This window comes from Amia ocellicauda, chromosome 7, assembly GCF_036373705.1.
Source record: "Amia ocellicauda isolate fAmiCal2 chromosome 7, fAmiCal2.hap1, whole genome shotgun sequence".
Classification (NCBI taxonomy): Eukaryota; Metazoa; Chordata; class Actinopteri; order Amiiformes; family Amiidae; genus Amia; species Amia ocellicauda.
The window spans coordinates 24,699,235-24,987,592 of record NC_089856.1 but is presented as its reverse complement, the minus strand read 5'-3'; the positions used below and the strand labels follow the sequence as shown (position 1 = coordinate 24,987,592).

The 288,358-nt window shown below is 39.1% G+C and overlaps 3 protein-coding genes and 1 long non-coding RNA gene across 5 annotated transcripts; 1 reads left to right on the top strand and 3 right to left on the bottom strand.

The window, feature by feature from the left end:
* Window positions 1–118,430: 118,430 nt before the first annotated feature.
* dipk2ab (divergent protein kinase domain 2Ab) lies at window positions 118,431–149,185 on the bottom strand. 2 transcript variants are annotated; one of them, XM_066708874.1, is made up of 5 exons: window positions 148,679–149,184; window positions 138,394–138,500; window positions 137,283–138,156; window positions 123,649–123,952; window positions 118,431–120,765 (listed from the first exon to the last, which is right to left on the bottom strand). In XM_066708874.1, the coding sequence occupies exons 3-5, from the start codon at window positions 137,934–137,936 to the stop codon at window positions 120,434–120,436; spliced, it is 1,290 nt and encodes a 429-aa protein (XP_066564971.1). In that variant the 5' UTR covers window positions 137,937–138,156; window positions 138,394–138,500; window positions 148,679–149,184; the 3' UTR covers window positions 118,431–120,433. The 2 variants fall into 2 exon arrangements, with proteins under 2 accessions (XP_066564971.1, XP_066564972.1); XM_066708875.1 differs by lacking the exon at window positions 138,394–138,500 and having other exon boundaries at window positions 148,679–149,185.
* Window positions 149,186–155,084: 5,899 nt separating this feature from the next.
* Window positions 155,085–277,287, top strand: LOC136753061 (sodium/hydrogen exchanger 9). The gene is made up of 16 exons (XM_066708872.1): window positions 155,085–155,825; window positions 156,780–156,982; window positions 161,967–162,044; window positions 162,470–162,546; window positions 173,659–173,774; window positions 187,457–187,562; window positions 190,148–190,286; window positions 191,711–191,816; window positions 200,333–200,421; window positions 203,701–203,814; window positions 218,104–218,215; window positions 220,654–220,807; window positions 264,163–264,214; window positions 265,201–265,283; window positions 274,410–274,515; window positions 275,288–277,287. Exons 1-16 carry the CDS (start codon window positions 155,675–155,677, stop codon window positions 275,477–275,479), a joined length of 1,878 nt encoding a protein of 625 aa, XP_066564969.1. The 5' UTR covers window positions 155,085–155,674; the 3' UTR covers window positions 275,480–277,287.
* LOC136753065 (uncharacterized) lies at window positions 163,056–165,282 on the bottom strand. The gene is made up of 2 exons (XR_010817393.1): window positions 165,206–165,282; window positions 163,056–163,372 (listed from the first exon to the last, which is right to left on the bottom strand). It is a non-coding gene; the product is annotated as an uncharacterized LOC136753065 (long non-coding RNA).
* Window positions 277,288–280,218: 2,931 nt separating the features above from the next.
* Window positions 280,219–282,719, bottom strand: chst2b (carbohydrate (N-acetylglucosamine-6-O) sulfotransferase 2b). The gene has a single exon (XM_066708873.1). The coding sequence runs from the start codon at window positions 282,135–282,137 to the stop codon at window positions 280,740–280,742; it is 1,398 nt and encodes a 465-aa protein (XP_066564970.1). The 5' UTR covers window positions 282,138–282,719; the 3' UTR covers window positions 280,219–280,739.
* Between the last annotated feature and the right edge of the window lie 5,639 nt (window positions 282,720–288,358).

The following is a 288,358-nucleotide window of genomic DNA, read 5'->3' as shown; positions in this document are numbered from 1 at the left end:
TCGAAACGCGTAAGCATTATGATGTTCACTTTTTCTCTAATAAATAATTTTTGAGACATCGGTGAATATGGACTGTTTTAGACGGGAGCTGCTAAATTAGTGCTGGGGGATTAGTTTCCCCCAGCATGGAGGGGAAGAAATTGAATATTTTCTTATTCTGCTTGAGCTGTGATTGAGTGTCATTTCAGAATACCCCCTAGATTTCCAGACATCCTATTTCAGTATGTTTGTCATTACATAATACTATGATACTGCAGACTGTGAAGAAATTGTTAGGGTGGAAGAGAGAGGAACAAACTACTGTCTAGTTAAGATAGAATGGACAAACTGCCGGGCAGGCATCACTTAAAGGTCTCCTTAGAATGTTTAATACACATTTAATATATATTAATAACAACACTAACCACTTTTTCCCCCTGAATCAAGAACATTGAATGAGACCTCTTTGAACACTGGGCATTGTTAGATTTCTTAATCACAAAAATGTGCACTCCAGAACACAATAAAGCAAACTAAAGACACATAATTCTAATAAGGACATGAATGATTTGTGCAAATATGTAATATTCCGCAGTTGATCTTTAATTGGTTAATTTAAATAAGCACAGATTTTTTTACAGATGATTAGGCTTGATTTTTTTAGAAACCTGTGAATAAGTGAAAATGTATACATTTGAAACCCTTAAAAGTATGTATTTTTTTAAATCAAATCTTTACCCTTACAATGTAATTTATTGAAACAATTGTTTTTAATGAAATGGTCCATTTCTGAGCAAATGCAAGAGTCCATACTTTTTTTCCTTATGATTGCTCACACATTGTTCATGCTCACAGTGTCAAGGATTTGAACACATTAACCCTTTATGAAGTTGAAGGAATTGAGGGTTTGAAGAGATTTAGACTTTTGCCATTGATCAAGTTCTCTCTGGCAAGGTCAATAAAATGAAATTGCAAACGCAGATGCCAATGCTTATTTTCTTTATCCACCCGGGATTTTCACAATCGTATTTTCCCTTCAAGGCTGTTGTATAATAGTACATGACAGTAAGGCCAAGCAGAGCAAAAGCTGAAAGAATCAATGTGAACTACTATCATTTTGTTATTTCAGTATTGTTACAAAGATTTGTCAGTTCATGTTTATTTTGTAATGAAAGAATAAAGGGAAATACAAAAGCTTTAATATTACTTACTAATGCATTTTTTTTTCAATTGTGCATGATTTACCTTTTTCTATGAAATTGTGTAATAAGTTATTAAATAAGTTGCTGGAGTTCATGCCTCCTGCCTCCTGCCAATGACACATTTCTGTTGTGACTAATTTGCAACTATATATACACTATATATATATATATATATATATATATATATATATACACTCACCTAAAGGATTATTAGGAACACATGTTCAATTTCCCTTTAATGCAATTATCTAACCAACCTATCACATGGCAGTTGCTTCAATGCATTTAGGGGTGTGGTCCTGGTCAAGACAATCTCCTGAACTCCAAACTGAATGTCTGAATGGGAAAGAAAGGTGATTTAAGCAATTTTGAGCGTGGCATGGTTGTTGGTGCCAGACGGGCCAGTCTGAGTATTTCACAATCTGCTCAGTTACTGGGATTTTCACGCACAACCATTTCTAGGGTTTACAAAGAATGGTGTGAAAAGGGAAAAACATCCAGTATGCGGCAGTCCTGTGGGTGAAAATGCCTTGTTGATGCTAGAGGTCAGAGGAGAATGGGCCGACTGATTCAAGCTGATAGAAGAGCAACTTTGACTGAAATAACCACTCGTTACAACCGAGGTATGCAGCAAAGCATTTGTGAAGCCACAACACGTACAACCTTGAGGCGGATGGGCTACAACAGCAGAAGACCCCACCGGGTACCACTCATCTCCACTACAAATAGGAAAAAGAGGCTACAATTTGCACAAGCTCACCAAAATTGGACAGTTGAAGACTGGAAAAATGTTGCCTGGTCTGATGAGTCTCGATTTCTGTTGAGACATTCAGATGGTAGAGTCAGAATTTGGCATAAACAGAATGAGAACATGGATCCATCATGCCTTGTTAGCACTGTGCAGGCTGGTGGTGGTGGTGTAATGGTGTGGGGGATGTTTTCTTGGCACACTTTAGGCCCCTTAGTGCCAATTGGGCATCGTTTAAATGCCACGGCCTACCTGAGCATTGTTTCTGACCATGTCCATCCCTTTATGACCACCATGTACCCATCCTCTGATGGCTACTTCCAGCAGGATAATGCACCATGTCACAAAGGTCGAATCATTTCAAATTGGTTTCTTGAACATGACAATGAGTTCACTGTACTAAACTGGCCCCCACAGTCACCAGATCTCAACCCAATAGAGCATCTTTGGGATGTGGTGGAACGGGAGCTTCGTGGCCTGGATGTGCATCCCACAAATCTCCATCAACTGCAAGATGCTAGCCTATCAATATGGGCCAACATTTCTAAAGAATGCTTTCAGCACCTTGTTGAATCAATGCCACGTAGAATTAAGGCAGTTCTGAAGGCGAAAGGGGGTCAAACACAGTATTAGTATGGTGTTCCTAATAATCCTTTAGGTGAGTGTATAAATGGTCTTCATAAGTTAAATAATAAATTAGTATTATTACTATAAATATGAAAATGTTAAATGTTAAATGTTAGAAAGAAAGCTAAATCTTTTAAGGCTTTCAGTTAATCAGGTTTAATATCTAATAGAACTATACAGAGATTTGTTACTGTGTCTTAAAGTTATAAATAATGTTATGAAGGTCTATGTTAAATAAGCTGTATAGATAAGACAGGAAGTTTTACAGAGGAAGTGAAGAGTTGTAATGATGTAAACAGTGCAATGTTTGTGATTTTGTGTAATTAAACTATTAGCAGTAATCTGTCTGCATCCAGGTGAATTATTAATAAAAGAGAGATTCCAAATCCCAACTTTATATTCATATTCCTTTATATTAGTCTGAGTTTTCAAACGTATGACCATTCCATACTGTAACATACTGCGGGTTCCCTGGCCACTTAGTGAGACTTCAGAATCCCTATAATACTTACCCACACATTAATGTTGCTTCCTTTGTGTTCCATGGTAAACTACATGACATGACTGTTGAATATATCCTGGGCTAGTTTTTCTCCATACTATCAATGTCCCATATGAACTTAACAAGCCATATGATCAAATGACAGACAAAATGGTTGGCTTTTTCCAAACATTTAATTTAATATAACAGATAATGAAAAAGAGAGGCAATATACAGCTGTGTGTGTAAAATCTAGTCACAAATTAGGCCTCTCTATGCATAGGAAATGTTGAACATGTAAGCTGAAACAGACACAACACAATTTGAAAAAGCCCATCATTAGGTAATCTGTCACAGTGGATTGGTGTACACTTATGGGGGTGTTAAAACATACATTTGAACTGAGGCAAGTCTAGAATCATAATTTTCCAAACATTAAGTAAGAACAACTGCTTTTGTGAGGGCCAAGAATCGAGAGACAGCTTTAAACCTTTCATATTTGGCTCAAGGTTGTTTGCGACCATGTTGTAGTTGTAATATATATCTTAGTGTTTCATGTTGTTATTCCTGTGTGCAGTAAACAAAATTGACTTTCTTTAAATCCAGGGGCGATTTAGGATTTTGGAAATGGGGGGGCCATAAGGGGGCCATGATTATTAGAGAGGGGCTGACATCTGCAAAGGGGTCTGGGGGCATCTTCCCCTGGGCAGATTGTTTTTGTAAAATGGCTTTTAAAAAGTACATTTGTAAGCTAAGATTTAAGCAAATTACAAGGATAAACTGAGCAATTAAATTCAAATCCAACAAAAATGTACCACAATATTTGCTACCATTTGCTACAACATTATTTTAAAATTGACATTAACACAATAGACAATATAAACAACTTCTCCAATTACCTCCCCCCCCAAAAGTGCTTCAATATGGACACATCCCTGAGCATTTGTTCAGTGCAAGAGGGGATGGTATTAGTGAACAAAATAGGGTCCCCTTTATATGCAAAAATAAATAAAGAAAATGCCTGATTGGACAGAATGAACCCCCTGGAGTGCATATTTAACACTGTACATTAAGAAGCCTCTTTTAAGCCATAAGCCAAACTTACTGCTCCACTGATAATGAACTGAAATAGCCAGAGCCAGCTAGGTTACCATATCTGAACTTTCAATAAAGAGGACATTGCACAAAGTGGAGGGCTGGAGGTTTAAACAACAAAGTGTTATGACCTCAAACAAATTTTTACATGCAAATAAATGCAATGTATTGATGTCTGAACAAGAAGTTAAGAGTGTAGCATTCAATCCCTGGACCCTTATGTAACATTATATACAGTGCAAAAATATACAAATAGGTCAAATAAAAAACAGCACTTATTTGTTCAATACATGGTTGTATGGCAAAAAAGTGCTAAAATGCTTTACCAAGAAAAAAAAACACACACAAATGTGTGAGCTAAAACATAATTTATAGCAATCAATAACAAACAATAAATAACATGAACTATTATTATTTTCTAAAACATATTTGCATGTTTGTTTTAGTTAATAAATTAATGTACATAAAAAGTATTATCTTTGCAAAAACAATGCAATTAAATTAAACTAGTGTAGTTTAGCTATCACCATTCATCAAATTGTCAGTGTGGTAGTTTAATTACGCACAGCAAGAGTATTTAAACGATTAACTTACCGTGAACGGTCTTGCCTCTAGTCAATAGGCGGACCTCGGACCGCCAGACGCTTTTGAATGGACTGCGAGAATAATTTTAATTAACTTATAATAATGTTGTTTTTTTGTTGTTTGTTTGTTGTTTTTTTAATGTATAGTTACGGAGGTTTGTTGCATTCAGTGTTTGTTATTGTGTGGAACCTAGTTGCAGCAATTCCTGGTTATTAGCCAATATTATGTTACGTATTAATATGGGATATCCTATATAGAGCTCATGTTCCCGTTAGTTAGTTAGTTGATCGCTCGCTGGCTCGCAGGTTCCAGCTGTTACGACGAATTCAGTGACCAGTAGGATTCTTGTGACCAGGTGGATGTGCGCATGCGCCGGCAGCAATCCCCGCTCTCTGCTTACGAGAGCGCTTGATCACTCGCTCGCGGCGCAAAGTGCGTCATTGTCAATAGCATTGAGACACTCTCGTTTATATTAATTTCTCATTACTACACAAGTAATACCACTTGTAAACGTATGCAGACACCATACACTTAAGCGACATAAATAGAGTACGGTCTTCTAAATGTTTGTTTACTTATTTATTTATAAGTAATTTAATTCTTGACAGCTTTTCACAACAATCACACACACAGGTGAAGCAATAACAGAAACTTTTAACTTTAAAGGAGATTATAATGGTCAATTATTTGACATCTGAATGCACACTCACACTTTTGTGACTCTGGTGTGTATTTGCTGTCACTAAGGAAGAGGTCACCATTTTTTCCAAGGGCACAGTTTCTTACATCCACTGGAAAATTTGGTGACCCTCCTGTAAATCAAACAGGAGTTCTCCAAAAATGCCCAAACTTGTACTGCTAGTGTGTCCCCCTCCAACCTGCATACACACCCACTTTTGTGACTCTAGTGTGTATTTGCTCTCAATAAGGAAGGGGTCACCATTTTTTCCAAGGGGCACGGTTTCTTACAGCCACCCGAACATTTGGACCTTAATCCCAAAGAAAATCTGTGGAGGGAGCTGAAGGTTTTTAAACAATTCATTCAGCATGTACAATTGCACAAAGACAGCCATGGGCCATGCAGAAGCGCTAATCTCATTCTGTTTGCAGCAGTGCGCATGCGCTATTGACAATGACGCGCTTTGCGCCGCGAGCGAGTGATCACGCGCTCCCGTAAGCAGAGAGCGGGGATTGCTGCCGGCGCATGCGCACATCATTGAATTCGCCATTACACCTGTTGGGGTGACTCTATGCACATTCTGGTTTGGGGCAAGAGCGTCAATTTGTACTCCTCAAAGCACAGGTATTCAGTTTGTTTTCATGATTTCTATAAATAAACAGCTAAACTGCGGATCGTTTGACATGTGGACATATTTCAACCTCGCCTCCAAAATACAAAAGTGCATACACACGACCAGGGAGGGGGGGTCATGGTGCCATTGCTTGTATTCACCTAGAAACTCCTACATTAGTGGTGGAAACAGCTTATTTCCAATGAAGATGCATATTTCTAGCAGGTGCACAAATAGAAAATTGTGCATTCTCACCCGTTTCAATTACAGAGCTCCACCGAAATAGATCCATGATTGACAAGCACCAGAAACCGAGTCTAGTTTGTGTGTATAATCTCGATTGATGTGTGATTTTCCCCTGGTCATGTGTGATTGTGAAGCAAAGGTATGTTTGAGTCCAAATCTACCTGATTTCATGGAGAAGTTTCGACTTCGAAATTACTGAGAATCACACATTTCATGTCTCCGATTTTCAAAATCTGGGGGAGGACTATGGAGTGAATTCACTGTCAAAATTAGTGAGCACAGAAATACAACTTGTATGTTTAAAACTACACTTGCGGTTTTTATTTTATGCTTGCAGTTAAATTCTGCGCTCGTTCAACAGCGTTTACACATTTGCAGTTCTCGCTGCGCACTTGCGATTCTTGCTGCGCATGTGCAATTCTCTCTACACGCTCGAGATTCTTTTTGACTGTGTTTTCACACTGACTTTCAAAAAACAACCCGTAGATCAGGCATCCTAGATGATCATCGCACTATCGATCTCGATTCTCATCAAACATGGCTGACCACGCGGCTGCAGAGGGAGAGTCTAAAAAAGCTTAAGGTGGCTTAATGTGCTTTAATCATAATCATTACTTTACAAAGTTTGTACGTTTACAGTTAGTACGTCCGAATACTATGAATAGAGGATGGATATGTTTTTACTAACATAAACAATATGATTACGACCTTAAGCCCTGCATATATATGCTCTGTCCTGGGCCCACTCCTGTTCTCTCTCTACACTCGCTCCCTGGGCCCCCTCATCGCACCCCATGGTTTCTCCTACCACTTCTATGCTGATGATGCCCAGATCTTCATGTCTTTTCCCTCTTCTGAACCTCTCATTCTCTCTCGCATCTCTTCCTGCTTGTCTGCTATCTCCACCTGGATGCACTCACACCACTTCAAGCTCAACCTCTCCAAATCGTATCTCCTGTTTTTACCCCACTCTTCCTCACCAGTAGATAGTAGGGTTTTTTGGGCGCGGCCTATTTTGTTATGACGTATGCCCTAAGCTTATTAATATTCCTACGTCATAATTGGGGGGCGTGATTTTAGGTAGATTTATTTCCTTAATTATTCCTACGTCATATCCGTCAGAAAGTGTACACCCATAAAACCCTGAACAACAAGGCCGCCCATAAAGACCCCCACCCCTCTGAAGGCAACGCCCCGAAACTCTCCTCTCTATTTAAGAACCCGCGCTGCTTTTAGGCAATACCTCTTTAATTCTCAGCATCTGAAACATCCCGCTTCTTCAACATGTCCAGCGACATCAACATGAAACCCCGCAAGAAACAATCCCGGGCAAGGGTTCCTGTACTCACCAATTTGAAGATTGAACGCTCCTGGGTGTTGTTCTGGGGGGGTCGACGGGGTTACCGCTTTAAAAGGGATCCCAGCTATGTTGGAGTGGAGCTTTATGCTTTGGGAGAGAAGGAGGGTACGTTGGAACCTTTTGAGACGGTGATTGAATACTCTTATGAGGACTGGTTGAAGGTGATGGCATGGAGAGACCAGGGGCTTGTGGATAAGACTCTAGAAGGCTTGCATGAGGTTCCAAGAGAAGGCGAAACGGAGTCTCCGACTCAGAGTTTTGAAAGGTGTGAATGGGAAAGCTTGCAGAACTACGGTACAGTGGTGAAGAGTCTATCTCTAACTACTGATCGTAAGGTTCTGTTTAGCAGTACCCTGATTACAAACCCTATTGAAGGGGTTGTGGAGGATCCAGAAAAACAGGTTACTGAAATTATGTTTGACGCCGTGGACTGGCCGTTCTTGAAAGAGGTCATAAACTGTATAAATGATGGTTTTGACATCTTGACCAAATGTTCACAACTGGATTCTGTTAGAAGGAGAATATGCTGGATTATGGATTATATATCCCCCTTGAATGACGACGACGATGATAAAACAGACGACCTGTGGGGGGTTGGAGGGGGGTCTGACGGCTCAGGGTCTACTCTCTTCTAAGAGGGCGGTGTGTCGTGACGTAGTGAAGAGATAGGATAAAAGGCGCAACAATTCATTCATGGTTTAAAATTAAAGAGAATGTCTTACCCGAAAGCTGCGGACGTCGACAGGCTCTACAGGCCTCTTCAAACCCGGGATCAACCCTGGTTCTATTCCCCAGATTTTGTATACACTCCGGAACCCTCTGACTGCGGTTACCCTCCAAGACCTCAGACCCCGGTCCCTCAGGACGAAACAACATGCGGGGCGATGGATGTCCAAATGAGTCTCGTGGATCCCCAGCCTCTGGAGCTCCTGGAGGGCCTCGATTTTGCCGAACTGTCTACCGTCTGTGCGTCTCAGGAGGGGGTCAGTCCAATGGATGTAGAAACACCCCACAAACCACCAGGCGACCCAATGAGCATCGGACTGTCTCGGGGGCGTGATGAAGACGCAGGATTTATGCCCGGGGTATGTGACCAAGTAAGCAGAGTGGTTAAAAGCACCCTGGTGTATATTCTGAGTGCTCTCATCGACCGAGCTCTGAAAGAAGTCTGTCGGGGGTGTGAAGTGAATCACCCCAGTCAGTTGAGACACAGTTGTTTGTTTGAACCAGACCGTTACTATTTCCTGTTCTATTTCAACGTGTTTTACAGAAGACTGAACAAACCGTGGCTGAAACCGGCACTAATCAAGGCTCTGTCTTACTCCCACATACATGTCACTGCGGGACAAGTCCAGAAAATCATAGATGAGATTTTGCTGGAGCTGAAAAAGGAGCCGTTTATAATAGAGAAACTTGGGCAGCTGCTCAATGACCTGGATGAGCCAAGTAGAAAAACCGCTGGCAAGCTAAAAGCTTATTTCTTCCGTAAAGAAGTTAAAGCTGGGGGCAGCGACGAAGAATTCGACATCTACGCCACTGATTCAGACTCTGACCTGAACTAAGGGACTTTGAACATGGGGAATGTTCTGGACTGCTGCTGCAACTGGTTCTGTCATCAACACTCTGCAGCTAACCTGAGAGCGCTATTACACCATGTGCTTGACAGAAAAGTAGCCAACGCGAGCCTTTTCTCTACAGATTTAACCATCGATGAGGATCAACTTTCAAACCTGGAAAAGTTAATGGTTGCTGTAACAAAGACGAACACTGGGATGAAGCGCTCAAGGGGGCCAAGAATGATATTAGGCCATTTCATCAACATCTGTATGACCTTTTACTGAGCATGTTTAATACCCCTCTGTTTACTTTTAAAATAGGTCATATTGTTGTTTTATTTACATATGTAACTGAGGTGTGTGCCTACAAGATAAAGAAACAGGTATTTGTTGATATAGATCAAGTAACCAATCATCTGATTTCTTTTTGTCTGGACCGTAGAAAAAATTGTTGTGTATGTTATACTTTTCTCAAATGTCTAAAAAGGGGTATCTGCTCTCCTGAAGTTGAATAAAAAACCTTGTATAAAAACTTTGGCGCATAGTGTGGGTCTGTGTGTTTATTTGGCAGAATGACTCGGCAAGCTCCCCAAATGCGTGAACTATACTACAACCCAGCCAAGATTGGGGGTTTGGCGGGTAAGAAGGGTTTTCAAAGAGGACTCGCTGAGGCCGGTGTGAAGGTTAATGATGTGGTTGTTTCAGAATGGTTACGGGAACAAGACGCCTATACCTTACATAAACCTCTCAGGATTAACTTTAAAAGAAACCGCGTATATGCAACTGACATAGACTCACAATGGCAAATGGATCTAGTCGATATGTCAAATTTATCAAAACATAACAATGGTCACAAATTTATGTTGATGTGTATCGATGTGTTATCAAAATATGCCTGGGCTCGCATTCTACATAATAAAACAGGTCGGGCGGTGACAAGGGCCTTTGAGGATATATTGTCCCAGGGCCGATGTCCTAAAAAACTGCAGACTGATAAAGGAAAAGAGTTTCTCAACAGAGAATTTCAGAATCTACTGAAGAGACACAAAATACATCATTTCACCACCGGTAATGAGCTTAAGGCATCGGTGGTGGAGAGGTTTAACCGCACCATAAAGACCAAAATGTGGAGATATTTTACAGCGGTCAACACGTTCAAGTATTTTGATAAAGTTCAGGATTTTATCGATGCTTACAACCAAGGGTATCACGCCAGTATTAAAATGAAGCCTATAGATGTTGATCAAAGTAATTCTTTTAAGGTCTATAAAAAATTATACGGCCCATTTATTAAGAAGGGGAAAACTACTTATAAGTTCAACATCGGCGATGTGGTTCGCGTTTCAAAGCTAAGGAGTACTTTTGCCAAAGGTTATGAACAAACATTTTCTGACGAATATTTTACAGTTACCGAACAGGTGGCTAGAGACCCCCCCGTGTACCGGTTAAAAGACTATGACGGGGAGGCTATAGAAGGAACGTTTTACGAAGCCGAGTTACAAAAAATTATTGTGGGTAAAGACATTGTATACAGAGTTGAAAAGATATTAGCTGAGAAAACCCAGAACCGGAAAAAATATGTGTTGGTGAAATGGCTTGGATGGCCTGAAAAGTTCAATAGTTGGGTCCCGGAACAACAGGTTTGTGATATTCAAGCCTTATAACAACATGCCCGCGGGTGTGGTGGGGTCATTACTTTCGATACTCAAGATGGAATCAGGAGGCTTCTACGTGACTCTACCCAGTAACGCCTCTCTCGATATATACCCTAAAAATGAAATATCCAGTTACACGGTACAATTTGGAAAATCTATAGATCTAAGGGGTTCGTGGGAAGTGGGGTTGGCGGAAATACAGTATCCTTACACTTGGGCTGTTTTACAAGATAAGGATGCCACCTTCGCCATTTTTGATGATGTTAAAAAGAGTCAATGGACATTCACGATACAAGGAGGTTATTATGACAATGTGGATACAATATTAGATGAGATGCATAAACAGTTCTCAGAAGGCACCCCCAACATCAAGCTATATTACAACCCTATTAAAAACAGAGTGTACAAGGTGTCAAAACCTTGTATTAGCATTCAAACCAACGGACAACTGGGGCGTATATTAGGGTTCTATTCTGACACAGAGAGCAGGTTCTCAGAAGTGGTGGCACCCTTCCCGGCTGACATCAGGGGCGGCTTTTACACTCTTTATGTGTATACGGATATCATAACACACCAGAGGGTCGGGGATAGCTATGTCCCCCTTTTGAGAAATGTACTTATTAAAGGTAAAAGCAATGACATGGTCACAATTACTTATGACAAGCCACACTACGTACCAGTCTCAAAGACCCACTTTGACAACATCACGATCGAAGTAAAATCGGATCAGAATATCAACGTACCCTTCCGCTTCGGTAAAGTTATTGTCAAACTACATTTTCGACCCCTGAAACAGTGTGTACATTATTAAAATGGCTACCTCGAGGGGTTATGTAGATCCTAGCGCCTATGTGGATTATTACAAGATGCAAGCCGGGAACGGCTTGCCCGGTTTTGTAGGAGCCCCTACAATGTATGGAGCCGGTCTAGGAGGACTCTTTCGTGGTCTCTTTAGAATGGCCGTACCCCTGCTTAAGAGAGGCTTTGCTATAGCCAGACCCCACTTGAAATCAGCGGCTAAAAATATTGTTAGTGACGTGTTCACCAATGTTATGAACCGGGCAGCTAGCCATGAGCAGCAGGAGGGTTCGGGTCTCATGGTAATGGCGAGGAGGGGGGGTAAAAGAAGAAACAGTATGTGTCCACCAGGGCGACGAAGATCCGTGGCTAACAAAAAACGAAGAATCTCTCATTCTCCAACATATCGTGGAAACACTCGGAGAAGGAAGCAGCACAAGAAAAAACCTGCAAAAAGAAAGTCTCAAAGAAAGACAAATAGAGCCTCAGGATACATCTTTTAAAAATGTCTTTTGTCCACAGTCTATCGGAAGAATGCGTCAAATCAGAACTGGATCTGTTTACAGTTCCATACACTCAAACGAGTATAGATAAGAGCATATATGTAGAGATACCCCCTCTTTCCGCAATTTCAGATACGGCCCCTCTGGAGTTTTTTATAGCTGGCAATGGCGAGGATTATATTGATTTGAATAACACATTTATTTTAATGAACTGTAAAGTTACTCATGAAGATGGCGATGCAATCGAGAAGACGGCCAACGCTGGGGTCATCAATTACCCGGTGGCCACCATGTTTTCACAGGTGGATGTGACCCTGGGAGATCGGCTCATTAGTCAAAGCAGCAATACTTACCCCTATAGGGCCATGATGGAGTGTATCCTTAATTATAGTGAGGAGACCCTAAGCAAACAGTTCAGCCCCGGCCTTTTCTTCAAAGACACCCCGGAAGCTATGGACGACCAGGATCCAGAGGGACTCAATAAGGGTTTGCAAAAAAGAACGGCCTTTTCAACAGAAGGGAGGACCTTTGAGCTAATGGGACATATCCATGCAGACATATTTTTCCAAGAAAAACTCATGCTCAACGGGGTAGACATTAAAATTAAAATGATCCGTAGTAAAAGTGCTTTTTGTCTGATGACCCCTGATACTGAAAAATATAAACTGACCATATTATCGGCCTCGCTGTTTGTGAAAAAAGTATCCGTCTCCCCGGCGGTTAAACTAGGACATGCGCAGGCTTTAATGACGGCAAACGCCAAGTACCCGATCGAAAGAGTCTATATGAAAGTCCACAGTATCCCCGCAGGGACACGGGTGATGAACCAGGAAAATCTGTTTCTAGGACAGCTCCCAAAACAGGTTATTATAGGTCTCGTGGATAATGATGCATTTACCGGGGTTTACAACAAGAACCCCTTTAACTTTAAACATTATAACGCGGAATTTATAGCACTGTACGTCGATGGTGTGCAGGTTCCATCCAGACCTTTTCAACCTGACTTTGAAAACGGCAACGCGGTTCGTGAATATTACAGTCTAGTACTGGCTACGGGTCGCCATCTCAAGGATCAACCTCTGCTGATCGATCGCCGGGAATACTGCAGCGGTTACACCCTGTACGGTTTCAACCTGACCCCTGACGAAGAGTGTGGACAACATTTTTCACTGATGAAGACGGGCAATATGCGTTTGGAGATGCGTTTCAAGCAGCCTCTACCACGCACTGTAAATATGGTCGTGTATGCTGTGTTTGACAACATTATTGAGGTGAATCAGAGGAGAAACGTTCTGTATGATTATTATTAAAATGAACACCAGAGAGCTCAACCACATCATGAATGCCCTGGCCGGCTCACGGAAAGTGTTTCAAGGAGTCTACGCCTGCGACCAGCTGCCTAAATTTAAGATCAAGAATTTACCTGCAATGTACATAATCAACACACACCCTAAAAATATGCCCGGAGAACATTGGCTGGCTATTTATCTAAGGGAGGACCGCTGTGGGGAATTTTTTGATTCCTATGGAAACCCCCCGGATTTCAGACCTTTCCCTCGGAAGATCAATAACTTTCTGCTCAACAACTGTCAAGAAACCATTTACAGCGGTCGTCAAGTACAAAGTCTTCAGACCTTCACTTGTGGTCAACACTGTGTGTTTTTCTTATATCATAGATCTAAAGGAAGGTCATACCCCGATATTATGTCCTTGTACAGTGAGGATTTAGGCCAAAATGATAAAAAAGTGGCAGAGTTTGTCAGGACACTGTGGACCCCTCCTTATAACACAATTACTTATGACCCTAGCCAGCCATGTATACAGATGGGGTGTTCTTGTGAGGATTTTAAAAGATGTCATGCGTGTTAAAGTGAAAAAATAATGAAAACAGCCTTTGAATCATTAGTTTTGTTTTTATTCAACACAAATCTTATACAAAGCAGGGTTATGTTATAAATAAATGTACAACATTTGAAAATAAAAATAAAAAATAAAAAAAATTGTTTGTCGGTTCCTTATTTACAGGGGAGACAAATAAAAACATGAGATTAATAAGCTTCCCAATGATGGATAGATCCTGAGGATGGTTGCTCAGCACGGTCAGAGTAATGAGATATCGGCGGCAGATCAGTCGCCACCTCTTTACACAGACGGATTTTTTGTCGCGTTTCCTGGTTAGGGACTGTTGATTGGGGCATGTTCAGACAGGCCATCGCCTGTAGGAAAGCATTCCAGCCTACAGGTCGGCGACTATCGGGTACCTTATTAGTGCTAGTGACACTCTTCAACAAATCAAACATGTGTGAACCTTTGATCAGTTGTCCTTTAAAAACAAATTCACCCTGTTCATTCCAAGTCGTTACCCGCGGTTTCTGAACCATTTTGTGCAGAATATATTCTGCATGTCTTTTGCTTCTGGCCGGCATGTTTCTCAAAACATCCGTTACAACATCTCCCTCTGAACTCTCAACAGGTTCGGGCACCGCAACATCTTTATCAACCGTACCCCCTGCATCAGCCCCAGAACCATTTTCTTGAGAGGCCATGGTTAAAGTTAAAATGTTTTGATCTTTTTCACCCTGTCTAACCAGACGGAGGTAGCGCTGTAACGTGTTGCTATACATCTGGGCTTTGGAATACTGATTTAAATCGGCCCTGGCCAGTATAGCTTTCATTTCAGAGTCCAGGTTGTTTTCGGCCATTTGTCTAATGGGCTCTGGCCTGACAACATTTTTTCTCAGTTTCTCAAGCTGCTCCTGAGGGATCAAAAACATTTTCTGAGCATATTCCATTATTAACTCACTCTGGAAGCTAGAAGACTGGTTAGGAAAGGCACGGCTATGCTCAACAGCGGTCCTATAAAACCTCCGGTTTGATTAATCTTCTTTCTTTTTCTTTTAATAGAATACTTCTTATTAGCGATGATCTTGATAACCGCTTTTTGTTTTTTGAGTTTAGAATGTTGAGAAGGGGTTAGGGGTATATTACCGCGTAAGATGTTAAAAGCTATTTCACACAGGGTCTCGATCAAATCCGAGGGGGCCCCTGCCAGCACAGCTTTCCTATGGCGCGGGCTCCCCTCAAATAACATTTGCAAAAGCGGCAGATTTCTTTTAATCCGAACAGACATTCTTATTTATTTCCTTTTCTTTAGCACATACACTGCCGGCCAATCGGGCGGGCACAAACCTGTTCTGAGGAGAAAGTCTACTGGGGTTTGTGCTTTTAAGTCCACAATCAAGTACCCGTAGGGTTTTTTGGTGGCATCCTCAAATGCCTCCAAAAAGAACTTGGTCTGGTTAGGGTACATTTGACGAGCCAAGACGGTGACCTGTAGTTTATCTCTGGGGTTTTTAAAAATAATTATATAATTGGCATTTAAATTAATAGTGCGGCTTTTTTTACCTTGAAAAAATAGATTTTGAACTAAATAAATAATACTTAAATTCCTATGATGAGTGTACTTTGTGAAAGCTTTTTCCACTTCACTGTTGTCACCGGCCTGCTCCATCATGTCATCAAGGATCACTAGATTAGTTTGTCCGGGCGGGAACAGGTCATCGTCACACAACGAGGCGGGGAGACCTTGCACAAATTTCAGATTATTTTTTTTTGATGCCAAATCATCGTAGAGAGGTTGCCAGCAAGAGTAACACCACACTATGTTGTCAAGAGCTTGGGACACGGTTGCGTCCACATCTTCTATGATGTTCTTTATAAGATAGCTCTTACCCGAATTGGAGGGACCGGCTATAATACAGGAGAAAGGGTGTTGAAGGCGGTTATCAAAACCACTGCTAATATCCATAAGGCAGAGTGGTATAATCAGTCTTCAACACTCTTTTATTGTACACCACCCTGAACCGTTTGTTTAGTGATCTATTTTCCAATGTGTACCCCTTTTTATTGCGATAGATCTGATTTCCGGCTGTAATAATCTCGCGAGGAGGCGCGTCTTTCTCGGTTACAAAACTTTGTACCAGGGTCGTCAGAGACTTGATGTTAATGAGCTTGTTGTTACAATGGTTCAGAGTGAAACCCTTAACTTTCATACAGGTCTTACCCGCAGCCGTTCTGTATGCGTAAGTCTTAGGACCCCCTGAAACAAACTCCACTATGTGGTCCTGAGGATCTAGCTCGCTCGTTAACTCCCCAAGGTAGTCCCCGAGGGGAGGGACCCAATCCCCTGGCCTGGTGACAAAGATTACAGAGTCAGTATCATGATAGAGCGTGCGTTCCTGCAGCTGATCCATTAAGTTGTACAGTTCAAGCCGGGCGTAAGCCGTGGTAAAAACCGCTATGAAAACATTAACGTTTCCCTGTTTGGTGGGGAAATCTTTAGGGGCCCTCCACTGGACCTGTGCCACGTGGTCATTTAAGAATTGAAAGTGTGATACTGCATGTTGTTTGGAAAACATAAATTCTATAAACTGTTCAGGGGTTTTAATCAAGGTTGTGTTTAGACGGTTATTTCTTTCCCCAAACTTACCCCACAAACTGTTTAAAATCAGTTTGGACATTTGTCTCTTGGCGGGGTTTACAGTTATGTTCCCCGGCTCTAGACGGATCCCTTCCTTTTCAAAATATTGCTGAACGTACCGCTCTTTGGCCGCGGAGTCAACACACCATGAGGGATAGCCCGATGCCTCCTGTTTCCCTTTCAGATGGGTCATAATGTACTCAGCAAAAAGAGTATCAGATTTTTCAGAAAAATGCCAAACCTCATACACCTTACCGACTCTGTAACCTTTCTCCACCGCCTTGTCAAGCTCAATGCTACACCAGACACCCGTCAGCGCTCTCTCGTCATCACTGTGCAGACAAGAGGTATTTTGATTTTCAGTTTCCACACACGTTCTACACAGAGGGAACATCAATTTTCCCGAACACCTGTAAGGCAACACGGGTAAGAACAGCTCGCGAGGAGGGTACATGGTGACTTTGATCAAACCAAAGTACTGTCCGATTTCGAGAAAGTCACGATAAACAATGGTTGGATGCCCCACCGGGTAGATTTTGGTCTTGTTGACATAAGGGTACAGACTGGTGAAATCATAGTAGTCTACTCTCTCACCCTCCTTTACCTCATAATGTAAACAGAGGGCGTTGGTACGACCCCCAAATAACGCATCCCTGGGCTCTAGACGTTCAGGAAAGTCCAAGGTTTCCATAAACCGTTGTACCCCCACATCCTGTTGCTTCAGGGTCGTCCACGCGTGTTCCCAAATCACCAGCACATTCAAACCATAGGTGTTTTTTAAAGTTTCAATTCGTTCCTGGAAATCATAGTATATATCACCGCAGAGTTTTTGTGTTACGGGGTTAAAGGTGTTTGGGTCGAAGCACTGAGGACAGCCATGGTAAATACAACCAGCAAACTCATAAGCGGTACGCCGCCCGGACACGTCGCTAAAACCGTCTAAGTAGTAAGGCCCCATTTTGACTTCCCCTTGATTTAAAGCATGTCTGATGAAGATGTTATCCCGGGCACTCAGATATTCCAGCCACTGTATGGAGACAGTCGAAAAGTTCTTTTGTCTAGCACGATAGTTGTCAGAAGTGGTGACCGCTATAGTGTTTTTCTGCAAGAAATTGGATCGATACATTTTCATGCAGAGAGACGCTATGGTCACACTTTGCAAAGGGTCGAGACCCGATGTGTTGATAACCTCGGCGCGGAAACGCAAACAGGCTTCTTTAAGGATCACCACATCATTTTTACAATAAGCGGCCATCTCTTCGCGGAAATCAAAAACACCTCCCTTAACCGTATTGTACCATTTAAAGAATTCCTCCCTCTCATGAGACATCATAGTATCAACCCCATAATAAGAGGCGGGCGGGTAGGACCCTCGATAATTTTGAGTGTCCTTAGTATTAAAAAAATGGCAGAACCAACCTTTCTTCTGAGCCTCAAAACCCAGAACTTTAGGCAAAGCGCTCAATTTCATGGGGAGGAAATTTAACGAGTCTATGTAACGTTGGTTGAAAGATTCGTCGGTGAAACACATGATCTTGCTACCCTGAGCTATTATTTTTGGGGTCACCCCATTTTCCACCAGATACTTCATCAAAATGTAAGAATCATAACCCTTAGCATTGTGGGCAATAAATGTGTAATTGAGGTATTTTGGACCGCGATACCGCGTAAAGAAATCCCTGACACAACTCTCACCGCTAGCTGACCACTCACAATCCAACATGTCAATACAGTGTATATAATTAGCAACATGGACCCCGTTTTCTTGCCGGCATTCAAAATCAAAAAAGACATACCGGTTGTGCGGCGGCTCCTTTTTAACCGGCTGAATAAAGCACTGGTGTTCAGACCCCGGGGTTAAATCAGCATTACAGATCCTACATCTCGGCTCCAGACATTTGTGTGGTTTAACCTCATGAAAACGGTACTGGAGGCAACACTGCGGGCAATATTTAGTTTGATCACAATAACTCCGTTTTTTAACCCCCTCAGCAGCGGCCCTCTGTACCTTATGTTCGGAAAAACAGAACGCGGAGAGACAAATCCTTAAGCAATCTTTACATCGGATGGTAGGGGCCAAACCCTTACGACATTGCGGATTGAAACAGACGTTACAGTAACCGTCACAGCGGTGCTTAAGCTTATCATTGAAGGCCTTATAACACCAATGACAAACATACGAACAACCCAAAAAAGCCGTCAAACTCTTTATTCCAAAGTAATGACTATCACTTAGGAAGAGAAACAGTGTCTGTGTATGGGTTTCAGGATGTGTCTGAAATTTCACAAATACTTCCTTTACCTCACAACGGTACCACACAACAATTTTTAAAGACAACAACTCCTCAAACCTGGTAATGTCTGAAAAGGCAACCATCTGTTGAGAGTTTAAGCCGGCCCTCTGATGAAGCATTAAAGCCTCTTGCATAGCTTGGGGTTCAGGCATGTCGGGGGTGAGTAGTTTTATTAAACTGTAAGCAAAACAGAGCTTATTGTCCCCATTGGAACTCACCACTAATTGCCTGAGCTTGTTCCTAATTATGTCGTTCTTCAAGCATTTCGACAGTCTTCTAAGTGCCCCACCCTCAGGGTTACGAACCACATTCATTACCAGAGACAGACTTTCATCCGCTAAGATGGATGCGTTACTTTGCAATAACGCTTCGATTTTAGCCAGAAATTCATCAACATCTAAATTATCTCCACTCATCATTACAGATAGGTTGCTAAACAAATCATCCCCTCTGAGTTCTAACTGTACAACATCTCGAGGTCTGACCCTTTCAGCAACCTGTTCAAGCATGTTTTGCAAGGCCTCGTGTATGTTGACAAATATTTCTGCATAATTGTCACAATTTAAAAGTTCTGCAAAATTAAAACGCTGAATCATTTCAAAATTGTTATAGGCCGGTCTATCTATAATCACGGGATCACTGGTACTCTTGGCCACATCATCATTTTGAACAAAGCCTTCAACCCCTACATTCTCACAGAGCATGTCCTCCACAACCTTATCAGTCTCAGAACCCTCCACATTCCGAACACCCCCACTGCTGACATCTACAAAACCCCCTTTTTGAGGAGGCTCATTTAAAGCCTGTAAAAGTCCTTCAAAGATATCCAACCGGTTAATGTCAAGACCCTCCTCTATAGTGACGGCTGCTTCTGCCGCCGTACTGTGTTCTAATTGTCTCAAATCATTTATAATAGGGGCAGAATTTGGTCGGGGTAGCGTCTCCAAAGCCTCCACCATTTCAAACAAATCGGGGTGAACTAGGGGTTGAACCTCTATAAGCTCTACCGTTGGGAGGTGGTTATTTAGATCATTGACCATCTGTAACAGGTCGGGGTTCACCGGTAAGTCTGTTAATTCACATTCTATCGGGGGTGATTGGGGGTTATTTAAATCATTTATCATTTGTAATAGTTCCTGGTTCATTGGGACCTCAGAGGAGTTCACAACAGGGCCGGGGGTGTTCTCTCGGGAAGGTCTTTTTGGGGCCCTAACTTGATCATAATCCTTTAGTTTGTGAGTTCTTTTACCAAGTCCGGCCATTTTTTTATTTATTTCTTATTTTTCCAACAACCCACAATAGTAAGGCGTTTTGTATCTATTAAAACATTAAATACGGTACAATTTGTTAGTAAGGGTATTACTAACAAACTAACGTAACGTAACAAAGTACGTAGCAACTCATGCCGACCTTCAGGAAGTAGCTCCGGGGGATGGTGTCCTGGCACAGCTTCAAAGGATGGTCGCTCCGGTAAATCTCGGTCGAAGGAGGCAGGGAGCGAGCGTATACTCACGGACGGAGACCAAGAAGGCCTTTGCGGTGACACCCTGGCCAATCGCGGTGTACTGTTCAGCGTTTCTGTAGCCAAGAAACGGGGATGGGGGGACGATGTTGAAACCAGTCCGTCGTTGGGTGGTGTGTCAACCCTGACTGACGGCGACCCCTGAGGTTGTTGGTTGCCTGTATTTGTTCTGACCGACAATGCGTCGGGCTGAATCTGGGTTGTTGAATTACCCCCAGAAGGCTGTGGCCTGAGTAGATGTTGGGGGGTCTCCAAGACCACCGTGGGGGATCCTCTCGGTGATCTCTCCGGGGAAGATGTTTGATCCCACTTAGACGGGGTAATTGTCCTCAATAGCTCATCCACAGAATGACTATCCCAAGAGTCTTGGGAAGAATAAAAATATACATTACATTTACATCTTTAAACGGCGACAGAAATCAAACTTAAAACAACATATCCAGGACCTTCAAAACCTTTAGCTTTTTTAGACCTTTGAAAATAGGCTTAGACATTCACTACAACGCCTTATTATTTACAGACAATATATTTATTAGGACTTGATAATAAATGTAAAACAGAGAAGCCTCTGTAAATAAACGGTTTCTTAAATGTTTCTTTAAAAACTGTAATATTGTTAATAAAACTTTTTATACACACACACACACCACATTTCATTTTTAAACGAACCTTCCAAGTGTAAACGCTTCCTGATCCCGGGACTTCCTGTTTCACAACCGTTTTCACGATCTGTTTAAATATTAAATACAATGAACACCTTCAAGCCTTTTCCTACAGCCACTTTAAAACAGAAGTATAATTGCGGAAGATAAGCCAAACAACTTACTAAAACCTTTCGGACAGCTTTACTTCCTAACCAGACGGTAGGACAATCGGTCATTTCTAAACACATGCCCCAGAAACAAGCCTAGACCTGTCCGGACTTCTAAAGATCTTTCCCAGAACCCCCCGCCCTACAGGAAATGGGCACCCATCGCTTAAATATTAGCCCTCAACGGGCAAACAAAGCCCTTTTAAAAACATTAAAGTTTGAAAGATCTTACTTACCTCCAAAGAATAATCGTTTCTTATGTTTTTCAGCTGGTTTAGCTTTTTGCACTTCTGTGGAGGTAAGAGACATGTTTAACCTTTAACCACCCCGCTTTATAAAAAGCTTTAACCTCTTACAAGCGGCAGATATATACTCACCGCTATCAGATACAGGGGCTGACGGCCTTTCAGATTCTTGAAAGGTTACGGTTCTCGAAGGTAAAACGAAACAAGACCTCGATGTGGAAGGCCTTTCGTTGTCTCGAACCACGTTTCTTAATACTGTTAGAAAGGATAATTTTTTTAAATTAACAAAACGGGCCTCAAACATCTTACAGAAACGTTATACAAACAAACAGGGGTTTAGTTCTTACCCGGTCGGCAGACAGCCTGTCTAGGGACAACCACTTCTCTTGGTTGATCCTCGGAGACATTAATCACAGGCCTTTCGATAGTTTCTGTGTAATTAAAGAGACCGGCATTAATATATATTAAAACGTTTTCATAACTCTAATGAGCCGCTTCAAAACCACACACACACCCATACATAAGAACCCATGAGCGCAAACACAAAAATCTTACCGTCGTTGTTCCAGATGATATCCTCAGCGTTGGGAATTAACTCCTGTTGACTGGCTGAAAAATAATTTTACAGAACTTAAAACAGATGGTATAACCTTATTTACAATACATGCCCACAACACGCTCTGAGTCAATGAAAATAATCTGAAGACTTACCTAAAAACTCGTTTAAATCGAAGTCGTTGATGTTGTTTCCGGACATTGTTGATCTTTAGGCTTAAATCGAAAGGTCAGTACGAGTCTGTCGAGCTGAAGACCAGACCTTCATACTTATACTGATGGCCAGATGCCAGATCTGCTTGTAAGGCATTGTTCTGGGCTGGCCTTTGTGCCATCCTGTTACCAATTAACATATCAAAAACAACCAATAAAATGACCCTGCATCAAATTTCAAATAGAAACCAAGATGGCGACGATCTCTCTCCTCTCTACTCTAAACTTTTATTAGAACCTTTTGGTCTCTCAAAAAACATTTTTAAGCATCAAGACCTATAGTCAATAAACACTAAGAATATTTCAGGCCTTTATACGCGCTAAAAAACAACCTGAGCCAAGAAAATAACTATAAAGATCTAAAATAAGTAGCGCTTTTACAGCGTTTTTTTTTTTTTTTTTAATAGCGATGCTTTGTTTGGTATTAAACAAGTCACAAACTACTCAGAACAGCGTTTATCCCCGCAAAAGAGATATTTGGGTTTATTTTACAAAGCTTATAAATTATATAGTTTAAAAGTATTCTGAATGTTTTGATACCACACGCCATACCGACGTTTGTCTGAGCCAACCCCCCCCCCCATGGTGTGAGTGATTTAGCCTTGAGTGTTGTGATCTATTTAGCATTGAGTGATCAGTTGTTTTTATTTTTTAAATGATTCCTTATCATCAGGGATTGAGACTGCTAAAATACCTTAAAAACATATCCTTATCTTAAGTCTAACTCTTATGAGCTTTAAGACCCTAGAATGTATTTAAGTAAAACGAATGAACACATTATGTGTGAGATAAAATATAACCACAGCTTTTTTTTTTTTTTTTTTTACAAAAACAATTAACCTATACACACAAACACCCCCACACACCCACACACCCTCTTTTTTTAATTTTATTTTTAATTAAATTTGAGGGGAGAGACAGAGCCATATACCTTGGGGTTAACATAAGTACCCTATGCAAAACAGGCATTGTTAGGACCTGTGACCATTACAGACAACAGAACTTGTTGATCTTATAAAATGCTTGGGCGAGAGAGACAGAGAGAGAGAGAGACAGACAGAGACAGAGACAGTGTGAATATGATAAACGCACTATTCAAAATGGCATTGTTAAGACCTGGGACCATTACAGACAACAGAACTTGTTGATCTTATAAAATGCTTGGGCGAGAGAGACAGAGAGAGAGAGAGACAGACAGAGACAGAGACAGTGTGAATATGATAAACGCACTATTCAAAATGGCATTGTTAAGACCTGGGACCATTACAGACAACAGAACTTGTTGATCTTATAAAATGCTTGGACTAGAGAGAGAGAGAGAGAGAGAGAGACAGACAGAGACATAGACAGTGTGAATATGATAAACGCACTATTCAAAACAGGCCTTGTTAAGACCTGGGACCATTACATGTATATTTAAAAAAGACCCCCAACCACTACAGGAAGAGCCGACCCATTCACACTCTACAGTTGACCAACAAGAACAACAAGAACAACCGGTTATGGGCGGCCTTGTTGTTCAGGGTTTTATGGGTGTACACTTTCTGACGGATATGACGTAGGAATAATTAAGGAAATAAATCTACCTAAAATCACGCCCCCCAATTATGACGTAGGAATATTAATAAGCTTAGGGCATACGTCATAACAAAATAGGCCGCGCCCAAAAAACCCTACTATCTACTCTCACCTTCTGCTGACCTCACCATCTCGATCCCCTTGGAATCCACCACATTCTCTCCTTCTTCCGCTAAAAATCTAGGAGTCACCCTCGATCCTGTGCTCTCCTACACTCAGCACATCACCACGCTGACATGTACCTGCAGATTTTTCCTGAGCAACATACGCTGAATCCGTCCCTTCCTCACCGACTACTCGACTCAGGTGCTCGTCCAGTCACTGGTCCTCTCCCGCCTGGACTACTGCAACTCCCTCCTGGCCGGCCTGCCTGCAACTACTACCCGCCCGCTCCAGCTCATCCAGAACTCTGCAGCTCGTCTGGTATTCTCTCTGCCCCGATTCACACACGCTACTAAACTGCTCCGCTCACTCCACTGGCTCCCAATACCGGCATGCATTCAGTTCAAGACATTGACCCTCACCTACCGCTGTCTCAACCACACTGCACCAAGTTACCTTCAGACACTTGTCTCTCCATACATCCCCTCCAGACCACTGTGCTCTTCCAGTGCCAGAAGACTCACTCTACCTCCTCTCCGCTCCCCTTCCTCCAGAGCCCGCTACTTCTCATCCCTGGCCCCTAAATGGTGGAACGACCTTCCCACCGAAGTCAAAACAGAAGAGTCCTTGACCTCATTCCAGCGCTTACTCAAGACACATCTTTTCAGACAGTACTTATAATATTAGTAATTTTAACCCCCGTCAGATAACAGTTCACAGATTGTTATTATGCTTCTTGCGTTTTTGATTTGTTTCCTCCTTGCTCCCTTTCCCGTAGCCCTTGACTGTGACCCTACATCTTGACAGCACTTAGCTTTTACCGTCCAAGATGTAGAACCTCACTTACTGTACTTGCCTGTGTAAATTGTATATTGGAAGTTGTAAAATGTATTATATTTTGAATTGCTATGTTTTATGTAATTTGAATGTGTAATGATTGATGCCTTTATTGAACTGTATTTTTGCACTTTGTTTTGCACTGATGTTGTAAGTCGCCCTGGATAATGGCCTCTGCCAAGAAATAATAATAAAAAAATAATAATATAATAATTCAGTTAAGGTGAATATTACTAAATGTAGAAAACGCTCAATGTGACTTACTGTACTTAAAACAGCCATTTACATGCAATCTATAAATGACAAGACTGACACTTTCCAAACTGTTACACAAAAGATTTTTCAGTAATTTTGACAGTGAATTCACTCCATAGAGGACCCCCGAACCCCTGCCCTGAATTCTTCATTCCTGTTTGCCCTCATTTTGAAACATTAATTTTGAACAGTGAACAGTGATAAAGGGAAGTGGTAAAGACTTGAATCCAGACATGAAAAGCTTGAAAGTTTCGATTATGTTTATCTGTATGCCTACAATAATCTTTAACAAATTCAAACAATTAAAATTGGTCTGGAAGCGCTTTAATACTTATATTTACATTTATTTAAACGTTTAATTTTTGTACTTTGTCAAATGAATCTACTAAATATAAGCAACGGGGTATATTACTAATTCACAGAATTGTGTGTATTGGAAAGGGGCATTTGGAGGTGTGATTCGTTGTTGTGCGAATGTGAAATACAATATTTGAACTCTATAAGCAAATACTACATTGACATGATTATGATAATAACGATATTTACACTAATCGTTACTACAGTAGAAAATGTGGGAAATGTAGTTTGGTTATGGATTGTCGCAATGAACCGAGAAGGCAACGAAAAGTCCCATGATTGACGTTTATGCCCCAGTGTTGCAGCAGTTTATTTGGCACGATATCCAGTCACCTACTAGCTGGCGTCTCGTCATTAAACACACTTACAGATACTCAGCGGGGCTGCAACAACTTCGCGGTAACGTCGATTATTAAAATCTACTAAAATCTTAAAATGTAATGAATCGTCGATTAGTTGGGTCTACCTGGGGCACAGCTACTAAAACAAAACCTTGAGAGATTGCGGAGATACAGCTACACCCATGTAAAGTATAGGAGCACTTTACACTTAATTTACACTGAAGACAGTTTGCTGCAACATGTGCAAAGCTGAACTCACAACGCACGACAATGACGCAAAGCACCGGAGAGAGACGCACTGGAGCCATGATGGCAGGATGGAGACGCTCAGCGGGTGCAGGCCGCAGGCTCTGGATCCGAAAAGCTGTCCGGTGAGGATATTGCACATTGGATCTTTTCAAACCGCACAAAGTACTCAGGCTTTCGTGTTACTTGAACTCGTGTGTGTCTCGCAAACTACGCCTGTTTCTTTACCTCCTCAACTACATTATTATTATCATCATTATTAATAATATTTTATTTATAACGCACTATTTTTATACCCAGGCGCTACACTCAAGCAACAGTCAAAACAGACACAGCACACAGATGCAATACAGCAGTACAGTACACACAGACACAACAAAATACGCAAGAAAACAAGCAGCTAGGTTAGCCAATAAAGGCAATACAAAATCTAAAAATATTATTTTAAAACTTGTAACTAACCGAGATCCTTATTTTTATTTATTTATTTATTTTTCAAAAAAGTGATTTTTAAGACATTTCCTTAAATGTGTAGGGCGCTCCTCAGAGCCTATGGAAGTGCATGCACAGCCGTGGCGCATTATACTATGTATATGATCAAACTAGTGCCATACATATTTAATTCAAAATATGAACCATTTATGATGATGTGCAACCAATTGTTTTTTTGTTTTTTTGGAGTGTGACCCTAAATTTTGGACTGTGCCCCTACATTTTTCAATTTAGGGGCACGATGCTCCTAAGGAAAAAAGTAAGCGTAGAGCCCTGTGGCAGCTGGTGAGTCACTCTCGCGGACTACAGACAAATTTGAGGGGAGACGGCAGGATCGTGACTGGAGAAGCAACAATTATCTCAGCGGCCGAAAACAAAGGGACACTTGGCGTTTTGTCAGCTGGATCGAGAAGGACGGATTTCCCTGGGCCAAGCTAAGTACTCACTGATTCCTAACCACTACGGAAGTTAGAATGATTGGGAAAGAAGACCAATGTACAGTGGTTAGCTTCAGATTGTTTTTCTCTTCTTCCCACTCGCTATGTTCATTGAACAGGATCCTTGAATGTACTTGACCTGAGTTAAAGAAGTTCTGTTTGGCTCAAACCTGTGTTATCTACGGTGGCCCTGAAGTGCAACTGCTGAAAAAATGAAACAGCTGCTGAAAAAATAAAGCAGGGGCTGTGAGATTTGCAGCCGCTGCGAGATTTAGAAGTGATGAAAAAATAAAGCAGGCGCTGCGAGATTTGCAGCGGCTGTGAGATTTAGAAGTGCTGAAAAAATAAAGAAGCTGCTGCAGCATTTTCAGAAGCAATTACGGAAAGGGAGGTGCATTGTGAAATATATTTGACTGATGCCATTGGACAGCAAGCATGTCGCGTCGGCCGAGCTGCTTCTCAGAAGAGCCAACAGAATCTGAGAAACGGCGCCAACTGCGCAGAGCACGAAGTATCATATTAATATTGTTGTGATTTTCTGCTCTCTGTCCACTTTGTGCTGACATATTAACAGTTATAGGGCAGTCCTAAAATGTATTAGAATTAATGAAAGCTTAGGTAGGAGACAGAATGGGGTTAAAAGTAGCTATATTTACTAAATTAACAACTGTACTTAATTATTACAAGGCAGTGTGATAGTGCTTTATTTTTATTATTATTCTTAAGCGTTAACAGGAAACATCCGTTAACAATTCCATCAGATGGAGTAGTTTACGGATTTAATAGACAAGAGCATGAGCTAATTTGGGAAATTGAAAATTAGAGACGGCTTTAACAAATATGAATATCTCCAAAAAACTAAGAAACAATAATAAACAACACATGAATATAAAATTGTATTTTTATTTTAGGGGCAGCACGGTGGCGCTGGGTTCGGGTCTCGTCTCGGTGTCTGTCTGCGCGGTTTCCCCGGGTCTCGCGCTTCTTCCCACCGTCCGCCAGGTTGATCGGCAAAGCTAAACTGCCCGGCAATGGGCTGCGTCCCGTCCTGGGGTGTTCCTGCCGATCCGCCATGCCTGAAGCTTCGGCTTCCCCGCGACCCTGACCAGGATAAGCGGCTTCGAAAATTGATGGATTTTTATTTTATTTAGGACTTTTGCATTGTCTCTCTAACTTATCTTAATTCTACATGCGTTTTATACTGAATGTACTTTTCTGCTTTAAAACCATGTCCTGTCTGTAGTGTTCTGTACAAAACCTGTTGGGAACCTTAACCTTTGTTGTATTGTCTACTTCAAATAAACAATTTACAAATGTGCCTGCACAATATACATTATAATGCAAACTATATATATATATATATATATATATATATATATATATATATATATATACACACACACATTAACCCATTTACACAGAAAAGTATATTTAATTGATATAAACATCAACATCTTTTATTATTATTATTATTATTATTATTATTATTATTATTATTATTGAGTGTTATTCTATCTTGTGGAATTGCTATCAAATTAGTCTGCCCCACTTATGCGTGACCAGACATTGTAATTTACATTGAATCAGGACTACTTTACTTTTTAAACGTAAAATCTTTCAAATACAGTTAACAGAAAATAAAGCTTCTACAGTAAATTAATAACTGTAACAGAAAAAACACCAACCGAGTACATACCACGCCAAAAAATGTATGATTCTTCAGCGGTTCTATCGAACCTTTGGGTTGTTCGTGAGTTAAAGGGTTCGTTTAAGAAGCGTGAGCTCCGTGGTAAACACAAGGGAGCATTTAAGAGCTTGTTTGCAGGGAACCTTGGTAAAGGGTTCTAATAAGAACCTTAAGGATCCTCCACAGTATCAACCCTGGGAATCCAAAAAGGTTCTTATTAGAACCTTCACTTCTTAGAGTTTACATATAGGTTGAGTACTGTAATTGTATATGGAAATATACATGTTTAGTTAAATTAGTGATTCCATAAGCTTTCATTAATTTCTAATACATTTTAGGACTGCCCTATAACTGTTAATATGTCAGCACAAAGTGGATAGAGAGCAGAAGATCACAACAATATTAATATGATACTTCGTGCTCTGCGCAGTTGGCGCCGTTTCTCAGATTCTGTTGGCTCTTCTGAGAAGCAGCTCGGCCGACGCGACATGCTTGCTGTCCAATGGCATCAGTCAAATATATTTCACAATGCACCTCCCTTTCCGTAATTGCTTCTAAAAATGCTGCAGCAGCTTCTTTATTTTTTCAGCACTTCCAAATCTCGCAGCCCCTGCTTTATTTTTTCAGCACTTCTAAATCTCACAGCCACTGCAAATCTCGCAGCCCCTGCTTTATTTTTTCAGCACTTCTAAATCTCGCAGCCCCTGCTTTATTTTTTCAGCAGCTGTTTTATTTTTTCAGCAGTTGCACTTCAGGGCCACCGTAGTTATCGCTTATCGCTGGGCGCTTCTTCCCGGTGGGTTGGTAGTGTGGCCAGGAGACCTGTAAAAAAGAAGAAATAAGTATTGAATTCTACTATTGCATCCTAGAGATACAGCTAATTACCTGACTGTGCTTTCTGTGTTGGCAGCTGGACAAGAGAAGAAACAGTGAATTGTACCTCCTCTCTCCGTTGCTGTAATTAATAATAACTCGAGATAAAACCAAACCGTATTGTAATAAGAGGCAATTACTTACCGGATTGTGCATTTTGTCCCGTTCACCTGCGGTAATAAGGACATTGTTTTTGGCATATACACTGTGGAACTACAAAGGCATATATTTTATTGTTTTACTAAGCTTTTTTTATTTTTTTAATTGTATGTTTTTTTCTTTTGCAATTACGTTAGGGTTTTAGTCTCTTATCACCCTCATTTTGGCTTTTTTTAAGCTAGATTTTATACATTTACAAAATTTTGTACACTTTTCTATTTGCAGACTTTGCCCTGCTATTATTGATTGTCTGTAATAAACTGTTCAAAATCTTACCTCTGCCTGTTGTGTTCTGGGGTCCTGGTCCGAGCCTGCAGGTGGGGTGTAGTTGTTGTTCCCTCCCTCGCTAAATTGAGGGTGGCGTGGTTGGTCAAGTGCACCAGCTAAATTGGCCACCCCTAGCTGGTGACATTTCCCTTAATTAACAACGAACATGGACAATGGTGATAAGTAAACAAAGCAAACAAACAAAACCAGTTATATTGAGTTCATATGATATTTGCATGACCAATATTTATTTATTTATTTATTTATTTATTTATTTTCCTCCCGCTCTAACAGAATAACACTCTCAGAAAAACTGAGGGGTGTGGGTTTAGGATTCATCTCTTGTTGAGCATCAGATCAAGTCTGGAAAATTTAAATCTGTATCGGGAAACCTTGTAATGTATTGTCTATCTTATCCATTCCAGCTTTTTGATATGGCACATGATAGCAAGTTTGACATGTATTGTGGTCTTTATGTATCAGATTTTAATTTCAGAAAATAAAACATTTTTTCTCTCCAAGATAGGGAAAAGTGATAATTAAATGTATCTCCAATACCCATTTACTGTTTCCAGCAGATAAGCATACGACAGACTAAACAACATCCCTTTGAGGGTGAGCACAGTTTATTTAGACTCTGGCTACAAAGGCACAGAAGAGAAGACTGAATCTAAATTAATGATCAGAATTGCCTCTGGGCATTGCTTTACTTTGGGAATGCTATTATTGGGGTGTGTGTGTGCACACACTCTAAAATAATGGGTACCAATTCTTAAATGTGTGAATACCACAGGAATAACACATTACATACTTAATCTCTGTGCTGTTAGAGTACTGTTAATCGCATTATAAGTGTTTGGGTCAGGGTTAGGCCTAGGTTTACTGTCATGGTCCCCTAGCGCTCCCCCTCTATCCCCACTAGGGGCCGCCATTTCCCTGCCTTCTCCCTGCTCTCGTCACTCTGTCCATTAACATTCCATACACCCTTGTGCACTCTTGCTTCCACGCTCGGTTCCCATTCGCCCTGCACCTCCCTACCTGGTTTCTGTTCCCTTTATAATCCCCCTCACTTCCCTCAGTCGTGGCTAAGTTTTGCCAATCCTTACTGCAATTCCGAGCCCTGTTCCTCCGAGCACTGTTCCTCCGACAATCGCCCGTGACCACGACCACGACCACGATCCATTGCCCTGATCTGCCGGTACCCTACCCACGCCTCTCCGACCATCCTGCGATCCAGCACTGCGTTTGGGTCCCCTGTTCCCGAGCCCCCGAGGTTAAACATGACACAGACTAGGTTTGGAGTTAGGACTTATACATGTGATCAACATCTGAAATCAGTGGAAGTGCATGAGGCATTCATATGCTATTTCTGAGGGATGCATACATTAATTCATTATGAATTGGAGCCTATTATGTTAGTGTTACCTATTGGGTTATCTTTCACGTCGAGAACCCTACCCAAAGGGGTTAAGCCCATTTCCATGGTACTTCATACTAGGGCTAGCACCAAAAAGTCGATTAGTTTAATAGTCGACTATTTACAAGTGTTGGCGACCTCAGCAACTAAGCAGAAATGTTCATTCACACTATTTGGTAAAGTAGTGGATGTTACGTCAACATCAAAAGCAGGGCAAATTTTGTAGTTCTGCACAGATCTGCAGAATTCCACCGATCCAAAGCAACCCTTATTTAGTGTGGATTTAAAAGAAAAAGCCGAAGTACAATTCACACTTTGTCAAAGTGGTAAAATATAATCAAATCACATTGTGTATGCGTGCACACCACAGAGGAAAACATTGCTTCAACTAGGGATGTCTCGATACTAGAATTTTGAACTTCGATACGATACCAGTTACATTTCACGATTCTCTATACCAATTCGATACCACGCCAAAAAAAATAAATCTGCACACACAACATACATTATCATTCCTTTCATAAAGATGCACAATCTTCACTACAGATCAAATGGGCCGGAGCAGTAAACACAGGTATCATAGTATTAAGAAAACTTTTTCCAGGATTCAGTAGCCATTCAAACATTTTCTTCAGAACAACAGAGTGTAGGTAGCTAATAACACTCATGTATATTTTGGTAATTTCTTTGGCCAACATAACACAGAGCATTCCATGACTGGTTTAATCTGGCTTCTTGTAGTAACAGTATAGGCACATTCATGTTTTATGTTTTACTGCATTATTATTGCATAGATTTATAATATATTGAAAAGGTGTCCCATATGGAAATTTAATGTCCTTTTAGTTCATATACAGAACATGCATGTAACACACACCAGTCATTATACAGACTAAAAAATAATACAGTAAATAACAGACAAATATATCTACACAGTCTTGAGCCATAGTTGATCCGTTAAACATTATTAACATTGGGTATAGTAAAGGTAACACGTGTAGACCGTGTAACATACGTTTTAGTAGATAATGCCATTTCGTTTAAGAATCTTAAGGCAGAAAACCAGAAAATAAACAACGAAATCGAGCATCATTACCTAGGCCTATATTGTGAATATGCCTTTAGATATAGCTGAATCTATATTTGTTTTGTAAATACACGTGTTATTTTTAAATTGTTATGAATCAGTGAACACTACAACCGCATAGCCGCATATTTTAGGCGGCTTTTGCAATACAAAGGTAAATATCTCTGCGTATGTGAATTTCTCCCGCTTATCTGTTATTAAAAAATGAATTAAATACCTATATGGGATTTGCTGTAAACTCATAGAATGTAATAAGTTATAAATACTTTCTTCAGCCGCCAAACCGCAGTTTATGCTGTAGGTTTGAATTCAGTAAAGCCTACAATCTTGGCTTTGTAATGAACTGTCATTGTGAAATAATTTGAATCGTGTTGAGAGCTGAAACGGTACATGTTTACACATATATTCATATATTATCATTATTTATTTTATTAGCAAATTATACAAAATATACACAATTGACGAATCACACCTGATATAGCTCTAATTTGCTTGTCCTCTCATCGGCTCAGCAAGTTTCTAACTTTCCTTCGGAATTCACTCTTGATCTCGTCGCAAACCCAGGTCTCTATCAATGACTTGACCAGTCACTGTCTGATCATGTGCTAATTATTTTGTATCAGGTGCGGCTGGCTACTGGTAGCGTTTATCATGCTGTTGGCACTACAATTCAGGACTGAAGATGCCCCTCACCCAGCGCTGCACACAGAATAAAGACACTGCCAGGTGGCTAAATGCAACACAGACAGATGTTTCACGTTGTTGAAATGCAGTCTGTGGTAAATGCATTGTAATGTTGAAAAGCGCGTTGCTGGATTGATGCATGCAGTTGTATACAGACAGTCAAACCCATTTCAAAGGGCTTTCACATTGCATAAGATGTTATATTTTAATTTTATGCTATTTTTATAACTGGTTGTTTATGGGTTTTTTTATTGTATGTTTGTTAGCATAAGTGCATACCGATTTCTACAGCGGTTTATTGTGTAAAAATTAAATGCATTATTAATTTGTTCATGTTTATGTAGACTATGCGCTCGTTTTGAAAAATAAAAATAAAACTTACATTTTCAATGTGAATGCAGTGTTTCTGCCGTGAAAATGTTGTGTGATGTTCATATGTAAAAATATTAAGTTTAATCCAATTGTTTATTTTTCGTTTTGGTTACACAGCTGTTTTATAAGCAGACATATTTTGCGGGGGCGGTGGTTGTATTTAATCCGAAATCTGGTGAAATCTACAGAAAAGTGGTGCAATGTTTCGGCGAATTGTGATAATCCAGGCTTTCTCTGTTGTTTATCTACTTGAAATCTGTGAAATGACAGGGCTTTATTTCTGTCATAAATGGAATCACTCACACGGTTAGGAACACAACATTGATACACGTTTGTTTATCGCACTTCCGCAACTGATGCTTTCACAGACTCGTTTTTGCTGGGACCGTGAATAAAGTCCGTTGGTTACAATGTCGGCTGACTCTCCTTTCGGTCCACCTGAGGTGTGTCATTTCGCGGATAAAAAGATTTTTTTTTTTTAAGTGAAAGACGCAATCGCACAATGTTCGTTATACAAGTAGAGTGCTCTGACACTTCGATATTACCGAATGCATAGCTCAGAACCGTTTCTGAAATTTTGTATCATGTTATTGAAGTATCGGTATTTTTGACAACCCTAGCTTCAACCATAAGGCTGAAAAACACAGTCAAAAAGTTTTGGATTTTCAAAGCGTCCAATAAATGACATATGCTATGTAAACAGGAAATGAAAGATCCAATAGCATTCATTGTGAAAGATGTGCGTCCAGTTTCAGTAATGAATGCACAGCGATTTTAGGATCTTAGCCATTGTTTTGAACCCTCGTTTCCAACCACACTCCAGCGCTTCTCCTGCCGGTCTCTGGTGGCTCCAGAGTTCAACCTCTGAGCCCCTTGATCTGCTCCTCCAGGCCCACTGCTCTTCATCTTCCCACAGCTGGCCCCTTCTCCTCCGACTCGCCGTCCCAGGGGTTCCAGCTCACACAACAAAGCGTGAAAAGTGCGATGACTGCTTTCAAAACAGCGCCTCTTGCATTGGATTGAGGACAGTATTGCCATGGCTATGAGTCAGTTGTCGCCCCAGTGCCTGAACACCTCGTGTCCCACTCGAGGTGTAGCTTCATCGTGGCACTTTTTCATGGTGTCCCCAAGTCTGACATGTGTGCAGCTGCGAGCTGGGCCTTGTTGTACACATTTATTGAGTTATATAGGCTGGATGTGACAAGTAAATCTATCTGGATGGTCACATAGGTTGCTGCCCTTCATACTGTGATGTTCACATCTGCACAGTCAAGCTTGCTATGATGCTGCTGGTCAGGAGCCAGAAGAGTATGTTATGTGCCACTGCTAATGGAAGTCAGGAGAGCAGGCTTCTGCTGCTCCTGTTGCTAGAGAGATGTTGCTTGGGTGCTGTTGCCCGCCATCTGATTGTTGTGTTACTGCAATTGTATCCCAGTAGAGAGTGTTTCATCCTTGCTCCTGTGCAGCCCGGATGTGTCCCAGAGGGGCCCCTGTGGCTTCTATTCAAGTGTGGTTCAAGGTGAGAACCCCTTAGCAGGTGTTGGCTCAGGACAGGCTTCATTACCAGTCCATTGACCTCGTCCATTGCGATGGTTTGATTATACAGTAACCCCTCCCCCTTTGCGTAGTGTTCTCAAATGTAAAGATAACAATAGGTTGCGTAAACACTACCCAAAGGTTGCAAAGTCGCTTGGAAGTTCAGACTCCCGGCAAAGAGGAAATTCGGAAATCCAGTTAGTGCGTCACCATTTATACAAACAGAAAACAGGAAGGGGCTGTTTGTGTGATATATGCACAGGCCTATAGGCAGCTTTGATATATTATTTTTAGTATGAGGTATCATGGAAACTGACTTAATCTTCCCCCTTTGGGTAGTGTTCTCTTTTTTTTCAGTTATACAAAAAACAATGTGTGTACATTTTGAATCTCCCATTATTTTAACCCCTTCTTCACCTCAACTTGCAATCTCCAATTACTGAACTAGGCTCATCTGAGCAACCTCTTTCTTTCTTCTGGAGTCCTCCAACCAGAATGCTGTCAGATCCATCTACTACTTTTTTCACGGCATGCTCAGAATGCCCATTGCACATCTATCACAGCAATCACAGGATTTGATGCAGCTATAACAGCCAACACCTCAAGCCTGCAGGTGCCTAAAGCCACAGGGGTTGCCGATCTATGGAGAACCAAATTATACCCAACCCACCCTCCCTCAGTGGGTCTCAGCCAGCTGAGCACCACCCTCTGAGAACTCATTACCAAAGCTGGCAATGACATGTTTAAAGACCCATTTACTCTCACTTGTAATGACATAAGTCACAGTCCTGCCAAAGTGTTTTTAACTACGACACCACCAGGAGCCCCCAGTGTTTCTTTCTCTTTCAATTTAGACTTCTAAAGATATTGTTGATTTGAACAGAAAAGGTGAATGTATAACATTTTCAGTAGTTCTGCATTTAAATATGTGCAACTCTAATATGGATTAATTAATTAATTAATTAATTAAGAATCCCAAAAGACAAATGACTGTCTGTAAAGAGGTGGTGTTGTTAGCGGTCACATTTAATCTAACCCATTAGATTAGACTATTAGAAATGTTATTAACTAAATTTTGTCTGCACCAGATGGCCTTAAATTATGCATTTTAATAATATAAATATTGAAGAATTTGTACTTGGTTTCTCAAAGGAATATGGACAAATGTTTGGTAATTCAGCATGTGTTTTTTCTTCTTTAAACAAAATATATTAGCTCAACAAACAAATCTGCCAGTATCTATTTTATGTTCAAGACCTTCTTCTAAATGTTCAAGTCTTTCTGAATTTAGATCACTCTCTGGAAGGTCAAGGTTGGGACTAAGGTAGTACATTTCCAGAGGCCATTCACCTTAATTTAAATCACCTGTCAGATTGCATGACCAGTGATGAGTGCTTAACACATTTTTGTAAAATTATTACAATTGTAAAAGTAAGCAGATCAGGAGTTCACAAAATTATTCTGTGAACTGCCCTGTGCCCGTCTTCTGGTCTTTGTTTAAACTGGTCTCTATACCAGACTGACACCTTAATAGACATAATAATGAGAAAAAATCTGCTTAACTAGGCATTTTTAATTATTATCAGATGAATTGGTCTGTTTAAGCATGTGTAAGGTATTTATTCAGTAACAGTTTTGAATGAAAGCCAGAAGAGACAAACAAGAGGTTCTCCAGGAACTCGCAGAAAACCCCCTAGTATCAACATATGTTGTAAACATGTGCTTCTATTTGAGCACTGTGGCTTCAAAACAGGGTTGTTGTTGTTACACTGTGTAAATCAACACCTGCCATTCCTTTGTGGATAATCGCAGTTATGAACTTCTAACACCACTAACCTCCTAACCCTCTGAAGTGCCTGTATGTTTGCTGTTTGGAGCGATGTGAGACTGACAGCTACCTCTCAGAACATGTCAGCATGTGGGCTTAACTGGGCTGAACTTGCAGGTTTGAACTTCCTTCATATATGGTTAGTCTTATTTAATATATATTTATTTACATTGAAATTATTTTCTTTACATATAAAATGTTGTCAACTCACACTCACAATCACAATTACATTCCAAAGACATGAAACTGTAAAAATCTTCACCAATATGAAACCTAGAAATTGCAGTCAGGGAGGCAGGAAGAGGTCCAGGCAAGAACATGACCTGAGTTTCCATTAATCCTAACCACTCACAAGTGGTTGCCAGTGTCTGTTACGTTTAAGCTCTGGGGACATAAACTGCTCCAGAGATTGGGACAATTGTTGGGCTTCTTCACAATTCTGGCCTGAAAAATGAGTCCAGAATTATGCTAATTAGTGTAGGATAAGAGGTATGGTTCCTACTTCTACAAATGTTATTTTAACTTTCAAGGAGATGATAACTCCAAAACAACCACTTCCTGGTAGGAACACAACCTGGGAGGAAATAAACTGACTGTGCCACAAAAGCTATAGTTATAACACTGAACACTGTAATTATATTGTTAACAATTGTCAACAATCCACCTATGAGTTATAGTCTGTGGAAGTTGTGGCTTGATTAATAAACCTCTCATCTCCTAGCCCCAATGAAGACGCTAGAATTAGTTCTATTTTTCATGACAGTCTGTTGTGTCACCATCTGTGCACTGGAAGCAGGGTACAGGACATTTCCTTTGCTATGCTGTGAAAACAGTGGACAGATTTTGAGTAGTACATACAGTGAGGGAAAAAAGTATTTGATCTCCTGCTGATTTTGTACGTTTGCCTACTGACAAAGAAATGATCAGTCTATAATTTTAATGGTAGGTGTATTTTAACAGTGAGAGACAGAATAACAACAAAAATATTCAGAAAAACGCATTTCAAAAAAGTCCACAGAAGCAATCAATCAATCAGATTCCAAACTCTCCACCATGGCCAAGACCAAAGAGCTGTCCAAGCATGTCAGGGACAAGATTGTAGACCTACACAAGGCTTGAATTGGCTACAAGACCATCGCCAAGCAGCTTGGTGAGAAGGTGACAACAGTTGGTGCGATTATTCACAAATGGAAGAAACACAAAATAACTGTCAGTCTCCCTCGGTCTGGGGCTCCATGCAAGATCTCACCTCGTGGAGTTTCAGTGATCATGAGAACGGCGAGGAATCAGCCCAGAACTACACGGGAGGATCTTGTTAATGATCTCAAGGCAGCTGGGACCATAGTCACCAAGAAAACAATTGGTAACACACTACGCCGTGAAGGACTGAAATCCTGCAGCGCCCGCAAGGTCCCCCTGCTCAAGAAAGCACATGTACAGGCCCATCTGAAGTTTGCCAATGAACATCTGAATGATTCAGAGGAGAAGTGGGTGAAAGTGTTGTGGTCAGATGAGACCAAAATCGAGCTCTTTGGCATCAACTCAACTCGCCGTGTTTGGAGGAGGAAGAATGCTGCCTATGACCCCACCGTCAAACATGGAGGTGGAAACATTATGCTTTGGGCGTGTATTTCTGCTAAGGGAACAGGACAACTGCACCGTATCAAAGGGACGATGGACAGGGCCATGTACCATCAAATCTTGGGTGAGAACCTCCTTCCCTCAGCCAGGGCATTGAAAATGGATTGTGGATGGGTATTCCAGCATGACAATGACCCAAAACACACAGCCAAGGCAACAAAGGAGTGGCTCAAGAACAAGCACATTAAGGTCCTGGAGTGGCCTAGCCCGTCTCCAGACCTTAATCCCATAGAAAATCTGTGGATGGAGCTGAAGGTTCGAGTTGCCAAACGTCAGCCTCGAAACCTTAATGACTTGGGAGAGGATCTACAAAGAGGTGTGAGACAAAATCCCTCCTGAGATGTGTGCAAACCTGGTGGCCAACTACAAGAAACGTCTGACCTCTGTGATTGCCAACAAGGGTTTTGCCACGAAGTACTAAGTCGAAGCGGTCAAATACTTATTTCCCTCATTAACATGCAAATCAATTTATACGTTTTTTTAAATGCATTTTTCTGGATTTTTGTTGTTGTTATTCTATCTCTCACTGTTAAAATACACCTACCATTAAAATTATAGACTGATCATTTCTTTGTCAGTGGGCAAACGTACAAAATCAGCAGGGGATCAAATACTTTTTTCCCCCACTGTAGGTATGTGTGTTATCATTTAAAATTTGTGGTTGAATGTCTATGTCTAGTGACCTTTTAATACTGTATGTTGAACATAGACTAAAATCCAAGCAAACTGCATGTCACATAAGAGACCAACACATTGAATTAGAAGCTTGTGGAATCAACGTAATCACATCAAGCAGATTTATATGTGTGGCTGAATAATTAGCTCTGTGTTGTCATGGAGCTTAAGTCTGTCAAGTAATCTGAAGTTCATCTTCAAGTAATAACATACTTTTTGGACAAATCTTAAGGTTTTGCGAGCCAACTATGAACAAATAGTGTTGTTTAACAAGTCAAGACATTAGTTATTCTTGCTTTATTTATAACTGTTAATGTATTTACCTAATTATATCCTTGTTGATGTATGTATGTGTAGCAGGGCTCTTTACTGTATGTACAGTATTAGTTCTAGGCAAACTTTTAACAGTGATGTTATTTCTTTGTGTTCTCCTGAGAGCACAAATGCTCAAGGACTATGCTTTTGGTGTAATGGGTTTGTGGCTTATTTGGACTGTGCCTGTTATAGTATGACTGCACACATCACATATGTATGTATTTATTATCCTTTCAAATGGTCACTCACATCTCTTCTTTTTGCGGTATGGGAATGCTAAGGCAATGTTAAAACTCTATGCAAGCGTTCTATACATGGAGCTGCTTCATTCAAACTTTAAGTGTAAGTGTAATGCTATTTTAAAGAAGGTACAAGCAAGGACACATAACCAAATAATCATATTCCTGCGGCAAAAGCCATATAATCTAACAAATTAGAGTAAATTTTGTGAACACTTTTAATTACCTACATGAAATTAATTCATACTGAGAAGTGTATGTGTCTAGAATCAAAGCACATCACACAGGATGTAACACCTTTTGAATTTCTCAGTCTTTATGAAGCATGTGAATTATCCCCCTCCATCACAAGCTGTCATATTGTGAAGATCAAAAAGGGTATGTTAATTCCCTAGAGTTCTGCACTAGCTCTTGAATCTTACCATGGACTATATCTTATGTGATTTCCTGCTGTGTTCCCGATCAGAAGCTCTACTGATTCACTTCAGTAACCCTGCCTGAAGGTTCAAACTGATCATAGCTTTCATTGGTTTTAGTGATGCACTATATGCATGTGTGTGTGTCTGTGCGTCCACATGTGCATAGAGAGAGAAATAAATAAATAAATAAATAAATAAATAAATAAATGAAGCAATATGAAGCAGAATAAGCATTCCAAAGCAAAATATTTGCATTTGGATTCATATGCTAATGATGCTCTGCCTCAACCTTAACAGTTGTCCATTTGTTACTAAAACATAGGTACAGGTACAGGTACATTATGTGGAAGTGCCGAAGGTGACTTAGTGAGGGAGGTGTTAATTATCAATCTAGTTGATCTAGCTTTAGCTGCTGGCAAGGTAGCTCACAGCAGTGGGTACGAGTCTGTAGGTATGCAGTAGCCTGGTATTTGTTTTTTCATTCATTTTTTTTTTTATGTATGTATGTATAGTGTCTACAAGTAGAAGGTCAAATGGTTTCCTGGTAGGACAATTTAAATATTAATAATTTACATTTCAGTTTCCATGTGTGTTTCTATACACTTGTTGCCATATATTTAGATCTGTGTTGCTTCATTTTAAATGTGCACTTCCACCATCCTGAGATCTGAAACAGAGCTGACAATTGTCATTCTACTGGCATCTTTCACTTGCAAAAAATACTCGAATGCAGTTATCGTCAATGAAGCACTTGATTATTTAATATTTTTTATAAAGCATCATGGGAAATTAAAACCTACAGTGAGGGAAAAAAGTATGTGATCCCCTGCTGATTCTGTACGTTTGCCCAATGACAAAGAAATGATCAGTCTATAATTTTAATGGTAGGTGTATTTTAACAGTGAGAGACAGAATAACATCCAAAAAATCCAGAAAAACGCATTTCAAAAAAGTTATACATTGATTTGCATGTTAATGAGGGAAATAAGTATTTGACCCCTTCGACTTAGTACTTGGTGGCAAAACCCTTGTTGGGAATCACAGAGGTCAGACGTTTCTTGTAGTTGGCCACCAGGTTTGCACACATCTCAGGAGGGATTTTGTCCCGCTCCTCTTTGCAGATCCTCTCCAAGTCATTAAGGTTTCGAGGCTGACGTTTGGCAACTCGAACCTTCAGCTTCCTCCACAGATTTTCTTTGGGATTAAGGTCTGGAGACTGGCTAGGCCACTCCAGGACCTTAATGTGCTTCTTCTTGAGCCACTCCTTTGTTGCCTTGGCTGTGTGTTTTGAGTCATTGTCATGCTGGAATACCCATCCACAACCCGTCCCCGTCCATCGTCCCTTCGATGCGGTGCAGTTGTCCTGTTCCCTTAGCAGAAAAACACGCCCAAAGCATAATGTTTCCACCTCCATGTTTGACGGTGGGGATGGTGTTCTTGGGGTCATAGGCAGCATTCCTCCTCCTCCAAAGTTGAGTTGATGCCAAAGAGCTCGATTTTGGTCTCATCTGACCACAACACTTTCACCCAGTTCTCCTCTGAATCATTCAGATGTTCATTGGCAAATTTCAGATGGGCCTGTACATGTGCTTTCTTGAGCAGGGGGACCTTGCGGGCGCTGCAGGATTTCAGTCCTTCACGGCGTAGTGTGTTACCAATTGTTTTCTTGGTGACTATGGTCCCAGCTGCCTTGAGATCATTAACAAGATCCTCCCGTGTAGTTCTGGGCTGATTCCTCACCGTTCTCATGATCATTGAAACTCCACGAGGTGAGATCTTGCATGGAGCCCCAGACCGAGGGAGACTGACAGTTATTTTGTGTTTCTTCCATTTGTGAATAATCACACCAACTGTTGTCACCTTCTCACCAAGCTGCTTGGCGATGGTCTTGTAGCCCATTCCAGCCTTGTGTAGATGTACAATCTTGTCCCTGACATCCTTGGACAGCTCTTTGGTCTTGGCCATGGTGGAGAGTTTGGAATCTGATTGATTGATTGCTTCTGTGGACAGGTGTCTTTTATACAGGTAACGAGCTGAGATTAGGAGCACTCCCTTTAAGAGAGTGCTGCTAATCTCAGCTCATTACCTGTATAAAAGACACCTGGGAGCCAGAAATCTTGCTGATTGATAGGGGATCAAATACTTATTTCCCTCATTAACATGCAAATCAATTTATAACTTTTTTGAAATGTGTTTTTCTGGATTTTTTTGTTGTTATTCTGTCTCTCACTGTTAAAATACATCTACCATTAAAATTATAGACTGATCATTTATTTGTCAGTGGGCAAACATACAAAATCAGCAGGGGATCAAATACTTTTTTCCCTCACTGTATGGAAACTGATCTTTAAATATTACTGAAACTACATTAATAATTTATATTTGATTATATTCCAGCCATTTAAACTTTTAGGTTTCTTTGTTGTTCAAAAGATAAAATTGAGGCAGGTAGATCACTTTTCATATTTAATAACATAATAAAAAGAAACAAGTAAATAACTGCAGGTAATATAGAATGATTTCCAAAACATATAAAAGCATTGCTTAGAATCCTCGCCAAAACCAATAATGTAGCCTTGAAAAGCAGGTCTCCATAATAAGACATTTAAGGAAAATCATATATCATATAAATATAATATTATTTTCTAAACAATAAATTAAACTAAACATTTAAAAAATAATCTGTAGCAATCTTACACTTTTCTACCATCAAAAAGCTGCACAAGGAAAACTATCTTTCAGGAAGTGAAAATAAAAATAAAAACATACACAGTATATGGTATATTTAGAGAAGTTCATTTTTTCCCCCCAAATATTTCCATAGATAAATATTATGCTTCACTAATTTATAAGTAAATCTAATATCACTATTCTTTCAAGTGTATCAGGACCATTGTAGTGATACATGAATGGAAATAGATTGTCATCTCTTCTCAGTACATCAGTTTGAAAAGCTTTTTAAAAACCTTTTAGTCTAATTCATTTCCCCACTCACACAACTGCTTTCCTTGAAATTAATATTGAGTTTATAAAGGATGTACATTTTGTTGCAATGGTGCCTTTAAGCAGGTTTCTTACATATTTGTTTGGTTTCCTGAATAGATTCTTATACAGGTGTAGTAGTCTGTAAAGCCTTTTTTATTCCTCCAATGCAAACTGTGAAGTTATTTACAGTAGGTCTAACCTAAAACCTATCAATTCCTCTTTTGACCTGTCTTTTCTGATTTAATGTAAATTCTAAGCATTTTGTAATGCAACATACTAGCTTCTAGAAAATGTCTCTCTTCTTTATCCCTTGATATGTGGAGGTTTGATATGAAACTGAAATAAACCAGCAGGTTGAACACTGAATATGAAAAGATAAGCCTTGGTGTTTCAAACCATGGCTGTATTTTCATATAGTTGTTTCCCTCTTTTAACTTTTGCCACTTTAGTTTGTATAGCTAGCCATTTTTCTGTATCTGTTGATACTCTTATGAAAGTTTACCTTATTATTATTGCTTTTAACATGATTTTACTGTAGAGCTGTAGTGTGAGTTAAATATCCCCAGCAGGCAGACATGGACCCGCAGACATATTGACCTAGCTCTGATAAGTACTGGTTGTTTTAGCTTGTTTAATTTTATTTTTAATGCACCTGTATTCGTAGCCTTATCAGGGCAGCTACTGTTTGTTAGTTTCTGTCTTACTTAGCGCATTTTAACCATTCTGTAACCAGAAATGGCTGCATTGCATATTATTGTTGTGAGATACTGTACAGCGTTATTGTGTGCTTAGCCTAGCCTTTTCTGCAATCAGACTTGGCTGTTAATAGCTTTAACATTCCAGACATTCCAATCACATAGTTTGGCCAATCACTGTACTAGGGCAGGACTTGCGGGCTCTGGACAAAGCAGTGTAATTTAATGCAGTTCAGGTGCGTGCTCTCCTAATTAGTTACAGGTGGATTATGTAACAGTCCCCAGGACCTCCGTGCCATCAGTCAGTGCCAGCAGCCCTCAGTGCCCCTTCTCTAAAGGGTTCCATTCCAAAGGGCAAGGACTCTAGTTGTGGGATTCCAGCGAGGAGATGCCGCACATCAACATTAGGCAGCTCTCCAATTGCTGTCCTGCTCTCTCCTGTCTCTCTGTGTGCACCTGCTCGCCATTGGCTCCCTAATCCCTCTAACCTCATCTCCCTGCCTCTCCTTTCCTCATCCCTCCCCTCCATTCCCTTATCTGGTGGTCTGTAGAACTGCCATTCAGCTTCCAACAAGGCCGACTTCATCTCCGCTTTTGCCTCCCACCTCTCTCTGGATTTCCTGGCTCTCACCGAGACATGGATCTCCCCTGAGAACTCAACCACCCCTGCTGCCCTATCCTCTGTGTGTCCTGTCCCACTCCCCTCATCCTTCTGGGTGGGGAGGAGGGACTGGGTTGCTGCTCTTCCCTTCTCTACTCTTCTCTGTCCCTCCCTTTCTCTCCTCTATCTTGACTAACAGCTTTGAATTCCATGCAATAGAACTCACCTCTTCCTTCTAGTTCTCTACTGCCCTCCTGGTCCACTCGCCTCCTTCCTGGATGAACTCGACTTCCTCCTCTCCTCCCTCCTCTCACTCTCCTCACCTACCATGCTCCTGGGAGACTTCAACATCCACCTCTCCCAGCTGCCCTCTACCTCTACCACATTCCACATTCTCCTTCTCACTCACCTTTTTCCAATCACTCTTGAATCCTTGGTCAACAACCCCTGCAAACTGTACTCCACCTTCTCCTTTGCCCCCCCTCCACTTCCTCCCCCTTGTCTCTCTCTGCTGATAATTTTGTCTCCTTCTTCTCCTCTAAGATCACAGATATCCACAAACTCATCAACAGCCTCCCCTCCTCTCCCATCCTGCCTAAATATCCTACTAATCGATCTTCCTTTTCTTCATTCTCATCTCTCTTCTCCTAGGTCACAAACCCACGACATGTGCCCTAGACCCTCTCCCAACTTGCCTCCTCCAAGCAACTGCTCCTGATCTACTCCCCTTCATCTCCTCCCTCCTCTCTGCTTTCAAACAAGCTGCTGTGATCCCACTCCTCAATAAACCAACCCTTGACCCTACCTCAGCTGTCTGCATTTCTTTCCCATCACTCACTCTTTGATCCTCTGCAGTCCGGCTTCCGCACAGACACTGACTCCCTCAATTGTGCCCAGGCGGCTTCCCTCTCCTCAGTACTAATCCTCCTGGATCTCTCTGCAGTGTTTGACACCATCAATCACTCCCTCCTCCTCTCCTGCCTCGCTGACCTTGGAATCTCTGGAACTGCTCTCTCTTGGATCTCCTCCTACTTCAACGACCGGACCTACCAAGTGACATGGCAGGGTTCTCAACCTCAACCTCTCCTCACAGGCATACCCCAAGGCTCCATCCTGGGCCCCTTCTTGTTCTCTCTCTACACACTTTCTATGGGCCCCCTCATTATGTCCCATGGCTTCTCCTACCATTTCTGACGCCCAGATTTTCCTGTCTTATCCCTCTTCACACCCCCTCATCCCCTCTCACATCTCTTCCTATGTGTCTGCTATCACCGCCTGGATATGACGCTCTCTCCCTCTTCTTCCACTAAGAACCTAGGAGTTACTCTCAATCCTATGCTCTCCTACACTCAGCATATCACCACACCTGCAGTTTCTTCCTGAGCAACAAACGTCGAATCCGACCATCCCTCACCAACTACTCGACTCAGCTGTTCGTTCAGTCACTGCTCCTCTCCCAGCTGGACTACTGCAACTCCCTCCTGGACGGCCTGCCTGTAACTACTACCCACCCGCGCCAGAGCATCCAGAACTCTGCGGCTCGTCTGGTATTCTGTCTGCCCTGACTCCACTACTCCACTCCCTCCACTGGCTCCCAATCTCGGCTCACATTCAGTTCAAGACGTTGACCTTCACCTACCATTGTCTCAACCAGACTGAAATGAGCTACCTTCAGAATCAATGTGGGAATCATTATATGTATTTTTCTGTCAGATAACTTTGGACTGCATTGTCCTGTTAGTAGCAATTGTTTAGTCTGACTAAAACATAATCCATTGATTGATTTCCTTTTTAAATGGATAATAACATTTTTATGTAAGATAGTGGTTTATGTATTGTTGTCCTTTCAAATAAATATTTCAATTAGATTTCCAGGTGGCCACATAATGTTGAGTACCAGTTTACATACTATTCAGCAGATATTTGTTATAACATAATTCGTCCCGACATCATCAGGAACAGTGATTTGAATGACCACAAGCGTACACCGATGGCAATACATTACATTAAACCCACACCGTCTGCTAAAGACATTGCCGCAGAATTGTGATTAACGATAACATAAACCACTCGAGATCCTTACCTTTGCACAAATAGCACCCGTGGAGCTTCCAGTTAACACACCAGACATTCAATCTTGGTGAAAAACTGGAAAAGACACTTTCTTTGTGCTTATGTGCTTTGGCGCCCTGTCTTTTTGTAATGCCTTTTTGTTTTCTTGTCTGTTTAGGAAAGGTAAACGATATAGGGTTACAGCGTGGCTCATTGCTTCCAGGTTTGAGTTTCGCTGTGTTCGCTCCTAGGGCCCGGGAGCGACACCTAGTGGTTGCTTTCAGACAGTGTTCTGGACCATACATGCAGAAGCAGGGGGTACTGAATGCAATGGCAATTTCTCCTTAATGCAGCCATTCATATGGAAATTTATGACAATAGTTTGTTTGTTTCTTTTCTTGTCATGTCATGCAGAAATGTTTTTTTTATTGTAATTTCCATAGTACTAACTAAAAGCTTATGCATAAGAATGAAGGTTATAGAACATTTAGCCTTACCTGTATGTTTAGGGAAGTGGACTGGTCCAATCAGGGGAGGAGCTTCAGGAAGGGGATAGGCCTTACCTCAACCTGTAGTTCAAATCTGTTTTGTTGAAGCCTGTGTAAGGTAATAGCTGCTCACAGCCAGTGCATTGAATGCTAGCTGTTTGGCTGTCTTAATGGCATAAGCCTGGAGTTAGCTGTATTCTTTGTCTGTTTTTTTTTGTTTTGTTTGTTTTTTGTTTACTTAAAGCCTAGTTTTACTGGCTTTACGTTTTTTTGTTTTTTTGTTTTTTATGTGTTACTGTTTTTTGTACTTCACATCCTGCAGTTATTACACAGACCTGATTGCTCAGGTGGACTCTTTGAATTAATAAACGTGACATTTTTTTTTGGTGACAAACTCTGCTCTCCTTGCCACTTATTCCACCAGCCTTGGTCGCTGGATCCGTCTACTTTTTCACAGTTCACAAAAGCTAATTATTTGTTTTTCGTGTTACACTCTAATCTCTACATTTTATTTATTTTATTTTATTTTTGGAAGTAGGAGAGGCTGCTTGAGAAAGATGTATTTTAGAGGATTGTTAATCCGTTTAAGTCAATGCAGTGGCTACAGGAACATATAAGAACAAGGCTATATTATATTTGTTCTTATTCCAAATTAAGTTAAATAAGACCAATGTAATAGCTTTACAATAGCTTTAGTTAAAACTAAGGAGTACAAAGTTATATCTACCTTGGACAGCAAATCAATTCAGATGGAGATCTTATGGAAGAAATCAAAAATATTTGATCAATGTCTACTACCAGTACTTATTTATTGCTCTGAAACCTGGGGCAGGATTAAATCAATGAATCGCAAACTACAAAACTGTATATTATAATGGCTACATTTATGATAAGTAGCAATTTACTAAAAATTAACCCAGCTTTGTATTTTTTGAATTAGTGGATGGGTCAAAGTTTTCATTTAATCCCAGCCCTGGTCCATGATAATAAACTAAAAAAAATGATACAGACACTGCAAACACCGCAAAGAAGCATGAAATGATGTATAATTGGAATAACAAGAGACAGAAAAACAAATCAATTGATCTGAGAACAAACACAAGTACATGACATAATTGAAAGAGTTAAAATCTTAAAATGGCAATGGGTCGGACACACTGCAAGAAGAACAAACCAAAATTCTAAAGAAGATGCTATAGAATGTATCCCAAGAGATATAAAAAAATAAGATGCTTTGCTGGGGTGACCAGGAAAAGAAATAAAAAAGTAGAAACACTTTGGGGAAGCCTGCATATGATTCACATCATTTTCATACTCATCAAACCATTCAGTGACCCCTTGTGCCCTGTGGATGGGGGCATTGTCATCCTGGAAGAGACCACTCCCATCAGGATAGAAATGTTCCACCATAGGATACAGGTGATCACTCAGAATAACTTTGTAATGATTTGCAGTGACCCTTCCCTCTAAGAGGACAAGTGGACCCAAACCAAGTCAGGAAAATGCCCCCCACAGCATAACAGAGCCTCTGGACCTCCTCACTACACAGTCAAGCAGTCAGCCCTGTACCGTTCTCTTGGTGTCGCCACACATGCACTCGCCCATGTGTTGAGAACACTATCCAGTTGAGTAGTCTTTGTGACTGAAGCTCCATGCCCCAATAATGACCCCACTTTCAAAGTCAGTTAGATCCTTTCCTCTTGCCATCTTGATCCAAAATCGAGGTCAACTGGGCCTGCTCATCATTTGTATACATGCCACAGAGCATGATAGGATGTTAATTGCTTAATTGTATCATGCAGTACACCTCTTTGGAGGCATCTGCATTTGTCATGTTCCTCCACTCATTTATTCAGGTTTTTCCTTTAATTTGTCACCCGTCTGTATATAATATACACAGTGTCTTGCAAAATTATTCAGACCCCTGACCAATTATCTCATATTACTGAATTGGAAATGGTACATTGACATTTAGTCCTGTTTGATATTTTATTTTGAAACACTGAAACTCCAAATTAATTATTGTAAGGTGACATTCGTTTTATGTAGGGAAACATTGCTAAGAAAAATAATAAAAATAAATATGTTGCTTCCATAAGTATTCAACCCCTGTGCTGTGGAAGCTCCTAGTTTACACAGATTAAAGAAATCGTGGTCACACTTTACAATAAGGTACCGTGATTACTCATGGATTAATATATGAATACCACAGGATAAACACATGAATATGTCATGCACTTCATGTGATTTCTTATGTTAATCACATGTATAACAGGGTTAGGGTTAGGGTTAGGGTAAGTGCGGGTTCATATGCTCAAGATCAGAACTCAGATGATGTTCCTGATGTATTAATGTTTAAATCCTATCGTATTCATATATTAATTCATGAGGAATTATGGTACCTTATTGTAAAGTGTTACCGAAATTGCCCTAACAAGAACACAGTTACCTCAAGAACAAAAAGGTGATTGTCCTAAAGTGGCTCAGTCTAAGTCCTGATCTCAATCCCATTAAGAATCTGTGGCCCTATTTGAAAATTGTGGTCCATAAGCGTTGTCCAATCAACCTGAACCTGGAGCAAATCTGCAAAGAAGAATAGGCCAAAATCACTTCGACACTGTATGCAAAGCTGGTAAATACCTACCCCAAAAGACTTAAAGCTGTATTACAGTGAAAGGTGGCTCTACCAAATGTTAATGTGTGGGTGTTGAATACTTATGCAAGCAACATATTTCAGTTTTTTTATTTTCCCAACATAAACCAATGTCACCTTACAATAAAATAAAATATCAAATGGAACAAAATTTCAATTCACCAAATAGTAATTCAGTAACATGGTCAGGGGTCTGAATATTTTTGCAAGGCACTGTACATATACATTTTTTTTGGGGGGGAGGAGGGGGACTGACATCACAAACAACATCCAATGACCTTGATCATCCATTCATCCAACATCTATTTTTTTTGCAGCATTAGTGACTTTATGTATAATTAGCCATCACAAAAACTGAAAGGGTGATGTAATTCAAAACATTCCATTCTGGAAGGTCTTTTTTGTCTGGAACATAGTGAAGTCTGACAATGATGTTAATTAAAACTCTGGTCCTGTAGCTCATTCATTATCACTTTTATGGTAGTTTCTGTGCTTTTAAAAGGAGAGAGAGAAAAACACTGTCTTTACAGATTAATTAATCTCATATGTGAAATATGTGAAAATGTGTATTTCAGCAGTAAAAAAAATATTTTATTTACCCTCACTCTCAAATTAACATGTTTGTGTTTACTCTGGAACCTCCCCCTCCCCATCGAAATGTATTTAGATTAGAAGCTGTATTTGACCTATTATGCCTATAGTTGTATTTTAAAAGTTTGCATGTCGAGTTTTTAATATCTTAGCTCTGCAATATGTTTTCAAATTAATATATCTCTACTTCCAATATGACAGAACATAAATTGCTTGCCTAAGTTATTCAAGGAATGCCATGGCATCAAAAGATCCATCTCCCCATTCCTGTAGTGCTAGGGATTTGTGCTTCATGGTGACTAAAGAATGCCCCTAACATTGGTCCTAAACTGATTTCTTTTGAAGAAAATGCTTTTTAAACTAATTGTTGGCCAGCGAGGCACTACAGCACTGAAAGTGGGAACTTTCTGTGTGAAGGACAAAAGGGCAGGGGCCGCCGAGTTTGGAGAACACATTGGAAGGGATCTTCCTTTATACAGAATCTTTCCAGATCCTTGGTGAAGAACTGCATTTATTTCGCTGTGTCTGTTTGTGTCATGGTCTTACTGTGCTATGGTACTGTGCCATAGTTCAACCCTGACACCAGAGTCTGATAAGAACCAGTTTTCACCAGCAATTTGGGATTGATACATCATAAAAAACACCTTTTATTAAACATTACTTATGCCTTAATTCTCCCCAGTTTAACCATATATGGGACCCCCTGAGCAGTTGTCAGGCAGAAACCGAACTTACACTCATCACAGCAGGGGTGGATTTAGGTATAGGCGATATGGGCAGCCGCCCAGGGTGGCATCTTGCCGGGGGCGGCACGGGGCGCCTGGACAAAACAATTCGGAATGGTGACATTTGCGTGATCAGTTTTCTATCGCTCATTTACACGTCACGTCAATTATATCATGTCACCTTGTCACTGTGGGACTGTGGTTCAATTAATACTGTTTTATTGTTTAGAGTATTTTACATTTTACGAATAAAAACATTTCAATTTTTTAATACTTGTGATTAAAAACTTTTTTTTTTAAATCAATTCTTAAAATCACTTAAAATTTTTAAAATCTTTGTGATTTAACGAAAACAAAAAAACTAAACTTCAAATAAACAAGTGCACAAAACAACAAAACAAACGTGATTAAAGCAAAACTGCTAACCAACATAAAAGTCAAATACATTGAAAATAACTGAAAATGCACTGGACAAAATAAAAAAACAATTAAAAAGGTAAAAATAAAAAACAAACAAAAAAGGTCAAATGCATTTAAAATTAAATCCAAAACGGACAATGTATTTGACAAAAAAATAGAACAAAACTAAACCAAAAAAACCCTAAACAATTAGTGTTTTAAAAACAACTAAATCTTTAAAAACAGTTAAAATTCATTTTTAAAAGTCATTTTAAAATCAATCATTCATAAAATAGTTAAAAGATCTTGGACTCGGACTCCAGCAGGGGGAATTGACCGTCCCCGGAGGTGGGTCCCATCATGGGTTCCTGAGCTCCCCCAGATCTTGTATATGCCAGTTCTTATAGGCTTCCTCCTTGTGGTTCCTCTGTGGTTCAATTAACCTTGTCGATGTGGTCACCCTGATTCTAGTTTTGAGCTAGACAGGCTACTGCCTGGAAGGTCTCCCACTCATAAGTACGAGATGGGGAGGGGGGCGGGGGTAGGTTGACCTCAGATCTACCCACTGGAAGCCCGAGGTAGGGGGAGCGGGGGAATCTATCAAATAGCGCAACTCTAACTTTGTACAGTACTAACGCTATTAATAAAATCAGTAATACGAATTGCTACAAAATAAACCACAATTCATTCATAATACTGTGAATATATAATGTAGAGTGCCACCGCACTGTAAGGGGATAATGGGACGAGGCGGTGCGGTGGGAGGAGCATAGAGAGAGAGCATAATTGAGAAAAGAAGCGGAAGGAAGGGGTCGGAGTGTATTAATTGGTACTGATGTGTGCATTACATGTGAGCAGGGTTGTATTGAATGAATAATAAAAGGGACTTGTTGTTGCACCCTGAAATATGAGTCAGGCTCATCTCTAGGAAGACCCCCCGAGCGCTACAATGGTGTCAGAAGTGGCGACACACAGGAACTACCCTCCATATCCTGACGAGCTGTGTGAGATGAAAGTCGAACCAGGAACCCAGGCTGCAATGCCGGAGCGCTTCACAATGACCTGGGGGCCATGGGATGAACTTGTGGCCACCCCACATAAAGTGGAGAAATAAACTCTCCATCTGCAGACCCATCAAGGCTGTAGTAGCTTGGCCAGGTTAAAATGTTCATACCTTACAGGGAGATTTTGTTTAATGCACTAATAGTATTTCATATTAAAATTGAAGGGAACGTTTACACACACTTTTCCTGCTCTTAGCTGTCTCGCCTCATGACTGCAGCACTGGGACGTGAGCACTTTAAGAGTAAGGTAACACCAGGAAGCCCGGCTGGGTTGCCATGGTGATGTTTTATTTGGGTGTATTTAACTTACTTCTTCCGGGTGCTCAGGACGGCGTTAATTGGAATGGTGTTGTATGGTCACAGACCTAACGTCGTCGCACTGTCATGTCTACTTTTTCTCGTGTTTGATATATACACGTTATTGGATTACTCGGGACATTGCGTGGACTATTTTTGTTTACATGTCATTGGATTATGCGGGGATAGGAGTGCATTCGCAACTTCACGCTTATAGCAAAAATACCTCTGGGCTTTGGCTAAAAACACATGAATATATAATATATATAAACACATGAATATATTTAATCTAAATTGGGCTTGTTTCCCATTGTTTTACCTTTTGAAAATATGCGGTAAAGGGAACACACGTGAGTTTCTTGTATTTCTATTGGTCTGTTTCTCTGGAAACAGTTACAGCCATTTTGGTACAACCCTCTACTTTAAATTGAGTGACAGTTTAGCAGTCAAATCACAGTGGTTCACGGAGGCCAGGACCTTAAAGACGGGGAGTGTCCGAAATTTTCGGTGCCGCCTGCCGGAACAAAACGCTGCTGCCGGCTCATTCATTCTGTACTGTGTGTGACTCCCGTTGGGAACAACATTCCACGATCAGACGTGCTGACTCCCTGCCTCTCCTATTTTTTGAAGACCTTTTTTGTATTGTTCAGGATAATTGATTCCTTTAAATATAGTCTTTTTTTTCATACTCTATTTTTGTGTCTGTCTTTATTATCTGTATCCTCACTTATCACATTGCTTACGTTTTGCCTTATCTGCTATATTTATACACAATATTCATTGTTCCTCTGTTATATACATTATATTGCAGACTTAAATTCCCTGGTGAAAGTTAAATCATAATAAGTGATTTTGGTAACCCTACATCTGGCAGTTATCTTGATTAAGCCTGTTTTTCTAGACTTAATAATCCTTATGACTATTTTATACACTCACCTAAAGGATTATTAGGAACACCTGTTCAATTTCTCATTAATGCAATTATCTAACCAACCAATCACATGGCAGTTGCTTCAATGCATTTAGGGGTGTGGTCCTGGTCAAGACAATCTCCTGAACTCCAAACTGAATGTCTGAATGGGAAAGAAAGGTGATTTAAGCAATTTTGAGTGTGGCATGGTTGTTGGTGCCAGACGGGCTGGTCTGAGTATTTCACAATCTGCTCAGTTACTGGGATTTTCACGCACAACCATTTCTAGGGTTTACAAAGAATGGTGTGAATAGGGAAAAACATCCAGTATGCGGCAGTCCTGTGGGCGAAAATGCCTTGTTGATGCTAGAGGTCAGAGGAGAATGGGCCGCCTGATTCAAGCTGATAGAAGAGCAACTTTGACTGAAATAACCACTCGTTACAACCGAGGTATGCAGCAAAGCATTTGTGAAGCCACAACACGTACAACCTTGAGGCGGATGGGCTACAACAGCAGAAGACCCCACCGGGTACCACTCATCTCCACTACAAATAGGAAAAAGAGGCTACAATTTGCACAAGCTCACCAAAATTGGACAGTTGAAGACTGGAAAAATGTTGCCTGGTCTGATGAGTCTCGATTTCTGTTGAGACATTCAGATGGTAGAGTCAGAATTTGGCGTAAACAGAATGAGAACATGGATCCATCATGCCTTGTTACCACTGTGCAGGCTGGTGGTGGTGGTGTAATGGTGTGGGGGATGTTTTCTTGGCACACTTTAGGCCCCTTAGTGCCAATTGGGCATAGTTTAAATGCCACGGCCTACCTGAGCATTGTTTCTGACCATGTCCATCCCTTTATGACCACCATGTACCCATCCTCTGATGGCTACTTCCAGCAGGATAATGCACCATGTCACAAAGGTCGAATCATTTCAAATTGGTTTCTTGAACATGACAATGAGTTCACTACTAAACTGGCCCCCACAGTCACCAGATCTCAACCCAATAGAGCATCTTTGGGATGTGGTGGAATGGGAGCTTCGTGCCCTGGATGTGCATCCCACAAATCTCCATCAACTGCAAGATGCAATCCTATCAATATGGGCCAACATTTCTAAAGAATGCTTTCAGCACCTTGCTGAATCAATGCCACGTAGAATTAAGGCAGTTCTGAAGGCGAAAGGGGGTCAAACACAGTATTAGTATGGTGTTCCTAATAATCCTTTAGGTGAGTGTATATACACATAAAAAGGATTGCCTTTGTGTTCTAGAAAACTGTTACAAACTGGCCTTTGGGGAACCCCATAGATCCACAGGGACCCCAGTGGTCCATGCACTCAGTAGTGCCCCCTTTTCTCAGAATGCTGCTTCTCCATCACATCAATTGCCTGTAGCTCAGCCAATGCATGCATTTGGAATAAATGCAGCCCCTGTAAATAGTGTGAATGCCCTCTTCAATGGAAATGTGACCCGGGGAGCCCGCATTCTGACTTCCTGCACAGCTGGCTGGGGATGTCACAGCTCACTATGCCAAGCTACCAGCCTTCCTTGATGTAACCCCAGATGCCAGCTACTCACCTGGGACCCTCTATGATGCAGAATTGGCCTCCTCAACAATCCAGCCAGACCCAGAGTGACCTAAGAGAGGTGATCAGAACAGTCCTTGAGGGTGTGATGAGGTTTCCCTGCCTATACAGTGCCAACGCCGAGTCTGCTGGGTGTGTGGCCGCCTGGACTACGTGGCCCCCAGCTGCCAAAGAAACGCATCTGGCCAGAGAGGCCAGCAGAACTCAAGGCACCCGTCTGGAAACTAAAGGGAGCCAGGCTCATGAGGCGGAACCTAGCTCACACATCAAAGAAAAATGCCTCTAAAGCGGCAAGTCCCACTACAGCAACTGCAGCAGTCAGCTCTAAAAGGCAACACAATCCAACATGGATGAGGACCCCACCCATGGTCTGCCAGCTGTGGAGACTTGTGCGCTGATGTGCTGAACAGAGGCGGGCAGGGATGGAGACAAAGGCTGTGCCCCGTGAATGGTGAACTGCTTACTGCTACAGGCGAACCAGCTACGGTGATGGGGGCCATGGCACTAAAGTTTAGTCTTGGGGAGCTGTTAGTCACGCATGAGGCCTGGATTGCTGATGTGGAAGATGAACTGGGTCTTGATTTTCTGCGGGCTACTCAATGCTACCTGGACTTGGTCCAAGACAAACTGATAATAGGGCTCTAAGGGCAGCAGTTTCACGTCGGGTTAGTGACGTGCCGGCATAGAAAGCCTCACCGGCCGATGCACCAAGCTCCTCTCATGCTAATCGTATGACGCAGGCGATGACGGAGAGCCATGTGCCACCTGGTGGAGGAATTTTGCAATGTCTTTCGCCAATGTGAAGCTGAAAGTGGGCGCACAGGGTTAGTACAACACCATATTGACACTGGTAGTGCTGCACCCATTCAGCTGCCGCCTCGCCACATGCCTTAGGCCTGCCTGCCGAAACTAAGTTGACCGTCAGATGCAGGAACTGCTGGAGAAGGGAATAATTGAACCATCGAACAACCCATGGTTGTTCAGGGTGGTGCTGGCGGACAAGAACGATGGTTCGAAACTCTTCTGCGTGGACTACCGCAAGCTTAATGGAGTCACTCAAAAGGACTCTTACACAATTCCATGCATTGACGACATCCTGGATGCACTGGCCGGGTCCCAGTGGTTCACTACGCTGGACCTGAAGAGCGGCTACTGGCAGGTGGATTTGGAACCAGCGTCGCGACCAAAGACTTCGTTCAGCACGGGTAAAGGACTGTGGCAGTTTACTGTTATGCCACTTGGCCTATGCAATGCTCCGGCTACCTTTGAACACTTAATGGAGCACGTTCTAGACTGCCTCCTGAAGAAGGTGTGCCTTGTCTACTTATACGACATCCTAGTCCATGGAAGGATGGTTGAGGAGGCGATGAGAAACCTTCGGATGGTTCTGGAATGCTTGCGTCAGGCCGGACTGAAGCTCCATCCTGTGAAATGTAACCTTTTTCGGAGGGAGACCCTTTTCCTAGGTCACATTGTGAGCGGGGAGGGGATATCAACTGACCCCTGGAAAGTGGACAGTATTGAGAAGTGGCCCTGACCAACAAATGTCCACAACATATGGCCACTCCAGGACCTTAATGTGCATCTTCTTGAGCCACTCCTTTGTTGCCTTGGCTGTGTGTTTTGGGTCATTGTCATGCTGGAATACTCATCCACAACCCATTTTCAATGCCCTGGCTGAGGGAAGGAGGTTCTCACCCAAGATTTGATGGTACATTGCCCTGTCCATCGTCCCTTTGCAGTGCAGTTGTCCTATCCCCTTAGCAGAAAAACACCCCCAAAGCATAATGTTTCCACCTCCATGTTTGACGGTGGGGATGGTGTTCTTGGGGTCATTCCTCCTCCTCCAAAGACGGCGAGTTGAGTTGATGCCAAAGAGCTCGATTTTGGTCTCATCTGACCACAACACTTTCAACCAGTTCTCCTCTGAATCATTCAGATGTTCATTGGCAAACTTCAGACGGGCCTGTACATGTGCTTTCTTGAGCAGGGGGACCTTGCGGGCGCTGCAGGATTTCAGTCCTTCACGGCGTAGTGTGTTACCAATTGTTTTCTTGGTGACTATGGTCCCAGCTACCTTGAGATCATTAACAAGATCCTCCCGTGTAGTTCTGGGCTGATTCCTCACCGTTCTTATGATCATTGAAACTCCACGAGGTGAGATCTTGCATGGAGCCCCAGACCGAGGGAGACTGACAGTTATTTTGTGTTTCTTCCATTTGTGAATAATCGCATCAACTGGTGTCACCTTCTCACCAAGCTGCTTGGCGATGGTCTTGTAGCCCATTCCAGCCTTGTGTAGGTGTACAATCTTGTCCCTGACATCCTTGGACAGCTCTTTGGTCTTGGCCATGGTGGAGAGTTTGGAATCTGATTGATTGATTGCTTCTGTGGACAGGTGTCTTTTATACAGGTAACGAGCTGAGATTAGGAGCACTCCCTTTAAGAGAGTGCTCCTAATCTCCGCTTGTTACCTGTATAAAAGACACCTGGGAGCCAGAAATCTTGCTGATTGATAGGGGATCAAATACTTATTTCCCTCATTAACATGCAAATCAATGTATAACTTTTTTGAAATGCGTTTTTCTGGATTTTGTTGTTGTTATTCTGTCTCTCACTGTTAAAATACACCTACCATTAAAATTATAGACTGATCATTTCTTTGTCAGTGGGCAAACGTACAAAAAAAGCAGGAGATCAAATACTTTTTTCCCTCACTGTAAATAGATGAATAAAAGTGAATTGAGTTAAAGTCATGAAACTCCAGGAAATTCTCACAGCTTCTCTCCCAGCCTGACAGTGCCACACAGATCCCCCTGAGGAGAAAGGGGGCCAGTGTCAGTAGCTGCAGCCTTGGCCTCCCAGCTGTTTGCCTGCCAGACAGCACGGTATCACACAAGAAGTTGAGATAGATACAGATATAGATGAACGGGTTATCATATTATAATAGAGGAATTGATTTATAACTACCTTTGTATCTGTCTTCACAGGCAGGGGCCAGCACTAATGATTAACCCTCACATTCATCCCGTAGGTCCCCTACCAAAATTCCAAGACTGGTCATTGAATGGTCTTTTCGATCGTTTCACTGGTTGAGACATTTCCTGGCTGTTGGACTCTGACCAAAATGAGTGAAATGTTGATTTTCCACCATCCCGGTCCTCCCCTTGGTTCTCTTTGGTTGCCCCCACTTTCTTTGGAGCCCGCCCTTCCCTCCTACACAGACCTCAGCACATGCAGGTAATGGCCCACTATCCTCTTCTCCACTCTAGACAGTTTCTATGGATGGACAGGAGGGAGGGATGTGCTGGAAAACTTGGCCTCAGGTCAAATCATATTATGAAAAACCAACAAGAATGTGTGATTAATGACATTAACTCTGTCTCTTCCAACAGGAGGGTGGCCAAATATAAATTGAATGGAGTCTATTCCAAGAATATGTCAATGTACTAATTATAGTATGAGTCTTTATTCCTTTTATAGGTCCTGGGCCAACGACAAGGGGTCAGCAAAAGATTATACTCAATTATTATGTGTACAATGGAGACAAGCCATTGCAGGACCTCATTTGCCCGGCTATCTACTTCTGAACAGTAAAGGCTGTCTAGCATGCCTCGGCTCAGCTTACACCCACTCCCCGATTTAGTACACTACGGATATAGTCGAGAACTCCAGGTTGCACGCCTGGTTAGACGGGGGTCACACTTATGCCCACTGCCGATTTGCTGTCATGAGTCTCCCTCATGACGAGAGGGTAGGGCTGTTGTAGCTGTGAGGCACATAGTGGTGTGTTGTACTGTGTGACAGGGGACACATCTACAGAGGTCTACATTGACAGACTCCTGGATGAATTCATCATGGGAATCTACATACTTCCCCACACAGAGTGTGAAATGTAGAAACGTAGTACTCTGCTTTTAAGTTTCCTTATTTTGCGACTGTGCTGATCTTGAATACTGTAATCAATTAAGTGTTTGTTAGACTTGCCCTATGGCCTCTGTTGGGAGAGTCCCTTGGAGGGATTCCCCAAAAACACTCTCCTGGGTGTGTTTGCCTGAGGCCTCTTGATTATGGCTAATATGACATGTTCCCATACAAATATTCAACTCCTCCCTTCTTTCTCTCTGCTGATGCTTCTCTATGTTTCCACTCTACTGATGATCATTTAAGATTTCTCCCCCAAACTTTTCAGTCCTTTCAAGTTTAAACCCACAGGAGCAGTACACAATGGCTTGCTTGGGAACTACTAGCTACCTGTTGTCATTTCCAGATGGCCTTTATGACTACAACGACTGACTGTTGTGGTACAACTGTGTCTTTCATGGTTTGTTTGTGTTTGAAGAGTCGAAGAAATCCGGAGAGAGATGTATGTTTCCAATCAAAGGTTTTTAATACATGCAGCTGCAAGGAAGAGGTTCAAGAGGCGATCTCAAGAACAGTCTTAGAGAAGTTACAAACTACAGGCACTTTTATGCAGACCGGACAGGAGAGAAAGATAACGGGACCCACATGTCTGTCCCGTGATGAGTGCAAGTTTGGTTTCTGCCTGACAACTCGTTAGGAAAACCCATATATGGTTAAACTGGGGAAAATTAAAGCATATGTAATGTTTAATATAAGAGGGGGGTTTGTATGATGTATCAAGCCCAAATTGCTGGAGAAAACTGGTTCTTATCAGACTCTGTTCCTCTGGGTATCAGGATTGCATTATGGCACAGTACCGTAGTACAGCAAGGCCCGCGCGACACAGACACGCAGTGGAAGAAATGCAGTTCATCAGTGTTCCACTCTCTGACCCCTTGGCATCACATGCTTTGCTGTCATCACTGGGCTTTATCCACAGGATGCCAAGGAGGCTAAACAGGTGTCTACTACATGAATGGTACTTCTTGACTTAATTGCCTGCACACAGGGACTGCCTACTGATGTGCCCTACAAAACACAGACAATGTGTCTTTGAGTGATCCTGATCATTGGAGATTCGGGTGCATCTTGCACGGTCTGGTGACCGTACCTTGGTGGCATGGCCCATTAGCAACGAACATTATACCTGTTGCCCTGGCATATAGATTGTTGCTGACACATCATAGACTCTTCCTGATTCCTTTCATTGAAACGAGGACAGAAATAAAGCATGGAGAATACGAGATGCAGCTGCAGTCGAAGCCCTGCACTCAGTTGGAGGACTGTTTTCAGATTTCTGCTGCTCTTTGTCTCTTGTAGTCTTTCTGCTTTCTATTGATGTTGTTGTTTCCAATGTCTTATTTTATCTGCACCAAGGCTCCAGTATGTCTCCTCTTTCGTAGTGTCCCATTAATAGAATAATAATAATAATAATAATAATAATAATAATAATAATAATAATAATAATAATATTAATAATATTTTTATTTCTTGGCAGACGCCCTTATCCAGGGCAACTTACAACATAAGTGCAATACAAAGTGCAAGAATACAGTTAAGTACAAGGCATCAAACATTACAAATTCACATTTACATTAAACAAAGCAAAACAAATATATAATACATTTTACAACTTCAAATTTATACAGTAAAGACAGTAAGTGCAGTCATACATCCTGGAAAGTAAAGCTAGGTGCTGTCAAGATGTAAGGTCACAGTCAAGGGTTACGGGAAAGGGAGCAAGCAGGAAATCAATCAATAACGCAAGAAGCATGATAAAATTATATGAAGTGCTATCTAACAGGGATTAAAAGGACTAATATTACAAGTACTGTCTGAAAAGATGCGTCTTGAGTAAGCTCCGGAAGGAGGTCAAGGACTCTGCTGTTTTGACTTTGGTGGGAAGGTCGTTCCACCATTTAGGGGCCAGGGATGAGAAGGAACGGGCTCTGGAGGAAGGAGAGTGGAGAGGAGGCAGAGTTAGTCTTCTGGCACTGGAAGAGCGCAGTGGTCTGGTGGGGATGTATAGAGAGACGAGGGACTGAAGGTAGCTTGGTGCAGTGTGGTCGAGAGAGTGGTAGGTGAGGGTCAATGTCTTGAGCGGAGCAGTGTGTGCGAATCGGGGCAGAGAGAATACCAGACGAGCCGCAGAGTTCTGGATGAGCTGGAGCGGGCGGGTAGTAGATGCAGGCAGGCCGGCCGGCCAGGAGGGAGTTGCAGTAGCCTGGACGGGAGAGGACCAGTGACTGGACGAGCACCTGAGTCGAGTAGTCGGTGAGAAAGGGACGGGTTCGGCGTATGTTGCTCAGGAAGAATCTGCTTGAGATGGAGAGATCAGCAGAAGGTGAGGAAGAGTTGGGGAAAAATATGAGATCCGATTTGGAGAGGTTGAGCTTGAGGTGGTGCGAGTGCATCCAGGTGGAGATAGCAGACAAACAGGAAGAGATGCGAGAGGGGATGAGACGGTCAGAAGAGTGAAAAGACAGTATGATCTGGGCATCATCAGTATAGAAGTGGTAGGAGAAACCATGGGATGCGATGAGGGGGCCCAGGGAGCGAGTTTAGAGAGAGAACAGGAGGGGGCCCAGGACGGAGCCTTGTGGTATATCTGTGAGGAGAGGTTGGGGGGGTGGATGAGGAACCTCGCCATGTCACTTGATAGGTCCGGTCGCTGAGGTAGGAGGAGAGCCAGGTGAGAGCAGTTCCAGAGATACCAAGGTTAGCGAGGCAGGAGAGGAGGATGGAGTGATCGACGGTGTCAAATGCTGTAGAGAGATAAAGGAGGATGAGGACTGAGGAGAGGGAGGCTGCTCGAGCACAGCTGAGGGAGTCAGTGACTGCCAGGAGGAGGCAAAAAGGTAGAGGGTCCGGGGCACACATTGTAGGTTTGTGACATAGGAGGAGATACAGTTGTACCTGACTGCGAGAAATAACGATACAACCACCCCTGTTGTAACCCCTGTTTATACATTTTCCATTATTAAATTATGGCCTCACCACCAATCAAGCAACTGCTAACACTTTACCGAACAAATCAGGTAACTGCATACACATAACCTTACTGATATACACTGGGTCAGAGGGATAGAGATAGACAATACATAAAATAAAATATCAAAAAATAAAAACTTTCCCCTTATAATCGCAATAAATTGCAGGCACAAGAACAACAATAACAGTTTTGTAGGCCAGGGGAAGAAGAGGACCCAGTTGTGGGGCATGGTAGAGGTGGTCAGTTAAGCATGGGTCAGATACTGGCAGGACAGGGCAAACAAAGGCAAGGCAAGACGTGGTTGTGGTCACAGGCAAGGGTCAGGTGATCAGGCAAACAGGGAATCAGAGGAAGTCCAAGGTCGTGGTCAAGTGTTAAAGCTGGAGGTGAAGGATACAAGGGTTTAACAAGGCACAAGGAGACTGCTCGGAGATGTAGGTAAACTCCAAACTTTGCAGTGAGTGAGAGTCAGGGAGGGGTTTGTAAAGGCCGGTGGGAGAATCAAATGATGGATAGAAGGTGTGCGGTGAGTAATGATTGATTGAAGCTGGGAGAGGTGACTGGTATGGAGAGGGCAATGGTAACCTCTGGTGGGGACATGTGGAGATACATTATACTGTGGTTGTTACAGGAGACCCCCTCCCGGAGAATCTCCTAATCTTTATATCCTCTATTCTGTCCAGGCAACCAGTACCAGCGCCCCGTCAGCCAAACAGGAACACATCAAGGCTGCAGGTAAGAACGATACAATTTTTTGTTCCTTATTCAACTTCACTATAGTTTCCAAGTAATCCTTTCTATGTTTCACTCCTTTATCAACTTTCTCTCTTCAGCCCAGCCGGGCTCCAACAGAACTGCAGGTAAGGAGGATGCAATAATTGTTTCACAGTTCAAAGTCTCGAATAACTAGTGCTGCATGTCTACATTTATTCCTTGATTCCACGCAGGTGTGGCTCCAATGTAGAATACCGGAGGGGAGGCAGTAATGTGGCAAAAAGTTCAAGTGCAAATACAGTTCAAAACCTCTGGAGTCCAGGTAAACACAATGTCTTTAAAGTGCAAGTGCAAAACTCCTCAAATGCCTCAAAGTATTTTACGTCCACTGCGTATGTCTCTCTCCAGACTAATCACCATATAATAGAAACATATGGTACTTAGGTGCCAGGTTTCTTCTTCTTTATTAATTGTAATCCTCAATAGGGGAAGCTTTTGCTGTCTCCCTTGTACCGCCTTCTTGAACTGCTTACCCCTCCAGCATCCCTCCAGCCCCTCGTCTTCCGTTTACTTTCAAGAAAAGCACCATTGCGCTTCATCTAGTGCCTTGCTCTGTGTGTGTCCGCTCCTGAATGAAAGAAACCCCCAGCTTAAGTAGCCAGGCAGAGTCATAGTGCCACAGTGCCATAGGTGAAGATAATTGGAAGAGAGAATACAGGCGAGTCCAGGTAAGGTGCGGGTCAGTGACGTGCACTTGGCAAAAGAACAATAATAGAATGCAATCAATCAATAAACACAATTTAAAAGAAATAAAACCACACAAAAAGAAAGAAAAGAAGCACCACTTCAATGCAATAAGTGCACACATCTAAAGCAAAAAGTGAAAAGAACCCATAATTAGATCATAATTAATTAAGGTGAATTAGGCCCGTCTCGCCCCACTCGTAACACATACGTGTTATTCTTCCGACAACAATCCCACCGCAGGTGTGCTTGGCCAAAGTGATCTGACCACGGAATTCAGTTACAGTCCAAGTGTCAATGCCATTTAGCAAACTCCAGGTGCTTACATTTGTTGGTTGCTCTCTATAAAGGCATTCTTCTGGCAACCCTTCCAAATAGGCTATTGGCATGGAGATGGCACATAATTCGAGATTTGGTGACCTCAAGATGCAACCAAGTTCTATAATTCTCCATTTCTTCTTTGCCTCCTGAACCATCTTCCTCACTGTACAATGGAGTAAGATGCGCTTGCTTCCTCTACCAGACAGGTTTAACCATGTTTCACTGGTTATACTTAAAAATTGTCCTAATAGTGGTAAATGGTATATTTAGGTTTTAAGCTTTTTTTTTTCTTTTTTCTTTTTTTTACCCATTGCCTGATTTATGAACGTCAACAACAATTTATCTCTTTTCATTTGTTATTATTTGCTTTTCTCCATGGTGATGGATGACAAATGGATTTTAAATGCATGTTACCTAACTTGTAAACCCCAGTAAAGTGGAAAGCCATGGAAGGCCACAATACAGTTCCTTAAGACTGTTTGATTTTATGTATAAGGACCTTTAGGGGTGCCAATAAATTTGACACCAATCTTTACTATATGTATTTTTACTTGTTAAAAATAAAATAAAAATCTGAGCAATAGTATTAGTATAAAATAATAATTTATTTGATAGCATAGTTTGAGCATAAGATATAGGCAATTACCTGTGTTTATTTTATACAGACTTTTTACTGATCTTTATCAAGGGTGACAATAATTTAGCAGGTAATTTTATATGTATATGTTTAACGTTAAAAGTGAAAGTTTTCTCACCCTTCATTTGAAACAATTTTATTTGGTGATATATTTAGTTTTATAAATATAGTTTTTTAACCTATACTTGTTTGAACTTATTCATTTGTTGAACACTGGTGTGTATGTACATGTGTGTGTGCACATCACTTACGCGTCCGGCCCCGGACGCTTAAACTGGTGTTTCCACTGGCTAAGCGTCTGGACGCTTCCGTGTTTTGTGGACGGTTAACAATCTGGTGCTAGACGTGTCCGTAAGCATCTGTCCTGCCCACTGAGGACATGATTCGCTTTCAGCAGCGGAGGTGTGCGCTGGACTTGAGACAGACAGGGAAGAGATCAGATACATTGTGTCGGAAGATACAATCTCAAGTGCCGTGTGCGATCACGAAGAAATTAGTTTTATTAGCAGCATGGAGTGAAATCCACGTACAGAGACAATAACTGCTTACAGTTAATATCTGAGTGCATTAAAAAATAGGATTTCACAGGACCCAGTGCAGTGCTGTGACTAGTTAAAAATAAACTGAAGGATAATAATCGGGCGTAGCAGCCGATGTTATTAATATTTTATGAACAGCTGGACGGTGTTTCAGGCTGTGTTTTGTTAATGGTGTGCAGGACAATCCGCAGAGACAATCAGTATGAAGGCGAACACGATTAAATAACGTGTGCCCATTTACAAGTTAAATTAATGAATTGATAAATACAGCAGATCTGGGTTTCCCTCTAAAACATTAACGACTGATAAAATAAATGCGTCCATAAACGCCATAACCGAAACGTGCAGGTTAAATTATAACCTGATTGTATCTGGATGATTAATCGTGAAACGTGTGTATTTTGTTTCAACTGTAACTTGCCCTGGTTAAGGACGTCTAATAAGTAAATTATAAATAATTCGGCAAAAAGTATTGTGTGCAGTTACAAATCCACAGAAAGAGTAATAAATTAAGGGAGTCATGCTGTGCCGTTTAAAACACATATATACTATGTAGCAAAGTGCATGGCCATGTAGTGGATGGGTGCTATTATAGGAACTACAAACTACAAAATGGCTGCTGCTACAAAAACTACATTCCCCAAGAAGCATCCAGGTCCTTTGTTTCCAAAGGGCAGCAGACACACCTGTCAGGCATTATGGGCTAATGCAATGCCTATATAAAGTGATCTCCGCTCCTGGAAAGGTGTGGTAGTAGGAGGACACTGTGTGTGAGAGGTTGTGTGTTGTTTGAGATACATATTGTTTGATATACATATTGTTTGGAGAAGGAACTTTGGACTGGCTATTGGAATATGAGACTTGTGCTTTATAAGGCAGAAATTACAGACATTGACCCTGGTAACCCAGAAACCGCTTTGAACAGACTGTATCCTTCCTGCTCAAGAGTGTGCAAGAAGCACCTGAGGGAGCCTCTTTGTCACAACTAGCACAAGTGATGACAATAATAATAACAAAACATTTGCTATTTAGTATTATTGTTGCGTATTCTTATGTGACGTGCTTGTTTGAATATAATGTTGTCTATACATGTTTAGCTTTTCCTAATATCTCTTAACAGGAACGTGTATTTATTACACTGTCTTCAATCATGTAAAGCAGAAACCATAAAATAGACACAAAAGTCCTCTCCACGTCAGGCTCTATCGCTCGTAGTGTTGTTCTCTGTCATTGTTTTTATAATGAAACACAAACCAAACCCACAGTCACTGCTCCTACCATAAGAGGGATGGACTTCACAACGGCCTGGTTTTGCAAAAAAAGCCCTGGGACGCGCACGGCATGGCGCAGCACGGCACGGACGCTTAAGCCAGTGGAACCGAGGCAATTGTAACACACCGATCAGCCATAACATTATGACCACCTGCTTAATATTGTGTAGGTCCCCCTTTTGCCGCCAAAACAGCCCTGACCCATCGTGGCATGGACTCCACTAGACCTCTGAAGGTGTGCTGTGGTATCTGGCACCAAGACGTAGCAACAGATCCTTTCCAGTCTTCAAAAGTGGGTATTATAGATTAAGGAAAAAACTGCTCGTAAAAGTGTACATGGAACTGCACTAGCAGAACTTGTAGTTTGGCACTGCTGAGCTTTGAATATACTGCACACTGGCTGCAAGAGTGCAGCAGGTATGGTATGTGTTGACCTCAGTGGGGTATCCAGCTTAGTGGAACTGACTTCTTAATGGTTAACTCTCCTTTGGGAAGGCATGTTTATTTCCAATGATGTACTTTATGTAACAGGGCTCTTGGTGTATATGAGTCTGTTACAGTGACATCACTGCCTTGGGTTCATTAATCCACCATGCTATGTTTGCATAGCAGGATTGCAGCTACTTTGTGCTGTGCAGCTCATGTACTTGGAGGTATGATTGTGAAGGTGGTGATGACTGGTGATTGTAATAGTGTGGGTCATTTCCTGACATATAGGAGAATTCACTTTATTATTATTTTTTAATTATAGTTAGAATTTAATGTATTTTCATGTAGATGTTTTCTGCAGAAAAATCTTCCCATATTAAAATGTCTTTATAGTTTATATAGCTAATTAACTGTATTATTGTGAAAATATCCATTGAAGCAGCTTCACTATTTCATATGTGTTTGTAATTAGTTTTCTTTACATTCTGGTGTGCTGTAAGTTATATTTAGTACCACCTAGTGGCAATATTTTTCTGTTTGTTTCTTTTCTTAAATGTGTCACTTTCACTGGAGATCAAAACTGATTTTGTGTTGTTGTGAATCAACTTCACAGAGACTTTCAGTCAGTTGGAGTTTTTGTCCATTGCTGTTGAACAGGGCATCATTTGAACAACTGGTTTGTTGTTTAGCTACGAATTATGTATCTTGCACCTGTTTTGTAGTTAGAGCAGCGACTGTTTGTTAATGAATTTAGCAACTTACGGAGCACACTTGACTCGACACGCCCTGTCTGTAATCAGAAGTGTTACACTGTTGGTTGTGATTATTTAGCATTTATTTAGCATTACTACGAGCCATTGTTCAGTGTAACTGCATGTGTCTGTATTGTCTGTATTCAGATATTAAGTGGCCATTAATTGTGCTATTAGCAGCCCTGCGTGGGAGGGAGGGACATCCTGACCAGCCTTGTGTCATTCAACGCAACACAGGTGTGCACTGTTCTAATTAGTTACAGGTGACGTACTTAACCGCCCCCTACACCTCTGCGCCAGCAGTCACTGCCAGCAGCCGTCAGTGCCCCCTTTCCGAAGGGCCCCATCTCCAAAGAGCAGGGACTCTAGCTGTGGGGACTCACAAGGGCCCCATCTCCAAAGGGAAAGGACTCTAGCTGTGGGGACTCCAACAAGGAGAAGACTGCGAGGAGACGCTGCACAGCAACAACAGGCAACTATGACGATCTCACCGATTCCCGTCCTGCTCTCTCTGTCTTCTCAGCGTGCAGCTGCACACCATTGCTTCCCTAATCCCTGTAACCTCATCTCCCTGCCTCTCCCCTCCTCCTCCCTCCCCTCTACTCCACTCTCTGGAGGCCTGTGGAACTGCCACTCAGCTTCCAACAAAGCTGACTTCATCTCCGCCTTCGCCTCCCACCAGTCTCTGGATTTCCTCGCTCTCACCGAGACATGGATCTCCCCGGACAACTCTACCACACCTGCTGCCTTCTCCTCTCTGTTCGTCCTATCCCACTCCCTTTGTCTTACTGGGCGGGGAGGAGGAACTGGGCTCCTGCTCTCCCCTTCTCTCCTCTTCTCTGTCCCCACCTCTCTCTCCTCTATCATGACCCACAGCTTTGAATTCCATGCAGTGGAAATCACCTCTCCCTCTCACCTCTTCCTTCTAGTTCTCTACCGTCTACCTGGTCCACTCACCTCCTTCCTGGATGAACTTTACTTTCTTCTCTCCTCCCTCCCCTCGCTGTCCTCACCTACCAACCTCCTGGGAGACTTCAACATCCACCTCTCCAACCCTTCCCACTTGCCAGACTTCTTCCTCTCCTTCACTCCTTCAACTTCTCTCTCTCCCCGTCTCCCCCCACTCACAGGGCTGGCCGCCAGCTAGACCTCATCTTCTCCAGAGGCTGCTCCTCTTCAACGCTCTCCATGACACCCATGGACATCTCGGACCACCACTTCATCTCCTTCTCCCTTTCCCTCCCCTCCCTCCCCACTCAACCCGCTCCCTCTGTCACCTTCCGCAGTAATCTCCGCTCTGTCTCCCCCTCCACCCTTTCCTCCACTGCCCTCACTCTCTTACCTTCCAATCAGAAGTCTTACTTCCAATCACTCTTCGAATCCACTGTCAACAACCCCCGCACTTTCTCCTCCCTCATTGCCCCCCCTCCCCCTCCTCCTCCTCCTCCCTCATCTCTCACTGCTGATGATTTCGCCTCCTTCCTCTCCTCCAAGATTGCAGACATCTGCAGCCTCTTCAACAGTCCCCCCTCCTCTCTCATCACACCCAAACCTCTCACCGATCAAGCTTCCTTTTCTTCATTCTCTCCTCTCTCAGATGCTGAAGTTTCCAGCTCTCCTCCTATGTCACAAACCTACAACATGTGCCCTGGACCCTCTCCCTTCTCGCCTCCTCCAAGCGACTGCTCCTGATCTTCTCCCCTTCATCTCCTCCCTCCTCAACTCCTCACTACCCTCTGACTGTTTCCCCTCGGCATTTAAACAAGCTGCTATTATTCCACTCCTCAAGAAACCAACCCTTGATGCCACCTCTCCTCAGAACTACCGCCCTGTCTCCCTACTCCCCTTCCTCTCAAAGACTCTCGAGCGGGCGGTCCACCATCAGCTCTCTGACTTTCTGTCCCAACACTCACTCCTTGATCCTCTGCAATCCGGCTTCCGCACAGCTCACCCCAATGAGACAGCTTTCCTGGCAGTCACTGACTCCCTCAGCTGTGCTTGAGCGGCCTCCCTTTCCTCAGTCCTCATCCTCCTTGACCTTTCGGCAGCATTTGACACCGTCGATCACTCCATCCTCCTCTCCTGCCTCGCTGACCTTGGAATCTCTGGGACTGCTCTCACCTGGTTCTCCTCCTACCGGTCCTACCAAGTGACATGGCGAGGTTCCTCATCCACCCACCAACCTCTCCTCACAGGCATACCCCAAGGCTCTGTCCTGGGCCGCCTCCTGTTCTCTCTCTACACTCGCTCCCTGGGCCCCCTCATCGCATTCCATGGCTTCTCCTACCACTTCTATGCTGATGATGCCCAGATCTTCCTGTCTTTTCCCTCTTCTAACCCTCTCATCCCCTCTCGCATCTCTTCATGTTTGTCTGCTTTCTCCACCTGGATGCACTCACACCACCTCAAGCTCATCCTCTCCAAATCGGATCTCCTGTTTTTCCCCCACTCTTCCTCACCTTCTGCTGACCTCCCCATCTCGATCCCCTTGGAATCCACCACACTCTCTCCTTCTTCCGCTACAAATCTAGGAGTCACCCTTGATCCTGTGCTCTCTTACACCCAGCACATCACCACGCTGACACGCACCTGCAGATTCTTCCTGAGCAACATACGCCGAATCCGTCCCTTCCTCACCGACTACTCGACTCAGCTGCTCGTCCAGTCACTGGTCCTCTCCCGCCTGGACTACTGCAACTCCCTCCTGGCCGGCCTGCCTGCAACTACTACCCGCCCGCTCCAGCTCATCCAGAACTCTGCGGCTCATCTGGTATTCTCCGGCTCTTACTCAAGACACATCTTTTCAGACAGTACCTATAATATTAGTCCTTTTAACCCTCGTCAGATAGCACTTCACAGATTGTTATTATGCTTCTTGCGTTTTTAATTTGTTTCCTCCTTGCTCCCTTTCCTGTAGCCCTTGACTGTGACCCTACATCTTGACAGCACTTAGCTTTTACCATCCAGGATGTAGGATCTCACTTACTGTACTTGCCTGTGTAAATTGTAAATTGTAAGTTGTAAAATGTATTATATTTTGAATTGCTATGTTTTATGTAAATTGAATTTATAATGATTGATTCCTTTATTGAACTGTATTTTTGCACTTTGTTTTGCACTGATGTTGTAAGTCACCCTGGATAAGGGCATCTACCAAGAAATAAAATAATAATAATAACTGGTCCTGTCACCTATTAATTCTTGCAGTATTCAATTTTCATTGGGTTCCCTTCACAAAGACTTTTATTATATTCACATTTTCTATTAAATACAGTGAGGAGTGCTGCAATGAGTTTCTTCCACTCTGGGATGATTTGATTATAGTATCATTATCATCACACTTAATGAAGAAAGGAAGGCAGTCTTTTGCACCACCCAGACACAATATGACCACATTTCAGGGAGACCTTAATTTTCACATGTAATTTTATGCAGCACTGCTATATCAAAGGCTCATTAAATGTAATTGTTAAGTGATTATGGGTTTAATTCCCAAAAGTGCTTGACAGGATGCAACGGTTTAATATTTAAAGAGAAAATAAAACATCCCATGCTGTAGTCATGTGCTATTGTTGGGTTATCTTAAATACCTCCAAAATGAATAGCTTTTCCATAATGCCAAGAATGTAGTTTGTACATATTAAACTGCAAGCTGTGTTATGCTGATGTCTTTGTGTTCAGCAGAAAGAAAATAGAAGTCAATATCTCCCAACTGTATTTTCTCTCACAACTTCCACTTCACAAGCATCCTCTGGTTTATAACTGTATTTAGATATTCAGAAACCATTGATATTGTTATGATTATATCACACTTAAAAATATTGTATGAAGTGGAATTTAACATTTGCTTAATTTCCATATGTATATATTTCTATACATATATTTATGAGGTGGTGTCTTTAATAGGATTGAATGACCATTTCAGAAAAGAGTGCTGGTGTAGTAGGAGGGGCGCAGTACAAAGGGAATAGTAAAGGTATAAGGCATGGAGCTCTGTCATTTTAAATAACCTGTGTATCTGCGAATGGAAGCGGAAAGAGATCTCTCTGTTCCCTGCAGTCCAATAAACTGACACTGTATATGATTAATCCTAATTAAGATGGCTGCACTGATTTCTCAGGCTTTAGGAATCTTGTCTGCAAAAACAATGGGACTGGTCGAGGTGTAGAAGTACTCCTCGTTAGTCCTGATCCAGGCAACAAACGGAACAATCACAAAGTAACAGGGACAGCCACACAGTGACAGGGCACAGTTCAAGTGAGAGGTGACTGAATTACCACCTGCCTTACCATCCTACTGGGTGTGTGCATATTTGTGTGTGTGGGGGGTTCCCCTTAGACTACACATTCAATAATTAATATTTGCCAAACAATTCACATACTACTTGGAGGGATAAATAAATGACATAGGAAGGGTTCAGATCGTATCAGCTGAATGCCAAAGTCAATTTAAAAGTGTACAATATTTCACTGGTGGGTAATCGATTTGTTTAATGTTTTTTTCCCGACAGTGTTTTTTCAGGCTTCTCCAACTGACAGATGGTTAAATTAATATGCGTTAAAATCTCATATGAACATAATTATCAGAGTAATTAACAGAATCTATATAAATCATATTAGATTACACACAACAAAATCTTTTTAAATAGTCAATTTGTTTGTCAGATTAAGTTTTCTGTAATTGTTGAAACTTTGAATTATACAGTTTAATCTTCAGTGAACTTTTCGAAACTCTGGCAGGATTGTATAATGCTCATTGTAATCCAGGATTTTACTGTAGGAATCAAAGTATAGCAGGCAGATGTTACTGCCATAATGAATAATGATTAAAGAAATCAATCTCACTGCTTATTAAACATCTTGAACTAAAGTCAGTCAACAGCAAACATGAGGTAAATTTAAAAATATGTGTATATATATATATATATATATATATATATATATATATATATATATATATATATAATTTGTTTTCACAGGGCACAGTACAAATTCAAATTCAGATTGGGAAGGGTATCCTACACATACAGCTGTGGTTCAATAGACTTTTGAAAGTGCTACTCGAGGAAGTCATACTGCCAAGAATTCTCTTTTGGGGAGGAAGAGCTAGGCCAAGGTTAACAATCAACAGTTATCCTTAAAACAAAATGAACTAATCACTAAGAAAAAACAAGATGATGGTAAAGAAATGGGTGATAGCTTAAATCGGATATGTTCACTTGGCAAATATGTATTAAAATAAATTATAACAGCATTCATAAATCCAAAGAATACTCTTTGCTGATCTAACAGTCAAGGGCTACGGGAAGTGGAGCAAGGAGGAAACAATCAAAAACGCAGGAAGCATAATAAAACTCTGTGAAGTGCTATCTAATGGGGATTAAAAAGACTAATATTAAGTACTGTCTGTAAAGATGTGTCTTGAGTAAGCGCCGGAATGAGGTCAAGGACTCTGCTGTTTTGACTTTGGTGGGATTATCGTTCCACCATTTAGGGGCCAGGGATGAGAAGGAGCGGCTGTGGAAGAAGGGGAGCGGAGAGGAGGTAGAGTGAGTCTTCTGGCACTGGAAGAGCACAGTGGTGAAAACATGCAGAGTCTTGTTCTCTTACAAAAGCTTTATTATTATTAGTCTGCATGTGAAAACATGCAGTCTTTTTCTCTTACAAAAGCTTTATTAGTCTGCATGTGAAACATGCAGAGTCTTGTTCTCTTACAAAAGCTTTATTATTCTTCTTCTGTTTGTCCGGACTGCTACTCCTCCTACAATTCTTAACATACAGACACCAAACTTCACACAGAGGTTCATTATGATACCGTTCAAGTTGCTTGTGATTTATGTGCGGCTGGGATCGATATTTATTGAGATATGATCGATTAAATACCCCAAAAATCCCATTGACTTGAATGGTGGAACGGATTCTCGCGCACAAACGGACCAACTGAACGGCCGGCAACCAATCAGCGGTGTTTATGCAAATTAGGACCCAGTCAGTAGCCAATCAACGGTCACGATTCCCATCGTTCGATCTCTAGTATACCCTGCGCCTTGCGCGCTTCACTGTGATTTGCACTGCGGTCACAGCTGTGTTATTGATTTCTGTATTAAACACTGTATAATTTTAATACTTATGCCACTGCTACTACTACTAATAATTATACTACATTCAATGTGTGCATACGGGGCTTTAATACGGATTATTTGTAATCTTATTATTCCATATTATTCAATCTTGTTAACTGCTACGAGACTTGATAGAAAAAGCCGACATGTCTCAGTTCATTCCCTATAATACAGCATGTTCTCTATGATTTTACCTGCTTTAAAGGAGCTTTTACCATACGATATCCCCATACAATACTGTATCATATCATATAAACTACATTATATCAGTATAATACTGTTTTATATACGAATATGTATTCACTGCTACTACTTATATACTAAATTACATTCGTTAACTTTTATATATTAATACGTATTCCACTTAGGTTACTAATAATAATAATAGCACATTAAACTCGTATATACGGGACTTTAGTACCGATTATTAGTGCACATGTGAGCGCAGTGCTGTTTAAAAGTACAGCCGAGTCTACCTGTCTTTGTGAACCTAAGGTAACGTAACTGTTACACGATTAATCCCATTATATCCCATTGCGCTCTGTGTTAACAGAGCTCAAAATTGCATGTATGTGTTTAATATAACTTTAAATGCTTACTCTTTTGAATGTATACTGGTAGATACCGATCTTTTAAATTCATAATAAGTCAATATAAGCAGATCGTAATCATACAGTTGTCAGAGAATATCCATCCTTTATGTATAGTATTAGGAAGTGCCCATAACTGTGAATGTACGCATAGTAATATAACAATACATTAACATACTATGACTAAAAAGATGAACGTACCTGCCATATACAATTACTAAGCTGCATACTTGTACATACTATTCATGATGCTCCTATTCCAAATTATTATACTTCTGTTGTGTGGTTACAATCATATTAACCTGCATAGTATTACATACGTTTCAATATGTTTCTGTCATACTGACAAAGGCCAACTTAATAATAATAATAATAATAATAATAATAATAATAATAATAATAATCATAATAATAATAATAATAATATCATACAACTTCATATAGCGCCCCATAACATTTCACAATATCATTTTTTCATTGTCAATAATAATAAATGCAACCTAAACATGTGACTGATAGTATACTGTAGTACCTTGTCATGTACTATAGTATAGTTTTAACAAATACTACAGTACTACAGTTCTACAACAAATACTATGGTAGTGTCATATAGTATACTGTATTACCTTGTGATGTATTATAGTAATTACTAAAGCAGTACAACTTATACTGTATTATACTTTATTATACCATAAAACACTATTATACTACAGTATACTATAGTAGCTTGTGATATACTTATAGTACACTGTTATACTGTAGTAAACTGTGACATTCTATAGTACACTATTGAATACTGTAGTGCCTTGTAATAAACTACAGTTCTACAACACATACTATGGTACAGTGTTGTATACTATAGTATACTGAATTACTTTGTGAAGTATTATCAATATTACTACAGTACACAAAATACTACAATACACTGTTTTATACCATATTACACTTTTATACTATACTATAATGTAGTATCTTCTACTTACTACACTACTACATGTACAGAGAAACATACTGCTTATTATACTCAAACATACTTTCCTTTCACATGCAGACAAAGTTTCTTCAGGAACTTTAGCATTCCAGTTTATAAGCAAAAATAAGTGTATTTTAACAGTGAGAGACAGAATAACAACAAAAAAATCCAGAAAAATGCATTTCAAAAAAGTTATAAATTGATTTGAATGTTAATGAGGGAAATAAGTATTTGACCCCTTCGACTTAGTACTTGGTGGCAAAACCCTTGTTGGCAATCACAGAGGTCAGACGTTTCTTGTAGTTGGCCACCAGGTTTGCACACATCTCAGGAGGGATTTTGTCCCACTCCTCTTTGCAGATCCTCTCCAAGTCATTAAGGTTTCGAGCCTGACGTTTGGCAACTCGAACCTTCAGCTCCCTCCAGAGATTTTCTATGGGATTAAGGTCTGGAGACTGGCTAGGCCACTCCAGGACCTTAATGTGCTTCTTCTTGAGCCACTCCTTTGTTGCCTTGGCTGTGTGTTTTGGGTCATTGTCATGCTGGAATACCCATCCACGACCCATTTTCAATGCCCTGGCTGAGGGAAGGAGGTTCTCACCCAAGATTTGACGGTACATGGTCCCGTCCATCATCCCTTTGATGCGGTGCAGTTGTCCTGTACCTTTAGCAGAAAAACACCCCCAAAGCATAATGTTTCCACCTCCATGTTTGACGGTGGGGATGGTGTTCTTGGGGTCATTTCTCCTCCTCCAGTTGAGTTGAGTTGATTCCAAAGAGCTCGATTATGTTCTCATCTGACCACAACACTTTCACCCTGTTCTCCTCTGAATCATTCAGATGTTCATTGGCAAACTTCAGACGGGCCTGTACATGTGCTTTCTTGAGCAGGGGGACCTTGCAGGATTTCAGTCCTTCACGGCATAGTGTGTTACCAATTGTTTTCTTGGTGACTATGGTCCCAGCTGCCTTGAGATCATTAACAAGATCCTCCTGTGTAGTTCTGGGCTGATTCCTCACCGTTCTCATGATCATTGAAACTCCACGAGGTGAGATCTTGCATGGAGCCCCAGACCGAGGGAGACTGACAGTTATTTTGTGTTTCTTCCATTTGTGAATAATCGCACCAACTGTTGTCACCTTCTCACCAAGCTGCTTGGCGATGGTCTTGTAGCCCATTCCAGCCTTGTGTAGGTCTACAATCTTGTCCCTGACATCCTTGGACAGCTCTTTGGTCTTGGCCATGGTGGAGAGTTTGGAATCTGATTGATTGATTGATTGATTGCTTCTGTGGACAGGTGTCTTTTATACAGGTAACGAGCTGAGATTAGGAGCACTCCCTTTAAGAGAGTGCTCCTAACCTCAGCTCGTTACCTGTATAAAAGACACCTGGGAGCCAGAAATCTTGCTGATTGATAGGGGATCAAATACTTATTTCAATCATTAAAATGCAAATCAATTTATAACATTTTTGAAATGCGTTTTTCTGGATTTTTTTGTTGTTATTCTGTCTCTCACTGTTAAAATACACCTACCATTAAAATTATAGAGTGAACATTTCTTTGTCAGTGGGCAAACGTACAAAATCAGCAGGGGATCAAATACTTTTTTCCCTCACTGTATATACACACACATGTCCTTATTTCTTATTATTTCCTAATTTATACATTTATGTGTGAATAATTCCAGTAATTGAGTCATATACAACTACAACATACAGGATAGTTGGTTGTGGTGGCTGTAGGCTACTTATAACATGTTTTACATTTTACTTTGAATCTATTTTGGCACAGTGGTTAAGGGACAGCACTGTGAGCCTGGTGTTGTGTGTTCAATTCCAGAAGTGGGGGTGTCATTTCTTAAATTTTTTCTCCCCTTTCATTATTTATTTATTTATTTATTTCTGTTAAACAGTATCTGTTAAACAGTATCTGAGCAGAACGAACAATTATATGCCAATAAGGCTTTTACACAGCTTTTCTTAATTAGAATTGTATTTGAAAACACGGTTCATGGAACATGAACACCTAGCAAATGTAAGACAAAACAAGGAAAATGGACTGATTGATATCCATTTAGAGTGGATCATTAATCAAATTCAGCCAAACTAAATGTAAAAAATCAATAACAATAAATTATTATTATTAATAATAATAATAATAATAATAATAATAATATGTGATGAATTTAATAAGTAAAATAAATAAATCATCCATTAACATTGTCAGAAGCACACTGTAAGCATATTTTGGTAGTGTGTGTGCAGGCAGGTTTGGGTTGTGCAAACAGGTTTGCGAGGTACAGGAGAGAAATGCTATATTCCAATGTCACACTAAAAAAACTCTCTCTTTTTTTTGGCCAAGTTGCATTTTTCTTGCACAGCACACATTTTGAGTGGAAATTGCACGAAGTTTGAATATCAGTCACTTGAGTTGACTTCACACCCAAGGAAGTGTGTTAATTTAAGAAGGTATAATATAATTTGCTCTTTAATTTAGTCTTACCAACTCGTCCCCCAGAGTATCCCAACCTTTTCAAGTTTAAACCAAATCTACTTAATACAAAAGTTTGTGTGACACACCATCTCTTCTACGGGCCCCCAATATTGTTAAACTGCATTGTAATAATGTGATATTGTCAAAATTACTTTAAATGAGAACCATATGCTTGTTCTGATGTACAAAGTTTATTGATTTAATTTTTTATTTTTATATTGTCTTGTTTTCAAAATTCAGTGGCACACCCGAAAGAAGAAAATGTGTAGACTCTTCTTTCGACACTGTAATGTAGCAACACAGTTCAGGATAAAATTCTTGCATATTATTTAGGTGCTAGACTAATTAATTGCTGTATTTGTATGAAATGAAGATTGGGATGGTTATGAAAAAAATCTAAAATGAAGAAAAACAGAAAATCTGAAATTGAAAACATTTGCCAAGCACAGTTTTATTTATGGATACATAAGATATAAATGGTCTACTCTACTGGTTTAGGTTGTTTGAAGAGCATTATTTAAATAATAAATAATACAAGTAAATAAATAAAAAATATAGCTGGAATTTGCAATCAAATGTACTTAAGTATCAAAATAATTTTGGTCCAGGCTAGAGTAAGAGTGCCCAGTAAACGTAGGTTTCCGTTAAGATTAGGTTTGTGTTCCTACTGAGTTAATTGAGTCTCTATACAAAAATCTCACTGCAGTGCAGTATCACTGTTCAGAATTAAGAAATAAGTTATTATTATTTCGTTTTTAGGCTAATCATTATTATTATTTAGGTGTTAGGCTAATCATTCTTTATGAATCCCTTTATGAAGTGGGAATTGCATATCCATATTGAATATTTTGTTTGACATTTCATTAATTTCATGGCATACCTGTACATGCATGAAGGCACACCAATATGCAATATGGTTGGGAAACACTGCCCCAGAGAAACAAAAGGGAAATCCACTCCTAACTCATTCTTAAACCCAGACCCTGTCTGTAAATATTGTAAATATTGCTACTTGCCCAGCTGACTCATTATTCCATTATTACAGTGCTCTTAAAAGATTGTGCAACAATGTGCATTATGTAATGTATTTCTGCTGACCTTTCTTTGAACTGACAAATTTAAATACTAACTTTGATAAAGCACCCCTCCAGTAAAGGTTAATACATGTTCTCTGATTAGAGATAGAGTATCTATGAAACCCTCTTAGAAGATTCCAAACATAAATTTAAAATATGCAGATGTAAAATCAAGCCCCACTATCCTCACTCTTCCTCTGTACACAGCAATCCAGTTTTTGAAGTCCTTTTTCTGTTCTACTCTGCTCTGCTGCTGCTTCAGTGTTCAAGCATAACCTAAAAAAAATAGTACATCAAAAAATCTGATACTCTTATCTTCAACTACTGCTGATTGAGTCAACCCCAGCCTTGAATACAGTAAAACATGTTAATATTTTTTGGAAGGCAAACACACTACAGGCAACAAATAATTCTGGTCATTGTGGATAGGGTAATACTGATCATCTGCCAAATTTAATTTGTCTGCAATGGTGGAAAGTGTTGCCAACACAGCGTGGTGGAGCAGGCACCTGCCTTCCCATCCTTGTTTATCTAACCCAACAAGAGGCTTATGTGCTTACATGCTCTTTGAAGGGCGTAGCCAAGAAGCTTTTTGGGGTTGCTCCTTTGAGAATAAAAGACAGAAATCAGGACTTGTTGTTGCATGCCTGTACAGGTCAGGGCTGTGCGGTGCAGTGTGTAAGAAGAGGGGGAGGGAGGGGAGAAGTGTTATTTTTACTCTGCAAAAAGTAACACTTGTTTTTCCAGTCTGATTGTCTGTGATTATTAGTCTCCATGCCTGTGGGAAGACACATTTGTCACCGGAGCCCACGTTGAATACAGGCCTGCGTGGTGTAGCTTCACCTGATTGTTCTACTGTTACATGGTGATTACCAGTTTTAAGATTTTTTTTTTGTCACATGTCTAAAGCTCATCATCCTTTTAAAAGCTGGAAGCTCTCTCCTAATGCATCTTGTCAGATTTAGTGTCTCAGTGTAACAACTCCCTCGTGGATTAAGGAACCCTTGAGGGTTTTTTGTCCTCCCTTTCCCATGAGTAAGCCATGGCTCTTGCTATAAGCCTCTTATGCTGAATGCCCTATCTTCCCCTCTGCTCTTCTGATTAGGCAAGGAAGTTTATAATATCTTACAGTAGCGTCCATCTGTCATTTCCAGACCAATCACAATATTGTACTCCCTGGTTCAGACAAGCTGTCAGTGCACAGGGAGGAAGAGTAGACCTTAGTGCCTTCGGGGTCTTGCTGACTGGTAGTGCTAGGCACTGCAATCCAAATTCATTAAGAGCTACTTGCAATTTGCAGTAGATTAAGTGGAACACTAAATTTAAATTTCAAATGTTACCTGATAAGCCAGTGAAAATCAAAATGGAAAAAAACAACAACACACACACACACACACGCATGCAGACGCACACGCGCACACACACACATACACACACACACAGGAATGACCTACTTAATCCAACAATGCCTTAAACCCAGTAAGCTTTCTCACTATTGTTTTCTATGATACTGTAGAATGCCTGACACACATCCAGATGCATCAGCTATAGTCCAGCTGCTTGCAGATGTGAATTCTAGTGATGCAAACATCTGCAAGAGTGTATTGATTTTCAAAATGTCTGACAAAGCCACTGTATTGAAAAATATTTGTTTTTCTTATTATTCTGTTATCAAACCCCATGTTAACCAAGAGATTAATGGCTATACCAATACCAAGATGGCTTTTAAATAACTAGTTCAGTCAAGCAGAGAACAAAGACATTGCCCTCTCATGCTGCTGTTTTCTTGATAAATCCACTCTAAATGCCAATAAGTAGTTTAAAAAAATGTTTGGTATATAATTTCAGGATTGTTGTTGGTTTTCTTTTGAAGATCTCTCTGTGAATTCAAAATGTGCTGGTGAGATGAAAAGAGAATGCAGTCTTTAGTCTTGGCTCCCTATGGTGTCTCGAAGGCACATTAAAGATAACACAGACTAACTAGGATTATCAAATTAATTAGACTAGACAACTAAAATGCAAGGGGCCAGGTATCATCTATGCCTCTATGTTTAGTATGAATCCCACAATAACCTTAATGTGATTAGACTAACAAATTAAGGTTTTTATTAAGGACATTTACAGAGTATAATTCAACAATTCAATAACATCTTTGGTTCATTTTTATAACTATCAAATAATTGAAACAGAGGCACAGACAGTCTGTAAATAGTGCAGCTACTAGTTAATGGACAAAATTGTCTAGGCCTTTATGATTGATTTTGTTGGGTACCAGGATCTAAGCAAAGTAGGGCCTGGTCAGTAAATGGATTCCTATTAAGGAACAATACAGTACAATATTACGATATTAACTAGAAGACTTAACACATCAAAACTTTGACCTACCTTTGAATGCCAGATAGCATGGTAGCCCAAACATTTCAACGGCTTTACATTTTGACTCAAAACAGCACAAAACCAATGAATTAAAAAAATAAGGATTGAACAACTGACCTGACTTACATGACACTCCCCAGAAAAGTCCAACCAAACCATTTAAGGCTCTAAGTAATAAGTGAATACATATTACTATTACTAATAAAAATCACCCCTGTGGTACAGTGAGGGAAAAAAGTATTTGATCCCCTGCTGATTTTGTACATTTGCCCACTGACAAAGAAATGATCAGTCTATAATTTTAATGGTAGGTGTATTTTAACAGTGAGAGACAGAATAACAACAAAAAAATCCAGAAAAACGCATTTCAAAAAAGTTATAAATTGATTTGCATGTTAATGAGGGAAATAAGTATTTGATCCCCTATCAATCAGCAAGATTTCTTGCTCCCAGGTGTTTTTTATACAGGTAACGAGCTGAGATTAGGAGCACTCTCTTAAAGGGAGTGCTCCTAATCTCAGCTAATTACCTGTCCACAGAAGCAATCAATCAATCAGATTCCAAACTCTCCACCATGGCCAAGACCAAAGAGCTGTCCAAGGATGTCAGGGACAAGATTTTAGACCTACACAAGGCTGGAATGGGCTACAAGACCATCACCAAGCAGCTTGGTGAGAAGGTGACAACAGTTGCGATTATTCGCAAATGGAAGAAACACAAAATAACTCCCTCGGTCTGGGGCTCCATGCAAGATCTCACCTCGTGGAGTTTCAATGATCATGAGAACGGTGAGGAATCAGCCCAGAACTACACGGGAGGATCTTGTTAATGATCTCAAGGCAGCTGGGACCATAGTCACCAAGAAAACAATTGGTAACACACTATGCCGTGAAGGACTGAAATCCTGCAGCGCCCGCAAGGTCCCCCTGCTCAAGAAAGCACATGTACAGGCCCGTCTGAAGTTTGCCAATGAACATCTGAATGATTCAGAGGAGAACTGGGTGAAAGTGTTGTGGTCAGATGAGACCAACATCGAGCTCTTTGGCATCAACTCAACTCACCGTGTTTGGAGGAGGAGGAATGACCCCAAGAACACCATCCCCACCGTCAAACATGGAGGTGGAAACATTATGCTTTGGGGGTGTTTTTCTGCTAAGGGGACAGGACAACTGCACCGCATCAAAGGGACGATGGACGGGGCCATGTACTGTCAAATCTTGGGTGAGAACCTCCTTCCCTCAGCCAGGGCATTGAAAATGGGTCGTGGATGGGTATTCCAGCATGACAATGACCCAAAACACACAGCCAAGGCAACAAAGGAGTGGCTCAAGAAGAAGCACATTAAGGTCCTGGAGTGGCCTAGCCAGTCTCCAGACCTTAATCCCATAGAAAATCTGTGGAGGGAGCTGGAGGTTCGAGTTGCCAAACGTCAGGCTCGAAACCTTAATGACTTGGAGAGGATCTGCAAAGAGGAGTGGGACAAAATCCCTCCTGAGATGTGTGCAAACCTGGTGGCCAACTACAAGAAACGTCTGACCTCTGTGTTTGCCAACAAGGGTTTTGCCACCAAGTACTAAGTCGAAGGGGTCAAATACTTATTTCCCTCATTAACATGCAAATCAATTTATAACTTTTTTGAAATGCGTTTTTCTGGATTTTTTGTTGTTGTTATTCTGTCTCTCACTGTTAAAATACACCTACCATTAAAATTATAGACTAATCATTTCTTTGTCAGTGGGCAAATGGACAAAATCAGCAGGGGATCAAATACTTTTTTCCCTCACTGTAAGGACATATACAAAATACCTGAATCTGTATTCAAGACTGTGCCATGTGCCTTTGAATTAAGCCTTACCTAGCACTGAAACCATTTTGCACAAAGCAGCTCATATAAAAAATGAGGACAAGTATTTTAAATGAAAATGGCATGTGCTTAAATGACTTCAATTAGTCTCTGAGATTAAAATGAGACTGCAAGCCTGAGAGCAAATTAAAACATCACTTGCTCAACCTACACCTTAGGCTATTCCCTTCTGTATTGGTATTAAAATAAATAAATGGTCCCCTGCCTTCTCTACTCTGTTATAATGGGAAACAAGTTTTCACCAGAATACTATAGAATCCTTTATAACAAAGGGTAGGCCACAATTGTGCTTTGTCAGTTAGTGTATGCATTGAATTTGGTCCATACATTCCCCCAATTTGCACAATAACAAGCCTGGAAATCCCCTATGACAGTGAGGGCAGGTTTGTATAAATTGTAATGTATGGATGCTTTCTGTATCATGTGTTTCAGATTTTAGTAACAGGCTTTGCATATGCTGGTAAGCTAACCCTGATCCTGCTATTGTTAAAGTCTCTGTTGGACTCTCATCGAATGTAGTTTAAAATTGGCATAAATCCCTTGTAAAACTCCAGCAAATGACCTTAGATTAAAATTAAATAAATAATAGAATCTGAACATCCTTTAGGAATGCTTCTGTTCTGCATACATGCATGCTGGTTCCATATTTAGAATCAAAGTTAAGTAGATGTCTTCTGATCTAACAACAACGACATCATTAGCACAGCTTTGCACAGAATATGCCACCCTTGCAAGATCATTCATTGTGATTTGTCCTTCTGGTCCTTCTGAATAGCTGCTTGTTATGTTACTACAACAGAGCTCCTCAAATCAAATCCCAAGATAGCAGCATCCATGAATTTAGAATAGCTTACTGCTCCTTAGGTATTCTCCCCAAGCCTGAAAACCATGTTTACAGGTGTTAGAAGTGGTGGTGGGATTTTCCTCTATAGCAGAGTTGGATTTTTTTGTTTTTGTGTTGGATATAACAAATGTTTTAGTTACATCTTGTGTACTGGTGTACATGACATATGGCTTGTCAGAAGACCTTCAAGTTCTTGAGTTGCAAGCACATAAAACTCAAATTAAACAAAGTTGCATTTGATTGGATCTTCCAGAGTGAACAATTTGATGTAGCCTTGTGATGAGGGTCTGAAGGTAGCTTGGTGCAGTGTGGTCGAGACAGTGGTAGGTGAGGGTCAAGGTCTTGAACTGAATGCGTGCAGGTATTTGGGGCCAGTGGAGGGAGCGGAGCAGTGGAGTTGTGTGTGCGAATCGGGGCAGAGAGATTACCAGACGAGCTGCAGAGTTCTGGATGAGCTGGAGCGGGCGGGTAGTAGTTGCAAGCTGGCCGACCAGGAGGGAGTTGCAGTAGTCCAGGCGGGAGAGGACCAGTGACTGGATGAGCAGCTATAGAGTCGAGTAGTTGGTTAGGAAGGGTCGGATTCAGCGTATGTTGCTTAGCAAGAATCTGCAGGTGCGTGTCAGCGTGGTGATGTGCTGAGTGTAGGAGAGTGCAGGATCGAGGGTGACTCCTAGGTTCTTAGTGTAAGAAAAAGGAGAGTGTCATAGATTCCAAGGTGATTGAGATGGAGAGATCAGCAGAAGGTGAGGAAGAGGGGGGAAAAAAGAGGAGATCCAATTTGGTGAGGTTGAGCTTGAGGTGGTGTGAATGCATCCAGGTGAAGATAGCAGATAAACATGAAGAGATGCGAGAGGGGATGAGAGGGTTGGGGGGGAAGAGGGAAAAGACAGGAAGATCTGGGCATCATCTGCATAGAAGTGATAGGAGAAACCATGGGATGCGATGAAAGTGAAGCCCGGAGATATGGGCGCATTCCATGAGGCTCCTGTGCCAGTGTCTCAATGGGGAGGGGGCCAGTGGTGGTGAGGAAGAGGAGGAAGGAGCAAGCCAGCAGAGGAGCCCCTCATGCAGGCGAGGTCTCTTATGACAGACCGAAGCTTAGGCTGGGCAGCCGGGCCTCGGATTTACTGCCCCTGCTGGCCCCTTGGGCAGTGCTTCCGACTTGACAGATAACCCTTGATAATAATTATGTTTAATGTATTATGTAAAGTAGAACTATATATTTTTTAAGGTATGGCAGTAGCAGTAAAATATTCCTAGATGGATATTTAGGGGAAGTCACACTACTGTTGTATATTTTTATATAGGCAAAACAATCAGTTTTAATGTTTTATTAATACATAACAAACCAAGCTTCCTTGATTATTGCAATGTGAACACAAGTGAACTGAGTTCTAGAAAACATAGAAATTAACCACGAAAATGAACCTTTTTTGTTTTCCGAGTTTGTTTCCAAATGAACTCAGCACGTTTGTACACAAGGCAAGTGTGAACAGTTAGCACACTTGTTACACTGTTTCAAAGTAAATTAACTGAACTAAGTTAGTTTGAACAAACACAGTGTGACTAGGGAGTAAGATGTTTAATTCAATAAATTCAAATTCTGCATTTTTTAAAACAGAATAGAGTTGTTTGCTCCAGTTTTTCCAAATGTTTGCAAACTAAAACTAGAACTTGAAGCACAATGACCAAAACCTGTAACTCATTAACAGAACCACGCACCAAATCTACATTATTAATTGCACAATTTCTGATTTACAGATTGCAATTATAGAACACATTTGGCACAACCTTCACAACTAAAATATATTGTGTGCAAATGAAAAGCAACACTGTTCAACAAGCTAAGTATCAAATGTGACTGGAACTGTCTATCAGTCATAAAATAAATGTTTGTGAAGATTTAATTTCCAAGGATGGTCAGGCACACAGGATACAGATAAAAAGCCCAAGCACACATTTGTTCAAAGCAGGCCCAGTATGGATTCTCCGTGAAGTTCCATGATGTAACCTGAGTTTAATAGAGTTTAGATAATTTACATGTTTTTGCCCCTTTCTTGACTGCAGCTAGCTCCTTGCATGCATCCATGCAAAAACCACTGGTGGACTTTCCAGACTCGGTGTCAGGACAGAGATCATAACCCAGTCTCCTGCCATATAGGGGTCATATTGCAATTTTTGCAGTAGCTATTGAACTTATCCAGGGTGACTTACAATTGTTACAATATATCACATTATTTTAAAAATTGTCCCCTTTATACAGGGTATTAACTGGAGCAATCTAGATAAAGTACCTTACTCAAGGGTACAACAGCAGTGCCCCCACCTAGGATCAAACCCACAACCCTATGCTCCACAGTCCAGAGCTCTAAACACTACTCCACCTTGTTGTAGTACTGGACCAATTTTAACTACTGCAATCCGCTGACCTCAGGCTAATGTCACTGAAGACCAAAGATGGGTCCAGGGTTATGCTCATTCTCAGGCCTAACCCTGTGTTCCTCACAAAACTACTTTCTCCATTCCATGTTAACAAGCCTGTAGAGTTGATGGCTTTCCATCCTCCTTCTCCTCCTTCTCTTCAGAAGAGGAGAGTTGGCTGTACCTGTTATGTGCCTCAGGTGCTACATGGACCACACTAAGGACTGTCAGTGCTAGGACCAACTGTTTGTGTACCACGGAGCATGGACACATGGTCAGGCACTTTCAAAACACATGGTAGACATTTCTGTGGCTCAGAGCTGGGCCTTTACCTCTGGTTCGGTTCTACAGGTCGGATGTGACAGGACTGGCCACTTCTATTGGTAACCCAGTTTTGGCTTCAGTTGAGCCTCAGTAGTGTATGCAGCACAGGCTCCTGACCCTTTATGTCTCGCTGTCTGCCCTGGATAACTCATCCTAGTAGGTTGTGACCTCAGTTGGAGCTATGCTGAACCACTTCCCTTCCAAACAATTCCTTCCAATCGAGCACCCATGTGAGCTGCTCCTGGTCTTGTGACTGCCCTGTAGAAACTGCTTCCAGGGTTTGTTCACACAGCCACGCACGTTCTGTAGCCTTGTCAGTATATGGTTTGTTCATTTTTCCAAGCAGAGGCTTTTCAGGAGCACCCTGTTTACCGTGAGTTGCATTCTTATGCCCCACAATGTGTATGGTTATTTATTCAGGCACCACTTTAACTGTACTAGGGGTACCCCTATCCAGAGCTGGTTCAAGTCAAGACCACCTTAGCAGGTTAGCTTTGGGGGTAGGTTTCCTTACCAGTTTGCTGCACTCCTCCCTTGTGACAGATTGGTTACACAGTAACCCCTCCCCCTTTTGGCAGTACTTCTGACTTCTGAAAGATAAGGATAGATGGCAACCCCAGTTATCTGGTTTGGTTATCTAACCAAAGGTTGCAAGCTCGCGCAAGAGTTCAAGTCTTCTCGTAAAGAGGAAGTTCCTGTGTGTGCGTCACTATATATTAAAACAGGAAACAGGAAGGGACTGTTTGAGTGACTCACACAGGGGCCTACAGGCAGCTTTAATAAAAAAATGTTTTTCAATGAAATACCCATGGAAACTGATGTAACCCCTCCCCCTTTGGGCAGTGCATCTTTTCTAAGATTACCAGGGTTGCATTCGCAACCTATCGTTTTCCTTTAAGGTTTAGCACATATTAATGAGCATATAGTGCTCTTTAATTTTGTTTTAATGATTTTAAAAATTATGCAGAATTTAAAAGGAGCCTGGTATATGACAGATAAAAAACAATTACTTAATTGCAGATTATTGAAACGTCTTAAAATAGGACAAGTATATTTTTCAGAAATTATCCTATTTAAGCACTTACAAATCCATTTATGAGATGCCGTACTGACATGATAAGGATTTTACTTTACCATGCTTAAATTGTAATGGCATCAATTTATTCATGAATCTTTTTCTTTTCTTTATTTTATGGAAGAACACACTTATCTTTTCACAAGTTATATTACTTTCCTAGTTAAACTTCAGAATATCTGTGATACAGCAATGAGGTCACACTGAGTTCTGCTTGATTGATTATATCAGGCAAAGCAGTGATTCCAGAATGTTTGTGTGCATCATGTTTCTGAGTCAGCAAGTCAATCTGTTTAATCTGAAATGCATCTCAATTCTCAGCCTCTGGTAGTTTAATAAAAATACATTTTCTTTGCACTGAGAATTGATACTGCATCAGCAAAAACATAATGCTCCGATGCAATGTATTTCTTTCTATCAGAAAACCAGAGCTGATTTAGGTTCTACATTGAGTACAATAGAAAGCCTTTAACATGTCATTAATACTTTTACCAATTCTATTCCAAATAGCATGTTTCTAATTTTGTCCTAAATGGTCCATTCCTTTTTATATCAATAATATATTAACTCTGCACATAAGGTGGGCATTAGTCTTTCTATTTGTATATGTATTTATATAAAGAACTCTGTATATAAGGAACTTCCTGTACATATCTATACCAGCTTTCATAGCTTTTTATACCCAGAGCTGTTCCAGAGTCTCAGAGTACATCCTCACAGAGTACCACTGAGGCAGACAGTGATATCTCTGTCCGTATTTTTAATTTACACTGTGAAAACCTCACCATGAGCTTCTCTTATCACTTAGATTGTTGTGTTGAATGTTCTGCTACCTAGAGTTAGGTGGAAATAAACAGTGACAGCAGCACAATACATTGGTGTAATTCCACACAGAGCATTTTACAGGATTCATCCAGACGTCCAACACGATTTGAAGTCCTAACTCTTTTTGAATTCCTGCAATAATCCCGAAGGAATCCGTCTTAAAATGCTTTATTGTTCCTGTGAATAATGGCTCCTCTGGGATCTTTCCTACATGATTCTTGAATGAGCTCTTCAGTATACATGCAGATCTGAGTCACATAATCCCACTGTCTTTTTCAGGAGTTTTGCAGGATTTCTTGTTTGGCAAGGGCTATTTGGTATGTGTGGGTTTGTTTGTTTTTTGTTTGGAGGGGGGGCCATTATTTCTAAAGGGGACAAAAGTCCTCTGTAGTGCTGACAGAATTAAATCAGCTAAACAATTTGAATTGATGTCAAAGGCCAGTATCTTACAAGTGTGTCATGTGATGTTTGATTAAACATTAATGCACTTCCCTAGCTCTAGCCTCCATTATATATGACCCAAATCATGTCCCTCAATAATCCTTTTCTTCTTTCAGATTTCTTTGTAGTGTTCTGTAATCCCGTGTTTCAGTTTTGTTACATTTTTGTCACGTGGCATTGTCTTAATTTATTGTACCTCGTAAACTGCTGTAAAAGGGAATGGTTCCTACTAGTTCTAAAATCACAGTTGTTTACATCTGTATGTGTTGTTGTAGTGTAAGATACATAGCACTCTTTGAAAAACTTTGAAAAATTTTAAATTAAAAAAACAGTTTCCATGGTACCTCATATGAAACATTTTACTATCAAAGCTGCCTATAGGCCAGTCTGTGCATCATACAACAGCCCTTCCTGAATCCTGTTTGTATATTAAGCCCTGTGCGGATTACTACTTCCTCTTTGCCATTTCATCCTGGACCTCTTCAGACATAAGACAAAGCCTTCTGTTATTATTACTTTATTTTTATTTTGATAAAAAGTGTAATTTTAATTACGACTGCCATCATGAAGCGAAGTGCGCTCATTGTGCACATGCTTTCACCGCTGCACCACATGCGGCTACCTGCCCCTGGAAGAAGGTCAGGGCTCCTGCACCACCAGCCTGGGGCCAGTGAAACTGGTGCAGTCGGCGCTCCCCGCTTGGGATTCAAACCCGCATGACAGGCACTCCTCCGAGCGCTCCACACCACAGCAGCTCCACCCAGTAGAGTGATGAGCTCACTATGCCTAAAGACCAGGTCCCCCACCTTGGGAGGCTTAGCACTGTACTGAGGGGTTACATCACTCATCCACGCCCAACGACTCTTGGCCATTGGTGGCCCCAGGGCTTTGCCTTTCGCTGAGTCCCTCTGCCTCACCTTCTAGGCCCCCTGCTCCCGCACCAACTGTGAAGAGCAGGAGTAGGACTGCACATTGGTAGCCAAGGGCCCACTCCTCATTGCCCTCCCCACAAACAAGTGCGTGATGCCGCACTGGAGTCACTGAGTGCCTGAATGGAACAGGTGTGCCTTGTCGAGGACACAATGGGCCCGATACTCAGATGTCATGCAATTCCCTTGGAAAAAAATGTAATTTGCCAAAAAAGAGAGATATTCTAATGGCGACACTGGAATATAGCATATTTTTCACGCAATTCAAATTAAATTGTGCTATGTGCATGTTTAATGTCAGCCCCAGAATACATCTTATGTTTCCAATTACAGAGTCATTAGTATATGTTAATAGAGCCACAGCAGAACAGAATTCTGCAGGTGGATGAATGAAGGCAGTGTGCTGGACAGAGTGCTGTGTTGCTACACTTGTTTGTAATGTTTTAAACATTCTCTTATTTGTACATTCATATATACAGTGAGGGAAAAAAGTATTTGATCCCCTGCTGATTTTGTACGTTTGCCCACTGACAAAGAAATTATAAGTCTATAATTTTAATGGTAGGTGTATTTTAACAGTGAGAGACAGAATAACAACAAACAAAATCCAGAAAAACGCATTTCAAAAAAGTTAAAAATTGATTTGCATGTTAATGAGGGAAATAAGTATTTGATCCCCTATCAATCAGCAAGATTTCTGGCTCCCAGGTGTCTTTTATACAGGTAACGAGCTGAGATTAGGAGCACTCTCGTAAAGGCTCCTAATCTCAGCTCGTTACCTGTATAAAAGACACCTGTCCACAGAAGCAATCAATCAATCAGATTCCAAACTCTCCACCATGGCCAAGACCAAAGAGCTGTCCAAGGATGTCAGGGACAGGATTGTAGACCTACACAAGGCTGGAATGGGCTACAAGACCATTGCCAAGCAGCTTGGTGAGAAGGAGACAACAGTTGGAAGAAACACAAAATAACTGTCAGTCTCCCTTGGTCTGGGGCTCCATGCAAAATCTCACCTCGTGGAGTTTCAATGATCATGAGAACGGTGAGGAATCAGCCCAGAATTACACGGGAGGATCTTGTTAATGATCTCAAGGCAGCTGGGACCATAGTCACCAAGAAAACAATTGGTAACACACTACGCCGTGAAGGACTGAAATCCTGCAGCGCCTGCAAGGTCCCCCTGCTCAAGAAAGCACATGTACAGGCCCGTCTGAAGTTTGCCAATGAACATCTGAATGATTCAGAGGAGAACTGGGTGAAAGTGTTGTGGTCAGATGAGACCAAAATCGAGCTCTTTGGCATCAACTCAACTCGCCGTGTTTGGAGGAGGAGGAATGCTGCCTATGACCCCAAGAACACCATCCCCACCATCAAACATGGAGGTGGAAACATTATGCTTTGGGCGTGTTTTTCTGCTAAGGGCACAGGACAACTGCACCGCATCAAAGGGATGATGGACGGGGCCATGTACCGTCTAATCTTGGGTGAGAACCTCCTTCCCTCAGCCAGGGCATTGAAAATGGGTCGTGGATGGGTATTCCAGCATGACAATGACCCAAAACACCCAAATGACCCAAAAGGCAACGAAGGAGTGGCTCAAGAAGAAGTACATTAAGGTCCTGGAGTGGCCTAGCCAGTCTCCAGACCTTAATCCTATAGAAAATCTGTGGAGGGAGCTGAAGGTTCGAGTTACCAAACGTCAGCCTCGAAACCTTAATGACTTGGAGAGGATCTGCAAATAGAGTGGGACAAAATCCCTCCTGAGATGTGTGCAAACCTGGTGGCCAACTACAAGAAACGTCTGACCTCTGTGATTCCCAACAAGGGTTATGCCACCAAGTACTAAGTCGAAGGGGTCAAGTACTTATTTCACTCATTAACATGCAAATCAATGTATAACTTTTTTGAAATGCGTTTTTCTGGATTTTTTTGTTGTTATTCTGTCTCTCACTGTTAAAATACACCTACCATTAAAATTATAGACTGATCATTTCTTTGTCAGTGGGCAAACGTACAAAATCAGCAGGGGATCAAATACTTTTTTCCCCTCACTGTATATATATATATATATATATATATATATATATGAGACAGCGTCATTAGCAATTACATGTGCGCTGTTCATATATAAGTGGGTGGCTCGTATGTGTAATATTGCAGTACAAACACAATATTGTGGACATAGTAGCAGTGTTAATTTCATTGATGAAAGTGATGACGAAAATGTTCGTCAACTTACTGTTTTTCATTTTAGTTAATGCAGACAAAAATCTGAATAAAATCATAATGACAATGATAATGACTAAATGTTTTTGCATTTTCGTTTGCAAAAATATGACGGAGAAGAAATCATCAGTTTGACTAGAACTCAGAACTCACTGTTTGCACTGTCTGTCATATAGCAGCACCCAATCCCAGGCGGCATGACTGTTCAGCTTATATGCAGTTCAGCTTATAATTGACTGAACACAAGTGGGATCTACAGGACAGGCTGGTAAAGGAGGAGCGGGGAAAATTCAGGAGAATCAAATTGCAAGTAACCATTCATTCAATACTTGGAAAAACGAAATCTGCAGTCTGGCAGTACTTCAAATACAATGAAAAATCGAAGCAAATGTCTTGTAAAATATTAACTACAGGAAACGAAACTGAATGTGGCTACAAATGACTGGAAAAAATACAATGAATTTGAAGTGACATCTGAAGAGTGAAATCAGTCAAATTCCACTTGTAAGATGTGTGTGTTTATTTCTAAGACAAACGTGAAGGTTTTGGAGGTAAAATTATTAAATGTATGCAGGTTTTAGGTCAATATAACAAAATTAAATAGCATGACTAAAATGTGACTAAAACTAATATAATTTTAGTAGACTACAATTAGCAAAGATTTTAGTAAATTTTCAGTCGACTAAAACTAAAGTGGATGACTAAAATTTGACTATATCTCATAGGCATTTTGGTTGACCTGACTAAGACTACAACTAAATAAAAAACAAATGACTAAATTAACACTGCATAGTAGTAATAAATATTACCCAATACCAATAATTGTCTGTCTGTATGTAGGCTGACGTACTGCAGGATAATTTTCATACACAGAATCAAACATAATGCTATTATGTAGATTACTACTGCTGTGTGTCCAACATTAATGTGTATAGCACCTACTGCAGTGGTGTGTAGCCTTACCGCTATATCCTTGGTGATTTACATAAGTAAACTATTGTGGCAGTGTGAGAGGCAAGGCTGGGGTCAGGGCGGGTCTTTCAGTGGAGGAGACTACAAAACATCTCCTCCAAGACTCCAAACCCCAGAAGCCAGCAGGGCTCCTGATGGCCATAGTCCCGCCCACCACTTCCCCTATAAAAGGAAGCAGGAAGCGAACCAGGGTGTGCATGCTTGGCTGGGGGTAGCAAGGTGTACAGGAGGGTGAGAAGATGATGGGGAGAGCAGGAGAGCAGGAGAGCAGGAGAGCAGGAGAGCAGGAGAGCAGGAGAGCAGGAGAGGTTCACAGTTGACGTTCACAGTTGACGGATTCACTAGCTTACGACCCTTTTTCTGGACCTGGACCATTCTCCCTCTTGAACCCCCGGACTGTCTGACAACCTCCCACCAGTAACGAACTTTGATTACGGACTTTGATTAGGAACCTGCCTTGCCCCTGTCGTACTTCTGTCTGCCCGGTGTTCGGCTCTGCCGACCCGGGCATTTACTGTTATTGTTAGTAGTTTTTGGTTTGTAGTTAGGGACCAATTATGTTTAGTTAGTGCTCAAACAGAGCTAGGTTTTGTTTTGTTAGTTTTGCCATTGAGGGGAGCAACTAAAACAACAGCGAGCCTGTTTGGTACCCTCTGCCTGCCTCCCTACAGTGTGTTTCAAGACCAGACCCCGCCTACAATCATGCCCTTTCTTGTGACAGGCCCCCCAACCCGTTACACTATTCATTAGCTTACTTACTCAGAAAGTCAGTTTATTTTTATCTTTTGAAAATACAGTGCTTACAATCCTTCTAACAAAGCTAATTTATTTTGTATTTTATTTTTTATAAAAGCATTGTTATTAAATTCAGTGCATATTAGGATGTCATAATAATATTATTTATTATTATTATTATTATTATTATTATTATTAATTTCTTACATTTAGTTTGGCTAAATTCAATTAATGATCCCCTTTAACTAGATATTAATGAGTTAATTTACCAATGAGTCTTGCGTTTGCTACTAGTTCACGTTCCCTGAAGTATGTTATTGAAATTCTAATGTAGAGAAGCTGTGGACAAGTCTTATTAATCACCTTATAATTGCTCGTTCTACTCTGATATCGTTTAACTTCAGTAAATATATACTCACAATTTATTTCATGATTATGTCAGTTTGTCCAAATACTTTTGAGCCCCTAAAATTGGGGGGCCACATATAAAAATGGGTGTAATTCCTACACCGTTCACCCAATTTGGATGTAACTACCCTCAAATTAAAGATGAAAGACTACACTTAAAGCACATATTGATTGTTTCTTTGCCAAAATGATGACAATTGTGTCACTGTCCAAATATTTATGGACCTAACTGTATATATATGTTTTATGGCTCTACAATAAGTTAATGCATTCATGTCCCAACAACTCTCCAATTGATTACAGTTGGCTACTCCCTGCAGTTCCAAAGCCCTGCCCCCAGTGGCATGGATGCAAGTGAAGGATCCATTGCAGGCCTCCAGGTCAACCAAGAGAAGAGCTGTCTCACAGGTGCAGTTCCTAATTTTGATTGCCATGGTCACCACACTGCTGCCAGAGAGAGTTGCCTCCATACACACTTGCCTCTCCCTCTTCGGGTTGAGAGGCCACATCACGCTGTCCCTTTACCAGAGGCTGCTGGGCCTTCTCGTGGCCACATCCCAAATGCTTAGACCTAACCCTGCATTCCTCCTGAAGGTCATATCTCCCTTCCATGTCAACAGGCCAATAGAGTTGTTGGGTTTCCATCCTCTTCCCTACTCATCGGAGGATGAAAGTCAACTGCACCTGTTGTTACATCGAGAGTAGGGGCTAAGACCAATTGTTTGTGTCCTATGGAATGTAGACACAGGGCCAGGTGCTCTCAAAACAGTACCTCTTTGTATATGTTTGTTTGAAAGTCACTAATGTGCATTGGACGCAGTAGAGCATGCTGTTGTGCTGCTCCTGGTCCTGGAGACTAGTAGAGCAGGCTGATATCTGCTCCTCTTGTCAAGCAGCTGTGCTCAGGTGCCCTTGTCCTGTTGCCCTGCGTTGTATATAGTTCGTTTGTGAATTAGTAATCAACTACTGCCTTAATTGATGTTTTCCATCATAGAGGTTGATCAAGCTTGCACTGGATTCTCCCCTTTTGAGCTATAATACGCACTTGGGCCTGAGGGCTATTGGACTTGGCAAAAGAAACCTGGGAGGAACAGCCTGTTGCCATCGATCACTTGTAGAACATGTGGAACACATGAGGAAACAAATAGAACAAATTATGCCTCTGGCTCGGGAGCATATGTTAAATGCAGAACAGTTGCAACAATGCTCTTACAACTGTGTGAGTTCCAGCCTGGGGAACAAGTACTAGTGCTTATCCCTATAGTAGAAAATAAGTTCCTAGCCTGTTGGAGAAGGCTATATTGAAAAGTACAAATAGTGTTGTAGAACCGTCTCGGAAATAAGTGGAGAAGTTGAGGAGATAAAGCAAATAGAACTTTAATCAAGCCAGCTCGGAAGCTCCACGTCAGGAATAATTCCTTCAGTGAGGACTTAATGTTTACAAACATGAGTACAAGTTTATAGGAAAATGACATAACATCTTATGGCCGTTCATCCAATCAGAAGATACAGGTCCGGGTCCATTTTATGATCTGTCCTCCCGTGAAGAGGTGATGGATCCAAAGCAGATGTCCGTCCGTGTGCACTAGGAAGATGCGATCCCACGGTCGTCATTGTCAATCGCTCTTTAACAGAAACAGTTCCTGCCTATCTTTAGAAACAATTAAGTCATAAACAAATTCACAGCAGACATCTGTAGGCTATTTCAGCACTGTGTAATCTTTCATTACTGACAGGAGTTTCTAACAAATCGAACTTTGTTGACCCTTTACTTGTCCTGCTAAATCGAATCTGCTCAGTCTGTATACAAAACTACTTCTAATGCTAGTATTAATATAAAACATTATATAATAATCACAAAACACTTTCTTCAACTTCCTATACAGAGTCTTCAGTGTAAACTGGATCAACCAGACAGAAGAAAGGTGCCACAACTTTATCACATAAATCTCTTGAAAAACCACCCAAGACAGAACAACGGAGAAACCCAGATACAATGTACACATAAGCCTGGATCTCTCTCCTTCACAAAAACAATTGACCCTGGAACTAATCAACCAGAACACAGATGCTTTTTCAAGTCTCCCTGGCAAAACCTGACTTATCTCCTACCTTAAACATTAAGGTCATCAATCAAGATGTCCAGATAATGATGGGCCTGCAGTGCTTGGGCCAGTCTCATAGTACTGGTGCTGAAACCTGATAGGTCGGTACAGTTTTGAAATGACTTTCGAAAGCTGGGGAATAGATGGAGAATGCCCGAATTATCAATATACTAGACCTGACGAAAGGATAGGGGCAAGTACCCCTCACACCCACTGCTAAGCAAAAAAAACACTCCCAAGGGATTGTATCACTACACAAGGTTGCTTTTTGGTCTCCACTGAGCCCCAGCCACATTTCAGAAACTGATGGATATTGTGCTGTGCACCCACTGCTCCTACACAGCCACCTGCTTGGATGACATTGTCATACACAGCAGGGATTGGGCATTTTACCTCCCGAAGAACAGGCAGTGGTGGACTCCCATAGGGTAGGGGTAGTCAATAGGCAGACTGTGGGCCAAATCCAGACTGCCATTTAATTGTTTGTTTTTACATGTACTGTTAAGGGGTATGTTGCACTCAGTGCTTGTTATTGTGTGGAACCTAGTAAGAACATAAGAAAGTTTACAAATGAGAGGATTGGCCATTCGACCAATCTTGCTCGTTTGGTGTCCATTAATAACTAAGTGATCCAAGGATCCTATCCAGTCTATTTTTGAATGTTCCCAAATTGTCAGCTTCAACCACATCGTTGGGGAGTTTATTCCAGATTGTGACAACTCTCTGTGTGAAGAAGTGTCTACTGTTTTCTGTCTTGAAGTAGTAGAAGCCCTTCCTGGTTATTAGCCAGTAATATGTAATATGGCATGTCCTATATAGAGCTAATGTTCTGCTGTTAGTTGAGTTGTTGATTGCTTGCAGGTTCCTGGTTTGGACGTCTCATACACATTCTGGACGCAAGAGTTTCACTTTGTACTGAGCTATTCAGTTTGTTTTCATGATTTCTATAAATAAACAGCTAAACTGTGGATCATTGTATGGACATGTTTCAACCTCGCCTCCAAAATATAAAACATACACAACAGTATTTTTACTTTCCAATTTTCTCACAATGTGATCTCTGATACAGTTTACTGTTAATGTTAAGTATTGTCAGGTTCTTCTAATAATATAGCAATCAATAGTAAAATCAAGAGTAGGACTACTGTACGCTCATGATCAGACGCAATATTGAACATTGTAGCCTCGCCAATAATGAACATTAATAAGTGCACAGCAGTGTTTAAACATGACTGGAAAAAAAATGAAAGTTGACACCAAAAAACATTAATTTAAAGAAGATTGGACTGATGCTTATTATTTTTAACATTTTGGTGTTTTCTATATATATAATTTAGTTTTGTTTCTCTCTACCTGAATAGTTGGTTAAGTCTACTGCATTTTGTTTTGTAGTTCTACCAACAAAGACTCCTGATCATATTGTATGTATTACATGTTAGCCTGTACTGTACATTGGAACAATGAAAACACAATGGAAATGCAATGAGTATGGTGGTTAATGCCAGTACTAATTCTATGCAAAATTTAAATATATAAAACAATATATTTTACTTATATTACATGGTTTCATGAAAAAGATCTTACAGCCCGATTGCTGCTTCCACATGGTAAAATGAAATGCTTGAAAGTTTCTATTATGTTTATCTATATTCATATATGCCTACAATAATCTTTAACAAATTAAAACAATTGAAAGTGATCTGAAAGTGTTTTAATACTAATATTTACATTTCTTTAACATTTTATTTTTGTACTAAATATATAAGCAATGGGGTATATTACTAATTCAGAGTACCCCCCCGGAGTGTGGACCTTGACTATACCTTGAACAAGAAATTTGGAGCTTGACAAAAAATAATTGACTACCCCTGCCATAGGGGCTGGATTGACTGCTAATCCAAATAAATGCAGATTAGGGTTTAGCGAGGCACAATACCCAGGATATTCCATCAGCAGTGGAATCCTGAAACCACAAAAGAACAAAGTATTGGGTATTCAGGAATGGCCCCAACCCACAAATAAGAAAAAAATTACCAAGCTTTTATGGGTATTGCTGGCTATTATCATCTCACACCCCCTGACTGAGCTCACCCAAAATAAACCACCCCACCTGATACAGTGGATGAGAGAAGCAGATGAAGCTTCCTTTTTGAAGGAAGCCCTCTGCCCGAGGCCAATTTTACAAGCCCCTGATTTCTTAGCTCCCTTTATAGTGCAAAGGGATGCATCTGAGACAGGGTTAGGCGCTTTCCTATACCAAATGCACAAAAAGTACCAGAAATCACTACCATGAGAAATAGAGTAGTCTACCTTGGAGAAGGAATGCAGAGCACCGTGGTGCCCACTCCCCCCAGAAGAGGGAGGTTTCTTAATTCTTAGAGGCATTGATCACACAGTGTGTTCTAGTGATAAGGAGACCCGCATGGTATCTTGCCTGCCTGGTGCTCAGGTTGCAGATCTCCCTAAAATAGTAGACGGGCTACTGGCCAAAGCCAGGGGGAATCCACTGGTCATGGTCCACATTGGAACCAATGACATAGAAAAAGCTAGGGCAGAGGTTCTGCAAGATGAATTTAAAGAGTTAGGAAAGAAACTAAAGAGCAGAACCCCCACAGTAGTTTTCTCTGAAATACTTCCGGTACCATGTGCCAGGCCAGGGAGACAGGCAGGGATTAGAAAGTTCAACACATGGTTGAAATCCTGGTGTAGGGAAGAGGGCTTTAGATTTATGGGGCATTGGTCCTTCTTCTGGGATAGATGGGACTTGTACAAACCGGACGGTCTACATCTAAGCAGAAGGGGGGCTAATGCATTGGGAGAGCCTATGTGCAGAGTAATTGAGAATCTTTTAAACTAGGGACCAGGAGGGCAGGGAGCTCTGACAATGGGAGATGTTCTACGAATGAAAGAAAACCAAGGGAAAGTGCTAGTAAGAAAGTCCTGAAACGTTTGTAACTCAATGCCAGGAGTATAAGGAACAAGATGTTAGACCTAGAAGCCACAGTGCTGGCATGTGACTATGATGTTGTAGGAGTGACAGAAAAATGGCTTACAGAAAATGATGGGGATGAATACAAGTTGAAAGGATACACATAGTTTAGGAAGGACAGGCAAAATCAAAGAGGTGGTGGGGTAGCATTATATGTCAGAAATGACATTGATGCAGAAGAACTCAAATTAGATCCTAGTAATGAAACAGAATCTTTGTGGGTTAAACTTTTGAATAAAAGAGCTGGAGGATTAGTAGTGGGAGACCACCCAATTCAGATATTCAGAAAGATGTTGAATTGCACAATGTAGTCAGGAGTGCATGTAGCAAGGATGTGGCTGTTATAATGGGGGATTTCAATTTCCCAAACATAGACTGGGAAAGAAACTGAGATGAGATGGGACATGAGATGAGATGGGTTGAGATGGTAAATGACTGCTTTCTAACTCAATTGGTCAGGGAACCAACCAGATAGAGAGCATGCATTGATTTGATCTTTTCAAATGACCAAGACTGAGACACTAGTTAGAGAACCAATGGCAAACTGTGATCACAACATGGTTAGCTTTGAGGCATTCTTTCAAAAACTAAGGACCAAGTCTAAAACAATGATCTACAATTTTATAAAAGTGTAGTAGGGTCTTTATTAATGTAATTTTAATTTGTGTGGTGTTCTATACTGTAATTTGGTTATTAAGTACACGTGTGTATTATTATTATTATTATTATTATTATTATTATTATTATTATTATTATTATTATTATTGATCACTGATCACAAGAGTTGTATTCTATTTATTTTATCCCTAAACTACTTCTCTCTACTTGATGCGTGACTGTGTGACTGAACTGCATCTGCCCAAAGCACCCCTCATTGCCTTGCAACCGCATCTCCCAGTCCACGGCTCCGTTTCCTAGTTGTAGTGCTTCGCTTCGCTTCACCCTGTTAATTGATCTGTTCTCTTTAAAAAGATTAGATGGAAGGCTGTAAGAGATGATCTTGGAAAGGAGTTCCCTGCTGTAGAGCCGAGCCAAGCCGAGCCGAGCCGAGTCGAGTTGAGTTGAGTCGTGTGTGGAGAGTGTCTAAAACCATTACTGTATTACTCTCCCGCTCCTGCAACAGGGAACTTTCTATGGGTTTTATAGCGCATGCACGCAGCTGTTTTATTCCTTTTTTAAATTAATGTGTGGGGTTTCACTATGTCCTGATTTTATAGGCCTAATTGGTAACATAACTGAAATTGGTAACGGTCTAATATAATTTGGGGTTATTTAGGTGCTATGTACCGCTATAGTTAATCTTAATGAAATGGCTTTATTGATGTAATATCTTAAGGAGTGGTACTGTTTTATGGAACTGATTGGTGGTCTGTTTTAATTAGTATATTGTTCTTCATTCCAAACACTGTTAATCCTATCCTGTATAAAACCAATTGTTTATTAGTGTAAGTTAAACCTTGCTTTATTCATTTTTTTAGTGGCAATGTTTATGGGTTTTAATTAGATATAATACATTTGATAATTAACAATCTGGTGTATGGTGCTTTTGCTTCTTCTGGAAAAAGAACAGTGTGGGGAATCAGCTTTGGAGGTCCTTGTCCTCTGTAAACTCAAGGTGGCATAGTTCGGCTACAGATACTCCAAGTAACTGCTTATCGGTGTAACCTGGTGTAATAATTCAATATATATATATATATATATATATATATATATATATATATATATATATTTTTTTTTTTTTTTTATGTATTTGTTATAATGTATATTGTTATGAATAAGCACCATGTTCATTATTAAGTTGATGGTGTATTTATTTTTGTGTTTTAACATTTCTATGGTTTAGCCAATCGTGTTCACTTGCCGTGTTGGATGACTACTCAGTGCTCTGGGTCAAGGGGAAGGGGCGGAAAGGAGAGAGGAAGAGGGAAGAATAAGGAGAATGAGAGGGAGAAGAGTGTGCGATCATCTGGTGTCAAAATGTTTCACAAATATAGCATGAAAAATACTGTAGTGTATTACAATTGTGTCTGTAGTTAGTGGGTTGTCAAATCGAGAACTGTAACTGATTCTACAGCGATGAGTAAGAATTATTTCTCAATGAAATATTCCTGTGTTGTGTTTATCCAGCCGCCATTAGCTAATACAGCGAATAGACTGTTTAAAGAGACTGAACAAGGTCTAGCTTGCTCAGTTGGACTGTGTGTTCGTTTAACGAGTCATCAGTGCGAAGACTCATGGAAGTTACAAAAGAGGATGACACCAGACAGACCTCTGAACCACCGGGAACGCTCAGAGTACCTCTGGCTCCGAGGGAATCACTGTGATCACGGGAATGACTGACATCTAACATCATGAGGTGAAACACGCTCTTTTGAATAGAGCCTTAAAGGTATTTTTCTGTGTTTATTGCTCTGTGTAGAGTGAAGAGGTCTTATGTTTTTTGACAACCACATACCCCAGTTATGAACAGGCCTGCATCGTTTACACTGAAACATTTATACTGATTGATGTAAGGTGTGAGCTCATATTGCAAGCTTATTTTATGAAAGTAAGAGTTATTTGAGTTTTAAAAGAAACGAAAAAGAAGATAGAGTTTGGGAACTCATACATAAAGGTACATACACAAAAAGAGTGAGAGAGAACTATTTACAAAGGTAAATATTTGAATATTTGATCCTTTGGGAGTAATCGGTGGATTTGTGAAATTCATTGAATTCATATTATGTACGTATTTGTTTCTTTGTATTTTATATTTCTAAAGACAACAGACATTTTTTTCCTTTTACCTTCATTTCAGTAAATTGTAAAAAGTTTTATACTTGAGTGTTTTCAGTGTGTTAATTTGAGTGATAGAAGGGTGATAGAAAGTTTTGAATTCTGATTGGTTAAAAATGTACTTTCGTCACTTAGTGAAATTACTAAAAAGAGATATAAATCCCAATTCATTATTGTGTATTGTAATAAAGTTTAAGCTTAAGGGACCCAAGGAAAGTAGTAACTTATACAGTTACAAAACACAAAAGGTAAAGTGAATAAATAACCACACGAAGACTAAACAAATTTGAAAAACCAAAGTTGATTAATAAGAACTCAGGGCGCTCCCTTATATATCTGTAAAGGAAAGGGTTAAAAGTGCTACATATTTTGGAGGCAACACTGGGATCCTTGGGTGTCCTGTCACAGTTGTGTGCAGCAAAAGAAGAAACAAAACAAGTCTCAGTGGTCATATAACTGTCACTGTTTGACGATGACTGCTCATTCTCTGTATCCTAAGCTGGTGGGCGAGCATAGAGGATGGTGTCGAGGAGAAATGATCAATGAAGCACATGCGCTAATGGTAATTGTCCCTGAAGATATCGACATTTCTCGTATTGAAGACACCCTCCAAGCTGGGGATAGTATGCGTGAGAGGACGAATGTATAAAAAAAGACTGGATAGATTGACTGTTTTATGTGAATGTAAAGAAGTTGTAGACCCTTCCAAAGTCCCTCCTGAAATACTTCCCACAGGTGGAACTGTAGCCTGGCCGATTGTTATGGTGACACAAAGTCCAGTTTCACAAAATGTTCCCCCTAGTGCAATGCCTACTGATTTGCATAATGATAGTAATGATAGCAATATTCAGACATTGTTGGGCGCACATGATGGCTCCGCTGAGTCCATTATTCATGCCGTAGGGGACTTGCTATCTAAAATAGAGAAACCAGTGGGCGATAGCAGTAGTTATCATCGCCTCCGTGTTTTCTCTGGGACGGTGCCAACTCCCATTGGGGAAGAGCCTTTAGAACATTGGCTCGAGCAAGCTCATCTTATGGTAGAGGAAAGTGTTTGCTCTGCCAAAGAGAAAAGACACAGAATTATGGAGAGCTTATGAGGTCCAGCGTTAGCTATAGTAAAAGCCGTTCGAGCAACCAATGCTGATCTTAATCCAGTGCTTAATCCAATTAACAGTGCTTCGAGGCCATCGAAAGGGTTTTTAGTACTGCTGAAGTGGGGGAAGTGCTGTATATTGCTTTTCAGTTGATGCAACAACTACCCAGTGAGAAACTTTCTGACTTTCTTAGAAGACTGGAACAATCTTTGACCAAAGTCATACAGCGAGGTAGTCTGTCTTTTGACTCGGCAAACCGAGCCAGAGTGGAACAGTTACTCCGAGGAGCAGTTGCTTCTGATCTGATGCTAGTCAATCTCAAGTTGAGGGAAAGGAAGGAAAGCCCTCCATCCTTTTTAGAGCTGTTGAGTGAGATTCGCATTGAGGAAGAATATGAGGTCTCTAGGGCCAAGCTAAAATCCACTGTCCATAAGGTCCACGCTAAAGCATAAGTGGACAGTAAGCAGACCTTAAAAAATGAGTTGAAGGAAGTAAAAGCTATGTTTGTTTCTATGGCAGCCACTCCTCGCACAGCTGTGAAAGATGAAGGGGTGTCAGCATGTCCAGTCATTAGAAACATTAGAAAGTTGTCCCAACTTTGAAGTGACAGCACTGAAAAAACAGGTCACAGGACTGCAACAGAAAGTGCAAGGTAAAAGGCTCATTGCACCTGTAGCATCCTTACCTGTGGAGACATCCTGGAATTGTTATAGTACATCTAAGCTCCAGTGAGGCAGATTAATATTATTGCTACTGCTGTGGGGAAAGCGAACATTTTGCTGCAAAATGCAAACATCCTGAAAACCAAGCCAAAGTCATTCAAAGGTTAATCCAGTCACTGAAAAAAGTAAAAAGTTGAGACTTGCCCTCACCTGAGCCAGATGCCCGCACCACTGACTGTTAGTAAAGAGGAGTGCTGTAGACATACAAAAACAAAGGCACCTTCCAGAGGGGTTGGTTGGCCCAACGACTGTTGTCCAGTTGAAAGTGAATGGACAGGCATGAGAAGCCTTGCTAGACAGTGGCTCGCAAGTAACAATAATTTTCGAAGCCTGGTACAAACGGCATCTGTCTGGCATTCCTATCCACCCTGTCACCGGTTTGGCCATTTGGGGGTTAAGCGAGTTCAGTTATCCCTATTTGGGTTATGTGATGGTAGACATCAAGTTCCCAGCAAAAATCACAGGAGCTCAGGAAATCCATTCAGTCCTGGCCTTGATCTGTGCGGGACCGTGTAGTCCAGACCAAACCCCGGTTATTCTGGGCACTAATGCTAACCAGTTCAAGCACTTGGCCCAGCTGTGCAGAGAAAGTGCTGGGGTGGACATTGCACAGACCTTGAGCATAAATGTTGGTCCCGTTTCCAAAGACTCGTCGTGTGACACAGCTAAGGCCTCCAGTGAAGAAGTGGGCAGTGTAAGGTGGCTTGGTCCTGGCTCCTTGTCTTTGTCCCCTGGAGGGGATTGTTTGGCGATTTGTAAGGTAGAGCTAAAAGAGCCATTGGGAGAAGAGGTTCTGCTTGTAGAGGCTTCTCCACATGCCACACTTCCAGTTGGAGTGTTACTGCAGCCTATGGTAGTGTCAGATTCTGAAATTAATGTCAACCATTTTCCTGTACTGATGCATAATGAATCCATGAAGGACACAGTAATTCCTGTAGGAATGGTGGTGGGTCACTTACATCCACCAGATCCTGTAACCCCAGCCACAAAGACAGGAGAGTTTGATAAAATCCTCATTAGCTTTGGAGACTCTCCCATTCCTGAGACATGGAAACAGAGACTTTGTCAGAAAGAGCTTGTGCATTCTCGCTACATGAGAGATCCTATCTGATCCTAGGTCCTTTCATGAGCATTCCAGACATTTGGCTCCAGCAGATATTGATGATGTGTGAAGGCACCTTCAGGAGCTTATGAAAGCAGGCATCATCAAGGAATCGCGTAGCCCCTACACCTCCCCTATTGTGAAAGCCAGAAAGAAAAATGGAAGTGTGATAATGTGCATAGACTATCGCACAATTAACAACCGTACAGTGCCAGACTAGTATACTACTCCCCGCATTGACGATGCATTGGACTGTTTGTCAGGGAGTAGATGGTTTTCAGTCCTAGACCTCAGGAGGGGCTATTATCAAATAGCTATGTCCGAAGAGGATAAGGAGAAAACCACCTTTATTTGCCCCTTGGGATTTTACCAGTTCGAATGTATGCCACAGGGCATTACTGGGGCGCCAGCAACTTTCCAACACTTGATGGAAAAAGCTGTTGGAGATATGAACCTTCTTCAGGTCCTAGTCTACCTGGGTGAGCTGATTAACTTTGGAAAGTCGCTTGAGGAGCACAAAGAAAGACTTCTAAAAGTCTTACACAGACTAGAAGAAGTTGGTTTAAAAGTGTCATTGGACAAATGCCAATTCTGTCAGACCAGATTGAAGTATGTGGGACACATAGTATCAGCTGAAGGCATTGCAACTGACCCTGATAAGGTGAAGGCTGTCAGCACCTGGCCGCAGCCTACAGACCTTAAGTCCTTGAGATCTTTTCTGGGCTTCTGCGGGTATTACAGTAGGTTCATAGCCAAATACGCTGCAATTGTCAGAGCACTTACTGAGGTCACAAAAGATTACGCTCCCACCCAGCGAAGTAAAAAGTTTGACAAAGACAAATCCAAGACCTACTTGAAAGAGTCTGAGCCCTTCGGGGACAGGTGGAACCAGTCTTGCACAGATGCCTTTCACCAGGTCATTCAGTGTGTCACTAATGCCCCAGTCATAGCTTTTGCAGACCACAACAAACATCTTGCATGTAGATGCAAGTCTAAAAGGGCTAGGTGCTGTATTATATCAGGAGCATTCTTCCGGTCTGCAGCCCATAGCATTTGCCAGTAGAAAACTGAACAATTCAGAGCAGAGATATCCTATCCACCAATTGGAATTTCTTGCCTTGAAATGGGCGGTTGTGGAAAAAATTCCATGATTACCTATATGGAGCCAAATTCACTGTACTTACTGACAATAATCCACTCACGTATGTTCTTACCACTGCTAAGCTTAATTCCACCAGACATCGCTGCCTTGCAGCCTTAGCCACTTACGACTTGATGTGATGTGTTGTACAGGCCGGTCAAGAACAACATTGATGCAGATTTGTTGTCTCGAAAATCTGGCAGGGGAGGAGAAAACCGAGGGTTGTCAAATCATTTCTGAGGAATAAAATCCATATGCCAGTGTGTTCATGTTGACCTAAAGCCCAACAAATCACCTAGGTATGTGGAGCAATTAGGAGCCTCACCTGAATGCATCCCTGATATGTTCCCTTTTCCTGCTCAACTGAGCTGTGACTTCTTGGAGCAGAAATCTGTGGCTGAGTTGGTCAAAGCCCAAAAGAGTGATGTTGTTCTGAGACAAGTAATTGAAGCTTTAAAGCAAGGAAAATGACCTACAGGTATAAAAGTGAATTCGGAGTTGTGGCTCATGAAACGTGAGGAGAATAGACTCATAATGAAGGATGGTTTGCTTTACCGAAACAGTAAAATACCCTCTGGAGGAGAAGTTTCCCAGCTTGTCCTGCCTGTTGAATTCCGAGAGGCTATGTGCAAGTTGTTACACAATTATATGGGTCATCTGGGCATAGAAAGAATCACTGATCTCATCAGGAGTAGGTTCTACTTGCCCAAAATGGCTTGTGAGGTGGAACAATACATTAAGAATTGTGGGGAGTGCGTTACTCGAAAAACACCTTGCATTAAAGCTGCTCCTTTGCACCAGATTACCGGCAACAGGCCGATGGATCTGGTCTGCATAGATTTCCTCTCACTAGAGCCAGACTCCAAAGGAATAAGTAACATCTTGGTGGTCACTGACACGATATGCCCAGGCGTTTCCCTCAAAGAATCGGACTGCTTACTCAGTAGCCAAGATCTTAGTGGACAAGTATTTTGTGCACTATGGCTTGCCTGCAAGAATCCCTGATGATCTGTGCTTCCAAACAACTGATCAGGCTGAAGAAGAGTGCAATGACCATGACATTGTCGCTGAATCGGAGTCAGAATAAGAAATCGACCCAGACACTATGACTATCTCTGAAAAGCAGAGCCTAAGACCAAAAGCGGTTACGCCTCCTAGTCAGAGATCCCGTAGTAAGAGACCTGTAAAGCCAGTTATAAGACTTATGACAAGCCAGGAAGATGTAGTGACCACCCAATCAAAATAGTCCATAGAGGGATCATTATTAAACTAGGTCAGAGTTAAGCTAACAGAATGAATAATGAGGTATATACCCTAAGGTTTTGGTTATAATATTTTTGAGTTAAATGTCTCATGAGGACATTCAGACAATTAGAAAGGGAGGGTGTAACCCGGAGTAATAATTCAATAGATATTTTTATTTTATTTTATGTACTTATGAATAAGCACCATGTTTGTTATTAAGTTGATGGTGTATTTATTATTTTTGTGTTTTAACATTTCTATGGTTTAGCCAATTGTGTTCTCTTGCCATGTTGGATGTCCAATCAGTGCTCTGGGTCAAGGGGAAGGGGTGGAAAGGAGAGAGGAAGAGGGAAGAAGAAGGCGAATGAGAGGGAGAAGAGTGTGCAATGATCTGGTGTCGAAATCTTCCACAAATATAGCGTGAAAAATGCTATAGTGTGTTACAATTGTGTCTGTTGTTAGTGTGTTGTCAAATCGAGAACCAAAACTGATTCTACAGTGACGGGTAAGAATTATTTCTCAACTAAATATTCCTGTGTTGTGTTTATCCAGCCGCCATTAGCTAATACAGTGAATAGACTGTTTACAGAGACTGAACAAGGTCTAGCTTGCTCAGTTGGACTGTGTGTTCATTTAACGAGTCATCAGTGCGAAGATTCATGTAAGTTACAAAAGAGGATGACACCAGATAGACCTCTGAGCCACCGGGAGTGCTCAGAGTACCTCTGACTCCGAGGGAATCACCGTGATCACGGGAATGACTGACATCTAACATCATGAGGTGAAACACGCTCTTTTGAATAGAGCCTTAAAGGTATTATCCTGTTTTTATTGCTCTGTGTTTAGTGAAGAGGTCTTATATTTTTTGATTACACATATCCCAGCTACAAACAGGCCTGTAACATTTAAGCTGAAACATTTATGCTGATTGATGTAAGTTGTGAGCTCATATTGACGGCTTATTTTGTGAAAGTAAGAGTTATTTGAGTTTTAAAAGAAAAGAAAAAAGATACACACGGTACATACGGTAAATACACAAAAAGAGTGAGAAAGAGAACTATTTAGAAAGGTAAATATTTGAATTTGATCATTTGGGAGTAATCAGTGGATTTGTGAAATTCATTTAATTCATATTGTTTATGTACATATTTGTTTTTATATTTTATATTTCTAAAGACAACTGAAAATTGATTCCTTTTACCTTCATTTTAGTAAATTGTTAATTTTTTTATACTTGAGTGTTTTCAGTGTGTTAATTTGAGTTAACAAGGGTGAGTTTTGAATTCTGATTGGTTACAAATTTACTTTCGTCACTTAGTGAAATTACTAAAAAGAGATATAAATCCCAATTCATTAATGTGTATTGTAATAAAGTTGAAGCTTAAGGGACTCAAGGAAAGTAGTAATTAATACAGTTACAAAACACAAAAGGTAAAGTGAATAAATAACCACACGAAGACTAAACAAATTTGAAAAACCAAAGTTGATTAATAAGAACTCAGGGTACCCTTATAGATCTGTAAACTACAAGGTTAAAAGGTATGAGGTGGCACTTAGAAGAGTTAGACTGGGGCACACTGGATACAGATTCAGTTGAAAATGGATGGTTATATTTTAAGAATATACTACTGAAGGCTCAGGAGAAATTTGAACCAAAACTTAGCAAATTGAGGACCAAAAAACATTGGCCAAAATGGTTTAATATAAGTATGCAAAGAAAATGTTGTATAGCACATACAAAAGGGATGGAAACAAAACAAAATACAAAGAATATATAGAACTGCAAAGAGATTTTAAAGGGATCAGGAAAGTAAAGAGGGAAATAAAAAGAAACATAGCTCTTGGAGCTAAAACTAATGCAAAGAGCTTTTTTCAATACTAGAGGTCAATAAAGGAGGAAGTGAAATGAGTAAAGGCTAAAAATTGAAGTATCTGGAGCATCTTAATGAAAACCATATTATTGGAGATAGTCAACATGGTTTTAGACAAGGCAGATCATGTCTTAGTAATTTAGAGTTTTTCAAACATGCAACTGCAGCTGTAGATCCCATGAAAGCATATGATATGATATGCTTAGATTTTCAAAAAGCTTTTGATAAGGTTCCACACAAAAGACTGATCCTAAAATTGGAATCCGTAGTCGTTCAGGGTAATGTAAGTAGATGGATTATGAACTGGTTGATATATAGGAAACAGAGGGTGTTGATAAGAGGAGTTGCTTCTAACTGGAGTGCGGTTGTTAGTGGAGTTCCACAGGGATCAGTACTAGGGCCTTTGCTTTTTCTAATCTATATTAATGATCTGGACTCTGGGATAGTCAAATTTGCAAAATAGGTGGCCTAGCAGATACAATCTCATCAGCAGCGCAGGTTATTCAAAGGGGCTTAGATAATATTCAGATGAAATTCAATGTGGACAAGTGCAAGGTATTACATGCAGGCAATACAAATTTCCACTGTAATTACACTATGGGAGGAATAGAACTGGACGAAGTAACACATGAGAAAGATCTAGGAGTTTATGTGGACTCCTCACTTTCCCCATCCAAACAATGTAGGGAAGCAGTAAAAAAGCAAACAAAATGCTAGGGTATATTGTCAAAAGTGTAGAATTTAAAACAAGGGAAGTAATGTTATGACTGTACAGTGCACTAGTTAGACCTCATCTGGAATACTGTGTACAGTTCTGGGCACCACATTTCAAGAAATAAATTGCTGCTCTAGAGGCAGTTCACAGGAGAGCAACCAGACTTATCCCAGGTTTGAAGGGAATGTCCTACTCTGAGAGATTGAGGGAGCTGAATCTTTTCACCCTGGAAGAGAGAAGACTACGGGGGGGATTTGATTCAAGTCTTCAAAATCATGAAAGGCATCGACCACATCAAACCAGAGGAGCTTTTTCAGATCAGAAGGGACTCACGGACCTGGGGACACAAATGGAAATTGGGCTTCAAGGCATTCGAGACAGAAAGCAGGAGACACTTCTTCACACAAAGAGTTGTCACAATCTGGAACAAACTCCCCAGCAATGTGGTTGAAGCTGAAAACTTGGGAACATTCAAAAATAGACTGGATATGATCCTTGGACCACTTAGTTATTAATGGACACCAAATGAGCACGATGGGTCGAATGGCCTCCTCTCGTTTGTAAACTTTCTTATGTTCATAGCTATTAAATAGGTTCTGGAATCCCTGAAGTACTATCTCCTGGACAGGATGTTTACCCTGGTCACGGACCATGCTCCTTTAACGTGGATGTCACATCACGAAGGATGTCACCCAATGGTTCCTCAGTCTCCAGCGTGGATCACATCATGGTAATGCAGACTCCCTATCTCGCTGTCACTTGCTCTGGGTTTCTCTCACTACAAGCTCTGCTTTGGAGCTGAGGAAGGGGGCCATGTGACAATGTATGAGCAGGGCTGGTTTTACCCAATGCTGGACTGGAGCCCAGGACCCCGCCTCCAAAAGGGGCTCCACATTCTCGTTATTGTGGGAATTTAAAAAGTTTTGTTAATAATTAGATTGTTGAATAAACATGTTTTATATCAGAACAACAGATTTTAATGAAATATTTTGTGCCTTTCTAGTATGTCGAACATCAACTCAAATTTAAGAGAAAGCGGACTTGGAGGAACAAGACCATATTTTGTCAGGAAGGGAAAAAATGTAAATACAGATGACCAGTTTTGCTATTCGCCTTATTTTTGGATTTAATTACGTGATGCAAATTAACAAATATGCGCTGAAAGAACTCATAGTTTCCGATTGAGAAAGCGTTTACACCATAAAACCCTAATATTCTTCTATTGAACGGATCATCAAAGGTCTACACACCCCTTTCATTGAGATTGAAATATAATTCAGAATGAGTTCAATCTGATTCAGGTATTAATATGTAGGTATTGTATTCAGATTGAGCTATTAGTCAGATTTTTAATGGATTATTAGGCTCCATGTAAACATAGTCACAAGTTCCTGTAATGGTGAGTCAATAATATTTTGTCTACTTATTTTGTAGCATTGATTATTACACTAATTATCATTACTGTGTGGCTGGTTTAGGTGCAGGGTACCCTGCGCTGTGTGTGATTAACGTTCCCTAGTAGTTGACATTAGAGTTGCTATGCTAGAGTTGTATGTGTAGTCAAATGTTTGCTTTCAGCTGACTGTATTTTTTCGGAGGAGCCCCCAGAAATGTATGTAGCCCAGAGCCCACAAATCTGTAAATACGGCCCTGTGTACGAAGAGTGGCCTGGGACAGGAGGCATGTTGGCACATCCCAGCCACTACAGCAAGCAATCTCAAACTACCAGACTCGGCTAGACAGCCAGCTCAGCAGCTCCCAGATGCACCTGGGTGACAGGCTGAAGGGCAGAAGATCCAGCTGACAGCAATCAGCTCACCATAGCTACGCCCTATAAAGAGACTGCTTCCCCAATTACAGATTGCAAAGTGCCTTAGGGGAAAAGCAGGGAGGGTATTTAAGAGTGTGCTTAGAGGTGTCTGTTGTCCCTTTTTGTTTTGAAATCACAAAACCCCCTGAAGCACCTGTCACATACATTTCCTAAGCTCCGCCTTCAGAACCTAGACACTAGGTATTACCCCAATACTGTCACATTACTTGTTTATTTAAGAAAAACAATAATCCCATATCTGGAGAAATTGGCTTGCTCCAACTATCCTTCAAAAAATGTAATTTCCTCCCTAATTTAACTTCTTAAATACAAAGCATCTTTAGAAGCAACAAGAACAACCTTGGGGAAAAAAGTAAAAGGAAGCATTTCAAAGATTTATAAGGCAGTTTTGAATCTGTAACAATGTCTGAAAAACATTTTAGGCACTCATAATATGTACTTTATGTCATACGTGAAACTACAAGAATCTGAACTCCCACATTAGAAAGAAAATATGTAATACACAGTGGCAGCTGACTGATCTGTAGAAATAAAATATCTGTATTTAATTAATATTTGTTTCTGTAGCTGCCATAAGCAGAATCCGCTGTTAAGAAAGAAAAGACAAATTTCAACCAAAAGAAATGTTTTTTGAAGTCTGTTGTGCTGTTCCAAGGAATGATATGTATAGAAGTTAAATCTATATTGTGTCTCTTTAAAAATAATTGCTTTGTAACTGACATGTAAATGGATAGGTAGGAAGACAATATACTTTCATTATGTAATGAAATATGATAATAAGTTTTGTATATATTCTACTCATTTATACAGCCCGGTATTAACTGAAGCAATCTAGGTAAATTACCATGCTCAAGGGTACAAGAGCAGTGTCCCCCACTTGGGACTGAACCCATGACCCTCCATACCAGAGTCCAGAGGCCTAACAACTACTCCAAGCTGCTGCCCTACAATTAAGTTATACTTAGAATTAAGTAGGATATTGTCACTGTTATGATCCATTACCAAAAGTAAAAATTTTCCCTTTCATCATGCAATTTATCCAACTTCCTATTTTATTAACATTTTAGTAATTTAGCAAAGTCAGTGTACCTTTGTTTTATAATGGAGTTGTTTGTATGTTTTTAACTTGCTTTTGTGTACGATCTATTCTACCGAATTGACTTTTATTTGTCAAATGTATTACAAGAGTTATTTATTTGGGGAAAACCAACCTTTACTACAAGAACTACACTACCTTATAAAACATGTGAAAGTGTGGGGTCATGCAGTTGGATCAAGCAATTTGACCACAATATGTACTATAATACAGAATATATTATTATTATTATTATTATTATTATTATTCAAATTCGTAGTAGACACCCTTATCCAGGGTGATTTACAATTGTTAATATATATATAACAGGACAATAGTATTGAAACAAATAGATATCACTTAACACACATAGCTGTCTGTATAAATAACATTATATGGCCCTTATCTGTAGTGGATTGTCTTTTTGGTCTATTGATGTGTCACTGATTGATGGGTAAACGGAGGCCATTGCTGACAGCTGATTCGACACTGCATTAGCTGTGAAAGCATTCTGTACACTAGAGTAAAGATTACAGAACAGCTGCAACTTCAGGTCAGTCATCTGTAAATTTACATTAAAAGGCTTAGTCTAAACACATTTTCATATCAAGGAGCTGTATTTGTACCTTGTAATTTGTGGCATATTCAGTAAACCTATCCAAACATCTAGATAATATAAAAACATTAACCCTAAAACAGAAAGCCATAGGATACTGCAATTAGTATCTATGGCTGCTTTAGCTCTGTCTGGCATTGTTTTATGGCTTGGCTTCCTGCACAAATTACAGATTGAGTTTGTACATGAGTCAACATGGGTGCAAAGTTCAAGGATTGCCACTCCAGTGCAGTAATCATCAAACTGGAAAATCCAGTGTTTCTGTTTGTTAATAATAATTAAATTGCCCTCATATGTAAACCATGGAATGATTATGTAAATTTTGTGTACAATGATATTAACAGGAGCAGAGATGTGTGTCATCCACCATGAACTCAGGAACCTAAGACTGCGGGTCATCAAACTTGTTCCTGTAGTCACAGTACTGCAGGATTACAGGCATCTCTTTATCAATTAGTACATACTTGGAACATACTGTAATTTTGAGAAATCCTGCCCCAGTAATGGAGTCAATAAATTTTTCAAATAGCTTATGGGGAAAAAATAATATTGTGATGCTAAAGAAAGGCATTTAAGCATACTTACAACTATATAGTTCAAAAAAGCTTAATTAAAAATGAACTATCAACTATAAAGACTAATATTTTGGTTTTCATAAACCAGGAGTAGCCACCTCCAGTCCTCTGGGACAACGGTGTCTTCTAGTTTGAATTCTTCCTGAGGCCTTGATTATTCGATTGAAACAGTGCAAGTGATTTCCAAGTGATGGATTATTTAGAGATCCATAAAACCTACTGGGTTGTAGCCATCCAAGGACAGAGATAGGACCCACTTTCCAAAATAAATAGTATTGGTATGGCATTGAACACTCCATTAGGGCATTTCTCAAGATTGTTTATCAGTACTGTAAAGTTTCTTTGACCTTTGACTTGAATTAATTTTACACGGGTTGCATAGGAACTATGGTGCCTAGATTTTTGTCACTTTTCATTATGTGTACTTTTTTTTCAGTACCAATTCAAAACTGCTTTCAGATTTCTTCCAAAAACTGCACTCTGCTCCTGCACATTGCAAAAAGTAAACGAGAGAGCCTCCATCTCAGAAAACATATATTGCAAACACATATATAATTATTTATAAACCATGCATAACAGTGGCCGCACTCATTTCCCTATATAAAAAATATTATATACAGTACTGTGCAAAAGTTTAAGCCAGGTGTAAAGTGCATTCAAAAATAGACATTAATAATTATATTTATCAATTAACTAAATGCAGAACAGAAGAAAAATCACCCTTTGCCTTCAAAACAGCATCAATTAATTACATCAGATTGATTAAACAATCATAACGGCCAAAAACGGGCAATGTTGAGGACCATAGACGTGGTGGTTGGCAAAGGAAACTTACTGCAGCAGATGAAAGACACATCATGCTTACTTCCCTTCGCAATCGGAAGATGTCCAGCTGTGCCATCAGCTCAGAATTGGCAGGAAACAGTGGGACCCCGGTACACCCATCTACTGTCCGGAGAATTCTGGTCAGAAGTGGCCTTCATGGAAGACTTGCGGCCAAAAATACATACCTCCGACGTGGCAACAAGGCCAAGTAACTCAACTATGCATGAAAACACAGGAACTGGGGTGCAGAAAAATGGCAGCAGGTGCTCTGGACTGGTGAGTCAAAATTTGAAATATTTGGCTGTAGCAGAAGGCAGTTTGTTCGTTGAAGGGCTGGAGAGCGGTACACGAATGAGTGTCTGCAGAAAAGCATGGTGGAGGTTCCTTGCAAGTTTAGGGCTGCATTTGGGGAGAGTTGGGGATTTGGTCAGATTTGGTCTCCTCAATGCTGAGAAGTACAGGCAGATAGTTATCCATCATGCAATACCATCAGGGAGGCATCTGATTGACCCCAACTTTATTCTGCAGCATGACAACAACCCCAAACATACAGCAAAAGTCATTAAGAACTATCTTCAGCATAAAGAAGAAAAAGGAGTCCTGGAAGTCTCAACATCGAGTCTGTCTGGGATTACATGAAGAGAGAGAAGCAACTGAGGCTGCCTAAATCCACAGAAGAACTGTGGTTAGTTCTCCAAGATGCTTGGGCCAACCTACCTGCCGAGTTCCTTCAAAAACTGTGTGCAAGTGTACCTAGAAGAATTGATGCTATTTTGAAGGCAAAGGGTGGTCACACCAAATATTGATTTGATGTACATTTTTCTTCTGTTCACTCACTTTGCATTTAGTTAATTGATAAACAATCTATTAACATGTCTATTTTTGAAAGCATTCTTACTTTACAGCATTTTTTCACACCTGCGTAAAACTTATGCACAGTATACACTACCGTTCAAAAGTTTGGGGTCACTTAGAAATGTCCTTGTTTTCGAAAGAAAAACACATTTTGTCCATTAAAAAAACATTAAATTGATCAGAAATACAATGTAGACATTGTTAATGTTGTAAATGACTATGGTAGCTGGAAACGCCTGATTTGTAATGGAATATCTACTACTCGCATCACAGAACAGCGCAAACTGGCTCTAACCAGAATAGAAAGAGGAGTGGGAGGCCTGCAAAACACCAGTCTCAATGTCAATAGTGTAAAGGCAACTCCGGGATGCTGGCCTTCTAGGCAGAGTTTCAAAGAAAAAAAACATATCTTAGACTGGCCAATAAAAATAAAAGATTAAGATGGGCAAAAGAACTCAGACACTGAACAGAGGAAGATTGGAAAAAAAGTGTTATCGACAGACAAATCTAAGTTTGAGGTGTTCGGATCACAAAGAAGAACATTCGTGAGACGCAGACCAAATGAAAAGATGCTGGAGGAGTGCTCAACGCCATCTGTCAAGCATGGTAGAAGCAATGTGATGGTCTGGGGGTGCTTTGGTGGTGGTAAATTGGGAGATTTGTGCAGGGTAAAAGGAATGTTGAAGAAGGAAGGCTTTCACTCCATTTTGCAACCCCATGCCATACCCTGTGGACGGCACATGACTGGAGCCAATTTCCTCCTACAACAGGACAACGACCCAAACTATGCAAGAACTATTTAGGGAAGAAACAGTCAGTTGGTATTCTGTCTATAATGGAGTGGCCAGCACAGTCACCAGATCTCAACCCTATTGAGCTGTTGTGGGAGCAGCTTTACCATATGGTACATAAGAAGTTGCCATCAAGCCAATCCAACATGTAGGAGGTGCTTCCGGAAGCATGGGGTGAAATCTCTTCAGATTACCTAACAAAATTGACAGCTAGAATGCCAAAGGTCTGCAAGGCTTTAGGGCTACAATTGCTGCAAATGGAGGATTCTTTGATGAAAGCAAAGTTTGAAGGACACAATTATTTCAATTAAAAATCATTATTTCTAACCTTGTCAATGACTATATTTCCTATTCAAACTCATTTCATGTATGTTTTCAAGGAAACGTCTAAGTGACCCCAAACTTTTGAACAATAGTGTATATACACACGTTATTTCATTTCTAAAAATGTCTTTCTTTTGCAGGGCCTGACAGACCATGAAATAGACTTTACATCAAGTAAGCATGGCCCGAACACCCTGCAAAGCATACTTTGTCATTGCTCATTTTTCTTTGTTCTCTCTTCTGTAATGGAAGACTAGGAGGTATGGTGTTTATGTCATAAATAAGATGTTGGCCAAAGCCAACCTCAGGGGTAGGTTTGATGACAGTAGCTGCTCATTTCGGTTTGCGTTTTATTTGGGGGGGGGATTCTCTTCATGTCAGTATTTGTAAAACCAATATTGACCTACAGTCCATAATTACCACCCATTAATTAATCACTCTGCCAAGTGTTCCCATTTCTTCTTTAACGACATACACTGTAATCATAAAAAAGGTTTAACATTTTAACCAATTCGATTTTTTTTTTTTAAATGTGCCTTTTTTCTTTTAATGGAATGGTAAGCCTCAGGATTTTCTTCAGTTCCTGATGAGTCCATTAATCAATCCATCAAACTATTGCCAAAAATGTTACATAAAACTCACAATTTTCATTTCTATCTCCAACTTGCAGTGAGTGTACACACATCTTGGTGAAATGAAAGTACTTCAGTTAAAAAACAAAACAAAAATACTCTCTCCCTCTCAATCCAGATAACATTCTCGGTCAGCTTTAAATATAGGATCTACCACGGGACTAACTTGGATGTATTCTCATCCCATTACAGGCTTTAATTTAGGATGCTTGAGCAAACTTGGATAGCACATCATGCTTTGGCAGCTCATGGAGAGCCCAAACCTTATTTTAACTGGTCTGCATCAAAAAGGTATTAGCTACCAAAAGTATGAAAATGAATAACTGCATTTTATTTTTATTTTTTGTAGCACTCTTGTATTGAACACACAGCATAATTTCCTTTAAAGGCAGGAATATAAATAGTAAAAAAATCCTTGGTAACATATTTCAGATGACCCTGAAATCTTTTGAGATAAGCAATATTGATTGGCAAGAAATAAGGAAAAGAATGTTAGAAACCAAATGTTAAGAAATCTAATGTAAGTACTTTGCTACAGACTTTGACCTCTTGAATTTCTTTAATTTGGTTTCAATCAACATTCCTGTGTTGTCATTATTGTATTCTCTGAGGCAGTGTGTCATAGCTTTAAGACTGAAGATCAAAGGCAAACAATTAACTAAATTGGGTAAAATCAGAAGCTGAAACATTGGGACTCAATTTTTCATATAAACTGTCTGCAAGATTAAGCACAATTAACATTACCAAAGTGCATATGAAGAAAGCTGAGGTACAATGATACACTATCCAAATTTTCAGTTAGGGTTTTCTTGAATAATTGCAATATACTATTTAAACATCTTCAGAAACAAGTAACTTTAAATTAGACATTTCTTTAAATGTTAAACTTTTTTAAAACAATGTATTTTGTTTTTTTATAGAGACAGTTTGTATGACAATTCTTTTCTTAAGCACAAGTAATAAATATACCCACATATTACCACCCAAAAAGTTAACACATAAGGTATGTATATATAGATTTTAATATTTAAACCCACTAAAAGTTGTAAATACAACTTTGTAATGAAAGGCACAGTAAAATCAGACATTGCTGATATAATACTTAAATGACAAATTACAGTACAAAAGCAGACAGTTATTTATGCACATACAATTTCCCCCAAACTCACACGGGAAAATGATTTTGTTACCACATCCTTATGGGGCGAAAAAAATGGAGTGAACAGAATGTAACAGTAAGAATATTTATTCTGTAACGGTTACTTAAAATGTGCTTTATTGCTTTTCCATATAAGTTTCTTTCCCGTGTCAATAAAAGGAAAAAAAGCAACATCTTTATCAATGAAATAGTCTATTATAGTACGCATATATGGAGAAAAGGGGGAAAAGACGGGGACATGGGGCATTTAATTTCAATATAATCTTGCATTATATGAGGCGCTGCACTAAATAGAGACAAAAGGCAATACTTATTGGTTTCTTTACCCTCGTCTCTTTTACTTGTGCAATGCACCAGGGAATGCACTGTAAAAGAGATGGGCTTGCTAAATAAACCAAATATGAAATTCCTATGAAAACGTCAGTAGGTGAATCATTACTCCAACAAATACAAAATCAAGAAATAAAAAACTGTGCTAGAGGTATTGGAGAGAAAATTAAAATTAAAATAAAGCTCCCTGTAACTCCCCCCCCACCCAGCCCCCAAACTATCACATTAAGCACCATTTAGTGCTGAAAAAGAATGAACAGGTAAATAGGATTTAATTTAGTTGATCTAATAAATAAAAATAATTTAAAATCATCATTAAGGGGGATTGTGGAGGGTAAAATTTCCGTTTAAAGACAGTTGTATTGGTTTAATCCTTACTGGACTAAAGAAACTCTGCAAGACCAGTCATTTATTAGAGCTAATAAAAACCGAGTGTCAAATGCAATAGAAATATATCATTCATCATATCAGCTTCATCAGGTTTTCAGTCGGTATATACAAGTGAAACCATCCGATTCAAATTTTAATGGGTAAAGCACGAGAAGCTTCTTGTACTGATTAAATTATTCATTACATGCTAATACCCATTTTTTCTAGATAAGTTACACTTTACTCATCATGAAGAACAAGGAAACAAAAGGCATTTTGTTTAAGCAAGACTGGGGTTTATAATACATATAACCAGAATCTTTGGTATATGCACAAATATTTGCAATATATGGGCATTAAAACATTTTCTACGCATATGTAAAATTTTTCACATGATCTCTACTTCCCCTAAATGTTGATTTTGATTGCCAAATTCCAGGACACTTGAAGGAAGCCAAGAAAAGTATTTGTTGCACAGTACATTATTGGGGGGGAAACAAACAAACAAAAAAAACATGTCCCCATCCTCCACAGATCAAGATCTGAAGAAACATGACAAATTATTCATCACCCTCCCCCCAGTTACTGGTGCACCATTTCTGGAACTTATCCTTGTAAAATGCATCAGGATGTACCCAGTAGACCCCAACTAGGCTACACATACAGCAAATGTAAACTCATACTCTACACATAATAATAATAATAAAAAAAAAAAAGTTTAGTACTTTTCTGGAAATGAAACTAAATGTGAATGTGTTCTAATAAAATGCTTTTCAAGAGACCACCAGCTCATGTAGTTCAGCAATAGCCATCAAATTCCTTATCTGACACTATAATAACGCAGACCAGCATCTATCGAATGTATTATTCAGCACTGTATTCATCTGACTGATCTTCAGCTGAGGTGGGGGGAAGGATACACATAAAATTTAAATCACTTCATAACCCATTTCATTACCAAAATCCAACCATTCTCAAAAAATAAATAAGAAGTGTGTTGTCCTACAGTGTCCATATGATTTACAAATTAAAAAGACTATTCTGCTGTCTGATACGAGATCACAGAGGGAAGGGGGAAGGAGAACAAAAAAAAAAAAAAAAAAAAAAAGGTTCAGTATAGAGCAACTACAAAGAGATCAATTCCATTAACTACCTCGCTTTATTGCCAAGTAGCGCAAGATACTCGCGCAGTTCTTTAGCTGACTGAAACCGTCCGTAGCGTTTTTTGGGGTTGGCACACTCGTCTAACAGGGTGTCAAGTCGTCCATCTTTGGCTATGTCTGCGGGGGGGTCATGGAGAAGTCCCCCTGTGGTCCCCCGCCACGTGGCATGCTTTGAGAGGAGGTTTTGACAGATGGCATAGTAGTTGTGGTCCACTGTGACACGCGTGCAAAGGGCTTCCTTAGAGAAAGAAAGGCAGGCTTCTTTGTCGCACTCCTCGAACTTACTCTCGTACCAAACATCCCAGTTCTCAGGTTTGTCTGTGGAGAGAGAAATAAAAAATGTAAGCTTATAGAACACCAACATGGACTGTTGTTCTCAATTCGGCAATAAATACAAATTAAATGGCTCCTACTTAAACAATTTAAAATACATACGCAGACTTTAACCCAGCTACATCATATTACTCTGTCAACAGAATAATTTTAAAGCTACTGCTCAGGGACTGCATCCACACCGAGTAAGATTTTGCGGTTCTCAGATTCGAATCATTAAATGTCTATTATAAGATGTTTGTGCTGTGGGAGAACAGTTATTGATGACCAGACATGTACTAAGAATGTGAGAATCCATTGCGCCATTTCAAGTTTTGAGAGGTACAGACTCTAGAACCAATAAAATGTTCTAATCTGAAATGGTGAACCCTACTAAGTAACAGTTCTACATAACTGAATGTCAAACAATCTAAGCTGTATTGAAACAGAAAACATTTCATGTAGTTCCATTTTTCTAGGTCAGGAAAAAATAAGATTGCAGTATTTTAAATACAGGGACAGTGTCTTTACAGTATTTTGATGTGGCACAAGTTGTAATTAAGACAAACCTGTTTGTTAAAAGTCCCCAATGTGTATCCATAGCTTTAAATTACATGAAGCTTATTATGCTCCCAGATGATCAATACCAATGTCGCTGGGATATTTTAATGTGTGCCTACAATCTGTTATAGAATATAGATTAAGTTTTTGAATATTTTATAATTATTTGAAGTTACAATAGCAGGGAAATCTATACAAAGCACCAACAGCCCTCCTCTTCAATCTCTAATGCTAAATCAAAATATATATATGTTTTTATTTTTTTTCAGCTCTTGTGCAGACTGTCTACTTACTGGCCTGTTATCAGACAATCAATAGTAATGTGGAACAATTGGCAAATTCAATTGGCATTATACCATGACTCTGCGGTATAGTGCATTATATTCTATGAATGGCATACATTAACAAATAATTGCCATTTCCATTTCCCCAAACTAAACCTAAACACCGTCTAACTTCAGGGTAGTAACACTATACTATAACTCAAACGGCCATTAATAATTGCCACATACACAGTCTACACTACTGTTCCTGCAGGCTAATTTCTCCACACAATGAGCTGCAAAAACATGTTTGATCTTGATCTACAGTTGGAAGCAGTTTGTTAATCAAGTGTTAAAATCCCTGAATGCACAGTGTTGGTGCACCACAGTTTCCACAGGATTTAATATAAACTTATTCTCAATTACGTCTTTTTTTTTCTCCAAGGCTAAATGGCTGACTGAAATATAGGCCTAGGTCTTCAAGAGCAAAAAGCAGTATAATCTAATTAAACATTTGCTTTATCATTTAAACCGTTTCTTGGACTTTAAAATGCACTCAGTCTCTGCTTATTCCTATATATTGATGAAAGACCACCCATCGAGCCGCTGAATCACAACTGCAGTCATAGTTTAAATTTACTATTTCAGGTCATAGGCTTTTATGTATTAAACCCGTCGACCGAAACCTATCCAGCTAGGGCTTTAATTTATGGGACATACTTTAGTTGGATCCTGGAGATGTACAAACATCTCTTAAATATAAATGAAAGGAACTTCAAGGAATTTGTATGCTTTTCACATGGCCGCTTTCTCCTTCCTTTTTGCTAGATGAAAGACTTTTCTTTTGTCTGAATTCCTAAATCTCTCAAAACAGCTCCAGACATTGTAAAATGTACAATTTGCAACTTCACACCATGGTGTATGATTGTAGTGCATTTTGAACACCATGTACCATTTCAAATTAGCAGTTACCAGATTTCATTGCAGCGATTTCACTGATGATTTGTCATTTTAGGATTAAATTGTTTTGTGCTTAAAATAGTATAGACATGCATTCTCAAGTCATGTCTATTAATACGATTTTATTTCGTTATTCTATTCTTTCTGGTGAACATTTAAATGATAATGTGGTCTCTTTTTGGCAGCCATTGAGAGTTTCACATTCAGAAGGCACAGACTGAGGCTCACATGTGTTAATCACTGGAACAGCAGCTACTGCACATGCGAGATACAGAATGTCCATCTGCTGTCAGAAATACAAACCTTGTACTTTGGCCAATATGCAAGTATCTGTGCAATGCTCTTGGACTGCAGAACAGTTTACACTTACAGAATCTGATGCATGTATTTTCTTGTAAACATGCAGCTTATCTATGGTACATAAGGCTCATCAGACAACTTGTAGTACAACAGCATATGTGTAAGAGCCCAGATTATAAGATGGTTTATTTTTAAAATAAATAATAAAAGTAGCCAAGGTTCTGAAACCATAAATAAAGTTTCAAATCACCATGTGGTGCTACATTTCTCCTTACTGTTCACAAGACTATTGCTGTTAAGTTAGCAGCACTCAATTTCAAGACATCAGCTTGCATTCATGCAAGATTGTATGTTGAGATTGACCATGTTCATATGGACTGGAGATTCAACCTCTCTTGGACCTTAATGGATGTTGTTGGCATTTCTCGAGCACCTGCAGTGACCCTAAAGGACACACCCCTTGCCCAAATGTAAGATTGTGCCATAAACCAGAGTTTGCTTGATTCCTTGATTACATTCATGATAAGCTTTAAAGCTGGTCATGGCATTATATTAATTAAGTAATGTAAAACATGTAAAATCTATTTCCAGCAACCTGCAACGCTATCAATAATGGGTTTAAAATTGCAATGCCCTACATAAAACTATCATTTGGGCTTGTAAAAGATAAGCCCTGCCACTAAAACAAATTAATTACAGACAAACCTTAAGATGAGTGACATGACTGAATAACTGATTGGTGATCCTTCTGGTAGGAAATAGTAGCAAACATAAGAATATCCTTAGAAATAAATAAAATACTTACTTTGTTTTATTAATCTTTTATCTGCCACTAAAACATTCTCTGCATCCACGACGATTACTTTCCCATCTCTGGGTCCCACTGCAAAGTTGTCAAAGCTGACATCCAGGAGATAGAGTGCAAAGTCAAAATCGTTGTTGGTAAGCTGCTCTGCAATATCCATTAGCTGCATGGCCAGGTCTACCCGTGTTTCCCAAGGGGCATTATAGAAGCTCCACAGCTCTTCTCCCACATAGTTCACTGCCACAATTCTCCCACATGCTCCGAGATATTTTGCAAAAGGCCAGCCCTCATCTGAAGGAAAGCTCTGTTGAGGGATGGGATTGGGGGAGGGGGAGAAAAGATTAATTGGTATTGGTCATTACAAATGTTTATACACAAAGACAGACATCTAGGGCTACCTTTACATAAATCCTATAGGCATACATTAAATCAATTAACAGTATGAATGTCACAGGTGGCTGCCATGTTTAAAATCTGAGCTCAATGATTGTTTTACATAGTTGTTGTAGGACTCAACTTGCTGCTACTATTACCTGTAGCATTTGTAAGTTTTATGAAATGCAGCAATCTCCCTTTAAAAGGTGAAATTTATTTAACCGTAATTATTATTAGAGAGAAGATCTACAAAATAAAGGATTGTTGGGGTTTCTTCTTGATCTTTTTAAAGAAATCAGAGCTCTGAACTCCAAAGCTCTGTATTCCACTAAATGTTTACTTTCACTTCATGAATGCTACTTCACTCTTTAATACTAAGCCATTTTAAAGTCAAAACATTTTAAAAATGAAAGTAAGAAATTAATAAAATAAACTAAAAAAAAGAGAAAGGCTTACCTGAAAACTTAAAGGTGCATTACCCCCATTACAAAATTAACATTTTTAATCCCCAATATAATTTGAGAGAGAAGTAATTTGTGAGATAACATTTTCACTAAATTAGGTTTTTGGTTTGTTGAACAGCAATAAATACAGTAATGCACAGATATTGTACTGCACTACATTATTATTATTTTTATTTCTTGGCAGACGAGACTTACAACATAATTGCAAAACAAAGTGCAAAAATACAGTTCATATTGTACAACACTACACAAACAAAGATAATTGGTCAATGACAATCCTTATCTGTATACAAACAAGCACAAGGTCCAAGAGTCTATCTATAGTATTAGCTGGAAGCAGGTCTCTTGTCATGGAAATCAAATTCAGTATCTTGCACCCTCTGGTTAAATAGAATGTTTTAAATGATTTATGGATGTTCATTACATTTTAATACTGTCTCCAAAAAATAAACATGCATTTCAAAATGATATGCAATCACCCATCAACACCACTCCCCTCCCCCTCTCCCTACATCAACAGTAACAGCTGTTATCTAGCTATGTCAGTTTTCTCTGTTCCCTTCCTCTATACAGCACCAGGATCCAGACACGTTTGCACAGATTTTACTGCTGACATGTTCACTCTTACAGGAACGATATTAAATTAACTCTCCCAGGTTCTCTCTGAAATAACTTTACTCAGGAAATTAACTACGGACTCCTACCCCTTGCCTGATCAGTGATGAGGCATTACTAATCTGAAGAACTGTATGGTCAACCCCAGAGAAAACGATCTTAACAACAAACGCAACAAAATGCAACTCTTTAAAAGCATAACACAGACCCCTAAGAAAGCCCATAAAAAATACAATACTGGATACATTTTGTTTCCCCATCTCCTTCACAGAAAGCAAATGCCCTCTCTACAGTGCAGTCTACATTATTATTATCTAGATGTCATAGGCTAGCTGTGAGAATAGATACTACAGGGCTATCCAAAAAAAAAAAAAAAAAAAAAAAAAAAAAAAAAAAAAAGCCAATTGAACTCGCTTTGAAAATAGGATCTGGCATTTCCAAGCCTCAGTCTATGCCTGAAACATGGCCTAAATAAAGCAGATATCATAATTGTCCCTACAAAGGATTTCCTAAAATTCATCATGCTAATATCTTGTAGCACCATAGAGGCTAGGTCAATATTTGCTAGGTTATAAACAGAAATCCATAAATAAAGGAGGTCAGTGGCTTAGCTCTGTTCATTCCACAGCTTTTCTAGATGGTCTATTCCAAAGGACCTGGTTACTATACTATGCAGGACATTCCTGATGAGAATGGCACAGTGCATTGAATTACTTTTTCCTACTATATTGGTATTAATCCCAGAATAATGTAATATTTTTCCACATTACCTGAGGTAATGGAAATGGTATCCATTGTCTGTCTCGCATCAAACGTTTCATTTACTGTGCTTTTATAGAAAAGGGCTTTGGAGTAGCCTCTTTGTTTTGTATTTTCTATAGTAGCAGTGTTGGTCAAAGTGAAGGCTGACAATTAGGCTTACACTGAGGGTACCCTTTTGCTGCAGCAGTCAGCAACAGTAAGATTCCCATATTAAACCTTAAACTTTCAGTGTGATGACTGGACAATGTACTTTAATTACAAACACCCCTTGTGTATTCATTGTATGATGTCCTTGGGTATAAATGCCTTGCATATTATGATATGAAGGTTAAATATGCTGCTAAGAAGCATTTAACAAAAAGCACATTGCTGAAAAGGCAGCCAGACTACATACAGCTTTCAACAATTACTGGTCTGAAATTGAACTTTTCCAGCTTTTTGTTAGACGTGAAAAGTGCAGGCTCTTCCAGTTTGAGTTACTGCTCTGCAACAGAGTTAGGCGAGTGTTGCATGCAAAATGTAGGTGATGCATCGCTATTATCAGGGCTTTGGAAGATATTAAATCAGAGGAAGAAAATGCAGAGGGGTGTTTATCACCTCAGGAGTGTACATTTTTGTCAGGTTTGTAATATTAAGTGCTAGCGTACATGCCCAGCTTGAAAGGAGAGAATTTTTGGAATGTTCCATCTGTCTCTAGCCAGGGAACTACAAAAGCATGTTCTCACATGAAAAACCTGGATTAGAGTGTTTGATATTTTACAAATGAAAATTAATTAGTTAAGGGAAGAAATGACTCTTGATTGCAATTGGTGCAAACCACATACTAATCTTGACAACTAATTCAGTACTTTGTCCTACAAGGAACTGAGAACTTTATATAAATAAAACAACGGTGGAGCCCCCCATCCACCCACCCCCACACTATCTTTCTCTTTTGCTAAATTTGTCCTTCATTTCAAATTGTGTAGCTTGACCTTCAGTAACTATGTATCATTCACCTCTGCGGTTTTCTTACAGATCCAAATTTTGCTACAACCAGCCCAGAACGAATGCCATAGTACAGAGGGAGCTTCTCAAAATTCAGTTCCTGGCACATACTTTTATAGGCTGCTTTGTAACTGTAACCGTCCTTTACTTGAAGATTATAAAAACAGGCCATAGGCCTACATACATTGATGAAAAAAGATTACATTATTCAAAGACAAAATTTTGCAGGGAGAGAGTGGATTGGCAGATATTGAAAGTAAAAGGGCACAGAAGGTGTGGACTGTTTACCAGAAAAAAACATTCTGATAATTCCCAACACCTAGCTTCCAAATACAATTTTAAAAATAGTTAAAATTAATTAAAAAAAGTGTTAGCCTCTCAACCTCATATGGAAATAAAGTTCAGTCATTAGCTAATAGCTTTTGGTTTGTCAGATATCATTAGGCGCATTTACACTGCCATTTTTGATCCGGATCAAATGCATCAGTAGCATTTGATCCTGCTCAGAAATGGCAGTGAAAAGCTCAGCGATCGTATCTAATGCACCTCTCAGGGAGATGGTACAGATCCAGATCAAATGCATCGGAAGCATTTTGGATGGTTGACCGGCTCAAGTTGGCATGCACTGCGGCGGCGTGCGTTTAAAAGGCAGGCGGCAGACAAACACCCTTCGCATCTGTGGAATAACATTCCCTTATTATAAATAAAATAACAAGCCAGTTAGTGTTAATTTGAACTATTTTATGTCAGCAAAAAATATATAATTGTATTTTTATTTAACACTAGAAGGGCCAAGCCTGTCAGTTTGACTGATTTGGTTATTGAAATTGTAATTACTCCATGTTCCGGAATACACCGCACATACCCATTTGTGACTTTTCCTAAATATAAATATGCCTAAGGCATTTTAGCTGCACAAATGTAAAAATAAATAAGTTAACGTTTACCTAGAATAGCCAAAATTATTATTTTCACCGGTCATTTAAATACATAATAAATCAAATATAAAGCATAATCCTGCCTGCCTTTACAATAGTCAGTCTCACGCTCAAGTGGTGATCTTTGCCCGTCTACAGTCTTTCGTGTGCTTGAAAAACACATGCATTGTATAGCACTACAAGTGTCATCTTACAACTGTACTCAGACTGAGTGGACACAGAGTGATTACGATGCAAATAAACATGGATCGGAGAAGTAGATTGAAATACGTTTTGGAAATACTGTGAGTATGAACATGACTCTGGTACAGGGGGCATTAGTGATGCAGGGAATGACAGCTATCATTCGTGGGTTTTTGCCAGTGTTCTGAAAACATTGTGAGTGAAACACCAGATCCAAATGGCACTGTACTGAATGCTTACTCTACTAATTGCTGCTGCACATAGAACAATATACAATAGCGCAGACGCATCGAATGCAAAATAATGATTCATGAACATTAATCGGTGGAGGAACATTTATTGCAATGCTATATATTCGTGGCGCAAAAGTTTAAATGCAGTGAGAGGTACATGCTCATGCAGGAAAACATTTCCTATGTGGACTGTACCGAGAAGAAAGCTGCCAGGTATGCAGGCTAAATATACAGTAAATAGATTGCACTACAAAGCTACAGTGAATACAAGCATTGTATTTAGAAAAAGTTTACACAGTTTTGAAAATATTTAGTGTATAAATGCATTTGTTGATAAATGCAATTATTTTTGAATAAAATTGTGCATTTGAGCATTATTCTTCATGTTTACACTTGTTTCATTTGCTTATTGTATGTAGTTATTTAGCTTTTTGCTTATTGTATATTAGTCATTTGTTTTGACTGTGCAGTGTACACTTAGGAAAGAAAAAGCACATTGATGCTATTTATAACAATAATTCTAATGTTTTATGTTCATATTTCCATTTAAATACTCCATTTGTGGTATGTAAATGTTGGATTTGCCTTTCATTATCATACCGCAGCTGTTAAAGAGCTATCGGTTAAAATGACCAGTACTGGCTCTTGTACGTAGTTCAAAATGTCAGCGCTTCCAGTATTAAAATGCTTTATTTGCAAAATAAAATATGCAAGTGTGTTGGTTTTACTTGTTAGAATAATTCATAATGAGATAACATTAGTTGTTTTTGATATAGCTATATATAGTGTTCTAAAGGATTGATTTAATATATAGGCCTAAATATAATTAAGTTTGGACTTTTGTGCTAGTGCACATACAAAGACCCCTGGGGTTGCGGACAGTTGATCCTGATCAAATAGGTGTATACACAACACCACTGATCCTGATCAAATGTACCGATGCATTTGATTCGGATCAGAAACAGCAGTGTAAAAGCACCTATTATGGATATGAGAAACAGTTATAAAAGAACACTGTTTCATGTCCAGTCTTGGTATAAGAAAGGAAATAATAGGTGTCTGTCAGTCTGTTCACAGCTGTAGCATCACCACATTTCCATGAGCACACTTGTGGAGTTGCAGTAACTCTGGCACTTCAATCGCGGGGAAAAGAAGCAGCTCAATCTCACAGGTATTTAACTCTCTCTCACAGGAGCATAAGATGCCTGTCCAGTCATTCTTCAGGTTCAAGAAGTGTCGGTTGTCTGTACCAAGCCAGATTTTCTTCTAATAATTGAACAAATTCTCCCATGTATAGGCATAGGTTTACAACCCCCATGTCGGGCTACCTCTTATTATTCAATATAATTAAAAATATATTAAAAACTTCTATGGGTAAAGCTTTTTTCTGTCAGTGCCCTGCTAAGTTTGACTACTCATAGTTGTTTTTTCCTATTTTAGTCTTCTTAGTTTTATCATTGTAGGCTATTTTAGTTTTCTTTTTAGTATTCAGACAACGCTCCAATGCTTTAATAATGTGATCTATTAGACTACCATTTAAGAATTGTTTTTTAAAATGAATAGTGAAACATTGCTGGTCCGATCATTTGCTAAGCTGGACAAAGTCAATATGTTGGATTTCTAGCAAGAATATCCACACACAACATAACAGAAAGAACCCTTTTTTTGTTCTCTCTTCTTGTTACAAACATTTGCAACCAAGTCCTTTACATATTGTTCTTTTAAATACTTATTTTAAGTTGGGATTTTAAGTAGGTATAACTATAACTTTTAAATTGCAATACAGTCATTTGCACATCATTCCTTTAAAATGTAAATCTTTATTTTGTTTTGTTCTACTGTTTGACTGAACAATAAAACATAACTGGAAAGTGAATTTGAAGAGTCACCCTACTTATAAAAGAGTTACGGAACAATGCTCTGCCCAGCCACACCCACCACACCAGCCACCGGTAAATTCTTCAGCAGTATATCGATATTAAAAATCTGTCACCAGCACAGCCCTAATATTCACAACTATTTTTTTTATTTTTTTTTATCTTCTTTCACTGCAGCAAAGTAGCCTCCATCTGCTTTCTGACCCCAACCTTCAATTTGTTTACAGACCCTTTAATTGAAGAACAAGCAGTGACGCAGATCTCTTAACAGGGTAAAATTGGAAGCATAACCTCTCTTCCATGTTGATGTAACACTTAAAACAGTTTTGTACAGTTTAAGAGATACAGTAAGGACTGTTGCATGGAAGAATAAGGAATTTTAAAAAATATCAGCAGAAATTGAAAAGATCACCCCTCAAAAATAATAAAATTATGCAGTAGCAAGCTTGGGTATTTACCTAACCAAACACAGCTGGTGTTTGTGTGCAGAGTGGATTACAGTTCACAGGCGGTTGAATCTATTCAAAGAAAACACCCTGCAAGTAACAGGCAGCAGGCAGTGGTTTTTCACATACCCTTCATCAAGGGAAACTAACCAAAGTTTTCAAGCAGTTGAAAAACAGACACCAAAATTTCCCCCTTCCCTGTCTTACAACAGGCTTCAGTTTGAAAACAAATGGTACTACAGAATAATAGAGGTACTTTGGCATATCAAACCATGACAAACAAGCCATGTCACATGTACAAGGTCATGTTATCCTTGGATATTGTCTTGGAAGAAAAAAATTAGTAACCACTGCCAACCTAATAGGCTCACCTCCCAACGTTCCAAGTCTGGGCTTGTGTTTTTATTGCTCTTTTAAACCAGTCATGGAAAAGTATAAAGTTTTGGGAAGTGCATCTCAACAACAACAAAAAATAACATGCCAAAACCCAAGACCCCGGTTTCTATTGGACGTGCTGTGGGTGAACCAGCAGTAGCAGGCCTACTTTTTACCTTGAACTAATAACAATGTAAAGTGAAATGGTGGACTCTGTGTAGGCACCAGCTTTCCAATGAGATGTAAACCAAAGGTCATGACTGTCTGCAGTCATTAACGATCCCAATATTGTTTTTCACAAGGTAGCGAGGAATTAAAACCAAACATCCTGGCTGAATTCCAAATTATGCTCTTTTAATCTGCCCTACCTAAATTCTACCCTGTGGTTTAATTGGCTCAGTAATCCCTTCATCTTTATCTGCTGTGAGTAGTGAGCTGCTGTCACAGAATGGCTGCTTCATGTTACCTCATAGTGTGTTGTGTTTCAGAGGTGGATACTCCAATTCAATCTGGTTCAACCCCAAAGCTTTAGATTGTTTGTAACCTCAAGCTTACTTCAATATCATAAGAGCTTATTTGCTATTTTGTTTAGATTTTTAAAATGTATATTTTTTAATTGTCTGATTAATCAACTGCATAGCAAGTAAACTACATCAACTGTAATGATACTGAAGTAACATATTAAACTGATGGTTAATAGCATTCTTATAATTGTAATACAAATAAACTAAATAAAACATCCCCTTGTAGTTTAAAATAAGTTAACCTGAACAGCAATCATGTTTATTTATTTTTACACAATTTTATGTAGCCTATAGGTATTTATTTTACTTGCATGAAACATGTTAACCTTCCAGTAAATGCACCTTACTCATAATAAACTGTATGAATGTTAACTTTAATTTGTATTTTATTCAATACAGAAAAAGTGTTGGAAATAGTGAATCGGTGTAAAACCCTTAATGTATATACCCATTAGCAATTGACCAGTTAAGCCTAATAAATAATGCAGTTTAATTTAAATTTACATTGGTTAAATGATCGTGGAGATTACTTGTTTTTCGGTGATATATACATTTTCAGTTGCACAGCTCTCATTATGCTTTTTGGGGGGTCTTCTGTGCATTTAGAAAAAAAATCCAAACAGCAGATGTTTCTCGAAACATTTGTTTTGTTTTACATTTCCATTATATTGCACAGCGAATTGCTGTAAATATGTCGGATAAAGAAACAAGAGTAGTTAACAGGCATGCTGGCAAATGGGGAATAGTGCTATTTCAAAAGAAAAAAAGAAAAGAAAATTATCAGTGTAATCGTATATTTTCTAAAATACATTGTTTAAATGTATTCTGGTCCAATGTCCAATGCCAACGACAGTGGCATTGAACTTATTGTTATATTGAATAATTTTTATTTAAGTAGCCTAATGAGCAGTATACAAATTTTTATTTTTATTTGGGGACATCTGTGGTTTAGTATTGTAATGCTTGGGGGGTTTTCCAAGGAGTAAACCTAACTCATCATTGCAGGTGCAACAACAAATAGTTGTATTTATTATTAAGCAGTACACACAGGTCTGAGGGACCACGCACACACACGCACGCATGCACGCTTCCTTCCGCCTCCCTTCACTTTGTATGCCCTCTCCCTACGCTGCTCCCCAACACACCGCCTTTACCCCATTAACCCTTTACTGGGTGTGGTGGCATGCTACAGTATTCATACAGTCAATTTCAAGGGGGGAGAACAAAACAAAAAAAACATGATTGTCACATGGCGAACCTTCAAAGGTTTGTAAAACCCTCAGAGGGTCAGGAGACTGAAAAAACATTTGAATCTTCGAAGACATCCCACATTATACCTGTCGCACTTGTGGCTGACTAAGTATATCCAGGTGTTAAATGTGTACATATGTTAAATTTGCAGACATTTACACTTCAGGTTTCAGCATTCTCTTAGAATTGCTAAAAAGCAGCTTGCAATATTTTATTATTGACAATCACAAAATAATGCAACCTATAATCTTTTCCAATAATATGCTTTGTGAAATTTCAAACTGATTACTGTGAATATTAGCTTAGCTAGAAATTACAAACCTGCCTGCTTCAGATTTTAATATAGATCATAGAATGGTCTTAAAATAAGCTACTGTTTTTAATACTACAAAATGGCTTTTTTGATAACTAGTGACCTTGGTTGGGTTTAAGAAAGCTTATTTTTATTTTTTATTTTTTTTAAATACTTGTGATATTAATATCCATATTAAAGTAGATCTCCGCAGGACTAACACAGTCTGTTTTTCTCTTGAAAACGAATGTGTCCCAGACTGACGCAACCTCAAAAGCATGTCATGTACTATTCTCAGCATGACTGAACAGATGGGACAGAAGGACAGCAGAAGACTAAGTTAACAGTAAGAAAATTACAGCAGCTCTTTCAAATGCAGAAGAGGAATGTCTCCCAGTCAACAAGTTATCACGTGAAAACAAACATACTCTATGATGTTGTTGAAGATTCCATACTGGGCATCATTTTTGTTTGTCTTTGCCAAATGTGGGGAAAAAATATTGCTATAATATACAAAAACATTAGTACACCAAGTCAAAACAAAATGGAGGATTTAATTTCACAAGGATTTACTTGTTCTGCCATATCTTTTTTCTTTTTCTTTTGCAAAACAATTTTTCCCCAAAGCCAAGTTGTTGAGAGTCTTACTCATGACTTTGCAAGTAGGATAATTGTACTCCAATATTTCAGAACAAAGCTCTGTTCTCTATTACAACACAAGGAATTGTTTTCTGCTGACAAAGCCATTCTCACTTCTTAAACAAAAAAGCATGTTATTGCCACTGACTGACCTTATTGTAGATGCAAGAAAGTTTGAACTAAATTAATCTTGTTGTATTATTAACTATTATAAGACAAACCATTTACTGCCACTGACAGGAAGTGGTTATTTCAATCAAATAGGCCTACAGATTCTCCATTCGCTTCTCCATTTTAGAAATCTATGCAAGGAAAATTAAAAAGACAACACAGCATACATAAATTGTTAGTCCAAAGGAGAGGTATACATAAGTAAAGCAAAATGTTCAGGCTACCAAAAATCCAAATATGTAACAGAGAAACATTGTTTTGGTATTTCATGTTGCTCAAACCTTTCCAATAGGTCATTTTTCATATATGGTGTTGAATGAAGTCCAGTGTTTTCGGTTGTGTTTTTCTTTAGTGCAACTAGAAAAAACTACAAAAAAAAAAAAACATAATTTGGTATTCTATTATCCATTTATTTTATTCAGGTTCTAAAAGCAAAATGAATCCTTAATGCACTGGCAAATGTCCCCATGCTTTTTGTCAAAAATATGTTTTCATTGGACCCTAGAAACAGCTTAAGGCACTTAGAGAATCATCTTGTGTGTTCTTTGCTTTTCCTTGTACTGGACAATTCACTTCTACTGATCTCTCAAAAGGATGACTTCCTTTTTTTTCTTGCCTAGAATCTAGAATTGCTTTGTAAGCTGAAACAGCCTAATGCACACAGTTAATAACTTCAGCATTAAATTAACTATTAACAACTCTAAGCAACCAACAGTTCTATGCAAAAAGTTTTTAGAGGGCAGGGAGGGCTGACAGAACTAACAGACAGGCCACAAAGAGTAAGAAAACATTAAAATGTTTTTATAAAAGGGCTGATCCTTGTCTTTGCTTCTCAATATTCCTGAAACTTAGAATCAAGAGTGAAGTCAGTTTAAATACTGAGTACAATTATAACAGAGCGCTTCTGTTGACTTAACCCCAAAGGAGAGCAGGGGAGAATAAAAATCTACCCTACATCATACAAGGTTAATTTTTTACAGAAAGCTTCAGATGTAGTGGCACCGAGGCAGTGATAGAGATCCAGCAACACCCTAGATACCATTAACAGCTGTAAAGATTAAATAATTTAAAATACCATAAATGCATTGTTAAACATACAGCTATACAAGAAACTACTTCCTTAAAGGAGAGCACAACACCTGAATCTTTCCCTTTTTCCACTGCCACATCTGACTCAACCCTGAACCTAGCTGAGCTGGCCTGGTACAGGTCAGGTGTTTTTCCACTGCTCTACCCGAGCGGAGGTAATGTACCCACTGTGGACATCAAGAGTTGCATGCATGACGCTGAAAGATAGGCAGGTGTTTCAGATGACTAGAGGATCTTGCGAGTGCGGTTGTGCGACAAATAGAACATATGAAAGCCCATAACGACTGAATTTAAATTCTATTTGTTATAGTATCATATAGGTAGTCATTCATCGACTTATTCGACTAGTAAAATATGTTGACTTGTATTTCAGCCTTCATTTAGCCATGTTGCCTCTTTACCGTTGTTATTAATATCCTTGATCTGAGCCCTTTCGCCTAATATCCTTGGCCTGTGTTCCAGCTCTGTGGCACCTGTGCACCTCACTGGAAAAATGTCTGAACCTGCACTGTCTGAATCGCAGCCAGCCTTACTGCGCAACACAAAACTTGGGAGTAAGCATCGAATCTTTGGGAGTATTTATAAGAGAAAGAATAATCATATATCTTGAAAAACTACTCGCTTCTAAATCTTTTGTAGACATTTTTGTATTACTTTAGTATAAATACATGTTAATTTGTATTCATACTTTTTTTTTTTTTTTTTTACTATGTGAACGAAAAGATTTGCCCGTTTTATCATTGGAAATACGTAAATTTCAGAATATCATTGTCCTGGTCACAAAAACAAAGTTTGTGGGGAATAAAAGCCATTTTCATAAGCAATTAGGAAATAACACTTACTACTCAGGAACAAAAATTGTGTTACATAGTGTTAACAATAAAGTAAAGATTATTATGAGTCATGCTATCCTTTCGATACAATGACATTTCAGTAGAGCGAAATATTCTGAACTTTCCCTCAGTTATTTGTGACCTGTATTGTTTTAATTGTACAAATGATTTTGTTTGAAGAATTCATTAAAAACTTGTCTAACTAATGACACGCCGAAAATAGGAGAGAGAAGCTTCTCTGAGAGAGAGTAGCAATTTACATCGTGAGAAATCTACTCAGTCATAAAAGTTTTGATTTGTATTTAAAAAGGTATTTATTAATAACCATAAAAGCTGATAAACTTATCTAAAATCGAGAGAGGCAAGAGAACAAGTTTTTAAAAAAAGGTATCGGACATTAGAGTTGAACTTACAAAGAAGGGCTATCACTTTCGCAGATCTTGTGCAAGACTCTCGTATTTTGCAAGCATGTGTTATTGTTTCCTGATAGTCACAACCTTTTGTTAATTAGCATTTCAAATTAACCATAAAGGTTGCGATATCTGTAAGGAACGCTTGCATGTACCATATGTGCATCTCACAAAAAGTTACAGTGTTAGAGTTGTGCATAACTGAATATTTTTAATTTTCATTCAATAAATGTGAGACTTCACATTAGCATCCTTGTAGCAATGTTTTACAGTCATAGTGAAATACAAAATGTATTAAGACAATATAGCTACCTAAATGTATACAATCCACTTAACTAAACTATTTATTTTTCCAAACCACACTCAACTAGACTACATTCATGTGCATTCGAGTTCCAGTAAAAATAATCGCCTATAGGCAATAGCTGGCTATGCATGTAGCTATATAATATTAATTTGTTTGTTGCAGTCATTTCCTCTTTCCAGAAGGGTGTTTGGCTTTTAGATGGGTTAACATACCAGTTGTAGATTTGTGGCAGTTTAATTTCACTGCACATATTTTATACTTTAAGTGTTTTAATTTACTTAATTTCCATGCAGTACTTTTCTTTGAGGAAGACATTTTAACCAAGGTATGTTCTAGTTTAGCCAATCACAGACAAGAAATAACAAATCCCACCCTCCAGTCAAAATCTTAATTATTGCTACATACAGAGTCAATCATCAGTAAAGGCTTTAAAAAAAAAAAAAATTATATATATATATATCACACATACTTTTTTCTTTTCTTTTTTTAAACTATCGAATGTTAGATTCATTTGTAGATAGTGACAATCATTAACAAATACTCAAACTAGGTAAGGAGCAGGGCCGAAATTTCATGGCCTGGTTCAGGGTCAGCTCTAAAAAATGTAACGTGCCATACTGCGCCAGCCTGGTTCCGGGTCAGGTCAGATATGCCAGTGCAAAAGGGGTATCTGAGAAAGGGTACAGCATAGAAACTGCTTGGACAAAGATTATTCTACATGCTCTATTGTCTATACCTATTTGTAAATGGAAAATAAATAAACTAGTTTTAGGAAAGAGCAAGTATTTATTTATAGATAACACAAAATGGTCTTCTGTCAAACACACAAAAATAAAGCAAAGACAACATTATAGAAGACATACCTGAAGTACTAGGGGTTCTGGATTGAACGCCAAGGTCATCAATAGCTGCATGCGTTCAGTGTCCTTTAAGTTTTTTAGAAGAAAGCTCCCTGAATCCTTGGTCTCTGCGTATCTCCTTACCACTCTGTCCAACAGTCTTTGAGACGGACAGTGCACTAGATCCGACCAGCCTTCTACAACCTCTGGAGTTAGTAACCTCACATCTCCATTTAGCCGGGCAAACTCAGTCTTATACATTGCTTGTATAAGGTCACAACGTTGTCGGCCTGTGGCCCGCTTACAGATCTTCTGGTCAATATCCGCCAGCTCCTGGTTGGAACCCAAGCGCTTGAGAACAATCCTTCTGGTACCCTCTCTGGGTTCACCATATTGTGCAAAATAGACATTCTTGACATTGAAGATATCCAGGAAACGCAATCTGCCCCAGGTCTCAAATGAAATCTGCCCGTTCATGAATTTGCGACACCAGCTCGTGCCGAAGCAAGCTGGGCACTTGTTCAGGTTGATGAAGCGCCGGTCGGCAAGTTCATTCTTTTGAAAGGAGGCAAACAGGTTGTGTGTGTTCATCAGCAGGATTACAAACAACCCAACGACGAACAGGAACTTCAGGCACCGATAGAGACGGCCAAACTTGAGGGAAAGGAAGCGCAGCATGGTCTCGCCGGACACTAGATGTTACTACAGAAAGGTCTGCCGATGCCTCACAGCTTCACTGTCATGATCAAATCCAGACCACACTTTCTTCTTGTTCATAGTCTACAGCTCATCGGATAGAAAGCAACTCTGAATTCCCATTGTGGCATGAGCTCCGAAAACTATGTACCCATGTTCTCAGGCTTTTATCAAACCCACCACGTACAAATTCAACAGCAGCCTATAATGGGAAGAAGAGAAAAAGCATGAGACCCACAGTATGGGAACATACACTTCTACAACCTAGACTTAGTTTGCAAGGTTTGATACACAATGTTAAACTTGAATTCTGGACTGAAATCAATCCAGTAAGTGAGGTAAAAAGTTATTTTCCTATTTCCTAGTACTGATCTTAAAAATTCTGAAACACACTATTAGACACACAACAGCCACACACAGGAAAAAAGGCAACATTTACATGGTCTTTCCAGGACTTTCTTTTCAGGATCCTTTTACCAAGTCGAATTTCTTGGATCATTTGTGAGAACTCATTATGTTTTATGCCAAGATGGATCAGTCCCAAAGCTGGAAGAGAAAAAAAGAAAAATCCTTAATACTTATTTTCCAGATTGCTCTTGGAATCACAACTTCCAAACTATTTTGTATAAACAATGTCAATGTTGACCATCACATCTGACCTACGACTTGCATATCGGAGACCAAAAAGCATGAAACTAATCCTTCAGTAGTGTTGGATTTTAATTTTATGGTACGGATAGAAATTTCATTCATATAGATACTTAACACTAGAAGCACCGAGCCGGTCAATTTGACCGATTTGGTTATTAAAATTGAATTACTCTGTGTTCCTAAATACACATATACACACACATACCAGTATGTGACTTTTCCTAAATATATGTATTAAAATGCTTACAGCGTTTTAGCTACATAAATGCAAAAACAAGTAAGTTATAAACACATTTACCTAGAATAACCAAAATCGGGTTATTTTGACCGGTCATTTAAATACATAATAAATCAAATATAACACATAATCCTACCTGCCCTTTACAATACAGTCAGTCTGGCACTCAAGTGGCGATTTCTACCTGTCTACAGTCTTTCATGTGCTTGAAAAACACACGCATTGTACAGAATAACAGGTGTTTTCTTACATCTGTACTCAGATTAAGTGGATTCAGTGATTACCCCGCAAATAAATATGGATTCGAAACAGAGATTGAAGAGAGCTCGTTTTGGAAATACCATGTATATGAACATGACTCAGGGGCATCAGTGATACTGGGAATGACAGATAATTTGTGGGTTTGTGCCAGTGGATTGAAAACACTGCGAGTGAAACGCCAGGTCCAAATGGCATCGAGTGCTCTTACTCTACTGATCAGTAAGCGATTGCTACTGCACATAGTACAGAGTGCAATAACGCAGGCACATCACACGCAAAATAATGATTCATGGACATTATCAGCGGAGGAGCATTTGTTGCAGTGTTATATATTCGTGGAGTGAAAGTGTTCACCTGGAGAGGGCTGTGAAAATGCAATGTGAGGTACGAGCTCATGCAGGGAAAGTGCAGAAACATGTCCTGTGTGGACTGTCCCGAGCTGTCAGGTATGCAAGCTAAATATATAGTAAATAGTTTATTGAAATACAAAGCTACAGTGTATAAAAGCAGTGTATGTTGAAAACAAAGTTTACACGGTGTTGAAAATGTTTACTTTAGTGTAAAATTATGTATATATAAAAATATTGGTTTTGAGCATTATTCCAATATTTACGTTTACACTTGTTTAATTCTCTTATTGTATGCCGTTTTTGAGCTTTTTGTTAATTGTAGGCTATATAGTTATTAATGTTTTGACTGAAGTGTGTGCATTTAGAAAAAAAGTATTGTTATTTATAACAATAATATTAATGTTTTATGAACATTTCAATTTAAATACTACATTTGTGCTATGTAAATGTTGGATTTGATGTTCATGAATAAAACTTCTGAGTTTTATACAATGGTTTGCCTTTGATTGTCATATTACAGCTGTTAAAGAGCTATCGGTTACAATGACCGGCTTTGGTGCTTGTAAGAAGTTCGAAATGTTGGCGCTTCTAGTGTTAAAGGCATATACCTCAATAGGATTTGTTTATTCTTTCTCCTCCCTCTAATGGTACATAAGCTACAGTAGTTGATTGCAGTTTGCCTCAAGACAGCATTCTTTGAAAAGTGTAGATGAATATAAACATCTGTAAGAATTAAGTTACGAACAATAAAATGCCTAACAAAGACGCTGCTGATGATCATATCCAAGAAAGATTATTTTTAAATCTGTTGGAATATACCTTAGATTTATATTTGAAATATTGCAGAAGATCATTTTCAATTGGAAAAATGTATCATAAGTATAGAGCCTGGGGTTTCAATGTCAATGTTAGTTTTCATAATTAAATGTTACATTCAAATGTTGGTCCACTGTATTATCCGTGAGTGGACCAAAGACATGTTGTACAAAATGAGGAGCAATCCTATCCACAGTACTCAGAACAACCAAAGAAACTGTTTTGCTTTGTTGGTCCCAAAACAAGCCTTACATTATGCAAAACTGCATCAGCTGTAGAATGTCATTCAATTTTCAGGGCATAATCCATAATTATTGCTCAACATGCAGAGTTGTTGCCTTGAAGTTGAAGCTAGTGGCTAGAAAGATGTTTAGAAAGTTTTAATTCAACCATGGGATATAACCGGTTCTACAGATATTAATAGACCACACAAACTACAAACTTACACTTTGATCATAAATGTTGAAATGACTAATGCCCATACTAAACAGTTTCCTTGTGAAAGGTTTCATGAATCAGTGTCTACAGCACACCCAGTTATGGTATCTAACCATTTTACCAGGGAAGCAAATACAAGTGAGTCTGAACCAGTTAGGAATTAGCACTAAACAAAGAAGCATACAATCATGTAGCCTACTCTGTTTTAAAAAAAGAGGCAGTTTACTGAACTAAACACATTAAAGACTGCACAAGCCAGATTTAATTTGTATTTAATTTAAGCATGCATTTACTCGTCAAATACAATATTGTGAAGTGAATGACCATAAGTGTACATCACAAACCGAAGTCATGACAATTACAATACCAAATTTTGTGATGCCTACTCCTTTTCAGATGAGGCAGGTCTACATGCATTACTGTAGGAAATTTACACTTCTAGTCTAACAGTCTAATTTCAACCAGAACAGAACTGGAGTTAGTTGCAGGCAGCAAGAAGCATGACCTAATGCTGGGGTCACACTACAAGATTTGTCCGATTTGCGATTTGAGGCTATTGCCCTCACCTCCCCAGCCTTGTCTTCACACACATCCTCTTTTCTCTCCACTTTTTGCGTTTCTCCACACAGAAGAACACAAACAGCAACAGCGGCTTGTGGTAATGTTCTTTCCGCAGTTTTGCACAGATCTGCAGAAATCCACTGATCCCATTGGTGGAGCAGCGCGGATCTGCACTATACAAACGTGACCTGTAAATGTCCATGTCCGTGTTCATTTACCTTTTCTCTGGATGGATCACGTGTGTTTCTGCGAGATGCGGGGAGTTTAGAGGCTGTGTCAGAGATCCCTGCGACAAAGGATTTCAGATCAGTCATGAAGTGTGTGTTCCCCTGTAGTGTACAGTGATCGTGTAGTGTGTACTCCTTCACAAAAGACATACATTGGGTGCAAAATAGTCGTTAAGTGTGAGCTGCCCACCGTTCACAAAATCAGGTCAGATTGTAGAAATCGTGTAGTGTGACCCCAGCTTAACAAGAATTAATATCTTAATTAATATAGAATTAATACAAGACCTCCTATTGGCACCAACCACCATAGTTACCACAAGTCTCAACTTTAACTAACACTTCTGCACAGAGCCTTTAGCGTTTAGAAAAGTGTAGACTGAAGGAAGAAATGCATTGGACTTTCTAAAGGTTTTATAAGAGATCGACCCCTGCATCTCTATGACTCTGCCCCACTCCCTTCCCTCCCCTTTTTAAATGAAGTGCTCACAAAAATATTATCATGCTCATTTTACTACTAAATCAGAATCCACAGCACACACAAGTTAGATAATTGCAGATGCAGAAAATGTACTTAAAACTTTTATTTGTTATATTCTTGTTCAGTTTTTTCCCTAGTTCATTAATGGGAAGGGGTGGGGGGTAATAATTGCAGTTCATAGATTCAGTTCTATACAGACTTATTCTGCACACAACTGTTTAGAAAAGGCAGACTGTATATATTCAGACCTATGCAGCTGATATTCAGTCTTCTAGAATACATCTGATTAGTGAAGTAACTGCGAAGTGTGAACTTGAACTCTTCCTGCTTTATATTAAAAAAAAAAAAAAAAAAAACTATTGCCTGTGGAACAACTCAGCACTGCATAAACTGAGCACCATATAATCTTTTTACATATGGAATTTAAATATTGGACACAGCCACCAGTTACACAAAACCTTTCAGCAAAAATAATTTGTATGGTGATTTAACTGTAGGGCAATCAACAGCATAGAAAATAACTACAATCGCTCAATTGGCAAAATATTAAACTTCTAGCTATTTAAAGTCAATTCAGGTGATAGGCACAAGCCAAGACAAGTGAAACAGCCTAAACTAAATGGCTAAATAAATGTATTAACCAATTTGTTAATATTTTGTATAATCTGCCATATCATTAGCAATAATCTAGAATTCTGGATTTGACCTGGATAGCCAGAATACTCCCACAACATATTGAGGTGCCAAAAACATTTCAGATACTAGCCTATATACTACATATTGCATTTCATTTATTAAACATTGCGCATGTTGCAAAAAAAAAAATAGGCTAGCTATTTAGTTGTATATTCCAAGTACAACAAAACAAATCTATCCACTTTATTTCTATAACCTCGCTATATAACCTAATCTTACATTTTGAACACTTTCCATCATCTATCAAGCAGTAGCCTACAGCTTAGGTTATCATCAGACATGTGTCAGTATGGACCCAACCCAGGATTAAAAACAAAGTCCTTGCTGTAGTCAATGTTTATTATGAAGTTCAGTTATTGAACAGTGCCAAATTCATTTTCATCACCAATCTGCCAAGTGAACAGTTTCTAAACACTCTTAATAATCTAACCACATGCTTGCATGCTAGCCACAAATGAGAACAAAAACGCTTGAAGGGGGCTACATCAAAGTACACGTGACAGTGCTTTGCTTTTGTTCTCCAATTACACACAAGTTCTGACCATACAAACTATTGGAAGAGGTACCAGTCTGGCAGATGGAAAAATCCCAAAACAACTCAGTGATATATGAGGAAAAAAAGCTTCTAATTAAAAGTCCCTTTCCTGTCTAAAGCAAAGAATGAATACCCAAACAAATACTCAAGCAAAATGCTTAAAACTCACCCAAAGATAAACTGAAAACTGTCTATTGCAATTGTTTTGACTTCCCCAATATCACTTTTAATACTTTTCTGTGAAACTGATTCAAAGGAGTACATTTTACATTTCTTATTGTTCTTACTCATCAGGGAAGATTGCCTCTACTTTTCCCTGACTCTTAAATTTCATTTCAGTCTCCTTATTATGAAGGAAGTGGTACAGAACAGAAAAAATAACCACAAATGTAAATGTATTCCAATAAGACAGTGGAGGGGAACTGCTGCATATTATGCAAGTTATTTATTTTCTAGATTGCTGGATGTGGAAATGAAATCAAAGCCAGAGAAATCCATACGAGTACACAAAGGCTATACTTTCCCCAGAAATATCTAAGCACCCATATCAGCTTAAGAAGTAATTACAATCACTTGCCTTTTTGTTAGACTAACAAATAAAAGCACCCCCCCCACACAAAAAAACGAAAATACATTGAATGATAGAGAATTTTATGTCCCACCCCTCCATTTTTGTGCTTTAAAATATTTCCCATTTGATTCCCAAAAGGCCTCGTCATTTTATCTTAATGTGAATGGAATTAAGCTTGCTGCCCATATTAAAAAAAACATTTCGATGCTAGTAGGCCTATATCCTTAAATAATTCTAAAATAAAATATGCCAAAACCAATTAGAGATGAGGAAAACACTTAAGGTTTGCTAATTTATATATAGGTTCTGAACAGACATTTCAAGATTTACCAAGCAAAAAATACTATGAAGTATAATTGCTTTTTATTCTTATTTTTTAATGTAACAATGCAAGCAGCACTGTAAAAATAGGCCACCATGACCTATATACAATATTAACTACAGAACTGCATCTCCCATGAACATCTTATTTGGAATACTGATTACAGTAATAGGACTACACATCCTATAAAAACATGGGTATATCACAGAATTGTAAATAGTTTAATAGCTCCAGTATTTAAGACAATAAAAATACATGTCTACAACAAAAATTACTAGCTATGGATACATTTAATAGAAATCACTACAACAGCTTGAATTGCTGTATTGACAGATAGGCCTACCTCTCATTTCTGCCATGGAAATGCCTAGTTTCCCATCGCACAGAGATTCAATACTGCAAATTCATAAATTCATAAAGAAAACAATGAGGGGAACATCATAAAAAATATATTTTAAGAAACAAGTGTCCACTGAATGCTTTACACACACTAAAGTATCTCTTCGGAGTACACAAATACATGGCATCATTGAGATGAACGAATTTGATCAACCAAACATTAGTTAGCCTAAATGCTACACAAACAAAGCAGCACAAAGGTTACAGCCAAACTCATAAAGCTTTATTACGGAGTGTAACTTCAGTATGTTACGCAGTGCAAATGACCTGAATCCACTGTTGCTGCCATTGAAGGAGTTTTATACAAGTACAGATTTAATTTGACTTGATTGTTTCATTGTTTTCTTAATGGCTACAATAGGGAAATCTGCAATTAGACATTAATGAAATACAGCCTTTAAAATGTACTAAATGAATCTAATGAAAATCATTTTCACCCTTCACCTAGGCTTCCGATAAATAAATAGATAGCCTGGTAAGCCTAATCGTATTTAGTATTCCTAGCAGCAGCCTATGAGACCCTTTAAGATTATAGGAATTTAGATTTTGTGATACTAGATAAATTAATATAAATCACAAGCTGAAAGACTTCATAGTCATTGATACAAATACTCAAGTTTTTGATAAGCTAATTTAAATGATTTATTGTTGTTCTCTTTCAGTATTGTTCCACAGTACAGTTGTACTGCCCCATAGCATCATAAAGAACTTAATTACGAATAGAAGCTCTGTAAAAATAAAGGCAGACTGATTAAACGGATTGATTGGTCCCATTTTGTGAAAAGCTGCAGACACTAACATTCTCAATAGAAAGTGAAATCTTCCTCACTAGACACATTTCCATAAGCATAGCATTGCATTTTACAAAATATGGTTGAAAGTGTTCCATTTTACATGAGGTCATTTTACACAAGCTATTAATTGCCAGACTATTTTCTACTCTGCACAATTTAGGCAAGTGCTGGAAATATTACTAGCAATTTCATGTCAAATTACAATTGTGCACACACACATTCCTGAAAACCAGGAATGTGGAGTCTAAATAATGGTTAAACTACTATCAGCATTCTCTTCAAGTCTCTTGATAATATTGCTAAACTATCAAACTGTTAATGCCATTGCAGCATAACTCTGCTTCAATTTGCCTTTCATCTTTATTTTGGTTGGTGACAAGCTGACAGTGCCACACAATATTTTAGAAAACATGCTTCAAGGGAGGCGTCTACCCTAAAATTCCCCCAGCATTTCAATGTTGCGTTCCAACTTCTAAGGGAATGTGATTTTCCAAATTCAAATATAAATCAATTATTGATCATGATGAGGCATTAAATGCAACATTTTACCCCATATAGGATTAACTAAAGAGCAGAGGTTAATCTGTAGAACCCAATGTGCAGAGCCCATTAACTAAAATATAAAATACTACTAACTCTTCACATCTCCATCTGGCACAACATTGACTTAGTAATTACAAACAAATCCTTAAAATTGCACTCCTGGAAGTAGGACAGTATCACCCACCTTAAATAAATCTCTTTGAAGATGGAACCCCATTCACACTATTTTGTTTCCATCAGATAATTGCTTATTTCAGTATTTTCAGCTAAGGGACTCCCTAAGATCTAAACTCAATATCTCATTATCACATTTACACACTTTTCTACTCTGGTCACTGGAATCTCTAACAAAGCTGTTAAAAGTAACATCTAAGATTTGTGGTTTATTACATTCAGTGGGTAAGATCAGGTTCAAATAGGTAGAAAAAAAGTACAGATTTCCTACAGGTGATTATATTTACAATGATACCTTTTCATTGTCATCCAATACAAAACTAAAGCTCAATTTCAGGACTCACTATGGCTGAAAGAAACTATTTTGGGGGAGGGAATTATGGAGAATTAAGCACATTTCTTTGGGAGTTAAATTATTGCAAATATCCAATTTAGAAAGTAATTTTTAAGTAAGGTATCAATTAAGTAATTTGGAGCATAGTTGGAACAAAAACCTACAGGACATAAGGGCCCAGGACCAGGATGGGAACCTCTGTCCTATACCTAATGGTTAATTACATGCACCTTGGTTGTGGCTTTTAGTGCAGATAATTCTGAAAAAAGCATTAATGTCTTATCACAAATTATGGGTTACAGCTCCTCCATTATGATTGATTAATCTTTTTGCACTTGATCTTCCATCCCCACACTCAAAACATCTACTAAATGCTCTAAAAATGTCTCACAGCTAAATATAAATAGAAAATGCAAACCTTGAGACCAAGCAGTTTCAAGAGAAAAGCTCAGAATCTGACACCTTAACACCTCAATTTAAAAATAAACTTGAATTTAAAGCAGCGGTCATTTCAACATAACCACATCTTGTTTTTGTGCAGTTCTGAGTTCCAAGGAAAAACAACAATAAAAACATTCACAATAAAAGGAGACATTGTATTCCCTTAAAAAAAACATAGGCCTACCTTTTGTTCAAATACAAAGTTGTGACATGCTAAATTACAACTATTTATATAAACAAGACAATATTTTAATTGCAGTTACTGAGAACTTTTACACTGGGAATGAAAAATTAATCAAAAACGTGATGGAATTGTTTAGGACATCTGCCCCCATTTATGTGAGAAACACTATCCAGATCATTAAATGCAAACTCTTAGGGGATTTCCCTGTTGTGTCTATACATTCTTATTTAATTGTAATTAGTTATGTTCCCATTATGTACAGGAAATAACACCCAGGTCTCGATTACTCCTCATAATGCCTTATACAAGAACAAAGACCCAGGCAAGCACTGTACTAAGTTTAAACACCTGTTCTTGCCGATATTGATCCAAATGGCTTATTTATTATAAGCGACAATGCTATTCATATTGCAGGACTGTATAAATGGTATGAATTGCTGAACAATGGATTTCGGCACAGCTGCTTTGAACTAGTGTGCACCCCCAACCCACCTCTGTCTGGGTAAAGTTACACGAAACAAGCTTGACCCCAAACTCCCATAAAGTTTTCCAGACAAATTGGCATTATTCGAGAGCTGTCCCAAAAGCAACGGACATGTGCAGAGGACTAAATTGCCCTTTTATAAAGGGACTGGCAGGGATCTCATTCTGGATCCAGTTCATAGTTGACACAGAAGTATACTCATCCTATATTTCAAGCCAGACAGAAGTGTCGGGCGAAATGTGAGACCATTTCGTTGTGTGGATTTTCTGTTTGTTTTAACTATCACTACTTACACATGTCTTCTGTTAAAAAAGGAAAACTAGAGTTACTATAGAACGTTAGTTTCAGTTGATGGTCCAGATAAAATGCTAAATGAATTTCAGGGTCAGTCACAAATGCAATCTTTAAGTCTTTTTTGCATTAAATAAAGACTATAATGCTGCACAGGAGCAGCACGACGGTGTTCCATATCCATTCGAGCATTCCAAAGAGAACTTTGAGGATCTGATTGGGAAAACGAATGGACCCCTCGCAGTGCATGAAGTACAAGTACAAAAAGTAGGTAGTTTAATTGGGCTTCCTATCAGGGTCACTTTTCACATTTTAGGAACATAATTTCATGTAAATAACACTACCAAGTTCAAACGCAGTTCAAGCTCTTTCGTGCTGATCAATTGTTCTCCAATTTTCCAAGTGAATTCACAATGTACATTTTCACATCAAACACTCGTCTAAGCGCCCTCTTCTTTAAACAAAAACCTTCCCAGTTTTAACAAACGAATAAGGGTATTTCTCCGCTGACAATTATTGCAATTATTTTTGCTCTTAGGAGTCTTGATAAATAATGTCTTAAAATATCCAACTTGCAACTACATGTTTTCATCTATTACGTTTTAGGAAAACGTTGTATGTCATAATACACATAAGAAAACATCGTTATAGAATCTATAACGAAACTGATTTATTTGTATGTTCTTCCCCCCAACTTCATGCCACACAGCAATTAAATCTGATTTAGTTATTTAGCTGCCAAGCATATCTTGTTTCAACTCGGTTGAGTCTGCGTTACAAAAGAAGCAACACCAAGACAGCTGCAGACTTGTGTAAGCATATGAAAAACTGTTTTTGACAAAAATAATACATATTAATTCTGACTGGATTTTGCGAGGTGGTTTCATAAACAGTAGTTGCAGTATTGCATTGAAACAGCAAAGACAAGAAACAAACCTGCATTCGACTTTTCTTCACTCCCCACTCAATGCTCCACAGAAGTCCTGTATTTTTTTTAATTTTTTTTTTAACTGCACTCTGAATTGCGACTGTATTCTTAAAACTGCAGATCGTATTGTAACGTAGTAGTACCTGAAGCACTTAGGATATACATGAAATATCTAAAGTAGATACAGTATTAATGCCTATCGTCAGCTACTCCCCCCAAAAAATAATAATAGTAACTCAAAATCATACAATTAATAGCTCGTTTGTAAAGAATTATACGTTTGCGACGTCCGTTCTTAATTATTCCTCCGCCATATCTTTGTAAAGCATCTCTTTTGTTCTTTTCTGATATGGATATCTAATTTTACACATCGGAGTTCCCTCTCTTTATTCCGATTTCGGTTCGTTCCTCTCGGTACAGCTCATTTTCTGCTCTCCTCTCTCTCTCTCTCACTCACTCCACACACACACAAGCACCACAATGGATCCTGTCCCGATTCTTTCCAACAGTACACGATTGATGTTTACGACCCTTTCTTCTCATTTACGGTAATGTATTTCAGGCCATCGTTTTAACGTTGCTAGGGGCAGAACTCCGCCTTCTGTAGGGACATTGGCTGATCATTGGCTGCTAAACCCTGTTGGAAGTGGTTGTAAAGATTAAATCTTGTATGGAATAATTTGTAAATATATATATAATGTGTGTGTGTGTGTGTGTGTGTGTGTGTTTGTGTGAGTACTTAATTTACTCTAATTATCAATATATAATTGGCAGTTTATTTTTATTAAAGTATCAGACACGTCTTGTCTAGCACCAAAAATCCTTGGTGGAAAATTGCACCTTTGTATTTTAATTACGCAGTATGTAGTTCTTTCTAATGAAAAAATGGCGATTAATTGGGTAACTGGGGGGTCATGGTATTGTCTTTTTGCATGTTTTATTTTGAGATAGATTAAAGAAAATACTAAAGAAAAAAAATGGCAAACCCTTTTTTTAAGATAATTCCACATATTCAAAATCTCACTGTTCTGTTGAAATATAGGGACATGTTTTACATAGTTAGTTTTTTTTTCCTAAAAGTGGATTAAAAGCATATAATAATAATAATAATAATAATAATAATAATAATAATAATAATAATAAACTGTTTCATACTTATTACAGCTGTATTAACAACAGTACAAATATGTTTTGCAGTGACAATTGTAATTGTTTATAACAGTGCTGGCAAATTGTCTTGTGCATCTCTAAATGACTGCCTTTGCTAATATGTGTGCTATAGAGGCTAGGTAAAATGTCAGTGGGAGGTGGATGTAGATTTTTTTGCTATCATCAGTTTTCCCAAACCACATTCCTTAAGTCTGTACGATCACAAGGATATAACCCAAAAGGATTAAATTGGAAGATAATCAGGAAACAGCTACATCGAAACTGGAAAGATTCACAAATAAAGGAAGGCAGTCCTGCAAAAATAGAAACATCTATGAAATAGTGAAAATCAAGAGAGAAACACCTATGAATATTTTATCAGATTACCAGCCCAAGGCAAATCTGATTTAATTCTTTAAAAAGTTAAATTAGCAGCAACAAACCTTCAGACTCATCACTTTTATCTCAAGACAATTATAATTCTGAGGGTTGAAAACATGCTATTAATGTACTGATGGTGAAGAGGCTAGGATATGTGCAACACTAAGGTAAATTTAAAGCAAAATGCACCCAATATTACAAACCCAACTCTAAAATGAAGTGGTTCTGATCTCTTAAAAATATATATAATTATACCTGATTGTAGAGAATTTTCAGATTATAAAGGATGGTAGTTTAAAATATAATAGGATGACCTATTATGGTTGTATTTGACATTTCATTCTTTTAATTGCAGTCTTTTAGACTTAAGAGGAAAATAAAATCATCGCCTGATTACAAAATAATATTCTACTGTATAGAAATGACAGGTGAACTTGACAAAATCACATGCTATATATACAATTAACTAGGGATGATCAGATTTAACCATAGGTTTCAGAACCCATATCTAATAAAGTTTTAATAGTCTTTTGTGTAATGCTAATATTTATTTTTATATAAAAGTCATACATTGATCTGGCTTTATTGATCAGTTTTTAGTTTTGGGTGAATATATGCTTATTAAGTTTGGCATGTTTGTATGAATAAGCTTAAAATGTAAGAGAGGTGTTTATTTCTGTTATTTCAAGGCCATTGTTTTCCATCACAATAGTGCACTTGTACATCAGTCAGAGCATATTTATGTTGGTTACGGTTGTGGTTTTCACACTTTTTAAGCCCAGTCTTTAGCATTTCAAACAGAATAAGGTCAAGTGATTGGTCATACAAGCGTTTCATATTTCAGATTGAAATATTTTTCCATTATAATGCTGAAGAACAAACCCTTCATAGATTGAAGAGATGCCAAATACAATTAAGGCAACATGTATTAAACTGTTGCAGGCATGGAAAATGTAGGCAAAAATGTTGAACACAGCAAAGGAACAAGGGATAGTCCTTACTGAAGTTCCATCTGAAAAAGTCTGTTTATGTGTTTTGTGTTAAACTTTTCCTTTGTGTAGCCTTTCTTAAATAATTAGTAAAGCACCTGTCCTACTGCAAGATAAACATCAGCTTTCATGCTGATTTAAACAAGAACCACATGGCAATCAGAAAATAAACTAATCACATAGCTTATACTCTTCAGATTCCTGAAGGCAGGTTTAAAACTTGGTTGAAAGTTTTTGTATTAGTGAAGCATTCTGCAAGCAAAAATACACCATGAAAAGACAATTAGATTGCACTTAATAGAAATTCAGGTTATTGTTTAATGATGGCTAAAGACTAGACTAACAATTACAACTTTGCTTAATGTATTTTATTACCAGTTGCAAATATAATGCTTTAAGTTACAATCAAACTATAATCATAGTACTAATTTGTAGAACCTTGTGTTTTGCACAATTCTCCATAGCAAATATATGGATAGATTGTGCACAACACAGGACCCTACCATGAGGACAGGGAAAAAAATAAAATGTATGAATGTATGTATGAAAAAAAAATAAAAAAAAATCAATGCTTTCAATTTCGGAAAATAATATACAGATTTATATTATTTATAAAAGGATTTTAACAGATATGCATTTGGTGACCTCTGGTGGTAGTCTTTAGTTATTGAAAATAATTATTAGAGGAAAAAGAATGTGTATTTTGACATTCGGGTGCACAACCATAACAAATTGTACACAACATGTACAAATATTAGTACAGTTTGTATTGAAGTTTTAAAATGAAATAAAATGTCAATTAAATGTATAATGATTGGGGAACAGTTTACATATTCAGTCTAATGAGGGAATTATGTTAATTCTGAAGTTTAGATTAACTGCTTTATTTATCTAGCAATAGAATTGGGAAACCAGTACTGGTTTCTGCTGCACAATTAAATGTCAGACTGCGTCAAATGTCAAATTATGTGGTCATTGAAAGAAAGACGAATAAAAAATGAAAGAAAGAACAAGATCAGGGGAAGTAAAACTGCTAAACATTGCCTGAGTGTGAACCTCATTCAAATATTTATGGAGCAACATGCAAATCCCTTAGGCTTATACAAATGTGATATTTTTTCTTTCTCTCCAGCTTTGTCACTGGGAATGTTTTGCAGTTTGTACCAATGCTTTCACTCAGCAAAGGGAAGTTCCTGGAAGATTCTCAGTGACAGCTGTTCACTGTCATTCCAGTGTAAACCCTTTACTGGAATCACAGGAGCATTTGTAAGTGTTGAGAGCCTGTGTATCTCCTTTACCTTCAACACTAAAGAACAAGAGACTGCAAATGCAATGGCTTATGCAGTCACAATGAATGTCATACAGTCATATCTGGTGCCTCTATCTAAAGCCTCAAAACCTATTTGCATCTCTTGCTCTCCATTCTAGTCCATTGCAAGACTCTGGCAGTATGGGATTTCTTCAGATGTTACACACACTATGATTTTTCATCTACATTTATATTTGGTACATTTTTCTGAATGCCTTGACATATTTTCTACTGTGGGCCAAAGAAATGCATTGCTACTGGCATTAAGCCAACTCTGTAGAAACATATTCCACATATGGTCTAGCCTAGACAAAAATGTCTGCAGTTATAAATCAGGCAACTAGACTAAAACTGTGCTGTTGGCTCCTTAGACACAACATAATATAAGGTGTTCTGTACAGTTCATCCCTTTTCTCTCCCTAAATGGCTTCATGGCAGATGTCCCAGAATGAGTTCTAAACAGTAATTTAATTGTTTTGTTGGTGACATACAGTACTGTGCAAAGGTTTTAGGCAGGTGTGAAAAAATGCTGTAAAGTAAGAATGCTTTCAAAAATAGACATATTCATAGATTCTATTTATCAATTAACTAAATGCAAAGTGAGTGAACAGAAGAAAAATCTAAATGAAATCCATATTTGGTGTGACCACCCTTTGCCTTCAAAACAGCATCAATTCTTCTAGGTACACTTGCACAAAGTCAGGGATTTTGTAGGCATATAGTCAGGTGTATGATTAAACAATTATACCAAACAGGTGCTAATGGTCATCGATTCAATATGTAGGTTGAAACACAATCATTAACTGAAACAGAAACAGCTGTGTAGGAGGAATAAAACTGGGTGAGGAACAGCCAAACTCAGCTAACAAGGTGAGGTTGCTGAAGACAGTTTACTGTCAAAAGTCATACACCATGGCAAGACTGAGCACAGCAACAAGACACAAGGTAGTTATACTGCATCAGCAAGGTCTCTCCCAGGCAGAAATGTCAAGGCAGACAGGGGTTTCCAGATGTGCTGTCCAAGCTCTATAGAAGAAGCACAAAAAAAACGGGCAATGTTGAGGACTGTAGATGCAGTGGTTGGCCAAGGAAACTTACTGCAGCAGATGAAAGACAAATCATTCTTACTTCCCTTCGCAATCAGAAGATGTCCAGCTGTGCCATCAGCTCAGAATTGGCAGGAAACAGTGGGACCCTGGTACAACCTTCTACTCTCAGGAGTCTGGTCAGAAGTGGCCTTCATGGAAGACTTGCAGCCAAAAAGACATACCTCCGATGTGGCAACAAGGCCAAGTAACTGAACTATGCATGAAAACACAGGAACTGGGGTGCAGAAAAATGGCAGCAGGTGCTCTGGACTGATGAGTCAAAATTTGAAATATTTGTCTGAAGCAGAAAGTAGTTTGTTCGCCGAAGGGCTGAAGAGCAGTACACGATTGAGTGTCTGCAGGCAACAGTGAAGCATGATGGAGTTTCCTTGCAAGTTTGGGGCTGCATTTGGGGAGAGTTGGGAATTTGGTCAGAATTAATGGTCCATCATGCAGTAACATCAGGGTGGCATCTGATTGGCCCCAAATTTATTCTCCAGCATGACAACAACCCCAAAAATAAAGCAGAAGTCATTAAGAACTATCTTCAGCGTAAAGAAGAACAAGGAGTCCTGGAAGTGATGGTATGGCCCCCACAGAGCCCTGATCTCAACATCATCAAGTCTGTCTGGGATTACATGAAGAGAGAGAAGCAACTGAGGCTGCCTAAATCCACAGAAGAACTGTGGTTAGTTCTCCAAGATGTTTGGGCCAACCTACCTGCCAAGTTTAATCAAAAACTGTGTGCAAGTGTACCTAGAAGAATTGATGCTGTTTTGAAGGCAAAGGGTGGTCACACCAAATATTGATTTGATGTAGATTTTTCTTCTGTTCACTCACTTTGCATTTAGTTAATTGATAAATATAATCTATTAACATGTCTATTTTTGAAAGCATTCTTACTTTACAGAATTTTTTTCACACCTGCCTAAAACGTTTGCACAGTACTGTAGTATCTGAACGTCACTGGTGATTGCTGAACACATTTTTACAAGTTTTGGAGAAATCATATTTTCCTACACATTTTAAGCAATGTATTTAATATAATGGTAACATCTTTGAACACAGTTCAAACTGTAGTCCAGAAAACAGTAGTGGAAACCAATCCTTACTTTATGTATTTACTTGTTTATCTCAGGTGCAGAAGGAGACCGGTGTAGAACCAAATTCAGTTCCCAAAAAGAAGGCTGTTCCACTCATTACGCAGGTGACAAGATATCTTTTGCGTGACATTATTATTATTATTATTATTATTATTATACTCCACTATTGCTACTACTACTAATAATGTCGTTGTTCAATCTTCATATCTTAAATACAAGCCATTACATATTACATATTTCGAGTCAAATTATGAAATCTGAGGAAACAAAGTTTGACTAGTACATTGGAAGAAACACATTATGCTTCTGACGTTCCAAACCGCATTTCCACTGTTTCCTGTTCCTCTTCCGTTTAAACGTGAAGTTTATTTATTAGGGTCTGTGTCGGAGGACGAAGAGCACGACAGATGTAAAAATACAACATACCTAGATCTAACAACAACTCATCTTTGTCAGATATTTGTTTTCTGTTGGTGTTTACTCCACCACTGGTGTCAATGTTCTTTTAATTTTATGACACTCGGGGTGTTTTTACATATTACTAGAACTGTGATTGGCTTGAAAAAGCGGTTAAAGCATAAACTTATAGACAAAAATAAACAATCAAATACCATACATTAAGTTGTTGTGTTTAAACAGTGGATACAGTGTGTAAATCAGCAATTAAATGAAGGTTTGATTATGTCTTGATTTGATAGTTTTATACATTATGCAGTTTATGTAGGCCTACTTATTGTTAATTATTTAAAACGTGTTACAAATAATACGTGAAATAACAGTACATTTTTCTTTTAGGACAGCATGTGGCAAAAACTGAAGTTCCCATAGGTCTCTGCAGGCTTTCAGTGTCATGCTTACATAGGTAGTCATGCTTACATAGGTTCGTCGATATCTGCACTTCCCAATTATAATATTTAACGAAGAAGCGGGAGTTGTCACTAGCACCGTTCAACAGTTTAATCTTCTTGGTACACACAGAGTAAAAATGCTTGAAGGAGACCACAAAAAGCACCAGCAAGAGTGCACAGAATTGCTTGCACTTAATTTAATATCGATGCTAACAATTTTAACGATGTGGTTATTGAGGCAACATAAAATCAGATTTCTGCACGAAACTGGCGGAGCTATGTTTTATGGTAAGTGTAGCGGATTAAAGGTAAGTGAAAAAATAAATAAATAATAATTTCAAGTTCTTTATTTAAAACTCAACATATAGTCCGCTTTTATCTTCCTGGTTATGTATTGTATGCCACTTCAGGAAAGTGACAGTTCATTAGATTATTGTTTTCTAATTTTAAATGCAGAATGTATGAACCTATGGTGTAATTTGTATTTGTAGTCCACATCAGTGTTCAGTAGAATGAAAATGTGACAGTCGTGTTGATAACTATAGACCCTGAGCTTTTAGATAAATAAATAAAGGAAATGGATATTTAAAAAAAAAAGTGTAATGAAAATTAGTCTTGATATTGTATATCATTAGTCATACTGAACTTTATCTTGTTCTATTTGCATTGTGTATGCTTAAGGTATATTGCTAGAATTGTAACAGACATCACAGTGCCACAGAGACAGCTCTTGTGGAGGCAAATGTATTAAAAAAAATACTAGTATTTTCATCTGTGTAAATAGTTTGCTACAAAAACACCAACCCTTTGTCCATTAAGACAGGAAAGAGCTGCAATGACTGATTGCACTTCCTGATTTAGCAACTGGGTTGTGGGTCTTGACAGGGTGAGGGAATGACTTATTCAGTTCAGCAGTTCTGTTTCATTCATTTTCACAGCCTGCATCACATTTTGTCTTCTATTCTGTGTGCATCGGAATGGATGGAATAATGAATAAGACTGACACAGATTTTGACCAATGCCAAAGCAGTTTGTAAACTGCATGGTTTATTTGTTTAAAAACGCTTTTATCAAAACATACTCATTTATTGCCTGATTGGATTAACACCTTGCTCAGGCAACATAATTTAATTGTACAGTTGTGTGAAATCTAAATCACAATAAATTGTAAATTCACATTAAAACATACTATAAAATTGATGTTTGGGGAGAATAATCATTCTTCTATTTTTTTCCTTAAAGGGTTAATAATGGGACTAATTCTACGATATGCAACTGCTCCATCAAACCCAGAAAATGCCACACTGTTCCACTGCTGTAGCCTTAACAGCACTCCTGTCTCCCTGTTGGTTAATGTAACTACTCGGGTGCATCATTACAATTACATAGGAGAGGTCAGGAACCACGATATTCAAGGCTTCCATGTCAATCCAATACTCCAGAAGGTAAGACATTGATGTCCTGGTCTGTGTATACAATTATTATCTCTCACAGAAAAGTTATTCAGCTTTATTTGATATTGAAACTGTTTTTATTGTTATTGATATTATAGATACAGCCACCAAATCAAAATAGGAACAATACTTAAATGGCAGAATGATGAACTGTTCTTAGTAAAAGTTGGTGTTCAACAAAACAGGGTTGAAATAACGTCACTGACATTAAACGGGCTTAGCTTCCTGTTTATCACAGACAAGAACTTCAGAGGAAGCTGCCCTGCAACATAATTTCCTATGTCTTCAACCAAATTAACCACAGTGAAATTGTCTGAAGTTTACCAAAGACATGGCCAATGTGTCTTATCACAAATGCTGCACCAAATAGCTTTGTCATTCACCTGTTATTTAATCTAAACTTGTTACAGGGGGAATGTATACTAACTATATTACTAAAAAGCACCAGCCAGACACACAAATACAAAAACAGTGTTTTACAATGTATTCAGTAGGATGCAGGCTCACCACTGGCTTTAATAATTGCTGCAATCCTTTTGATAGATGGACTGAGAAATACTATGCCTTTTTCCCCCACAGCATAGTTTCTAGTATAGAAATTGGGCTCTTCTCTATTTGCCATTCCCATTTGTCATAAATCAATTAAAATGTAATGTAATTATTTATTTAGTCTTATGTCCTTGTCCAAGACAACGCCCATTCAAGATGGATATCTTCTTGATTTGCTGTGTTTTGGACACTACAGGCCCTTTCCAAAAAGTCCCATTAATGCTAACAGTGATGTCGACAATGTCACAACACATGTTGGTTCCCTTGAAAGAAACAAAACCTCTGTAGCACTTAACCCAAGGGCACACCTCATAACCTTATTACTATATAGCTCATACACACTTTTGTATATTTTGGCATATTTGTGTGCATAAAGTTATATTTTATAATATTATCATTCTGTATTCCTGCTCATATTAAGTTCAGTGAACTAGCATTGTTTCAAATTAATTGGTTGTGCATGCTGTCAGCTGTATGATCAGACAATACTGGAAGTGGAAATTGGAGATAGTGCTTTATTTTGCACAGGTATTATCACCCAAGTGATTAAACAAAACTTTTAACTGTTCTGATTTAGTTTTGCTTGAGTTTTCTCTCAAGAATGGCTCCACAACCGTGTAAAATTATGTAGTCACTGTGTAATGTCTAATATCCACTGGGTCCCCAGAACTCATTTTAGATGTGACTTGAGTGAGAATTCAAGACAGCCTTGACACTGTATTTTTTTACTGTTTAATTATCTGTGGAGGTTTCTTTTTTTTCTTTCTTTTTTTTCAGTGGGCGAAAACAAATTTCCATTGTACCATGCATCCCAGCATGCTTAGATTTATCCTATCTATTACTTTGCTCCAGTAAGCATTCTTCATTTATTAATTACTGTTATAGCAGGGGGGCTCAAGCAAATGAACCTCTTGGTTCCCCCAGGAAAACTTATGTTCTCCTTAATAGCCTGTCCTCGTCATCTTTATGGGATGGAGTGTTCTTATTAACAATACAGTCGAGACTTGTTCAAAGGCCATTCGGTGGGCTGTTTTGTCCAAGGCACCATAAAAGTCATTAAGGAAGTGATCCAGATGGGCATTGGTGAGAAAGATAAGGATTTCCTTGCATTACGGAGTCCATTAGATAGTGGCCTATTGGGAGCAAGATACTAAAATCTGTAGTCTGATTTACTTCACAACCGTTCTGTTGAAGAGGGTAATTAGAGAGTACAGCATACCCAAACCCTATATCGTTAAGCTGTTACAAAAATAAAACCACTTGATTATGCATAATTTGCTTTGCTTTTATTAGTTTCCATTATAAAGTGTTTAATTTATTTCACAAAAGACCATAAAAATGCATAATGTTTTTTGCCATGTGGATCATTTTTGTTGCTTACATTAATTTATATTTAATTGAGTGGGGCTGGCAAAATAGCATGAGCCATTTACACTACTGACAGCCATTGCTTTCTGCAATTAACAACCCAGCACAGTGGCAAAAAATTAAAAGAGGATTATAAAGGTTACTGTCTAAAATGTTTTTTTTTTTTTAATTATTATTTAATGCTAACACATTATCCATTGATTTTCCTGTAAGCGATTAATTAGGCAATTAAGGTTTTAATTAAAAGTGTAATGTGCTTTTAACATATGTAAAATGCTTCTGGATTTCGATGATCTTATTTTAAGTAGCTTCCTTTCCATTTCAATTGGTACACAGTTTGTTTTTTGAGTTGAATGACTATTCTGAATTTAAACCAAAGAGTGACTTATTGGATTTTCAGTAGCCATTAGTAATAATAAAAAATACAAGTCATACATACTAGTTCTAATAGCTAGCAAGTGCAGACAAGATGCACTGAAGTCATAGGTAAGAGCTAAGGGGAAGGGGGCATATGGGAAATCGAAAACAACAGGAGTACTAGCAATGTAAAAGCAAGCAGTATAATGAAACCGTTATATAAAGTGCAAAATTACAGGAGAGCTGAACTGCTCAGGGGAATAAACTGCTGAATCTGAACAGATATATCTTGAGTAATCACTGGAAGGTGGTCAAGGAATCAGTTGTTCCACCATTTAGGGGCCAGGGATGAAAAGGAGTGGGTTTAGAGCCCAAATAAGAACATATTCCTATTCAGTCCAGATGTGTAGATGTGTAGATGTGTTTCCTTTTTAATAAATGAAGTGTTGAATTGTAATTTTGCATTGAAGACACTATATTGCACCTGGATAATAAAGCAGAATTAAATAAAATGTCCAAATTATTTCTCTATTTTCTTGGGAAAGTCTTTCCATGTTCTGATTGCTTAATTATTACATTTCAAATGAATGTTGCCTTTTCAATGTAGAATAGCAACCTTTCTTCAAATCCTTCATTCTGTCTTTTTCAGCTTCTTCATTTGCATGAATGTAGTATACAGCATACAGTGCCATGGGGGATTTGATTTAGTGTTCAAACCTTAGTTATCATTTAATGCTCAGGGCACCTTATTAATGTGATGCCTATACTCATCAGTAGTGCTTTGATGTGCAAAACTATTAGCATTTGCCAATGTGAGCAGAAAGGCTGTTTATATGTGGACTGTACTGTATTTATAGCACATAGAAATAACAGTGCATCTATGCTATGTAGAGTAGATGTAGTAGTAAGTTTCTACATAGAAAATTTGACAATGTAATACAATGGTGTATAGAGTAATGCAGTATCACAGTCCAGAACAATATTCTACATTACTATTTATGTGTTAGTCTAATTGATTAAAATTAAAAATTAAAAACATTTCCCAAGCAAAGTTTTCTTTTGAGTCCAGAATACTATCAAAAGGGGGAGGGACAGTTACTGTTGTTACTATGGGATCTATGAATGGAAGTTGTCTAACAAAGCTGCCTATAGGCCACTGTACCCTGTCACTCAAGCAGCCCTGTTTGCTATATACAGTGTCGCCACCATCCAGTTGGCGAGAGCTTCCTCCACAAGATCTCAGTACTTTTACTGCTGGCAGACTATTTAGCAGTTTCTGCAGGAGCTGCTGGATGAGGGCAGGTCCCCATCCATGCCCATGGTCTATTTAGCAACCATTTCTGCTTGTCATGTTGGTGAGTCGACCTGGGGAACATTTCCTGGCCTCCCAGTTTATGAAGGGAACGCACAGGCCCCAATTAATTGCACACATTGTTGTGTATTTCAGGGTTCAAGTGACAATATTTTAATTATACATAGAAAAATGCTTCAATATTGGATACAGTTGTATAAAGCGTTACACAGATTTGAGCATACCCTTTTTTGTTGTTGCAGTAAATTAGTGTGGTTCGGTAGCTTTTATTACACATCTGCAAAATCAATAATCATGTGCAATAATAAAGTGCACTCAACTGGCTTTATCAGTTCCTAGAACATTAATGTGTTATTGTTAACACATTTTTGGTCTGTTTATTGTATCAGTTTATTTCTACTCTTTTTTTTATACTTAGAAACTAGCTTATGGGAGAACAAAAGAGCAGATAATACACAAGCAGTAGAAATTCAAAACAGCTTACTTTCTTATTCAAAAATTGGATATTACCCATTTAAAGTGTTTAGAAATAGTGTTTGGGCTACACACCCACACATGCACACACACACACACACACATATACATAGATATCCTTTTCAGTTCAAAGGAAATGGACAATGGGCAGCATTCACTAAATTATTTCTTTAGTATTTAATTTCCATAATTTTTAGCAGCAGCAGTAGTAGTACTAAATCCTCTTATACTACTGATATGTATTTTGCACCTTGGCACCTGAAGTTAGTATTTAGTAATTTATGTTTTTTTTTTTTAGTTTAGCCAACTGCATAATATTTCTGAGGGGGGTTTGCATCTGTGCTCTAGAAAACAAATCCTCAAACTTGTATCACTGTATTTTGCATAAGTATATAGAACTAAATCTGATCCCATACCAAATAGATTACATAGATTTTTCCTGCAGTAATGGGGAACAGTCTTAGGAAACATCATTAGATCTGCCAGAGCACATTACCATAATGGTATTTCTTAAGCTTCCTCACATTACTGATGTCTTCATTACCAAGAGACAAAAACTAAAGTGTAACTCATGCATATGGAGTTCTCTTTTGATTTGAGTTTTCATTTCAATAAATGATTTGACAGTTTCTTAAAGGGATTGTGGATTCTGAATGAGCAGGATATTCGGAAGTTCTTATACACATTATTTCTGAAACAGAAGCAAGGGGTTTCATCTTAAAGGAGTGCCAAGTTTCTAATGCAAACAGCTGTGCCTTTAAAGAGACATTACATTGGTACAGAGCTACTGTAGGCAATTTTTGTGTTAGTATTCCTAGTATTATTCATCATATATTTCATCCAATAATATTTAACACACTACCATACATAAAATATAAAATGTAATCAAACAATACTTATTTACTATCTTGGCAGATGGCATTTGATTTTGAGGTCTTCTTCAATCTCTTTCTCCCTCCACTCATATTTTATGGTGCTTACACTTTAAACCAGGTAAGGCTTTGTCACATATTTTTTCACAGTTAACGTTACTACCTTACTGGTGTGAAAATGTTGTTTCATATTGGTCCAGATTAAGTAACTTGTGAATTTAGCCTGGATATTAAAAAATATATGAGTAAAATAAAAAAATGTTTGGTGTTTGACATTTAAATTAAGCCCTTACTGAAACTTCTCTAAATGATTAGTTTTTCAAAACAAGTTTGTGCTTTTTCTTACTTTCGTCTTTTTAAATATTATTGTTCTACCTTTTGTTTAATCTCAGAGTGAGCTGTTGTGTAATAATAGGTACTGAAAGTCAATACACTGGGCCTGTAGGTGTCTCTGTTGTAATGGGATTGCATTATCTGGGAGCTCTGTCAGTGCTGGGACTGATGTACTTATCATAGCTCATGGGGGATCATACTGTTCTGTTCCAGAGGCATTTCTTCAGAAACTTTGGCTCAGTGTTGACATATGCCTTCCTGGGAACTCTGATCAGCTGTGCAGTTTTTGGGTGAGTGTCTTCTCTTGACCTTATTATACTGGAGAACTGTTTAGCCTAAATTAATGTGACTATAAGGATATGGTTGCCTGCAAAACAATATGTTTGTGCTATGTTTCAGTACGGGACAGCGCTTCTTTGTCTGATAACAAACATTAGACAGAAAATAAGAAAGATATGCATATATACTGAAAGAGCAACACAAAATAATACCTTAAGAGAATATTTTAACCATTTGGAACTGTTGTATGGTCTAAACAAAATGCATAATTAGTTGTGTTGATATTTCTGATGCACACAAGAGTGACAGGCTTTGTACAGTAATAACATCTGTGTTAAATTAGCATGCATCATATTTCACTGGATTGTTTTCCCTCAAGGCCTTAGCAGTACCTTAATAGTCAAAGGAATAATAATTAAAACTATATTGTGACTGTATTGCTAGATAACCAATGCACTCTTAGCTTAGAAGCAACATTTAATATGTTCTCCTTCAAATGTGGAAAAGATTTAGAACAAAAGAGAATCAAATTGATTTATTTGTACTAGACAAAATCAGTTTCATGTCCAAAATATCAGCTTCCCTTAGTGTAGTTGACTTCTCAAGTCTTCAAATGTCTGCTTATCTTCATCCCTGGGAATTTCCTGCAGGAAAGTTTTTCTCACCCCCATGTACACTAATATTATCTTTGTAAACAAGCAAGCCGTTTTACTCCCATAGATGAACTGTTGTGTGTTGGCACGTAGAGCTCCTCATCCCTGTTGTGCTGCTTTGTGTGTTTGAAGGAATCTGTTTCTTATTCAGCTACAAAGGTGGAATTGTCCCCTCACTCACCCCCTGGAAAGAACACAAGGAGAGCCACTCTTAAAACTTCACGATGTAATGAAAGACAGCCATCACTGTGGGCAGCAAGAATTTGGTTTTCATTTTCCTTTACTCCTACAAAAACATACAGCACATGCCAGAGTCTGTGCTTCAGTTAATGGCCACACATTCTCAACACCTTTCAGACAACTAAAAGTACCATCGCTCCTTGCATTAGCATTTTCTCATGATTCTGGAATGATGTTTTTCATAATTACCATAAAAAGATGTAAGGCAAGGATACATAATCAAGGATACAGACATCCTACAATCCCTTGGTTTCATTACATTAAATTTTTACAACACATTTCTTTGTAATTCAGCAACATGTTTAATGTATAATTTTATTTAGTGCAATATAAAACAGATTGTGTTGTTTGTGGAAATAGCCACAGAAAGTGAAAGTCTCTTTTGTGTAAATGTTGAGAAAGGGGAAATTATTTAAATGCAGAAGTCATTCACTTTTGAATTTCTTCACAATGTGCAGTTTTTCCCATGTTTAGGATTAATATTCGTTTTGATCTTCATGGGAAATTTCAAAGTAGATCTCTATCCTTTTAACTATGTTGGTGTGTTTTAATGAAACTGGCCATGATTTTAGATTTTTTTTCCTTTTCATTTGTTTTAAACTGCTGAGTCCACTGTGCAAAAATAAAATGAAACCTTTTATGTTTAAGAATTTAATAATTTATGTATAGTAGTTTCTAAAACCATAAATATGGTTTTATGGTTTTATACATTACTGTATTGAACCAATCAGTCTCAAAAATGTGAGGATGATATTTTTGAATGCAAATATGTAATTTCATGAGAGAACCATCAAAACTACTCCCAAGAGAAAGATTCTTTCCTTTGACCAATATGAACTGCTGATTTGCATCTAAACAGCATGCAGCTGAATTACTTGAAATACAGTAGTTTACTCATAAACTAATATAGGTGTAGTGTCAAAAATATAAATATATGAAGATATCAAGAATATTCATTTTTATACATTGGTTTAAAGGAATTACATTAACTTATAATACTGTACAGAGTCACATGTTTGTGAATTATCAAATTATTTTAGTGTTTGTTTCAGCTGACATGAAAGACACCTGATATATATCAGAGACAAGGAATATATGAGGAAAACAATCCTTAGGACATTGTCTACCAGAGCTCAGAACTTGCAGTTGTACTGGAAAGCATGCATGACCCAAATTGAAAGTCAGTCTGCAGATAAAGGAAAGGTGTTTTTTTGTTTATCTGTTTGCTGGAGGGTTGTGAAAGTCCATGATGGGTAGGAAATGGATAATTCTGTTATCTGATGAAGAGATAAACAGCATAACAGGGCTATGGAAACAGAAAGTCACATCCAAGGCAGGAAGAAAACACAAATCCCTAGTCGCAGCTAATAAGAACCACGTCTGAAGGGCAAGTGTTTGTGACAGACAGCGAGCTGGGAGACAAAGCATTGATGGAGCACACCCTGCTGAGTGATAATTGGGAGCAAAGACAGGGAAGGAAGGTGTTAAAATAGGGCCACAGGAGTAAGGCAGTGGGCACATTTCACTCAACACTGTCAACACAGCCACTGTTCCGGAACAATACAGAAAAGCATGATAAACTTTTTCTTTCTGGGCTTCACAGAATAATGACTAAATGGACTAAAGAGCTCAGTGAGCCACTGAAGGAGTCAGGATGAGAAAATATCTTGCCCCTTTATTACATAATTTAAGATACAATGCTTTTATTTAAGTGTTACCACATTTAAAATATGTCTGAAATCTTTTTAGAATCAAAATCTGAATTAAAATGACTTACCCAGATAGCACAGCAGCGTTGGGCCAACGTCTGCCCGACGGATCATAAGTGGTTGGACCAACGTTGGAAGACAACGTGTCCTTTTGCTCATTGGGCCAACGTTGGTGGGTCCATCCGTGTTTTGACCTACAAATGTTCATCCCCAAAAGTATCCTTTGCTCTTATCCTGTATTCAGTGTTGCTCGTAGCTTCGCTGTCCTCGTCCTGTCGTCCCGGTGTTTTCAGAGCCCGTTCTTGATTTTGTAGAAATATATTGCAGAAGAGCATAACCACAACACTTTGTCAATGCTTTGTTTTCTCTCTCCCTGAGGTACAGATGTGGGAAACTTGACAGAGTATTTCTAAAATTGTATTATCCAATACAAACAGTTAATTTAAAAGCTGACGTCTTATACATGCTCAACAGAAAGCCTAATTAAATAATAAATGTAATATTAAATAAGAATTACAGATCCCCAGATTAAAACACAACAGAAAGACATGTAAGATCGTATATTCAAATCACTCGGCAGAGGCATTATTAAGGAATAACAAGCACCGATTTTATTCACAAATAGATTAAACATTTCAAAGAATAAACGACAAACGTCTGATCTTGCTTCTCAGTGATCGTGTTCCTGAATCCTCTGGACACGTCTGGCTCAATTGCCTTGAAAAAGGGCCCACAATGTGGCTACACCTCGAGTTGAGTGGACCACCAGGTGTTCAGGCACTCGTGTCCAGCCGACTCGTAAGCCGTGATAATGGTGTACACAATCCAGTGCGAGAGGCGCTGCTTTGAAAGCGCCTGGCCCCGCGTCCATGCTCTGTAGGACACAAACAATTGGTCCGAGCGCCGAATGTCCACGGTGCACTCCAAATAGCACCTGAGAGCCCGCACCGGGCACAACAGATGTAGCCTACTCTCCTCCTCCAAAGAGAAGAGAGGAGGATGGAAAGCCATCAACTCAATAGGCCTGATATGGAAAGGAGACAGCCCTTTCGGGAGGAACGCAGGATTAGGTTGAAGCGTAACCCTGGAACCATCTCCCACAAAACAGACACATGCAGGGTGAACTGACAGGGTGTGTAACTCGCTCACACGTTTTGCCTACGTGATTGCCAACAGAAACGCCATCTTCACTGACACTAATCTGATGTCAACTGACTGCAAGGACTCAAACGGGCCTTGGAAAGCACGTCCAGCACCACATCAAGGCGCCACGTGGGCAGAGAAGGAGTGCGGGTAGGCCTCAGCCTGCACGCACCTTTCAGAAACTGCGCCTCCAAAAAATGAGAGCCTGGAGGCTCGCCATCAATCTTGACATGACATGAGGAGATGGCGGCCAAATAAACCTTGAGTGTGGATGGGGACTTGCCCTGGTCCAACAGCTCCTGCAGGAATTGCAGAATGACAACTATATGGCAATTACATGGGTCATGAGACTTCTCCTAGGAGAAGGAGTCCTGAGACCTTGTAGAGTGAGCTTTCGCTGACTGAATAATAGCCCAAGTCATCAAGCGATCCTACTCAGGGGCCAGGCCCAGAGCTGGAGCAGGACCGGGTTGGGATGCCACAGTGTACCCTGCACCTGAGACAGCAAGTCCGCCCGAAGGGTAGGCTGCCAAGGCTCTCTGACCAAGAGGGAAACCAGGTCCGCAAAACCACAGTCTGTGGCGCCAGCACATACAAGCCTAGTCGCACCATGTGTGCCGGGGGGGATACCGGGGACACTGGGCGCCATGCTGTTCGGAATCCGGAGGGCTCACGTTATAGAAAAACCACCAGCCGAAGTGGGGCTTAACACACCAGAACCACTACACGGATGAGTGAGTGCAACAGAGCTCAATCCAGTAAACTGGAAGAGCGAGACCTCCTACAGCCACAGTCACGGGCTGTAGTGCGGGCGCAAGCCGGCGGAGGAGCCCCTCTCGCAGGCAAGGTCTCTTACAGCTATTACTGCCGCTGTGTGAGTTCTCGCTCTGGCGGAAAAAGTCCTGTGGACAAAAAACCAACACAGCGACAGCATGGCTAATTTAAATAAATAAAATTAAAATAGTATAGCAACACACAACTGTAGCGAATCGGTGGGTGGATGGTACTATTTGTACTACCAACCAGCCGAAAAATGCAGTTTCTGTTTTTTATTTACAAACACAGAAGCTCTCACCTGTCTTGACGAACCAAGGCAAGGGCAAAAAGAGGAAGTCTTTGTGCAGACGTCACCTTTCATACAAACAGGAAGCGGAAGGGTCCTGTTTGAGTGACAGGCACAAGGGCCAATGGCAGCTTTGATTGACAAATGTCTTTGATATGTTCCAGTGATGCGTGCTGAAAACCCCTCCCCCTTGGGCAGTGCTTCTAACTTGAAAGATAACGTCCCTGTTGCAGTCTTATACTTAGGGGAAGTATTTTCTGATATGAGGAAAACTGAAGCAGTGGGCTTCAAGTTTTTGAGACAATGAACACATCACAAGCAATACCTTACAGTACCTGAGCCTCTCTATATGAAATATCTGTCATCTGTAGATATTACAAATAGAAAAGGGAAAATAAATATATTTTTGATTAGTATTTAAAAATAAATCTGATTGACATTTTCCACTGAAATTATATTCCTATACTGCTCATATGTTAAAATTATTATTCAATTGAATGTTTTTTGGCATAGCAGTGACACATGATGCTGTGCACATAGTACAATCACATACCAATACATTTCTATACTAGACACTACCTTGATGAGGCATAAAAAGTAAATTAAGTTCAACTGCATCTTTTTTGCCATAGAGCATAGCAGGCTGCTTGAAATACATTTTCCATAATATCAAAGTCAGGCAGAGTGCTTTAAACCTGTCAGGAATCTCATTGGAACGGCAGGAGGTAGAAATAATGACAGGCTGCAAAAATATTTAGTTTGTCTCCTGCAGGAAGTATGAAGTGAATAGGAGGAATCCTTTATAGGCAGTAGTTGAGGAGGTGTATGCTTTTTTAATTAGTAGGGGGCAAAAGGTATCCTTGACTTTGCTTTGACTTTGTTGATGCAGGGAATAATTTCAAAGAAGAATACTTAATTGCAAATTGTAGCTGTGGTCTTATTTCTTTTTAAAAACCTGTATACAAGTTAGGTTATCTATTCTTTCTAATGGGGCATGTGGTAAATTGCTTTTACCTTGCACTAGTTCAATAATTCAGATCTGCACTAATTTAGGGGAGCTTTTTCATTGAACAGGTTTCTGGAGTTTAACCAGCTAAGCTCATATAGGAATGAATAAAGCTCATTATGGGATAACTTGATACAGTATAATTACCACCTGTGTTTGTACATCAAGAACTGGAAACCTTGGGTTGAAAATAGACTGAAGAGAATTCTGTTTGCTCAGTGTCTAGGCAAAAACAAATGTAAAGTGGAGTGCTTTAAAAAACAAAGACTAAGAATAGCAAAACAAAATTAAAAATAATAAAATAGTTCAGAAATGGTCTCAGTAATTCTAAGTAATTAAAGAGTTTGGTTGGAATGAAAACTCTTACAGAATTTCCCTTGGTGAGCTGCTGGGTCTATTCTTAGCCTTTCCTGTGTCAGGAAGTCATCTGGAAGTTACAGTCTGTTATTCACATCAATGTCCTAATATATTTCTCACTAGGATTGGACAGGATATAAAAAATCTCTAAAGTTTAATTTATAACACTTAATAATCAATTATTAATAATATCAATTATTTTCCGATTTTATTTCTACTGATATATATTTGTATATATCAATGTTTGTTTTGAGTTCACATGTACAGTAAAATGGAGTATGGCTTTCATAACATGTTCCACTATTACTTTTTTTAAACCATTCTCAGTGATATTCAGGTACAGCTGTAATTATTCAACCATTTAGTCTTCAAGAAAACATGAATCACTTGTAGGGAGTTTCAATATATTTGGTAAATTTCTTCCATTGCATACACATTATAAAACATGTCATTTAAAGAAAATAAGTATTTTGCTTGAGTGATTTCAATACTTTTTATTCACAATCAATTTGATTATTCTGATTTTATGTGATACAGTACTAGAATGGCCAGAAATTGTCCCTGCACTAACCCTTGGTTATTTTGCTTAACACGGCCACAATTCAAAGGTTCTCTTCTCTATACCTTTAGAGATAGAACTTACCTGTACAATATAATCAAATTCAGTCTGCCCTATTAGAAGACATATTCTGAACAGAGTATGCATTGCAGTAATTGTTATGCATGTGCTTGTCATTGATACACATGAAAAGGGAAAGTCTGTCCTCCTCTTGTCCACGCTAGGTGGTGCTGTCAGTCTATAAAACACACCACAGGGATTGTTTGATATAGGTCAGGTGTTTCTGAGGAACACATCAACACAGATATTGGGCTCCTAGTAGTACTGTACTAATAAAATAATCTATTACTTTGGACACCTGATTTATGACAATTGAAGGAGAAATATTTAAATCCTGTGTGGGTTTCTGTTTTATTTTATTGTTGTTTTTGTATACAGTTTGTATGGCTGAAATAAAGGGATCAATAAGTAACCTCTATGTGCGCAAATATTATTTTAGTATGATGGCAATAGCAAAGCTAATTAAGTGCACAGTGAAAACAGGGCACATATTAGCAATATGCACAAAGATTGATGGTAGAATTCAAATTTGAATAGCAAGTTAAGTGTATTTTATCAGTCATAAACTTTAGTGCTTTCAAATTATTATTATTTTGGTTTGCTTCTAGTGAAGAGCAGAATCTCTGGTTCCAACACTGTTTTTTAATCCATCTGGAAAGTAGAGAAGGTGTTATTGAAGCATCAGCTAAAATATGCTTCTTGATATTGTACTGAATTCTTTATTGTAACAAAATCTGTGAAATATAAACATTCCCTGGGGCTTTATTATTATTTGTTATGATTATTCCCAGCCCTCAGCCCATATTTAATTCAACACAGATTTCTAGTATAACTTTGTGGGCCCAAAGGAGTTGGAGGGATTGCTTGTTCATGTGGCAGCATTGGTGAGGGTGTGCACTTGGCTTATGGTAGATTAACAGCTCAGAATCTCATTATCGGACATATCAGCCTTGAATTAATGGTTTTATCATTTATCACTTTGACTTGTATCAAAGACATATCAGTAATGACCTTGGTTAATGCACAACAGCTATGTACATTCTTTATAGTTTTATTAAAAATGTATTATTTTTAAACCTTTAAACACACAACAGCACCTTAAAAAAACATGTTATGATCAAATATATTAAAATGTTTTTAATACTTCTTTATCTCCAACTAAGCCATAATGTTTATCTGTATAAACATGTATATAAGATGTATATCTTGGGAAGTCTGTATATAATGCACTGCATTTGTTCTTTGCTTTATCTCAGTTGTCTCAAACCTTTGACTGTAGCTTTGTGGTTTGTAAAGATAAAGGCATCTGTGATCAAATTGACAGTGGGGAGTGACAACTGGAAAGCCATTTTATTACAGTCATCAACATTGAAAAAGTTGGCACACAATACAGCATCTCTACTGTTCATGACAGTATCCAAATGTCTGTGTAGACACAGAAACATTGCTGTGGAATATATGAAAATTCAGCCTTCGAGCATTACTAGAATCTTTCCATCTTACCATCTTCTGACTTCAAACATATGAAATATTCATCTAAGCCGTATATTTTGCATGGATTTCCAACATAATGCACATCAATACAGCTTGTCATTATGAATGTAGTCTTGCAATTAGTTTCAGCAGTTATGGGCAGTGGTGCATTGCATTTTCTGATGAATTTTTAAACAGTGTACGTCATTTGCTTTATATCTTAATTGTAGATGTTAAACAGGACTGCTATGTTTATGGTGACCACATACAAGTGCCCTTAAATAGATTGAACATGCTTGAAGACAGACTCAAAGATTAAATGCAATGTGTCATCGCTTTAATTATTCTTACTTCTGGAAGCTGGTCAAAATACCCTGTATGTTCTTATTGGAACATATTTCTGAACAAAAGGATTTTGCCACAATCACCGCAACCCCAAAATCTTATATTTATTTATATAGTCACTATGTCCTCTTTTTTCACAAGAAAATTATGTGTCAAGCTATCATGGTAAAAGATGTATTTACATTTGGTTCAAATGTATACAATTGAATTATCTAGCACAGTGGTTTTCAGTCCTGATCCTGGCGGAACACTGACCCTACTGGACCCTTGTTCCAGCTGAGCTCTCAATTACTTAATTGAACCTTTTAATTGAAGTAATTTCATTACATTTGAATCTTTAAATTGTGTAACTGATCAAAAGTTTTATATATATATATATATATATACACTCACCTAAAGGATTATTAGGAACACCATACTAATACTGTGTTTGACCTCCTTTCGCCTTCAGAACTACCTTAATTCTACGTGGCATTGATTCAACAAGGTGCTGAAAGCATTCTTTAGAAATGTTGGCCCATATTGATAGGATAGCATCTTGCAGTTGATGGAGACTTGTGGGATGCACATCCAGGGCACGAAGCTCCCGTTCCACCACATCCCAAAGATGCTCTATTGGGTTGAGATCTGGTGACTGTGGGTGCCAGTTTAGTACAGTGAACTCATTGTCATGTTCAAGAAACCAATTTGAAATGATTCGACCTTTGTGACATGGTGCATTATCCTGCTGGAAGTAGCCATCAGAGGATGGGTACATGGTGGTCATAAAGGGATGGACATGGTCAGAAACAATGCTCAGGTAGGCCGTGGCATTTAAACGATGCCCAATTGGCACTAAGGGGCCTAAAGTGTGCCAAGAAAACATCCCCCACACCATTACACCACCACCACCAGCCTGCACAGTGGTAACAAGGCATGATGGATCCATGTTCTCATTCTGTTTACGCCAAATTCTGACTCTACCATCTGAATGTCTCAACAGAAATCGAGACTCATCAGACCAGGCAACATTTTTCCAGTCTTCAACTGTCCAGTTTTGGTGAGCTTGTGCAAATTGTAGCCTCTTTTTCCTATTTGTAGTGGAGATGAGTGGTACCCGGTGGGGTCTTCTGCTGTTGTAGCCCATCCGCCTCAAGGTTGTACGTGTTGTGGCTTCACAAATGCTTTGCTGCATACCTCGGTTGTAACGAGTGGTTATTTCAGTCAAAGTTGCTCTTCTATCAGCTTGAATCAGTCGGCCCATTCTCCTCTGACCTCTAGCATCAACAAGGCATTTTCGCCCACAGGACTGCCGCATACTGGATGTTTTTCCCTTTTCACACCATTCTTTGTAAACCCTAGAAATGGTTGTGCGTGAAAATCCCTGTAACTGAGCAGATTGTGAAATACTCAGACCGGCCCGTCTGGCACCAACAACCATGCCACGCTCAAAATTGCTTAAATCACCTTTCTTTCCCATTCAGACATTCAGTTTGGAGTTCAGGAGATTGTCTTGACCAGGACCACACCCCTAAATGCATTGAAGCAACTGCCATGTGATTGGTTGGTTAGATAATTGCATTAATGAGAAATTGAACAGGTGTTCCTAATAATCCTTTAGGTGAGTGTATATATATCAGTGAGAAACCCATGTATATTTAAAATGACTGCCAAGGTTCGAGGAAATCTGGTAATTATATGAAAATCATTGTTCAATTTGCTTGACCACACTTAAAAAATAATGAATTGAATAAGAGCCCTTGTTGTATATCAGAACTATCTTTTCCATTCTAAAAAATGAATAAAATAAACAACAATAATGATTTTTGTTTTTCTAAATATGTATTATTATTTGAAATACAAAAATCAGCAAGAACAGCAGAAAATAGACAATATAGTTATTTTATACAGAAAAAGTAAACAAGAAACAAGAGTGAGATGATAATTTAGGTCTTTGCAACAATACCATCATCAATATTTATACCTTTGCTGGGATAAGTTTTCATGAATTCATAATATACTGGGAACAACATCTCTAGGAGAGGAAGCTTGATTCCTTATAGGGTTGACAGTTTTGAAGAAATATAATCATATTATTCTTGCACATGTACATTTTTCCAAGTGTAAACTTCTTACATGCCCTGTAAACCATTGTGAAGTTAGAGGCATTTAATCCTTTTTGAGATGTTAGAAGGCAAACAAAAAGTAAAACACCACTACATTGACCACTGAAAATATGAGAAAATGAAAAATCCCTTGCAAAATGAAACCAAGGGATAATGTAAATAGTAAACTATATTTTATGTTACACTGTACCCATCTAGATACATGGGCTGTGTTCACAAGCTATTTGCTTTTGGCAAAAGTTAATGTGTTTACGTTAGTCTTTACATTCTGACCAATCAAAGTGGTGAATTGGCTTTCTGTATGTATGTGTTAATTTACTGCATTAGTATAAAGTGCTTTCATATAGTTATTTCATAGGACATGCAAGACACGTCTATTCAAACTGAACTGACTGTGTTCTTCTTAACAGGAGTGCTATGTATGGAGTTGTTAAAGTCATGGTGAATGCCGGCCAATTTGACGAGGAGAATTTCCATTTTACCGACTGCTTCCTCTTTGGTGCCTTGATTTCAGCCACTGATCCAGGTATACTGCTTTGAACTCTTTACCTTTTCTCTACCTCCCTACCTCCCTAATTTTGAAATTATGGAAAACATATATATTATTCTCTCATTCTCTCTGTCTTTTTCTCTTTTATGGATTTTGTGACAGTTAATCTTGATCATTGGCTTTGAATTCCATGGGAAAGGAAGCTCTTTTCATATCTATGTCCCATTTTAATAATGTCTAGATTATCATTGGCTAGATTCATTATTTGGCAGCAGAATTAAGGGATCCATTAAAAAGTCCTTGAAGCCCCATTATTATATTTTTTTAATCAAATTTGTGCATACAAATTGCATTGCCTCCATCCATGCTAGAGCTCGGATGTCTTCAATACGTGCCTAACCATCCAACTATTGTTGCAATGACAGGCTTCCTAAAACATTGATATTCCATTTGAACAAATAGTGGTGCAGACTTCTGCAGTGCCTATAAAAAGTATTCTCCCCTTCCAATATATTAATCTTTGGTATATATCTGTACTTTTTGGTTTTATCGTCACATCCTACCCCACAGCTTCCAATTGAAAAACATATTCTAGAAATTAGTAGAAAATTAATTAAAAGAAATTGAAATAGCATGACTGGATAATTGTCCATGTCTTATGGCCAAGACTGGTCAAAATGTGCATGTGACCGCAATATCCAAAGTTCTCTATCTAGTATTGCTATCCAAAAATCTGTCCTGTATGGTACTCAAGAAAGCACACCTTGGATCCCATTTGAAGTGTGCAAAAAATACTCAACCTTTGAGTAGTAGTAGTTCTATTTTTCAGATAACCAGGGTTGCATTTGCAACATATTGTTATCTTTGAAGTCTAGAATACTATCCAAAGGGGGATGGGTTACTGTATAACCAAGCTGTTGCAAGGGAGAATAGCAGTAGACTGGTAAGGAAACCTGCCCTGAGGCCACAGCCTGCTAAGGAGGAGGCCTCACATAATATTAATAAATAATGTTTAAACAGAAAACATTGGAGAAGGTCCACTCAGGGCCACACTCGGAACAACCAGGAGCCAGCACAAGAGTCACGATCTACTGGGATAGAAAATGTAATTGTACTGACAGGGGCAGACACTCCCAGAAACAGAAGCAATGTCCATTCTAGTGGGAGAATTATGAATATGAAAACAACAGCCGGATGGCAGGGCAACAGCACCAGTGCAACCACCCACTTGAATACAGGAATGGTCACATGCCTGCTCTTCTGGCTTACAGAACCAGCAGTGGCACCAGAGCATGCTCTACTGCACCTAGTGGACATATTGTCCACCTTCTAAAAACTTTTATAACATACCTGAGGGGTAAGCATCGCATTCACCAACATCCAACAATTAAACAACAGGAGCAAGACTGGATATCTGCTCTGCTGAGGATACAAATTAATTAATTATATACAATGTGGAGTAGGTAGGGCAAAAGCACCTAACAACAACCACTGGACAATAGGAGCAGGCACATGCTCAGACATAAACTAACTATGTACAACACCGCATAAACCGGGCAACTGCACCTGTATGACCGTCCTCAACAAGGCCCAGGATCAGATAAGATCAACTGAATTGGATACCATTCACCAACCAGGAGCAGACCAAGGGTGCTCAACTGGAGACACAGTATACGTCCAACAAAGAGAAGGCAGGTAAGAGTCTGCTGGGCCTGATCTTCAATCAACTGGCAGCCCGACCCATGACAGGAGCTGAGACATGGGGTCATGCTCAAGTGACCAGGGAGCAAAGATGAGCAAGGTAGCAGTTCCTGAAGCAACATCCAAGACCAATGCCTGCCAAGGTGTGCAGACAGAGCTAGCAGACAGGTAGAAAAAAAAAAAGCCGGGAGCATGTGCCACACAGGAATGATGGAATGTGGCGAATCCCAGATTGCAGGTGAACAAATGTCAATTAAAGGGGTGCCGTGGAAAAAGGGCCAGGTTGAAGCCACTGATTGAGTTGGGTGTGCCACCAAGTGTTCAGGTACTGGGGTGCCAGCAGACTCTTAGGCCATAGCAATGTATTCACAATCCAGTGTGACAGATGCTGTTTGGGCTTCATCCACACTCCCCAGACTCCCTGGCCATTGCAGGCTTCTGCCCCAATCTAGCTACCATGGTGACCACACACACCCTGGTGTCAGACCAGCTATGATATATTTTATCCCAGCGTTGCATTTTGGCAGATTTCTAAAACAATGCACTTCATTAACTGTAGAGACATATAAGAACTAAAAATAAACTTGTACAAAATACCTTTTGAGTCCACACCATACTCCCACTATGGATTCCCAACTGACAATTTGAATTATTGTGAATGTTAATTTAATCCTGTTATGATTTCAAGGAGAATTTGTTTTGTTTCGTTTTTTTGGGCACCTTCATAGCAATGCCAGATATAGCTCTTATGAATCTTATGAAGTAGAAATTTCCACAAAACATGTAATGCATCAAACTAAGATGAAAAATAAACTGCTCTATTTCTTAACCTCTGAATAGTGCAAAAGGAATTTAATACGAGTGACAGCATGGAAGAGGTGTTCGAGAAGCAATCTCAGTCTTAGAGAAATTACAAACTACAGGCACTTTTATGCAGACCCCTTTATTCTTATCTACCCCTGTTCTTCTAGGTGTCAGGGTTGAACTATGCCACAGTACCGTAGCACAGTAAGACCGTGAGACAGTGACCTTGTTTACACAGAAACACTGGGAAAGAAATGCAGTTCTTCACCTCTTAAGCTGACAGATGGTGCTGGTACCCTTATAAGGGCACCAAAAAACGCATGTTTCCATTTAATATGAAGTGTACTCTTCACCGTTATGTTGTTCTCCGAGTGTTTGGTATCCCATGAAAGCTGAGACGCATTCTCTGATGTAAAAAATATATGAATAAAAAAATCTCCCCCACTCCCCCCATTTTCACCCCCCTCTCCATATTGTCAGGAAGTAAATACTCTGTTTACAGTGTACTAATACAAATTTGGATAACATATATCATGGGATCTGAACTTCTCTGTGTTTGATATAAATATAAAAATCATTTTTTTTATAATGGATTAACCATTAGGGTGTTGTGAATAAAACAAGCTTATTTGCCCATCTGATCTACGCCCATCTGAGTGGGTCCCCCTGCCCCTTATAAATCTGTCTGTGCCATTCCCCCCGGGCACTACATGGCAACATGCGACAACAAAGGTGTGACGTCCATGAGATTGACACAGACATGCAGCCAATAAACTCAGCTTTCAAACTATACAGCTTTTCCAATAATTTACAGTTGGCTTTTCACCACGTTATCTTGTGTTATGTGTATTGTGTTACGTTCTGAGCATATATGAATGCAAGCGATTTCCTTTCAGATTATATCATCCATATGCATATATTCACAGAGTTATGGGCTTTTGAAATTGTAGTAATTGTAGTAGGAAATTACCATTTTTGACTGTCAGCTTAAGAGGTTAACTGTTACTTTAGAGCAGGGGTAGTCAATATGTGGACCGTGGGCCAAATCCGCACCGCCAGACGCTTTTGAATGGACTGTGAGAATAAAATAATCATGATTGTTTTATGTCTTTTTTAAATGTATTGTTATATAGGTTTGTTGCACTCAGAGCTTGTTATTGTGTGGAACCTAGTAGCAGTCTTTCCTGGTTATTAGCCAATAGGATGTTACGTATTAATATGGGATGTCCTATATAGAGCTTGTGTTCCCGTTTGTTAGTTAGTTGATTGATTGCTCGCTCGCAGATTCCCTGTTAGGGCAACTGTATACACATTCTGGACTGGGAGTGTCACTTTGTACAAGTAAAAAACAACAACAACAAAAAAATCAGGTATTTGGTTTGTTTTCCTTATTTTATATAAATAAATTGCATATCGTATGTTGTGTGGACATATTTCAGCCTCGCCTCCAAAATATAAAAGTGAATACACATTACCACACATCCTCTTTGCCCTCATTTTGCAACATTAATTTAACATTAACACTGCGCAGTCGGACAAATGGGAATAGTAAAGACTTAAATCTAATAAGACACGAAATGCTTGAAAATGTATGTAATGTTAATCTATACTCACCTAAAGGATTATTAGGAACACCATACTAATACTGTGTTTGACCCCCTTTCGCCTTCAGAACTGCCTTAATTCTACGTGGCATTGATTCAACAAGGTGCTGAAAGCATTCTTTAGAAATGTTGGCCCATATTGATAGGATAGCATCTTGCAGTTGATGGAGACTTGTGGGATGCACATCCAGGGCACGAAGCTCCCGTTCCACCACATCCCAAAGATGCTCTATTGGGTTGAGATCTGGTGACTGTGGGGGCCAGTTTAGTACAGTGAACTCATTGTCATGTTCAAGAAACCAATTTGAAATGATTTGACCTTTGTGACATGGTGCATTATCCTGCTGGAAGTAGCCATCAGAGGATGGGTACATGGTGGTCATAAAGGGATGGACATGGTCAGAAACAATGCTCAGGTAGGCCGTGGCATTTAAATGATGCCCAATTGGCACTAAGGGGCCTAAAGTGTGCCAAGAAAACATCCCCCACACCATTACACCACCACCACCAGCCTGCACAGTGGTAACAAGGCATGATGGATCCATGTTCTCATTCTGTTTATGCCAAATTCTGACTCCACCATGAATGTCTCAACAGAAATCGAGACTCATCAGACCAGGCAACATTTTTCCAGTCTTCAACTGTCCAGTTTTGGTGAGCTTGTGCAAATTGTAGCCTCTTTTTCCTATTTGTAGTGGAGATGAGTGGTACCCGGTGGGGTCTTCTGCTGTTGTAGCCCATCCGCCTCAAGGTTGTACGTGTTGTGGCTTCACAAATGCTTTGCTGCATACCTCGGTTGTAACGAGTCAAAGTTATTTCAGTCAAAGTTGCTCTTCTATCAGCTTGAATCAGTCGGCCCATTCTCCTCTGACCTCTAGCATCAACAAGGCATTTTCGCCCACAGGACTGCCGCATACTGGATGTTTTTCCCTTTTCACACCATTCTTTGTAAACCCTAGAAATGGTTGTGCGTGAAAATCCCAGTAACTGAGCAGATTGTGAAATACTCAGACCGGCCCGTCTGGCACCAACAACCATGCCACGCTCAAAATTGCTTAAATCACCTTTCTTTCCCATTCAGACATTCAGTTTGGAGTTCAGGAGATTGTCTTGACCAGGACCACACCCCTAAATGCATTGAAGCAACTGCCATGTGATTGGTTGGTTAGATAATTGCATTAATGAGAAATTGAACAGGTGTTCCTAATAATCCTTTAGGTGAGTGTATATGCCTCCAATAATCCTTAACACATTAAAACTATTAAAAGTGGTCTGAAAGCATTTTAATACTTATATTTACAGTTATTTAAACGTTTTATTTTTGTACTTTGTCAAAAAAATTTACTACATATAAGCAACGGGATATTACTAATTCACATAATTTTGTGTGTGTGTGCATGTGTGTGTGTGTGTGTGTGTGTGTGTGTTTGGAAGGGGCATTTGGAACTGTGTTTTTTTCTCCCCTCTGGAGCCTGAACCTTGACTATACCTTGACCAAGAAATTTAAATTTGGACCCTGACAAAAAATAATGGACTACCCTTGCTTTAGAGACTGAAAACTAAATCAAAGTATTAATCAATTAATTTATCATAAGGTCTTACTTTATTTTCTGTCAGTCACACTTGCATTAGGTTCTTGTTTTGTTTTAGTTTTTAAACTTGACAACTATGATGTTTTTGTTTTTACATTTTAAACAGGTGTAACCCCAAAAATCATGTGTAGTGCATTTTTTATAGGACAATTATCCAGGGGGAGTAACAAGAATTCATCAGCTTGGCTTTTGTGCACATGTCAGTTGCAACAAGGAGGTTATATATTGCTATGCAGCAAATTACATTCTTAGGAACAGGCATTATATGCTATAATAACATGTCTCTCTATGTAAGCCTGAACATGATACAACTCAGCAGAAGCACATGTAAAGAATCTTAGGTGATAATGATCACCCCTGCAGTCTGACTAGGCTTAGGTTAACATCTATAGGAATGCCTGTACTGAATTACATGCACTTTTTGTGCCCACATTCAGGATGTCTGTTTGAGTTTAAATACCTTAAACAGGCTTCAAAAAGTGAACTTTACAATTAGAGCTTTTCTCTAAACATAATGATGAAATGTATTCAATGCGAAAGATCTGACACATTTACGTGAATCCCCTATCAGTCCTTCAGCTTGGCTTTAGATGGCATTAAAAAAGAACACTGCAGCAGGAAGCCACACTGCCTCTTGCACAGCTATTGGCACCATTGTTTCTAATTCATCACTGTGAGCAGAGTCTCTTTTTGCGGAGGAGTTGGTGGTGTTGGATGCTTGGTTTCCTTTGTAGGATTGGATACCATCCAAAATACAGTGAGGGAAAAAGTATTTGATCCCCCGCTGATTTTGTACGTTTGCCCACTGACAAAGAAATGATCAGTCTATAATTTTAATGGTAAGTGTATTTTAACAGTGAGAGACAGAATAACAACAAAAAAATCCAGAAAAACGCACTTCAAAAAAGTTATAAATTGATTTGCATCTTAATGAGGGAAATACGTTTTTGATCCCCTATCAATCAGGAAGATTTCTGGCTCCCAGGTGTGTTTTATACAGGTAATGAGCTGAGATTAGGAGCACTCTCTTAAAGGGAGTGCTCCTAATCTCAGCTCGTTACCTGTATGAAAGACACCTGTCCACAGAAGCAATCAATCAATCAGATTCCAAACTCTCCACCATGGCCAAGACCAAAGAGCTGTCCAAGGATGTCAGGGACAAGATTCTAGACCTACACAAGGCTGGAATGGGCTACAAGACCATCGCCTAACAGCTTGGTGAGAAGGTGACAACAGTTGGTGCGAATGGAAGAAACACAAAATAACTGTCAGTCTCCCTCGGTCTAGGGCTCCATGCAAGATCTCACCTCGTGGAGTTTCAATGATCATGAGAACAGTGAGGAATCAGCCCAGAACTACATGGGAGGATCTTGTTAATGATCTCAAGGCAGCTGGGACCATAGTCACCAAGAAAACAATTGGTAACACACTACTCCGTGAAGGACTGAAATCCTGCAGCACCCGCAAGGTCCCCCTGCTCAAGAAAGCACATGTACAGGCCCGTCAGGCACATCTGAATGATTCAGAGGAGAACTGGGTGAAAGTGTTGTGGTCAGATGAGACCAAAATCGAGCTCTTTGGCATCAACTCAACTCGCCATGTTTGGAGGAGGAGGAATGACCCCAAGAACACCATCCCCATTGTCAAACATGGAGGTGGAAACATTATGCTTTGGGGGTGTTTTTCTGCTAAGGGGACAGGACAACTGCACCGCATCAAAGGGATGATGGACGGGGCCATGTACTGTCAAATCTTGGGTGAGAACCTCCTTCCCTCAACCAGGGCATTGAAAATGGGTCGTGGATGGGTATTCCAGCATGACAATGACCCAAAACACACAGCCAAGGCAACAAAGGAGTGGCTCAAGAAGAAGCACATTAAGGTCCTGGAGTGGCCTAGCCAGTCTCCAGACCTTAATCCCATAGAAAATCTGTGGAGGGAGTTGAAGGTTCAAGTTGCCAAACGTCAGCCTCGAAACCTTAATAACTTGGAGAGGTTCTGCAAAGAGGAGTGGGACAAAATCCCTCCTGAGATGTGTGCAAACCTGGTGGCCAACTACAAGAAACGTCTGACCTCTGTGATTGCCAACAAGGGTTTTGCCACCAAGTACTAAGTCGAAGGGGTCAAATACTTATTTCCCTCATTAACATGCAAATGAATTTATAACTTTTTTGAAATGCGTTTTTCTGGATTTTTGTGTTGTTATTCTGTGTCTCACTGTTAAAATACACCTACCATTAAAATTATAGACTGATCATTTCTTTGTCAGTGGGCAAACGTACAACATCAGCAGGGGATCAAATACTTTTTTCCCTCACTGTATAATGTCTTGTCTTGTTAGAATTGGGGGTGGTAAATCAATCAACTGTCCAAAATTCCCACAGACAATTTAACATATATCCTGCATATTAAAACTGGTGCTGTGATTTATTAAGTTTTTTCCATCAGTCATCTCTATAGACATAACCAAGAGATGATAATTAATGGACAATATAACTTGTTTTGATGTTTGCTAATGTTACAACCACTACCTGATAGACCCCAAGATAACCACCAGAGGCCGTCCCTTGCCACAGTGTTTTCTCAGGCTCTACACCTCCATTCACTTCGTTATTGAATTATTAGTCCCTGTCTCTTTTCTCACTGCCCCTGCTCCTTGTTCCCTACTCATTATCCCCTTGTGTATATATAGCCCTTTGTTCCCAGCTTTCTTGCGAAGTCTTGTTGTCTTTCTAGTCACAATTCTGAGCCTTACTAGTATTGTAATCTTGTGTACCAGTCTCTTGCTTTTGTCCTTCAATCTCCGACCCTTGGATTCTCCTGACCAGCCTTGTATGCCCGATCTCTTGTTGACCTGCTAGTTCCCTTGACTTCGAGTTCTGCTTTGTCCTTATTGTTCCCGTTTCCCACCTATCGACCACTCGCCCGACCTGACTTGTTTCTTGTGCTTTGCACCTGGGTCCACCACACCTGGCGATCCCCGACATTACAGCTAACTAGAGAACTCTTTTGAAAAACACTGGAGATTATTTAAATTTACACCACTGGATATTAAAGACAATTTCAGTGGTGGGAATTAGTGGGCAACTTCTCTATGTGCTACTTATAATACCATATAATACCAGCTGATACCATATAATTAGATAATTTACATCCACATTTTATGTAGTATGTAAACAATTGAAATGATGCACGGATTTAGTAGTCTAGACCCCTTATTAAATGGAACAATGTTCTATAATAAATTGGTCAAGGGTTTAGTTAGGGTTTTGGATTACCAGTAATTATTTTGTTGTTGTTGTTTTTATTAGTAGTAGTAATAGTAGTTCAGTAATGGCATTAGTAGTAGTTGTAGTCTCTGGAAATTTGAAATACTTTCAGGCTGTATGTGAAAATAATATTCCTTTTTAGTGTTCTTCATGTTCTTTCAGAAAGAAAGTAAAAGTTGATGTATCAAGGATAAGTGTATGTTCATGTCTGATTTTGGGGAGCAATTAGTGATTTCACTAAGACATAACATGGCCCTGTCTAATCCTTTCAGATAACAGAATTTTTCAAATAATGATCCCTTTTTCCTTTCCTGGTGTTACTGTGGAAACTGATGATTTGTTGCCATGGAGACATAAAAGTCATACAGCTGTCAGTATGGCTTGGGATGTTCAATGTGAGGGAGCAGAAATTGATATTTTAAAGAACATCATGGCCAAAAAAAAAATACTTTCAAATAGATATGTCACACTCTGGAACTTTTAAATGTGCACATTAGAAATGAGCGTGTGGTTACTTTGAACTGTCTGTAGGTTCCAGCAGCCCTACATCATGTTTGTTCAGACCAGCAAGCCTTGTGTGATATACTATTCAAGAGAATATGTTTGCTGGGATATCGTAGTCTGAGAGTAGAGAAATCAGATGCTGTAGGATTGTTTGTATAGTGTGACCCTAGAGGATGGAATAGTAAATTGGGTCTTTGTCACAGAAACACTTATTCTCCTAACAAGGAGTCTTCTGGTGACCCATGCTTGGTCCCTCCTGAGGTCACTGGCCTGACCACTTATATGGAATAGACTTGCTGAGAGAAACAGGTGGGCTAGAGGAAAATATATCAATATGTGTTATTATCTTTCTCAATTGAACAGCAGCAGTAGCTATGCTCTTGAAGTGCTGTCCCTATGAATTAATCAACAAATCTGCTACTGATTAGATAGCAGTGTGGAGTAGTGGTTAGGACTCTGGACTCTTGAGTGGAAGGTTTCAGGTCCAATCCCAGGTGGTGACAATGCTGTTGTACCCTTGAGCAAAGTACTTTACCTAGATTGCTCTAATAAAAACACAGCTATTTGTGCAACTTTTCCTATAGTGATATTTGTTTTTATAAAATAATGTAAAAATTCAATGAACAACTAAAGCACTGAACTTCCACTATCCAACGGGTATAGTATACCCAGAAATAATTCTATGCCAATGAGTCAGACTTGGAAACTGGTGGCAGACATATCGGAAATTGTCTGCAATCCAGCAGGAAACTGTATCGATGGATGTACATTAGTACAGGATGTTATGGCACTTTGGTGCGTCATCCAGTGAATTGTTGAATCAGTCTAGTCATCCACCGTAAATTGCAATCAAGCTATTTCTGACAAATTCTGGGGCAAACTGCACTGAAGTACCGTGAAATCAAGTAATCTGCTCCTCAGAGTTCTTTCAGACATGCTCAGTATTCTGATCAATTCAAATCCAGCTTGGCAAAGTGAAGGACGGTAGAACATTTTTACTCACTGTTTGGCAGTGTTCCGTCTCTAGCGATTATATTCCAAAAATCCCTGCAAGAAATCATCCCAATATCTCCACAATACCGTGGTAAAGTATTTTGATTATTTATAATTATGTTTTGTATCCAATCAGCAATTTGCTGAATTCACAGATGTTTTCTTTTTTCATTTTTATGTTTATTTCCGGCACCTCTAGTGACATATACGTATGTCATTTGCGTATACCATGATGCCAAAGAAAAAAAAAATGGGACCCCAAAGCCTGTATGTTTTTTATGTGGCAAAGTTTCCTGCAATGACAACATGCGGCTGGGAAAATTGAGTGGACATTTGGCCATTGCTCATCCAAGCAATGTGGAAGATGATATTAAAATGTATGAAGGAGAAAGCGAGATTTGAGAAATCTGGAACCTTGCCATCCCATGGCTTTGCACCAACAAAAAAACCTGCTCTGGAGGCCTCTTACAAGGTTGCTTACATGATTGCAAGGTGCAAGAAGCCGCACACAATGATGTGATTCACTCTTGCATAATAGACTGAATGATTGACAATCTTGTCAGTATCAGTTCAGCATGCAATGCGATGAAACTACTGATATGCCTCAGTTCAGTCAGCTGTTGGTGTTCATTCGATATGTGTATGAAGGATCTATGAAAGAAGAATGTATCTTCTGTGAGAAGCTTATAGCAATGACAAAGGCTGTAGATATATTTGAAATTATCAAAGATTAAACTTTAAAGAAAACCTCTGATCATATTTGTATGGATGGGGCCACTGATATGCTGGGGAAGAAAATCTGGGTTTACTGCTTTGGTGAAAGCTGAAGCACACAAAGTGCAAGTTGTGCATTGTTTTCTTCATCGTCTTGCATTGGCTTCTAAAACTCTCCCAGAAATGTTCAAGAATGTCATGTCTGTTGCAGTCCAAGCTTTGAATTTTATCCAGTCTCGAGCTTTGAACCATCGTCTTTTCAAGATTCTGTGCCAGGAAATGGGATAACAGTTTGAAGTTCTCCTGTACTACACTAAAGTTCGTTGGCTGTCCAGGGGTCATGTTTTTTCAGAGATTCGCAAGGAAGTAGCTGCCTTCTTGAAAGAAAGGAAATGCAAATTTGCAGCACACATTGAAGATCAAGAATTCATTCTTTCCCTGGCCTACTTGGCAGATATCTTCTCACATCTGAATGATCTGAATGAGTCCCTTCAAGGTTGTGCTGTTACAATTATTGATGATAGTGATAGTGAAAAGCTGAAGGCATTTGTGGACAAGCTCCCATTGTAGAAACGATCACTCAAGTAAGGACAATTATTCAAATTTTCCAAATCTTGAGCAAATTCTTCTGTGAGGAAGGTTGAGAGCAAGAATCAAGGTCAGAAGATATTCAAGCAAATATTACTATCATCTCATTGCCCTGGAAGGTTAATTTGCTGATTACTTTCCTGATGAACAGTTCAAAGGTGAGTCCTGGATTAGAAATCCATTCATTGTGAATCTTGACTGCATTGATGATGCTGATCTGGCAAAGAATGACTTGATTGGAAGGAACTTCTGAATAGTGAATTTGACACTCAACATTTTGATACATTTTGGATTTCTTTGGCTTCTGTATATTCTAGACTTGTGGAACGCGCTCTGGCTGCAATCATTCCCTTTGCAATCAAATATTTATGTGAATCAGGCTAATATATAAAGTATAAAAATCAACTTGAAGGCCAGTATGACATGCGTGTGGCTATTTCAAAAACAGTTCCTCAATTTGCTAAGTTAGTTCTTTTATTTTTTCACTATGCTGTGTTTCTTGAATAACACTCATCAGAAATAGAAATAAGTTCTTTCTACAATTTCCACAATTTTGATTTGAAAAAAATAATAATAATAATTAAAATCTATCAGAGGAGGTGAGCAAGCTTAAGAACCCCTGTTCTAAGCAGATGTAGTGTAGATTACATTATGTATAGATATCGTATTACATTGTACTACAGAGCAGAAGGATTGTGAAAGCCAAGCATTCAAAATATTTGATCAAATTGGATGTCAGTCGAATAAAGAAAAAGAACACAAAATAAATGCATACCCTAAAATAGCAGTATGTTTGTATAGTAGTTAGAAGAAGAGGAAGAAGAAGAAGAAGAAGAAGAAGAAGAAGAGGAAGAACAAGCTTTTCTTTTTCTGGTAATATCTGTGTTGAGCCAGAAAATGGGAGCCCCAAGCCAGTCTCTTACCAAAGTGGCAGTTTTGTTTCTCCTAGTTGTAGCATGATGTTTTTGCTGATGGACATTGATTTATTCTGTAAAAAAAGCACAATAAGTCACTTTTAAACAAATATGACAGAAGTCTGTTTTTGCCCAATAAATCACAGTGATGACATGACTATTAAAAAATGTAAACAATCCCAAAGCCACACATATAATGTAACGGCAATTTTTGATATATATCTGGGGCATAAATCAAATCTCATAGAAACCAGTTTACCTTGTATTGCTGGTCTAAGTTGATTGGTTTGTCATTTGTGGCTTTATAACAACAAGCTGGCTGTGACAGATTTTTAAGATGAATAGATAGATACACTTTAATTATCAAGCACAAGTATTGCAGTCTACTACAGGATATAAAGTAGGAACATTACAGATACATTTTCACAAATTGAGAAAGCTTTAAATGTAACATTATGCCAAGAATTTCAGCTGATTAAATAAGGTAATTTGTAATGAAGTAATAATTACAATTTATGTTTCTCAAATTGGAAATAAGAACATTTGTAATTATATAATAATAGAAACAGTCAAACTTGTTATCCCCTGATTGTTACAACAGTTAAAAAGTATAGTTTTTAGGTTTTAATTATGCTATAGCTTAAAATGCTAAATCAGTGATACTGGAGGTTTAGTAATGCACCATAAAAGTAAACATATTCATATTGGAATCTCCAGAACAGAATAAATCAATAAAAATAAGCACAAAAACAGCATACATTTTTATGGCTGATGTTGAATACATTCAAAATCAGGCACAGATCTCATGTTCTCCAATTTTGCTCTCCTGTAGCAGAATTCAGCCCAAACATTGCATTATGTACACAGTCTGCTTTATACTTTGCAAGCTTTGTGTTTTAATCTTACTGTTGTCAGTGGGAATTTTAATTCTGCTTCTCAGTGGCAAAAGATCGGAGATTTAACTCAGCATTTAAAGTGTGGGTTATATCTTGGTACAGGAAGCATTAACATAATGTACATCTACTTTATTTGCAGTGACTGTGCTAGCAATCTTCACTGAACTGCATGTGGACTCAGACTTGTACACTCTGCTGTTTGGAGAAAGTGTTTTTAATGATGCCATTGCTGTGGTCTTGACATAGTAAGTATATATACATATTTAATAAAAAGGTTAAGAGAGGAAATATGACTTGAGTGTCAGATTAATCAAACTAATCAAATGTATCACAATTATTGTATGTATCACAATATGTGGGGTGGGGGTTAAAATCTTGAATGCCAAAGCACTGTACCCAGTTCAGTAAACAGTAGACTTAAGTAACTACTATTAATTACAGCTGCTTTTCCCGTAACATATTTCCTTCAATCACGGTTCTCTCTTGTTTAATTAATTTAAGGGATTTGCACAAAATACCATCTCAGATTGAGGGCAATGTGTTCCTCAAGTAGTTAATGCAACAGGCCACTATTTCTTACCAAAGTTCAGACACTTGCACACAAACTCACAGCAAGACAGTTGCAGAAAAGGACAGCATTAAAAATAGACGGTATAATAAAAACCCAGGCCCATTATAGTCATCAAACCGAACAAAACAAACAGTAACAGGACAAATGTCCATAGGGAGAGCCAGGGGACAGACCTGTGAAGATATCTTCCTTACAAACTCAATGACAGGAATTCAAAAAAATAAAACAACATGAAAAGCAAACCTTCTCTCTTGTCTGTTGGCAGCCTTTTCCCTTGCTCCCCTTCTCACCAGATTGATGTTTCTGTGGCTCTGGTCTCCTGCAGATAGCACTGCCTTAGTAATGAGTACAGAGGTGTTTTTTGGGGATGCAACAATCCTTAAAATAACTCATGCTGGCTGGGGACTTGCCCTGTCCTTATACAGAGGTCAGGATGGTCTCCCATCTTATCTAATGAAAAGGTGCGGCAACCCTTTTAAAATCATGGCACTATTAATATTCCCCTAGGGAAAGCTGGAGAATGAAATGATATATATCGCTACACATTTTTCTAATTTGCTTTTCTTCCTGGCTTAAAGCAGGGCAAGAAATTGTGTGATATGACTTTGCCAGCCTCACCGCACTGTTGTCACCCTCATTTGCAGCTCATCAGTGACATAGCAATAACAAACTCTTCCTGTGATTGCCCTGTCTGAAAAGTTAACTGCAATCTTTATGAAGAAAACTGTGACTCTTTACTTCTTGCCTTGGGTTAGGCTGCATGCAAGATTAGGCCTAATATAGAAAACAACTGCAGAGACAATTACTGTTGTAAATGACTATGCCCCTGGTTGATGCAGTACTTATTTGTGCCTTCTTTGGTGGGTAGACCTCAATGGAAACTTAAAAGTGTAAAACGAAATTAACAATCCCACTGTCATTAAAATAAACACTTACCCAAAAGCAATTTGAGGATGCCACTGAAAGTGATACAGTGACAACAACATGTCTACTGTTATTGTTTGTTTTCCTTTACTCTGTCCTACCTGTAATATACAAAGCCCAATTAAGTGACAAAGCAACCTAGAATATTGCAGAGCTCTTTGTTATTTGGATGTGAAGAATATATAATATGAATGGATATAGTAACTATTGTTTATCTTATTCTGTATTCCATATTTGGGCTCTGAACCTATTAAACCAGACTATAATTTCAAAGCTTGAACAGCAGAGTAATTATATATCTCATCTTTAATGGAGTCCATAATAATGATTTGTCTGCATGCCTGTCTGGATGATACTTGGTCACAGTAAGCAACGGTTTGGGCTATCTTCAGCATCACAGCATTTATACAGTATTTATAAAAACCCCTTGAAAGAGAAAATACCATACAAAGACTTTAATTGACATTCTTAAGATGTGAATAATCTTTTCCCCAATTAATCCTATAAATAGTGTATTTCTAGAACATGTTTGTTGAAGTAGCAGGAACCCCCCACCTCCACCCCGCATTGAGAATATATAATAGCAAGTTTGTTAATTATTATTTTGGGTCTGTTCTTAAACCTCCGAAATAATCAAAGCTCCCTTGCATCTTAGAAATATTGTTCCTCATAGATATCCTGTGTCTGTGGATGCACATCACACCTGGGGCTGGATTAAATCAAAACTTTGACCCATCCACTAATAGAAAACTAAAATTGTACTCAGTTTCAGCTTAATTTTTTAGTAGAGGGCACATTCTTCTAATCATAAATGTAACCGCTATGATGTTTGTAGTTTTCTATTAGTGGGTGGGTCAAAGTTTTGATTTAATCCGGCCCCTAGTCTAACTAATACTAAATAGTACTTAAAAGCAATGGGATTTTTTATTTTTTTTTATTTTGTGGCATTTCACCAGTGGGGGAGTAAAAATTCAATGAATGGCATTCATAGTGTTTACACACAAAAAGCCCTCTTTTGGAGAAATCTTCACATATGTTATTGGAGCTGCAGCCTTTCATTGTAATTTGTATTTGACTTTTAAATCATACATTTAAGAATGGCAGTAAATCATGTTCTTTCTAAGTTCCACACAGGATTTATTTCCCCCTTTAACGTGGGAGAAACTGAAAAAAGTAGCTATCAAAGGTAATCTGGTAAAACTATTGTCTTATGTGATGATTCAAATAATTATACTAATTTAAAAATACAGTACATAAATATTAGTATGTAAAACCAGAACTTATTTTGCCAAAATGTGTGTGTTTCTATTGAAATATTGTTATTGTATTTTTCAGCTCCATATCAAATTTTAGTCTTAAGGTAGACCATCACACCTTTGATGAAACTACTGTGTTTTCTGCCATTGGCCACTTCATTGGCATCTTGGCCGGCTCTTTTGCCATCGGAGCTGCTTTCTCCATCATCACAGCACTGATATCCTTTTCTTCTCTCAAACACTTCCGTAAGTGCCGACAAACATTTCAGTGTTAAATTCATGTGTAGATTTCCAATTACAGCTTTCAAATTACACCTCTACTAACTCTTCAAGAGCAATACTGTAATAATAATTAAAAAAGCTTTTGCAAGATTGCTCGAGGATTCACTTTTATGTATCTGGAAAGTAATGCAATAAATCTAAAACTCATAACTGATTAGGTTTCGACCATTAACTTGCTTTTGTTTCTTATAGTTTGTCATTAGAATAGGTGACGAATCATGCAAAACCATGGAGATGTAGAGATTGGAGTTGGAAAGGCTTGGTGATGTACAGCTCCTGAAAATTATGAATTTACGATCATTGCCAAGCAACATAAGGAGATCTGAAAACATTAATAAGATGTTCTTTTATTGTTTGTTTGTTTATCAGCTCTAGTCTTTGAAAGATCTCTTGGTAAACAGCTTTCATTGCCTGAAAATTGCAATCTGTAGGAATTCTAGTCCACATATATATTTTTTTTATTCAATTGGATAAATCAAATGAGTTTAAATGATTTAAATTAATCAAAACTACAGAGCTGAACTTTAACAGCAGCAATTGCAGATGTGTTTGTTATATTTTTTTGGATGCCTTATTTGACCTCAATGCTGACCCCAGGATTTATTTAAATGTTCCCCCAAAAGAAAACAAAAATAATAATAGTAGAAATGTAGACAAATATCAAAGTATCAAATATCTATGGACTGTGCACAAAATAAATGATACAAGCATTGATATAAAAATGTAATACAATGGTTTAACACGGAGGGTCACATTACCACATTCATCTGTGTTTTTATATATTTTTATTTTATTTTATTTGTTTTTTGATTGGAAACACATCCTGTTCCTTCAAATTCACCATTCCCAGGATTTCCATCGATTTCAGCACAAAGTGGCATTCATGTTGCTTGCCCCATAAGGTAGGCAATTAAGGGGAACTAGAGCATGATTTGCTAAAGGGGGTGTCGTTCAATACAAAAGCATGCGTGAAAAAATAATAATATGAAAACAAATAGTGGTCATGGTAATTGTGAAATATGTGAAACAAGAGAGGTTTGGACTGTTACACATATGTTTTTTTTAAAGAGGCTGTGCACAAAGGAAGTGGAATCCACTCACCATCTCACAGGTTGGAAAGGATTCATATATTGACAAAAATTACACTTTCTGATATCTGCCTCTGTAAAAGTACGTGGCACTGGCAAGAAATAGCATCAGTTCACATTAGTCATTTCTCATATGATGTAAAACTAAGAATCACACTTGAGTCAGAGAGGAAGGTTATGTTTTTAGACACTGTTATACAATATGAAAAGCAGTGGAACACATAACATGTTGTTTATCCCTTTTTCTGTTTGTTTCTTTAACTTGTTCTTACCTGACCAAATTCACAAGACTGTATGAATTCCCCCTGCTGGAAACAGGACTCTTCTTCCTATTGTCTTGGAGTGCGTTTCTCTCAGCTGAGGCCTGTGGATTGACTGGTAAGTATAGGGCAGTAATTTAGAGTTCAGGTCCTGGGTCAATCCAGATTAAACATGCACTGGCCTCAAGAGCATGAGGCACTTTGTTGCTTGATCTGCTTGGTCTAGCAGGAATAAATACATAAAGACTGTTTGAAACAGCCAGCACCATGGAAAGCCCTTTTTCTGTGTATCATACAGCAACAAGGATTTATACTCGTAACCTTATGCAGGCATTCACTTCCACCTAAATTACTGATTTTAAGCAGTAGGCATGTCACAGGTGCTTCTGGAGGTTGCATATTAATTGTACACATATGTTCAAAGCATTTTAATTTGTCCTGAACTGGTATTTTAATCTCAATAGAAGACTTCAAAGCCTTATTTTTTAATACTTCCCTTTGCCAGTTTCATCCCATTTTGAGAGAAACACAATATACTGTCAGCTTTTCCTCCTCCTTCACATCTTTACTCAAAACAAACCACATTTCAGATGCTCCAGCAGTGTTACCATGAACATAATAAGCAATACAGGTTTTACATCATTGTGTGTTGCTTCAGATGTCTAAATAATGTGATTGTAATTTAAAATATCCTTGTCCTAAACCTGTCATGTTTTTTTTTTTTACTCTGGGGCAGCCCCCTTTTTCTACAGTTCTGTTAATAAAACACAGGCATTTCCTTGGTTAACCTGTAAACTTTGCCAACTAATTTTCACAGCTTGATAAATTTGTTTTTGCATCTAATTGAAACTGCACTGATGTAATCTATGCTCTATGGACATGTGAGGTCAAGTTGATGTAACACCGTGCGTGACAGAAAGACTCGAAAGACTTACTATTTTACTCCCAAGCCAGACTAACAATGCAATTAACATTTTGAAGATTATTTTTGTTATGGTAATTTCTACCCTGTACAAAATATAATCTATACCATCAATGCAATCACTCCAGTGTTTACTTTTTTGGGGAAAACATAAGGCATATTTTATTTTGGTAAAAAAAACTGAAGTATATATATTGTTTTTAATAGTTTCAATCATCTTCTAGATAACATTTTATTTCAGCTGATTGCCAGTTTGCTGGCCTCCTCAAAATGAAGCTATTACAGTAGAGTTTGATCTCATGTAATATAAATTCAGAGAGAGATGGTTTTCAGGGCCTTACTTATTAAATATTGAATAACTGCAGCTTTAAAAATTGCTCTCTTTGACCTGTTTTTGCTCATACTAGTTCTTTTTACCTGGTAAATGTCCCATGAGAAAGCCATGCAATGTTGGATGGTTTGAAATGAAAACAGAAACACAGAAATTATTAACACTGCTTTACAACCCAAATCATATAGGCCTAAAATATGTTTCTGGGGTTTTTAATTTCAATTACTGCCTTATTTACTTCATAGGCAGTCTCGTTTTGACTGCTTTAGCTTACATTTTCCACTGTGACAGTTAACATGCTATAATAATAGGTCTATAAACTAACCCTCTGACTTTTTATTTTTTCTTCAACATTGATCTGAAAACATAGAACTGCATAGAACTATATCCTTTAAATGGAGTAATGTGATTTTAATTTTCTTTCACTTAGTACTTATCTCATCTGTACACAGTTCCAGAAATGTTATAGTGATTACTAATGTAGCGTTATGTTGGGTGTATTTGGATAAGAGCATTTGGGCTCTGAGCTGAAGCACTGATCTAAAGAAGACCTCTCCCCCCCCAAAGTTATCAGATTTCCTTAGCTCATCAGCTTGGAACTGGTTTGCATCAAAGTGACAGTTTTGGGGAGGATGGCACCGAGAAGAGGCCAAATAGTTTGGAATTCTGCTATGAGATGTCTGGAGAAAGGGGCCTGTAGGTGATAAAAACTCTTTGAAGTGGATGAGAGCCGAAATCCCGACATAGAGCTACAAAGCCAGGCCAACCGGCATTTCCAAAAGATGGCATGGATTGACATCAGTCATAAATCAAGCCCCCCTCCAATAGGACACTGGGGGCTGAAACCGAAATCCAATCTCAAGAACTCAGGAACCAATCACCTATCGATCTGACAGACTATAAGGAACAGCGGACAGTCTTTCTTTCTCTCTCTCTCTCTCACCTGAACCAGTAACTCGCTGCCACAGCTCAACCTGTAGCTCTGTTGCCAGAACCGGAACCAGAAACCAACCAAGTCTTTTAAAGGACTTTATTAAATAAAGAACTTTACAGACTGCGCATGCCCGCCTGTGCCCACCTGATCAGTGGAGTTTTACAGCTGGACAATTGACTAAGTCGACTGAATACGAAAGTGTCAGTCATTTAAATAGCTATTTGAGTCTTAAGAAACTTGACCCTTGGAACAAACAGGGGAAAAACGGTGGAAAAATGCTTACAAAGAAGATTTTTTGCACAACCTTGGAGCCTTCAAACCAGTGGAACATCTGTTTGGAAACGACTCTACTTTCGTGAAACCCCAACTTCCAGGTGCATCGACTGAGTGGAAGTTCTTGGACAAAGCCGAACCGGACTGCCTTTGTTCCAAACCACACGGACCTCGTGCCGTGTGCTGTTATCTGAGCCCGAAGACAGAGAGGCCTCTCTGCGACGAAGTTCAGATAAGTTTAACAGTTTGGAGTTCATGATTCATGACATTTGAGAAATCAATTAGAAATGTTGATCTGTGATTCATAACTCTAGAATGTGTAATATCATTTAGTTTTCTTAAATATAAATGTGTGTTGCATTAAACTGTTTTGTTGATAATTTTAGAAATAAAATCTGTCAACGCTGAGAAATATCTTCTCATTCCTGTGTAACTGTTTAGTCTGAAATTGACACAAGTTAATAGACATTAGATTATTGGTGGCCCTGCCTATCCTTAATCATTGAATAATAATCAGTTAAGGGAAATTGTGGTAACAAGTAATGATAGGATCTTTCTCGGCACCTAAACGTAAATGAGACTGATATATATATATATATAACGAGAAGTTACCAGACATAAATACTAACCTGTGTAGTTATTTAATGTCTGACTAATAATAACGAGAGACTCACCTTCGTCTTACTAACCGGTATTGTAGTCAATGTGTTTATAACCTTTTTTGTTTAACGATTTGTGTGTTATCATATGTGATCCCATGGTCTTTGATTTGGTCACGGAAGTGATTTGTCTTTGATTTGTTGATCTAGAGTTGAATTTTAATTAGTTTTTCCCTTTTGTATAATTAGTGTAGTGCTACATTTAGTCTTTGTTTTTGAATAAATTTGACAATTTATATCTTTGGAATTGGTGTCTGCGTCCAATTATTACAGAAATTGAGTTCTACAAGATTCCAGGATTCGTGATAAGGTGATACTATAAATTCACTTCTTTAATTGAAATTTATAAGTGTACCTTACGCTATATAATTGGTGCCCCGTGTGAGGAATCTTAGACTGAAAAGAACTAATTTCTGTAATAGTTATTGGATAGCTTTGTCCAGAAATCCAGATTCCAAAGTTTTGAAACAAGAAAACTTTTGTAGGCACGATACACTGTTTGTACTCTAGAGGGCGCTCAAGAATTGCCCACGTGGTATGTGTATGGTTTCCAAAGTCACAAAAGGTTAAGTCTGTTTTAGTTACTTGTGATAAATTGTTGATATCCTAAGCGTTGGCATTAGAGTCATTAGGTGATTAATCTAGTACTGTTCTGTTGGGTTGTTACTGAAAAGCCAAAACAATGATTACCCAAATGTCCCCATGTGAAGCATTGATTGTTAAGGTACCAGGAACAGAGATTCCTGAATTCCTTGGACGCCTAGGCATTTTGGACTTTGAAGTAGAGTCGCGTCGAACTCAGTTGGTAAACGACACTACGACGCAACTCGAAAAAAGAGTCGATAGAGGTGGTGAAAGTTATGTCTAGCTTAGCACTTGCGAGCTCAAGGTTAGTGAACTGGAGCATAAGCAAGTTTGAAAAACTGAAAAAGCTAGGAGAAAAGTATGCTAAAGCGAAAGAAGAAAGAGCCAAACGGCATGGAATGGTTTTAGAATTTGAAGGAAAGCTAGATACTTGTGGAAAACAAGTCATTGTGTTGAATGCTGAAAAAGAGGACTTAATTGAACAGAGAGAGCAATTAGGAAATGATTTAAGACAATGTCAAGCTGAATTGGAAACAACTCTGATCCAAGTAAAAGGTCTGCAAAATGACAGATGTAAAGCGGTTGAAAATGAAAGGATAGTTTTGAAGGACCGGGATGTTTTGGAAATGCGTCTTTGCAAAACAGTCAGGGAGAAAGATTTGGGCACTGTAAAAATGGAGATACTCGAAGGCGAGGTCATACATTTAAAAAGGGACAGTGAAGAAATTAGGAGAGTAAATCAGGTGCTTAGGGGAGAACTCAAATCAACTGAAGTTGAAAATGAGCATCTCAAGCAACAAATATGGGCCCTGAAAGCTGCCTCTCGGTGGGCTGCAAAGCTGACACCTGACAGCATAAAGGAACAGCCAGAACCGGCCAATGCACGGAGTCGCACACCGTCTCCACATTTAGGCCCCGAGTTGCCTCGTCCTGATCGTACCCCTCCCTGTAGTCTTTCTCCACTCAGGGTAAGAAGCTCGTTGCACAGACGAACTTCCTCTCCCGAGAGTCCTGACCGAAAGGTTAACATGCACCAGTTGAGACAACTGGCTAAAGATTGTGAAACCTTTAACCCAGCAGACAAGGAAGGAAATGTGGAAGCGTATATTAAGGACATTAAGTATGCTTTGCGTTTCTATCCTGAGGCTACGGAGAAGGAAAAGGTTCTCCTAATCCGCAAAACTACCTCTCGCCAAGTCCATTCTTGGATGGAGAGGCAAGGGTCCATGGTCTGCGATAGTTTTCAACGCTAGTGCAGAGCATTAATTAGGGACTATTCCAGGTTCATTGATCCAGTGGCAGCAGTGACTGCCGCACACCAGATCAAACAGGGTAAGCATGAGTCCCCCTGTGATTACTATTAAAAGCTTAGGAAAACCTATTTTGTGGGTCAAGATCGACCCGGGGCCGAGGAAGAGGTGAGCTTTAAAGGGTTATTTGTTGCTAATTTGTTCCCAAAGATTAAGGAAATGATCATATTACATGCAGACACAACGTATATGAACATAGCCGAAATTCGTAAAATGGCACAGAAAGCTTGGGAAAGCAAGTACAATAGCGCCTCTGATCGTAAAGATTCAAGCACCCAAGTACTGGCAAGGTGCTCTGAGAGACCTAGTTCTCCACTGGAGTTAGAGGGGACAGAGATTCAAAGAAGGAAAGAACCTCCCAAGGATGGAACCCAAGACACCCAGGCTTACAATAAAAAAAAGAAAGAAAATCCTAAGTGGAGTAAAAGTAAAACAAGGTACAAGAAAAAGTATAAAGGAAAGAAATCTTCTCCTAACCCAGTTGGGTTAACTCAGTCTCTGAGCAATGTTGCAGTTTCTGAGCTACTGCTACGCTTAGCTCTGCTCCCTTTGCCCCCTCTTCCCAAACTGGAAGTTAGTAGCCAGGGTAAAGGGCCGGACTCGCCACCTGAGGCATGACTAGCTCTGGAACCACCCCCTGTCCCCGCCTCCGTGTGTTTGATTGGATGTGAGGAACAGCAGGGGGGTTTCTCTGACACATCAGCCCACTGGGACCTCCCAGTGGGGGAAGTTGCCTGCAGGCAAGCTGAACCTTTGGTGATGTTACTGGGTGATCTGACACAGAGAGGCAGAGCCAAGCAAGTTTACATAGAAGTGACCATTGAGAATGTGTGGGAGTGTGAAGCCTTGTTGGACACTGGGGCTGAAATTTGTTTAATGTCTGCCACCACATTTGGCGAACTGAAACAAATTATGGAAACCTCAGACCAACGACTGAAAGTGGAAGCTTGTAGTGTGAACATTACAAGTTACACAGAGACTAAGGCACAGCTCACTCGAAAGGCGTTGTTAGAGTTCACCTTTGGGAAGATTAAGTTGGTTCATCCAGTTTATATTTCCAAATTCGAAACAGAGAAGTTGATCATTGGTCAGGATCTATTGAACAGGTTGTGGGCTCAAGTTCAATCAGCAAAGCAAGTGGAATTGAATGACCGATATGATACAGCCACCAAGGTACAACTTCCCAATGAGACCATTTTTGTGCATGTCCCTAAAGGGGGCACCAGCTTACCATGTAAGCCAACCATTCGAACCCAGGTCCCTACCAACTATTATAGATATAGTGAAGGTCAGGTGCCTGAATAACACTTGAATTCCCAGTTACCTCCCTCTGTTAATCAACTTCCACCTATTGGTTACCGTCAGTAACCATACTCAATCCTGAGTAATACTAATACCAATTGTTTTTTTTGTTTTAATGTACTTCTGTTATAATATGTAACCTGTATATGTGCTAGTATAGGATTGTCAATTTGATTGGAATACATTCTGCTTAAATAATGAACTATTAGTTTGTTTTCTTTGATTTCTCGGGGTCATGAATGGTGAAGTCCACTGTTGAATTCTGTTACATAACTTTGAGATAAATGCTTAACGTCTTATTTTGTCTTGAAGGGGATAACGTCCTAGTCGACCTCAGTCCCATTCAAGAAAGGGGGTATGTAGCGTTATGTTGGGTGTATTTGGATAAGAGCATTTGGGCTCTGAACTGAAGCACTGATCTAAAGAAGACCTCTCCCCCCTCAAAGTTATCAGATTTCCTTAGCTCATCAGCTTGGAACTGGTTTGCATCAAAGTGACAGTTTTGGGGAGGATGGCACCGAGAAGAGGCCAAATAGTTTGGAATTCTGCTATGAGATGTCTGGAGAAAGGGGCCTGTAGGTGATAAAAACTCTTTGAAGTGGATGAGAGCCGAAATCCCGACATAGAGCTACAAAGCCAGGCCAACCGACATTTCCAAAAGATGGCATGGATTGACATCAGTCATAAATCAAGCCCCCCTCCAATAGGACACTGGGGGCTGAAACCGAAATCCAATCTCAAGAACTCAGGAACCAACCACCTATCGATCTGACAGACTATAAGGAACAGCGGACAGTCTTTCTTTCTCTCTCTCTCTCTCACCTGAACCAGTAACTCGCTGCCACAGCTCAACCTGTAGCTCTGTTGCCAGAACCGGAACCAGAAACCAACCAAGTCTTTGCCGGCAACAGAAGAGTTAAACTGGGAGAAGGAGATTGAGCCGTACGAAGAATTCTTTTAAAGGACTTTATTAAATAAAGAACTTTACAGACTGCGCATGCCCGCCTGTGCCCACCTGATCAGTGGAGTTTTACAGCTGGACAATTGACTGAGTCGACTGAATACGAAAGTGTCAGTCATTTAAATAGCTATTTGAGTCTTAAGAAACTTGACCCTTGGAACAAACAGGGTCCTGCTTTCCTCAAAGACTTTGTCTTCAAGTAACTACGGTGGAAAAATGCTTACAAAGAAGATTTTGTGCACAACCTTGGAGCCTTCAAACCAGTGGAACATCTGTTTGGAAACGACTCTACTTTCGCGAAACCCCAACTTCCAGGTGCATCGACTGAGTGGAAGTTCTTGGACAAAGCCGAACCGGACTGCCTTTGTTCCAAACCACATGGACCTCGTGCCGTGTGCTGTTATCTGAGCCCGAAGACAGAGAGGCCTCTCTGCGACGAAGTTCAGATAAGTTTAACAGTTTGGAGTTCATGATTCATGACATTTGAGAAATCAATTAGAAATGTTGATCTGTGATTCATAACTCTAGAATGTGTAATATCATTTAGTTTTCTTAAATATAAATGTGTGTTGCATTAAACTGTTTTGTTGATAATTTTAGAAATAAAATCTGTCAACGCTGAGAAATATCTTCTCATTCCTGTGTAACTGTTTAGTCTGAAATTGACACAAGTTAATAGACATTAGATTATTGGTGGCCCTGCCTATCCTTAATCATTGAATAATAATCAGTTAAGGGAAATTGTGGTAACAAGTAATGATAGGATCTTTCTCGGCACCTAAACGTAAATGAGACTGATATATATATATATATAACGAGAAGTTACCAGACATAAATACTAACCTGTGTAGTTATTTAATGTCTGACTAATAATACTAACGAGAGACTCACCTTCGTCTTACTAACCGGTATTGTAGTCAATGTGTTTATAACCTTTTTTGTTTAACGATTTGTGTGTTATCATATGTGATCCCATGGTCTTTGATTTGGTCACGGAAGTGATTTGTCTTTGATTTGTTGATCTAGAGTTGAATTTTAATTAGTTTTTCCCTTTTGTATAATTAGTGTAGTGCTACATTTAGTCTTTGTTTTTGAATAAATTTGACAATTTATATCTTTGGAATTGGTGTCTGCGTCCAATTATTACAGAAATTGAGTTCTACAAGATTCCAGGATTCGTGATAAGGTGATACTATAAATTCACTTCTTTAATTGAAATTTATAAGTGTACCTTACGCTACACTAATGATCTGTAACAGATATGGAATAGTTACATGTAAATACTAAACAGCTGTGAAAGAGTTCAGTGATTTTTTACTGACCATCCGTTGGAATAAATACCACTTATTCTCCTCAGGAATTGTTGCTGTACTTTTCTGTGGAATTACTCAAGCACAGTACACTTACTACAATCTATCAGATGATGCCAGAGCAAGAACTAAACAGGTATGAAATATTTTGTACGTGATATACAGTGGTCACCAACCAAGTGGTCTGTTCAACATGGTAGTAGTGTTGGGATTGTAATGGTAAAGTGTTTAAAGGTGATGTTTTCGAAAGATGGAAAATGTAATCTACAGAAATTGCTTTTGTTCAATGAGCCTACACGAAATAGCAGATATCTCCTGAGAAACAAACCTTTAAATAAGTAGTTCTCTTGCTAAATGGTACACAACCACTGTGGATTTTTATATGTCCCTGTGTCTCTCTGAATTAAATCAAATATTAAGGCACAAATAAATATTTTCATTTAATCATGAGTTTACAATTTATGACAAATATTTTTCCATGTGTTATGTTAGTACACAATCTCACGCTCTGTCTCTGTCTCTTGCTCTGTAATAAACATTCTCTGTAAACTCCAGCATTCTAATATACAGCTCTGGAAAAAAATATTAAATCAGCATCTCTACGTGTATGGCAGCCATTCCATTCCATTCGTATTTTTATTTGGACTTTGGGAGAAATGTTGTCAGTAGTTTATAGAATAAAACAAAAATGTTCATTTTACCCAAACACATACCTATAAATAGTCAATCCAGAGGAACTGATAATTTTGCAGTGGTCTCTTATTTTTTTCCAGAGCTGTATATGTCTAGGGAAGCAAGAAATAAAAAAGGATTCATGAATTGAACTCTTGGGGTTTCCACCTCAGTTTCAGTGTTAGTATTATCCTAATAGCACCAAGGCTGCCTTCTAACGGGGTCCGGGGGTGGGGCTGATTGTTTTCCATTCGTGACAGTGTGAGAATGTGGATTCAGTAGATTTCAGATGTTTGTCCTACAACATTTGTTAATGATTAGTTTTTTTATGTTAGTCTCTGATAGTGGTGTGTGTTCAGTGTGGTATAAATAAGTACCAATGCTTATCAATCACTCCAGCTCAGTGCTCTTTACAGAGTGTAAATGAACTGCAGTGACTGAGATTGCTGCAGTCAATATTATAAGAATACAGACGCTGCCTGTTTTGTGAGACCTTTTTGCACTGTTCAACTGCATGGTGAAGCATATATAGCCCATTTGTAACCCAACTGCAATATCAGTCATTGTGTTTAATAGCCCTTAATTTTAACATATGCTGCTTTGTGTTTTTTCCAGTTGATTATTCCATACACCAGTAATTAGAATAGATTAAAATGTTAGACTCCCACCTAAAGGTTTCCTACTCTTGCAACAGCAAATTGCAATAATGTATATTTTTATTTTAGAATTTCCTCATTTTCCCTGGCTAGTTTTGTAACTTAACAAGTGTATATTTACTTTCATAATTAGAGGCTTGGAATGCCATGTTAGTGAATGACAAGGAGTCAAAGATCCTCTAACAGAAATGTACTGAAAATAATTCCAAGGGATACCATCAGGGCCAGTTTTACCCAATTGGCTACATGGGGGGCCTCCAAAGGGTGCCCCCACTGTCATTATTGTGGGAAATTAAAATGTTTTTAATTGATTAGATTGTGGAATAAACATGTTTTATACAAGAATAATAGGTTTTAATTAATGTTTTGATGTCAAACATCAACTCATATTTACAATCTGGCATCTGGCCAAGCTATAAAAATTCCAATCAGCACCTTGCGTTGGCAAAACAGATTTCAGGCTAGCGTCTAAATAATTAAAAAAAGTTATCACAGTATTAATGTCACTAAAGTGGAGCCAGAAAATGCTTACTTTAAAAAACAAAAAACACATATAACCAGAGTTAAGGACGTTGAAAACAAAGGAACCTGACCATACCCATTGAAAGAACCTATAGTTTTGGAATGATTAAGTCTGATTAAAGCGTTTACATGGCAAAAACCCTAATATTCTTCTATTGAATGGATTATCAAAGGTCTACACCAGGGGTCCCCAACCTTTTTTTTAACATGAGAGCTACTTTGTTTAAGGATCTCAGCGGCGATCCCCGGTTCCGTGAGGGGGGGGGTGGGTGCTGATGTTTTTTTTTCCCTGGTTGGTGGGTGGAGGTATTTTCTCCTGGGTTCGGGGTGTGCTGCTGCTAATTTGGGTGTATTTTCTAAATTGTTTGGCGATCCCCTCAGAGAGGTCCCGCGAGCTACTCTTAGCTTGCAATCGACCTCTTGGGGACCCCTGGTCTACACCAACCCTTTCATTCGGATCGCATTTTAATTCAGAATGAGTTCAGAGTCTGATTAGTCAATCCGATTCAGGTGTTTATATGTCCGAATGAGCTATTAGTCAGATTATTATTGGATTATTAGGATCCATGTAAACATAGCCACAAGATCCTGTAATGATGAGTCAATAATATTTTGTCTACTTATTTTTTGGAGGGGGCCCTCCAAATTGTTGTAGACCAGTAGTGCCACCAAATCTATAAATACGGCCCTGAATACCATTTCCTAACCTTTGTGTGGCTGTGTGATCATGTTGAAATATGTTGCACAGAGAAGCAATGATGAAGACAGATAAATGTTGTTATGGTGTTCTGTTGCTCACAAATAATGAATAATATTATAGCAATGATGTAACAATAAAAACATTGCCTTCAAACCAACCTTAAAACTTTTAACTATTATTTGTCATGGTCCAAATCATTTTCAAAGTTTACATCATATAGGAAATCAAAATAAATTGTCATTCATTTTAAAAGGTTCCCTTCATTTTAATTTATGACTAGACTCATACTTAAAGTTAACTTTAGAAGCTGACATAACTGTGATATGATTTGGATCAGCATTCATCTTGATGAAACATTTGAGTTTATTTACCTCTTAAAATATATTTAAAATATATTGAATTACATGAAATGAACTTAGCTGTCAGTGCCTTGTTGACTGGCAAAAAGACCCAGAATATAAAGGCCTAATTAATTGGCACTTAAATTGGCACATTAAAAAAAATATATGTATATATATATAATTATTATGATTTTATTTTATTTTATGTTGCGGGGGAGAGCCCCCATCTGTTTAACCATATTTTTTAATGTGGAAAAAAAGCACGATTAGCCCATTGAAAGTTGACTTGTAAATTCTAAATAATATTGATATTATATGGAACAGTCTTTGCAATGGAGTAAATTCTTAGTAGAGACTTTCTGGGTAGATAGGTAGGTAGGTAGGTAGTTAGGTGGGTAGAACATAATTTACCATTATTCATGTCATACATATCTGTTCTCACTCTGTACAATTGACACCGTTTCTAACATCCTACCATATCATCATGCTTGTTTTAATTGTATTTTTGTCATTACTTCTCACAGCTTTTTGAATTCATCAACTTCATTGTTGAAAGCTTCATTTTCTCCTATATGGGCCTGGCAATGGCTACCTTTCAGAACCACAACTTCAACTCAGTCTTCATTACAGGTGCCTTTGTATCCTTTCTCCAACTCATTGCATTGCATATGCCACCATACCACTGCTTTTAGACCTAAATATTATCCATATATTTACCACCTAAATTTGTAATTTGGGTGATTTTAATTAATCCAGTCCTTTTTTAATATGATAAAAATAATATGATAAAAACAATTTAAATGTATAACAGATGAGTTAAAGTGTCACTACTGGGTTGCTGTTTTATTGTGAGACTGTGCTAATGTTTCTTGCATAAAAGCAGTTTATTAATGCAGCAAACTATAATATTATACTGTTCAAGATTCAATATTCTATTGATTGGACTATTTGTCTTTGTTGTCATAATATGCAATAATAGAGCCTGAACCATATACAGTCTTAATTGGTGACCTGACTAATTTTCATGTAATTTCTTCTTTCGCTTTTAACATTCTTTCCTCTCTTGAAGACTAGCTCCTTATTTCAGAAGATGATACCATTAACTCACATCTCACTCATTTCACAGAGAGTGCAAACATTTTGGGTTTCCTCTCTTTAAAGGTATTACAGAGGATTATTAGCACCCATAGCACAAGCTTCAAAATGTATAGATAAAGTAGAAAGTAACTACTTTAGGAATTTTTTATTATTATTTAAATTGTGCATTAAGTGGCTTAAGTTGCCTTGTGACACCATAGCAAAAAAAATGTATATGTTTTTCTAAGTCTCCTGTGATATGTGATATGGCCATCTTCCAGTTGAGCTGGCTTTTCAAGAGTAATACCCAGATGGTCCATAGTTATTATACCAGTTAGTTTTTGGAAAGCCAAAAGTAAAACAGATTTTTGAATGTGTGGTTGACCAGCTGTAATTTCAAATATACAGTATTTTAGGATTGAAGCAGTGCTAACCAGATAAATATTTGTTACACTTTAAACAGCCTTTTTAAGCAGTGAGCTGAGCTGACTGGCCATCTGGAACATCGGGAGGATTGTGAAAAGTTAAGGGAGAAAAAAGTAAAGTCCCTTGAATCAGAAGCAGCAAAATGTAGGAAGCTAATCGACTTATTCGGTAGTAGTGCTGTTAGTCCCAATGCCAGCAATGTCCATTGTGAAGAGAACTAGAGAATTATTAGCAGAAGAAGGAAATGCGACAGCAGCTCAAGTCAGGGCAGTGGCTGCAGCCAAAGCGGTAGGCAATGGGGAATTAGGGCAGGGAGGGAGACGCAACAAAATAACACAACAATAATATTGTACATGCTAATAGGGATATTAATAATTTACAATTTAAACATTAACAAATGTAATGTTTATTTTCTCTTAAACACGTTTTTCTTAAAATATAAAAAAGAAAATAGATCAAATAACCGTAGTTATCTTTCAAGTCGGAAGCACTGGCCAAGGGGGAGGGGTTTCTGTGCATTGCCGTAGGAACCTGATCGAAATGTCACTCTATCAAAGCTGCCATTGGCCCCTGCGCTCGTCACTCAGAACAGGTCCCTTCCTACATCCTGTTCCATAAAACGTGATGTCATCTCCTGTTCATCCTCTTTTGCCATTTCACCTGGACCCGAGAACGTGAGCTCTCTGTGTCTTCTCTGTGCATTAGAATATTGTTGTTTAAAGGGGTCATGAACTGAGAAATCAAAATTCCCTTGATCTTTTGACATATAAGTGGTCATTGTACCATAAAAACATCCTGTAAGTTTCAGAACTCAAAACTTTCTCGTTAGTCTAAAAACAGCTTATATTGAAGCCAATCTGCTAAAATGACAGGATGTGGAATGTGCCACTTTATTACGTAATAGTGTGGCTAAACCCCACCTTTGCAGAAGAAGATCAACGCCTGCTTCTACATTACTGCCTGTTTAGCCCCACCCACTGATTAACGCATATAGTAGGTAAATAACGAGAGAGTCAAAAAGCAGGTATATGCAGAAACCAAACGATAAAGATGGCTCCGAAGACAACAGTTGACAAGTTTTTTACTTTAATAAAAATGATGGACGATGAATATAAGAACGACAGCTTGACAAATGATGGTACATTCAATTATACTTTGTTTACATGAAGCAGCGTGAATTATCCTTTGTCAGATATAACTGTATTAACGCCTAGTATCTAAACTTTATATGCAACAACTAGGGCTGGGCGATAATAATATCTCTATATTTTTAGAAGTTTGGGCGATACACGATATATATCTCGATATTTCTTGTTTTTATCCAATCAAGCCACAAAATAAGACCAAAGACATTCAAACTACAAGTATTTCGTTAATCCTTCAATAAGCAAAACTAACAAATACTACATGCAGACTGACATGGTAAATATATGCAGAATGCAACACATTACAGGGCAAGTGTTGTGTGATTACTATTACGTGTGTTATGTTGTTATGGGATATATACATAAGTTTAAAAATAGCTGGCGTTATAATAGTTTTAATAAATCTTAAATGCAGGGTGCCTTATCCCAGGCATTTTATATAGAACAATTATCCGGTCAAGGAAGGATGGTACAGCAGCTCCCGTCTAAAAACAGTCCATATTCACCGATGTCTCAAAAATTATTTATTATAAAAAAAGTGAACATCATAATGCTTACGCGTTTCGACTTATCTTCCTCAGAGCACATATATACATATACACATTATGATTTACTGTCACATGACAACAATAACACAGGTAATAGTAATCACGCAACACATGCGCTATAAAATGCTATAGATTCAGTTAGAATTACCACATACCGGTTTATAGTGTCGCATTTAACATCTGCTGGACAGAGACATTTCTCCTCAGACTGTCGCGTTTCGATTAAGCACGTGTTAATACAAAACAGTTATAATAATAGTAATAATAATAATACAACTGTTGAACCACTTCACCATCTTAATAAAAAGAAAATGATACTTTCTGCATGTGTTTGCATTGCTTTCCAATTTATTAAAATGCAAACAAACGTTATTATTAATTAATTAAATTATACAAATTATATCAATCTAAATTAGCGGGGGTGGGGGGGTGCTGTCAGATTTAGTTTAGCCCGGCGACGAGAGCGGGGTGCAACGTGTAAAAGAATCTCTTGGTTATGTTGGTTATTGTGTGTCAGTTCACTGTCCTCCATGTCTGTCTGTGTTTCTGATGCATATTTCTAGCCGCATCCGACACGTATGGAAGAACCGGGAAGAATGCAAAGTGTCCTACTGATGAAAAATACTGCCGTAAAGATTGCAATTTGCGACACCACGATATAAACGATATAGCATAATATGAAATGATAGACGTTTTTCTATCGTCATACGATATATATCGTCATATCGCACAGCCCTAGCAACAACCAATGAAATATAAAACATGTAATATGCATAAATGTTAACAACATAACGACATAAACCGCTTTCTGTAGCGTCTTCGGCTAAACTCTAATATAATGTAATAGGCTAACTACCTCACAAATACATAAAGTATAAATATAAATAAAGATGATTATTTACCATGCTGTCGCAGGCTGTAGTATCCTTGCCATTTGAGGTGCAGGTTCGTTGTCTTCTGATTTGGGATCAGACTCTGGCTCAAACATGTTTGGCTGAATTTCACCGGCTGCAATTCCACACGTGTACTGATGGGGGAGGTGAAAATTTGTAAATATGCAAAACTGTTAGCCAATCATACCAGTGTGCGTTTACTTCCGAGTCTACAATCCGCCACGCCTATTCAAACGGTGTGTTCCGATGAGGGGGGTCAAAACAGGACAGAAAATAGCCTATTACTTCTAAATTATGATGTTATTTGAAGTAAAAATCTTGATAACATTATAAGTGGACCTCGGAAAACAGTACAAAAAAGAGGCAGTTCATGACCCCTTTAACAATTATTATGAGGTTGGTTGGCTTCACTGCTGTGCTGTTCACCACCGTTTATTACTCTGTGTCTATTTGTATTATTTAGTTATTATTGATAGCTAATCCGACTGTGTTCCGTCCGCACTCATGGGCTCCGGTGTGATTTCGGTTTCAGTTTCGGCTACAAATAGTACACTTTAAAAATAATAGTCGTGTTTATATAGTGCCTTATATATTCCAATTGCTTGTTGTGTTGGTTTTTTGTCCACAGGGCTTTTTCCTCCACAGCAGGAGCGCTAGCAGCGGCAGTAAAATCCGAGGCCCGGCTGCCCGGCCTGAGCCTCGGTGTGTCATAAGAGATTTCGCCCGTGTAAGGTGCTCCTCCACCAGCTTGTGCCCGCACTACAGCCCGCGGCAGTAGTAGATCTCGCTCTCTCAGTTCGCTGAGAACGAGCTCTGCTAGCCCGTCTGTGCATGTAGGCCTCGGTTTTAGATCCCATTACGGCTGGTGGTCTACTACCGTCGGCCACCTTGGACCCGGACTCCCCCTGGGCCTTGCCCCTGAGCGGGAGCAATTGATTGCCTGGGGTCTGTCAGATGCGGTAGTATCCACTATTCAGTCGGCGAGAGCTCCCTCTACGAGGTCGCAGTATTCCTACCACTGGCAGACGCTTAGCACCTGGTGCCAAGACGGCGGTCAAGACCCAATTTGTTGCCCCATCAGGGTCATTTCTACAGGAGCTGTTGGACCCCTTTGGCAGACATTTGTGCGGCTGCAGCTTGGGCCTCGTCGCTTACATTTGCCCGGTTCTACGAGTTAGACTTGACGGGACCGGTCCCTTCCATTGGGAACCCGGTGCTAGCTGCAGTCGAGCCCCAGTAGCCTACGGGCTCTGGCTCCTGCCTTTCCTCCCACAGTCTGCCCCTGTTTAGTGCATCCTGAGGGAGGTGGTGCATATATATATATATATATATATATATTATATATACACTCACCTAAAGGATTATTAGGAACACCTGTTCAATTTCTCATTAATGCAATTATCTAACCAACCAATCACATGGCAGTTGCTTCAATGCATTTAGGGGTGTGGTCCTGGTCAAGACAATCTCCTGAACTCCAAACTGAATGTCTGAATGAGAAAGAAAGGTGATTTAAGCAATTTTGAGCGTGGCATGGTTGTTGGTGCCAGACGGGCCGGTCTGAGTATTTCACAATCTGCTCAGTTACTGGGATTTTCACACACAACCATTTCTAGGGTTTACAAAGAATGGTGTGAAAAGGGAAAATCATCCAGTATGCGGCAGTCCTGTGGGCGAAAATGAGGTCAGAGGAGAATGGGCCGACTGATTCAAGCTGATAGAAGAGCAACTTTGACTGAAATAACCACTCGTTACAACCGAGGTATGCAGCAAAGCATTTGTGAAGCCACAACACGTACAACCTTGAGGCGGATGGGCTACAACAGCAGAAGACCCCACCGGGTACCACTCATCTCCACTACAAATAGGAAAAAGAGGCTACAGTTTGCACAAGTTCACCAAAATTGGACAGTTGAAGACTGGAAAAATGTTGCCTGGTCTGATGAGTCTCGATTTCTGTTGAGACATTCATGGTGGAGTCAGAATTTGGCGTAAACAGAATGAGAACATGGATCCATCATGCCTTGTTACCACTGTGCAGGCTGGTGGTGGTGGTGTAATGGTGTGGGGGATGTTTTCTTGGCACACTTTAGGCCCCTTAGTGCCAATTGGGCATCGTTTAAATGCCACGGCCTACCTGAGCATTGTTTCTGACCATGTCCATCCCTTTATGACCACCATGTACCCATCCTCTGATGGCTACTTCCAGCAGGATAATGCACCATGTCACAAAGGTCGAATCATTTCAAATTGGTTTCTTGAACATGACAATGAGTTCACTGTACTAAACTGGCCCCCACAGTCACCAGATCTCAACCCAATAGAGCATCTTTGGGATGTGGTGGAATGGGAGCTTCATGCCCTGGATGTGCATCCCACAAATCTCCATCAACTGCAAGATGCTATCCTGTCAATATGGGCCAACATTTCTAAAGAATGCTTTCAGCACCTTGTTGAATCAATGCCACGTAGAATTAAGGAAGTTCTGAAGGCGAAAGGGGGTCAAACACAGTATTGGTATGGTGTTCCTAATAATCCTTTAGGTGAGTGTATGTGTGTGTGTGTGTTAAACAGCAGGATTGCACCCTGTGATGTATATACTGTTTTTAATGGAAAGTATTTTACATTACAAATAAAAAACGTACATACATTTTAATACTTATGATTTAAAATGTTTTTAAAAACAATTCTAAAATCACTTAAAACTTTTTAAAATCTTAATGTGATTCAAATTCAACCAAAAATAAAAGAACTGAAATAAACATGTGCAATAAATCATTCAAATCAAATTGTGCTTTAAAGGCAAACTGCCAAACCAATGAAAAAGGTCAAATGCATTGAAATTAACTGAAAATGCACCAGATAAATCAAAAAACAAATAAAACATTAAAAGACAAAACCAAAACAATCTGATGCATTTAAAATTAAAATCCAAACGGTCAATGCATTTGACAAAAGAACAAAACAAAAACAACCAATCATTAAAAAAAGGTTAAAAGATCTCAGACTTGGGCTCCAGCAGGGGGAGATGGCCGTCCCCAGAGGTATGTCCCATCATGGGATCCTGAGCTCCCCCAGATCTTGAAGTTGCTAGTTCTTGAAGGCTTCCTCCATGCCCCTCTGATGGACCTCCAGATTGACATAATCCCCGATTAGTACCATGCCCCTCCTGACGATGACAACTGGGTCCAGCTCCTGCTTATTGAACAGACAGATGTTCCGTCCCTCCCACAGGGCCTGTTTCACTGCACAGACGACATGCCACCAGCACCTCAGGGTTGGAGATGTGATTCCCCTGGCTGGTCCATAAAGGATCTGCTGGGCGGTCGCCCGCACAGGAACGGCAAACCTGCGGAGGAACGGGAAAACAGGAGCCAGACCCTGCGAGCGGAGGGGCAGTCCCTAAAGATATGAGCCTCTGTCTCCCTTCCCAGGCAACCATTGTAGGGGCAGGTGTCAAAAAGGGCCAGGCCCCTTCTGTGCATGAACACTCGGGTGGAGAGACACCGACTCACAGCCATCCAGGAGACATCTTTTTGCGTGTTTGTGAGGCAAACGTGCGTAGCGTTAGCCCAGATAAACCGGCAGGTTTCGGAAGGGAAATCTTCTATCCGGCTGGTCTCCTGGGTAGATCTCATCTGACAACAGATGGTCTTGTAATCCCAGGAGGCCAGCACGACTTCACGGAGGCCTACTTCGAGCGCAAAGGCTCGGAGCGCCCTGTAGAACGGCGGGGGATCCCACGAGTGCGGCCTGGTGTTATCCATGGCGCAGAGGCCGAATGCTCTCAGGCTGCTGACAAAATAAAAGCGGTTCATGAAACTCACTTTCTTGCCAGCAGCCTGGATGTTCTTAAACAAATATGCCAGCCCCTGCACCTTTATAAGCCCCACGACGTCCGGGACCCCCCTACCTCCATCCAGGGTACCCTTCACCATCTGCACTCTTTTCAGCCTCTCCATTTTGCTCCCCCAGACAAACTGAAATATTATTCTGGTCACTAGTTTTGCGATGACCTTGTCTGGGGGGACGATCATACCAACGTAGAGAAGTATCGGGAAGAGGAAGGCCTTTACAACCAGCACCTTACCAGCCATCATCAAGGTCCTTGTGCTCCAGCCGTGGATCTTCCTTTGGGCCTTGGATAAGGCTTCCTCCCAGCTTCGGGTGCCCGTGTTGGTCCCGTCAATCGTGATCCCCAGAACCTTGATGGACGGCTTCACAGGGAACACGGTCGGTGGGCTCCGGCCGACAGGCCATGCCTTGGAAAGGTAGACCACACTCTTGGCCTTATTGACAGCGGCCCCCATCGCCCTGCATAAGCCGACTAGCAGTTCCTCAACCCTGGCCACGGACAGCGCGTCCGTGCAGACCATGGCCACGTCGTCCATATAGGCCAGGGCTTTCAGTTGCTCTCCGCCGGAACCCGGGAGATGGAAACCTGTCACCCGGACGTCCCGGCGGATCGCCTGCATGAACAGCTCCAAACAGAGGATGTACAGCAGGGCCGACAGGGGACAACCCTGTCGAACCCCCGACCTGACCGGAAATGGTTCGGTCAGGTGGCGGTTCACGAGGACCCTGCTGCTTAGGCGGCTGTAAATGATCTTAATCCATTTCCTCAAGCCAAGAGCGAGGCCCATCCTCTCCATAACTAGCTGCAGGTATTCGTGGCCCACTCTATCGAAGGCTTTCTCCAGGGGAAGCCTTCTCTCGTTCGAGTAGGCCACGACATCCCTGAGCAGCATGGCGTTGTCGGCCGCCGATCCTTGCAGCCGAGGCCCGACGAAAAGATGGCAGAGCAGAGGCCTTGTGTACGACCGAGGAGAGAGCTGGATAGACCCCGCTAGTCGTTCTTATTACTAATGGGGGGGGAGGGGGTGGTCTCTCCTTCCCGGCTGTCTGCCTCCACAGGCCTCCACCCCCAGCACCAGTGACTCCACCATTGCGGCTCTAAGGTCTTCCTGACTAAAGACACTGGTGCTGACTCTCCTCTCCTGAGGACCTGCGGCTCTCGCACTGCCACCGGGAGGGCATACCTGTCCCCTCCCCTGAGAGAGTCTAGGGCATGGAGCAGGAGGGATATTACTATTAGGGGGCCGGACCTCCACCTGGCTGCCCACTGGGGGAAGTGGAGAAGGCCCACAACTCTCTGATCCGGATTCGGAGAGGGGCGTTTAGAACTGAGGGGGAGAGGTCTCTGTTGCGGTGGAGAAGCTGGCTGGGGTGGGGGAGCTAGCAGAATTAATCCGCTTGCTCTTCACACCCCCCCTACCAATGCTCCTCTTCTCCGCCCTTCTCCTCTTCCCACGCCACAACTATCCACTCCCCCTCCGCCTCCACTTCCGCCCCAGAGTCGGAGAGGGAGCCTATAAGACTCCTGAGGACTGTTTCCTCTCTACCCCCATCTTGGGGTATCTCCTTTGGTGGAGTCACAACTTGCTTTTCCTCCTCTCCACTTGAGGGTTCTTAAAACTCACCTCAAACACGTCCCTAGGTCCAGGCAGTTTTACCACACAGTTCAGCTCAGCTTAGCTTCGGCTTCTGTTTGGGACCCACTCCGTGAGGAGTCTGCCGACTCCTCTGGCTAGGTCCCTTGTCGGTCCCGGTCCGTCCCAATCTCCGGTTGCCTCGGCCTCCGGGCCGCTCCAAGGACCCAGGACTCTGCAGCTCTGTCAACCGGAATCTCCCCGTCTCGTCTGGTCTGGCCTGATGGAACAGCTCCTTGCAAAACAGAAGAAAAAAACTGTCAAAATACAGTACAATGCCCCCTGCTGGACAAAGGTTTCGCTCACAATGGAGGGAAACCCGAGTCCCGTGATGTAAATAGTTCATTTGTCACGACATAGTCAAGCTGGTGTGGCCTTGCTCCTAGCTGTGCTAGTGGAGCAAGCGGCCACCACTCTAATGTCCCATGTGTGGTGCATGAGCAGGCTACTGCGCCCCGTGGTGTATATAGTTTGTTTGTACAAAATCTAATTGTCAGCAAAATAGAGTTCTTTTACTCTGTACTAGTCAGTTGAGTTGGATGCTACTGTGCTTCGTGCTGACAGCATTAAGGTCTTGCTGTCACGTGATATGTACATATTGTATATTGTTGTTCAGCTTGGCTACTCTGTTGACTAGCCAGCTATGTATTCTGTTGTTTTTTTCATTGGGTCCTATTGGATCAGGGGTCCACTGCCATGATATTGCACAGAGGCCGCACAAGTTGCTTGATTCCCTGCGCCAGATGTTGTGCAAGTAGATTATGGCCTTGCTCCTAGCTGCACTATTAGAGCAGCCGGCCTTGCTATTGTGAGTGGAGGAGGTAAGAGTTGACCTCTGTAGGCCCGCCTTGTATATGCTGATTCTAGAAAGTTCACGGTAAGAGCGTGACTACGGTCCTCGCTCCTGGGAGGCTCAGGTGCGACCCTACAGGGCCCCTGAGGTTACTGTCTGGAATTGTGTTGCCGAGGCCTCTAACGGTACACCTTGGGGCAGGCTCCCTTATCAGCTTGCTACCTCCTCCTTTGCGATGGTTTTGTTATACAGTAACCCCTCCCCCTTGGGCAGTGTTTCTGACTTGAAAGATAACGATAGGTTGCGAATGCAAACCCGGTTATCTGAGAAAGAAAGCACTGCTCAAGGGTTGCAAGGTTGCGTGGGAGTCCTAGCTCCTGGCAAAAGAGGACAAACCTGTGCTGACGTCACGTTTTATGGAAGAGGATGTGGGAAGGGACCTGTTCTTAGTGACGTGTGTTGTGGCCAATGGCGGCTTTGATAGAGTGACGTTTCGATCAGGTTCCAATGGCAGTGCACATAAACCCCTCCCCCTTGGGCAGTGCTTCCTTTCTCAGATAACCAGGGTTGCATTCGCAATTTAACGAAACTGATGAATGAAAATTATGTCTTTGGACATTATTATTATTATTACTAATTGTTATTGTTGCAGCCTTTCTTTCGATATGTTTCCTGTGAGATTTGTACTAGATGTGACAATAAAAAATAAAAAAAACGCTGATACTATTAAGTCATGCGAGGGTGTTGTAACTTCTTTTGTTTATGCATGATAAATTGTGGAGGTTGGCGATTAATAATTTAGCCATATTTAAAATCAACAGCAACAGGATAACATCAATCAATCCTTAATCAATTTAAATGTATTATAGCACCCTATATACCAAGAAGCGCCTCAGAGCGATGCACAATTTCTGTTTTCTGTCAATTAACGTTTCTGTGTTGAAGTACCCAGTTTCATATTGTTTAAATATTGCTTGGCTGTTTCTACATGTCACATTTTCATCACCATTTATGAAAATAATTACAAGGACACTTTTCAAGAAACTGTGGGGGAGGGGGCTCATGTTGCATGTCACGTGTCACGTGATATGTACATATTGTATATTGTTGTTCAGCTTGGCTACTCTGTTGACTAGCCAGCTATGTATTCTGTTGTTTTTTTCATTGGGTCCTATTGGATCAGGGGTCCACTGCCATGATATTGCACAGAGGCCGCACAAGTTGCTTGATTCCCTGCGCCAGATGTTGTGCAAGTAGATTATGGCCTTGCTCCTAGCTGCACTATTAGAGCAGCCGGCCTTGCTATTGTGAGTGGAGGAGGTAAGAGTTGACCTCTGTAGGCCCGCCTTGTATATGCTGATTCTAGAAAGTTCACGGTAAGAGCGTGACTACGGTCCTCGCTCCTGGGAGGCTCAGGTGCGACCCTACAGGGCCCCTGAGGTTACTGTCTGGAATTGTGTTGCCGAGGCCTCTAACGGTACACCTTGGGGCAGGCTCCCTTATCAGCTTGCTACCTCCTCCTTTGCGATGGTTTTGTTATACAGTAACCCCTCCCCCTTGGGCAGTGTTTCTGACTTGAAAGATAACGATAGGTTGCGAATGCAAACCCGGTTATCTGAGAAAGAAAGCACTGCTCAAGGGTTGCAAGGTTGCGTGGGAGTCCTAGCTCCTGGCAAAAGAGGACAAACCTGTGCTGACGTCACGTTTTATGGAAGAGGATGTGGGAAGGGACCTGTTCTTAGTGACGTGTGTTGTGGCCAATGGCGGCTTTGATAGAGTGACGTTTCGATCAGGTTCCAATGGCAGTGCACATAAACCCCTCCCCCTTGGGCAGTGCTTCCTTTCTCAGATAACCAGGGTTGCATTCGCAATTTAACGAAACTGATGAATGAAAATTATGTCTTTGGACATTATTATTATTATTACTAATTGTTATTGTTGCAGCCTTTCTTTCGATATGTTTCCTGTGAGATTTGTACTAGATGTGACAATAAAAAATAAAAAAAACGCTGATACTATTAAGTCATGCGAGGGTGTTGTAACTTCTTTTGTTTATGCATGATAAATTGTGGAGGTTGGCGATTAATAATTTAGCCATATTTAAAATCAACAGCAACAGGATAACATCAATCAATCCTTAATCAATTTAAATGTATTATAGCACCCTATATACCAAGAAGCGCCTCAGAGCGATGCACAATTTCTGTTTTCTGTCAATTAACGTTTCTGTGTTGAAGTACCCAGTGTCATATTGTTTAAATATTGCTTGGCTGTTTCTACATGTCACATTTTCATCACCATTTATGAAAATAATTACAAGGACACTTTTCAAGAAACTGTGGGGGAGGGGGCTCATGTTGCATGACAGTTTAAACTGATGTACATGGCAGCCATATCAGTCATTTCAAGCCCTATTAAGCTTTTGTTGAATAGGAATTACACCACATGATATTTCAGATTTTATTCATATTTTTACTATGTACTTTAGCTTGTGTCCTCAAAAATGAGTAGGCCTACATCTCAGCAATATTTAACTTTATTTTTATATTTTTTATAGTATGCAGTATTATAGTTATTGTGTATGGCCCTCCCATGATAAATAAATAAGTCTATTAAGGCGGAAATCTGCATTTTGGTACATTTTGTTTACGTTTGAAGCTCTACTATTTACATTAGTTAGTCCTTGTTGCAGCCTTTTATTAATTAAATTCATGATGATGCAGCCTGACTATAAGCTATTGTTTCCACTATGTTCCTATATAATCTGTAGCCAACTATGAATTACAACTGAATATTAGTGCTACGCTGCTTTTCTCCAGCCCCATTGATACAATTTTATTATTATTATTATTATTATTATTATTATTATTATTATTATTATTATTATTATTATTATTAATAATAATAATAATGTATTAATTCATTAATTTGATCAAATGTAGGGGTTACTGCTGTTCTATCTTATTATACCATTTCTATTTTATACTAGGCTTCAGATAAAGATGGGATGTTGATCAATGATGACAATTCAGTCTATGTAACTGTGCAATGTAAAACTGTAGTTAGAGAGAGAGATATATGGGATTTAAAAACATAAAAAGGTGTATGTGATTATAAGACTTGTAACTGACCTGACAAAATCCAACTAAATTGAGAAGGAAATTATTTTTTATTTTTAAACCAACTTTAAAATAAAGTGCTCCAAAGAAATATAGAAATGCTTTAAAAAGCATGAATATGAAATATGTTTGGTTTGGGTGCCCTGTCTGCTAGTTATGTCTATGAAAGTTCTAATGTCACCATTAAAGCACTTGAAGCAGTGGAAAGTGGCCAGTCTTAGATGCTTGGCACAGAAATATCTTGGTATTTCTCAGTTTTAATCTCATTACATTATCTCATTAATCAAAAACCGGCTTCTCATTAACGCAGTTTGATAAACATCGTGCAGGACAAAAAGTGCTGTTCCACAAGACTGAGTGTCTTCCAGATTCAGCTACCTCTTTACTTTCTATATTCTATATCTTTCTTATCTTCACTAATTTATTATTATTATTGTACTTGCTTGATTAAACTACTTGCATTACACAGTCACTGTGACTAGATAGGTTTATTAAAAAGACAGAAGGCTTTTTTTAGTATTTAATTAGTACGATTCAGTTGAGTGCTCTACATTTTGAATAAAAAAAACGATTTTTCGAATGGAGTGTATTGCTCATTAAATCCACAGTGTCTCTTCAGTGGTAACAGCAGTTACAGTAGCTGTGGCACAGAAACCCTTTATCTAACTTGTTTTATTAACATCTCTTCTGTAGGTTGCATTGCGGGATGTCAGAAGGCAACAGGACTTGATTGCTCTGTACCCTTAACCCATAGTCATAAAAAACATGTAATGTTAAATATCGGTGGTATTTTGTGTAAATTGTATGATTCTTAATTAATTGGTTGATTGATTTCTTACTATGTATGCAAGTAAAAACGAAGGGTCCTCATCAATTTGTCCCACAACAATTGGTCCCCGACAATGCCCCCGCAGACATTTGTCACCGTGAAAATTCCTCTGACAATTCATACCTTCTCCACATAGGCATTTGTAACCATGAGTGCATTAACTTATTGTAGAGCCATAGAACATGTGTGTGTGTGTGTATATATATATATTTATATATATATATATTACATTTATTTCTTTTTCTTAATTTATACATTTATGTGAGACTAACTCCAATAGTTCAGACAAATACAACCAATTAGGATGGTTGGCTGCAGCAGTAGGCTACTTAAATCATGTTTCACATTAAAGCTTGTATCTCTGATGGCATAGTGGATAAGGAATACCACTCCAAGCTGGGTGTTGTAGGTTTGATGTTAAGTAAGAGAAGTTGTGTAAAAGCCTTGTTTTGTCTTGTTTTGTCTTGTTACCATAGCATACTATGGTATTTGTTAGTGTGCACCAAATACAGGGTTTTAATTTGTCATCATTGGTGCATATTTATTAAATGCAATAAGAACAACAACAGCAATTCTTGTACATTTTCCTTAAGTTTTGATCCCAACAGCTTTCTATTTTTGTGGCAAGGGCCTGCAACATATATCCACTCTCTTTCCTGCTGAACCTAGGAAGGGCAAACAAGATCACTTGGAACATCCAACACATGATGATGTTTTCAGGTAAACTGTAGTAATACTCCATTTACAGCAGGGCACTTTGACAAGGTGATGCATGCAAATATCTGATGTATACAGAAGATAACTTTTTCATGTACCATTTGGTAATTTGTAGCCCTAAAACTGAATACATTGATCTGTTGTTTTAACCTCCAAAGTGTGCCATTTCAGCGTTTCCTTCAAGATACAAGCTTATTTTATTATGCTGCATTCGTATCTTTTAACCACTGTACATTCTACTTTTTCACAGTGTAGTTTTTTACAATTCTCTTGTCATTTTTAAGGCATTGTGTGGGTGAATGTGAATCAATTTGGCTTTCATCATTAAAGTAAAATAATTCTAAACAGCTCTGAGGTATAGAAATATTTCATCCTAAATATAGCGAAGTAAGCAATGAATACCTCAAAATAGCATTAACTGCCAAATGATCCAGGGGATTTTTTGGTATTCAAAATTGTTTTCGGCTCTTTTCAGCTGATTAGCAACATGTCATTCAAGACATTGGCACCTTACCAATGATTCCAGATGGCAGTATGGACATTTTTCTTATCTATTGCCAAATTCTCTCTAGAAGAAGTGCAAGAATAAGCATAGGTGTTTTCTACTGCTACTACAAGGTGCTGCTCTTTAGTCTCACCTTTCCTTTTGTCTAACATTTTCTTTAATTTCTGTACAAGTTTAAAAATAGAACAATACTTTATCTTCTTGTCTCTTGTCTTGGTTTAATCCTTCAGTTCATAATCTGCATTGTGAAATGCGGATCTTGTTCTTTCTCGGTTTCTTTATTATTTTTCTGGCTTCTTCTCGTTTCCGACCACTTTTTGTAGTGCATCTCTAATGCATCTCCTACAGTTTTCAGTCATGATGACACTTTAAACACATTTTGTACTATATTTGAAAATGTATGCTGTTGTTTTTGGTGCTGATTGGTGGTCCAGATTCTCTTGAGGCCCCCAAGGACTCCTACATTATTGACAGCTAACTACTGAAAGGTTACTTTTAGCACCATACTTTCAATTGAACACTAATACTAAACCATTGACTCTCTTTCTGAATGTCATTATATATGACCTTTGACCTTCTCAGAGCTGAATACTGTATGTTGATTACATTAGAAATACTTTTAAGGGCAAAATTACAGTAGAACATAGATAGGAAAGTGTGTATGAAGTTTCCAAAATGCTATCTGTTTTCCGATTGGAGCTAAGGATCATGGGCTATTGCAAAAAAATAAGTTTGACATGACGGCTTATAATACCTTACAGGTGGCAGATAAAATGTTGGTCACTATAAAACATGTATAGGAAACTGTATATGCTCTATCAATGCATGACCTTCAGTGTGATTTCTGACCTCTCCTTCAAGGTGAAATGTAAGTTTTTTTCATTTAAAGCTTACAGAAAATACCATCACAGTCATCATATATCATGTGATAATGGGCCAAATTTGTTATTGTGAACAAATCATTATTGAACTTCAAATTATTTTTTTGCCTTATAACTGCTTTCAGATTGAAGATAGAGGCCCATTTACTATTGAACATGTTTAGAAAACTATAAGTGTTCTATTTGAAAATGTCCTTGATTTTGACCTATGACCTCTCTTTAAGAGGTCAAATGCAAGATTTTACCACTTTTAGCTCTATAACACCTCACAGAGAGGAGACAGACTCACGGTCTATATAGAACACATATAGGAAACCATATATAGGCTTTCAAAATACGACCCTGTATTTGACCTTTGACTTTTCCTTCCAGGTCAAATTCACTACGATAATTAAAAAACTATTTTTTTTCCTAGAAGCAAGTATCAAAGCTGCTAGCTGAATTCAGATTTTAGTCTTGACCTTTGACCTCCCCTTCAAGGTCAATCAATGCTATTTTTTTATATTGCCCTAAAGAGTGTAGATAGGCTAATGATTGTTATGGAACTCACATAGGAACTCATTTGTGGTCTGTTCAATAATGTCCTCCACTGTGACCTTTGACCTTTCCTTCAGGTCAAAGTGAGAACTGACTCATAACTTCTTACATAGGGACACATATAGGAACCCATGTATGAGCTATCTGGAAATGCCCTTTCTAATGACCTTTGGCCTTCCTGAAAGTTGAAATGCAAAAGCCTCTCATAAATCCTTCCAGAGAAAAGCTATCAAGCTGCTTGCAAGCTACACTTCTTTAAAGGGTGTTTAACATGCTGAACTGCTTATATTCATCACATTCTCTTTTAAATGGTCTTAAATGGCCATTTTACATTGCAGATGAAGATTCTAGAAATGTATAAATCTGGTTTACAATTATTTCTTTTTGGAACAGTACAAATGATGAAAACAGAACCATTAAAAACTATAGCAATGAGATCTGATTGTACCTTCATAAAGAAGACAGAAAAACTAAGATCAGCCTGGTTAATGTTGTACGATTCTGCTGACTTCACACAGGTTTTCGTGGTGCTGTGGCTTTTGCTCTGGCCATCCGGAACACATCCAGTGAAGCCAAACAAATGATGCTTAGCACAACACTGCTCATCGTGTTCTTTACAGTCTGGGTCCTGGGTGGGTGCACTTCTCCAATGCTGAAATGGCTGAATATCAGGTTAGTATCTTCAAGCTTTAGACATGAGATACCTCTGCTTTTATTTGGTTTCTGGTAGATAATCAATCCTATTTATGCTTTTACAGAAAGTTCAAAGTGTTACGTGTGAAACAAAGTTGGGTATTAATCACTGTATTGTATACGCTGGAATAACTACTTTGTGCATCTAAACATTACTTCAAGGATAAAGCTTTCCTTTAGCTTTTCTTTCCTCTGGTCTATCTCATGACACAGATACAAAGCAGATATTTTGTCAAAATTAAGATAATTAATGAATTTATGCCAGTGCTGTTATTTCCTTTTGATATCAAAGGGCAAGACATAAATAATTTGTTATTAGGTCAAAGTTAAAAGTTAAATCTTGTTTTCACCCTTTTTCAACATGAAAGTAGTTCAGTTAGGGGATGATTGCCGTGCAGCTTTTGTTTTTCGATTTACTGCATGGAGGGTGTATTTATCCAACCAAGTGCATATTTCCCCTGTGGGAATTCTCCTGATAAAACATATCTTTCTTTTAAAGAAAAGGCTGGCAGATTTTCCATTACTGGCCTGTAGTATTTCAATAACATCATCAATATCTGCCTGGATTTCTCTCATATGTCCAGTGACTCACAAACAACAGCATTAGAAATCTGCAGACATAGAGTTTTCCGTGCAAAATAGCTTTGGGCTATGTTTGTGTGATTTGATTAAACCTGAAATGGGGAGCTCTTTCAAAACTCATTACCATTGATGAGTTTTGAGGCTTCTACTGATTTGATAGATTGCATATTTTAGTTAGCATCCATGCTGTGCAATTCTTAATTATCATCAGACCCTAGAAATGGTCTGGCAAAATATATGTGATCCTGTGAAAAAATTAAGACTCTTATACAGCATATGCATATCCATCCATCCATCCATCCATCAGCCTTTATCAATCCACTGCAGGATGAGGTCTCACCATAGGGGATCATTAACCACAACTCACCATGCTGGCCAGACGGGTCGGTGAGTACCACACACACACACAACTGCAGGGCATTACTGTGCACTACAGAGTAGCCAATCAACCTAAGCACCCTGTTGTTGGGATGTGGGAGGAAACTAGAGCACCTGTAAAAATGCACACAGACACAGGGAGAACAGGCAAACCCAAGTCCCAGGAGCTGTGATGCAGCAGAGTTAACCATTTGGCCACCATGCCACCCATACAGATATATATACAGTGGCTTTCAAAAGTATTCACCCCCCTTGGACTTTTCCACATTTCATTGTTTTAAAACATTGAATCAGAATGGATTTAATCAGTAGTTTTTGCCACAGATCAACACAGAACATTTCCATAATGTCAAAGTGAAAAATATAATCTGCAGATTGTTCTAAATTAATTACAAATACAAAACAGAAAATAATTGAATGCATAAGTAATCACCCCCTTCAGTCAATATTTGGTAGAGGCACCTTTGGCAGCAATTATAGCCATGAGTTTATGTGGATAAGTCTCTGCAAGCTTTGCACATCTGGACTCAGCAATCTTACCCATTCTTCTGCTCAAGCTCCATCAAGTTGGATGGGGACCTTTGATGAACAGCAATTTACAACTCTTTCCACATATTCTCAATTGGATTGAAATCTGGGCTTTGACTGGGCCACTCCAGAACATTGTTCTCATATCCTACCCCTGATTGGTGCTTTTGAAGAACCTTATTCCGGATTTGTATTGAATGTTCCTTCGTCTTCACAATGTAGTTTTTGTTAGGAATTGTATTAACCAACTCTGGGACCTCCCAGAGGCAGTTGTATTGAACCTGAAATCATGTGACACAGCTTAATTACACAGAGGTGGACTCCAATTCAACTAATTACGTGACTTCTAAAGACAACTGTTTTCACCACAGCTCAATCAGGTGTGTCATAGCAAAGGGGGTGATTACTTATGCATTCAATTCTGTTTTGTATTTTAATTAATTTAGAATAATTCACAGATTATATTTTTCACTTTGACATTATGGACATTTTCTGTGTTGATCAGTGGCAAAAACTCCTGATTAAATCCATTCTGATTTAATGTTTTAACACAGTGAAATGTGGAAAAGTCCAAGGGGAATTAATATTTTGAGAGCCACTGTATATATATCACATATATTTATATATTGATGATGTTATTGACATATTGACACTGATCAGCCATAACATTATGACCACTGACAGGTGAAGTGAATAACACTGAAAATCTTGTTATCATGGCACCTGTCAGTGGGTGGGATAAAAAGTGAACATTTTGTCCTCAAAGTTGATGTGTTAGAAGCAGGAAAAATGGGCAAGCGTAAGGATCTGAGCGACTTTGACAAGGGCCAAATTGTGATGGCTAGACGACTGGGTCAGAGCATCTCCAAAACTGCAGCTCTTGTGGGGTGTTCCTGGTCTGCAGTGGTCAGTGCCTATCAAAAGTGGTCCAAGGAAGGAAAAGCGGTGAACTGGCGACAGGGTCATGGGCGGCCAAGGCTCATTGATGCACGTGGGGAGCGAAGGCTGGTCCGTGTGGTCCAATCCAACAGTCCAACTGCATCACAGTTTGTTGCATATGGGGCTGCGTTGCCGCAACCAGTCAGGGTGCCCATGCTGACTTCTGTCCACTGTATTTGATCCCCTGCTGATTTTGTACGTTTGCCCACTGACAAAGAAATGATCAGTCTATAATTTTAATGGTAGGTGTATTTTAACAGTGAGAGACAGAATAACAACAACTTTTTTCCCTCACTGTATATACACTCACCTAAAGAATTATTAGGAACACCATACTAATACTTTGTTTGACCCCCTTTCGCCTTCAGAACTGCCTTAATTCTACGTGGCATTGATTCAACAAGGTGCTGAAAGCATTCTTTAGAAATGTTGGCCCATATTGATAGGATAGCATCTTGCAGTTGATGGAGATTTGTGGGATGCACATCCAGGGCACGAAGCTCCCGTTCCACCACATCCCAAAGAGGCTCTATTGGGTTGAGATCTGGTGACTATGGGGGCCAGTTTAGTACAGTGAACTCATTGTCATGTTCAAGAAACCAATTTGAAATGATTCAACCTTTGTGACATGGTGCATTATCCTGCTGGAAGTAGCCATCAGAGGATGGGTACATGGTGGTCATAAAGGGATGGACATGGTCAGAAACAATGCTCAGGTAGGCCGTGGCATTTAAACGATGCCCAATTGGCACTAAGGGGCCTAAAGTGTGCCAAGAAAACATCCCCCACACCATTACACCACCACCACCAGCCTGCACAGTGGTAACAAGGCATGATGGATCCATGTTCTCATTCTGTTTATGCCAAATTCTGACTCTACCATCTGAATGTCTCAACAGAAATCGAGACTCATCAGACCAGGCAACATTTTTCCAGTCTTCAACTGTCCAATTTTGGTGAGCTTGTGCAAATTGTAGCCTCTTTTTCCTATTTGTAGTGGAGATGAGTGGTACCCGGTGAGGTCTTCTGCTGTTGTAGCCCATCCGCCTCAAGGTTGTACGTGTTGTGGCTTCACAAATGCTTTGCTGCATACCTCGGTTGTAACGAGTGGTTATTTCAGTCAAAGTTGCTCTTCTATCAGCTTGAATCAGTCGGCCCATTCTCCTCTGACCTCTAGCATCAACAAGGCATTTTCGCCCACAGGACTGCCGCATACTGGATGTTTTTCCCTTTTCACACCATTCTTTGTAAACCCTAGAAATGGTTGTGTGTGAAAATCCCAGTAACTGAGCAGATTGTGAAATACTCAGACCGGCCCGTCTGGCACCAACAACCATGCCACGCTCAAAATTGCTTAAATCACCTTTCTTTCTCATTCAGACATTCAGTTTGGAGTTCAGGAGATTGTCTTGACCAGGACCACACCCCTAAATGCATTGAAGCAACTGCCATGTGATTGGTTGGTTAGATAATTGCATTAATGAGAAATTGAACAGGTGTTCCTAATAATCCTTTAGGTGAGTGTATATATACAGTACTGTGCAAAAGTTTTAGGCAGGTGTGCAAAAATGCTGTAAAGTAAGTGCTTTCAAAAATAGACATGTTAATAGATTATATTTATCAATTAACTAAAGTGAGTGAACAGAAGAAAAATCTACATCAAATCAATATTTGGTGTGACCACCCTTTGCCTTCAAAACAGCATCAATTCCTCTAGGTACACTTGCACACAGTTTTTGAAGGAACACGGCAGGTAGGTTGGCCCAAACGTCTTGGAGAACTAACCACAGTTCTTCTGTGGATTTAGGCAGCCTCAGTTGCTTCTCTCTTTTCATGTCATCCCAGACAGACTGGATGATGTTGAGATCAGGGCTCTGTGGGGGCCATGCTATCACTTCCAGGACTCCTTGTTCTTTTTTACGCTGAAGATTGTTCTTAATGACTTTCGCTGTATGTTTGGGGTCGTTGTCATGCTGCAGAATAAATTTGGGGCCAATCAGATGCCACCCTGATGGTATTGCATGATGGAAAAGTATCTGCCTGTACTTCTCAGCATTGAGGAGACCATTAATTCTGACCACATCCCCAACTCCATTTGCAGAAATGCAGCCCCAAATTTGCAAGGAACCTCCACCATGCTTCACTGTTGCCTGCAGACACTCAATCGTGTACCACTCTCTCGCCCAAACTGCCCAAATATTTCAAATTTTGACTCATCTGTCCAGAGCACCTGCTGCCATTTTTTGCACCCCAGTTCCTGTGTTTTCGTGCATAGTTCAGTCACTTGGCCTTGTTGCCACGTCAGAGGTATGGCTTTTTGGCCGCAAGTCTTCCATGAAGGCCACTTCTGACCAGACCTCTCCAGACAGTAGATGGGTGTACCAGGGTCCCACTATTTTCTGCCAATTCTGAGCTGATGGCACTGTTGGACATCTTCCGATTGCGAAGGAAAGTAAACATGATGTGTCTTTCATCTGCTGCAGTTTCCTTGGCCAACCACTCTGTCTACGGTCCTCAACGTTGCCCGTTTCTTTGTGCTTCTTCAAAAGAGCTTGGACAGCACATCTGGAAACCCCTGTCTGCCTTGAAATTTTCTGCCTGGGAGAGACCTTGCTGATGCAGTATAACTACCTTGTGTCTTGTTGCTGTGCTCAGTCTTGCCATGGTGTATGACTTTTGACAGTAAAGTGTCTTCAGCAACCTCACCTTGTTAGTGGAGTTTGGCTGTTCCTCACCCAGTTTTATTCCTCCTACAAAGCTGTTTCTGCTTTAGATAATGACTGTGTTTCAACCTACATATTGAATTGATGATCATTAGCACCTGTTTGGTATAATTGTTTAATCATACACCTGACTATATGCCTACAAAATCCCTGACTTTGTGCAAGTGTACCTAGAAGAATTGATGCTGTTTTGAAGGCAAAGGGTAGTCACGCCAAATATGGATTTGATGTAGATTTTTTCTCTGTTCACTCACTTTGCATTTAGTTAATTGATAAATATAATCTATTAACATGTCTATTTTAGAAAGCATTCTTACTTTACAGCATTTTTTCACACCTGCCTAAAACTTTTGCACAGTACTGTATATACGTATATACACACATACAATTCCCACAGAGAGCACACACCCACAGACAATCTCTCTGGCAACAGCTGTTGCCAAAGAAACACAAGGACGGATGACTGCTGTGATTTAAAAAAAAAAACAGTAAATACATATATAGGTGTATTAGGTCATTAAGGCCTTCAAAGTCAGTTCCACAGAAAACAACATAGATGCTCTGGAAATTATAAAACGGTGATCCGTTCTGAACAAATATTTCTAACCAGATGTGCATTTATGCGTATTTGTAAATGACAATGCAGTAGATTGTTTCCTACGGTTATCAATACTTTGCATTAATAATGTTGTCATAAATGTATGCTTTATGCTCCCCATATTTCAGTGGGGCAAAACTCCACCCATTGAGGACAGGGATCTGTAACTTACGATCCACATAAAATAATCAGTGTACAAAACAAAGTGTTTAGAAAACATATGTAAATCCTTGAATGAACAATGAATAGTGTTTTGAAATAAAGACTAAAACTCAAAACAAGCAAATAAATTTTCTTTTGGTATTTCATACAGAATTCACATATATTATTTGTTGCTTAACAAGGTTAAGATGAGGTGGCTTGTGAACATACTTACATCATTATAATTCAGAATATAGACATTATAAAAGAGAAAATATAACTTGATAGCAGTTGTTGGAGGTTAATATCCTCTGGCTAGTCAATCACATTTCTGTAAACCATTCCATGTCATTATACACTCACCTAAAAGGATTATTAGGAACACCTGTTCAATTTCTCATTAATGCAATTATCTAACCAACCAATCACATGGCAGTTGCTTCAATGCATTTAGGGGTGTGGTCCTGGTCAAGACAATCTCCTGAACTCCAAACTGAATGTCTGAATGGGAAAGAAAGGTGATTTAAGCAATTTTGAGCGTGGCATGGTTGTTGGTGCCAGACGGGCCGGTCTGAGTATTTCACAATCTGCTCAGTTACTGGGATTTTCACGCACAACCATTTCTAGGGTTTACAAAGAATGGTGTGAAAAGGGAAAAACATCCAGTATGCGGCAGTCCTGTGGGCGAAAATGCCTTGTTGATGCTAGAGGTCAGAGGAGAATGGGCCGACTGATTCAAACTGATAGAAGAGCAACTTTGACTGAAATAACCACTCGTTACAACCGAGGTATGCAGCAAAGCATTTGTGAAGCCACAACACGTACAACCTTGAGGCGGATGGGCTACAACAGCAGAAGACCCCACCGGGTACCACTCATCTCCACTACAAATAGGAAAAAGAGGCTACAATTTGCACAAGCTCACCAAAATTGGACAGTTGAAGACTGGAAAAATGTTGCCTGGTCTGATGAGTCTCGATTTCTGTTGAGACATTCAGATGGTAGAGTCAGAATTTGGCGTAAACAGAATGAGAACATGGATCCATCATGCGTTGTTACCACTGTGCAGGCTGGTGGTGGTGGTGTAATGATGTGGGGGATGTTTTCTTGGCACACTTTTGGCCCCTTAGTGCCAATTGGGCATCGTTTAAATGCCACGGCCTACCTGAGCATTGTTTCTGACCATGTCCATCCCTTTATGACCACCATGTACCCATCCTCTGATGGCTACTTCCAGCAGGATAATGCACCATGTCACAAAGGTCGAATCATTTCAAATTGGTTTCTTGAACATGACAATGAGTTCACTGTACTAAACTGGCCCCCACAGTCACCAGATCTCAACCCAATAGAGCATCTTTGGGATGTGGTGGAACGGGAGCTTCGTGCCCTGGATGTGCATCCCACAAATCTCCATCAACTGCAAGATTCTATCCTATCAATATGGGCCAACATTTCTAAAGAATGCTTTCAGCACCTTGTTGAATCAATGCCACGTAGAATTAAGGCAGTTCTGAGGCGAAAGGGGGTCAAACACAGTATTAGTATGGTGTTCCTAATAATCCTTTAGGTGAGTGTATATATATATATATATATATATTCATAATTAAATAAATAAACCATTACCAAATCTCAGTATCATTTATAAAATAGTTTCTTTCTTCTTTGGAAATAATCCATTATTGAAATTCTGATTAAAATGCTTCAACAGCGACACGTGCAGGGAGACGGGAAAGGGCAGGCTGTGTGAAGTGGTGGTGGGGGGCAGAGGAGGATGGGCTCCTGCTGTCCTCCTTAGGGCAGGATCTTTTATATCTATTTAATGTACTTCATTTTTTTTCATGTTAATCTGTTTTTGGCCAAAACACATAAAATGATGCTCCAAAGGAGGACGTTCTCCCTAACCAAATCAACAACCAGAATATAATATTGCTATCGCATTTGTCCTATGACAATTTCCAAATTTCATCTTCAATTCTCTACCACTGTATTGTATGTGAGTGTGATGAACTGGTGGTAAAGCGATAGATAGCGATAGATACAGTACCATATTAGAAAATAATAATATGGTTTTTGTTTTTCCTTTTTAAATCAGAGGGTGTTGTGTAAAATTCCCACTGTAACATACTGTTTGCTGCGTCACCCCTTAATGGACTGACAGGCTTCTAGTGACACATTACGCCCACACAAGGTTCTGGCCCCTTTTTTATTTTCATCCTTTGTGTTGTAATATGATAATATTATATTTTTTCCTTATGGAAGATGGGGATAAACTTCAGGTGCATTACCTTAAGTTAGTTCATTTGAACATAACATAACTTGAACATAAGAAAATAGAGATAAGTAGCCAACTAGTGTAAAATAACATGATGCAGTGGGTTGGTTTTCCTCCTGTCCTCCCCAATTTTTGGAGTCACCAGCTACCACTGATATATGTATATGTATATGTATATGTATATGTATATGTATATGTATATGTATATGTATATGTATATATACAGTGCCTTACAAAAGTATTCAGACCCCTGACCAATTCTCTCATATTACGGAATTACAAATGGTAAATTGAAATTTCGTTCTGTTTGATCTTTTATCTTTTATGTTGGGAAACATAAGTACAGTGCCTTGCGAAAGTATTCACCCCCCTTGGCATTTTTCCTATTTTGTTGCCTTTCAACCTGGAATTAAAGTAGATTTTTTGGGGGGTTTGTATCATTTGATTTACACAACATGCCTAACACTTTGAAGATGCAACATCTTTTTTATTGTGAAACAAACAAGAAATAATACAAGAAATAACAGACAAATTGAGCGTGCATAACTATTCACCCCCCCCAAAGTCAATACTTTGTAGAGCCACCTTTTGCAGCAATTACAGCTGCAAGTCTCTTGGGGTACGTCTCTATATGCTTGGCACATCTAGCCACTGGGATTTTTGACCATTCTTCAAGGCAAAACTGCTGCAACTCCTTCAAGTCAGATGGGTTCCACTGGTGTACAGCAATCTTTAAGTCATACCACAGATTCTCAATTGGATTGAGGTCTTGGAATGGCCTAGTCAAAGCCCAGACATTTAAATGTTTCCCCTTAAACCACTCGAGTGTTGCTTTAGCAGTATGCTTAGGGTCATTGTCCTGCTGGAAGGTGAACCTCCGTCCCAGTCTCAAATCTCTGGAAGACTGAAACAGGTTTACCCTCAAGAATTTCCCTGTATTTAGCGCCATCCATCATTCCTTCAATTCTGACCAGTTTCCCAGTCCCTGCCAATGAAAACCATCCCCAGAGCATGATGCTGCCACCACCATACTTCACTGTGGTGATGGGGTTATCGGGGTGATGAGAGGTGTTGGGTTTGCGCCAGACATAGCGTTTTCCTTGATGGCCAAAATGCTAAATTTTAGTCTCATCTGACCAGAGTACCTTCTTCCATATGTATGGGGAGTCTCCCACATGCCTTTTGGCGAACAGCACATGTTTGCTTATTTTTTTTTCTTCAAGCAATGGCTTTTTTCTGGCCACTCTTCTGTAAAGCCCTGCTCTGTGTAGTGTATGACTTAAAGTGCTCCTATGGACAGATACTCCAATCTCTGTTGTGGAGTTTGCAGCTCCTTCAGGGTTATCTTTGGTTTCTTTGTTGCCTCTCTGATTAATGCCCTCCTTGCCTGGTCCGTGAGTTTTGGTGGGCGGCCCTTTCTTGGCAGGTTTGTTGTGGTACCATATTCTTTCCATTTTTTAATAATGGATTTAATGGTGCTCCATGGGATGTTCAAAGTTTTGGATATTTTTTTATAACCCAACCCTGATCTGTACTTGTCCACAACTTTGTCCCTGACTTGTTTGGAGAGCTCCTTGGTCTTCATGGTGCCACTTGCTTGGTGGTGCTCCTTGCTCAGTGGTGTTGCAGACTCTGGGGCCTTTCAGAACAGGTGTATATATACTGAGATCATGTGACAGATCATGTGACACTTAGATTGCACATAGGTAGACTTTATTTAACTAATTATGTGACTTCTGAAGGTAATTGGTTTCACCAGATATTATTTAGGGGCTTCATAGCAAAGGGGGTGAATACATATGTACGCACCACTTTTCTGTTTTTTATTTTTTCGAATTATTTAAAACAAGTTATTTTTTTCATTTCACCACCAATTTGGACTATTTTGTGTATGTCTATTGCATGAAATCCAAATAACATTCAGTTTAAATTACAGGTTGTAATGCAACAAAATTGGAAAAATCCCAAGGGGGGTGAGTACTTTTGCAAGGCACTGTATGTTGCTTGCATAAGTATTCAACACCTGTGCTGTGGAAGCTCCCAGTTTACACAGATGAAAGAAATTGCCCTAACGAGGACACAATTACCTTACCATTGGCCTCCCCCTGTCACATTTTCTGGATAAAAACCCTTCTATTGAAGGATCATTGATCAGGCTGTGAATCTGAAGGGCAATGAAGACCAAAAAGCACGCTACAAAAGTTAAAGTATTACAAATGCATAGATTAGGAAAAGGTTACAAAATAATATCCAAGTGTTTGTCTATCTCAGTTGGATCACTAATCACAAAGTAGAAGCTGCATTACACCACCCAGGCACTGCCAAGAAAAGGCCATCCCTCAAAACTCTGCACTCAAACAAGAAGGAGAATTGTGAGAGAAGTCACAGAGAGGCCAACAACCACTATGAAGAAGCTACACTGTTCAGTGGGTGGGAGTAGAGTAACGGTGCACCAGTCAACTATATCAAGAGCTCTGCATAACATTGGCCTTTATGGGAGGGTGGCAAGAAAGAAGCCGTTACTCAAAAAGCACTCTGAAAGCACATCTGGAGTTTACCAAAAAGGTTTTGTGGTCAGATGAGACCAAGATAGAGCATTTTGGCCAAAATTCAAAGCGCTATGTGCGACGCAAACCTAACACTGACCATGCCTCAAGACACACCATCCCTGCAGTGAAATAAGGTGGTGGCAGCATCATGCCGTGGGGATGTTTCTCATCATCAGGGACTTGGCATCTTATTAAAATTGAAGGAAGAATGGATGGAGCAAAACACAGGGAAATACTGCAAGAGAACCTGCTTGGGAAGAAATTAATCTTTCAGACGGACAATGATGCCAAGCACAAGGCCAAAGCAACATTGGAGTGGTTTAAGAACAAGAAGGTAAATGTCCTACAGTGGCCCAGCTAAATTCCTGATCTCAATCCCATTGAGTGGCACTATCTGAAAATTGCAGTCCACAAGCGCCATCCAACCAACCTGAACAACCTGGAGCAAATCTGCCAAGAAGAATGGAACAAAATCACTCCTACACTGTGTGTAAATCTGGTACATACCTACCCCAAAAGACTTAAAACTGTTACTGCAGCTAAAGATGGCTCTACCAATAGTTAATCTGTAGGGGTTGAATCCTTATGCAAGCAACATATTTCATTTTTGAATTTTCCTTACAAATATTTACCAACATAAAACCAATGACACCTTTTGTTTTTTGTGATTTTTGTTAATAAAATATTGAATAGAAAGACATTTCAATTTACCATTCCATTTGTAAATTGGTAATATGAGAGAATTGGTCAGGGGTCTGAATAGTTTTTGCAAGGCACTGAATATATATATATATATATATATATATATATATATATATATATATATATACACAGTGGGGGGGAAAAAAGTATTTGATCCCCTGCTGATTTTGTACGTTTGCCCACTGACAAAGAAATGATCAGTCTATAATTTTAATGGTAGGTGTATTTTAACATTGAGAGACAGAATAACAACAAAAAAATCCAGAAAAACGCATTTCAAAAAAGTTATAAATTGATTTGCATGTTAATGAGGGAAATAAGTATTTGACCCCTTGGACTTAGTACTTGGTGGCAAAACCCTTGTTGGCAATCACAGAGGTCAGACGTTTCTTGTAGTTGGCCACCAGGTTTGCACACATCTCAGGAGGGATTTTGTCCCACTCCTCTTTGCAGATCCTCTCCAAGTCATTAAGGTTTTGAGGCTGACGTTTGGTAACTCGAACCTTCAGCTCCCTCCACAGATTTTCTATGGGATTAAGGTCTGGAGACTGGCTAGGCCACTCCAGGACCTTAATGTGCTTCTTCTTGAGCCACTCCTTTGTTGCCTTGGCTGTGAGTTTTGGGTCATTGTCATCCTGGAATACCCATCCACGACCCATTTTCAATGCCCTGGCTGAGGGAAGGAGGTTCTCACCCAAGATTTGACGGTACATGGCCCAGTCCATCGTCCCTTTGATTCAGTGCAGTTGTCCTGTCCCCTTAGCAAAAAAACACCCCCAAAGCATAATGTTTCCACCTCCATGTTTGACGGTGAGGATGGTGTTCTTGGGGTCATTCCTCCTCCAAACAAGGCGAGTTGAGATGATGCCAAAGAGCTCGATTTTGGTCTCGTCTGACCACAACACTTTCACCCAGTTCTCCTCTGAATCATTCAGATGTTGGCAAACTTCAGACGGGCCTGTACATGTGCTTTCTTGAGTAGGGGGACCTTGCGGGTGCTGCAGGATTTCAGTTCTTCACGGCGTAGTGTGTTACCAATTGTTTTCTTGGTGACTATGGTCCCAGCTGCCTTGAGATCATTAACAAGATCCTCCCGTGTAGTTGATTCCTCACCGTTCTCATGATCATTGAAACTCGAGGTGAGATCTTGCATGGAGCCCCAGACCGAGGGAGACTGACGGTTATTTTGTGTTTCTTCCATTTGCGAATAATCGCACCAACTGTTGTCACCTTCTCACCAAGCTGCTTGGCGATGGTCTTGTAGCCCATTCCAGCCTTGTGTATGTCTACAATCTTGTCCCTGACAACCTTGGACAACTCTTTGGTCTTGGCCATGGTGGAGAGTTTGGAATCTGATTGATTGATTGATTCTGTGGACAGGTGTCTTTTATACAGGTAACGAGCTGAGATTAGGAGCACTCCCTTTAAGAGAGTGCTCCTAATCTCAGCTCGTTACCTGTATAAACGACACCTGGGAGCCAGAAATCTTGCTGATTGATAGGGGATCAAATACTTATTTCCCTCATTAACATGCAAATCAATTTATAACTTTTTTGAAATGCGTTTTTCTGGATTTTTTTGTTGTTATTCTGTCTCTCACTGTTAAAATACACCTACCATTAAAATTATAGACTGATAATTTCTTTGTCAGTGGGCAAACGTACAAAATCAGCAGGGGATCAAATACTTTTTTCCCTCACTGTATATATATTCAGTTTTCTGCTCATAGAAGCAAACTTTCCCGTCTTTCAGGTTACTATATTGCTCTTAACAAATAACCCCAAAGGATTAAGATGCCACAGACTTCAATTCTAAATCCACTAAGCTGGTTATTGTTATTTAAGAAGAACAAGAAAGAGTGCTCTTGGTTGCCTTGATCCATTTATTCACACTTTGCTTTCTTATGATTCTCTGAAGAGTGTATTCTTTCTTGTAGGTTATGAGAGAATGGCATAGGCTGTGAAGTATTCCCCCTTTTTTTATTGTCACATTATCTCTTCTTGCCATGCCTTATGTTCAAAGCATGCATTAGGAAAATGGAAATAAAATACAAGGTGAATCACTCAAAGAAGTTAAAGACACTTTTTTTACATGTGCAAGAATGTCATTTCTGCAGACATCCCATTATATCTCCTTTTCTCTTACCATCAGTCTTGTCTTTCGCCTTGACATTAATGACCGAAGCTTTAAACATGACTCTTCCTCGTGCATTCTTCCTTTAAATCTCTTACTGTCTTCCAACTAAATTTGAATGAACATTTTCAGCAGTACTATAATATACTGTGTTTCATGAAGGTTGACTTTTTCTTCTTGCACAAATCTCATTTTGTGCAGTTTGTGCAACCAGAACCTCCGTGAAACTACATATTTTATACAATCAAACAGCCTTTACACAATGTATTACCATATAAGGAATCACACACATATGGATTAGATGCATACATTTTCTTTACAGGGAAAATATATTGTGTGGCACTAAAGTATTGAATGGGTCTAGTTAGAACAAAAGAACATAAGAAAGGTTGCAGGTCAAAGGAAGCCCATCTTCTCCTTTGATTACTAGTAGCTTATGCCAGAATCTCATCTAAAGTGTTTCAGCAAGTATTCCATTGAGCAAGCTTCAATAAGGTGATTTTATAGAGTATTTCTGTTGTAAAAGGTTATGTTTTGTTTTTCTCTACTCCTTCTCCGGCATGATTGAACAATGAGCTGGTTTATTTATTTTTTCCACTCTGGATCCACTTAACCAGCACAATGCCAAGCACTGCCCAGCCCCACTATAACCCATTGAGTGTTGGGGGCACTTCTGGTAGGGTAATATTTAATTGTAATTGGATAATACAAAGGTAATTTATTATTTCTGACTGGCTGTGTGTTCTAAAACCAAGAAAGTTGTCTCAAACTCTAGCACTGTTTGGTAATGTATTAAAATGGTCATTATAAAATACTTTTTTTTCTGTTCTCATGCATTTTTGACATAGTATTTTGATGCTGTATTGTTTTTCTTACTGTGGTTTTGTTTATTGTTAATAGCAATTCTATTTTATTCCTCTTAAACTGATATAATGTGTCTGAAGGAAAAATAAGTCTAAGACAACTTCCCATTTTTTTATAAAAAATATTACAGATTCGGTAGAATTCTGTTTGTCACTGAAGATATTAACCCTTCAAAACTAAAAACAAACGACACATTCCATTGAAAACAACAATGAAAATGTGGATAATATCTACTAAGACATGCTCTTTGAGCAACATAAAAGCTTAAAAAATATATAAATATGAAAAGAAAAACAACCTTTATTTCAAACTTCAAGTGTTATGTTTATCTGAATCTTTAACTCATTTAACTTATTTAAAAAAATAAAAATTGAATTCCAGTAAATTCTTTATGTCAGAAAGGCAGTTTTCGAATGTTTATACAAAGGATAAACCAGGAGAGAAACATGTTTAATCGGCTTCCTCTTAATGTTGTTTTCAATTAATCTCTCACAATAAAGCAAATTCTTTATATAAATATATAAATATTTATATAAATATATTTATTTGTTCTTTCTGGGTTTGTTTTAATGTAAAAAGCAGAAACAGTCCTGGTGATAAGAAAGCGGCAGTCTCTACCATGCCCTTGTCAGCAAATGAACCTGGCTTCAAATAAAATTGAACAAACATGTAGTTCTGATATTACTCCAAACACTTTCCAAGTAAAACCAGGTATCACTTGGGACTCATTATCTCATCTCTCTGAATAAAAAATTGGAACTAGATATTAAAAAACCTTTCCTCTTATTGGGATGAAAGCATCCGAGCTGCTGTGAGGTGTTGAGCTGAAAATGTAATACCAGTGGGTTCTTTCTGATTGACTCATCTTGTCTTTATTTTGCTGTAAGCTATGTATTTAGCTCACGCTTAGGCTCACTCAGGCATATTTGTGTCTACATGACTCTATTGAATTTGCCATTTTTAATATGTACTTTTACGCTGCAATTGTGCAAATGCTTTTCCGATTTCCCCCTTCCATAGCTGGTTGTTTCTCTGAACATAAACTACTCTATTTGCTATTAATAAAAATGTATTTTTCACCTAGTCAATCGATTGTCCAAAAATCCAATTTATAACCAATCTCCTTCAAGTGGAAGCATTACAATATGTTGGGTTTGTTTTATTTATTTGTTTCTACATTTTGAATAATTTGACTGATTAAGCTTAAGTCCATTAATTTAAAAAGACACCTTGGTCCTTGAGGGCTGAAGAATATTCAGGTGTTCAAGTGACTGTTTCCAAGTTGAATATTCAATTTCAAGGTGACCCAGGACCAGTGTTGGAGACCCCTAAATTGGTGATGGATTTCTAAAGCCTGTGAAATGTATAGTTCCTTTTCCAAAGCTGATGAAGTGATGATTTTGATGTAATTTGAGTTAAAGCACAAGGAGAGGTATGCTGGGGTTTCTCATGGCTGGTCCTCTGTCTTGGGTTTCAATCCAGCAGAATTCTGAATGACTTAAGCAGATTTTGATTAGATTAGTTGTTGTTTTTAATATTGTATATATTTTTTCTATAAATTGTAGAATTGACCTCAAGACTTCCCTGATGGAACAAAAATGGCGCTCAAGAGCTGGAATGAGATTTTCCACCAGAGTCCCCTGGTGGTGCTCAGACAATTGTGTGCTGTACCCTGGGAACTCTCAGCCAAAGCCTACAATGGCACAGTCTGGATTCCAGACCAGTTTCTTCAGCCTATAGCCTATACACATTCCACACTGTGCAATGTGAGAGCCCCAGAATTGTCATTGTATATGGATTTCAACTCGAAAGATTATAAATTAGCATTCACTCTGTACCAAGAGCCAGGGTTCGGAACAGCCCTCATTGCTTCAGTGATGAGGTGTCTGGAATTTAAGCAATTGAATGCCAAGCAAAATTAAGAATGATTATTTCAGGAGGATTTGATACAGTGTGATCCCCACCTGTGTCTGTATACATTATAAGTCATACTGTATTAAATACATTGAGGTCAGACCGAGTTGTTTTGGTTGCTGAATGTCTTGGCAACAGTCGCTGAGTACAGAAAACCATTAAAAATGTATATTACTACAGTAGTTAAATTATGGGTTCAACAGATGTCAGTAGTTCAGTACAGAGGTCATCATCACCTGAATTCTAACTGTGTCTCTCTCATTCCCCAGCACAATGATCAATCACCCAATTAATATTCCTCAGCACCATGTGCACATTCAGCATCAACACTCTACTCCCACTGGACCAGTTCCACACATTCCTGTCCCCTGCTTCCCTCTGTTCTGTATTTAATTTTGTTTAATTCAATGCTAAGTCTTGTCAGTTTTCCTGCATTTCTAAGCGTCCCTTTTGTTTACTGATCTCATGTTTGCTTGACCTTTGTTTACTCCCCGTGTTTGAATCCTGGACTGCCCTCAGACTGTTTGTACGCCTGATCGATCGACCTACTGCCTGTGTCCTCTTCCACGACTTTTGCCTTGCCCCTATTGCCTTGTTTGCTGGCTCTTTGACTTGGACTGTTACACACTTGCTTCTTCCCACACACAAGATAGCATTCATCATCACCCTCCTCACGGACAAGGCGCTGCAATGGGCAGCTGCTGTGTGGAACCAGCAGGGAGCAATCACCAGGTCCCTGATGGCTTTTCTAACACACTTCAGGGACGTGTTCAACCACCCTGCTGAGGGCAAGGAGTCTGGGGAGCAACTGCTTACTCTTTGCCAGGGCACGTTATCAGTGGCGGATTATGCCCTCAAGTTCCGCATGAGCGGGCTCTCCTTACAGTGTTCCACCAAGGTCTCCACTTTGACTTAGTCCAAACTCGCCTGCAGGGACAAAGCCCTCAGACTGGAACGACTCGGTAAGATTGGATAACCTGATGAGGTCCAGAGAGAGATGTCCCATTGCTAATCATCCTCGCCAGTCAGTCAGAGCTACTCTCTTTGTAACCAGTGTGCTATCTGAAATGGAGCCCATGCAATTGGGACGTACATGCCTGTCACCAGAAGAGACAAAGAAGGATACAGATTATATCCTTATATCGTGTACATTATTGCGGACAGCCTGGTCACTATCATGAGTCCTGTCCTGCTCATCCTGGTCCTGCTCGTCCTGATCCTCCCACAGAGTCTCCTGATGTCACAGTGAATACTAAACACTGTCCTACAATGACCCTGGCTTAGCTGTGAATCCCAGCAAAGCTCACAGTATGTCTGTTTTTGACCTCATAGACTCTTGATCAGCGGATAACTTCATTAACTTGACGACAGCGACTCGTTTCAACATTCCCCTCTTGCCATGTGAACCTCCTCTCGGCGCCAGAGCCATAAACAATCAGCCTGTCGGATCCGGACAGATTGCTCAGAAGACGGCTCTCATCTCCCTGCATATCGGTCTCTTGCATACAGAACAACTGCAGTTTCTGATCATCGACTCCCCTGGGACTGACATCATTCTGGGTCTGCCATGGCTTACCTTCCATGACCCAGTTATTTCCTGGACAAATGGGGACATTCTATCCTGGGGGCACAGGTGTTTTTCTCACTGCCTGTCCTTACCACGCACCACGCACATTGAGAGTCCGCTGCTTTCCACGCCATCGAACATTCCCCCCGAGTATCAGGACAGGCTGCTGTATTCAACAAAACCCAGGCCACCAAATTGACTCCTCATCAGTCATGGGATTGTGCCATAGACCTCCTCACAGGCTCCTCTCCACCTAGAGGTCGCATTTATCCTCTCCCTCCCAGAGTCTCGTGCCATGGAGGAGTATATCAAGGAGGCCTTTGAACTGGGCATTATCCGCACCTCCACATCACCCGCTGCAGCAAGTTTCTTCTTCGTGGCAAAGAAGGATGGAGGACTGCGACCCTGCATAGATTACCATGGACAAAACTCTGTGACTGAAATATCGCTACCTGCTGCCCTTGGGACCTTCAGCCCTGGAGCAGATTCAAGGAGCCCGGTTCTTCACCAAGCTGGACCTGCACAGCGCATATAATCTGATCAGAATCAGAGAGGTGGATGAATGGAAAATGGCGCTCATCACGAATAGTGGGCATTATGAATATCTGGTCATGCCCTTCGGTCTCGCTAATGCTCCCTCTGTCTTCCAGGTGTTCGTCAATGATGTACTAAGAAGTTTTCTACATAGTTTTGTCATCATGTACATTGACGATATTTTGATTTATTCCCAGACCCTCTTTGAACATATCTCCCAGGTTCTTCAGGCTCTCCAGAGAAATGTGAGTTCCACCGCCAGAGCATTGGTTTCCTAGGTTACATCCTTGAAGCTGATGGAGTCCATATGAACCAGAATAAAGTGAGTGCTATTACGGTGTGGCCCCAGCCACGGACCAACTCCAATGGGTACACCACCATCCTGGTCGCGGTGGACAGGCAGACCTACCCCCCAGTTCCAACCCGGGCAGAAGGTGTGGCTCTCTACACCAGACATTCGGCTCCAGCTTCCCTTGAAGAAACTAAACCCCTGCTTTATTGGACCTTATGAGATCCACCGGCAAGTAAATCCAGTGTCGTATTGGCTTCTCCTCCCAGTTCATATGTGTATCTCTCCCACGTTCCACGTTCCATGTTTCTCTTCTCAAGCCTACTGTTGCTGACCCGTGCTATCCAGACATTGATCCTATGGCTTCTCCTCCTCTTCCTCCTCCTCCTCCTCCCATTGAACTTGATGATGGACCTGCCTATGCAGTTTGGTCTCTCCTCCAGTCCCGGCGTCTGCGGGGTCGCCTCCAGTACCTTGTGGACTGGGAAGGCTATGGCCCGGAGGAGAGAGCGTGGGTCCCAGTGTCTGACATCCTCGACCCTTTGCTTCTGTCAGATTTTTACAAGGACCATCTGGACACTCCTACTCCTCATCCTCATGGCCGTCCGCACCGCCGCCCCTCTGAGCTGTCTCAGAGCCTAAAGTGTTTGGGCTCTCCATAATGCAATTAGTAGCATCACTTCAGATGGATCCGTTTAGACTTTTATTTTGGTATTAGACAGCTGTTTCCTGAGAAAAAACATTTGACAGAATCAACATATTTTATTTTTCATTTTTTTAAAGTTTGACTTTACTGCCATAAAATCAAACTAAATAACTCAAACAAACTACCATCAGTGTCACTGTAATGCAGTCTAACACATTTGCCTGTATAGAGATATTATATTTTGCGTGATTTATTGGTATATAACTTCTGAAATATGTGTGACAATAGTTAGCATTACAAATGTCACCAACCTGTTGGTTCCTCAAATAACACTAGAATAGAATTGCTGCGACTATATTATTTTCAACCACCGCCATTTCTAACAACCCGGTCTGTTTTTCGTTTTGGTCACAAGTTCTTGGTCAAAGGTGGCTTAACTTGTGACACAATTGTCATCATTTTGGCTCTGTACACCACCACATTGGATTTGAAAGGAAAAAGATGTGTTTTAAGTATAGACTTTCATCTTTAATTTGAGGGTAGTTACATCCAAATTGTTTGAACGGTGTAGGAATTGTAATGCTTGAGGAATTACACATATTTTTATATGTGCCCCCCCCCCAATTTTAGGGTCTCAAAAGTATTTGGAAAAACTAACATAATCATTAATTCAATTGTGAGTTTCAATACTTGGTTGCAAATCCTGCTTCATGTCTGGAACCCATACACATCACCAGATGCTGGGTTTCTTCCCTGGTGATGCTCTGCCAGGCCTGTATTGCAGTTGTCTTTAGTTCCTGCTTGTTATTGGGGCATTATTAGGGGGACCGCGTATAAAAATGGGTGTAATTCCTACACCGTTCACCCAATTTGGATGTAACTACCCTCAAATTAAAGATGAAAGCACTTAAAGCACATCTTGATTGTTTCCTTTATGGACCTAACTACTTATTGAAATATGTTTGTAAATTTTCTTACCCTGGCCAGATTACACATTCGTAGGCCATGTAAAATATACTACTATTCAAGTTAGGTCTGCAGTAAAAATGTATGCTAATAATAGCATAATAATAATAATAATAATAATAATAATAATAATAGCTCGCTACCTTGATGGGGGGAAATACTACTAACGGTAGTTTACAGCAGAGATTCAGCACCAGTTTATTTATTTTGACTTGGCAAAGGTTTCCCCTCTGATGGGGAGGAGACATAATGTGGTAATACATATTAAAAGTGAGGCTATTAGGATCCACTTTTATTCTTTCACAAAATTATCAAATGACAGCACACACTATGCACTAATTATTTGTTTGCCATTTCAAATGTATAGCAATATGGCTACTGTCATCATTTTATCAACGCTCATTTTAACACTAAACTATATCCTTGTGTCTTTCAGATGAGGCCTAAAACTGATATACAATTGTTAAAGTGATTCTGTGAAAACACATACTGTTGCATAGATCACTCTCTCTCCTGCATGAAGAGAATCCCCTTTCCCTCCTTGATAATAGTTGCCATCATAAATGAGTATGTGACAGATACTTCAGCATTTCAATTGGAAAACACAGATTGCATGTATTGGTCTCATTGATGCCACCAGTGCTCCTGGAGTATGTTAAATCCTGCAGTATTTGGCTATTTGAACCGATCTGATGGCATTCAGTTTTATTTTTTTTGTTATTTCCTTAAAACACTTAAAGGCCAGGGGGTCTTTCTAAGTAATTATGGGAATTGAAAACGGCCTGCTATTTGTAAGTTAGCAAGCAGGTTGGTGTTTGACTTCTGCTCCCCCAGGTCTGAGCCTTTTCAGAGCTGGAAAAGCTCTGCTCTGTTACTTACCCAGAGTAATCACTGCTGTTTCTCTACTGCTGATGCTGCCTTTGCGTTCTGATAATCATGAGTACACATGCATTTAATATATTCTTTACTGTTCTCTTCCTTATGTTATCTTAGATGCTCATTGCCTTGGAAACACAAGAGGTGTTATTATTTAAAAATATATATTTTAAAAGAGCAAACCAAGCTTTTTTATAAAGCAGCAGTGTAGCCTTATCAGTAAAATCCTCAATAGTAGTTACTTTTTTTGACCAAGTGTGACTGCCAAGCTTTTTAAGTGCTTTTTCTTTGATGTTGCCTTGATTGGATGTATGTGTTAAATGGAGATGGTCAGATATTTCTCAGACCCCTGCCATGATAACCTTACTTTACCATCCTGCAACAGCTGTATCATTACTGAGACTGGTGTTTGTCTGGGCATCTTGCATGGTTCTGGCTTCTGGTCAAATCTTCCTTCATGGCTCAGTATCTGTTTTACAAATGCGTAACATGATACACAAGTTCCAGCATATTACCTTTTAATCAGAGTAGCTCAGTCGGCTTCCTTGAACTTAGTAGCTTGAGGCATTAAAAGCTTGGACAGGCTTAACACCTGTTTAATAAAGCCATATTGACACAGTGGCCTTCTTTGCTACAGTTGTCTTACTTACCTCTCAAAAGAAAATTGTACCAGTCCTCATTTGCATTTTGCTGTTATGTGATTTCTTCCTTATTTTTTGTGGACTTTCTTCCAAGTCTAAGGAGATGCTTACAGACGATTTATTTCCCTGTCAAGTGGCTGCATTTTCTGTTGTCTGTAACAGACCAGTGTAAGATGATGTTTGGTGTTGATGAGGTTTGGTAGCGTTCCAGATGTATTTTTTCACTTGCTATTATGCTTCCATGCAATATTAATGAGCATAAGCATCTGTGAAGCCATAGGGTTTGCATTGTAATGTTGTAGTGAACTAGATCAACTGAATATCCAAAATAAGGATTGTGACATAAAGGTATAGAGAAAAAATAACTAATTCCAGGTCTTGACTTTAAACTCAAAGTTACTTTGACAGTCTCCCATCTAGGTACTGACCAGGACCAGCGCTGCTTAGCTTCAGAGACCTAAAAAGATCAGGTTTCAAGGTGGTATAGCAGCTGACAAAAGATAATGGGCCCCAATTCTTTACAAATTGTTGTATGAATATCTTATGCACTTCATCTGACTTCTGCTGTTAATCACATGTATAACTAGGTTATGGACAGGGTTAAGAATAGGGTTACAGACTAGGGGCAGGATTAAGGGCCGGATTAAATAAAAAATGTGACCTACCTGCTTTTAGAAAACTACAGAACTATACTCAATTGTGGCTGCATTTTTAGTAATATGCTACTTTCTTCTAATCATAAATGTAACCGCTATGATTTACAGGTTTGTAGTTTGCTATTAGCGGGTGGGTCAAAGTTTTGATTTAATCCGGCCTTAAATCAAAAATGTTCGCAAAGTGCAAAAGAGAGTCGCATAAGGGAATCTCACAGCTCAGCTCCTCGCTGAATTAAATCTTAAATATGAGGATTTCCCAACGGGGAGGAGACGCGTTTTGCTGGCATGGCTTCTGGGATGGGTGGGCAGCGCGAGAGGCATCACGAGCCAATCACAGTGTCTGACATTGAAGAGAAACTGGAGGCGGAAGAGCAGGACGGGCTGCGAGAAGCAAAGATGGGCCAATAAAGCAGATAAACACAGCGATCTGGCGCTCTGTGCTGTAAATCCACTGCATTAATCTCCCCGCTGACCCAAAACTACAAGCCTATACTTCGTAGCGTTTACAAATATGAGTAGAAGAAAAAAATATAAAATAATAACTGAAGCCGCAATTGATGATAGCTGTGTAGTTAATAATAATAATAATAATAATAATAATAATAATAATAATAATAATAATAATATTATTATTATTGGCAGACACCCTTACGTAGGCGTTATCTATTAGCGGGTGGATCAATGGTTGGGTGACTAACGGATCAATGTAAATATTTTTTTCAGTGTCCACTCCCCAGCTAACGCACAGCGTTGCCATAATGTTGAATTACATTGCTACAACGTTGTGGCAACATTATCGATGCCATCTACTGTAAAAAGCAATAAGTACAAACTTTACATTCGGTGTCTCAAGGTGAAGTACTGACAGTAGACCCTGCCGTACAGCGCACCTGTGCACTCGCCATATCTGTTCAAAGAATTTGTGCACTGTGGCCACACTGACAAAATATGTAATGAAGAAACCAGTAAACCAGTGTTTAATGTTTACATATACATGTTAAATATTTGATCGTGTTACACAGATATATTTACACTTGTACCATTGTCTAAATTGCATTTCCATACATAAATACTCTTTACAGTACACCTTGTAATATGTCCGTCTGTGTGTGTGTGCGCGATCCGACCTGCTTCATGTACTGTGTGTGTGTTTGTGTCAATGTAACATGTATAGTTATCACTTCCACTTATATAATGTGCTTGGGATAAAGGCAAAACGTTTACCACCCCCTAGAAGATTATCTGTTCAGATTATTTTTCTAAAATGTATCCACTACATTGTGTAATTTTGCCTTTAACAGATTATTTATTTATATATTTAATCCACCCAATGTGCAGTGCACAAACCTCATACACTGGATGTACTGGCTTGCAAGTTACGCAACCATATATGCCTGTACATATTCCATAAATATCATCCAGACGTCTCCATGCTTTACCTATTCGTGTAAATATGAATAATTACAATTACACTGTATGTTTACGCTACAGCCGCTTTGACAGCAATGTCACTCGACGCAGTGTTCACAGTCTGGGATAAGCGGTTTCTCACTCGTGAGTGCATTTTCCTCATTTTAAAACTGAAAGGAACACAGCCCACATTTATATTACGTGTAAAAAAGTAGAGGGCTCTCGATGTGAGTGGCGTGACAAGGCAAAGACAGGCAGTGTTTGAAACCGTAACGGCTCCAGGAGAGGATATCACAATGAGTCATAACTGGAAATAACTGGGTTATGGAGTTTAAGCCACAGAAGCCCTAGGATGAGGTCGGTTTCAGGTGAGTTTATGACAAAGAAAGGGATTTGCTCAGTTGTAAAGAGCCGATGCGCAGCGTCACTGTTTCAGTCATCTGGGTTATGGGGCCGGAGTCGATGGGCTGATTATCTATAGCGCAGAGAGGATGTTCACAGGGTCCATAGAAGGGCGTTTTTGTCTTGTTTTCATCAAGTTGTCAAGTCTCACTGCCAAATGAACTACTGGTTCCAGAGTAATGTTTTCATGCTGACAGGCCAGTTCTGACTGCAGATCAGTATGTAAACCTTGACGAAACGCTGTGAGAAGGGCATTGTCACTCCACCCGCTGCTGGCTGCCAATGTTCAAAATCGGAGGGCATAATCTGCCGCAGACGAGGTGCCATGATGCAGTGAGAGGAGTTGTTCCCCCGTGCTCCATCCTTCAGCAGGGTGATGGAATACATCCTTAAAGTGAGCAGTGAAAGATGCCAAAGATTTTGTCACCTGCCCTTGTTGATTCCTGATGGCTGATGACCACTGTAATGCTTTCCCGTTGAGCAGGGTAATAATGAAGGGTATTTTGGCTGCGTCGGAGGGAAAAGATGAGGGAAGATGTGCAAAGTATAAGTTACACTTATATATAGGAAACCCTCACAGCGATCGGGGGAGTCATCATACTTCTCGGGGACAGCAAGGTTAATGGGTCTCGTACTCGTAGCTGGGGCGACAGTAGCAGGTGCAACAGCTACTGGGGGAGGGTCTGTCGGCGGCATTGAGAAAGCTTGAGTAGCCGATCCGAAGTTTTTTTTTTTTAATTTGTCGAAGCATTCTCATGTTCTCCGAGCCTTGCTGATTGGGAACACAGAGCAGCCTGGACATCGGGTTGACCCGCTGGATCCATTAATAGGCGAAGTCTTCTGTCAGGGCTGGTACCGAGGGAAACTGGTGATAGTAGGATCCAGTAGCGGTGTCAGAAGAATCAAGAGGGTTTAGCCAAGGAATAGTCGGTGTCACGGAAGGTAGGTCGATCTATCAGGCAAACAACGATAATGGGGATAATCCGGAGACGGGTAGACGGGTAGACGGGTAGACGGGTAGACGGGTAGACGGGTAGACGGGTAGACGGGTAGACGGGTAGACGGGTACTAACACTCAGCACTGCTGCAAGAAAGGCGAGGCAAGACTTCGCGTTTAGTGAGGGGAACAAATGGGTATATACATGGTGTGTAATGAGCGGGTGAAACAGGAAACAGGTGGAGAGAATTAACGGGGCAACCTGGGATGATAATTGAATAATGGTGATCAGGGTCCTGGAAGAGAGTCTGGGGAAAGTGTGGCTTGGGTGTCCTCTAGCGATGAAAGCGGGAACAGTCAGAGTGCAGGAGTTACAATAATATTGTGAGCATTTGTTTGTTTTTCCCCCCCATTTTTTCAAAGCATCTGCCTTTTATTCTTTCTGCACATTCTGACTGGCATTAATCATTAAATCAATTAAAGTAAGTATTGATTCAGAGCAGCTAGTGGATGTCTTGACTGCCATAAGTCATAGATGAGGTTAAAATTAGTTGTAAGTTAACTAACATCGATAATGGCATAAGTAATCGATTCCATTTCCTTTTACTTCTATTTGTCAAATCTGAGATGTATCTTATCTTGTGATCCTTGTTCATGTCATAAAGAAAACTCGCAGTACAATTTCTGTTTCTCCACGCTTCTCAACACTGCTCATTTGGCAGGGTGAATTAGTATTTGAGAAAGTGGCACATTTAACAGGAAAATTGCTCAGCTCTAACAGAGACATGCTTAATGAACCTCTCTGTATATTTGGTAAGCATCCAATTAATAAATTAGCTTTGCTTTTATTCGACATTAGAAATGAATAATGACTAAATAACACATAATAACAAATGGCACCTTAAGCAAAACATACTGGATTCACATTTATTCACTTGCTAGTTAAAACGACATGGTCTAGAAAACAATATATGCATTAAAAGGTGATTAAAAGATTACCTAAATAAAGCAGGGGAAATAGATAGAAAGTCAAGCCTTAATGTGTTCTGCAGCTGCAACTGATAAGCCCAAAATGTGTCATGAGTCATTTATCATGTTCTTGCTTGCATAAAGTGTATATTTTCTTTTGGACTGGTGCCAGTTAGCAGTAATGCATAGTATCTTCATACACTGGGCTCTTAATAAAAAGGACCCTTTTAGATGAAGATTGTATTGAAGAGTACTTCATAGATTTCATTGTGTACTTTCATTTCTGTTTTGTAACTGATTAAAAGTCAAGCACTCGTATTATACACAAGATTATACCCAACCTGTAACCCTCCTGCATGTAAGTACAGATTTATTAGCATGTATCATGTTTTTCAAGTCATGTTAGTTTTAATTTTAGTCCTTATTTGGTGTGTATAAAATTGACAAGATAAGCACAGAGAAATAAGGGCAGCAAAGCCTTAGAGGTCTGGACAATTAAATGACGGAGAAGACTGCAAGGGCTTCAGCTTTTGTAGAGCTAGAAATAAACGATCTTTATATATACACACACACACACACACACATATATATATATATATATATATATATATATATATATATATATACACTCACCTAAAGGATTATTAGGAACACCTGTTCAATTTCTCATTAATGCAATTATCTAACCAACCAATCACATGGCAGTTGCTTCAATGCATTTAGGGGTGTGGTCCCAGTCAAGACAATCTCCTGAACTTCAAACTGAATGTCTGAATGGGAAAGAAAGGTGATTTAAGCAATTTTGAGCGTGGCATGGTTGTTGGTGCCAGACGGGCCGGTCTGAGTATTTCACAATCTGCTCAGTTACTGGGATTTTCACGCACAACCATTTCTAGGGTTTACAAAGAATGGTGTGAAAAGGGAAAAACATCCAGTATGCGGCAGTCCTGTGGGCGAAAATGCCTTGTTGATGCTAGAGGTCAGAGGAGAATGGGCCGACTGATTCAAGCTGATAGAAGAGCAACTTTGACTGAAATAAGCACTCGTTACAACCGAGGTATGCAGCAAAGCATTTGTGAAGTCACAACACGTACAACCTTGAGGCGGATGGGCTACAACAGCAGAAGACCCCACCGGGTACCACTCATCTCCACTACAAATAGGAAAAAGAGGCTACAATTTGCACAAGCTCACCAAAATTGGACAGTTGAAGACTGGAAAAATGTTGCCTGGTCTGATGAGTCTCGATTTCTGTTGAGACATTCAGATGGTAGAGTCAGAATTTGGCGTAAACAGAATGAGAACATGGATCCATCATGCCTTGTTACCACTGTGCAGGCTGGTGGTGGTGGTGTAATGGTGTGGGGGATGTTTTCTTGGCACACTTTAGGCCCCTTAGTGCCAATTGGGCATCGTTTAAAAGCCACGGCCTACCTGAGCATTGTTTCTGACCATGTCCATCCCTTTATGACCACCATGTACCCATCCTCTGATGGCTACTTCCAGCAGGATAATGCACCATGTCACAAAGGTCGAATCATTTCAAATTGGTTTCTTGAACATGACAATGAGTTCACTGTACTAAACTGGCCCCCCACAGTCACCAGATCTCAACCCAATAGAGCATCTTTGGGATGTGGTGGAACGGGAGCTTCGTGCCCTGGATGTGCATCCCACAAATCTCCATCAACTGCAAGATGCTATCCTATCAATATGGGCCAACATTTCTAAAGAATGCTTTCAGCACCTTGTTGAATCAATGCCACGTAGAATTAAGGCAGTTCTGAAGGCGAAAGGGGGTCAAACACAGTATTAGTATGGTGTTCCTAATAATCCTTTAGGTGAGTGTATATATATATGAGAGAGAGAGAGAAAGAGAGAGAGGTGACAATTAATGAGCAGTGACATAATGGAAAGTTGGTGAATCAATGCATTCATTCATTGACAAGAAAGGATTCTGTTCCATAATTTGCTAATCATATTTAATGCATGATTAAAGTAAATTAAATAAGGCTTAATGTGGGATCTTAAATCAATTTGTAAGTATATCACTGACTATGTTGTATTAATATTAAATAATGCACAAAAGTCTCTTTCTAAAATGTATGAAGGTAATGGGGTGCCATGCATTTTCGTTGCAAACAAACAGTATAGACCTTTCTTTTTTTCATACTGATAGCTTATTGTTTTCAGGGTTTCATATGTGTCATTTGATGTATGCTGTTTTTGCTAATGGTTTGGGAAGAGATTGGCACAGTTCTAACAGTATTTTTCAAATACCACTCCAGTTAAAAATTTTGTTATTTCTGTATTTCTCACCTGAAGCCCTGTGAACAAATCTAGTGGATATACCCAATACATAGCAGTATCATCAAAGCAAATGATCTGTCAAGCTTGTGATTTAGTGCCAATAACAATTTGACCAGTTTAAGGCTTAAGGCCCTTTACTTTTTCCACTTGAAAAGAATGTCTGGAAAGAATAACCTAATAATTAAAGTTGTACTTTGAAGAAAGAAAAAAAAAACTTTAGTTCATATGAAGGAGCAGTTAAATTGGAAGTGAATGATGTTTCCATTAGTTGTTTTATTGTAGTTCTACATTGTTAATGTTTCATCCCTCACAATAAATCTGTCTGTTTTGTCTCAGAAAAGGGTTTCTAATAGCATTCCTCTTCAGCAGCTGTCAGTTTCTTTAAAATTGATATTTCCGTTGTAAATAACATCCCCCATATTAACTACAATAGTTTCAAACCATGTGTTTGACGGGGGCGATTTCACCTGGTTTTAATTCTCGCTTTTTGTGAGGCCTGATCCTTCCTGGCACTTAGCTGCAAATGTTTTTCTGAATCTTCACTCTAAATTAACTGCCAAAGTTCTGGATACTGTTAAGTGGAAAAATTAATTGTTTATTCTTTGTGTTTTAATCTACTTTTCTTTTTCTTGAGGGGGCGAGGGAAGGGTGTGCTGCAGAGGTCTTGTAATTTAAAACAAATGTCCGACCAAAATAAAAAAAATATTTTTCAGCCTTATAAATTCAAAAGTTCCAATGCGAAGAGAATACACAACAATTTTACAGAGCAGAACGCCATGGTTATTACTTTTAAAGAATGTTGTGCACCCATGACACTGCCTCCTGCTTTCACACCAACACCCTTAACCGAAGAGCTGTTTAAATGAACACTATTAATCAAAATGATACCCAGATGCCAGAGGAGACTTTGTATTCAAGAACACAAGATATTAAAGAAACAGATTGTGATTTAAGGTACAGCATATTTGTACAAGGAATATCAGATTATTGAGCACAGAGCTTGGTCTTTCAAGAACAAAAATGATGTGCTGGCCAACCTTTTGTTGCTTCTTACTCAGTTATGTATTCTGTAATTGGTTCAACATGTGCATGCATGCGTGTGACTATTTTTTAATATGTAAACTAGTGGATAAAGAAAGAAGGTGATTCTTCCAAGTTTTGTACATGAGAGATGAAGATTTCTTGTTTGTTTTATATTGAATCCATGATGTGATATATGTACTCTATTACAAAAATGTTACATTCACAACTCCTGAAAATTGTTATTACTTTTGGTTTGCAGGCCCCCACCCTACAATTTTAAATCAAAGTTTATTATAGTTCATCCAAGTACTATATATTGTACTATGTATAAATACTATGGATTAGATTATGTACATGTATTATTTTTTCATTCTCACTGATGGTAAAATGAACCTGCCAAAATGAATTATTATAATTATGTTGTCTCAGGGTAACTAAGTAACTGCAGGTCCAAAAGCTCCTTGTGTGTCTTTCAGTCACACCAGTGTGTTTGTAACAGAAGGGAGTGGGTGTATATAAAATAGCTACCCTTTTATTACTACTGACTTTTGAAAGAGAAAATGAAAATGTGAGTCTGAGTCTGATTCTGATAAATCCATCCCTAATCCCTTAATTAAAATAATGCATTATTTAATGAAAATCATTTTCTATCCAGGGCTTATACATTATTATTAGTAGTAGTATTATGATAATAATAATAATAATAATAATAATTTTTGAAATAATTTTTCTCTTCCCTTAAAGTACAGCACATCCTCAAATGTACGTCATGGGGACGAAGCAGGCAAAAATAGCTTAATTATTTTGAAGTGCTGCTATGCACTTAGATGTACTTTGCTGTAACTTTATAGTATATAGTGCTTAAAAGCTTCATAAAGGATAAAAGCTCATCTGGACTGAAGAAAAACCTCACTTCCTGATACTTTGCTTTCCTCTGCTAGCTATTTTTTTAATATTTATTTTTATATTCTGTTTTTTTAACTACAGTGAGGGAAAAAAGTATTTGATCCCCTGCTGATTTTGTACGTTTGCCCACTGACAAAGAAATGATCAGTCTGTAATTTTAATGGTAGGTGTATTTTAACAGTGAGAGACAGAATAACAACAAAATAATCCAGAAAAAACGCATTTCAAAAAAGTTATAACTTGATTTGCATGTTAATGAGGGAAATAAGTATTTGACCCCTTCGACTTAGTACTTGGTGGCAAAACCCTTGTTGGCAATCACAGAGGTCAGACGTTTCTTGTAGTTGGCCACCAGGTTTGCACACATCTCAGGAGGGATTTTGTCCCACTCCTATTTGCAGATCCTCTCCAAGTCATTAAGGTTTCGAGGCTGATGTTTGGCAACTCGAACCTTCAGCTCCCTCCACAGATTTTCTATGGGATTAAGGTCTGGAGACTGGCTAGGCCACTCCAGGACCTTAATGTGCTTCTTCTTGAGCCACTCCTTTGTTGCCTTGGCTGTGTGTTTTGGGTCATTGTCATGCTGGAATACCCATCCACGACCCATTTTCAATGCCCTGGCTGAGGGAAGGAGGTTCTCACCCAAGATTTGACGGTACATGGCCCCGTCCATCGTCCCTTTGATGCGGTGCAGTTGTCCTGTCCTCTTGGCAGAAAAACACCCCCAAAGCATAATGTTTCCACCTCCATGTTTGACGGTGGGGATGGTGTTCTTGGGGTCATTCCTCCTCCTCCAAACACGGCGAGTTGAGTTGATGCCAAAGAGCTCGATTTTGGTCTCATCTGACCACAACACTTTCACCCAGTTCTCCTCTGAATCATTCAGATGTTCATTGGCAAACTTCAGACGGGCCTGTACATGTGCTTTCTTGAGCAGGGGGACCTTGCGGGCGCTGCAGGATTTCAGTCCTTCACGGCGTAGTGTGTTACCAATTGTTTTCTTGGTGACTATGGTCCCAGCTGCCTTGAGATCATTAACAAGATCCTCCCATGTAGTTCTGGGCTGATTCCTCACCGTTCTCATGATCATTGAAACTCCACGAGGTGAGATCTTGCATGGAGCTCCAGACCGAGGGAGACTGACAGTTATTTTGTGTTTCTTCCATTTGTGAATAATCGCACCAACTGTTGTCACCTTCTCACCAAGCTGCTTGGCGATGGTCTTGTAGCCCATTCCAGCCTTGTGTATGTCTACAATCTTGTCCCTGACAACCTTGGACAGCTCTTTGGTCTTGGCCATGGTGGAGAGTTTGGAATCTGATTGATTAATTGATTCTGTGGACAGGTGTCTTTTATACAGGTAACGAGCTGAGATTAGGAGCACTCCCTTTAAGAGAGTGCTCCTAATCTCAGCTCGTTACCTGTATAAATTACACCTGGGAACCAGAAATCTTGCTGATTGATAGGGGATCAAATACTTATTTCCCTCACTGTATATCAATCTTGATTTGGCTTTATTCCCCTGGACATTCTGGCATGTGGAACTTAAGTATTCAGACTTTTTTTTCTTATGATTAGGAAGTTGGTCTTGTGTTAAAACCTTCTCTCAAGCAGCCACTCACTGTGATTTTCCAAAGGGGAAGGATAAGAACCTGGTCACAAAGTGATTTATAAAGCCTGCTTTATATAACCAAGTTCATTCATTTATATTTGGTCCAGAAATAGAATGCATGATACATTTTATTAAACTTTTGATATCAGTTTATTAAGTGAAGACAGAGATTTTATTTTATTAAATAGTTTGCCAATTAGTTTGCTCTTTTTGAAATTAAATTCTTAATGCCACAGACTACAAAAATGGTGATCTAACTGGTGATTTTTTCATATAAAAAAGAATTGAACCATACATTCTTTCCCTGTTTTATTACCCTTTTTAATTGCATTTCAGCAGCCTCTAGCTTGGTAGCTGCCAGGACTTTTTTCTTTATCATAGCAATGTTTTGTTTTGTTGGGTGTTGCCTTTGTTGTTGTTGCTACGTTAAATCTACAGAGACTCCAGCTTTCTCTTTTATTTTTCAAACCATCGATTATGACCAAAAAAGCACTTGTTTTGAAACGTCTTATGTGAAACATTACACAGCTATATGCGTACATCCTAATAAGCATCATTGTTTAAAAAAAACATTAATAACTCATAATTCGGAGCTTGGTGTTGGATGAAACAGTTATTTGCAACCACTTGGCATGCAGTGTAAATTTATATATAATTGTAGAAGGATTAAAAAAGAATGAAAAACACCTAGCATTCTGAGTAATCCAGATTTGTGACAACAGAAAGCAGTTAGTGTGAAACCTACTTTTAGAAAACAAAGGTGATGAAGCACAAACAACCCGAAGTGCTTCAAATACTTGTTTTATTATTATTGGTTCCTCAATTAAACTCCCAACTTTGTGCTGAGGAACCTCTCCAGTGATATTGTGATCCCTAGCAACCAGTAATCCAAATGAACTGAAAATGAGTTGGCAAAGCAGTCTGCAGACATCTGTTCCTCTGTGTACAATTAGTCTGGAAGGGCAAACAGAAAGTTCCTGCCTTGTCTCTGTATCTCAATCTGGCACTTACAGCAACTGTCATTTGTGGGCTCCAGCGGAAGAGCAGATGCTTAGCTTTTTTATTAAAAGAACCCCACCTCAGACAGGTTGCTTTGACTGGAGGCCCTTAGCTAAAATCACATAATTCCTGTTGTGAATAATTAATGTGCATCTTGAATTTTTCAACTGTGCTGCTGATTAAGAGGTTAGAATGGGAAATAGGGTTACAGGCCACAAGTCTTTGGGCTGTGATTTCTGTCAAACAGACTCAACGTTGGCAGCTCCTGGGGACAAAATGTACAGCTAAGATCTAGAGTGTAAGAACGATCGTTCCTGAAGTTATTAGAGGTGGGTCAATAGTGCTTCATCTGATCTGATTTCCATATTAAAAGCAAAAGGTAATACCTTCATTCGTCCTGTGTCAGTTTCACTTACCATCTCCTTTGCTAGGTGCCAGTGGCATTATACTATTATAGGCAAATCAACATTGTTCTGCATTACAATAGATGACAACTGTATTGTATAGATCTGTCTTACTCTTTGTCTTAACTCTTCACCTCACTGCCAACCAAACAAATATGTGTCCATGTTTATTACACTTTGGAATGGATACAGCATGCAGCATGGATGCCAGATAAAACAAATAGGTCAAACTGGCTTTAGAATTGAGTTCAATGAAAGGTTTTTAGTAAAATGGTTCATGCATACTGCTGGGATGTGTAGTTTATTATTATTATTATTATTATTATTATTATTATTATTATTATTATTATTATTATTATTATTATTTATTGGCAGATGCCCTTATCCAGTGCGACTTACAAAATATAAGCGCAATACAAAGTGCAAAAATACAGTTCAGTACAAGGCATAAAACATTAAAAATTCAAATTTACATAATACAGTGAAATTCAAAGCATAATACATTTTACAAATTCCAGTTTACACAAGTGAATACAATATGAGGTCTTACATCCTGGATTGTAAAAACTGAGTGCAGACAAGATGTTAGGTCACAGTCACGGACCAAGGGGAAGGGAGCATAGGGGAAATCAAAATAAAACAACTGTTTAACTGTTGATACAGTTACCTTTTAAGCCAGAGTCAAATGTTGGCTATGTGAGTGACCACTGACATCTCAGACCTGAAGAAATCCACTCAAAAGGAGTTTTTCAAGAAATGCTTCTAATAACTTACAGTCCTAAGACAATGTTAAAAGTTTGTTTGTTAATATCATTGTCTTTCAAAGTGATCATTCTTTGCTTTGTTTTTTTGTTTGTTTTCTTGTAATATAATTTCAGGATGTGATAAATTGCCTTTCATGTATCTGTTAAATTAGATATTGTGCTTTTTTCATTACCAGTTCTCTGCAGAAGTTTTCAAACACCAGGAATAAGTATGAATGTTTCTGACACAAATGGGATTGAGATGTTGTTTCTTGATGTCTTTTACTGCTGTACCTAGTTATTTTGAAAGCTGTGTGTTTTTTTCACCTGCTAATTTGTGACACTGACCTATGTGATGAGAGAAAACAACTATTAATAATCCAGACAAATGTCAAATGTCATCGTAAGCTTAGCAGACAGTGGTCAGAGTACCCAATGTGCTGTCCTTGCTGATTTTGATTAATGTAAATATTTATATCACCGATACCTCTTTACAAGCATGATTACATTCTCAATTGCCATCTCTACCCTTATTTACTATTTATTACAATCAAATGATATAGACCATTTATAAACCTTGTAGCCTCAGCAGTGACTGCAGATTTGTTCCATGTGGTTTTCTGCATATTGTATGTTTTCGTGGATTGAGTCACAGGGTTAATAAAAAGCTCCCTTGATGCTGTAAGGAGCAGAAGTGTTTTATACACTGGTGCTCAAGTGCACTAGTAATTACTGCTGCCCCCCAGTGAATCGTGCCTCTTTGTATCTCAGCAACCTCAAAGAAAAGAAAAGGAACATATACTACTGGCGTAAAGGCCAGTTTCACACCCTGTGGCACCTTATAGCCACTGTCATTATGAAGTGACACTGTGGACTGAAATACGAAAGCAACTGGTCATATTCTGCCACCCCTTGCAGGGTCCTTTCTATAGAAACATCCTTGCTCCCAGGCTGGAACAAATCAGCTCTAAGCACAGCATACAGAGCCACTCTGAAAAGTGTTGGCTTTGCAGATTTGAGATGCATTGACATCTCTTCGGTTAATTTCTAAAAAGTAAGTTGAAGCAGATGTAGACAAGCTGTTTTATAGACTTGGGCATCAAAAGCCTCATTCGTTTTGATCTCTCCTAATGTGAACATAGGTAACTGATAGCACTGGATCCAATAGGGAAATCTGGGTAGTAAATGATGACCTTTTGCCTGTAAGACTTTTAAATTTCACTGACAAGGTTGATTTTTCTGGACCACCGATTGGGGCTCCCACAAGCAAAATCCAGATGTGCTTAGTAAGTTAACTCGGACTGCTCAAGCTGTGATATGAATATTGAAGAATAAGTTTAAGGCACAGATGGTAGAAATTATGAATTTGCCTAAAAGTGCTTAATTGATAAGTTTTATATTTGATATGTTTTAGTTTTTTATTTTCTCAAAGAAAATCACTGTTCTTTTGCAGTTACCTAAACAGATACATTTATTTAATTATATTATTATTATTATTATTATTATTATTATTATTATTATTATTATTATTATTATTATATATAACCTCTATTGTGATTCTGGTTAATCAGTGCAGAGAATAACAAACACAACTGTTACACTTTCACCCTCTCTTATGTGACAAATCAACACATGCTGTACTAAGATTAACTTTCTTGGACTAACCTGTATTTTCTTGTGGTATTAATAGTAAAATAAAAGTTTTTACAATCTATTTATTGGATGAATATGGTCAATTCAGCAATTTGACACCTTTCCATTTCACTTATTGAAATATGAGGGCTCAGAATGGCAATATTTGAACAATATTTGCACACATGTTTTAACCAGTGTTTAATTCACATACATATAGATATGTCCAATTAAACCACCTGAGTGTCCACAGTAGAACTTCAACTTTATACCGCTAGCTATTAAAACTGTGAAAATAAATAGCAAAGGATATTTTGTAGTCATCTTGGTAGAAGATAATTGCCAACCCAGTAAATGAACAGCTGTAAATGTATTGGCATTGTATATCCTGGAAATGTATTTGAATGAGATGTGCAGTTATAATGTAGTTTGTGGAAAAGCACCACACATTTTGAGTCTTTTAAGCTAGCCTGATGTGACAACAGCTGTGGAATTAACATCAAGAACAGAAAACTTCAGTCTGATGAAAGACATCAAGGTGGGGGGGGGCTTTTTCAGTCACATTTTCACAACCTCTCTGTGCTGCCAAGACTTTCTCTTTAAGGCTCTTAAGATGAGATCAAAATCCTTCAGTCTTTTCAATTAATTGTCCTCTGTGCTCGCAGTCAAGGTTTTTTTTTTTTTCACCTTGGAAAAACACAAATAAAAACAATTTCAATGTCCACATTACCCTATCTTAATGACTAAGGTGCTAGCTCAGATGCTGATAGTGTAGATCTATCTGGGGGCTTCTGTCAACAAGCAACACAGTGCATATTGAGCTGCTACTGGGGAAATGACAGGACACATCAGAGTGCTGCTCTATAGTAAGGTAGACATAAGGCACTAAGCTATAAGCTATAATGTATAATTGCATTTGTACTTATTTAATGAAAACAAAAAACAAAATACATTAAAACACTATGACACTGAAAATAAACATCTGTAAAATATAAGGACCTTTTAAAAGTGCAAAGCTGAAGTTAAAAACACAGTTTCCATAAAAGGGAAACATTCTATTAACATTTGGGTAGCAATTTTCCAATGTAGACAAGGTTTTTGCAATTACATTCAGCAAAGGTCATGGTGCTTGAGAATAAGAAATTAGGACATTTGTTGGTGTATAATGTCTGAAATCAAAATGGCTGCATTAGTGATAATGATATAGTAAAGCTAAGGAGCTGGTTTGACAAAGAAAGCTGTAGCAAAGCTAAAGCCTTAAATAAATCAAAAACACAAGCTACTGTGAATTGCAGGTAATAAAAGTACCCGATGGATTTGTTTCTTCCTTCAACCAAATGGAAACTCATCAAGTGCCAAGTTTATCATTTATGATTTGCAAATAGATTTTGATGCAATCTGGGCATCAGTGTGATGAAAGAGAAGTAGTAATGAGGATGGAAAATACATTGACCCACTTCTCTTTTATATGATTATAAAATGGCGAATAGCGTTAATGGTCTTTCATGTTTTATCCATTTCAGCTTCAGTGCAACACTTGTTCACCAATAAAAAGGGGAAAAAAACATCTACATTACAATGGAATAGGTCAGTGCCTGGCTTCTGCCGTAAAAATAAACATCTTTTCGCTTCAACCTTTCTGACAGGATTGTCAGGGTGATTAACATCCTACTCGCTGCCCTTGCTCAGTCTTTTTTTTTGGTGAGGGGTTTCATTTAACAGGCACCAAGAAACATACAAACCTTTTGTTCCCCCCTCTTCCTCCCTCAGACCATCTCTTAGTCATAGAAATCAATGGAGTGGCAGGCCAAAATTAACACAAACCTAAATCAGGTTAAATCAGTGAAAAACAAACTCTGAAAATTGTTGATTGATGAACAAGGACAATTTCATTAGAAATATGTATTAAAACAATTGTAATAATTAAAAAAACTAATGATAAATATCCACCCTGTCTAATTGTTTCACAACATTAAATGTGTTTTGCATCTGTTGACAGCTATTGTTAAAATGCCTGTAAATTAAATAGTTGTAGGATATGCAAAGGTATTTTTTAGGACTCTCACCCTTCAGTTTAGAGGAAATAATAAACAGGAAATGAACTGAAAGTTATCACATTAGACAGTTAAGCTCTTCATACATATTTTGTAATGTTATATTTTATTTACAAGAGTAAAAGAGATTAGACCAGATGAAGAGGTGTGGGCTCTTGTGTTGGTGTTTCATTTCTTCCCCTTATTAATTAACAAGCATCCTCCTTGATCAGGGTTGTGATGAAACAATCCTAATGCAAGGCACATTGGAGGCAGACCTGAATCTGCAGCTGCTAGAGAGGCTACACACTGGGCACCGGTCACTTCATGCCCATGCATGTTTTGTTTCTTTTAACTGATATTAATACATGTAAAGCCCTCCCTGCTCCAATTAACATACAGACGCATTGTCTAAACAAGCTGCTGCCATTCTGAGAATGACTCTGCAGTCCCCAGAGTTCAGCTTAAGGGAACTATGTGTTAACGGACCATAGAAACTACTCTTGTTTATGCACATCTTATAAGCTTGGGTGTCGCAAGGGGGTAGGCAACCTAGGCAATTGCCTGGGGCCCCGGGCTGAGGGGGGGCCCCCAAATGGGAACCACCCTCGGTCCGCCCCCCGGCTCTCACGGGACAAAACTCCGCTGCAACCCCACCCCCCAACCCCGGCTTCACCGTCAGGAATTATTTTGCCTAGGGCCCCCACATACCCTAGAATCGCCTCTGCTTATAAGTCTCCTATTGTCCTATTATTCTTTGTTAAATCAAGGTGTAAATTATTGTTTTTGGCCAAATGCTTGGTCCCCCAGTTGGAATTTTCCCTATGAAACAAAGATATGATTTTATTTTATTAAGTGTTCTGTAATCTGCTACATTAAAGGTCCACAGTGTTATGTTTCCATTTTTTTAAATCCATATAACCAGCGAATACTCTGTTTGTGATAGTAGTATTAATATTCTGTGGGATTTGATTGCATTAAGAATTATAAAATGCCTGATGTAAGAAGGAGAAGCAGCAGAATGTATGACATCACTCCCTGCAGGCACATCACATCATTTTAACCTTGACTCCATGCTGTGTACAGGGAAAGAGAGAGAGTTGTTTCATTGGTAGCTGTGTAAACTGCATCCTGAGTGTGATGTCGCACGGACTTCTCGCATAGACTGCTAGAAGGTGCACTACTATACCATTTAATGTGTCTGACACTAAATCATTCTTAATCAACAAGTTGAGCTCTAGAACAGGATTAAGCAAACAAATTAAAATAATCGTAATCGATATTAAAATGTAGTTAATGTATTTTTTTATGAAATACTGTTTCATAGTTTATTGTTTTAATTGTATAAAATATATATTTTAGTTTCAGGGCAATAAAGGGTTTTGAAAACAATTGTATAAGTGATCATGATTTAGATTAGGTGTCTTATGTTTTCAGCAAAATAATGCTTTGGGATTTAGTGAGAAGTATTCATGCCTTGTACCATGAATTGTTTCTGATTGCTTTATCCTGGCCTGATTCCAAATAATTTGAACCATGTCAAAGGACAGGCATCTTTTCCACATTATTTTAATTGTCTCACAGTGCAAAAAGTTGCTTGCTAATATTAAAGTATTCCCTGCATTCCTGTTTCATAAAATAACTCACGATCCTACCACAAATCCACAGTTCAACTCAATTTACCCCAGTGTTTAAACTGCAGTTCTCTAAGTTCCGTAAAATATTAAAATAAATAAATGGGAAAGGCCTTCCAAATTTAACCCAGGTAAAAATGAGTGCCCCCCCCCCCTCCCAAAAAAAAAAGCATCACATTTTCATCATACATCAGTGTCGTTACTTGTTAGAGCCATTCAGAATTGGAAGGAGAAGAAACAAATGTGAATCTAGAAATAATGCACAACCTAGATAACCCTACCTACAGGAAATTGTTCAGTCTCTGGAGTTAGATGACAGATTTATCACATCATGTTATGCTGTGGACACTCGCAATTCACTATGGTGTCCAAAAAAAGGCACTTCGGTTCTTTCTTAATCAGTAAAGTATGCCCTCACTGTTTGTCATGTCCTCTATTTTCAAGGTTGACAGATGTTTCCGGAAGCTTGTCTGATTAAGGACTCTTAGAACGGTTTACAACAAAAATAAACAGGTGAATATTTGATGCCTGGTTCTTTACAAAATACCAATTTCCTACTTCAAAGCCAGAAAGCATTGTTCTGGAAAATGGAAATTATAACATATTTTAATTATATGTTACACAGTGTCAACAACAATCCCTTCTTTGTTTAGAATTTATTTTCAGGAAGCCAGATAAACAGTGTTACTAATATTTTATTTATCAAATTGGGGGGAGCATAACAAACATACATAGAACTGATTTCTGTCCAGGACTGGCCTTTGATTGAATTGTGTTCAGTCCTTTTTCTGTCACTTCTTGCTTTCCTAAAGTAGAAGACATATGCATTTGAGGAATTAGGTCACAGCAAAGCAAGAGCTTGGTCTAACAAAGGGTATGAAATAGGACATGTAAAAACAATAAAATATTAAAAACAATTAAGAACATGATTATTTTCAGCTTGGTATGTAGTGAGTGACTACCTTTTGTGTGTTTTGTCAATGTGGAAGTTGTACAGGTGCTGGGCTCATGGTCTTATGGGTGCCTGGTAATATTGCACAAAAGCTCAGGATTATCAGGTTTCATTGAGATATGTTCTGATTGACTGCCTTTGACTACTTCACTTCTCCTCTAGCCTTTGCGCAGTAAAGCTCAAGATACACGGGGAGTTGAGCCATGAAATGGTTAAAATGAGGATCATTCCTATTAATGTATTTGATGGTTCCATAGGCTGCTTTCCATATTTCTATTTTAGATAAAAATGTATGTGTGTGTATATATATATATATATATATATATATATATATATATTAAAGTCTCCAGTTACAGATATGGGATTCTGTATTTGAGGGTGATGATAGATCGAGCTTCTTTTGGTTTGTTTTCTGTAGTTCTTTTAGGACTGTTGTAACTAAAGCTCTTTTTTATTTTTTCTGACTCAGCCTTTTGTGTGGAATGTAAAACATTGCAATCATGAAAATCTACTCTAAAATGAAATCTAGTATTTATGCAAGATTTCAACATTGATGCGTTTGCATACCTCTAAACAAAGGTCTTTCTGTAGCAGCACAATTTTGATAAACAAAGGTCTTATAAAAAAACAATATTTTCGCTGCAACTGCACCATTTCAAAGAAAAATCTGTGGATCTAATACCTTAATACACACATAGTAGCAGGTCATTGTGAATCCTGCTTAGGAACAATCTGCTTTTCAATGTTTTACAGGTCTATAGGATACGTAATAGACTGCTAGTTACTAACATTAATTTGGCATTCCAACTTTTAGGAGGGCAGGCACTGTAGCTAAGTTAAAGTCAGATCTTGACGTTGAATTATTCTTCTAATAAAAGGTTGCCAAGGGTATTAAAACCATTACTCTACACAGTTTGTTCAGCGATATTATCAGAGGCAATTTCTCAGAGGAGTCATAAGGGAAATACAGGCCAAAGTTTAGCCAATTGATGTTCATAGTTCACTACCAGCAAAACAGATGAAATACTATTTTAATCACAGCAACTAAACTGAAATAGTGGTACTCAGGGGTAATAAAACCAAAGGGCTTCTGTGGTTAATAGACTCTGGCCTTCCCAATAACTTGAGGAGAATTCTAAAACAGATTTTATTAGATTTTTTCTATCATGTCATGAGCTGTCACAGACTGTCCCTGGTTTATAAATAACGGATTTCTGTTTTTATAAAACAGACTTTTCAATTGTTTTTAGAGACGTTATTTGACTTAATTACTGTAGGCCCTGCTTCTATATCTCAATTTACCAGACGCCAAAGTGCCGGTATTTTCAATAACAAGAGTTCACTTCTGGAAGCAGTTTCATTGTCAGAGCAGAATAATGGGGAATACATAATCTGTCGGACTGCAGAGCAGCAAGATAATTTTCTAATTTGCAAAAAACATACCGCACCAGCTTGTTACTGTTTTCTGGAAGTTAATTTGTTTTAATTTCAAGGACTGAGACTTGCTTCCAATTGCCCAAGCACTTAAAAGCAAACTGTTGATTACCTATTCCTAGTAAAAGAGTTCAAAGAAATTGTAATGGTATGCCACCTAAAAAAAGTAATTTTACATTGTTTGAGACATGGGTTTTGTTATTGTTGTTTTTACTGCAATACAGATGGCAATTGAAAGGGCCAAAGTGAGTTTCTAGAAAATATACTAATAGTTAGCCTAAAGTTGAATCTAAGTTTTAATTTTCACTATTTAATTCTTGGTGTGGTTGTAAGTTGTTAATGTAATGCAATTACCTTCAAGATGTCATATTTGTATTATTATTGAATCTTGCCTTTTAGTTGTAAGTAAACGCAAACAATAACAAATGCGCCTACTGTGAAAGTAGTAACAGAATAATAAAGCAAGAACAAGAAACAGAATACATGTGCACAGCAGTTAACCAGTTAACCTCCCCACCTCTCACCATAGCCTTCCCCTCACAATGTACTACTCTCCTTCCTATCTCCCTAACCACAGCAGGATGTATGATGTTACTGTAATAAGTAGGCATATGAGTTCTTAACCCTGTAAATAGCATGTGTGGATTGGAGCTTCCGGATCGGGATTCGTACCACAGTGCACATGCACTCCTCTAACCATTCCGCACCACACAGCTCCACCCAATATAGTGGTAATCCCGCTAGACCAAAAGACCAGGTCTCCCGGTGCGGGAGGTTTAACAGTGAACTGATTTCATAGAGGACTTACATTAGCTGTAACAAGCTCATGTACACAATGATCCCCATTACACACACTGTATTCTGGAGTAGAGATGGATAATTAGACATACAGCCAGGCAGATAGATACAGAGACATCTTTGATTGTGTAGGTGCTGTGACCTGGAGGCTTGTCTGTACCATATCTTTATATCAAATGTGTCCAAACTGGCTGACAAGACTTCTAAGTTATGAGCAGCAGTACACAACATTCACTTTATTCTTTGTGTATTCACGGGCTATCTCTAGTAATTGTTCCCAGCTCTGGTGACAGTGAAAAAAAATGTCTGTGGGCTTAAATGACAACATATGATATGAGTTTCATTGTTGTACTTCAGTACTCCCTAGTGCAAAAAACTGGCATTCTCAGACCACAATGTTTTAGTTCCATGTATGTGCAATTCTTTTCACACTCCCTCCTCTCTTCAGGTTACAATCAGTTCCACAGTTTTGATATTTGCTTTGCCCCCATATATAACCCTTCCTGTTATATATATATACATACATCCTATTGTTATTGAGTATTGTTTCTTGTTGTTCTCTATTTATGTATTTTTTGTGTGTGTACCTAACCCACCAGTATCATTTTCTTTTCTTCTTTTTCCACTTTCTGTAGGATGGGTGTTGATTCAGATGAAGATCCAAAAGGAGAGTCAAGTTCTCATCAGGTACAATATAAAATTACCACATGCAATATATATATATATATATATATATATATATATATATATATATATATATATATATAAGATCTGAACAAGCATAATGAATGAATGGCCTCACATTTTAAACTTTGTTTTAATATAAATATATATATATAGAGAAAAATATAGATGAAGATCCCAATTTACACATGACTGGAGTACGCAATTTCATATTAACACGGTGAACAAATTAAGGAACCAATTTTTATATAACTTGCATAAAACGTACTTTTACACACCACATCAAAGAGTTCGCAGAAATCGAAGGAGAAATCACTCTCTAAAATGCAGCTATATACATTGAGCATGTGCTATCTACTTATAACAAGTCATAAATAAAATCCAGTATGTTTCTCCAAAGTAATCACATAGATAAAGTCTTAACTTTCAGTTCGGGACTTATTGATCATTCAATTTTTTCCCATTTTAAAGAATGCTGCTTCTTTCAGTGGTAGAACAACTGTCGATAGCATTCTCTTTCTTTCTTATTCCAATCCCTGTTCTGTTTGATCTAGCAGTTTGACCTTGATCCTATCACTATCTGTGAATTAAGATAAACCATTCAGTTCTACTTTTCGTTTCTTAATAGCTTGATCAATGGAGACGGTATGTATGATATCTTGATGAAGGGAGATGAAGCCCATTGAGCTTAGTCCACTGACTTTTGAAATGCAAATGTCAAATGTAATAATGCCCTGTAAGACATCCACTGGGGGTTCCTGTGTATTCCATCTCTGAAGCAGACCACACATAGGCCACTTGTGCGTTTCGGTATCTGTCCCTGAATTGGGCTTTCTTATTCATGAGACAACCAGCGGATCTCAGCAAAGGTCAGGAGATATCACTTTTTGAAGCAGAGTATAGTTTACACTCATTTCCATTCCTGACTCAGTGGACAGAGCAGGGAGTCTTTGTCCGTGTCTCCCTAACAGCTCTATTATATTTTGCAGACTGTCACTGGGGGACTGGATGCAGGAACCACACAGACCCAACCCACCTTGCTTCTAAGGATATGGAACAACCTTGATAAAAAGTATCTTTTTGCTTTTTTCCAACTGATATAAAACAGGCAGGAAAATCTGATTTGTGTTTAAAGTAATTACTGCCAAACAAAAGGCAGAAACCAACAACTCCATCAAGGCTACCTTCTGTTTATGGCAACATTGTAGCTTTAAAGGCTGTTGCCATTGAAGTGTATGCACTTCAGCAGGGTCCTAGAAAATGTGCCCACTGATATCAGTACCATCATATTTTGTAAGTTGTCCTGGACAAGGGTGTCTGTTTAATAATATAATAATAATAATAATAATAATAATAATAATAATAATAATAATAATAATAATAATAATAATAATAATAATAATAATAATAATCTCCTAACCTGTTTATGTGGCCAAGGAGGGAGACTCATTCCCTGTCTGTGTGACTGTGCATCAGTCACTAAAGTAGTTACTAAATTATATTTGGCCATCTGTTTTGATTTAAAGATTAATACCATCATATAAGATGAATGAGGTTTGAGAAAACAGAGTATTTATAATACATAATGGATTAGTAAAGAAAATGAGTCAAATGAAGGGTAGCAATAAAATCTGCAGCCTTAGATATACTTCCCAAATATATACAGTCTAATGATGTATAGTGATGCTACCCTAAAATTGTGTATTTTATGTAGTACAGTGTTTGCGAGCTTTTTTTTTTTTTTTTTTTTTTTTTAGCATGTTGCCGTTAGTTTAAGGTTTTGGCTATACAGTGCCTTGCGGAAGTATTCACCCATTTTTCCTGTTGCCTTACAACCTGGAATTAAAATAGATTTTTTGGGGGTTGGTATCATTTGATTTACACAACACGCCTGCCACTTTGAAGATGCAAAATATTATTTCTTGTTTGTTTCACAATAAAAAGAGAAAAAAACTGAAAACTTGAGTGTACATTACTATTCACCCCCCCAAAGTCAATACTTTGTAGAGCCACCTTTTGCAGCCACCTTTTGCAAGAAGAGCTCCTTGGTCTTCATGGTGCCATTTGCTTGGTGGTGCCACTTGCTCAGTGGTGTTACAGAGAACAGGTGTATATATACTGAGATCATGTGACAGATCATGTGACACTTAGATTTCACACAGGTGGACTTTATTTAACTAATTATGTGACTTCTGAAGGTAATTGGTTGCACCAGATCTTATTTAAGGGTTTCATAGCAAAGGGGGTAAATACATATGCACACACCACTTTTCCGTTTTAAATTTTTTAGAATTATTTAAAACAAGTTCTTTTTTTCATTTTACTTCACCAATTTGGACTATTTGGTCCATTACATGAAATCCAAATAAAAATCCATTTAAATTACAGGTTGTCATGCAACAAAATCAGAAAAAAAAGGGGGGTGAATACTTTCACAAGGCACTGTTGTTGCTATTTTTGTTTCCTGTCCACCCACTCTAGTGAAACAGCCACCAGTGCCTTTCCACCTGATCTCTCATGGGGTTAAAAGGACAGCTAATCCCTATGGCTACAAACAGCTGGGGGTTTCCAGTGATGGGTGCTGGTCAAATCAGAGTTCTTGGTTATATTAAGTTTCATATTCACATATAAACAGACATTCAGTGGCATTGTTTACAGAGGTTGTGGATCCATCCAAGACATCTTTTAACCTTGGTTATCCACACTTAAAGGATAAATTATATACTGAGATAATGAGACAAATGCCTGCACCAAACAGTGTGTTGCCTGCACCCAAACCATCCGTTGACCGCTCAGTGAAGGCAGTGTAGTGCTGTGTTTTTCTCTGGTAACACACTGGGTTTATGATAAGTGTTCATTTCATAGTCCACCCCCCTACACCTACCCCCACTTCTCCCTGAAGATTCCGATTAACACCATCTGTCCCAACTGGTCTGGCCCCATTCATATTCTAGGGCATCTTGGTCTGTGTTACCATAGTAACTACTGCAAGCATGGGCTCACACAAGACTAACATTCAGAGACACACTGCAGAGTTTGTAGGGTATTTAAAGAAAAAAAAAAAGATCTGGAAAATGAGAATATATAGGTCAACTGTTTTGTGTTTGTTTTTTGTAACAGAGATTGTTGCGTTATTTGTCAGACTGCTTTTGAATAATAAGTATTAATGACCCCATAATACATGCAAAATTAGAATTAATTATGATAACTGGTATGTGGGATGTCTTATGAAACATTGTATACTTATAGTGTACTTAATTGTCCTTCTCCTTCATAATCTCATGGGTTTTAATCGATATTTGGAGTAACTCCCACCACAAGATGTTTTGTTTTCCTTGTTCTTGATGTGGGTGGAAATTCATCAGCCGTGGCATATAAACTATGTTTCCTGAATAAAATGTTACACTCTTCTATTTTAAATTCACTTTAATGCCTTCTAGGCCTAAAATAAAACAATACTCCATCTCTTCCAATTCTCTTTGAAAATCAACATTGCAGAAAATAGAAGACAGCGGTAACTTAACTGAGTTGTCTTTAATGGCTGTAAAATATGGGACAATTGGCAGACACCAGTGTGTGTAACACTGTGCTATAGACAATTGTTCTGTTATTATATTTTTCTGTGTCATTGGCAGATAAACCCTTAATCTGTAAAAGTCAATCCTGTCATTGTAATTGAAGCTTCAGTAAAAGACTATAATTTTGTTTTTGCTAATTTCGCTGAAGCACAATTCAGTCCTTCAAATGCATTGCTTTTTTGTGCTTTAGTGCAGATCATATAAAAATATAATAGTGCTGTGTGGACAACATGGCTTTTATTTGGCTCCACACAGCTCTGTGATACTTGGGAGAGGCCAGTGTAGAAACTTGTTTATCCATTATTGTTTACAAGATGAAGTTCAAAGTTGCACTTGGACATGAAAAATGACCATGTACCCAAGAATATGTAATATATATTTAATTCCATATTGTTCCATATTGTTTCTTTTGTCTCATGGCCTAGGTTTATATAGTGAGTGACTGACACTCACAGTCACTGCAGTGAAGGACTTTATTGTTAATCTGTTTGTTATGGTGTTCATTGTTTTCTTGATATCATTTTAGCTTCAGGAAAGTAGTGTATTTTTGTCCCCACTGGGAATTCATTGTTTCATTAGGAAAGTTTCATAATTATCATGGTATCACATATTCCAGTAAGTCTTATAGGCACTTTAAGTAGTGTAACAAATTATATGCTGGCTCCCATTATGACTTTCAAGCCAATACCTACTCACAGATAAGCACACTAAGCAGTTTGTGAGATGACGCACTGTTATTATGTCAAATTAAACCTAGTTAAAGTGAGCCAGTTGAAACTGGTTAATAGTGAACAAAAACATTAACTTGATAAAGTAAATGTATAAAGTGTATCGACTGTTTTGGAGAGCTGTTTTAAGGTTTTATTTATTTTTTGCATTTTCTCCACAAGAGGAGCAGCTTCATGTGACACTGTGTGCTGCAACAGATAACAAATGTAAATATGCATTGAGAAATGTGTCACTGTTTTTCACTTTGAATAAATCAAGGCGATGTGTTAGTTGTGAGATTTTACCCACTTTATTTTCTGTAACAGATATTTATTTAAACAACATAAGCAAAATAAAAACTCTGCCACCTACTTAGATATAACTAAATATACCTGTTTAGATTAATTGAAATATATTACAATTTGAAGAGGATATACTAATATGGCATGTGGTAAACAGAATATCAATTATATTTCTCAAAGAAATTGATGGCCATTCATGTTGAAATATAGCCTTGCTTTGTGTATTTGTAGTGACTGTGGTCAGACCCCCATTCGGATTTGAACTGCCATCACATGCACACCTTAGAGAGCCTCATCCAAACAGCCCCTACAGAGCATCAAACCCACTATGCCAAACAAACGGCACCTCTACCAAATCTAGCAGCAGTATTACCGGGAATTCCACCAAAATTCCATAGTTTCTCAGTTTATTCTCGAAGTCGAAACATATTCTATGGAGTGTTCTTATGTCCAGTTCATTCTATTTACCAGAATTAAGAGATCGAGGAATAGGCCATGACATCATGGGGTGCTAACTCTGGAGCTGCTTTGCTGGAGGTTAATGGGGAAAATTAAAAAAGCCACGAAAATCATTAAAAACAAACATTTTATGCATGTTCGATGGCACCATCACCCTATTTTTCTGAAAGAACCATCGGTTTGAAGTCATACAAAGTTTATTTCACCACCCAGAACTTTCGCTAATATTTTACATGATTATTTTATTTAAGGGACTGCCGTGTAGGTAAACAGTGGAGTGCAAACATTGTAGATGCTAGATTATTGATGAAGTGGCATTATTATTACGATGATGATGATGATGATGATGATGATGTTAGGTAGGTTTATGTAGCCTAATATTTATTAGCACATAAGTATTTAATTTATTCCATTTTGGAATACTCTGTGGTAGGAAAAGTCGCATTGTGGTTTAAAGTGAAAATGTTATCCAGGTAACTTTTCTGGCAATTGGAACTGATAGACATGCAGTGTGATGACATGCTTCGCAATCACCAACAGCGCAGCCTGGACCAGACCAGGTTCCCCCATTTAAGACCCCATGCAAAGAGGATGCTCAGTTTGTTTGGCTTGACATATATTTGTGAGCAGACATTCTCTCTTGTGATTTTGAACAAAGGTCGCCTGAGAACCAGCTTGACAGACTCCCCACTGACTGACTGAACCAGCTTGATGTGACATTCTGGGAGTGACAATTACCAACTTTTCACCTGATTATAATGACATACTTGGCACCAAGTTACAGCTTCACTGCTCACATTAGTTGTGACACCAGTGGTTCAGTTCCCCCAAGACAAGCCTAATGTTTTTATCAGGCTATAGCGAGGATAAATCCTTTGCCTGTCTTTAAAAATAAAAGTATGCTATGATGATTGTGATGCTGTGATATGTAGGCTCTAAATTACATTACTATTTTGTCACTGATCTGGCATACCAATATGGAAACAACTTTTTTTTTGCAGTCCTACCCGTACTCTTTATTTTCTATGATTTCATACTCAGTGTATAATGTTATTGTATGTGAGCAGGTAAAGTAAAAAGTTGTATTTACATTTAGTGATTGTACAATAATATCACAAGTAATTATTTACTTTGATTTGTATGCAGCCCTTGAAAATACCCAAACTTTCACATCTGGCCCTTTGAGAAAAAGGTTTGGACACCCCTGGTCTAGGGATTCAGTGGGACAGTAACTTCCCTGGAGTGAGGAGAATAAGAAGGGACCCAGATACAGAACAAATTAGAAGGGGGTGATTTCATAGCTCTCAAGTTTTCAAAATGTCAATGCATGAGATTTGTCACATAAAAAAAATGCAGTGACAGAAAGCACTCCCGCTGGCATAAACAGCAGCCCAATGCATGAGTCTTGAGAGCTGTGTGATTTGGGTTCATAATTACAGTGGTTTGCCAATATTCCACATCAGCAAATATTGGAGCTGAACCTTGGCTCCTCAGTCTAATACACACACACAAACAGAATCGTAATATATGATACAAGACAAACCAGCTAATGCAATTCTTTTTAATTATTGCGGCTCTTAGCACAATTACAGAGAGAGAGGGATCTTGGAAGATGAGTCACAATAGTTGACTGTGAACTGGCTGAAGCAGCAGGTCTGCATCCCAGAATCTATGTCAGCTGTTTTGTTTTTCTGTTAAGTGTATCCATAATTATAGGCCTGCCTGTGAACTTGTTTTCAATATCAGTAATGTACTCTTCATCATTCATTCATCTATTAAGTAGACGGTTTTGCACAATAAATACTAAAAATAGATTGTCTAATTGTCCTAACCATATACTTTTTCAGAATTGGCTCTAGTTTTGAACAGCATGCACACATGAGAACTATGCAAAGTTCAACACTCTGCAAATTTAAGAACTAGGGTATTCCAGTATTCCAGTGCCCTTGATTTTTAGTCTATTCCCAGAAATCCCGTTAGCTTTTAGGCATATTTCCAATTAGTTTCTCCTTACACATATCTAGGACATGCATAGCTGCACACTATCAGCAAAATAAGTGTATATTGATTGTTTTCTCCCCTCTGGTAACTTATTATTTTTGTATTTTCTTTAGATACAAAAAAATGTTCAGATCTCCAAGCCCAGATTAAACCTTCAATTTAAAACAGTTTCTGACTCTGCTCTGTGTAATGTATATTAAATAGTTTTTCTACATTGAGTGAATCTATATAATAAAATCATACAGTCAGATTGAAAGCTATAATAATTATTGGGCCTAATGTGATGTTTTGCATCAAACCAACTATTGGAATGGAATAATATTTTTGCATAATTAGTAATTTTTGGTTGTTGGGTTTCCCTGTGGACTGTGTTTGAATGGTTATAATTTTAGCACACTGAATCCCCTCGCCCCCCAAACAAATTATAATATATATATATATATATATATTTATTGCTGTGTGGTTTGGCGAGGACCTGCCCCAAACTGTGCTGTACTTCCCCAGATCCAGGTGGAGGTGAATTACACACATGATCCGCTGTCCCACTGTCACTGGCTCTCCCCTCAATTAAGCAAGATGAGGCTGGTGGAGTCTGTGAGAGTGTGTGTGAAAACTAAAACTGATTATGGTAACGGTACTTTGATTGCGGATTACGGAATACGGATTTTGGACTGGTTACTGTTTGACTTGCGTATGTTATTATTATTAGTTATATGTTTAGGTGGGGATATACATGAAGTTTAGGCTCAATGAAGAGCTAGAGTTTTGTTTACCTTTGTGAATGTCTTTTTGGTGTATGATGACCTGTCTTTCAAAGTCACTTAGATCCTTTCCTCTTGCCATCTTGATCCAAAATCGAGGCCAACTGGGCCTGTTCAGCATTTTTAAACATGCCACAGAGCATGATAGGATGTTAATTGTTTAATCGTATCAAGCAGTACACCTGTTTGTTCATTATGTTCCTCACTCATTTATTTAGGTTTTCCCTTTAATTTGTCACCCGTCTGTATATGAAGAGATGAAGGCTGAACTGTGCATATATGCAGCATGAGACATTTATATATGACACATTTATATTTTGTAATAATACAAAATGTATAAAGAAAAGCATGTCTTTATTATATTAAAGCAAAGTACAAAGGGAAATTGTATCCTACTGTAACAGATCTTCTTCCAGATATAAATGTCTCATTCTGTATATATATAATTATGGCAGTAGGCCTGCATTTCATAAATCTATACATGAAATCTGGAATAAGAAGCAATTCATGTTGCTGGACAGGGTGAATTTTGAAAGTGATTTCCATTGGAACGGTTATTTATTTTAAGTTGTTAAGATACTAGCCTCTGCCTGGCATCTTTTTGAAATCTAATTGGTCCCACATAACAATTAGGTACCGTGATTCCTCATGAATTAATATATGAATACCACAGGATAAACACATTAATATGTCATGCACGTCATCTGAGTTAATCACATGTATAACAGGGTTAGGGTTAGGTTTTAGGGTTAAGGTCAGGTTTAAGGTTAGTGGAAGTACAGGTTCATGTGCTCAACATCAGAACTCAGATGATGTCCATGATGTACTGATGTTTAAATCCTATGCTATACATATATTAATTATGAGGAATCACAGTACCTTATTGTAAAGTGTAACCATCTAATTCGTTAAACAGGCTGATAGGTAATTCAATAAAATGCCATGGAGAGAAGTGTAAAACTCGTAACATCCAAGTTTAACATACAAGACATCCAAAGCTCCTTGCTCTTGCTCTTTTGCTGCCACCACTATAACATTTTACAGTGATATACTTTATTCAGCATCAGCACATTCTGGAGGGTTTAGTATCTGCATCCTTGACAACTCAGCTCTAAGATAAGTGACTTGATAAATAAATCTAAGTCAGTAAATGGTTGCTGAGAGCACATATTAACAGGCATATGATGGTATTTATGCACGATCTAGACACCCACATCAACGATAATCCAGTTTATGTCATTAATATTAAATTACGTATTGATGGATTTAAATTAGTAATCCGAAACTTCCGCATTTGAGATGATGTTAAAGTTCACTTGAGCTTTCAGAGAACTAGGTTATGTCTGAAAAGAGATTTTAGTTAACATTTATGTCTGATAATGAGTGATCCAGAAAATAAATCTGGGTGTTTTTCTGTAGTCCAGTATAAAGTTTCCAGTTAATGTTGTTATTATGTTTTGTATTGTTACCTACCTTGGGAGTAATCCTTCATTATTATTATTCTTAGATGCCATTCTGGGATATCAGATTGTAGCTTATATTCATGAAGGATTTATTCAGTTTCAACTGTGTTGTTTGTCTTACCTTTTTTGTTTTGGTGAGTGAAGGGGCAGTCACTGAGAGAAATAAGTGACTCACTCTAATGCAATTTGTACTTAAACTCTTAAGCAGAACTCCAAAGGAAAATACTTGACTCTGATAGTAATATACACTTTTGCACTTGGTAGATCTGATTTTATGGATCAGTTTTTTATTTTTATTTTGTCTGTAACTGCACAGAAGCACAGAACTTCACATACTCTTACAAATATCAGTGACTATCATCCGACACTGTAGAAGTTTCAAAACTGAAAGTTTTGGAAATAAATCAATCTGGTACTTATAAAATGATTTATGCTGTTTGATTTTAATGCACAGTGCATATCAAGGGTAAACTGATACAAAATATCAAACCAGTGGTCATTTCCTGGAGAGTTTTAAGGTTTTAAAATGTTCCTTCAGGTTTTAACCCTATTTTTGGTAAGTGGCTAATGATCATTTTGACAAATGAAGCCAATAATTGGTCCAATTTATTAGCGCAAAAAGAGGTTTGTATTTCTCCAGGACCAGGAACAGAGACGCATGTATTAACTGCTTTATCAGTTTCTGTCTATTTCCCATGTAATGGAAAGCCTTATGGTTCTTGGTAGTGCATGAGCATGAACGTGATTAATAGCTTTCCAAAGGGTAATGTGTTTCTAAGCCAAGTCCTGTGAGTTGTGGAGCCTGTGGAGCTTTTTTCCAGACTATTCTTTGTCCTTGAAAGCTCAGGTCCTCTCCCTGATATATTTTAAATAAAAGTTTTGAAGTAATGCATTTCTACCCAAGACAAACCTTAACACTGGAACAGATACCTGAAGCCAATTCTGACCCACTCTGGACCACCCCTGAGTTATACACTGCCAGTGTGGTGTGGACCTGTTGCCAAACTCCTGACCAGCCCTCGCGCATATGAGGTAAGATATCCCTCCCAATACACACTGGCAGACACAACAGGATTTTCAAACAGGATCAAAACAAGAACCTGGTTGCTCTTTATTATTTTCAGAAACCTCATTCATTCCACTTAATCATCTGTGTTCAAACAATTTGATATAAAATATATCACATATCTACTTCCTGACACATGATGAAATATAAACAAAGTGATTCTGATACATAAACTAGCTTTAAAAATAATTTTGAAACCAAGTTCTGATCTTGCTCCTTAAATAAAAACTAAAAAAAAAACTTAAGCAACAGTCTAATTCTGGGTGCCAAGAGGTATAATTACAAGAAACACTTATGTTTTTTCCCCCATTGATAATTATTTTTCTAATAACTATAAACTGTAGTTAAATGTCAGAGTTGGTAACTACTGTTCAGCTTTTGTTGTTGTTTGTTAGCTAAAGGAAAATTAAGTCATAGCCTGAAGCGATCATTTGTGTATAAATCAAACTGTCAGAGCTTAACACTTAAGACAGGCAGGTAATTGACATCTGAGGTGCTTCCACACAGACGAAAAACAAGAGCCCTGGAGCTGGCACCTGAAAGATCCCTGACGAATATGGAAAACTACACAAATATAAAAATATTGCCATGGAGTGCCAGCTCCTTGCTGTGTTTAGCATAACTTAAATATCTAGTATACATTTTCTACTCTGTTGTGCCCTATTTCACATTGGTGGTGTGGTAATGCTAGCTACACTTTTAGCAGCTGCAAAAACATGTTAGTTTCTTTCAATACAGAACCAAGAGCAGTTACAGAATGACGATGCTGATACTGTCAGTCTGAATGGGGCTGATGAGAGCATGGCTACATCTCCTGTGGAATCTGAGAAGACAGGGAGCAATATTCAGGAGACAGCAACCTCAGGTCATGAAAACATGTCAGAAGGAGACCTAGGACTTGGATTTGGGGGAGTGCACAAACTTGTGTAGTCAGTGTTAATCACCCCAAACTGGTAATAAATAATGGCTTAATATGTATATGGGTTAAAAAAAATTATAAGAAGAAAAAGTTCAAACACAAAACAGTTGTGTACTGTAGTAGTAAAGGTCAGTTACATTACTATAAATGTCAATTTATAAATAGGGAAAAACATGTTTTGTATTTATTATCCAGTATCTGTACACAATAATTAAATGTTATGATTTATTTGTATAATTTGTAAATGTTCTAAACCATATTAGAGTTAAAGAGGGTTAGAGGGCTTCTGCAGAGTACACTCCACAAACGTCTGTCCTCTCTGTCTCCTTGCCAGCAGACTTTGTCCTATTAAAGTGTTCTAGGTCACCCAGCCCCAAACCCTTCTTACTATAAAAGGTGTTGTGTAAGAATGTAAAAAAAAAAAAAAAAAACTGTCATCTAATGCATTATTTATTGCAAGTGAGACAGTTAACATTTCCCCCTATTTCTACTTTTTTAAAGCTTATAAAGTTATTAGTACAGACCACTTTTGTCATTATTGGTCTTTCCAGCAAATAGGAGAAATCAGTTCACGTTATCTTTATATAGTTCAAGAGATAATGTGCTTGGACAATGATGGCAATGCTTCACTTCTCTATCTGCAAACGAGGCCTATTAATATAATATTTTTACTATTTACTTTTAAACACATTAGCTGTTTATAATGGATTGTTTTGTTGGTTTCTGTTTGTTTTACTACTTCCAAATGTTAAAAATTGAAAAGTAACAATCTGTACTGTAACCTAATCAGTATTTCAAACAAAACAGTCACTTGTGAGTTATTAAAATAAGTGAAATATAAATTATATAACTTTAATTTGCCTTTATACATGCTCTACTGTAACTCAGTGTGCCTTGTCAAATGTCTCATTTTGTATGTTTGGGAACAGAGTATGCTTATATAAGACATGTTTTTCAGATACAGCATTCTGGAATAGAATGGTTAAATTCTTATTTCTTTTTACTGCATTATATATAATATATATGCATGCACAGTAATGTATTCCTCTAGTGAATACACTTAGTCCACAAATTAAATTATAGATATTTAAAATGTGTGCATTGTAAAATGATAGACTAAGTGCCCTTGAAACGAAACTAAGATGAAAGTGGCTTATAGTACTCCAATATCAGTTGTTTCATCCCTATATTCCTTTTGGGGAAAAAGGGAAATTAGGCTTATTTGTTCATCTTTATTTATATGCCCAGTTACTGTAATACAGAAACCAATTCAAGCTTGACGTGCAGCTTATAGTGCATTTTGCTTTCTGAAAATCAAGAACCATGACATCTTAAGGGAATCGATAAATAAATATGACCTATAATCAAAGGAAAAATCCCAGCTGTGTATGCAAATTTCTTTTAATCTTTCAGTTTGCTATAAACCAGCAGAGAACTACACTGAAGTAATTGAAGAATGATGTAGGTACAAAACAATCAGGGCACAATACAGTATTTCAGAATTCCTCTTCTGTCACAATTAACTAGGTAAACTGACTGTGTATATTTCTTTGTACATGTGTATGTGTGTGGGGGTTTAATGTGATCATATAATCAGAAAAGGGTTACAGAAAACACCTAATCTAAAGAGAATGGAAGAGGGAGCAAAACAGGCAGTGGATTTCCTTAGGATTGCTCTTATTTTGGATGCTCCTTTAATGTTTGTTTAACAAACAAATCAGAGTATTTGTAAATAAGGCTGTTATAACAGAAATATTATTTGCCTGATCTTCCTGATGTTTATAAGGTTTGTTATTAAAGAAATACATATGTCAATACAGCAGAGAAAAAAGTTTTTTTCATTTTTTGGTTAGATGCATAATTAATCTAACTAAACCGGCGATATATCACATGACAGACTCAATGAACAGTTTTGTTGTTATTGAGGGGAAAAAACACACATTCCAAACAGCTTCTATGATACCTTACCTGTTACTCTAGGGATTAGGACCTAGAGAACAAATAGCTGCAGATTCCAGTTGCTTATATATCACTGAACCAAAAGCTGTGGAAATAGTAATTTCACATTCCAAATAATGAGATGGTAATGCAGTGATACTAGACTAAATGTTGGTCTTGCACAGCCACAGGGTCTAAATGTCCAATACATTGGCATAGACTAACACTAAATTCAGTTCTGCAAGCTTTTGGAGAAATTAAGTTCACTATAAACCTGTAGGGCTATGGCTCTCCAGGACAAATACTGAGAATCACTGGCCTAGGGCAATTATGGTCAACTCTGGTCTTGAAGAGCCACACTCCAGCATGTTTTACATGTGACGCACAACTATCAATATCTAATGATGTAGGACAAATGTGAATTGTTCAATTTAGCCAGTGATTTCTTAATCTAACTCAAGACTGGACTGAACTCTGGTATCTAAAGGCTGAGTTGTGTAAATGCATTTTTTTCTATATGGCAAAATATCTCTAAATAACCTAATTTAACAAATTACCTGATTGACTGATCACAATGCAAATGTTCCAAGCCATTAGAAATGGATACTTATATGTGACCTACTAAATTAGCTTAGATAGTGGGTTTATGAGACCAGGGTTGACCACTCCTGCAGAGAAATGGTTAAATTGTATTATTTGTGAAGGATTGTTTCTTTAAAATAGATAAGATTTTTACAGCAGTGTAACAGCAAACACAGCTTGGCAAAATGGTCTGCAAACAACTGAATGAAAACTGTATATTTTGCATTCATATGCGTCTGTGTATATACAAATATAGTTGGGTGAATAAGCCAGTAATCAACTCTTCAGTCCTATATAATTGAATAAGAAAGTTCAATGCTTAGAAAAACAAACAGATAAAGATAGCTAAACTTCAGCAAACACCACTTACAAAGTGTTTAAAATAACACTGATATTTCACCACTTCATTCATACACATTATGCAACTGGTTAAAGGGATGGAATATAACACTTTACAGATACGCATACATATAGCTTCATAATACCTCATATTTGTAAAGCTTAGAGCAATACTCAAGGACCACAGTAACTAAATGATTTAGGTAAAAATAACCATGTTTACAACAATACAACATAGTTGTTATGTACACTATGTTTCCTACATTGAATGCATAATCCACTAATTCCTATTAATTATGATTTGTATGTATTTTGTTTATAGTTTTATAGTTTGGGAAATCAGAATGTTTGTAAAAGCAGGGGTGAGCTACACACTTGTTAGAAAAGCACTGTGAATCACTTTCACAGATGCTGCTAAATTTAGAAGGTCAAAGATGACCATGTCATTTAGGGAGCAGATTAGATCATTTGAAAGGCAGCAGACAGGAGGCAGGAGAGACGGTTTTGCCATTTGAAATGCATCCAGAACATTAGTCACAATGATTATGCTTATCAACCCTGGTCAACTATAACTAAAAGAACATAATTTGAGGTAGTTAAATAATAGCTGGTGAAAGTTTGAAGTTGTCTTATCAGTTGGAATGATCTTATATTTTAAAATGAATGTATTGTTGTCTATAATTGCTTATAAACAGGTATATAGAAAAGTAAAGTTAGTGTAATTAACATTATTCAGTTTGTCAGCATTCTAAATGAGGTAACTTACATGCATTAATAAATCTTCTGCCTGAACTCTTGCTTGCATTATTCTAATGATAGGTATTATGATACAGCTGTATCGCCATAAAACGCAATACAAAAAATGTTGTCAATACCCAACTCTAATCTTTCATGTGTATACTGAATACACTCATTATGAAAGCAACAAAAATGCCAGGTGTACAGATAAGACAAAGTAATCCGTTACATCGAGATCGGGGTTGTGCTGTCAAATACAGCTGTCGTGAAGGGAAAACACGTTAGCTTTTATTTACTTTTTGTGTTAAAAATAGATAAACATTCCAACACATGCGTAGTTATGAAGATATGCACATTCGAGAAGTGGAAAATATATTTTTGTATAGCTTTAAAGATGTGCAGACATTCAAAAAGTACATTCATACATTGAATTATGTTATCAAACTAGGAAAATAAAAACGAGTGATGTACTTTATTTTGCAAACACCTTGCCATCTGACCTTCTAATTCATACTTCGGATTCTTCAAAAAATGCTGCCAATTCCTAGGGCCTGCCTGTTTAATAGTGTGCACTGTTGTATCTGCATTCCAGTGCATGTCTAACACAGACAAGAAAAGCGGCACTGTGTTGATAGGCCTCCCACGGATTTATTTATAAAATTAAAGACTAGAGAAAGTGCTCTCTGTCCAGCAGTGCGGAGTTCAGAAGCAACACACACATCAATCTGGCCTTACACACTGATGGATTGTTTAATGTAATATATTTCGCTTACATTCATTATGTACTTCTTAGTAAGTTAATTGCTAAGCTTATACGGATGTTTTATTTTAGAGATCTTACTAAAGAAAATAAATAACAAGCAGTACTCGATTTATATTTTTTATGTTAATTTTTCCAGTTATTCAAACGTCATCTACAGAAGTCTTATTCAACAGACATGTTGAAACCTGGAGAACGGGGTTATGCATTGCATTGCATAAAATAAAACAATTAGGTCACAGTATGAACTTCTGAATGGTGCGTGTGTATAGGCTACACACACACACACACACACACACACATATATATATATATCCTCTTCCCTTTTAACAACTACACCCAGGATCAAACTGATATGCTGTGAGGGCAAAAAGATAGGACGTTTTATAGTCATTGCACAACGAAAGAATTAGACCCTTTAATGATTGTCTCTCTTGAAACTGACCCAATACTTACAAACAGAATGAAACAATCAGCTCAAAACTCGAGCTTTTTTTTATGAATTCAAACATTTTTCCCAGCATTTTCACTGTTACAGACAGCATGGATGTATAACATTGTCTTTTTTTTTCGAGCATTTGTGGAGCATTAAAAATAAGGTGTAACAGCGCTCCAGACAACAATTTCTTAACGTCATTTACGATACATACAGTACACACTTGCGGTTTCCTTGGTTTTGAGAACAAATATTGTAGTTTAAGATTCAAGTTGCCATTTTATAGGCTATGCATTGTCAACGTACACTGGTGTACAGTGGTCCCATAAAATAGCAGTATGTTGTTATTAAAAACAATACATTCCAATGTGGTTCGTGAAAGTCTTTAAAAACACTGATGTAAAATAAAGCTTGAACTCTGTGCCAGTTCCACCAAAAGCAGTAGCCTATTTTAATTGTTTTAAAGTCTTGGGCAGCTTTACGGTCGCAGTTTTGGAACCGACAGCAATGATTTACTCAGGTCTTTAGCCTCCCCAGCTGTTTTTACGCGCTCATATCCAAGCAAGGCCATGGCATGATAACAGTAGTCCTCGACTTGCTTTATTTGCTGAAAACTTAGTACAGTCCTCCATGCGCTGGCAGCCTGTGTCGCATTCCTGGAGGAAACGATGAACGGCTTAGAGGACGAGCTGGTCCCACTGGTCATGTTGAGGGCGAAAGACTCTATGTCATGGTTAGCCGACAGATTTACAAAACGATAAACGTGTCTCACGGTTTTAATGGGGTCTTCCACTAAATCTTCGTAACGTACAGCCATGTATTTCCCCTTCAGCCAGCTGGGTGGATTCAAAGCAGTGCGCAAAGTCTTGGAGGTACGGTCACAAATTACTTCCATCGCCCCGATTGAGTGGTAATCCGAGCCATCTTTTTTATTCACTTTGTGATTGGGGTCCACAAAGGGGATCCGACGCAGTTTGGGATCTCGGCTTCTCACCACTTGCAAATTCTCGCGAATCAAGCCATGCCTGGATTTGATCCTTGAATTGGCCACCGCCCTCGGGTCCCTGACGAGATGAATCACTCTCAGGTCTAGAGAGGGGTCCTCCATGAGAGGGGCCAACACATTGACGTCCAAAATGCGGACCCCCTTTATAACTACAGTGTTGTACTTTAGACACTCCTCTTCAAGGAGCCTCAAGCTCTGTGGAGGGCACTTTTTGCACACTTTATCATCCACCATGCCCACCACATCTTTCCTGTAGGCAGAGCAAAGAGGATAGGAGCAGATTGCCTTGTTAAGGGTTGCGCCAAAGAGGCCGAGAGAAGTAACATTCTTCCCCCCCGGTGTGTTGTACAGCTGAAAGACTGAAAGATCACACCGGTACAATGAGCTTAGCATGTCCCTGGCCGCCCCTTGCAGAGAAACAGCATCCCCCGGGTACAGTTTCTGCCAGATGTGCCACATTGGCTCGTATAAGAAGAATACTTCTGGGTTTTGGTTAAACAGCTCCCCGAAAAACGAAGACCCCGACCTCCAGGTAGTCAACACATAGACGAGCTGCCTCTTTTTGGCAAGAGAGGGTCTGTATAAAAAGCGGATGTCAGATCTGCTTTGATAAGGGGTGCTTCTCATCTGGTGATTACACTGCTGGGGCTCTTTAGTCCATTTGTAGTTAGCCAGGTTCAGCATAGTTAAAACTATGAGTAAAAAATATGCTATGAACAAAATAATCCTCTTCCTGCGTAACACTTTCATCACGAGACCTGGATGAGCGATTATTTTGCTGCGATTTCGGTATGTTTTGAGCTTCCTCCCGAAGCTCGCATCCTTTTCCCAGGGCGCTAACTTCAGTTGTTGGTAGTGTTTGCTTTTCATTTATAAAATCAAAACGTGGCCCGTACCATTCTCAGGATGCGTCTCACATTAATATATAGATACAGCATAAAGAAACAAAACCTCTTACAAATGACTGCAAATGAGATAATCCAAAAGAACCACTTTACATCAAATCTGCCATTCAGATACAATAATATACACTGAGGCTGAATCACTGCAGTGCGCAAGGCTCCTCATTCGGTATGGAAACCAAATACACATATATCCATTACTGTACAAGTTGGTGTCCGCTGCTGAGGAGAAAATATTAAAACGGCCTGTCTTCAAGAAACATTACCGCCCTCCTTACCAGCATTTTTGTGCCAGCATTTCTGCGCAGCTTAAGGCATTCAGATGTATGGTAGCGATCAAGATAAATGGCTTGATGAATAAATGTGGAGAACTACGTACGTTGCCTTCCGGGTCGGGTTCCATTCAATGCTCACTTGGAAAACGATCTCCTTGCGTGCGTTGCGTAGTCTAAAACGGTAGCATTTTTCTTAAAAAATATCCTATTTTCTTCTTTCTATTGTGCTATATCTCTGTAACTAATTGAAACTAGACTGATTCAGTGTCTGGGAAGAAAAGGGCCCTCCCCTGCTCATTTCCCATTGGAGAGGATAAGGGGATTCTAGTTTCAATCCACCATTTCATTGGTGGACTGAAATTGTCTGTTATTTTTTTTCCCTTGGACTCCTTCATATGAGAAGCTGAGTAAAAACTGCGGTTGGTAAACCCAGTGAATGCTGTTAGATGCGGGAGGTGGGAGTTGGAAGTTGGTACTGGAAATATATATATTTTTCTATTGTTTTGATGAGCATATCTAGGTATTCTCCGCCTGTAGTGTAAGATTATGCGCTTTCTCCGTCCACAGATATTTTGTTGTTACATTGTACAAAGGCAACACTGATGCTGCTTGCATGCCTGAGTATTTTCTAATTTATATATATATATATATATATATATATATATATATTTTTTTTTTTTTAATATATATATATATATTTTTTCTCAAATCGTTACGTATTTGTTCCAGAAAAAGGAAATGTCTCTGTAACTTTCCAGGAAACAGCAATGGCACGACGGGATTTAGAACTCAGGAAGACATTATTAATATCATACAACTGAACTGCTGCATCATTTTGGCTTCCAGTGATAAAAGTAATCTAGGGGTTGAGGCCTAGATCCATATGTTAGATTTTCTCGTGGTTATATTATTATTATTATTATTATTATTATTATTATTATTATTATTATTATTATTATTATTATTATAACAGTTTATTTAATAATAATATACCTTTATATATTACAGAAACATACTTTGTTACTTTATTTATTTTAGTCATTTCATTTTGACAATAATCATGTTTTTAATGGTTACAATTTGTAACAATAGTTTGGAAGCTACTACATAATCACTTTGCACACAGTATGGCATGTACTACAACTGCACTCAAACTCAATTCTTAAACTTAAATCTTACATTGTTTTGTGTTGGTTTGCATTGCATTAAACCCACAATTATGAAAATCTGAAATGTTTACATTTAAGAAACACATTTATGATATTTTGTTTATAACTGGGATTTGCTTCAATGTCGTAATTAGAACATAAACTAGCATTGTTCTCTGTGGACACAATGTAGGAAAAAGTGGGAAATTGTGTACTTAATTTATTTTCACGAATTCAAGCTTCTGGTTATTATTTAATATTGAATTCTTAGTTCTACAGTGGCCGGCACAGATCATAAAATCAGCTTGTGTCAAGAATGCTTTGTGATATTTCCTCCTGTTCTGAATTACGAAGACAACTAATAATAATACAATCTGACTTATCCATGAGTGAAATTGTAGTTCCCTGAGTAGCATTACATCTTACTTCTTAAAAACTTGTTATAAACTGTTAAAAGTGACAGCTCCTGGGCTATCAGCTGTGGCTTTCTGCATTGTACATATATTTGAATATTTACAATTTATACACATAAGCGGTTTTGAAAATGGATGGATGGACCATTTATACACAAAAAGTTAAGGCAAGTAGTACATACAAATAATATTAAGTGTTGAGTGTTATTTTTGTTGTTGTGCTTTGTTTTTCTTTTTTACAGTGAGCCCAAGGCCAACAGCCTGGTTGCTTAAAACTGGAATCTGAACAAATACAGATTTCTTAACTGGAGAGTCTGTTCTTTACACCCTTGCATTGAAGAGATGCTGGGAAATTTCTTATAGTCCAGGGTTATGTTTGCCAAAATATTGACAATGGTTATTTAAATGACAGCAGATGGAGTGCTGCAGTGCGTGGGATCCAAGGCTAGCAAACCACAATGCCATCTGGTTATAGTCAGTTATAGCACTTCAACAGGCATTGTTCTTCTGTGGCCCCATATTCAATGAGTGTTCTGTCACTAAGCAACTTCTATATTAACCATAGTATAAAGGTCAAAACTAAGAAAACTGTCATCAGACTACCTTCCCTTCAGTTTTAAACATATTTTGGAAATGTCATAGTTCCATATATAATTTGTATTAAACATTTCAGTATGTAATAACCAATTAAATGGTGTTTGATTATAGATGTTACTCACACTAATTAAAGAGCAACTGTACAAGGCTATACATTGAACCAACTATGGGGCTGTCCACTTACAAAAGCAGACTTTCACCATATTTCATTGTGATCCATCACAAATGTTCCTGCAGCCTGTGCCTACAAATATAAGCTATATTTCTGCATTTGCCATCTTATCAGCCTGATATAAATGACTCATTCATGTTAGTTCACGTGGCTGATGTACTGATGTAACAGCCCTCTGGTAAGTTTCTCATTCTGGTTCTCAGGGGGGCATGCTTTTGACAACAACACCTGCCACATTCAAGATAGCAGGCCAGACGTGCTTAGAAAAGTGCGGGACTTTCAAAGTTTTCGCCCACAGCACGCTCCCAAAAGAATGCTTTCCCCCAATCTGAAGCAGGAAAATGCCTTCAGGTTAAGCATTTGATAAATAACAACAAAATAAGGATTGCATGGAGCTTATAGGGGGATGGAAAAACCCTGGATCTTTAAAGGACTGTTTTATGCTGGGTACCAGCATCTGGAGACACAAATAGTGCAAACAATGAGGGGTAATAGTCCTAACTAATAGCTTTCACACTATGTTATATGGGCTATTATTGACTAACTGGAAAATGTTGGCTTTCAAATCCTGCAACCCAACAAAGCACCGTCTGCTACTTAGAGGGAATGCCATGACTTTGAGCTATCAAAAAACTAAATACCCTAGGTGTGTCTTTGACACATCTAGCCATCTGAAGAGAAACATATCTTTCCCTTGCTTGCAGAGATTTGCACTTAATATAGGTGATATTACTGAATCTGACCACCCTAGACAGAAACGTTCAGCTGTGCTTTGTGTGAGCACCTCAGTTGCTGTTAATAACCTGGTGGAATTCCAGGCAGTGTCTTGACATGTCTGGATACTTTGGAAGCAAAGTTTGCTGGAGTTTTCTGTGCTTCATTATTACCTCTGTAATTTGGCATTTGTAAGGGCCACTTTATCAAGGTGATTCCTCCCTAAAGACTGAACATTAAAAGAAAATAAACTAAATTGCATTCAGGATACCAGGAGAAACAGCATAGTTAGAAAACATGGTGATGTGACATGCATTGACACAAACAATTATAGCAACAGGTTTACTTTATAATCATAATTTATCATTTTATAACTTTATAATTACAGAACACACGTAAAATTTATCTCCAATATGATATATTCTAATAAGCCTATGAATAACACAATTGTGCATGTGCCACAGTTCATATTTGATACATATATTTACAATTGATAGGTTAATGTAATGACTTATCTACTGTAGTTTAACCTCATGCATTGCTTCCCCTTTATCTTCTAACATAAGTAAATAAAGAACTGTTCACCACTGTGCATTATCAAAATTAAGAAATACAAAACTGCTACCAATGAACATTTCCAGATTGCCGTATGTAAGAAAACATCCAGTAAACCTTAAAAAAAGTTGGGTTTTAATTAAAATGCAAGCTTCTGTTGTAGAAAATGAAAAGTCATCAGTTTGGGATATCTGCATAGTGTAGAGCCCTGAAACAGCAGTATTGTTCAAATAACTCTTAAGCTCCAATTAGTGTGCATCCAAAGACTAGAAAAGTACCCAGCAATAATTCACTGAAAGCTGTTATCTTCACAAGGATGGTTAATAGTCCACTTCCAGCTGAGAACAAGACTGCATAAAACTCAGAATTACTACATCAACCTGTATTTTTTATTTTTTTTGTAATCCTTCAGTTGACATTGTGTTTCACGCAATTGTGAAATCAGACAAGTATAGCAATCATTTTCTAATAGAGATGTAGAAAATTATATAACTGGTTTTCATGTCTTATTAATTCATTAATTGAATTATTTATTTTTGGTACATGGGGGAGGGGGCAATGTAGATCATTGTTCTCTTCCAGAAAAACTATGCAATGCAAGAGCTTCTTCAGTTTCCTATGGTGTCATTGGTTGCTATTGTTGAACCAGTTGAACAGTGTGTGCAATAATAAGAAAGCACTTGTTGCAATTTTTCAAGGGCACACAACACCTTCTCCCACTCCCATACAGAAACCATAGTGCATAACATTATACAGTGAGGGGAAAAAGTATTTGATCCCCTGCTGATTTTGTACGTTTGCCCACTGACAAAGAAATTATCAGTCTATAATTTTAATGGTAGGTGTATTTTAACAGTGAGAGACAGAATAACAACAAAAAAATCCAGAAAAAAAACGCATTTCAAAAAAGTTATACATTGATTTGCATGTTAATGAGGGAAATAAGTATTTGATCCCCTATCAATCAGCAAGATTTCTGGCTCCCAGGTGTCGTTTATACAGGTAACGAGCTGAGATTAGGAGCACTCTCTTAAAGGGAGTGCTCCTAATCTCAGCTCGTTACCTGTATAAAAGACACCTGTCCACAGAAGCAATCAATCAGTCAGATTCCAAACTCTCCACTATGGCCAAGACCAAAGAGCTGTCCAGGGACAAGATTGTAGACCTACACAAAATGGGCTACAAGACCATCGCCAAGCAGCTTGGTGAGAAGGTGACAACAGTTGGTGCGATTATTCACAAATGGAAGAAACACAAAATCTCCCTCGGTCTGGGGCTCCATGCAAGATCTCACCTCGTGGAGTATCAATGATCATGAGAACGGTGAGAAATCAGCCCAGAACTACATGGGAGGATCTTGTTAATGATCTCAAGGCAGCTGGGACCATAGTCACCAAGAAAACAATTGGTAACACACTACGCCGTGAAGGACTGAAATCCTGCAGTGCCCGCAAGGTCCCCCTGCTCAAGAAAGCACATGTACAGGCCCATCTGAAGTTTGCCAATGAACATCTGAATGATTCAGAGGAGAACTGGGTGAAAGTGTTGTGGTCAGATGAGACCAAAATCGAGCTCTTTGGCATCAACTCAACTCGCCGTGTTTGGAGGAGGAGGAATGCTGCCTATGACCCCAAGAACACCATCCCCACCGTCAAACATGGAGGTGGAAACATTATGCTTTGGGGGTGTTTTTCTGCTAAGGGCACAGGACAACTGCACCGCATCAAAGGGACGATGGACGGGGCCATGTACCATCAAATCTTGAGTGAGAACCTCCTTCCTTCAGCCAGGGCATTGAAAATGGGTCATGTATGGGTATTCCAGCATGACAATCACCCAAAACACACAGCCAAGGCAACAAAAGAGTGGCTCAAGAAGAAGCACATTAAGGTCCTTAATCCCATAGAAAATCTGTGGAGGGAGCTGAAGGTTCGAGTTGCCAAACGTCAGCCTCGAAACCTTAATGACTTGGAGAGGATCTGCAAGGAGGAGTGGCACAAAATCCCTCCTGAGATGTGTGCAAACCTGGTGGCCAATTACAAGGAACGTCTGACCTCTGTGATTGCCAACAAGGGTTTTGCCACCAAGTACTAAGTTGAAGGGGTCAAATACTTTTTTCCATCCTTAACATGCAAGTCAATTTATAACCTTTTTGAAATGCATTTTTCTGGATTTTTTTGTTGTTATTCTGTCTCTCACTGTTAAAATACACCTACCATTAAAATTATAGACTGATCATTTCTTTGTCAGTGGGCAAACATACAAAATCACCAGGGGATCAAATACTTTTTCCCCTCACTATATAGAAATATAGG

Excerpts from the sequence above, each read along its gene's own strand:
- dipk2ab (XM_066708875.1), bottom strand. The coding sequence starts at position 137,936 with ATGCTGCGCTTCCTTTCCCTCAAGTTTGGCCGTCTCTATCGGTGCCTG. Across the intron at positions 123,953-137,282 it reads CAGAACCCCTAGTACTTCAG|AGCTTTCCTTCAGATGAGGG; the intron begins GTATGTCTTCTA and ends ATCCCTCAACAG. Across the intron at positions 120,766-123,648 it reads TAAAAGATTAATAAAACAAA|ACAAACCTGAGAACTGGGAT; the intron begins GTAAGTATTTTA and ends CTCTCTCCACAG.
- LOC136753061 (XM_066708872.1), top strand. The coding sequence starts at position 155,675 with ATGCTTGAAGGAGACCACAAAAAGCACCAGCAAGAGTGCACAGAATTG. Across the intron at positions 187,563-190,147 it reads ATTGCTGTGGTCTTGACATA|CTCCATATCAAATTTTAGTC; the intron begins GTAAGTATATAT and ends TGTATTTTTCAG. Across the intron at positions 191,817-200,332 it reads TGAGGCCTGTGGATTGACTG|GAATTGTTGCTGTACTTTTC; the intron begins GTAAGTATAGGG and ends TATTCTCCTCAG.
- chst2b (XM_066708873.1), bottom strand. The coding sequence starts at position 282,137 with ATGAAAAGCAAACACTACCAACAACTGAAGTTAGCGCCCTGGGAAAAG.